This window comes from Crassostrea angulata, chromosome 10, assembly GCF_025612915.1.
Source record: "Crassostrea angulata isolate pt1a10 chromosome 10, ASM2561291v2, whole genome shotgun sequence".
Taxonomy (NCBI): domain Eukaryota; kingdom Metazoa; phylum Mollusca; class Bivalvia; order Ostreida; family Ostreidae; genus Magallana; species Magallana angulata.
The window spans coordinates 3,591,123-3,879,480 of NC_069120.1; the positions used below are offsets into that span (position 1 = coordinate 3,591,123).

Consider the following 288,358-nt stretch of genomic DNA (forward strand, 5'->3'; position numbering starts at 1 on the left):
AAATCAATGCATTTTCCCAAATATTTTCAACAAATTCACATTCCCAGAAAAGATGACACAGTGTTTCTGGATATATCTTACAAAAACTACATAAATTTGTATTGGTAATGCCAATTTTACATAAGAATGTATTCGTTGCTAAGATTCTATGTATAATTCTATAATTGAACCATCTTAATTGTATATCATTGGTTATCTTAAAAAACAAAATATTTTGTTTTTTCCACCAAGAGTTGTCAACATTTAAGTTTAAAATATTTTCCCATTTGATTTCACTTTTTGGCTTTCTGTACTTCTGATTAATAAAAACATCATAGAAATCTCTACCACCTTGTTTGCTTTTTGTAATCAATTGTAAGAATTTTGGGAAAAAAGGTTGACTTCTTTGAATATTATCATAGTCATAATTCAAATGTAATTTTCTAATACAATCAATTACTCCAAAAAATAATGTAAATGGTGTTTTTAGATCAAATTTTGTACAAAATTCATGATATCCTAGCAAGGTTCCGTCCGTATTGTAAAAATCAAAAACAAACTGAATACCCTTTTTTAACCATGATCTATAACAGACACTTTTGCTGTTTATACATATATCTTGATTATACCATACTGGACTTAAAACAGATGTCAGATTATCAATGCATAGCCTTAAGTCTGATAAAGCTGAGAAAACATCAATCCAAAAAGCATTCTTGACATCTTTCTTAAACTTTCTATAAAAATCTACACCATATATAGCTAGATAACTTATATCTGGAATTAAATCCTTTATTAAATGCTTCCATTGTGAACTACAGGAATTATCAAAATATCTGCGAATCCATGTGATTTTTAAACTTTTACAAAAAGAGTCAAGACATGTCATTCTCATGCCGCTGTATTCATAACTTTGGCATATAATGTTTTTAGCTACCCTTGCTGTTTTGTTATTCCATATATAATTAAACAATAAGTTTTCAATTTCTTTGAGTTTTTCTTTAGGTGGGCTTGGTAGCGTCATCAATAAATGACTGAATTTGGGTATAAGCAAAGTCTTTACTACTGTTATGCGGCCTGCAGTAGTTAAAATCCTTCTTGACCATGATGATATTAATTTCTTAACTAATTCAATTTTTGGCAAAAAATTTAAATCAAACATAGTATTTGTATCTAAGTCTATGCAATATGTAACACCTAAGACTGTAAATGGTTCCTGTGACCACATTAGGTTTTTGTATTTTTCATATAAATTATTGCCAGTATAAGCAGTAGATCCAATCTTTATACATTGTGTTTTATCATAGTTTGGTTTCAATCCAGAAAATTTGGAATACTGGTTGACTAAAGATAAAGTTGACCTGATGGAGTCCTCTGACCCATCCATGAATAAGACAGTATCATCAGCATATAGTAATAATTTGTATTCCTTATCTTCAATAACAATTCCCTTAATTAGATTATTATTTCTAATCATTATACCCATTATTTCTGCGCAAAGTAAGAACAAGTATGGTGAAATTGGGTCCCCTTGTCTACAACCTCGTCCCATATGAAAAAAATCAGAAAAAATACCATTTTGAATAACACATAATTTAGGCTCTTTAAACAAAATCTTTATCCACTTTATAAAATTTTCACCAAAATTAAAAAAATGCAATACTTTGTAAATAAATTTCCAAGAGATAGAATCAAATGCTTTTTCAAAATCGACCAGAAGAATAAGACCAGGATTATTATATTCCTTACAATAGTGCATAATGTCATACAATAATCTAGAGTTTTCTCCTATGTATCTACCAGCAAGAAAGCCCTTTTGATTTTCGTGAATTATTTTCGTTAAAGTTGGTTTCATTCGATTCGCCAAGACACTAGAAAGCAGTTTATATGTAATATTCAGTAAGGTGATTGGTCGCCAGTTTTTTAGAGATTCCCTTGGCTTATTGCCTTTTGGGAGAATAGATATAATTCCTAGCTTTTGATTATAAGATAACTGTCCCATTTCATAACTATAATTAAAAGATTTGAGAATATAAGAATCAATATCCCTCCAAAAGAATTTAAAAAATTCTGCAGTAAAGCCATCTGTTCCAGGTGTTTTGTCATTCTTAAAATTTTTGAGGGCTTGAAGCACCTCTTGTTTTGTAATTTCTGCATCTAAAATTTCTTTTATTTTATTATCTATTTTAGGGACCTCTACTTTTTGTAGTAAATCTTTTAGGTTTACATCATCAAGATCTTGATCTTTATTTGCATACAGTTGTTTATAAAACTTTTTTACTTCTTGTAATATTTCTTCTTGTTTATTTATATGTTTACCCTCGATATCCAATTTGCTAATATTTTTGTTAACATAATTTCGTTTTTCTAAAGCACAAAATTATTTTGTAGGTTTTTCTCCATCTTCTATCCACGTACAATGACTTCTTAGCAAAAGCCCCTTTAGTTCATATTTTCTTATTTCTTCCAGATCTCTCTCAAGGTCGTTTATCATATCTAAATATAGTGGCAAATGGTTATCAGAATACATATCATGTAAAATTTTTAAATTATTACTAATATTTACTTTATGTTCTCTCCTTTCTCGTGTTAATTTTGACGACATTTGTATTGCCATATCCCTTATTTTCATCAATAAAACATCTAAAAATAAGTTGTCTGGAATTTCCAGTGTTGATTCATTAATACGGTATTCATTATCAGTTTCTTTAATAATTTTTTTAACATTTGTTACAAAGTCTTTATTCTTGAGTAGTGAATTATTAAAACGCCAGAATCCCTTTCCCTTTTTAAAGTCATTTATAGTGATGTCTAATTCAATAATAGAATGGTCAGTCCTATAACCGGGTAGTATGTGTACATTATCAATAATTGATAGGAGTTCCTCTGACACAAGGAAAAAGTCAAGTCGAGCTTGCTTTACAGGATTTTTTCTACTCCATGTATATTTTCTAACATTTGGGTTTTTGATTCTCCAGGGATCTACTAGATTGAACTTTGATTTTAGTTTTTCTATTTCAATTTTATTTTTTGGATTATTTTCTCTTAGATAATTAAAACAATCTAATTGGTAATCTTGCACAACATTCCAATCCCCACACATAATTATAAAGTCAGTATCAAAAAAGTCATTTATTTTATCACTCAACTCAGAATAAAAATTAGGATTATCCCTATTGGGCCCGTATAAATTGACTAGCGTAATTGAGTACTTGTTATCTATCATTATATTTGATATAATGTTGTAAAATATTTACAACCTTATTCAATCATAACAACACTGATTATGGGTAAGTGCTCCAAGACTAGCGCATTTCGAACGTAACAAAGAAAGGGGAAAAGAAAAACTGTAAGTTATATTTATTATTGAACACATTCAAATATTCAATGACTGAGACACAGACATCAATGATTTTACATTTTCATGAACATAACCGTCTTTTGCGTTGTCAGAGCGCCACCTGCCGTGCTTCTTAAACAGTCTGTCACTCACACCAGCGTTAGCAGCCGCAGTAGCGCCCCCTGACCTTAAACTGTGAAGACCAAATTTGGACTTATCCACACCAACACTTTCCAAAGCATTAAGTAATAATTCCCTTGCTCTACTATAAGACAATGGTCCAGAATTTCTTAATTTATATTTACCAGATTTTTTACAAAATGATAACGCCCTGAAAATAAAACAATCAGAATCCGAAGCAATGTCAGCAATTTTCAAATACAATTGTTACATACCATACGGACAAGTAACATTATTTGTTTTAGAAACTATTACATTACTCCCAGTCTTATATTTATCTGTTTTACTCTTAGAGATATACAAAGAAAGATGGTCCTCATAAAATGTAATGTCAGAGCGTTTTAAGTTGACCAGTTCTGAAAAACGTAAAAAAGCTGCATAACTTAATAGACACATACATGAAATTCGAATGTCTGGTAAACTGCTACTTCCGGTCCCGTAACGATTCACTATTTGCTGTAAAATTTCAGAAGTTATTGGTTCTTTCTTGGTAACAGGTTTAGCACTTAAGCGGCGAGCTCCCTCCAAAACTGAAACGACTAATGATGAATGACAAGGATTTTGTGTTCCTGAAATTTCATGAGCCCAAGAAATGGCATAAAAGGCTTCATTAACTTTTGCAACAGAGTTAAATTGTTTTGATAAATTAATCAAATATATGGAAACGTTGAAATCAGAAGCAGGGAAGTGTTGCACTTTAGGACTTTGCGAATAACACCACTTTATCCATGAATTAAAGGCATACCGATATTTACGAAAAGTACTTTCAGATTTGGATTTTTCACAGAAGAACTTCAGGTCCGCCAAATTTTCCCCCGATGTCTGAATTGAGGCCCATCTTCCTGTTTGGAAAACATCTGAAAAATGTAAACACGGAAACATTTGTTAGTCCCTCACATTATTTTATTTCAAATTTGACCATGTCGCTCTGTCCATAACAGGGACCATGTCAAAAACAAATTCCAAGACCATGTCACTAATGCCTAATGCTCTTAGGACCGTGTCTTACACAATATCATCTCATCAGTCGTCATTCTGCAATAGCATAAAATATATACAACAGATACATACAAATGCACAATTCAAGCATCTAACCACGTCACTCAGTACAACAGTACTAGGACCATGTTCAAATCTGCTCATACAGAACAAAGTTTAACAGCCAATAAAGAACCATGAAATTTTTCAGTCCCAAATATACAGTTCTTAGACGTGCCTCTGCACAAAATACCTCTTACATCATTAAACTGAATAACATCTGTTACATAACTTCTATATGTCATATCCGGTCCAAAAATCATAGACCAAAACGGCGCCGATGGCCAATAAGGAACGATCAAAGTACCTCGTGATCTGCAATACATAAGATGCCTTAAACTTCTCATGACTAAATGAATAGGTGGCACTAGCCAATTATTATCTGAACTCCAATCTTGAGAAAAACAATCAACTGCATCAGTACCAGGATTCCAGAACAAAGAGTTAAATCTAGGTAATTTCTTATTAAGATAATTTGCAAATCTGTCCACTGTATAAGGGCCCCACATATTATTCATAAATTCAAAAAATTCATCAGATACAGACCAATCATCGTAATCCACTAATTTACTTAAATAATCTGCCGTTTCATTCATTTCTCTGGGAATCCATGCAATATCTAACGAAATTTTTCTCTGCAAACACAAATGAAAAATAGAAAGAGCAATTACATGTAAATCATTTTTCGTGCTACCACTTTGGACAATTGAAACACAATTTTTACTGTCAGTCAATATTTTCACAGACTTCCCACTAAGGTTTTCTTTGTACGAAAATAAAGCAAGCTGAATTGCCTTAAGTTCTCGCCAGGTGGAACTTTGTGCACTCTCTACTTCTGAAAAATTACTGTGAAAGTACTTGTGTGTACCTGATAATTGACATACAGCTCCTGCAGCTACTGAACTAGCATCTGTGCATAAAATAGCAATTGATTTAGAATAATCTTTCATAAAACGACAGTTATACATGTCCAAATTCTTCGACCAGAACGAAAGTTCTTGCAAAAACTCATGTGAACTATCAAATCTAATCAAACTATCCCATGCAAATCGGGACTCGATAATTTCATAACACTTTCTTGTCATAAGTCTACTAATGTTACCGATCACTGGTCCCATACAAATAACCTTGCCCGTAAACTGAGCCAATTGTCTTGCAGTAATTTTTGGTAATCTATGAAACAAATCTGCTAAAGTGCTCTTACAATCTTGTATACGTCTCTCTGGAATAGACAAACAAAACATGTTAGTGTTCCATATCATTCCTAGCCATTCTAACATTTGACAAGGTTCAAAAATAGACTTTTCCAAATTTACCAAAAACCCAGCCTTTTCTAAGGAATCTTTAACAAAAAGGCTATCAGATACCCCTTTCTCGTATGATTCAGCCAATCCCAGGCCATCGTCTAAATACAACACAATGTTGACACCCGACTGCCTCCAGTATCTCACCATTGGTCGTAAACACTTTGTAAAAATGTAAGGTGCCGAAGAAAGACCGAAAGGCAAAACTGTAAATACATAAAATAAATTATTCCAAGAAAAACCCAAAAAAGTTTGTTGTGCTGAGCAAATATCTATATGATGATAACCAGACTTAAGGTCAAATTTAAACATATGAAACCCTTTTTGAAAATATTGCAATGCTATTTTCCAGTCTTCAAATTTCACTTTGTCTCTTCTTACAAACTTGTTCAAAACACTCAGATCAAGGATTAACCTCTTCTTACCAGAACTGTTCATTGCTACACTTAGCGGATTTACCACAACAGGTATGAAAGGAACTTGTATAATACAACTTGAAAGTAACAATTCTGAAACAGTGTCAGAAACAAATTCAGCATTGAGTATGGCAGACTTATTATTTTTCATGTACATTTCTTTTGGTGGCATAATAAATGGAATTACATAGCCAGTGCTAATAGTACTGATAATGAAGTCAGATGCATTTATACTCTTCCAAAATTGTACTGCATTTCTTAACCGATGCTTTACACCTTTAGAATCTCTAAAGCTTTCTAAATTTTTCAAATAGATTTGATGTTCAGATATGATATCATTTTCTTTCAAATTACAGAAACTTTCATAAGCCATGAAATCAAAATCGTCATACTTATCATTTACTAACTGATCCCGAACCGCTTGACTGATTGGCGGCGCTGAACAGGGGACAGTGTTTCCTCCAGTGCCCGACTGACTTGCAGTGGAAACAAATGTCGTAGGAAGATGGTTCACGGCGTTTCCCGAAGCCACGAAAAAGCTGCTGTTGACTTCCAGCAGCAGCGGAAGGAATACTGCCAGTAGCAGGCTGAGGAGCGCTGTAGCCGGAAGGGCGTGGTTTGTATGGCTGGAACCTCTTCTTCTCTTTAATAGCACGCAAAGCTCTGTTTTCTGCCTGTCGTAGTTTTTTGTCATCGTCCGAATCAGAGGCGATGTCGTTGTGCTCATATTGATGAACTGTGGCCCACCCTGCTGGAGAATTGTCTGCTATACGGATAAGTTTATTTCGTTTAGACAACTTTGTTATGATGCTATCGAATGCTTCACACTCACTCTTAGATTTTACTTTTTTCTTTAACTTTTGCAAATCTGCGATGATTTCTTCATTGAATTCAAACTGTATTTTATTGCCCGGACTCTTTAATGAAGACGCTATATCTTTTTTAAGTTTTTTCTCTAAATCAATTTCTCTACCTTCTTGGCTGTCCAAAAGCTCCTTCTTGAACGAGTTTAGCGAAGGATCCAAGTAACACTTAAATAGGTTGAAAGTGTCCGTTATATCGGCGGCTGGAGTTTAAGAACTCTTGTCGGTGTCCCCGCCCAACAAACCGCTATCAGAGTCCGACATTGCAAAGCGTGTAAACAGCGCTAAGTCTTGAGCTCGAATAACTTAAAATCACAAAGCATACCAGTCATGCCCTAATAACTGGTCTAACCAGTATTACTACGCGTAAACCACCCTTAGTAAACAAACTATAAATAGCAAACCACGTGCTCGATAAAACGTTGTTATATCTTTCAACCTGAATTAAATATATAACGCCTGCGCGTTTAGGCTGGCTATGAACATCAACAACATCTACAACGGTGTTGTAATGAAGTGATTACTCAAGATCGCTGCAATAAAGTGGATGGTCCTTTTGAAGAGGTACCAGTATAGTATTAAAAATATATAAAATCATAGGATGAGGACTTCCCTAGATTGCAAGGAGAAGAACAGATCGTTTATGGGAACCAATAAGATTAATGGTCACATGGAATAGTTACAAATGTATCATACAATGCAACAAGTAGCACATGAGGTAGAATAGTTGCTGCTCTGCTATGGTCTTTGATAATACAGAGATGACAGACTTATAATGTCACACTATGGGCTGTTACAATACAGAGATGACAGACTTATAATGTCACACTATGGGCTGTTACAATACAGAGATGACAGACTTATGATGTCATGTTGTGGTGACAATACAGAGATGACAGACTTATGATGTCACACTATGGGCTGTAACAATACAGAGATGACAGACTTATAATGTCACACTATGGGCTGTATCAATATAGAGATGACAGACTTATAAATTAATGTCACACTATGGGCTGTATCAATATAGAGATGACAGACTAATGATGTCATGTTACGGTGACAATACAGAAATGACAACAATCAATTAATAAAACTACTTGAATGAAGAACATTGATGTTAAATATCAAGTACAAGTTATTTAAGTACTAACTGATCCTCTTAATTTCAGAATTATTGTAACAATATCTCCTCGACACTACTCTTTGATTTCTACACAATATTTCAGGACTGATGCTGATGTAACAATTGTTCAATATCTAAGAGATGTATTACATGTATTATTCAGACTTAGACAATTTCTTTAAATAAACACTCAAAATAAAATTTCAAGGTACTAAAACATATCTTCATGGTCTTTATTGTTGGTTAAAATATGTACATACAGCACAAGGTGTATAACAGATTGTCAGCCTTCATTAAACCCCCCAAAATACAGGACTGAAAACATCAAATAGGAAACTACAACACTCGTTGCCTATAACAGATACAGCTAAATAATCTACTTGATCAACAAACTTTAACGAAAGTCTATATCACCTACTTAAAATCTATTAAAACAAGCCTTCATCATTTAAGAGTATTTCCACACATCATGGACATTTGCTGAAGCAAAACCAAGTCGAATTTGAGCACCTGGAAGTCCTGTGTGCGCGTGATTCTCTGAATGTGGTCCACAAACCTCTGTACATACACCGACAGCTTACACGCCGTCCTATAGTCCTGCTGGTACCGGGACACCCCTGGAACGCTGACCCCTGGAACGCTGACCCTGGGCTCTCCCGACACAAGGTTGTGACCGTTTAAGAAGCTGCCTTGACACTTGTTAGAGGAGTCCTCTCTTACATTCTGTACGACAAGTTTTTCATTGTGTTGATCGACTTGAACATCTCTCACACACGAGTCTGACTGTCCCTCCATTAAAGCTTGTACACGGTTGTAGTCCATCACTTTAAGATAGGCCTGAAGCAGGGTGGTCACAATAGATATGTATTTAGCACACTCCTCAGGGTCTGCAAATCCCCGATCCTCCTGACCAAGCACCTGGTCATACAGGTAATCACTGGGGGCTAAATCTGATGGGCTGTCGCTGCAGGTACTACCTACAAACAAACAAATCTCTACTTCTGTAAAATTGCAATAAGTTTAACATACATTCGAGTTTTATAACTTCAACACATTAAACAAACAATGGGGATGTAAAAATTTTAAAGTTTATGATAAACAAATATTAGGGAAAACAAACAGTAAAACTGACATTTCAATCCTCATTTCAAGTACCCCATTCCTATCTTTTTTCCTTGTGAAGAGTTCTCCTTCCCCAATTTCCTGTATTTGCCCTGAGAACAGTTGCCCTTTTTGTCCCAATTTTTATTTCAAGCTTTGAGCACTGTTTCCTGCATTTTCAATGTTATCCTAAGAACAGTATGCACCCTTTTTTTACCCATTTTTATTTTTTACTCTTAAAACAGTTTCCTATTTCACCTGATTTCTTGTTTAATCTTGAGAACAGTTTTTTCCCTAATTTTCTGTTTTACCCTAAGAACATTTTCCCCTAATTTCTGATTTCTACCTAAAGAACAATTCCCATTTCCCCAGATTTTCTGTTTCACCCTAAGAACATTTTCCCCTAACTTTTTTTTTTACCCTGAGAACAGGACTGTGAGGGGGGCTTCTCTGTGAAGGAAAGCAGCAGTTCCTTCATCTGGCTGGTAACGGCCAGGTCTAACGGTGTCTGGTTTGTGGTTGTCCTACATTCCAACAATGCAGGGCCTGTGGAAGATAAACAGTTACTCACATTTTAATCAAGGCATGATTGATTACTGATACATGATTTTACCTCATTAACTGTCCTTATTGTATAATGTACACACATCTTTTCTTCCCAGAGGTAAATATTAAGAACAATGGGGTGTCTAGAAGTTGTGAAATTTCATGACTGATTGCAGCAGAAATATAGGGGAGAAATGAAACACATAAAACAGTCACTAATAATGTCTAGCTGTAGGGGAGAGGCTGGTCCTAACTGCTGGAACTAGTGTCCTATCCTACTGTACTTATTACAATACAGCATGTTCACCTCAAATCAACTCTGAGAAAGTGTCCTAATAAATGCAAACAAAATTATCCGTGTTCATGTATACATATGTACCTCCATGTTGTAGAAGAAGTTTAGCGATCTCCAGCCGATTATTCATCACAGCATCATGTAGGGGCGTAATCTGGTCCTCTGTGGCCACCAGCAAATTCACCTTCTTAGGTTTCTTATCACCTCCTACAAGGTGTAGGAAGGAAGTAAACAGAATCAATACACAGGTAACAAGCTCTACAGAATGTGAACACTGTATCAATACACTGGAATGTAATCACAAGCTCTACATAAAGGGAGTAAACACTTTATCAATAAACAGGGATGTGATCACAAGTTAACATTGTATCAATTAACAGGGATGTGATCACAAGTTAACTTAGTATCAATTAACAGGGATGTAATCACAAGCTCTACATATAGGGATTTAACACTTTATCAATACACAGAAACAGGAAAGTGATCACAAGCTCCACATATAGGAAGCAAATATTGCATCAATACACAGCCTGACAGGGATGTAATCAAAAGCTCTGCAGAAAAGAAGTGAACACTGTATCATTGCATATGGATGTAATTGTTAGCTCTGCATATAGGGAGTAAACATGAGATGTAATAACAAGCTCTGCATTCAGGACATGAAATTTATATCAACACACAGGGATGTAATCACAAGCTCTGTGGACAGGAAGTAAACATTGTACTTGTACATAGGTTATGCTCTTTACCAATAAGAAGTGGTTATTTTTTAATCCAACTTCTCTAAATGCCATGAATATAATGAAAAGCAAATTGATGATACCAGCTACACACTGTACAATCACAACATGATATCAAAAAAAATTTCAATGATTCTTGTTGAGATATCGTAAATTCCTTATTTCATGCAAGTACTTTATTCTGTGATTTTGCTGTTTTGTATCACATTGTATATAAAATCGTGATCACCAATTATGGTTATAATTTAAAACTGTCTGAAAAATAAAAATGAGACTATAAAATCTACGAGGGTTGCTTCTCGCAATTTTAGGTGGAAATTTGGATTTTTGGGGGTAAAATCCGTGTTCATGAGATATTTACACTTACCTGCCTCCTTAACTATTTGCAATTTCCCTCTAGTTCCCCATACAATGCGTCGATATAATTTTTAGAGTGACTACGGTATTACCTCCAGTTATCCCCCTTAACTATAACTCTTCAGTTTTCTCGACGAACTAAAATTATTAACATTATCATTTCATCGAGAGGGGAGGTGGGCGGGTGAGGAGGTAAGTGTAAATATCTCATGAACACGGATTTTACCCCCAAAAATCCAAGTTCATTTCAATATTTCCACAAAATGGTGCTGTAAAATCCTGCGTTTTCTTGACTGGCAGGTACAGGTTCTATAACATCTTTTCCTAATAATGTGTTTATTTCTGTTAAAATAACTGACTCGTGAATACCATACCTTGGTACACTTGTTTCCCTGATCTTTAGTCTGGGTTGAATTAAGAACTCCAATTTTTACCCTTCCCTTAGGGTTTCTAACACCCATTGATCCTGAGTGATACAAGTCCACTTCCTGTGGAATGCTAACAAGCGTGCCCCTACTTGGGGAAACATATTTACAGACTGACTGTAACTGAGTGGAATCTTTACTTCCTTAGAGGTGGAAACCCTTTTGGACCCCCGAAAGTTTTCCTGGAAAAAGGATATCTTCTGCTTTCTTGTCCAGTACGAAAAGTATCTTTTCCCTGATCAGTCAAAGTAAAACTTGCGTCATTTAATTTGCTGATCTTTGCAGATTTCTGAGTCTCAGCTACATCTGCTTTTCTCTTCCTTCCAAATTCAGTAGAGTTCCTATTATCTCTACCCTTGTAATTCTTATTAAACCCCTTTGACGTATTGTAAACGTTTTGAGTTTCTCTTGCATCTCGTAAATTCTCTGCCGATGTATGGAGAGATTCAAAGTATTGTCCATTAAACAACTGGCTGCCAAAAACAGGAAGTTTCAGCAATTTTTTCTCTGTTGCTATGCTGATAAAATCTACGTTTTTAAGAAAAACTTTCCTTCTACTCAGGACTGAATTCGCCATAACTCTTGCTGTCAAATCAGCCATACTTCTGAAACAGTTGATAAGAGCTTTGGGTCCTTCAATTTTATCATCCTCGCATTCTGCCTCATCTAAAAATGCCTCTATCATAGTACCATATGAAATGGCTCTGAATAAGGCTCTTGCTGAATTGTCAATTCGACGAAAATCATTGTCTAACTCCTTATGAAAAGGCGAGAGAGAAACTTTTGATTTCCCAAAATTACCTTTCTGACCTGCAACTAACCCCTCCTCAATATTGTCATCCAATTTGGGAGGATTACAAAATGCATCAGTCATCTTTCTTAACCATAAATGCTTTGTCATCTCTACCACGTACAGACCTATTTTTCAAATGCCCAGAGGTTGCCTCTTTTTCAACTGTCTTGATCATGTCAATAAGTGTACCTTCAATAGGCATTTTAACAAGAGACTTTTTCTTGTCACTCTTGTCTCCCTTCAATCGTGAAGAAATAAACGATTTCCTTTCATTCTCCAACGGATCCTCAGCTTCAATGTCAATATTGAGAACTTTTGCCATCTTGGATACAAAACAGTTCCACTGCAGAGGATCAGAAGAATCAGGTGCACCAAAAGGCACCTCTACCGGTGCATCTGAAATAGTACACATACCTGCCATAGATGCATTAGAATCAATATCCTCAAAGTCATTGTCTTGTGCATTAACTGACGTCTGCAGCACTGGACTCAAAGGACGACATTTGTTCATCGTAAGCCTTAAACTTGTCAAAATGAGGTCTGTCTATGGTCGCCATTTTGGAAATGGCGCTCTCATTTTTACCGGTCGTCCTTATCGCGTTTGCAGTGACTGTATGTTGATCATTAAAATTTATATCAACGTCTTTACGCTTTAGCAATAATTCAAGATGCTGCCTTACTTGGTCTTGAATAATGTCTGATAAATTTACGACCTCCGAGACTGATCCATCATAGTTGAAATTCCCGACATGGGACTCTTCAATGTTACTCGTCCCGCGGACTGCCGCCTCCACAGACGGACTTGTGTCCTGAACTGCCGTACCGTCTCCACAGACGGATTGAGGCACTTTGTTGTTCATTTTAATCGTCTTCTGTAGACTTTTACCGATCATTTTCGTAATCTTGTCCCGCCGTTCTTTGGACCACGTTCTACACGTGTCGCAAGGAAAGGCCTCGTTACAAAGACGATGTTTGTAACAAAAAACGTGATTGTCTAGTACGTTCATCTTACCAGAACATTTAGAACAATCTTTAAACTCATTATCCATCTTCCAGACGCGATAATTACATCCAAAAACGCCAAAATCAAAATTTATTGTATGAGGAAAACCGCATGTCTAAAATGGCGTCGAGAGAAAAACTGAAAAGTTATAGTTAAGGGGGATAACTGGAGGTAATACCGTAGTCACTCTAAAATTATATCGACGCATTGTATGGGGAACTAGAGGGAAATTGCAAATAGTTAAGGAGGCAGGTAAGTGGAAATATTGAAATGAACTAATTCCTCATGTTTAACTAGGAATCTACAGCAAATGTTTATATTCAGTATGTAGGGTTATTTTCGACCCTTTTTTATTTCTCTCTCCTTTCTACACCTACAAGCTGTTTCGCTCCAATTTTAAATCACCTAGACATAGTTAGATTTACTCTTTCTTATTAACACAGTTATTTAAAGATTGTTTTGAATTCACCCTTCTTTGATTCATCTGCTGACAACGAAAGGCAAAAGGGGTGAAATTAAAACAGGGATGAGAATTTCTCTGTAAACATAATGTATAAATTTACATTTCGAGACACTAGATTCTATTCTCTGCAATATCAGTAACTTGTACGTGTTTGTGTCACCAAAGTGTACCTTGATTAACTATGTTTTCACCATACGCTACAAACCACAGTAATTTTATGATACATGTACTTGTGCCCTCTACAAACCACAGTAATTTTATGATACATGTACTTGTGCCCTCTACAAACCACAGTAATTTTATGAAACATGTACTTGTGCCCTCTACAACAATAATAACACAGTATCTGTTACCTTGACCCAGGAAATGATCCATAGTTTTGGCAGGAATAAAATTCAGCAATTCTCTCACAATTTCTAGATGCCCCAGGTTACATGCTTCGTGTAGAGGACTCCATCCAGCATTGTCACAGGTGTTTACATCCACGCCTAGGAGTGAATTTCACAAGGTTGTTAACAATGATAATTCAAATACTAGAAATCTTGTGCGTTTGTATTCCATTTAACTACATGTACCTGGTACTTTGAGCAGCTGTCTCACTTTCTTTGTGTTGTTCTTTATGCATGCCACTTGTAATGGAGTTTCACCTGCAAAACATCAAGTTGATTATTTAATGGACATGTATTTGGCCATGCATTTATCATACCACAATGTTTAAAACAAGATATCTGTGAGCCAATGCTCACTAGTGATACCCCCGCTCTGATGTGAATATGCAAAATAAGCAAAGTCGACATTTAACAGAAAGCTGGCATCCGATTGGTACAGAAATATATCCCACAATATAGCATGCCTAAACAAACACTGTGTAAAAATTTCAAGCATCTCCGATAAATAGCTGCTGAGAAATCTTTGACGAAAATTTGTTTGAAAATTTTGGCAAAAAATAAACAAAGTCATTATTTAACAGGAAGTTGACGTCCGATTGATACAAAAATATATCCCACAATATGGCATGCCAAAACAAATAGTGTGTTAAAATTTCAAGCATCTGGGATAAATAGCTGCTGAGAAATCTTCGACGAAAATTTGTTTGAAAATGTTGGCTAAAAATAAACAAAGTCATCATTTAACAGGAAGTTGACACCCGATTGGTACAAAAATATATACCACGATTTCAAGCATCTGCAATAAACAGTTGCTGAGAAATCTTTGACGAAAATTTGTTTGAAAATTTTGGCTAAAAAATAAGCAAAGTCGTCATTTAACAGGAAGTTGACGTCTGATTGGTACAAAAAAATATCCCACGATATGGCATGCCTTAACAAACACTGTGTTAAAATTTCAAGCATCTGCAATAAATAGTTGCTGAGAAATCTTTGACGAAAATTTGTTTGAAAATTTTGGTTAAAAAATAAGCAAAGTCGTCATTTAACAGGAAGTTGACGTCCGATTGGTACAAAAATATATCCCACGATATTGCATGCCTTAACAAACACTGTGTTAAAATTTCAAGCATCTGCGATAAATAGTTGCTGAGATAAATGTGACAGAAATTTTTGTTACGGACGGACAGACGGACAGACAGACACACAAGGGTAAAACAGTATACCCCCTCTCCTTCGGAGCGGGGGTATAACTACAAGTATATAAATTATCTATGCCAATACATGTACTTCTAATCTAATTTCTACCACATTTACCACAAAATTCATTATTTCTATTTGAACAAGTTAATGAGACTTTTCTATCATGGTCAGTGACCAACACCTTTGTTATTTCTCTTGTTGACCTCTTTTACGACAGACACATGATTGGGTTGTTCCTTGTGCTTGTCCTGTAAAACTCTCTTGCCCCTGGTCCTGTTGTCTTCATTTGACCTGTTTGAAAAGACACCGTGTTTATCTTTATATTAAATTACATTGAACAAACTCAGAGACATGACACTTTAGGGTCTTATGCAATTCATTCGATATAATATTGTGCGTGTGTGTTGGGGGTGGGGGTAGAACAAACCTCAAAACACTTCTTTTAGGGTGTGAACTCTGATGAAAACTACTCTGCCTGCTCTCAATCTTGGGCAACAAAAAGAAATATTTGGTAACCTGGAAAATGTAATTAAAAGGAACAAATATAACAAATTGTACATTGCCTTAACAAAGTACTAGTACTCATGAAGCCAAAAATACTTTAAATGTCTTAAATTCCCTTGTTTCAAATTTCACTGTAGATACCTTTCAAGGAGATTTTAATTTCATTTTCACCAAATATCTGGGTTTTAAATTAAATTGTATATAATTATGAAATCTTTGTGATCATGACCGTGGCAACAACAAGACCCACTACATTGTCTTCCATTAGCCTACATTACAATTAAAGATCTTACTATTTCCTTTAATGTTACATCCTTTGTTGGCAGATCCTGTAGGAGTAAGTAATCGTCCAGATTCCTAAGAAGCAGACAACAGAACTGCACCGCGATCCAGGGAGGAGTGAGACTTCTTAGAACCATCCTCAACAAATGGTTGCTTACTAAATCTGAAACATCAATAGTTCATTTAAAGAGCTTTTTTATTTTTTGTGTTTAAGAATTTTGCTTCTATTCTCCAACCCAAGAACTATACTGGTACAGGATAACTACTACCGTTAAATAAAATACCAACTTCTCATTGTTCCTTGAATGCTTAATTCAAGTTTGATGAACCCTTCTGTTCAATCAGATAAACGAATATTTATATTCTGGTGATAAGAGCAAGTTTGGTCTTGTCCTTCAAAATTTTAACAGATTCTATAAGGCCTTCATTATGCAACAGTTACTCCTCACAGATTCACAATGTTACTAAAACCCTTACTTGGGACGTGCCGCACGACTTCGTGTAATAAGGCGGAGGCTGTAATGCTGGCATTGATTGGTTCCAAGAGGCCTACCCTGTGACCTGATTCCATGTAATGAGACATCAGAACAGCCATACACACAAGACTCGTACTCAGTCTCACCAACTCTCTCTGTATAACATGAGATCACAGAAGTCATACTGTGGTTTCATCAAAATTCGCTGATTACTAATTTTCGTGGATTTCGTTATTAAATTGATCCACGAAATTAAGTGTTCATTGAAGTGCAATTTTTATTAACATCTTGTATTGATAGGGTCATTGACCACGAATTTACGTATCCTTGAAACTGGGATTTTCACTTCATCCACGAAAATTGATACCCTTGAATATTAATGAAACCACAGTATACACAAGACTTGTTCTCAATCTCACAAAGTCCCTCTCAAGACAGGGAATGAGTAAACAGAATAATCATACACACAAGACATGAAACACAACACTCACACTCAACATCATTATGTGTCTAGGCAAGAGAAGTAACAAGACTCGAAGGTTCCAAGAGGCCTACCCTGTGACCTGATTCCATGTAATGAGACATCAGAACAGCCATACACACAAGACTCGTACTCAGTCTCACCAACTCTCTCTGTTAAACAAATGAGATGACAGAACGGCCATACACACAAGACTCGTACTCAGTCTCACCAACTCTCTCTGTTAAACAAATGAGTTGACAGAACAGCCATACACACAAGACTTGTACTCAGTCTCACCAACTCTCTCTGTTAAACAAATGAGTTGACAGAACAGCCATACACACAAGACTCGTACTCAGTCTCACCAACTCTCTCTGTTAATCAAATGAGATGACAGAACAGCCATGCACACAAGACTCGTACTCAGTCTCACAAACTCTCTCTGTTAATCAAATGAGATGACAGAACAGCCATGCACACAAGACTCGTACTCAGTCTCACCAACTCTCTCTGTTAAACAAATGAGTTGACAGAACAGCCATACACACAAGACTCATAGTCAGTCTCACCCACTCCCTATGTTAAACAAATGAGTTGACAGAACAGCCATACACACAAGACTCGTACTCAGTCACACCAAATCTCTCTGTTAAACAAATGAGTTGACAGAACAGCCATACACACAAGACTCATAGTCAGTCTCACCCACTCCCTATGTTAAACAAATGAGTTGACAGAACAGCCATACACACAAGACTCATAGTCAGTCTCACCAACTCTCTCTGTTAAACAAATGAGATGACAGAACAGCCATGCACACAAGACTCGTACTCAGTCTCACCAACTCTCTCTGTTAAACAAATGAGATGACAGAACAGCCATACACACAAGACTCATAGTCAGTCTCACCCACTCCCTATGTTAAACAAATGAGTTGACAGAACAGCCATACACACAAGACTCATAGTCAGTCTCACCAACTCTCTCTGTTAAACAAATGAGTTGACAAAACAGCCATACACACAAGACTCATAGTCAGTCTTGCCAAGTCTTTCTGTTAATGATCAAATGAATGATGTGCATACCAGTCTCAATGTCAAAAAAAATTGTCAATCCTATAAATGATAGAGCAATCAATTAGATTTTATTCATTTGACTGAATAAGAAATACTGGCGAGAACTCAGAGACAAGTTACCTTTGATGAACTGTCCGTATCTTCAGCGATACTCAGATGGAAGAGTTCCAGAATCTCCTTACAGTGGGAATTAACAGACAGGATAGTGTTGCCTGGCCACACCATCTGAGAGAACAAACACCCCCTTAATTTTCTGACATTCATGTCCCCAGTCTCTATCCTGAAATTTAAGGAAAAGGGAAAACAAATTCAAAACCTGTCATTCCAAAGCTTACTGTTTATCTTTACTAAAAAAGAAAACTAATTCATTATTGAATTTTTTCCCTTAAATAGAGTATCAGGAAATCAAAGTGGATCACAAAATATCAAAGAAGAGCTATCATGGTTTAGAATATACATGTTTAGTTATATATATACTTAAGCCATTAAGTTCAGTTGCTAGCGTGCTTTCCAAATACAGTAATGTATTAACAACGTCTCAAGCCAAGAACATAAGAAATTGAAACCTGTTCAAGAAGTATTGGAGGTTAACTTCTAGGGCTGCTACCACACACCGCAGGAGTAGAATGTGGCTCTCAGGAATGGTGGTGCTGTCTGCCTCATTAAGCCTCTCAACTAAAGACCTTCCATATGCACAAAATGACAATTACTTCATGATACAATACTGCCATTCTTCTCTTCTATATATTATTAAAATTAAAATCAGTCACACCAAAGAGTAAGTATGTTAAATGCCAAGTGGAGTGGTGTACGAATAAAATGTATCATCTAGGGGGTGGTCACATGTTACCCTATAACAGTGCTCTGGCTGCCTTCATCCAAATCCTTGTACATGGACAGGTACAGCTCAGTGACAGACGATCTGATTGGTGGATGCAGATTGAAAATCTTCATTAGGACATTGCAGCAGCGGTACTGGATCATCTCATTCCCCACTGTCTAACAAACAAGTTTTGTATCAGTCTGGTCCATCAAATAAAACCATATCACTACCCATACATGTAATAATAACTCTAATAACATGACTGGCTGATGGTTCAAAGATTTGTTTACAGCTGACTGAACACAATATAATTAACCTTTATCAGAACTTTCTTAACTATACTAGCTACATTGGTATAACAGTTTGATAAAAACCATCCCCCTTCTCCTTATACTCATCAGGGTCTGACAGGTAGTCATCTTTACACTACCTTCACCTCTTACCAATCAGGGAAGGGCTTTCACTGCTTTAGAAAATTTACTGGAACTATTCAAAAGGAAATAAAACAATTAATTTATACAGGTAAAAGCATGCCTGTAACTGATTGGTATATTTAGATTGAATGCAAATATAGAGGTCAAGTGAAGATGTCCTCTTATCGGTACCTATTAGACCTTGACGCCTATCGGTACCTATCAGACCTTGACGAGTGTAAGAAGGGTGTGGTTTTAATCAGACTGTCGGTATACACGGCAAAAACCACAATCTGCTCCTGTCCCTTTATACCTGGACCTGGAATAATCTGTCTCGGATGCCTCTGATGATGCGAGTTGTCGGAAACTGTCTGTCTGAGGTACTTGACATCACCAGATCCAACCCCGACAGGAAAAACCGGGGATCGCCTCCATCCTCCTCAAAAAAGGCCAGGATAATTCCCTCCAAGTGTTTTGGGAATGGGGTTGATATTTCTTCTTCCTGTAAGTAGCAGCAACTATACTGTCATATGCATAGTTTAGACATCAACTGAATAAAGCATCTAGAGTAGTAAGGGAAGTAACTCATATGTTTGCATGACTTATAAACCAGCAAGTTAAGATCAATTTTCATTTTTCATAACTTTTTTTATGCATAAATATGTCTAAAGGACATAAATTCCCTATTGTCTAATGGTACATTTTTACTGCAATATGAAGAGAGACCCCATTGTGGCCCTGCTGCCAACTGAATTAAAAGTATTTTGTGATTTTCTGATTAAAGATAATAGATAAGTAAAACAAAATCTTGAACAATTGATAGGCACAAAATTTTCTTATTTTCCTTTAAGACAGAGACATTGAAAGTGAATTTTCAATATTCCCTACATACTTGATAACTGTCTTCGGGCATCCCTGTGAATTCTGAGGGTTGCCATAAATCTCCTCTAGGTATGATCTGTCAACAATACACACAGCAAATGAAATTCTGCAGAAATGTTACTTCTACAGCGAGAAGAAATTCTGGCAATTTTTATAATAATGAATATAAACATGTACAAATTGTACATAAAAAAAATGTCCATTAACTTGTCATTGGCCAACAATGCATAACTAAACCAGCATTTGACAATCTCTAAAACATTCTTTGGGGGGGGGGGGGGGGGGGGTGTCTTGAATCTTTAAAAAGAACTCTTTATTATCTAGTGTGCTGTAACATTTAAATGTGTCCAAAGTACAACATTTTTATTTTCTTTCAATATCATTGAATAAAACTTTAGTAAAATATCATCTTTGCTAGCCAAGGGTTTTCGGTCCACTTGGCGGATTTCATTACGAAAACTCAGTGACAAGCTCCGTTTTATGATTGGCTGCAGCTGCGAGTAGCTGATCAAATCGCAGTGCTTGTAAATATAAACTTTAAAAGAAAACACATGTGTGATCTTTGGTAAAACATTCAGTGCTTTTAACAGGTTGAGGCACAAGTTCTCAAGTACAGTGTCTCCTCAACAATGGTCTAACCAGATCTCTTTAAAAACCTATATATTTTACTGGGATTGAACATAGTTCTACAAACTTGTCAAGGCTCGCGTGATAGCATGGGAAGTAAACATGGCAAATGTAGAAGTTGCCTATCCCGTTAGTATATACGTTCCTTCTTATGGTTATTGCTTCTAAAGGTTCAATGAGCTTTGTTTTATTTAATTTCTTTGCTCCGCAATATTCACGACAACGATACCTGGTTTTATGGCATAAAAGCTTCATCGGCGACTTTTTCACTCCCGGTACAGGTCCTTACAAAACACTATGGATAAGACATTCTGTGCTTTCCCTAGGTTACAACTTAATTCGTATTTAATAGCATCGTTAATTATGATCCGATATTCGGTAGTCAACATGTGTTTAAGCTGTATTAATGCCGTAGTGTTTATATAACCCGTTGTTTAATTCGATTAAAATGTAAATATGCAAGGGGGGCAACTCAAGTTGCTCGCTAGATAGCGCCACCACATCACCGAGTTTTCGAAATGAAATCCGCCAAGGGTTTATGGGGAGCAAAGTGGACCAAAAACCCTTACTAGCGAAGATGTAAAATATTTATGCCATAAAAAAGAGAAGATTGTGACTTGTATCAATGTACAATAATTCATTTACCTTGCTCCTCTTTATCTGCTGCACTGCCTGATCCAGGTCTGCCATCCTTTTTCTTTTCTTGCCTTTATCTACATGAATTGAAGGCAAAAATCAACAGAATTTCTGTTTTTAATTTGCATTCCTTCTCATTTTGAAAAAACAGCACAGTATTTTCTTGGTAAGAGTTATACTTATAGTGATAATAGCAAATAAACTATATTAATCTATTTCTATACCACCTGACATACACAGTCTCTTTAGTTTTCTGAAATATGAGTACTCAACACCATAAAAATTTTCTCCTAAATTACATATACACCATTTGAAAGATACCTCTCACTCATAATGTACACCAAAGAATCTCAAACTACATGTTAGTCTTTTCTTTATGCAATTGCATACCAATCATAGGACAAGATAAGTTCCAATCATTTCATTCAACCCTTCAACTTTAAAGATTTTGTTTCTATTGTGGTAAAAATTCATAAACACGTAAATTTCTTTTTATCTTATGCCTTGTGAACTCATTCTATTCAAGTTTCTGTGGGTTTGCTCTGTTCAGTTTAAACTCCTCAAGTTTCAGACCTAATTTACCCTTACTTTTCCCAAGTGTGGACCCAGGCTCAGATACAGGACAAGTTGCATCCTCTTTCTTTGCTGGAGACACAGTTAGGCTCTTTGTCTGAGATCTCAAACCAGGAGATCCCCGAGGGGTGAGGCTCATGGTCTGTGAGTTCACAAGGGGAGATCCCCTGGAAGTGTCAGTTAGACTATTGGTCTGGGAGCTCTCAAGGGGAGATCCCCTGGGGGTGATGGTGATGAACTTCCGGGGAGAACTACTGGCAGACCCTACAGAAGTTGACTGGCTGAACTGGATGTCTATGATGCTGTCATCAATGTCCACAGGGCGGTTGACCTTGGGACTACTGGTCATGTCCTGTCTGACAAGGAAATCCAAAGGGTCCGGAGGCGGGTCCTGCCAAGGAAACATTCATCAGGTGATAATATATGATGCAGCATTCATAATAGCATTAAATAATATATCACATCAAATAACATTCATTGAACTAGAGTTTCTGTCTTGGCTGGCTATATACATGTAGCATAACAATATATAAATACATGCAATCCCAACCATTCCTTTTAATGTTTTGTTTTTTTTTTCATTTAAATCAATCACCTAACAACTTATAGTACCTTTAAGATGTAGTCACCGATGAACTCTGGGCGTAGGCACATTATGCCAAACTCAATCAGGTGTTGAGCTTCTGAGACATTACGCTCTCCCACAAATACATAGGTCAATAGGTTAGCGACCCGACTCTTGTTCCCCACTGGCAACGTTAACTTGTAAACTTCTGCACCACCACATGAAAGTAATCTGTAAATAACAACACGCAAATTGCTACTGAAATCAAAAAATAGCTTATACTTAACCTCTCTAATCATATACACAATGTACAAGAAAATAATTCATAATTTAAGTGACCTTGTATATATGGAGCTTTTCCTTGATCCTCGGACAATCACCGCAACCTTCCATCCAGAGAAAGGGAGGGTCAAGAAAGCCTCCACATGAAATCTCCACCTCCTTGCTGTTTCCCCCATTTCTCGTGTTTCACCATCAGAAAAATTCACCCACTCATAGTTTTCCTCTGGCAACCATTTTCCTTCCTTTGCCGAGTCGTTGATGTAGTTTGGATGAAGAACCCACCTTCCCTGAGCACAGGCACACAGGAACTTTTCGCTACGAGACAGTCTGCCGCATATTAGATGAGTGCATGCCGGTTTATAAGTCTGCAATGTTCAAACAGAATTACTAAGACTCTTTCCTAAGCCTCTTTGGATGAAGAATACTCATGAACCTTAAACTGCAATAGAAATTGTTGCAATATCATATATTCCTTTCATATCATGTAAGAAAATCTATAGAGATAAACATACCTCTGACTGCACATACACTGCCCCAAGTCCAACAATCTTTTCTGAAAGCTCCCTTTTCTCTCCCTCTTCAAGTCCAGATAAAAGAAACTGGCGGCTGCAGCCTAAACTTTTCTGTAAACGAGTCTGTAGATTTGATGACGTCATAGTTCATAAAACAAGGCTTCAAACATATCTGCACTTATGTCCTTTGAGGTAACTATATACATTCTTTGATTCATACTGGCTTGCCTTCAGACTGTAATCAAGAATAGAAGATGTGAGTGAGAGAGAGAGAGAGAGAGAGAGAGAGAGAGAGAGAGCATGTGTGTGTATCATACAAAATCCAAAGCAGTCTAATGAATTAGTGAAACAATACCGAGTACATTATTATTTCAACAAGATCAACAGATATTAAAAACTGTCAAACCTTCCGTATTGTTTGGCTACAGTACTTAGAGTGTAATTCTTACCTCATGTAATCGACTCATATATTGTATGAAGATCATACGGCATGCTTATCATATATGTTTGGCATTACACAGCTTGAGCATGGTAATTCAACGCGTAATAAATAAGACATAATTTTGACTGGCTACCGTCATTCTTTCCCGCGCTGACGGAATTCCGAACCCGATTAGAATTTCGTCTTCCAATTTCAATCTAATTAAAATTAGATGTTAGATCCGCTCGCTTACTCGCTACACAAACTTACTTGTGTTAGCTGGTTTCAAAGTTGAAATTGTGTCAATTTTTAAAACGTTGTTTCCACGTTGAAAGGTGGTCGGCGCCTTCAACGTTGAAAATAGCTTGGGTCTCCAACGTGAAATCAACGTTGAGATATGGTTTGAGTTTCAACGTTAAAACCTCAACGTTGATTAATGGTTGATCAACGTTGCAACTTGAATTCAACCATTCTTCAACGTTGAAACAATGTCGCGTACCCACTGGGACTGCACAAAGTCCAACCTCTTGTTTAAAAACATTGCGTAAATAAAATGTACGTACTACATCGTATGCCTTATTTCAACTCTAAAATAATTGTTTCTGGTGGGTTTTTTTTAAAAGAGTGCAATAAAAATCGGGGACCCGAGGAATATTAGTGTTTGGGGGGGGGGGGGTCCTTTTCTGTTTAGTAAAAGTTATTATTTACTACTGATGTGAATTAAATTTATTTGAAATTTTTGGGGTTCCGCGCAGGATGGTATGAATAATCCAAACAAAATGGTAGATATCTATTGCAAATCAGTTCCAATTCGAGATATGGATGTATAGCTGAAAACTTTATATATTGAATTCCATGGAATCAGAACCATATAATATCATGACAATACTTGGTTATCACAGTAATAAGATAATAAATACCATCAAAATGATGAGATTTGAATTTTAATGACCCAGTGTTTATTTTACCTTTATTTCCTTCATTATGAATTTGCATGAATTACAAAAATTACAGAAATTTTAAAGCAAGAACAAAAAATTTCCTTCAGAAAGTATATATTCAATAGGTTTTTATCGTGAAACAAATAAACTGAAATCTGAAATCACGGATGTAATTATCAGGGTTGTCTCTAAGACCCGGGAGGTGGGGAATTCCCCGCATATAATGCCTTAATTACCCGGCTATTATTCATTTCAAACACAATGTAGCAGTAAGAAAGACCCCCAAACCCCCTGCTACTTTTTCATTTTCTCCTTCTACTTCAAGTTTTAGAGACAACCCTGAATTATATACAAGAGGTTTTGATACAAACCAAGAAATTGGGCACACAAGATTGTAAGTTTGCAGGAATCTCCGACACGAATCATTTGGGATTTAAATGCCTATAACCTCAAACTGCTATGTATAGAACAAAAATTGATTACTTAAACTATATTATGTTGAGAGTGGAAGTACATGTCGATTCCTTCTATTAAAAAAACTCACAAGCCTTCTAAAAAGGGCAATGAGGAGTTAACCGACAAATAGTTGTCTACTGGTAATATCAATATATTTTTTTACGCAGGTCATACTTGACAGCAGTATGCTAAACTGTCAAAATATCAACGTATTGTTTGAATTACTGTTATAAAGAACAACTGAACAGTTATTTGCATCCATTTTATACACCTGTAATTAACAAACAGATCAAGGGGCCCGTAAGTCATAAGACATATCTTCTAGGGCGTTCGTTTCTAGCATTATATATTTGATATTTTTACAAATTATAAAATAATAAATAATGATAGATGATTAAACTTTTACATTTTTGTTCATTTAAGACCCTGTCACACCAAGCTGCGTTCCCACGGCGTGTTCACGGCGTTGTAAAATTCATGGAATCGCCGTAGGATCGCAAGGAAAAATTTTTTGAAATATTTGAAAATTTTACAAGTGATGTCACGGCGTCCTGACGGCGACCGAGGCGTTCTTACGGAGCTCCCACGGCGTATAACTGCGTTTCCACGGAGTTTTACTTGGCGATTAACTGCGCTCTCGCTGAGTCTCCGCCGAGCGCTCATGACGTGCTAGGAGTTTTTACCGCGCGTCCACGGCGTGCTCCGCGCGCTGACTGCGCTCACAAGACGTTCTTTACTTCTTGGTAGGTTAATATTAATTTGTACAATTGTATGGGAAACAAACAAAAATTTACAACTAGTAAATAAATGATTAAAAAAATGTTTTGATTTTATGATAAGGTACATTGTAATTGAAACATAGTTACTTCTAAACAATTTGTGAAGGGCTAGGATTAAACTCTAAGTAGTTACGTCTACAAAAAAAAATCCGCTATAGAAACATAGAAAAGATGTGAGAACAAAATGGCATGAATTCCATCTACGTTCATTGATTGGTCTTGGAATATTAGCAAATGCTGCTTTTTACATAGTCATCTACATCCAGTTTGATAATTATTACATCGCTTGCTATTGTACAACAGACGTTTTTCGAGTTTTCGTGGTCTTGATGACAACGCACTAGAAACGCCGTGGGAGCGCGGTATAAACGCAGAAGAAACGTCACGAGAGCGCGATGAACGCAGCAACAGCTATTTGGGGTCGCTGTGTGAGCGCAGCCAAATGGAAAACAACGTGTTCAAACGCTGTAGATGCGCAGTGAGAGCGCGATAGAGACGCAGTGAGATCCAAAAGGACTCCGTGAGGTCTCCGCGCAAGCGCAATTGACTTATCACTGCGTCTACACTGCGTTCCTTGAGCGCGCCGACGGAGCTCTCGTGGCGCTGTTGGAGATCTTACGGCGCTGTCACGGCGACCTCACTACGCTTCTACGGCGTGTTTATCAGAACGCCGAGCCACGGCGCGTACTTTGTGCATGTTCAATGTGCGCGCCGTCGCATGGCGTTCTTAAATGTTAAAGGCGATCCCACCGCGACGGACGAAGTTGCCGTTGCGTTGTTACGGCGCTGTAGGAGACTCTACTGCGTTTACCTTGGTGCTTTACATTATATCTTGTATATTACGGATCACTTTATGGTATTTCAAATCAGTCGGTAAACTGACACAAAAAATGATATTTTTAATATTGATTCGATATACCCCAATCTGAAGAGGGTTGAAAATGCATGAATTAGGTCAACATTTTATAGGTTTTGGGGGAAAAACCTTTTCAGTTCTTGAAGCATATAAAATTGCGAATTTCGTCAATTTTTTTCGATTATTCAAGCTACAGCATAAATGACAAAAAATATTAAACAGCGTTTACACTACACAAATTTCCTCCATTGATATCAGTAAAACACTTATTTAACAAGCATTCTGAGAGTATTGCATAAGCAATACACGTCCCCTACCGGTTTGTAGAAATTTGTGGAAACAATGCACTGTTATGCATAATATCATTTCTGACCGTCTCAACAATCCCACCCGATAACGAACCCGATTGTAATAATACAAAAAACCCTGTCGATTAAATTTACAACACAATGCTTGACACTATTTTACAGAACTTATTTGTTTGTTAGAAACAATAAAAGGAATGGTCCAATTAATGCGCGATATTATTACTGACAACATACTTACCTCGTTTATTTGATACACACCGAGCCCGATAAAGAACCCGGACATTAAAAAATTGGAATACAAAAAAATAATTTTCTCAAAAATATGTCAACCAGACGCGACAAAAGTGTAAACTTGATCTGTAGTTTGATATTTTGAAGCTGTTCAGCAAGTTTCATATCATTCGTCAAACGCCTAAAGAAAAAAACAGTGGAAAACTGAAGTGGGACAGACGGACGGACGGACAGACGGACGGACTGACGGACGCAGAGGAAAGCTATAGTCCCCTCCGGTGAAAACCGGTAGGGGACTAATAAAATATTAATGAAGGATATTCTCTTCAAACTTGTAACAGATAACTTATGACTTTAAGGCAATTTCATCTGTAAATGTTTTTGTACATTGCATACTTGGGAAGATGGAAACACGATGCGATTCAAAATACGTGTACCACCAAATGACTGCATGTATCTTATTGATTATTACTCGTCATCCAAGCTTAACATATATTCCTGTAGAGAGTATCCATCCAAATGTAAATTATCACTATTTTTTTTCAAGTATCAATTAAGGTGACTATATTTTGTAGTAAATGTATAAACAACATTAAGTATACAACAGTGTTAAATTCTGCAAACTCGTCACTCACACTTAGTGAAATTTTTTGCCAAACAAGTTCGGCGGTTTACATCTTGAATTCAACGGTACATGGCTTCTTCAAGGTACTTCACTACACCGAGACTTATACTTTTTAAGACACTACGTCACAAGATGGCGATTTTTATGTTTTGTTAAACTGTTTGTATCAATCGATTCAGATCTATATCGTCATAGCTCAGTGGTTAAAGTATCAGGCTTGAGAACCGCAGATCATGAGTTCGAATCCGCCTGGGGCTTTTGTTCATGTTTACTGCATGAAATTTTTGAAAACATCATTTTTTATCTAAAATTGCACATTTTTTCGCCTAATTGACATATATACTTCTTATCCATCATGCTTTCTTATCAATCATGCTTTCTATCACATTCAAGTAATCTTCTGCTGATTTGAGAAACTATTTCAAGATGTAGTGAGGTACCTTAATTAATTAAAGCAGTTAGTTAATCAAAAGCACTACATGTACAAAAATTTTGCAATAATCTTAATGGAAGGAGTCTTTTATGGTTTTCGACTTGTCAAACGTAAATTTGATTAATTGTTCATTGAATAAAGATGAAAGGAAATGAAAATAGTATCTTTTTCTTTCTTTTTTTACTATCATACAACTTGGCATTGAAAAAGTTATCAATGTTTAGAATCTGACAAGGACTTTATTTTTGGCGTAATATTGGCGTAGGAAAATATCACATGTTTCGCAATTCAGAATTGCTGCAGATTAATGAGTCTGTTTTAGCATTTTAAAACCAATAACATCAATGTTGGATTTTTTTTTACTGATGTGAACTAATGATATGATACTTGGTTTTCAGAATATGTTTTTAAAATATGATTCGCCTATCAAATTACATTTTTATAAGCTTTTTAAAGCGCCTATTCTATACATTGATTTTTGTGAAAAAAATCACGAAAATCAGTTTTTCTCTCTTATTTAATGGTCAATATATAAGCTTTTCTGTGAATTCATATCTTTATCTAAAGTCTTCAAAATACATTTACATAAAAATCAGAAATATTTTATTATTGGAAGCATAAAAAAATAATCAACATTTCTTCAAAATTTAAGAAAATTAGAGCAAATGCGGGCTAAGCAATACCAATTTTAGTATAAATATTTATTCCAATTTAGTATAATAAGCTGATAAAAATTCTGATATTCTATCATTTCATTGAAGAATAGAATCTTCAAATCTTAAACAAATGTCTACAAAACTACAAAGAGCTACACTTATTTTTATCATCCTTTACGTTGAGGAAAAAGGTAGTGACCTTGACCTGACCTTTATGCGAAAACAAAAAGGTCAAATTTGATTAAACTGATAGAATCATTTGGTAATATGATCCGTTTGGCTGTGTCAAAATTTCATGAATTTCTTATTATAAGAAGTATGTTTGATAACGAGAAGACTCCTTCCTTAAAGGAGTAAATGAAAATGTTCATTACCAATTTGATGATTAATTATGGATGTAATTATTATGTAAATGTGCCTTTATGCAACTTATATTGTAACATAAATAAATATGAATTTCATTTGCGAGTAGATATGTTTTGTTTATTTTATTGCCAAATCCCTTCACAGGAGCTTTGATACAGACTAAAAAGCAATTAAGCAAAATCAATATTATCTCTCCTGATCAAATTCCCGTTTCGCACACTTTTTTGATACCTAATTTTTAGATGTGTGCAAAAAGGAAACAAAACCCTTTGTAAACACATGTATACAGTATGTATTTTTAAAATAATGAAGTAGTCAGTACTTATCTATCATAAGTTTTTCAGCAATTGTACGATTTAAGGAATAAGGAATCACTCTGAGTATTATGAGGTGATCAAGTACGGTCGGGGGTAATCAAATCCAATCAAGTCCGAAAGATTTTATGATAGATTTGATCACCCCGATCGTATTTGATCACATTTTAATGATTCATTATTACTTATCTTTGTATAATTTTCATTTTCAGCAATAATACGATTAGACATTAAAATAGTCATTGATGAAATTTATTTGGCTATACTTTGCAAAATTGATTCGTAGTGTTAGACAAAGACACTGGAAAATGTAAATATTAACAATTAATATTATTCTGTGACCTTTAACAAAATTCTAAGCCTGGAGGTCAAGGTCGTCACACAAGGTCGTCACATACCATTTACAATCATCAGAATGTCCATTAGGGCTGATGAATTTCATAAACATGTACCTGACTCATGTTAAAGAACTAACAAACAAAATAAAAAAATAACAGCTGGAAGTGGAGTTTTATATCTAGTATCAAAGGTGTTCGATATATAGCTCTCAAGCAGAGAGCGATATTAAGCTCTGTCTGGGTTTCTGGATACTTTTCTGGATGTGGAAAGGTCCAACCTGACAGTTAGTAAACCTGATTATTGTCACCACTCTGTTTCTCATATACCGAAAAGTTTGCGTAATTTTAAATATGTCATGGTAACGGAACACAGTAAGAAGAATATCGTACGAACAGCGCGGCGTCAAACACCCGGATGTGTGGAGTCGAGAACTGAGTCCTTATACGAGGGCGGTGGGTCGAGCGACCTGTCCCAGTGCTTCGTGGCCTCTTCATACGAGGGGGGTGAGTCCACCGACTCACCGGCCACTTGCCCAGCTTGTCCCCCAGAACCCTCACTGTCATTCCCGCCACTTCCGGTCGCAATGGTTCGAATTCTAGTCCTCACATTTGAAATCCACGTATTGGTCAGAAATGAGTGGTCACCTGTTGGTTGCAATGTGTCCTGCCGAGCGCTGTCTTGTTGCCCTGAGGGGTCGACACCAGCCCTTTCCATGTCTTGTGGAGCACGGTTGTTTTGGGTTGGGTCGGGTGTAGAACTAGTATTCGTTGTACTTGAATCCTTCCCCCTGCAGCCCCCACTCTTTGACCAAGCAACCAAACAGTACAATACTATCAACGCCAGATGGCCGATCCCTGTCAGTATAATCACAGCGTAAAGGAATTCCATTGGCTTTCTATGTTGTCACAACCCTAATTGCCAATTCCCGGGCTATTTCTCTTCAGATGTTTTTATGTGACGTTGAATTGTTGCAAGTGTTAATATCATCACATTGTATGCACACTTATGCAGATTTTGATTGGTAACATTGATATGTTGCACTTTTAGAAGACGTTGAGATATTGCACATTTATGAAATAAGGGTACCATATGTTACATGTCCAGTAAGATGTCGTATTTTATGATGAATTTCCGATGCGCTACATGTACTGTAGGTGCGTTTTCTTATTGGTATAAACTGCTGTGCTTCGATCTTGTCCAAAAGACGGAAACAAAGGTGTCACAACGGAAGTATGCATACCTGGAATAGAAATCAGGACATGAGCATTGATTCTGAAACAGTAGGATGAAATCGAGTATATATATGTTTACCCTAAGGTTTACGCTGTAGAGCAAACCTATGTTACTGGGGCAAAAGCCAAATGCATCTTCGCCATCAAAGGTTTCAGATCCTCTACAATTCTCAGGAAAATGAAGCTAAAATTGAATGAAAAAAAATGTTTGTTCTTCAGGAATAACTAAACTCTATGCATAATTCATCTTGTTCAGTGGCTTTTAGAAAAACTATAATTATCAAAGTTGCACAACGTCATTGATTCATAAAAGAAATTCATACGATTGAATTTAGCTATTGCCTCTACTCATATGTTGGGATTTTAATTCGATTCGAAAAGGCCCTACCGCTGTGATCCGTGGTATGTGATATATATTGTGTATAGGTTTCACGAACACTATCAAGCACTGTATCTGCCATGTTGTCCAGCAGAGAATGAACACCGGCTTAGGGAGCCTCGGTATCAATAATTTGTAAATATATTTATCATTATCAAACCAGTAAGTAAATTTTATGATCACAATTAATATACATATATTGACATATTTGATTTCAAGTTTGAATTGATTTCGCGTGCATTTTGATCATTAAAAAGTGAGTTTTGGAGGAAAGAGGTCCATGCTCGAGCCCTCTAAAGGTTGACTGTCGCTTCAAAAGTAGGACATATTGCCCCATTACACAACAGCTAAATTGGTCAGACCAGCTGACATACAAGACACATACATGTATATGGTATAAATCGTAAATCATAAAGCTCCTATAAAACTCTGCAAATATAAAGGCTTATAGTTTCGCCTCGTTTTCTCCGCCCTTCTACATTTGCACACGAAGACACCTAATCAGTTAAAAATAGAAACTTTATCAAATTAAAATGGTTTTAAATTCGTACAGTCATATTCTCAATCTGAAAACGAGGGCGAAAAGGCAAAAATAAAACAAGGGCGAATATATTCCCTTTTAAAGAATGTTGCAAGACGAGGAGCCATTATTTTTTGGCTGTAAAATGCGCTCTATTTTTTTAAATTAAATTTAAAGGACACGGCAACAAATACACTCTAACCCGTTTACATATTTCTCGATCATGTCTTGCCATAGATATAAACTTATCATCTGCGCACCTCTTTGCAACAATAACAAAACCATATCAATTAAAACCCAGGATTTAGAAGATTATGGAATAATCATGGGTGTATGTTGCAAGATCGGCCTTGACGCAAAACGGGAAAGTTTGGTCGACTGGAGGAAAAGTTTCGCACGAGTGTGACATGATGTTATATTTTACCGTTATGATAATATTTCTGACTGCCTTGAGAACTGAGGCAGTTCTATAAAAACATGTATTGTTTTGCCAACTTCCACTTAGTATTACGTAATATCGCTTTGTGTCAAAATATTGTAATAAAGATGATAATGATTAATAGGATAGTTCTTACAATACTTAAATATGGTTATTATGATATGAATAATTCAAGAAACGGGTGTAAAATATTGCCCCCTATTGTCCTCGCGACAATGACATCCCCCCCCCCCCCCCCCCCCCCGGACTCGTTGTTCTCGTAATCTGACTTAATGACAATACAACATATCAGCAAAACAAAAAAAACATCCGAAAGGAAAAAAAAAATAAGTTACCCAATCCCTACTCGGGCGATATTGATATATCACCGAAAGGTCGGGAATTGGAACTACCGCCCCTGAAGTGAACGGTATTATGTTTACCGTCAACCTGTAAGTTGGAGGTAGATCGAACTTTAGGGTACAGTTCAGTAGTTGTGATTGATAGCTACTGAACTGTACCCTAAAGTTCGATCTACCTCCAACTTACAGGTTGACGATAAACATAATATCACGCAGATACAAACCCTGACTGATATGAGATGCACATGCCTGTGTATAGACCACCGGTCATTTTAACAGGTGCCCGCCATCGTCTGGTTCAATCGTTTGACATTTTAACGTAGACCAACGATAACGATACATGTAAAAATTCTCTTTTTATTTTTTCATTTTTTAAGAGATAAGAATTTTCTTTATCATAAAAAAAATAATGATCGAAACTTTTAAATACATATAAATGAACATTACTAACTGTTTTTTTTTTTTTTTTTTTTTTTGGGGGGGGGGTTCTATATTAGGAAGTGTTGTTCCACATCCTGCCAGAGATAGTTTGGAAAAATTACCCATCTACCTGGATATGGGAAAACCAGATAAAAATCCCCTTAATGTACCAATCTACATATCTAACTGTATACAGGATGTAGATTTTGTCTGTATGGACGGAATATATAAATCGTTTTGAACCGACAAGTGAAAATCTACCCACTGTGTTCTTGGGAAAAGGAAGTTCTAAATTAAGGACAAAAACATGGCCTCGTAAAGATGATTAGCTAGGTTTAAGACCCCCAAGACCCCCCCCCCCCCCCCACCCGGCCACAAAAAACCCCAAAACATGGCAATCGCAATCCGTCAGTTAAAATGATGACAATCAAATAAAAAAAAAGAACTAAACCAAACAAATTAAAGCATCTAAAATAAGACAAAATAATCAATAGAAAAAAACCCCAAAACCCAGGTGCGTTAATTACCTGGAGAATGGTCTGATTAGTGTTTAATTCCTGGACATTTCCCTAGGTGTCCTGCTGTAGAGATGAGTCTTTGTGTGTTTGTGTTTACATTGGTAGTCAGCTGATTGCTGATAAGAGCGCCAAAGTGAACCGCTGTCGCCCCCTGACAAAATTTACACAGAGCCATATATGCCAAGTTTTCGGTGAACATTCTCGTTTTAATCCGTTTCTTTGTTCAAACATACTGAAAAAAAAATCCTTAAAATTTATATCAAAGTTATATGCCTCACGTTTGTGTTAGATATTTTATAAAGTAATATATGTAGCTCTTCGGAAATCTGATTAGAAGACAACAATTGCTTATTCTCATAAATTTTGTTTGGTCTTGCTTCTCTATAGAATTCCAAAAAAACATACCTCTTCCAAACACACTAACTATCACTGCCATCCACTCACTTTTATATGCACCTACGTACCACTTACTACCTATGCCACTTATTTACCATTACTCACTAGCCATCAATTAACCACCACTGTCCACTGTCATGTACCATAACTTATGGGACATCTGTCACGTGACACTCATTGCAGTGATGCTTTCATGTGCTTATTCTGTTATGACGTCATAATTGATTTGTTCGTATAATGCTATGATGTCATTTTTCCATTATGACGTCAGACAGGATTTGATAGATCTTTTTCCCATACCTAGCAGTTCTAAAGCAGACAATGTCACGACATGATTTGGGGGAAATTTAACATTTTTAATTTTAAAAATGTATAATATCATAAGCGGTTAATATCAATCTAATTAAAATTAGATCCTTCACGCTCTCGTATTTGATATGTCGCTATGAGGTATCAAATACGAGAGCGTGAAGGATCTAATTTTAATTAGATTGGGTTAATTTAATCAAATATATATTCTGATAATGATATTTTCACGTTTATATCTGAAACTACATTGTACATGTAAATTTAGCTCATTGATTGTACATTTGGCGTTCCATAGTACGCTGCATTCGTCTGTAGTTCGTTTAAACTCCTTCGCTTTGCGATTGCATTTGCGCTATGTTTCAAGGTTCTTCTAATGGTCCTGCTATGCAATGATTGTGCAGAAAACAATAATGGGAACTGAAAATAATCAGTGCAAAATAAAATGTACAGAAGTGTAATTGTGGGTGCGTTCATAGTTCCGTCATTGGTAGACAAAAGTTGCTGCTTGCAAGATTAATTACAATTGGTATGTCAATGTACCATTGTATTTCAGTATATTTTTCAGCAAACGATCTACTACTATATACATATAAATTCTTAAATTGTTTACCATGTTTAAAAAAATGTAATCAATATTACCAACGTTTTCATTGGACTCACTTTGGTAACATTGGTAAAATCAGTAACATCTGTACGCCCAAACTGTTCAGGGTTTATTGGCAATAGGATTGCATCAATGGTACTACTGGTAACACTATGAACGCACCCAGTGATTGCGTTTGCAGCATAACACATTATAGGCTACATAAGAAATCAATAATGTAAAAGTTGCAGAAATCCAATGACTCTATCTGGAAACAACGCACAATTAATGTTAGACAGCATATTGCAAACAAAGTTTGCAGTTAAATTGTTAATCCGCTATAATACTGTTGCAAATGGGTAAGTAACTCTGATCTACGCCAGCGCCCTCTTTGCTCACGTGATCAAAACAATCCGGCCAAAACTGGTGAACAGAGTATACTCGTAGAGGAGACTGATAGGAAAATAACTCGTCAAGGTAAAGTATAGACGACAGTTCCGTGTGTATCTAGACCGGTTCTCGACCGGTCAAGAACGGTTCTGGGGGCCTGTGGCAATGTTCGTGATGTAATTGGCCCGGGTGTGCAAGTGCACCGCATCGTAAACAAAAACAAAATCAGCTGATAGTATGAAAACTGGAATTTCATGTCATTTTAGTTTCGTTTATAGTTAGTGTGTATTCCATACAATGCCAGTTGAACTGTTGATCTCAATGTTGCATAAGTTGCATTTCTGAACAGTAGCCTAAGCTGAATATCATGTGTCTGCAGTGTTCGCGCAGTGTATTGTAAATGTTCAATAGGGACAGCCGCTAAACGCATGCATGACCTACTGATCTAAATAAGACGTTTTTGAATTTGATAGTTTCCACTTGTGCAGAGCCCTGTTCTTCACATTAGTATATTACATGTTTTGACAGTTGACGCTTTGCTGATTTTTGACATGTGATATTTCAATATTTTTGCATCAAGGAATATTATTTTAAATTAATGATGCATTCATTGACCGACTATTTTCCTTGCTCGGCATGAATAAGTACATTGATTGCAAAGAGATATATAGCCTTCCTATTAAGGTGGTGTTGATTTATTTTTCTAATTATATATTTGTTAATAATTGGGCTACAGAAACATGCATGATCTGTGATACAATATAATTGTTATAAATTGACTTAAATATGGAAAATATCAGGGTTATGAGAAATTGTTGATATTCCAGCTGCTCTAAACTTGTACAAACTTATTACCATAAACTTTTGAGCAGTGAACCTAGCATGCATTAACTATTATAGTATCCTAGGTCCCCTCTGTCATGAATTGCAATACATACGTACTGCATGGTGTGTACTATTAATATAGTTTGTTTATCGATTACCCTGGCTTTAAATTTAATTGACGTAAAAGCCAAGTTTGTATCCATACTAACATGAGGTCCTCATGCGTGAACAGTCAAGAAGGTTCAGGACAAAACAGGAACATTTTATATCATCAATGGCTTGTCTGATATAGAATCACATAAGAAATCTCACATTGCTAGGATATTATATTATGACGAGTGCAGATAAGTAAACTCTGTCAATTTTAGGGTAGTCATAGAATTTTTAAGTGCCTGTACCAATTTGTTGATAATGTCAGTCATAGTCTGTAATTTTCATCTATCAGAAGAATTAATTATAAAAAATGCTACAAAAAAATACTGGAATCAAATATATACTTTCAAGAAATTAAAACCAAGGAGAACAGTGTATTGCAGGACGCCCACTTTAGTCTTAATCTCCTTTGTACTTTTGGATTGATGCCTCAAAGGGACACAACTCAGTTCACTTTCTGCACACCCACCCAGTTTATTAAAATTGCTATATATACGATATGGATACTCGAATTCTGTCGTAAACTTTCTTAATTTATTAAATTGGAGAGGGGGTTACTTAAACAATGAAATATGATTTCTTTGATGATTCATGAGGGACATGAAGGTGTCATAATCGCAGAAAAAATACATAGCTCGCATACCATATTAGGTAGGTTATTGTATGCATGCATACTATATTAGACAATTGACCCAGATAATGACAACAATATTAACAGCATTGTCTCTGTATGTGTTTATACAGTGTCTTTAGGGGCAAAAATACTATGCCAATTTCATTGCATGTGAAAAATTAAAAATAATTCTAGAATAATTCACATAATTAGCAAATAAAATTTAATATCCTCAAAACCAAAATTGGCACATGTATCATGTAAACATTATATGTATATACTTATCTTTATATGAATGTGTTTAGTCACCATCAAGGGCCAACAAAGGGCATAATACATTAAAACCATAATATATTTAAATTTCTTCCTATTAGCAATTAGGTGATTAGTGTATTGCTAGTTATATTGTGCCCTATCTCTTTTGCAACATTTACCAATAATCTATGCCCAAATAATAATTGCTGAACAGGCTGAAGATTCTTCTCATATCCAAATCAACTACTTAGTGAGCACAAAGAGAAGTTTTTGATGGCCTTAATTGTCATGTGTCAAGTCTTTCGGTCATTCCTTTATATGAGCCCTGGGCCTTTCTCTGGGTCTTCTGTTTATGTGTGAACATTCTAAGAACTTTGTAATGCTATTGTTTTATATCAGTTAAATAATGACAATGATATGAAGTGTTTAGAGTAAAACAATCATTCATGGAGAAAAAGTGGGAGAAGTTCATTGACTATATCACCTATCACCTCATTGGTAATTTGTAACCATAGTAACTGCGAAAGTCAACTGATGAAAACGTGTTGTAGACTTAAGATAAATTAATTGTCTTTATAATAGGTACTTTTACTTTGAAAAATTAACTATACACAATTTAGAAATTATCACGGAAAACGTTGACCTTCTTTAAGTAATTAAATGAAATAAGGTCAATTTAACACGAAGTTGCTGCTTTTTAAAAGATTTGTCATGAAATAAATTGCGAAAGAGTGAAAAAAGAACCTGGGTCGATGAGATAGACAGGTGATTAAACTGTTGTATAAACGACAGATATCGTGCCTGTGTGTGGAAGAAAACCCAACATAGGTAATAATATATGTACAGGCAGACTCTCAGTACTGGAGTACTGGGTACTGTGTCTGTCGTGTCACCCAGGGTCAGTCCCCCTGGAGCAGTGACCCAGTCGTACGATATACGTGATGTATATTATAATGGTTTGGGGGAACAGTATAGAAAAGTGGGGAGCACAGTGCTTATCAGTTTGTGGAAGTGCTTGACCTCATTAATTGTGTACGGTGTATATATACACACATATATATAGAAACACACGCACATGGGATATATCCTATTTACAAAACTGCCAACAAATGATTTCCTCCATCAAGGTATAATGTTGGATTGTGGTTTCTGAATGGATTGTCACCAGAAGGTCTGTCTTTTTATACCAGTGTTATATTTCAGTAGGGTTTAATTACTTCTATCAGCTCAGTAAATAGGTTGTACTTCACTGTGTTATGTTGGTTGATGTGTGTTAATTTGGAAAAGAACTCGGTCATAACTGTCATGGTATTTGGTATAAAGTTTATAGCTAGGTCCACATGAATTGAATTGTTGAAAATATTTGTAATGAAATACCAAAGAGTATTGGAATAACTATGTCATTGATATAAATATGGTATTTACTGGCACTATATTAATTCATAATTGTTTTTTTAAATGCAAACAAATGTATATTAACTGATGTACAGCCGTCATAAAATTGACAACATTGCTAAGGGATTATATATAGTTGTATACAGTTGCACATGTGCTGAGACGCATTTATTAGTCTGGAATTTCATAAATAACCTCTTTATATGGACTAGGGCCAATTCAGCACGAGCAAAAACAAATTAAACCTTAGACCTCAATCTTTCTCTCTCACACAAAGCCATGGGTTAAAGAAGTAATAGTTGCGACTGCTATTTTAACATCTTAAGTGGGGTGAATTTAGTGGATTAACATACAGCTTAGCTACTGCTGCAGCTATATATATAGATATGTATTAAATAATGTACTGTATCAGTCAAAGGCTTTTCTTAGCCTGTTGTTTTCCCTTGGTTTTCACTCTTTCCAATAAGAGATGTGCTGGTATTGATTATAGAGCCTGCATATACATTGAATTACGCGAGATAGTGTATGATTTATAATGGAGTAAAGATCCGATACTCTGCATGAATTAAAGATTAGTGTAAGAGTGATCAGAGGTGTTCAACACCCAGTGCTGAGGGGATGTCAATGATTGAATGAAACTATATCATAACTCACTATTATGATGAGTTGCAAGAAAAAAAAATGTTTTGATATTATAAATAGAATGAAGTCAAAACTGAAAGTGAGGGATAGCTTTATCACGAAATAGTGTTCAGAAGCTGTATCATATTTTATTATAAACTATATATTTGGATGTGTTAGTATAACTATAGTATCACTTGTTCTATTGAAAATGGTTATATTCACTGTGAACAATTAATGCTGAACCCCCTGATCCTTGTTCTGTTTTAGGTTGTTGAATGTTCAGAGTGTACAATTGAGGCTGAAACCTTGAATCCTTGTTCTGTTTAAGATTGTTGAATGTTCAAAGTGTACAATTGCATGAGGCTGAAACCTCTAATCCTTGTTCTGTTTTAGGTTGTTGAATGTTCAGAGTGTACAATGGTGGCTGAAACCTCGAATTCTTGTTCTGTTTTAGGTTGTTGAATGTTGAGAGTGTACAATGGTGGCTTAAACCTAAATCCTTGTTCTGTTTTAGGTTGTTGAATGTTGAGAGTGTACAATGGAGGCTGAAACCTCAAATACTTGTTCTGTTTTAGATTGTTGAATGTTGAGAGTGTAAAATGGAGGCTGAAACCTCAAATATTTGTTCTGTTTTAGGTTGTTGAATGTTGGGAGTGTACAATGGAGGCTGAAACCTCAAATCCTTGTTCTGTTTTATGTTGTTGAATGTTGAGAGTGTACAATGGATGCTGAACCCCCTGATCCTTGTTCTGTTTTAGGTTGTTGAATGTTCAGAGTGTACAATGGAGGCTGAACCCCCTGATCCAACCCTGGTCCAGTTAGGCAGTTCTAACATTACCATAGCCAGTATACACACCATAGGGAGTTGTAATCTGACGCCTCTCCCCCAGAAGAAGAAATTTTACTCCCGGGAGGGGTCCGTGGCTGGGACGGACCTTCTTCCCATATGTCGTATCTGTCAGCTCCCCGGGGACATGGTAGATCCATTGTTCTCTCCATGTCGCTGCTCAGGGTCCCTGCGCTTCATTCACTACAGCTGTCTTAAGGTAAGAAATTGTATTTAATAAGCAGTTGGAAATATAATTTGAGATTTAGAACACTTATGTAACAGTTTATGATTAAATACTTATTGCTGGTAATAAGATATCTGCATTTTCCTATGCTTTGTGATTGATAGAGATAAAGTACCATATTAGGTATTTGCCAGTATGTGTTTGAATTTGGTCAGAGTATGTGTACACATATTACTGAAAATTTGTGATTGCATTTCAGTGAGCGTGTGTATAAAAGGTGGGACAAAAAATATCGGCTTCATTTTCCACACACCATTTAATGAACGTTTCCTAAATTCAGACTTTTTGAGAAGAAGAGTTATGAATTTGCAAAAATGTAAAATACTGTCGCTGCAGGTTTGTAGCCTTTCTGTAGTCTTTAAAAAAATTCAGATGGACGACCTATTTGTTCATCTGAATTTTTACGGACCGGGAGCTACAGACCTGCAGCTAAAAATATTGTTATTAGTGATGATATGACCACAAGGGTTTTTTCATCATCTGACTTTTAAGTGACCCTCTAAGTGTGATATCTTCAGACACTGATGAGGACTGTAAGATGTCAGAGGATGGGACAAGTGTACTGTTACACAGCATGGACAATTCATTGATCAGAAAATTCTCTCAAGATCTGCGAAATTATATTTACGTGTAAATGATGTATAATACTGGCGAAGAACACCATTATAAAAATTCCCATCTAGGGCTCGATACAGTTGTATGGTACAGTGGTTAATTTATGGTTACACATGCTTACTCCAGAAATAACCATGCATCATCCGCCCCACAAATCATTAGTGCATCATTCTGCTCTAACACTAAGATTCATTTGTGACTCACTGTTATAATTTAAGCTTGTAAATACTCAAGATATTTGTCCTTGACAAGTAAAGTTGGCCCTAAGAATTTGCTTGGTTGTTATGTCTCGACGTCCTCCAAAAAATGTATATGAAAACGTCACAGAAAATCATTGCCAAGTGGCTTTTCCAGATAGTCTGGCATACAATTTAACATTTGTATTATAATATGGATTTATTGCATCAACAAGTTGAATGAAACAAACTGCACACTGCTAACATCGCTGGTAAATAAACCTTGAAAGTTGGATTTAACTAGTATTATCTGCATTTTTCTGAACACATTGAAACGAGAGAGAACTTTTGTTACCACTACCTAAATAAAATATTGATGTTATGATTTAAGACTTGTGTTCAGTCTGTTGCTGCTAATTCTCTTTATTTATGTAGTGTTAGTACCAAAGATGTACTAAAACTGTTCACAGTCTATACTACCATAGTCCATATACTTGTACATCTACACAGACACAGCTCAAATTCTCTTATAATTACCTAGTAAGCCCTAGTTATGCGTTATAAGTCAGGGGAAAAAACACCAAGCTGACCTTTTACAAATATGTATTCAGTACTATACTTGTCTACACATTAAAAAAGGGTTGACTTTTTATCAGCATTCCTCTCAATCTTGTCGGGTAATTATGAAAATATAGGACAAACCTATACCTGCTGTTTGGTTTTTTTATTCATTTTTAATACATGTATATGAATTATTTACTAGCTAAAAATATGTTACCAGGATTTTATCACAGACTGAAATTTGTCTTTTTATTTTTATTTGCTTCTAAGTGGCAGTATGACTGACTTTCTGAGCTATGTAACAAAACAAGAGGCTGTTTTGATGAAGTGGTTTATTTTTGTTTGTTGTATTGTGTGTCTAGAATGTGGATAAACAACGGGGAATCCGTTGCATGTCGCCTCTTTCTGGTTCACGTCCAGACGAGCATTCACCGTGTTGACAGCAGGTTGACGGATTGACATGTTTTTATGTCAGTATTATTGATCCGTTATTCATGTTTATTTCAGAAATGGATCAGCATTTCTACCAGAAAAACAAAGAAACCCCCAAAATGTGAACTGTGCCACTACCAGTTCAAGAGACACAAAAAATTCAGGGTAAATTACTCATTTGATTTCACAATAAACTATGTTACAGATAAATGCTTTAGTTCAGTTCAAAGTTGTTTTGTTAATTAGAGAGTGCTATTTACTCCAGCATACTTGAGGTTCATAGCAAAGTATTGCTGATCTACTTCTTTATTTCAAAGTGGACAGTCATAGCCATGGATGAAGGCTACGCCTGTCCACTTATCTATAAATCAAAACTTCTTACTCTAAGCCAGAAATATAAGGCTTAGCACAGGGACAGGGACCAAGGCTCTCGCCTGAAGGAGAAGAGTGCGACTAGTATACCTATCAGTACTCACTTTCATTTGAGTGATAAGGTTCTGCTGTAATAACCAAACTCTAATTATTATCAAATAAAAAAAAAAAGCAGTGTCAGCCTCAGAAAGTTATGAATTTACATGGATGATGAATTAGTTTTGGTGCTTAAAATGTGTATTTTTGCTATCTTTTAGTTCAAAAACTGGCGATGGCCTCGAGTCAGTGCGCGAGACAAGTGTCTCCATCTAGTGTTCCTGATCAACCTTCTGATAATGGTTGGCTGCGCCGTGGCAACCATCATGTGCTTTCTTTCGGACAAAGGTCAGATTAACAAGCTTCCCAAAAACAAAGTTGAACTTACGATCGAGGAGATCATCACCCTGGCGTGTGGTGTGACCTTCTTCGTGGCGTTCTTCATCGCCATGACGGTGGAGATAAAGGCCCGCCACACCCTGTACAAATTGTTCCTCAAGTTTGTGACCCAGAACACAGACTGGGCCGTGGAGTCCTATGACAGGAACAAGGACCCCGGGTATTCCGGTCCAGCGGCCTTAGTGTAAAGGACATAGTCCTCAGAGTCAGGGATGTGTTACCCTGCAGGGGAGAGTGCGTGACTAGGGTAGGTGTCACACACAGTATTACACTGATGCAAGGGAGACCACTCAATTGATTATGGTTGATGAACAAAGCAAAGCACATCAGCATGTTCCCCTGGACATACTTGTGCCTGTGATATGTATTTACTTACTTTTTCATTCTTATTACCTTATTTTAACCATTCTTGTATATACATTTTTCATCTCTGTCCAGAACTTTGAGTTATTGTTAGGTCTTGGTGTTTGTGAGACTTACTGTACATTGGAGGCTTTAATGACCAGCATTATGTCTGAAGAGATTGTTTGTTACTGGTGGTTGCACCGGACTGCTTTATTTTTATCATCATGTGTCATGATGGATATTTTCGGTTAAGATTTTGAACTGTGACTGATGGTAACAGGTTATTTTTTTGACATGATGGTGTTTACGGAAATCTTCATTATTTTGTAGGCAAAAACATCTTGGGTAAATTAGGTTAACTTATCCAATTTAGTCTGAGCTATTTTTAAATCATCTTTTGATCTGAATTCATTACTGTAAAGAAGGTACGTGCTTTCAGAATAGAAACATAAATTTATAACGGTATATGATAGGAGCTTATTTCAGTCCACTTATTCTTTAATGTTATAAAAATTAATTTCAATTATGGTGACAAGAGCATCATGACAATTACTTTTTCATAAAATATTATTGATAGTTGCCGTAGACTAACCTTTATCAATTAACAGTTGTGTATTAGATACAATAATCAATATTGTGAAAAAAGCATAATGATGGTCTAATTTTGAGATTTTTTATGGGCAAAAAATTGCTTTTATCATTTATATTTTTTTCTTTCTTAGTTTTGTTGCAATATACAAAACAGAATTTGATCAAGTGGTATTTCTCAGTTTTATTGAGTGCTTCACATTGAAGTAAATACTGCTGCATGCTGCGGCTAGAGCTAGGCCACCATGACCCAGAAACCACTGATTACTCCAGATAGATAGGGATTATCCAGATAAATAGGGATTAACAGTTACTGTTCTCCGATCCTCAGCCTCAAAATATTGTTTTATTGTAAAAATGTTATTTACCGTATCCTTCAAACTTTATAAATGAAATTAAATAAAATAAATTCTTTGATGGTAACCATGCATTTTACGAAGTTATTGCAATTTTGGTCACAATGAATACCTGTATAATGGAATAAATAACGTATACAAGTTGAGATCAAATTAGAAAGAAAAAGTTGTACCGTTGCATCGGTGGCTCGAACCCTTTCACCACAGTGACAGGTACATGTAGTAGGACTCCATGGAGCCACTAAGCCAAGCAGTTTGCTGAATAGCTTAGTGTAATATTAACACTTCAAGACTAATTAAATTTGCCTATATGAAAGGCAGATTTATGGTACGAATAGAAAAATTTGGGATATTTTAGAGTTATTGAACATCGCTGAGGATCAGAGATAGTTAATTTAAGATACTGATGTTTTGATGTGGTCACATTCCTCCTGCAGCCGTGTTTTGTGTCATGGTTGCCTTGTCTCTCTATCTGTGAACCAGGTTTCTTCCCCATAGATTTAACACTGCAGGCAATGAATTTCAATCTCATTGTCAACACAATATTTAGTTTTAACAATGAATTAATCATGAACATTTAAATTGTGCATTAGAATTGGAGTGTTTGGTCTGTGGGCAAGGAGTTTGGTTCACAGCTTCATCATTCAGAGTATCTCTATACAAAGTGATTGTTGTGTGTCTTGCACCATGACAAATCATGAAAGTTCTTCTTTTGAATGACCGTGTGTCTGTGACATACGTAAAAATTGTAATTTTACAATGATTTAACAGCACAAAACAGATTGTGTTTTCAAATTAATTACATATTTAAAAAAAGACATCCTCAAACACGCCCTTTGCAAATTTTCACTAGTATTTTGCCATTATTCAATTTCATTGTAAAGTGCATATTACATACCTGCAGTTAAGTGTCTGTAATAATTTTTTCATCACTTTTATCAAGTATATTTTTCATGAAAAAGAGAAAAAATGGTGTCTTTTTTTAACCATGCATGTTTCAAAGATAATTTTACATGTGAGGGAGTTTTTGAGCCTAGTATTATTTAAAAAACTCTTTTCAGTTGTATTTTGAACTTCCTTAAAATTAAAAAAAATATTGGATGCAAGCGATCTGTTGTCCATAAAAGGTTAGATTTTCTTACTGTGTATTTAAATAGTTACAGCATTATTGCTGTACAATTGAAACATCTTTTTGTTATCAAGGTCAAAACTAAAGTGTTCACTGTGATTAAGATTAGAACTATTGATATTATGAGATATTGAGAGGTTTCTTTTCTAAGTAAGATTTCAACCAGCAACACAGAGACCAACAAAAATCTCTCAAAACCAGAAGTTTGCTGGGATGCTACAAGTTCATAAATATTGTAGTTTTTTTTTTTTTTTTAACGTCTGTTTTTTTTTTATTTGAACTCAATGTGTCTATTTTTGTAAGTTAACTTTGGTATCTCAAGCATTGCCATCTGAAATACTGTGAATTTGTTACCTATTCATGTTTCAATTCAGTGTCTTTATGATTTACATGAATTGATTTCTTGGATATCCCAGGGTTTTTTTCCTTTTGGATGGCATCTACTGGTATTTGTTAACCCCTTTCTTTCATCTCTTCCTTCTAAGTAGGTAAAGGGAACTAGAATTCTCATGTGTTATACTCAGCTTCTATACTGATATTAAGATATCCATCACAACATGGTTAGAGAGGATGGCAGTGTAGATTGTGCATCCGATGCAAGGTGATTTTGTATCTATCCTGTACATGTCAGCTTAATTATATACACATTTTAAGGAACACAGAACTAACATACATTTTTTTAACACTTCTTCACATTTTAGATACCATTTAGCACAGTGCAGTTTAGTGCTTGTTAATTGTTTGAATTAGTGCTATAAATAATTTCTACACTATGAGTGCTTCCCCTTTCTATATTTTGTAGATTGTTGACTATATTTTTTTGGTTTGTTTGATGCAGTTTATTTTTTTAATCCTTCTTAGAACAATGAATTATAATATTAAAGTTTTTTTTGTTTTGTTATCCACGTACATAAAGACTTGAAATATTTACCGAGAATTAATTGTATGAAAGATATTTTATGTCATAATATCTACACATGTAAAAATTTTGTATGAGCACTAAATAGCTTTTAAACAGTGAAAGCAATGTCAGGGTTTTTTTTTTAGAATGTTATTAACCCTCAGCACAAGAGAATGGCTGCTGTTGCAATGAATAAGATGTTTAAATACCAGTAATTGATTTGTTGCCTCCAATTGTTTGCTTTGGGTTTTTTAAAAGTATTTTTAGTCATTCTCAATAAGTTAGAGCATAAAACTTGAAGGTTAAACTTCAGGATTGTTTGGAATGGATGTTGTATTTCTGCTTGATAAACTGGATATTGCCAGTATATAATCAATATTTAGATATTCTAAAAGGAGATGAGCTTTGAGCTTTTAGTCTCTCTATTTGTTCTCTCGGACAAAAAAAGAATCTTACCCGGTAGTTTAATTTGATCAGTGCATCTTTATATAGGACCTTCAGTAATTTTAATATTAAGAATTTTGCTTCATACATATATTTCAACATTTGCAGTTTTCATCTACATATGCGGATGTTTGTAGCAGTGGTATCAGTGTATGTACTTCAGATGAAATTTGTAAAGTGAAGTGCACATGACTGTCATAACCTCCATTTTTATCCAAGTTGTACATCTGTCAAAATAATCAACAAACAGGTGCCATTCTGTAGCTAACCGTTCCTCTCATTTGGTCGGCTTTGAATTTGCAGCATTGTATCATAGCTACAGATGTGGCATTACTGAATAGATGCCAGGCCCTTGTACACACACCTTAAACACATGTAATTTTACTCGTGGAAAAGTGGGCAATTCACATTTTTGATGGATTAGGACATGGTTATCTGTGTAGTGCATGTCTCAATGTGGGCTGATGGATTGATAGGGCTCCACTTAACGAGAGTAACCATGGTAACCTACAAGGAGGCTGTGATGTTTGTTTAAACTTTTCTTATTAACACAGAATGTATGGACTACATGTAATATATTATCAATGTTTTTTCCATGTGATTGTATTGTCTGTTTTTTTTGGTGCATTTCTAATGAATATAAAGTTTGGTGTTATTTTGTACAAAGATTAATTTACCAAGAAGTATGTATATATGTATCACTGTATTGAAGTCTTTTAAATGTTTTCTAATAAAGAAATAAAACTGTTAAAAATGTGGTCTTTTTTGGCTTAAAAAACATAAAGTATAGCAGACTGAAGAATGTTATTCATGTTCCAAATATCTAGCTGGCATTAACCATTCAATCGCATTTAAAAGTTATATCAAATTCATAGAACAAGTGTACACATTTTACCCTTTTTGACTTCTGCACACAGAATGTCTTAATTCTTACTATCTGATGTTATTGTAATGTTACAAAAGTGTTGGGGATATTCCCTTGGAGTCAACATCATGGGGCCATGAAGCTGATGAGAGCTTTATCTAGATAGCTGATACCCATGTGGTCACTCTCCAATACCCAGCGATTACAAAATGGTTGAATACCTTTCCAATTTATTGCATCCATTCAGCCTTCAAATTTATAAATCTTTTAATCAGTTTTTTTATACCCCTCCCAACAACAACACAAAACATTTATTTGGTTTTATCTGAGCAAGATTCAGCTAATATTGAACAAGAGGCCCAGGGGCCACAATGCTCATCTGAGCAGCAATTGCCTCAACTCTGATCAAATAAGCATTACAGTATCCAAATCAAAATATCTTGACAACTAAGTACAGTAGATCTTGCTTTAAAAAAAATTCCAATATAAAAATTTACCCCCCGTTGTGGCCCCAACCTACCCCCAGGGACCAAAATTTGAACAAATTTGAATCTACACTGCATGAGGATGTTTCCATACAAGTTACAGCTTCCCAGGTCTAATACTTTTAGAGAAGATTTTTGATAAATACCAACAAATTTTCAATAATTCTAAATTATCTCCCCTTTAAAGAGAGTGTGGCCCTTCATTTGAAAAAATTTGAACTCCCTTCACCCAGTGATGGTTTGTGCCAAGTTTGGTTGAAATCTCGCCAGTGGTTCTAGAGAAGAAGATGAAAATGTGAAAAGTTTACAACAACAACAACGACAACAGACAACGGACAAATTTTGAGCAGAAAAGCTCAGGTGAGCTAAAAATTTAAGGTGCAAAACTGGAAATTGCTAAAGAGCACTCAATAGACATGCCCCCCCCCCCCCTTTTTTAAGAGTATTTTAGCTCCTTAAGAAGAAGAGTAGTATAATGATCAATTCTTAAAGCTATAGAAATAATTGAATTTTTTTTCCTTACTAATTATTGTTAGTTAATGGCCAAATATATCATTTGTAAAAGTTTTTAAGACATGCTATACCTATTTTTGAACCACCAACATCAATTCATTTCATATCATTTATGGTTTAAGGTAATTTATTCATAACCAAGTCAAAACAAATCTGGTCAGACATACATGTACATGATAAATTAATTATATAATTATGCAAAACCAGTACATATTATGAAAATTACTGCAAATTTATTGTTAAAAAGATTTAATTCTTAAAAGAAAGATATATCTTTATAAACTTGTTTTTTGTATAAATGATAGACAAGAGTTCTCAATCACAGATTGAAAAAGAATTTACAAACATTGTATCCATATACTCAATGATGGAATACATTTAATTATCAATTTATGAATTTGTGACTTATGATTATATGTATGTTTTTATATACATCTTATGCTAAAACCTCAAAATCAAATCATATTAAAACATAATATCTTATAAATCATGTATAAATTGTTTCACAAAACATGCACTGGTTTGTTTATAATGTTTAATAAAACAAGAGAATTGTCTGTTTATATCACAGCTGGCGAGAAACATCAAGATCCGAATTCTGTGGTATCTGAGGTAATATCACCAAACTCATAAGTCCCACGCCCATCCATCTTCAGGTAGTACTAAAAACAGAATTAGGATAAAATGAATGGATAGGCCCGACAGCTGACGAAGGGTTTTGATTATTAAGGACACATGCAATGATCCTCAGTTTAATAACTATAATATCCAAATAGAAAAATATCATATAACATGAAAATATAATTTTTGAATTACACAGTGCAAATCTTCACATTGCAGATAGGAAAAATTAGAAAATAATGGAAGATAAGTGGGGTCTGACCTTCAGTCAACAATCTTGATGTCACAGTGGCTACTTTCTGTACCAGCTTATCATGATATCAATATTTACATGAACTGATGTAATGATGTCATGTGCATAATTTAATTGGCAATACACCTAACACCCTTATTAATTTGCCCCCAAAAAGCTTCTATTCTGACACAAGTAATGGAAGTTGAATGTATAAACAGGATCAGGTTGATAATGTATGGGAGAGTAATGTATCCTAGCAGACCTTGTAGAAATTAACACAAACCTCGTGATGTTTCCATAGTGACTTCCTGTGAGACACAGTGAACAGAGTTATGCCAACCTACAAAAACAAAATTGATGGGTCTTGGTGTATACCGGTAATAGAATTTTTCAAATTTACAGGGAGATTTGGCAAAAGCTGCAAACTTGTAACAGACAGATATATGTAAATGTCTCTGCAGGTGCTTAAATTGGTGCAATACACAGATACTACAGATAGTGCAAACTGGTAGCCATTGTTGTTTACCTCTTTACAATACTGGTACATATATCCCTCAACATCCACACTAACTGCACTCGTACACTCATCCAAAATGGCAAACTGAGGCCGATGATAAAACAGACGGGCCATCTGTAATGTACAAACATGAGGCAGTTTTAATGCATGCACGCACTGTGATCAATGCTCATCATTAAGTGACCTTTCTGTGTTAGAGGATTTTACTTACAGCAATTCGTTGTTTCTCCCCTCCACTCAGAACATCCATCCAATCCTGCAAAATCACAAACACTGGTTAAAATATCAATATCAGATCTAAGGCTGTGTATCTTGTGTTGTCATTCTCTAAGTTTATTAGTCTCGGCCTTTAATCCTTATAGTTCAGTGTAATGTTGACCACTCTTTCCCCTTTCTTGGTAAATGATATAATACAGTAAAACTAAAGTTAACATTTTGTTTACCTGAACAGAGTCCCATCCTCCTTCTCTCTCTAGGATATACTCCAACTGGACCTAAGTATAAAATTCACACACATGAAGTACAAATCCCACAGAGTAATTGAAGTAAATATTACACATACATGTAACAGAATCTGCACAATGTCTGCTTTAAATGTGTAGTTAATGTATGACAAAAATAAATTCAAGATCAAATAAGCCCATAGCTTTTGGTCTTCTTAGTACAGAAAAATAACTAAAGACATTTCAACAATATGCATGTACATGTATAAAAAAAGTTGACTAAAATTGAGTTCTCAGGAGTTGTCTGACCTTGCTGAGAATGTCCAGTAAGTCCGAGTCTTTGGTTCCCTTTTTGATTTGTTCCTCATGTGAGTCTGGGTAAATGACCTGATCTCGTAGAGTTCCTACCGTCATATAGGGTCGCTAAAATAAACCAGGTTTAACTGTCAGACTCCTTGTATTCTTCTCAACACATATGACAACACGGGAACATGTAAGTGCAAATTATTGTATGAGAAAATCACTGTTACCTGTGGGACATAGAACAACTTTCCCTTCTCTGGTTTTGTCATAGTTCCTCCAAAAAGTGGCCATAACTGCAATGTAAGAAAAATGTTATGATATTATGCAACATTAAATATTCTGAGGAAAAACAAAAAGTGGCCACAGCTGCATTGCAAGAAAAATTTCATTATATATGTAAAATTTTCTGAGAAAAAATAATTTTACGATAAAATTTAAGAAAAAAAAAAAATGAAAAAAAGAAGAAATGTACTTACTTCTCCTAAGACACGGAATAGAGAGCTTTTCCCGCATCCATTTGGTCCACAGACTAAAACATTTTCACCTGATTTCACCTAAAATAGGGAAGAACAATTGAAATCTCTTATTTTGAAAGAGAATGTATATCTTTGGTAATAAATTTTATATACTAGATGTAAATAGAATAAAAGACATACCTGTTGATACCTTTAATTAATGCATGTACAGTCAAAAACTTACAGAGGAAAAAATAATTAATGAATCTAGAATTTCAATTCACCTCAAAACTCATTTCTTGCAGTAAAACATCTCCATTAGGGGTCACTAATGGCACTTTATCAAACCTGGAAAAAAAAAGATAGTAAATCCAATATAACACACACTTTGTTGTCTTTGTGAGTACATTTCATCCAATTGATATCGAAGAACAAACCTGATGATGTGATCTTGGATGATTATCTTTCCATCACCGGGTTTTAGATTACTGGAAGTCTTCTCTTTACCTAGTAACATATCACCAGTATAACAAATTAGGTAAAGTCATCAAACAATACATATCAAAACTCCTGTCCTTACTTCCGACTTGTGACAGAGTGCTCTGTACTGACCTCCATTCTGGTCTGACACCATAGTTCTCTCGTAATGTCCCTGACTGATGTCATCTAGCACCTTGATGAGTTCTGTTATACGTGCAGTGAATCTAAAAATACATCATAAACAAAATGTCAATGATAAACAAAGCTCAGAATCAAAAACATTGATAAACAGCTTGAAAATACCTTTCAAACTATTTCAATTTGATTTACTACATGTACTGACATACTTTTCAACATGTATATAGACTTTACATTTTAAAAAAGATATTATGAAGTATGGTACTTCAGATGAAGTAAGCTCTAGACTTACCCGGCCAATCGAGTCATCTCCCTCCCTGCCAACACAATCCGACCAATCGCCTCAGCCATCCTCACTAACATTCGTCCACTTTTGTAGTAGTCCTACAAGATGAAACATAAACATGTTATCTCAATATCAACGGAGCACACTGTATAGTGTTTCAAGATGTCTTATACTGTAATCTATTCTGAAACTTATTCATTCATGCATAAACTTGTTAATTATACCAGTAATTATTCAAGCAATACTACCGGTATTCAGTAAGTCATGAATCACGTTTAAGCATTCTATATGTAATTTACATGTATGAATACCGTAACTGATAAAGGGAGGTAATACAGACCTCGAGCCTCTCACTGTGTGAACTGTTGAGATGGCGGGGATGAGCCAGGTTCAGGAAAGGTCGACTGACCACTAGATACCCAAACACAGTGGCAATATCTGGAATAAACAAATATCAAAAACAGGTGCTTTGTAAGAAGTGAAACTCAACAAAAGTAATCAAATGGTTAAAAGACACAATGCAAGAGATGCCATAACAGTACCCCCTTGGCAATAAGTTTAGCAATGGGATAATAAGACTAGTAAGAGATATTTTTCACAACAAATTCAGTATGATGATACAGTGTACCAGGTACTTACATTTGGCAATGATATTGTCTACAAAACCCATTTGCATCCGGAAAAAGATGAAGTCTTTCAAATGTGAAACCTATAAACAGGAATTAAATCTTACTGTGTATAAATTTTCTTGTAAAGCTCAAAAACAGTACTGGTTAACTATTAAAGAAGTTCATATCAAAATTCATAAGGAAACGTTAATGCATGTACTTTGACAAAGATTTAATGATTGTGTTGTACAGTTTCATAAATTTCAACAAAACTCACAAGTTTATCGAATGTTGCAAGTATTATGGTTTGTTCTCGTCGATTTCCCTGGTAAAACGCAATTTCTTCACTGCACAGAAATAAAGAAAAACTGATTATCGGTGTGATAGTATGTTTTTACTGAGTGTGGTGTAAAGAAGACCTCTGCATAAAAGATCATAAAATCTTATACACTATACAGGTACGTGTACAGTATGTACCAGTAATTAGAGTAAAATTCTATAACTGTGTACTCCTAGGGACCATTGGGTTTACTCACAGGGGCATTGTATCGGCTCTACACTCTAAGACATATATAATAACATATATATCATAGAGTGTATAGCGGATACGATGCCCCTGTGGTTTACTTCTTCATAACTGTAATTCATTTTAACCATTAAACAAATTCATGATAATAAGCATAGCGATGTTGTTATATACATGTACCAGTTTCCTTCCTCATGACCTCCATTTATGTTTATGTCATGGGGTAGCTGATATATAATATTTTCCTAGCTATATTGGGAAACAGAACTCCAAGGCCTTTTTGTGGAAAAAATGCTGAACAGTGCTGAATTTATTGTTGAATTTGAATATAATCGAATAAATGGTTTCCACACTGTCAGGTGATATATAGTCATATACAATTATAATATTACTAAAACACTCTCATTCTCTATATTCTCTCATTAAATTTATCTTTTGTTAAATAATACTTAAATAACATATATTTGATTAAAATAACTCACTAAGTTTAACAGCAATATGAACTGATTGAAAATAGTTGGGTTGACAAGCTATGAAACCGAGTCATCAACCGTCTGTCTTGCGTTGTAATATTAAATCTCAAAGTTCGTGCTAAAAATTAGATTATATAAACGGACATGCACACTCACACACTCAAACCCGAAAAACCAGTCTAACACACCCATTCATTCACTGATCCACCCGCCAAACGTAACCACGTGAGCTCTCGTACTACTATCATACTATGAATGATTGTATGAATGAATGAAGTGGCGTGAATGTAAACAAATGAACAATGGGAAATGAAAACATGAAATGTTGAAATAAATGAACGCAAATATGATGAACAATTAACTAAAATAATTAATCCTGTGACATTTATTTAGACATTAAATAAAAATAAATCTATAGGAAACTTAAAACATTGACAAAGATAAATGTGTGTGAAAATAAATTCATTTAAACAATTATTTCAATAAGTTTTGCTAACTTTTAACAATTTAAAACAATTCCTTATAAAAAATGTAAATTTTGGTATTTTTCACCTCTATGGAGCTAAGAATCAGTTTGGTATATTCCTATATTTGTTAAGACCAAATTCATTATAACTGCAACATTTTACATGGATTTGTTTAGAATTTGACTCAGGACTCCACAATACCTCGCTGTATCAGAGATTTTACTACAACACTAAACAATATTAAATGATAGGAGGGGACAAAAAGGCCCACTGACCTGTTAGTGATGAGTCTAGAGTTCACATAGCGATACTCTCCCTCCAATTTCTGTTCCCGGACCGTCAGTTTTCCAATTGGTCGTCTAACTCTACAATTAATATGCACGAGTGTAACATTTATTAAAATAGTCATTATACGAAACAATAAGACATTAGCATATCCTCATTTACATGTACTTACCGAGTCAGGATCAAACCAGACACAACCAGATAACCAAGCATAATGGCTGGTCCCTACAAAATAAATTAGACTTGTACAGACTTATGTATACACAGGGGCATTTTTTTTCTATTAAATGAATCTTGATTCTCTTTATCAGTGAAAAGCTGTATGTTCACTCAAATATGTAACAAGTGAAAAGCTGTCAATGTGACAGCAAACCGGGTTTTCTTTTATGTGAACTGTATCCATAATCCATGTCAACACGTATCCAGTGAAATGGAGTACCCTATATGCAACATTTTGCCAAAAAATGACTAAGTTCAAAAGCTAGTATTTTTTTTTAATAATCAGAAATCAAAATCCTAGCAATATGCACACCTCTGATATATGTACAATTAATCTGCAAAAGAACAACTTCCTATCTTGAAAACTGTAGGAGGAGTTATCCGTACAATGAGGGTACCCTTTTGGCAGCAGCCCGCCCGCCATTTTCACCATTTTAATAACCGGATTTTTCCGTTGGAAAACCCGGTTAATAAAATCAATTAAACACAAAATTGAGTCATGCTCTCTAAGCCTGACACATTACACAGATTCAAAACACAAGGATGGAGACTCACCTGGGCCCCGATGCTACCTGTCAATTTGGCTGTGTACAGGACCACATCTAACAAGGGCTGAAAGTACAATAATGATACATGTTATAATATATGATGCAGTGTATGTAACAGGCAGGCAGATGGAAAGATAGACAGATGAACAGACAGATGGTCAAGTGATAGAGATGGTAGCTGACCAGTCACCTTGCTTAGATTGGAGTAGAGCTCTGCCACAGAGTCACAGAATTTGTCAACATCTTGTGTCAACAGCTGGTCAGCATTGGCGATACGGTTATCTAGGTTACTCATCTTGTAGTAAGTAAATCCCCTGTAAATTACGTCAATGAGGTAAATAGCTGTCATTGTATTAAAATTGAAATGACGACATTTTGAACAGATTTCATCATGCTCCAGTAAGAAGCAGTTTGAAACATGTACAGTGGAGAGTAACACATATCTCAGATATCTCCACATGTACAGTGGAGAGTAATAAATACCTCAGATATCTCAACATGTACGGTGGAGAGTATCACATATCTCAGATATCTCCACATGTACAGTGGAGAGTAATACATACCTCAGATATCTCTACATGTACAGTGGAAAGTAACACATACTTCAGATATCTCCACATGTACAGTGGAGAGTAACACATACTTCAGATATCTCCACATGTATAGTGGAAAGTAACACATACTTCAGATATCTCCACATGTACAGTGGAGAGTAATAAATACCTCAGATATCTTCACATGTACAGCTGAGAGTAACACATACCTCAGATATCTCCACATGTACAGTGGAGAGTAACACATACCTCAGATATCTCCACATGTACAGTGGAAAATAACACATACTTCAGATATCTCCACATGTACAGTGGAGAGTAATAAATACCTCAGATATCTTCACATGTACTGTGAAGAGTAACACATACCTCAGATATCTCAACATGTACAGTGGAGAGTAAAACATACCTTAGATATCTCCACATGTACAGTGGAGAGTAACACATACCTCAGATATCTCCACATGTACAGTGGAGAGTAACACATATCTCCACATGTACAGTGGAGAGTAACACATACCTCAGATATCTCCACATGTACAGTGGAGAGTAACACATACCTCAGATATCTCCACATGTACAGTGGAGAGTAACACATACCTCAGATATCTGTCATACAGGTGCTTTGTCAGACGAATACGGAATCGAAGTTTCAGTTCATTTAATCCATACTAAAAAAATAAACTTTGGCTTTAATAGTCTGATCATAAAGTTAGCTACACTGGGAAATATTAGCAAGCATTATTAAATCACATTGCTTTACAACCAATTTGGGGGTCTTTCATTATGTTATATAGCAGATAAGCAGTGTATAAACATTAAGAAATACATACCTTCAAGCAGTTGTTTATAATAGAGATCTGTAATGAAAAAATTGTAAATATCAGAACAAAGTTACACTTAATTTGTGCATAAAACTGCCCGACTGAGCATAAATAACAAAAATTCAAGGATCTAATATGTACAGTGTATGATGGCCTATGCACACTGTTTATGCATATAAACATGTACTGTACATGATGCTATAGCAGAAGATGTACATGTAAACGCATCAAATTATACATATATATCTATACATGTAAACTGGACTTACTGCTGGCATTGCATAGATGAACTTGAATAAATGGACTTTAAATAATGACATATTTCTTCCAATGATTGCACTGTAATTAGAAATTGTAACATACGTCAATTAGCAATACCCTTAAACATCAATTAAACATTTTACTATAATAAATAACTTAGGAGAAGCTCCCCCCCCCCTCCCCACTTTAGGTGCAGATAAAAAACTTGTAATAAAGAAAACAAAATAAACTTTAAAACTGAAGTGTTAGGCAGTTACATGTATCGCTTGATACTAAATACAGCCTTGCAAGTGGCTGATTTTCGGTACCACCCACCTTTCTATGGCTGTTCCGTTCTGAATCATCCATACATCGGCGTACGTTCTGCTGATCAGCGAGGCCGCTACCAGTAACAGGTACCATGTCTGATAAACATTGACACAATGATTTACATTGTCAATTACATACACAAAGTCACATTGACACAATGATATACATTGTCAATTATACATAAAGTCAGAGTCAGGCATCAAAAAGCTACTAGTATATCTAGTTTAATGTTTTACACAACACCAACAGTTTGTGCTTCACTTACCTCTGCCACAAACCAACCAGGTACAAGAATTTTCAAGATTCTGAGTAATCTCCTGGAATTAGAATTAAATAGATGTGATTTTATCATAAACAAAAATGATACCATATTAGCATTGCATAATAAAAAATGACCCTCTAAAATAATAGCTATTGTCCCATTACTTGGTAAACTCAAAGTAAATTTTCTCAGCATTTATCATCTTATATGTAAACCTAGGTTCATTATTCTGTTGTTTAAATTCTAATATTTACATTCTACTGTGTTTTTCCATTAAATTCTGTGATCTTCAAATGCCTCTAAATGCAACAAGTAGTCAAAGGTCAAATTAACGAGTTTTATTATGACGTCACAAACGTTGAACGCTGTAAACTGCAACGTCACAAGCGAAAATCAAAGTGCACGCTCGTGGCTGTTACTGTGGCTCTTCCATTAATATTAACTTACCCTTAGGATAAGATCGGAATTTTAAGGTATAATTCACATTTGCAGACAAGGCAAGAAGTTAAAAAATGTAAATATAAGCATTAAATCATGATTTTTTAAAGTATACACTCTCATAACTGCCGCGGTGTGTGCATACAAATTTTCATAACGCGCTAACGCGCGTTACTCAATTTGTATGCACACACCGCGGCAGTTATGAGAGTGTATACTTCAAAAAACCATGATTCAATGCTATAGTAACATGTCTATTAAGAGGTCATTTGAGCCACAATGTCCTTCTAAATCCTTATACCCCTGGTTGTCTAATATTGTCAATTGATTCCTAGATTAGAAAATACAGACTCTACAGACGCCTTTCTTTTTTCTGCATAAATCCATCTCAAAGCTGTTCACAGTTGTGATACATACATTCCATCCCAGATTATCTTTTCTGAAACACTTTAAATGTCACTCACTGCAGCTGTTCACATTGTAAGATAATGTTTTTGAGATTTGTCTTACTGAATAAAAAACATACTCTTTCAGGTCCTGCCTTATCAAAACTTTAATAAACTTCATTTATTAGAAAAAGATATAAACACCAATATTGCATTTATCATTTAACCAAGAATTTCCAGGTTGGTACAACCTTGAGCTTTAAATTGAGGATTTAACAAATGGTTCTTCCTATTGCACATGGTGTAACAAAATATGATCATGCATCATCACTTTTATCACGTATCTTGCCTACAAGGATTCAAGACCAGGAATTTGAAAAAATTTATGATGACCTTGACCTCGAAAATAATGTGCTTTTTCCCTATTGCTAGCATCCTGGTTATCATACATGTACTTCAAACAATATCACACCTTAAATGTGGACACCTGGATAGGCTGACTGGTCAACATTAGATTACAGGTAGAACCATTTTAACAAGAGCTTGGACTTTAGGTAGTTGAGTCAAACTGCAATGTGACGTAGGCCTGTCTATTTCATTGGCCACTCAACCATGACTCTTTGAAATCAACAGGATTTGTCTGGCTTTTGAGCAAAGACTACACAATTGGTGTATATTTCGCTTGAAACCAGCGTCATTATTAACTTGTTTTGATGCAAGAAATAGATCGTTACATCCTACTGAAAGTCCAAGGTCTTGTTAAAATGGCTCTAATTAGAATTCAATTGAATATTTCATTATATTCTCAATCACTTCGTTCATCTGAATATAGAACAAGTGCTTATTATAATAAGTGCTAAATGAATAAAAACAACAAGTATTACAGAGTTAACATGAAAACACATATTAACAACTAACTGTCAGCCCAAAATCACCGCATTTCATTTCATCTGCTATAATTTTACCTAACACCTGCCACCATGCGGATCTATTATATATATATATACAAGAGGCCCATGGGCCACATCGCTCACCTGAGGAACAATAGGTATGATAAAATCAGCTTAATGGAGTCATAATACAAACTTGTATAAATAAAATCCATTTTTCCCCTGGATATTCTTATGTTTATAATCATTAGTCCCTTTTCTAACAGGATGATTTTATAGTCATATCATATGTTGAGTATTGCAGTTCTCAAAAAGATCTTTAACAATTGTTTATATATGGGATATAAACATACATAAACTCTGAACCTTCTTATGAGGCCAAAGAATTGTCCTGGGGCCAAAGTCTTAACAATTATAAAGAATCATCTGGCTGATTAATTTCTGAGAAGAAGATTTTTTAAGGTTTACCATATATATTCCTTTGTTAAACTTTGGCCCCCCATTGTGGCCCACCCTACCCCTGGGGATCATGATTTTCACAACTTTGAATTTACACTACCTGAGGACGCTTCCACACAAGTTTAAGCTTTCCTGGCTGATTAGTTTCTGAGAAGAAGATTTTTTAAGGTTTACCATATATATTCCTTTGTTAAACTTTGGCCCCCCATTGTGGCCCACCCTACCCCTGGGGATCATGATTTTCACAACTTTGAATTTACACTACCTGAGGACGCTTCCACACAAGTTTAAGCTTTCCTGGCTGATTAGTTTCTGAGAAGAAGATTTTTAAAGATTTACTCTATATATTCCTATGTAAAACTTTGACCTTCCATTTTGGCCCCTCCCTACCCCCGGGGGGTCATGATTTTCACAACTTTGAATCTACACTACCTGAGGATGCTTTCACACAAGTGTCAGCTTTCCTGGCTGATTAGTTTCTGAGAAGAAGATTTTTAAAGATTTACTCTATATATTCCTATGTAAAAATTCGATCCCCCATTGTGGCCCCTCCCTGCCCCCGGGGGTCATGATTTTCACAAATTAGAATCTACACTACCTGAGGATGCTTCCACACAAGTTTCAGCTTTTCTGGCTGATTAGTTTCTGAGAAGAAGATTTTTAAAGATTTACTCTATATATTCCTATGTAAAACTTCGATCCCCCATATTGTGGCCCCACCCTACCCCCAGGGATCATGATTTTCACAACTTTGAATCTACACTACCTGAGGATGCTTCCACACAAGTTTCAGCTTTTCTGGCTGATTAGTTTCTGAGAAGAAGATTTTTAAAGATTTACCAGTACTCTATATATTCCTATGTAAAACTTCGACCACCCATTAAGGCCCCACCCTACCCTCGGGGGTCATGATTTTCACAACTTTGAATCTACACTACCTGAGGATGCTTCCATACAAGTTTCAGCTTTCCTGGTCTTATGGTTCATGAGAAGAAGATTTTTAAAGATTTACTCTGTATATTCCTATGTAAAACTTCGACCCCCCATTGTGGCCCCATCCTACCCCCAGGGGTCATGATTTTCACAAATTAGAATCTACACTACCTGAGGATGCTTCCACACAAGTTTCAGCTTTCCTGGTCTTATGGTTCATGAGAAGAAGATTTTTAAAGATTTACTCTGTATATTCCTATGTAAAACTTCGACCCCCCATTGTGGCCCCATCCTACCCCCAGGGGTCATGATTTTCACAAATTAGAATCTACACTACCTGAGGATGCTTCCACACAAGTTTCAGCTTTCCTGGTCTTATGGTTCATGAGAAGAAGATTTTTAAAGATTTACTCTATATATTCCTATGTTAAATTTCGACCCCCCATTGTGGCCCCACCCTACCCTCGGGGGTCATGATTTTCACAAATTAGAATCTACACTACATGAGAATGTTTCCATACAAGTTTCAGCTTTCCTGGTCTTATGGTTCATGAGAAGAAGATTTTTAAAGATTTACTCTGTATATTCCTATGTAAAACTTCGACCCTCCATTGTGGCCCCATCCTACCCCCGGGGGTCATGATTTTCACAAATTAGAATCTACACTACCTGAGGATGCTTCCACACAAGTTTCAGCTTTCCTGGTCTTATGGTTCATGAGAAGAAGATTTTTAAAGATTTACTCTATATATTCCTATGTTAAATTTCGACCCCCCATTGTGGTCCCACCCTACCCCCGGGGGTCATGATTTTCACAAATTAGAATCTACACTACCTGAGGATGCTTCCACACAAGTTTCAGCTTTCCTGGTCTTATGGTTGATGAGAAGAAGATTTTCAAAGATTTACTCTGTATATTCCTATGTAAAACTTCGACCCCCCATTGTGGCCCCACCCTACCCCCGGGGGTCATGATTTTCACAAATTAGAATCTACACTACCTGATGATGCTTCCACACAAGTTTCAGCTTTCCTAATTATCTCCCTTTGCAAAAGGGCGGGATCCTTAATTTTCACAAATTTAAATCCACTTAGGCTAAGGATGCTTTGTGCCAAGTTTGGTTGAAATTGGCCCAGTGGTTCTTGAGAAGATGTTGAAAATGTGAAAAGTTTACAGACAGACGGACGGACAGACAGACAGACAGACAGACAGACAGACAGACAGACAGTAGGACGACAGACAAAATGTGATCAGAATAGCTCACTTGAGCTTTCAGCTCAGGTGAGCTAATAACCTGATCATGTGACCTGAAACCTATTCAGGTACCGTAAGAATTGATAAGTATGAAAACCCATCACACACATAATTTTATAAAGATTCACTTATAAATGGCATAAAATTTGGAAATAAGTAAACCATACTTAAAGAAAACCGAGTCTACAGCAGCTCGCTCCTTCTTGGAAGCCCCAGCCTGAAATAAACAGAGCATTAAAATTATCAATCACAAATTTCTTCTGTGTTATTAGTTTTAACACTTTTTACTGTTTTTAATATTGAATAACAATACCTCATGTATCACTACTTTGATTTCTTCTTTGGGAGTTCTGCAATAAGATAAGATTGTAGACACAGGATGTATAAGCAATAGCTGTATAAAGTGTACAAACTGTATAATGCATTTTCTAAAAAAGTGTTTAGGTTTATTGCTTACTGAGTGTGTGAAGAAATAATGTGTGTTGGGGGGGGGGGGGGGGGGGAGATAAAGAGAAGACGAGAGATATATAACTATAAAAAATATCCATTTGGATAATAGCTTTTAAAAATTAACTACAGCTTACAGTTCAGTACATGCTCAAATTTTGCAATTTACAATGTGCAGACTTGTGTTTTTGATTTATCAACCTAATTTCCTAATATATAGCATTTATCTGGTATTAATTTTACCAATCTAGAAATATCTTTTCGTACATATGAAAGAACTTTAAATTTGAAACAACTAAGCAAAACTTTCGACTCTTATTGATGTTACACCGTTATAGTCTGTCCCAAGTTATAGCTTCCATCGCTTTTTGATGATTTTTAATAAAATTACATATACCTGTGAAAGAAATACAGTTGAAATCGTTAAAAGGGAATTTATCCAAGATATCTTCACTGAACAATTATCCCTTTCCACTCAGAAAAATTCACAGGAACGAAAACAGATTCCTTACAGAGATTTATAATGGGGAATGTTTACATCTTTTCTCCATTTGGAATACACTCGGAATACATCGCGCAATTTTTTAACGTTATCATCCGGGCTTTTTTAAGGCTGTTGCAATGCAAAATCTCCGTTGACTTTCAATTTCGGGATGTGTATTGAAACCTGAAGCGGTAGAGGGGGCGTTTAAAAACAGATAATCTGGACATTTTTTATATTAGTGGATGAACGTAGTTTGAGGACAAAGGTATTTACTATTATTGAAATATCATGCAAAAAGTGGTGGAAGCAAAAACTCGGGACAGAGTATAATCACATTGTCCTTAAAGGTATCTACAATTTATAATGCTTGTCGAAATATTAAGCAAAAACTGATGGAAAATTGGAAGCAGAAACTTGACATCTACAACCCAAGAGTTTGATATTGAGTAAAGGTTAATGGAAATCTATTCAAAAAGTCAACGCATGAAAAATACTTCATATAGAACTATCAGTTTTTGTAGACAATTGTCCCACAATTTGAACCTTGACAGGTATAAAATGTAACCTTTAGACTCCGGTTGCGTGTATCTTTCATGACTGAAAGGACTGATCAAACTTGAATGAAAATATAGTAACTCAAATCAAATTATCCTACCTCTTCTTTTTCTTCGCCAAATAATTTCTATAGGCAAAGTATGACGCCGCTAGGGCTGCCGTTGCGACGGCTGAATTTCTTGCCGTCAATTTACTGTAAGCGGCCATATTTGTTTGCCTTGGGCGATTCTATTCATGAAAACGTTTACGGTTGCAGTTCAGCATTCCGGAATCAAATTATTTGCAAATGCAATACATTGTATTATATATATAGAAATGTTTCTATTTCAACACGGAGTTTACTTGTCGGTACTCATTAACTAGGCTTTTAAAAAAATGAAGTAAATTAGTTCACTTATTACAGATAATTTGAAAGATTTGATTATGAAAATGATAAATACTGTACTACATTGTATTTGATTAATGACCTATATTGTATTATGAAATGGGCAAATCATGACACCCTATGATGAATCAGGGACGCATATCCTATTATATGTTAAAGTGAATTGATCCTGCAATTCAATGTTCAAAATTAATACTATTATAATAAAACCACGAACAATGACAGATTCGCCATGAAATCATGCATGTTTTGGTGGCCTTCTTTTAAGTTAATTAATTGACGCCCACAAGACTGCATAATCAATCAAATGACAAGGTATGATGCTTCTAAGCTTTCCATAACAGAAAATTTTATATTCTAATAATGTAATCCATAAAATAGGTCATTTAATATAATCTACCGGTACTCTTTCATGTCAAACTTTTGTGATAATTTACTCAGTAGTTCACGAAAAGCTTTTTTTAAGTAACCACTACTGTTTTATTTCCTTCTATAACTATCTTTAAAGCCACCATTATTGTAATTAATATGATATCAGTTTTTTGACTTATGTGCTATGCAACTGATTAAAATCGTAGATTTTTCTTTCATTAACACAAACACTACAGATTTGTACAAAACAATGAAGAAAAGGTATTTTGATAAAACAAATGTTGTTAAAATAGATTCCTAATTAAATGTGAGGTATTAATATCCAATAAAAATCAGGAGAAGCAGATATTGCAGATTTTGAAATCCGACTTATTTTTCAAGGAGACACAACCTAAATAAAACCATGAAAATAATTCAGTGTTTGCTATTTTATATTATATATTCTCATGGTTTGATGCAAAAAGGTTGAATCATGGAACTAAGTACACACGGAAAATAAGGAATCCACAGTATAAGGGAAATTATTGATGCATAGATTAAGCTAAAAAAATTATCAATTCTTTAAGCAAATCAAAATCAACACCAATAATTTAAAGAGTGCTTTAATTTTCATAATGTATGATAAATCACTGTACATAAGTATTAAATTTTAACATTCACAACAGAAAACCCATCCCTATCCACTGCAAGGGATCACATCTAAATAAGGAGTAACCCAAAGCAATACATAAAATCAACAACAGTTTGTGATGTAAACAAACAACAAACCTGTGAATGACATAGCCATTAAGCAGTGAATAATCAGGGTTCTTAAATACATTACTAAATACATTACAAGAGTGCATGCACATCCTTAACTCTGATACTTTTAATCAAATAAACTGAATATAAATTAACAATTTCAGATACCTTTGGCAATTATTTTCTACAATAAATTATGTTATAATATTCAAAGTAAAAATTATCCTTTCGGATGATTCAAAAGAAAATATGTGAGTTTTTCTGAATAAAAAGATATACCAGTATTCATTCAAATCATTTTATCCTGACAAGCCTCACAAGTCTCCCTTATTGTAATCGGTGCAAGGAAGTTTTACCGTAGGTTTCCTACATTTGATTCAACTACATTTCCTACATACTTTTTCATTGTTTGAGATTTGGTAAAGAATATTGTCTCTCTGAAGAATCACATTAAATCACTTCTTATTCATCAGTCATGTAATGATTTAATTGTTCAACATTCGAAGGAGCTACAATATTCTGTTTAGGCAGGTGCTCTCTCATTGGTCTATCACACTGTGTATGTACAAAACCTAGCTGCCATGGGGCAGGCTCAGACTCCAAAATCCGAGGCATTAACAGCTGCCACAGAACAGACCTCTCTCTCTCTCTCTCTGTACTTAAAATACTAAATAGGGTGAGCATTAGAGTCATTCAGTGATAGATCATCACACACACACAACTGTCTCACCTCCATTCTTGTAAATAACTCAATTAAATCCAAAGTCTGATGAACCTTTAACAATTTGTCTTTGGACAAAATATCAATGATGCATTGTTTTACAAAGTTTATGAATATGCTAATTTTGTTTCCACATAGTCACTTTTAAAATACAACAAAATTATGAAGCAATTCTAGAAATGTTCTTATTCCCTGCTAAAACATTTTTAAGTGGACAGTTGATTCAAGAATACAGTAAAATTTATCATGACTGTCTCTGTAATGCAAAAACAGATAGCTGTTTGCAGTATCAAAAACAAGTACATTTGTATATACTCGTACCGTAAGTATAGCAGAGTTTAAAGTAAACAGTAGTGCAACATGGTTAACGAAATCAACAAGAAGTCATAACACCTGAAGTTGGTGTCACAGGTTCTAAGTAAAGTTTACTACAAGTAAATCTGGTTTTTATACATGTATAATAGTATATACTGAAATAAACTCATTTTTAAACTTAATCTGCCATTTTTCAAAGTTGCATCATGTACATCATATCTGTATCAAACATAAATGCCTGTAATGCCTTCTCTAAAAGATAAAAATATTAAAAGATGAGTAGACATAAAAAGGGCAGACAAATCTGCAGCTTATCACCAATGCTGACATTAACTATCACAAGATCCTACGTCTTTCCCATCCACCCACATTAACCAATCACAGAGCAGGGGCACCTGTCTATCACTCTCCCACACCAAGCCTCTCACTGACCACCCCTGTAGTCAGGGACAGGCAACAACACAGAACTGGTGTTTTGACAGTGTTTGGTATTCTCATGTTATCTCATATTGCACAGTTGAAGCATTGGCCTCTCAGATGATGCTAAACATACCTGGACATGGACAAAGATCCTTCAGCAAAGATACATAATTAGGAAGCGTTTACAAGTATAACAAAATATTTCTAAAATCTAATGTTTGGTGACCAGTAATACACATCACTGGTCGCAGAAGACCTTGGTCCAACGGAGTGGTTCTCTATCTGGCCAGTGTGGTGATGAGACTTGCACACATTTCAAAGAACTCCAGGGTCTGATGCTGCCTAGGCTGTTCCTCATCTATGTCCATTTTCTCGTCTGAAATTCATACGTAACTGATAAATGACATGACATTTAAACAACCAAACTAAGACAAAAAAATTAACATACAGTTTCTCAGGCACTGCTGCATCTGAGCATAAAGTCAAATGCTACTTTATTAATTTTTTAGGTCAGATAAAAAATTGAATAAATTCCCTTTAAAAATCTTGCAATTAAAAAAAACAAACCGTCAGCTGCATTGTATTTGAAAAATTTTGGCCTGAGAAACTGAATACTAATGTTTTTTTTTTTGGCCTAAGCAGTCAAACCAGCTGAAAGCAGAGGTCCCCGTTTCTGATTGAAGCAGAATAGCTGACCGGAATACACGCATTAATAAAGCCAGTCAGGCCTCCGTAGCAATTGCAGCTATTAACAAATACAATTTTAATGACAAGCTGCTAATTACCCAATACATGAGAATTTTAAGCAGTTTTTTTAATTAAATAATGTTTCTTTGGTAAATATTGTTTTAAATATAAGCTCTCAAAATGCTGAAATGATAGATTATAAAAATGATACAACATAAAAAGTACAATATAGAAATTGGAAAAATGGACTATTGAACTACTGGTAAAGTAAGAAAATACTACTGAAGACTATATTTACTGGAAACATGTGTCTTTATTATAAAATATTGAAATGTGCATAACCTGCATTTAAATTAAGCATGCATTATCTTTCGGTCCAGTATTCCAATCTAAGATGTGTTTTGTTATTGATATTTTGAATTTTGCTTTTGATCAAACCATTGTACTATTAGTGATGAATGATGCTGCACAGCAAAGATGTAAAAATATTAATGGTGATGAACACCAAGAAAATGTGTACACTCAATACCTAGGTTGCTACAGAAACTTTCACTGGTTGAAGCAGATTCTAAACAAAAAAGAAGGATATACATTTATACACAAGTTGCCATGAATACTTGGAGATAAAACAGGGCATCTACAAACTGAAAGGAGATTCCATTCAGATTACATCAATGGGAACAAGAATTGTATGAAGGGATTAAATTAACTTATAGTGAACATTCTAAAATATTACATATTAAAGATGTATTAGCACCCATTAATAGTGAGCATCTTTTACATCAAAATAATGTACCTTACTGACCATTTCAGCTAATTAAAAAAAAAAAAATTATTGACTGAGACTTGTGCTCCTCTACATATCACTTTAATTGTGGAGACTTGTTATAAGTGTAGCTAAGTAGTTACAGAGTTGTAGAGACTAACATTATGTGTAATCTGTTACATAATGTACCAGTATGGAAGATATCACCCTGTGTAAAAATAAAACCAAAAAAGACATTGCACTCTGTGTATGAATGTTAATGACAGAGTAAATCTACAGTCTGTCCCAACATATTTATGCAGCACATTTGGACGATTTTCACTTGGAAAAATCAGATTTCTTACAGAGTTTTATAATGGGAATGTTTACATTTTTTCTTCATTTGGAAGGCACTCCAAATACCTCGTACAATTTTTCAACGCTATTATCCGGGTACTTTCATCTCTTTTGTAAAGATGTTTTATTTTTAGCCATGTAGTGTAACCTGACAAGTTAGAGGGGGTGATTTAAAAGGAAAATCTTGGGATTTTTTCATACTATTGAATGAACGTTGAAACGTTGAAATGTGTGGCATAAATTTCTTAGGACAGGCTATAACAAACATTCTGGTAATTCAAAAATCAAAACACAAGGAGTGATTAACAATCTACTTGGGAACACAAAACACAATGGTTACCATGGTTACTGATAACTTGTGCTTCAGATGCTGCAGGATCTAAATAATAAAAGACCTGACATCAAAGTTTAAAAAGCCAAAAAAACCAAACCCACATATACATGGCTCATAGTAAGCAAATAAAGAAGTATTGTTTGTCATTTCTAGCCTTCAAAGCAGAGAACACACTGACAACTGAAAACATTGGAGACATGTCACATCTTCACATATATGCATGGACATGTGTACATGTAATAGAGTAAAAGATTGGAGACATGTCACATCTTCACATATATGCATGGACATGTGTACATGTAATAGAGTAAAAGAATCAACACTCCAAACAGACATTTTTCTAAAAATTAGCTTAAGTCATAGTCTATCATTAAAAAAGAAATTTGAAGCATAAAAAAGTTTCTACATGCATATATTAAAGCTTCATTAATTATATCCAAAATACATGTACTGTACATTTATCCACTGAAATAAAGAACAGTTCTAACAGAACTTCTGTTTAAATACTGATATGTGCTGTGCATATATATTGTATTGCAATTACTTCATACAAGCAAATCTTTATAAAAAGTTCGTTCTTTTTTTTTCAATAGAAAAGGATTATCATGTGATCAATACACAGATGTATTGCCCAAGGAGATGGATCTATAGCAGAACTTTACAAGCTGTACCATCCCCTTCTGAGATTGAGAAAGTTGTGAGCGTGTGCTGTAGATAATTGTAATAAGCAGAAGCCATCACTTACCAGGCATTAACAGAACAGTGTCGGTGACGGGATCTGAAATCACAGTCATGGCAACAGTTAAGGTCATCTTAGTCACGTCAGTGTTTTCTTACATGTGTTATTGTTATACTTTCATGTTAAATACTGAAATCTGATTGGTTAAGACGCAGTTAATAATATTTACTATTACCCTCAGCGTTAGCAACGCACTTGGCAACGGGTAACATTAAAAAATGTTACATGCGCGAAAGTTATGCGCGTACGGTTCGCTGTAGAATTCACGTTATTCCTATATAAAAGCAGTAAAATTTTCTTAAAAATTTAAAAAAGACATTCAGTATAACAAAATAAATAGTGCCTGTTTGGGAGGATAACAGTTGAAATTGACACCCCTCGAAAACCATTGTCAACCTTCGCTTCGCGTCGGTTGACAATGGTTTTCTCGGGGTGTCAATTTCAACTGTTACCCTCCCAAACAGGCACTATTTATATACTAGCATACTTCTATGTGAACCAAAGCTTGAACATCAGTTCCTTTGTAAACTCTCACAAAGCATAATAAGAACTTGAACAAACTAGAAAAATTTGACAACTCACCAAATTGTTGGTGGAAGGAAATAATAGTATTACTCTGTGAGAGTTTACATCATTCATTAAAAATAAACATCAACATCAACAACATCCTAAAAGAAGAACAGAGAGGAGCATGCCAGTAAACAAAGTCAGTCTAACACTGCCTACTCATGGCATCATGGAGGTGCGTGCACTAGGCATACACAACAAATTTAAAGCTAATGGAGAGAGCTTGGTGTCTTTTTTTTTGTCTTCACAGAATCTCTTCACTTTCAGTGACAAACAAGCTGAAATAGGCTGTTCCTCCACAGTCAATTTGTGAAAATGTAATTATTAAGCAGAGAAACAAAAATATCTCAACACATGTAATTAGGCATAGAATAAATTAGAATTTCTTGGCAACAATGTCTAACATGGGGCGTTTCTGTGCAGTGAGGACTCACCTAGGTCGGAGCAGGAGGAGGGGGGAGATAGGGGCATGCGGCCGCCCTCCAGGGAGGACGAGGAGGACATGGACTCGTGGATCTCCACGTTGGACAGACTCTTAAAGTCCAGCAGGTAACTCTTCTGGTCCACCTGGTACAGCTGTAGACTCATCTTGGACTGAAACAGAGGAATTAGGATCAGGATCAGGATAATCTACACAGGGGGGATAATACCACTATATGTCATGTGACATATTGTACTGCAACAGAACAATGGGATGATTGATCAAGAGCAGGGTATGCCTACTCAGTAAGATATTAAATAATCATCATTCATGTGAGATTATTGTAAAGATACCATTGAACAACTGGCTTATCAATCAGGAACAGTATTAACCTGCTACAGGAGAACACTGGTATTAATAAATCATGTGACACTATTCATAGATATGTATTGCTATACATGTATTATATTTTGTGTATAAAAGTATCACTGTTTCATGAATTAGTCATCACAAATAAGTTTTTCTTTGTAGTTTGATGATTTAGAAAATGTCTTTTATTCCATACAATCATTGCAAGACAGGAAGTTTCATCATTAGAAAACAAAGATTTGACAGTTAAAAAGATCTTACAAAACGCCCTGTGACTGGATTCTTCCTTCTAACGCGAACATGGTATGGAGTCACGATCTTCCATTCCTGTCAATTATACAAAAATAATTATAATGCATGAATAAAATCAACAAAGTTTTACACATTTTTACATATAAAAATAAAAAATTTTTACAACAAAAAATTGGTGTTCACGATTTTACATTTTTGCTGTTTGATACAAAAACAGTGGAATCTGGGAATTAAAGTACTTGCGTAAAAGAAATGTACAGTAATATGATTATTGGCAGTTTGGTAAAGTTTAACAATGATTAGAAATACTTACATAGTCCAACGTTTTCATGGCTCGGAATACTTCATGCATGATATCCAATGGTTTACTCTGAGATCTTATTCCTGCAAGTGTAATATTACATCACAGATGGGGGCTGGACATATTTCCCTACTTCGTAATGCATCAATCAAAACTTGAATGATTAAAAAATTATCAAATACCATATACATGATATACAGGTAATGTCTCATCTGAGCATTTTGATGATCATTAGTTGTTGTTTACAGTTTGCCTGTCAGTAAATGTCTATACGGTCTTTATTTTATAATCTTTAGTTGATTTTCATTCTACGAACCTAAATGCCATTTGGCCTTCTTTGCCTGAGCCCCTAGCTGCTTGGCACTAGAGACAGGCTCCAGAGTGTGTGTTGTGTTCTTCATTTCTGCAGATGAAATCAGTTATTTAAACCAAAATGATGAAAGAAAAGCTTGTTTTATACAAGGCATAAACAGTTATGCAAATTACAGTGACTCCAAACGAATTATCCATTTATACAAGACAGAAATCTTCTGCAAGAACCCCTCATGTCTTTTTACAAGCAATGTTTATATAATTTACAGGTAATGATTGATTCTACAGGTAAATTTCCAAGGATTTTACTAGTAATATCTTATCTGCAAGCATCCCTGTGTGACCAGTATTTCAGTACTTGTATAACTATTCTTACCTGGCATTCTCTCTGAGTGACCAGTATTTTAGTACCTGTATAACTATTCTTACCTGGCATTCTCTCTGGGTGGGGTCTCATGGGACTGGACGCCTACAACCACAGTAAAACAGATGTGTACTACATGTAACACTTATATCTATAAATAAATATAGAATCTTGGACATTTACAATCTGATTTTAACTGTATATGACAGTTAATATTAAACAGATTTTATTTATCATGCAACAAGCATTTTAGCTTGGCTGATGTGGACTTTCATGATAAGCTTCAGAGGGTTGCATGCATTATCACAACACTGGTCAATCGTTTAGAGTTCTGGGATAGAATAGGAGGTAACACATCATGCTGATGATGGAAAGGGCCAGTCTAGGACTCAGCACTCAGCCAGATGATGTATCCCTCTCTCCTCACAAAATGTCTGGATATATTGCTATATGAGGCTAGCCTACCGACAGGAATGCTGTCTATATACATGTGCATTGCATTATCACACAAAACTCAGATTTCTTCCAAATTTCTTTTTTGAAAAGAATGCAAGTATCATAAAAAATGCGTGCATCTTAATTTGACATTATGTGTTTATTCTAGGTTTTGATGACATTACTAAAATTGTCACCTTTCAACATGATTAAATATTATTACACTGTTCCAGTTAATTTTTCAGTGAGACTTTAGCCATCAAACCATGAAGTAGTAGATTTAATCAGATGGCTTACCAGTAGATGAATGATGGGGAATTTAGGAACAATAGCACACACTAGTAATGCTGCATTGAGCTATTCCAGCTAACGCCATTAATTCCAAAGTAGATAACTCTTGTTCTATCCTTCTGGCAGTGATGTATGAAATTATCATGTGTAGCGAAAATTGATTTGAGACTGAATGTACCAGCTTCATTTTGAAGACATTTTGAGAGCATTACATTACTGTGTGAGTAGAGACATGTTCTAAAACTGTTTGATTTTCTTATAGTGATTCTTTACATTGAAAAATGACTTCACCGAGAGAGACACAAACTTGCTTGGTTTATGGAATGAATCTTGAATTGAGATTACAAACATCAAATTCATTTTTTATATTACTTTTCTCATTCAGTATTACCACATTGTTGACTATAATTATTTGAAAAATTGCCCAGACTTTTACTGAATTCTTGAAAAAGTTTATTACATTGTATAGGGTTTTTTGATTCTTTGCTCATGAATGCGTTATTGCTGATTCACTTGGAATTAATATGAGTATTGTTCTTGATTCTCTGATGTTCCTGTTCATACATGTATATTTTGTCAATGTTTGTATGTATCAGACTTCATCTGATCTTATAAATATTCCTTTCATTTGATTCAAATTACAACTTAGAATCAACTTTGTAGCAGGTATTTTTCTAGAATTTTAGGTGGAATAGCCACGGCATTTACAATGAACAGCAACACTACAAATTAGAAGAAGAAAATACATAAAACACTGCCCTGCATTAGTGAATCTACACTACAGAAAAACAGTGCAGAACAGTAATGAAGGTCAAGCATAGGGTCGTTGCTATGGAGATACTAACATGTTCCTGGGGGGTCGGTGTGCCCAGTATATGCGACTGCTTTGCCTAGTGCCAAAAAGAGAAACAGTTATTCAGCTTTCATGCAATATGCACTTTGTACAAAAATTACCATTTTTATACATAAGTATTCAGACTTTAATCATTTTCCTTAATTCAAAAATTCAATTACTTATACAATATTGTTGAGGCAAAAAGGCACATTTGCAAGTTTCCAGTGTACTTTATAGAAATCAGTGTGAGAATTAGTGCAAGGAATTAATGAGAAATCAGGTGATTAAAGAACAGATGAACAGAATACATATTGATCTGACCTTCCCAACATACACCTACATGTTTACCAAGTTGATCCTTGACATTAAGTGTACTAACATATCCTTGTCTCTACTTTAACGATTTAACAAACATTTATACATGTTTAATTGATCAATAACCATCAGTTCATGTTTTTCAGATGATCAGATCAACAATCAATTGAATTTGTTTGTTCGCACTCCTCTGTATGTGCAACTTGACAGAATTAAAACCCATTGAGAAGTACATGTATTAAACAAGTTATCCAGCCAGCGCCTAGATGAACATTATCTCCAAGTGTTCAGAGATATACATATATTCTATGTTTAATAAAACGGCAAATTCCCATGCCTCCTAGAGTATGGTAGCTTAGTTTTATGACTGTAAGTAAAGACTGACATGTGTATCATACAGCAAAAAGACAGCAGCTTATGGTCCCTGTGGCATGTAGTGGTAAAAATAGTATGCAGTATTATACAGTCTGTAGTTAAAACAAACTAATTGATGTTTTGATGTTGTGTAAGAGTACATTATGATTTCTAGTGGTACACAGGAGTTCTGTACGTAGTGATAAACATTGGTGTGGTGATAAATATTGTGGGATACAGTGATTTTTCCTGACTGTAGTAGCATAAAGTTGAGCTCATTTTGTAATTGTATAAAGTGGTACTATATGTAATTATGTAAAATGGTGTGTAGTTAAACAGTTTAGTATAGTGACTGAAGTTCCGAATGTGTATATATAGTGTAAAGTGAAAGTAATACTGGGTATGTATACCAGTACAGTGTTAAGTGAAAGTAATACTGGGTATGTATACCAGTATAGTGTTAAGTGAAAGTAATACCGAGAATGTATATATATAGTGTAAAGTGACTGTAATAACATTTAGTGCTGTGAACAGGTGCTTAGTGGTGTAAAGTGTCATTGTAAGTAAATGTACTTGGTGTAAAATTGTGTGGAATCAAAGATTGTGGTGTGGAGTGAAAGTGGACTGTAATGGTATGTAGTGGTGTGACGTGGTGCACGGTGTGTGTATACTTTACCAAGAGGAAGGAATCAGGGGGAGGACTCGAGGCCAGGTAAAACTCCTGTAACTCCACATCAGTGACTGAAACACAAACCAACATCATGTCAATTACACCAAGTCATTTGATTACATCAAAGGGACTACTAAGTCATCAAGTATTCTTTAATCATGTTCTTAAAAAGTTCTGCAAACTGTAAATTTTGTGAACATTATTCAACCATACAAGTTATCATTGATTCAAACCATCCAGGTCAAACACATGTCTGTGCATGACATACATGTAGAATACACAAGACCAATGATAAGAAGACATGACGATTACATTGGCTCAAAGAAATGGCCAAAGCTAAATAAATCCCAGCAGTGACGTACCCATTCCACCATTCACATCAGAGAATTCGGAGAATGAAGGTAATACATGTATATCAGTAAAGCTTTTCATGATTTAAGTGTTACTTCACAAGTTGTTAGATTTTATTTAAATGGATAAGCAATGATATGTTTAAATTGAATAAAGACTGGAAACTTTTGGACATCTGAATATGATGCAATAGGAATACCTGTACAAGTACTGAGACAAACAACACTAGTAAAATATAAACTGCTCTGTATATCATATACATAAAATTATTTGTCCACTTCCTCATTAAACTATAAACAGAAATGCCTGAAAATTTCACAAAATTTTCATCCAATAATATATTTTAAAACTTAAATAAAAATACTGTTCAACTACATGTAATTAAAATAAAATTACAAAATATCATATTAAATGACTAAATGTATCTACATGAACTTGTATTTGAAATGCATGAAACATTAATGAAATTTTGCTTGCAATTGAAGTTGTTCATGAAGAAAGAAAAGAAATTGCCTTTGCTGATAAAGCTAAATATAGTTAAAAATTCATTACATACATGTACTAATGGTGGGTTCTAAGATCAAAAATAAGGACAAAATCAGTGAAAATTAAATAATCAGTGATTTTTGAGAAAAATGAATTATAGATTAAATTAGAGGTGGTGATGATTTACACTGCATACAGAACTACAGGTTACCCATGACACATCACAGAAACGTTACCTCCGAGATCCCCTGTCAGAGAGTTACAGAAAGCCATGTTACCATTAACACATTCATGTACAAATTGACTAAAAGAGGATTACAGTTGAAAAATTGTATGAAAATCCATGCAAATCATGAGGAAAACATGAACAGGCTATGGATTTTATAATATTATACCATCAAAATTTGTTTCCTATTTGTGGAACTGAAATTATTTTTTTGTATTTAATTTTTTAATTTTGTTTGTCACTCGTTTCTCTTTATTCTGGGCAATTATTATTCTTAATGTATGTTCTTAACTGAGTTTATCCCTAAAGGTTCTATTTTTAGACCTCTTAAGTTGGTGCTAGTATTAGAAAAACAGAAATTCCCCAACCCTCCCAATAGATTTTGATCTGAGTTAAATGTGTACTGCCTATATGACCTACCTTCTCCCGCCAATCTGCGGTTGTCCACAATCAGGTGATAGGCTATATTCAGCTGGTCGTGGGGGTCATTACTGAGCAACGCTCGTTGTACCTCATACTCCGTCACTCCGAATTTCTGAGCAAAAATAAAGATCAAAATTGTGTTTAATCAGGTATTAAATACATACATACATACAAGTAAATCGCAAATACCCAGCTTTTGTGGCATATGTTGTAACTGTCCACTAGTTGAGCATTAATAGCGAGCGCAGCTCGCCGGCGCGCAGCGCCTGCTAGCGAAGCGAGCTCTAAGAACCAGTGTGCGCAGGAAAAAGAACGAGCTAAACCTACAGTTCATCAAACAAAATTTTTTGTCTACGTCCCATAATGCTCTCTAATGTTTTCACCCGTGGTGCTATGCCAAAAATGGCCGACTTTTAACTCGTAATTTACGGTGAATTAAAGTTTGAAGACACGTTTTGAGTGCCGCATAAGCTTTGGCGAGACTCAAAAGATTTGTTACATGCTTCCATACCTTCGTATTGAGTCGAGAAACGTAAACAAAGACGAACAAAGTCATGGATGACGTCACAGTGCACTCGTGCTATATTTCCCGCGATAAATTTAGAGGCGGATCAAACATCTGTAATGAGTGTACTAGCTATTTCAGTAAAGACTGCGATACCTGCCTCATTGACATATGATTAATTTTGTTTTTAATTTGTTTTAATATAGAGATTATATAAATATATACTAGCAAGAACCATACTTTACTGTCATATCGATCCATTGTTAAGCTAATTGTACATGCATGTACAGTAGGCAGGTATATATAAGTAAATGAGAAGGGAGGAAATAAACAATGGGACATTTTGAACTAAATATAAAGGAATAAAATGAAAAATAAATAAACAGTTAAAAAAAATTATGTAGATATTGCATATAGTCAGGCCATTAAATTTAAAAAAGTGGGAAATTACACACCTACAAACAGGGACCAGGCTGGCTCTCTCTCTCTCCTCTCTCTCTCTCTCTCTCCTCTCTCTCTCTCCTCTCTCTCTCTCTCTCTCTCTCTCTCTCTCTCTCTCGGGGTAGGGGGTTGCGCTGTATATGTATCATAACCATTAAAATTAATACCTTAAGCATACCTATTGTAGAGCAATACTCTCTCAAAAATTCTTTAACGTTCGTTGATACCTAAATAACACTAGGTTGACAATGATGCAAGGTATTTGTAATTCTTGCTGCGCTCGCCAGAACGGTAGCACCGTAAAACATATTATGTAGAAAGAGAAACAACATAGTATAATTTTATATATTAGGCCTAAAAAAAAAATAGGTTTGTTTCCGCTTTCCCGACCGACCCTAACTTAAACCCGCCGACCCAAATTTTTTTTTTGAGTTTTTTCGTAAATTTCCGTTTTTATCCGTTTTTTGTTAAAATTTCGTTTTTATCCGATTTAAAAATTTATAAAACCTATTAAGATGTCATCAGTGTTGTGTAGATGTTTGTTATTTACAAATGGCAGCACATGTCGTGCCAGTTGAGCTCGAGAAATGTTCCCATCAGCCGGCAGCCGGGGAAAAAGTTCATCAGATCATTTAAAAAATGACAACAAATACTTGGTTGTTTTTTATCTTACTCAGTTTAATAGATAAATGGTTTAATAACCACAACTGAACAGATGGAGAGGGAAAAAAAAAAGATTAAAAAAAAAAAAAAAGCCGACCTACCGACCCTAATTTTTTTCAGCCTGAAAGCGGAAACAAACCTATTTTTTTTTTAGGCCTTATAACAAGTACATCATACAAGGTGCATGAACGAGAGAACTGCATAATGCTTTACATAACATGCTAATTCTATACCTCACAAATTTCACGAATGACGTCCATTTCTACGATGGATGCATCCTGATCTTGAGGCGAGGGGAAAAGGTAAGTCGGCAAATCTTTTTGGAACCAATCGTGATCCCTGTTAATCAAAAATGAAGTTGTATCTCTATTTCAACTTTAGAACTACCCAATACAAATGTAAACAGTTACAGTGAAGATTTTTTTATCTATCCATAGTGTAACAACCAAGAGAAAAGTCATGCAATGAGTGGTTACCTGATTTAGGCTATGGTGGCCCATTTGGATGGTTACCTGATCTGGGCTACGGTGGCCCATTTGGGTGGTTACCTGATCTGGGCTATGGTGGCCCATTTGGATGGTTACCTGATCTGGGCTATGGTGGCCCATTTGGGTGGTTACCTGATCTGGGCTACGGTGGCCCATTTGGATGGTTACTTGATCTGGGCTATGGTGGCCCATTTGGGTGGTTACCTGATCTGGGCTATGGTGGCCCATTTGGATGGTTACCTGATCTGGGCTATGGTGGCCCATTTGGGTGGTTACCTGATCTGGGCTATGGTGGCCCATTTGGATGGTTACCTGATCTGGGCTATGGTGGCCCATTTGGGTGGTTACCTGATCTGGGCTATGGTGGCCCATTTGGGTGGTTACCTGATCTGGGCTATGGTGGCCCGTTTGGGTGGTTACCTGATCTGGGCTATGGTGGCCCATTTGGATGGTTACCTGATCTGGGCTATGGTGGCCCGTTTGAGTGGTTACTTGATCTGGGCTATGGTGGCCCATTTGGATGGTTACCTGATCTGGGCTATGGTGGCCCATTTGGGTGGTTACCTGATTTGGGCTATGGTGGCCCATTTGGGTGGTTACCTGATCTGGGCTTTGGTGGCCCATTTGGGTGGTTACCTGATCTGGGCTATGGTGGTTACCTGATCTGGGCTTTGGTGGCCCATTTGGGTGGTTACCTGATCTGGGCTATGGTGGCCCATTTGGATGGTTACCTGATCTGGGCTATGGTGGCCCATTTGGGTGGTTACCTGATCTGGGCTATGGTGGCCCATTTGGATGGTTACCTGATCTGGGCTATGGTGGCCCATTTGGATGGTTACCTGATCTGGGCTATGGTGGCCCATTTGGGTGGTTACCTGATCTGGGCTATGGTGGCCCATTTGGATGGTTACCTGATCTGGGCTATGGTGGCCCATTTGGGTGGTTACCTGATCTGGGCTATGGTGGCCCGTTTGGGTGGTTACCTGATCTGGGCTATGGTGGCCCATTTGGATGGTTACCTGATCTGGGCTATGGTGGCCCGTTTGGGTGGTTACCTGATCTGGGCTATGGTGGCCCATTTGGATGGTTACCTGATCTGGGCTATGGTGGCCCGTTTGAGTGGTTACTTGATCTGGGCTATGGTGGCCCATTTGGATGGTTACCTGATCTGGGCTATGGTGGCCCATTTGGGTGGTTACCTGATTTGGGCTATGGTGGCCCGTTTGGGTGGTTACCTGATCTGGGCTATGGTGGCCCATTTGGGTGGTTACCTGATCTGGGCTATGGTGGCCCGTTTGAGTGGTTACTTGATCTGGGCTATGGTGGCCCATTTGGATGGTTACCTGATCTGGGCTATGGTGGCCCATTTGGGTGGTTACCTGATCTGGGCTATGGTGGCCCGTTTGGGTGGTTACCTGATCTGGGCTATGGTGGCCCATTTGGATGGTTACCTGATCTGGGCTATGGTGGCCCATTTGGATGGTTACCTGATCTGGGCTATGGTGGCCCGTTTGAGTGGTTACTTGATTTGGGCTATGGTGGCCCATTTGGATGGTTACCTGATCTGGGCTATGGTGGCCCATTTGGGTGGTTACCTGATTTGGGCTATGGTGGCCCGTTTGGGTGGTTACCTGATTTGGGCTATGGTGGTTATCTGATTTGGGCTATGGTGGCCCGTTTGGGTGGTTACCTGATTTGGGCTATGGTGGCCCATTTGGGTTGTTATCTGATTTGGGCTATGGTAGCCCATTTCGGTGGTTATCTGATTTGGGCTATGGTGGCCCATTTGGATGGTTACCTGATCTGGGCTATGGTGGCCCGTTTGAGTGGTTACTTGATTTGGGCTATGGTGGCCCATTTGGGTGGTTACCTGATTTGGGCTATGGTGGCACATTTGGGTGGTTATCTGATTTGGGCTATGGTGGCCCGTTTGGGTGGTTACCTGATTTGGGCTATGGTGGCCTGTTTGGGTGGTTACTTGATTTGGGCTATGGTGGCACATTTGGGTGGTTACCTGATTTGGGCTATGGTGGCCCGTTTGAGTGGATCCACTTGCAGCATCAAACACAGCAGACTGACGACCTCTTTGTTCAGATAATCTGGCACAGCAAATATCCCAGCTGTAAACACGATACAAACAATACATGTATTACTGTAAATCTAAATGTCTTACAAAACAATACCAGCAATACATGTGTTTCTGTAAATGTAAATGTCTTACAAAACAATACCAGCAATACATGTATTTCTTTATATCTAGTTAGTATGTTTGTTTAACACCAGGCCTCTTGATAATTTGGATCATATACAAGAATTTCTTATTTTCTGTTGGCAATGTTAATTTTTTATTCTAAAAATTCTGGGTTTTTTTTTAGCAGTCACCATTGCATCTAAAGTCCTTTTAAAACAGTAAGCTCAACAACTAGTAATGACAAATCAAGATCAAATCTATTTCACCACTATGTAAACATAACTTACATTTAATTTTCCGGAATAAAGTTGGCACATGTTCATCATCAAATGGCAGCTAAAATAGAGATCAACAACTTACATCATCATTGCGAGCATTTCTGCATGTTAACTATTTAGTAATTTCTGTGTAACTTTTAAAACATAGACCAGGCTTGGCTATAGACTTACTGTTCCACACAACAAGGCATACAGGATGACCCCACAACTCCAGATGTCCACCTCTGGTCCGGCATACAACCTGGAATGTAACAGTTATATCGTACAGTAACGTTTCATGTAATAGCGACCTCTTAATCTTTGTCGTATTCAGTTATATTCAAAACCCACTGTATGCATGGTTGTGAGAATTCAAGAGCAAGCCCACAACAGAAGTATTACTCTAGGGCTAGTTGCTTGAGTCCAAACACTCAGTGGAAAAAGACTGTTAAAGTCAAGCAAACCAACATCACTTTAAAAGTTAAACATATGCATGTAAAATACAGTATATTTCAGTAATTTCCAGTAAAAGATATTTAATACCATTGCTCCATTGTAGTACACTTACTTCCCTGAGATGACTTCTGGGGCAGCATAATTTGGTGAGCCACAGCTGGTACGTAAAAACTCGCCATCATGCATCATGTTTGAAAGCCCTATGCAAACACACAGAAAAACCCACCACAGTTAAAAAATGATATTAAAACTGATTAATACAATTCTCAAAAAATACAGACATGTACAACAATGTGGTTACCAAAGTCAGCAATTTTAACATTGAGGCTGCTGTCTAGAAGGAGGTTTTCTGGTTTCAGATCTCTATGAACAACCATGTGACGATGACAATAATCCACACCAGATATAATCTGCTGGAAGAAGCGCCGGGCCTCCGGCTCCTTCAGCTATAATTAAACACATTATTCATGTACTACTGTAACACAACGCAGCTTTATATATTATACTACTGTTACACGACAATCAGATTTATCTTTTATTCTACATGTATGTAATACAACACTCAGCTTAATGTTTTCTACTTTATAAAATGTATTTGTCTTTAAGCAAAGGCACAGATTATATCATAATGAACAGGTACAATTTACTAATATAAGCATTTTTTGTTGCATATCACTGTGAAGATTTCTAGAAGTATAAGGAATGATGCACATACAAAAGGTCAAAGTCATTTGTTCAGCAGCGAGTAAGGAGATAAAGGAGTACCTTGCCATGTTTGACGATGTAATCAAACAATTCTCCCCCAGACACATACTCCATCACCATGAAGATATCTGTGGGGGTACTGATCACCTGATACCTGTCCAAACAGAGAAAACCAAATAAACAAAGCAATCAGGCAACAGGTGTATACCGGTAAGTAAAAAAACAGGCAATAGGTCTATAAGTATAAAAATATCAGTTCATAAATAGTTTGATGTACTTTATATTGTATAATGGTCATTTCATTATAAACATCATCGTCTGATTGTTGTAATTTCATGAAAAATTGTCATTCATTGCCTTAACCTTTAAAGACTACCTGCATGCCATGACTCACAGTTTGATAATGTGTGGGTGACGAAAAAGCTTGAGATTCTGAATTTCTCTCTTGATTTTACCGACAACATCGAGACTCTTGATCTTCTGCCTGTTGAGGATCTTTACCGCCACCTTATGATTGGTCAGCTGATGTGTGGCAACTGAGGAAAAGGAAGAGGGTTTCATACCATATCATGACAAAATATTAGAGTTATTTCATATGACGTAAAATAGATTTTTGCAAAAAGGGATGTTTTCTTTAAAAATCAAAAGGTTTTAGTAGGTAATCAAGCTCAACAAGTATAACCCTGCTAACAGTAGCATACAATATATATATCACAATGTGATTAAAAGGTTTAAAAGTTTAAATCTTTTTGATGCAATTCATATTATGTCATGCGTACAGGTTTATAAACAGAAATTACCAGATCCACGCTGGCCAATTGTATTTGTAGTGTACCACGTAACATTTTACACATTCAATATAAATTAAAAGATTGTAAGTCATCTACCCAATTGAATACCACACTATTATTTTCTTTGTTAGAAATACAGATTGTGTAATTTATAACCAGTGCCTACTCGAGCAGTGCGAGCTTAATTCTGATTCCTTTGTACAAGATTGTGGTCATTCACCTGAGATATTCAAAGCGCAAGGCAAATTCTTATTCATCCTATATTGATCTGTTTAGAATTAAGCACTGTGTATGTATATTCATAGGGCTAAAGGGTAATGAACTTCAGACTACTTTCATTGTTCATGGGCCTATCTCTCGAGACTTGACCATGCTTGTCGTTTACATGTGAATGTCTCTTGTACTTACTTTTAACTTTGCCAAACGTTCCTATTCCTAGGGTATCCCCCAAAATGTAATGTCCAATCTTGACTTGTGCGTTTTGAGAGGAGGAGGACTTCTCCGCCATTTTTCAAGACTTGAAATGCTGACCAGGGCAAGTTTTTCAATAACAACTAAAACTACCTTCTCGTAATACCTTAAGGACACAGACGAACTGAAATACTCCACATTTTAACATACGAATTTCATTGCAGTGCTTCTTTTCGTTTGTAGATGTTTTCTAACCTACATGTGACCTGTAAAATCGACAACAATGACACGTGACTAGATTGACCAATATTTGTTTTCTCCGGAAATGGTTTACTTCAAGTTGAAGGTCAGAGATTTGACAAAACAGACCTGAAAGCGAGAGATGCTAAACTACTTATGATAACTGTCTGAGTATGTTTAGCTCAAAAGAACAACTTCAAAAAAGAACAGGGCCACATGGAATAGGTCGATTTAGCTATTTACAATCGTTGGTGACTGAATTTCAGGATACAGACAGCCTGGGTTTGTATTTTTTCTGAATGCCAAACCCGATGAGAAAAAATGAAATGCTTAGTTGATATTGCAGAGTATTTGGTCGAAAAGTATTTGTCTAAAGTCCATAACTTTGTAGAAAGATAACTTATCTTGTTTTTTTTTTTCAGAAAGCAAGCAAGAAGTTTTGGCAAACTTGGCCAACTTTGCTTATGATCCAGTTAACTATGAATATATGAGAACTTTGAATGTTATAGACCTTTTCCTAGGTACGGTTATATTTTTTTGCATATCTCTATATTCATCACTCAAGCACACTTGGTGCATACCCTTAAACAATCTAATCATGACATATATTACTTTAGATTGCTTGGATGAATCTGATGAGAAGTTAGTTGAGTTTGGAATCGGGGGATTGTGTAATATTTGTCTTGGTAAGTATACTTACCCAAAGTGGGAGTTCTCAACAACTGTCTTTGTTTCTTCATGTTTTGTTCAATAATTAGTAAAATGTATTGGAACCCCCCCCCCCCAAAAAAAAAACCCAACCCAAAACAACAACCCCCCCCCCCCCCCCCCCCCGCAAAAAAAACCAAACAAACAAAAAACAAACTGATATCTAGAATCTGCTATCAACTGATAACTGGATCAAATCAAAAGTGGCTGCTAACATTAAAAGTGGCATAGTATGCTGCTTGTGTCAAATGACAATGATTATTTTATTTACACATTTTAGACCATATATCACAATAAATATTTAAGGTTTGTATTTAAAGCAAAGCAACTGTTATCAATTTCATGAATGTGACAGTAGATTCAGTATATTCAACAATCACAATAATTTGGACTTTATAAGAAGTTTGTTTTTATTACAGATAAAAGTAACAAAGAAGAAATTTTGAAAAACAATGGAGTAAAACTTGTAATGAAGTGTCTCTCAAGGTTAGCATCATCTGCTTAACTGTTGTCCCTTCCTCAGAGACAAATTCAGTTATCAGTACATGTACCAATATTTTTATATTTTTTGTTCCAAACTATTGTCCATATTATGCATATTGTCCATATTATTAATGTCTGATTTTCTAATCCATTTCAATATCCCAATGATTATCTTGTCTGACTGTCATTGTAGCCCATGTGAGGAGACGGTCCTGTCTGCTATTACCACTTTGATGTACTTGATGACCCCTATCTCTAAATCAGGTCTGTAATGAGCTTATTGACCCTACTTATGATTGGATTTGATTAACATTTTACCTTGACATTGTGATATTAACTGAAAAAAAGAAAGGGGAAATTATTACCAATTTCATCAGATAGAGAGAGAGAGATCGAGAGATCAATTCTATTAAAATGTAAATGTATTCCTAATAAAATTTAGCATAAAGACTTATTTCTTTAAAAGATATTACATGCCTACCCATAGTAGAGTGCATGCTGAGGTTTTCTGAATCTACAAACACCAGGCTGAGCAATCTGGCCAAAGTTTTCCTGGAGGTAAGCCACCATTGATGATTTGTGTTACAGGGGTATGCCCATCTAGATGTAGTTGAACTGATACAACGAAACTATTCATTATATGTATTACTGTATAGTATGTTTACCCACTACTCAAGGGCCATCAGGGGGTGTATACATTAAAAACAATACAGTAATGTAATTATGATTATAACCATTGTCAGACAATGGATGTAATAAGTGAAAATGTCCAGATCCCTGTGACAGGCTAATTCACCTGTATGTTATATTATTCATTGTTACGATGAAATATAATGAAATGTATCACTATTTGATTATTGTATTATATATAATAGTAATTCTAGTATCCATCTGATACATGTACATTTGTAAAAAATAAAATCCTTTTGGTTAATTTAATTATTATACAGCAAATTGATACAATTGAGATAAATAAATCTTTTAGGAAGTCTACAGATGGGTCAGAATATTAGTGTATTCATTAGACAAGCAATCTAATATTTGATTTAATCAAAATCTAGACAAGCATCAATTAAGTTGTTGTAGTTTAAGCATGATGATGTGTATTATAGGACTATTGTGACAAGTCCCAAATTGAGGCTGCGAGACAAGTCCAGGAGAGAATGAAGACTCAGAATTCAAACTCCTGATGTTGTACACTGGCTCAGTCATTGATGGTACAATCCCAAGGGAAAGTTGATCCTTAATCAGAGGTGACAGAGATTGTCCGAGGATGTGGATGGTTATCACGTGACCGTGTCTTGCTCTGTTGCAGGCTGGCATTGCTGACATTAAACGAGAGAGAAAGAGAGAGAGAGAGAGAGAGAAGCACAAGCACCAGTAACAATTCAAAGATCTTATATTTAAAGGAAGTGAACATGAAAAAAATAATTGTTGCTTAATAAATTTTAAAAGCCTTTTGAAACTTAAAAATGAGGTCTGTTACCTTTTTGTTTATTTCTATAAAGAGATTTTATCAATTTAACACTCTCAGTGAAAGATTTATGGAGGTAATCCATTATTTCCCAGCATGCATCTGTTCTCTGACATAGATAAGCCACATTGCTGCTGGTGACTGGGTCAATGTTGGAACTAGGCCAGTGTTTATGTACAGAGTTGATAAAAGAGTTGATAAAAGAAAAAATATGCCTTGATGTGAAGAAACATTTTGTGTACTGTCATGAGAAGACAAGGATTTAGTGCATTTCTATAAATGAACCTCAGATAACTATTTATGATTTGTACAAAAAATGAATAGATAAATTAATTTGTGAAATATAAAACCATCACATTCCAGATGTTTGTACGGAGATGCATGTGGCAGTCATAAATAAAATGTTGTTTTTAGATTTCAATTTCAATTAATATAAAATTGTAATTTCATTTTCTTTGTGGGGTTTCTTACCGTTACTTTTTATTTAAATGCCCTGGAAATTTTTCTGATTTTTTTTTTTTACATAAGATCTTGATGATATGTACGCCGGTTCTGTTTATGCTGTCAGAAGAATAACAGGACTAAGACACTTTTTAAAAGTCAGGATGCTGTGCAATGCACCTTGTGTGCTCATTTATGTAGCACACATAATGCTCAAACTCATAAACAAGAAATTCCCGAGTGCAAGAAAAAATAGGTCACAATAACACTGATCCACGGACATTCCATTCTAGTTACATGTCACATTTAACTGCTGGTGGGAATGCATCATTCTGAGATCCAAAATCTTCCTCCATAAACACTGTTTAAAATGATAACTCTTTACATTCCTTTCAAGTTTCCATTCACAATTTGATGATGGCATTTTATCTCTGTTACTAAACGTTTGTAAAAATGCAATGTGTCTCACTGACGGCAGCATCAGTGCTGCCCTCTCTTAGATGTTTAGAGATAACCCAGCAGGGAGGTAATGATTTTAACAATATGGCGGCGCTCATGGATTGCAAGAATTAGTTATTCTAAGTGGTATATCTTTTTACTGAGGAAAGCTCTGTCTAAACGGTTTTCAGATATCATTATACACATCAAACAGACAAATTTGAGCCCTTGATAATTTTTTCATGTTCACTTCCTTTAAAGCACCAGGTTAAAGTTTTATGCCATTCAAAAGATGAATTGTGAACTGTTAGGATTAAAATTTGAAACAATTCATAACTATCTTGCTGTATGTCATATTCTAGGCATTGGGATAAGTTAATTTGGTATCATATTGTTCTTTGTTAAAACGAGGTGAGAATATATTAAATTATCATGTATTAGCCTCACATATTTTGTTTAATGTAATTTCATCTTGTGGTAGGCATAGCTGCAGAACTGTAGCCTTATGAGAAAAACAGGGTTGACACTCCTTATTTTCCCTTAAAGCTACAATTCTGCAGATATGGAAGGCATAAATGGGTGTCATGACTTAATGGGATGTCGAAAATTAAAATCTAAACCATGAGATAAATGTACACACATCTGCACTTCGAATGTTTAAAAAAAACAGGCATTTCTGTAAATTCTGAAACACAAGAAACGTGGTTAACATAATTTCACATGCAATATTATCCTACTCAAAATCAGTCTGAAGAAGAAAACTCCAATGTCACAATTTTTTTTTATTTTTATATCTAACAACTGAGTAACTGGCGTAAATTTAGAACGCAAGAAACAGTTGACAGTTAAACTAAAGAAGTACTCTAAACTTCCATGAAAGATAAGGAAACCAACCTCAACGTGATTAGAATTGAGACTACTACTGTCAAACTAGTAACAGTACTTTGACGAAGTAAGCATTGTACACCCAGTAACTACTTTAAAAAGTTATATATCAGGTCACTGTACTTTAATTGTACAACTGGTAATTGTACTATTTTAACAGAATAAACACTATTTCCAGTAACTGTACTGTAACAGAATAAACACTATTGCCGGTAACTGTACTATAACAGAATAAACACTATTACTGGTAACTGTATTGTAAGAAAATAAACACTATTGCCGGTAACTGTACTGTAACAGAATAAACACTATTGCCGGTAACTGTACTATAACAGAATAAACACTATTACTGGTAACTGTATTGTAAGAGAATAAACACTATTTCCGGTAACTGTACTATAACAGAATAATCACAATTGCCGGTAACTGACCTGTAACAGAATAAACACTATGGCCGGTTACTGTACCGTAACATAGCATAGTCTAACTGGTAATTGTACTGTAACAGAATAAACACCATCGCTGGTAACTGTACTATTACAGAATAAACCCTATTACCAGTAACTATACTGTAACAGAATAAACACCATAGCCGGTAACTATGCTATAACAGAATAAACACTATCGCTGGTAACTGTAGGAATAAAGTCAATTGTCGGTAACTGTACTATAACAGTATAAACACTTTCGCCGGTAACTGTACAATAACAAAATAAACACCACTGCCGGTAACTGTACAATAACAAAATAAACACCATGGCTGTTAACTGTACTATAACAGAATAAACACTATTACTGGTAACTGTAATGTAACATAATAAACACTATCGTCGGTAACTGTAGGAATAAACACTTTCGCCGGTAACTGTACTGTAACAGAATAAACACTATTGCCGGTAACTGTACTATAACAGAATAAACACTATTACTGGTAACTGTATTGTAAGAGAATAAACACTATCGCTGGTAACTGTACTGTAACAGAATAAACACTATGGCCGGTAACTTTACTATAAAAGAATTAACACTTTGGCCGGTAACTGTACTGTTACAGAATAAACACTATCGTTGGTAACTTAACTGTAACAGAATAAGCACTATAACCGGTAACTGTACTATAACAAAATAAGCATCATACAACCAATAACTGTTCTGTAACAAAATAACCATCGTACAACCAGTAAATTTACTATAACAGATATAGCATTGGACAACCTGTAACTGCATTATGATAGAATAAGCATTGTACAACCAATAACTGTACTGTAAGAATATACAATACCAGTACTATAGTAGAATACACATTGTAAAACCCGTAACTGTACTATAACAGAATAAGCATGATACAAGAGCTCGCTGTTCTTTAACAGAACAAGCGTTGTGCATCTGGTTACTGCTATCAGATTATAAGCATTGTACAACTGGTGACTTAACTATAACAGATATAGCATTCCCAGTAAATTGGAAGAACTTTTGTTCGAACCCTTTGTATATTATATATACAATAAAATATGTTCAAACCAGCATTGTACAACAGGTTACTGTACCGTAACATAGCATAGTCTAACCGGTAATTGTACTGTAATAGAATAATCATTATTTAATCTGTAACTGTACTCTAACAGATTAAGCATCGTACAACCGGTAACTGTGTTGTAATAAAATAATCATTGTTCAACCTGTAACTGTACTCTAACAGATTAGGCACCGTACAGCCGTTAACTGCACTACATGTATAACAGAATAAGCGGTAACGAGATAAGCATTGTGCAACCAGTGATGTACAATAAAAGAACAAGCACTGTATAACCGGAAACTACTGTAATAGAATAAGCCATGTACAGAAAGTCATTCCAAATGGTACCTATAGGTAACGATTTGGTCTTGTAATTTACTTTGGGCCAATTTAATTAATACAACGACGTTGGCCAATATACACTTTTGTTAAGTAGAGTACGGATAGGAAGCCATTGGCTTGAATAGATGAGGATGGTTTATATTGCATTTTTTCTCGTGAAAGTCCCTACCAAACAATGGGGGGGGGGGGGTCCAGTATAATGAATCTATAAAAATTTAACATAAGGCAACAACCAAATCAAAGCCACCACAACAGTTGGGACTGGGAGAATAGGAATGCTGTAACGGTTAGGTGTAACAAAACACACCTCCATTGTAAGAAGTTTTAAGAATCAAATTCAGTCAAAGCAGAACCTAATGGTGTGGTTTACATTTGTTTTGTCTGAAAAGAAGTTCATGTATTGGGTTTCAGTTTGATGTGGGCGAAAACTGGGATTGAGTTACAGCAATCTTTTGATTCAAATTAAAGTCAAAAGTACGAATGATTTACCTCTTCGCGGAAAAGATGATCATACCACAGGCAGTTATATTCGGTAAAGTAAGGCTAACTAGGTTGCCATACTTTAAGTGTGATGCTAGTCGAAAAATCGATGTGTTTATGTAATATGTGAAGAAAACCCATAAAAGTTTTAGCTTTAAAATATGAAATTTTGAAAAAAGTTTTACAGAGGTCATTTGTTTTTCTTAGGGAGTAAGAAGGATAAAAAATCTTCATGGATATTCAGACTTTTAGTTACTTGTAATATCAATGGTGACATTTATCTGTATAAAACAAATTATATCTGTCCATGTGTGACTATGACTTTTGTGAATGTTTACCGATTGGAAGGCAGACATTTTTATTTCTGATGACCGATTTTTTACATGCTCCCAAAAAAGTGGGGGGGGGGGGGGGGGGTGGGGGGTGGTGCAAATCCAAGATAATTCAATTTTTTATATGTTAATTTGAGAAAATTCGTTGCTGCGAGAAAAAGGGGCGGGGTAGGCTGTCCCCCCTGAGTTATGTGCCTGTATTTAAAAACTTGTGTGGACCTGATGTTCACCACACAGCATGTACTTAACCCAAGATATTTTTAGTTAGGTAACAATGGACGACAATTGAGACCATATAAGGTGTATAAAAACAGACCAGAGACAATTTTCTGAATCATCTGGGTTTATGATAAACCACGAGACCAACAGCCAAACAGTAAACAGGCCCATCAAGGCGTTGTAGCAACACGGCGACACAAGCGGCCAAACCACACTCTTCATCGGACATTCTCTCTTATCAATTAACTGCAGAAAACGTTTTTTAATGCTATTTGATTCAAACAATCTGTAGAAAAGCAACTACATGTATATCTATCTATCGTCATTTTGCAACCTCCTTAACCCTACTCATCTTGTTTCAAACGTTTTGAAATATATATTCTTTTTAAAAGTTATGTAGAATTTAAAGCAGAAGAATGTAAATTCTAAATCGGCGTCTTGAAATTACTCAATGTGGCATTTAACTGTCGTTTAACTTGTGAAGGATGGTATGAGGAACACACAACACTATCAGTGATGTCATTTACGTGATAGCTCCGTTAATATCGAACAACGAGGCTTTCAATATCTGTAAACTTCCTGACAGGTATTTCTACAGCAATACAAATGTGGCGACTTCACGAACACCGACAAAAGACCCAGCCCCAAACTCTCCCTGGTGTACATGTGCAGTAGGTATTCACATCGCCGCTGTTGTGTTGTAACGAGCTGTTGAATTTTAAACTGAGAGCAGGAGAGTTTTACCCGTACACGGAAGTAGAAACAGACCGGTTCTCCGAGGAACGCCTTTGTGTCTGACCAGACCCCCAAGGAGAGATATGGCAAAAGGGGTCATAGTGACCCTCCTCCTGTTGGTAGTTGTCAACAAAGGTAAATAAAGTAATAAAATGTATATCTTAACTTCTATATTATATAAGGGTCTCCTTTATATTTTAATCAACATGTATTATACGTTGTGTTAAATCATCCGTGACCATGTACACATTGTGCATTGTGCAGCTGGTGCATTTTCAATCAGACATGGACGGTGTTTTAAAACTTCAATCTTTTCTCTCAAACTATGAATGATATTATTATCAGCGTGAGGAAGAGATGAATCTGTGATAATATGGAAAACAAAGAGATTAGAGTAATTCTCTTTACACAAACTTTCTGCCAAATGGGTACCCTTGTTGGCCAAACTGTTTACAGACCGGAGTGTAAAAATATTGATTTAAGGCAGAAATCGCGTCTTAATTATGTATATGCAATGCCAATGTGTCTGCCTTTGTTAAGAGTCATAGAGCCCCTTCTGGAGAGAGATGGACTCTCTAGTCCTAACAAGCTTACTTCTGTGTATACATATTACCCCTAGCTATGGCTGGTCTTCTGTTGAAGGGGAGGATCTTATAACCTCAACTGAACAGCTAACCTGGACGGAGGCACTCACGTTCTGCAGGAACCGTAACTCTAGCCTGATCCCGGGGACCAGGGCGGGCTTTCCTATTCCCCACTGGACGGGATACCACCACCGGCTCTCCGACTGGATCCACGTCCTGGGTAAGACTCAGCTGTTGGTGCCATGACAGTTTGTAGACTAAACTTATAGGTATTGGTTAAACAATGGTTAGTAGACTCAATTAGAACTATTGGTACTTTGACAAAACGGTTAGTAGACTCAGTTGGAACTATTAGTGCGTTAAAGCAATGCATTAGTAAACTGGACATGGAGCTACAGTTGCAGTAACACAATGATAAGCAGACACGACTTTAAGCTATCGTTGCATAAACACGATAGCAGACTCAACCTAGGCTATTGCTGCCATAACAAAAATTGGTGCTTTATCACAATAGTTAGCAGAATCAACTTAATTAGAACCATTGGTGCTTTAGCAAAATAGTTATCAGACTCAACTTAAAACTATTTGTGCTTTAACACAACAGTTAGCAAACTCAACTTGGAATAAGAACCATTTTAACAAGAGCTTGGACTTTGGGTTGTTGTGTCAAACAGCAATGTGACGTAGGCCTGTCTGTTTCATTGCTGGCCACTCAGCCATTGCTCTTTGAAATCAACCAGATTTGTCTGTCTTTTGAGCTTAGACTACGCAATCGGTGCTTATTTTGCTTGAAACCACGTCATTTTAACTTGTTTTGACGAAAGAAATAGATTGCTACGTCCAGCCGAAAGTCCAAGGTCTTCTTAAAATGGTTCTAAAAGTGCCAAATCACAATGCATGTACTAGAAGTTATTTAGCAGACTAAAGTAAGAACTTTTGGTGCCAAAACACAACAATTAGTATATATCATATGATTTTCTTTCTCATTAGACAGTTAAAAAAATTAAGATGGCACAAATGTTAAAACCAGTTTATCTAAAAAAAAACCAGTGAGCTTTTATCAGGGAATGACGAGCGTATAACCAACTTTGAGCTGCTTCAAGCTGTCTCATTGTGTGTCGAAGATGCAGTAAAGTGTATTCAATTAGATCGAGATCTGTGGCGGATTTACTTAGCGCCTGTTTCTGATACCGTTGAGTGTTGCGCGTCTTGCAGGTTGTTATGACGACCAGGATATACGTGACCTTGAGGTTCCGCCCTCATACACACTGGACAGGGGCTCGGTGGGCCTCTGTCAGGAAAGGTGTGGGTACAGGAGCTTTGCCTTACAGGTAATGTAGTGAAGTAGGACAATACACGTTTCGTAAGATAAGTCTTTACTGTACATCATAGTAATCATTTATTTTTTTCTATCTATTTTGATTTTAACTTTCTTATCTCGTACTAATCGTTTATATTTGGTTCCACTAAAGTAAGGGCTACTACTGCGCTGCAATATTTAATAACAACATGGACGTTTTCTAATTCAGACTCGTCCAATCTTTTATAATTTTATCTAAGTGTCTAATTAATGGCTGTTTATTTCCCAATTATCTTTCAATAATTGCCATTACTCATTATGTATGCTCTCCTCCAGGGCACCACATGCCTGTGTTTGAGGGAGTCTCCAAATATTGAGGGCGTGTCCCCTTCTCGCTGTGACCGGAACTGCTCTGCTGACGATGATAGTCACGTGAACGACTGCGGAGGAAGCGACACCTTCAACGTTTACAGAGTCACACCCAGAGAGCAGTTCCAGAGCGGTAAGGTTCTACATATTCTAGTGTTATATAATGTGTTTTAAATCATTGGCTGTTTATATTAATATCATTAATCATATTTAATGAATCATATAAATTTCAGATTTCCCTCGAAATTTTCTTTCTTAGGGTTGTTCTCGGTTTGTGTATCTTTTTTTTGATTTAACATAATTGTTAAGTATTGTTAGTTTACTGTGATTATAGAAAGTCACGTGACGTAGAGGGAAGTTTCAAATTATTTTATTTAGGATTGCAAATGAATGCTAGTACATATGATAAACGTTGTTGGATTGAAGTTTTTACTGTGTTTTATGTAAGATGTTAAATAGCAGTGTTAGTCCCGAAAATTACCTTGGTTTTATTTAAATAATGAGGGCCAGAGAAGCAGAAGTACGACGCTATTAGCTGGTTGTGTATTTATAGTTTTATTCTCTTTTGAATTGTCATTTATACATTTTCAATTTGTATACAGAGGTCACGGTGAACTGCCTGGTGTTGGGATGTTACGAGCAATGGAGTCAGATCCACACGGACAACTGTACCGAGGATCTCGGTCGTATCTGCCAGTCCGAAGGTAGAAAAGGAGAGAGAGAGAGAGAGAGAGAGAGAGAGAGAGAGAGAGAGAGAGAGAGAGAGAGATTAACATATGTTAGTATTCAGGCATTTATTTCTTGCAGCAAGTACAAATAAATCGCTTGCTCCGGATGAAAAGAATTTTAAATCTTGGAGCGAGACGTATGTAGAGTGCAGGGACAGAATGGGCTACATGTACGGGAACATCAGTCTGAGTGAGGACTCGGGGAAACTGTGTAGGCGGCTGTACGACATCCGGAGTAACACACCGGAGACCTGGCTGGGGGTGGCCAGACAGGTGTTCCTCACCACCGACAGAGGTCAGGTCTTTAGTCTATATACAAAGTCTGTAAAACATTGTAAAAAAACAAATTCATTAAGTATTTTTAGGGTCTTTCAGAGTCTGAAACAGAGATGCTTATACAGGGTATATATTATATTAGAGACAAAGCATGGCAAATTGAAGCTGATAAATCCTGCAATGGTAGTAAAACTTTGCAAGATTGCATGAGACACTTTGAGCAACAGTCTCGTGGTCGCGAAACACACGCATAGACACGCTCAGACAGCTTCGATTCATCTTACGACCTTTTGAAAATCGTGCATCACTCTTACGAGTACAAAAAATGTTGTAAGACGTTCGTTCATGCGTTGCATTGCGATCGCATTAGACTTGATGCGACCACTAAAACGCATGCAACGAATACGAGACATAGTGCAACGTACGCGAGAGCTCATACGAAGCTAAAACATTCCGATCGCAAATTGTTGTGCTCGTGCGCCAAATTGGGAAAGGGCCTTAAAAGAGAATTTAATATACTAAGAATTCATTTGATAATTTTGACTTTTTTTCAGGAAGAGACTCATTCGGATACTTGTTGGATTGCAGTATTTGTTTTGAGCAGTCGGCGGGATGTTTGTATGTTACAGAGTGTAGTAGTACCTCACGGAAAGCAACAGCAGTGTGTGGAAATGTAGGTAAACAATGTGTATAATTACATTATTAAAAACAGTTTTATATTGAACAAGGTTAATAACTGATGGAGTTTGTTTTATTCAAGACTGACCATCTGTCTGTACCTGTAGTGACATCAACCACATCAGAGACACCCACACAGACCCCGGCTCCAAAAACAGGCGACGGTAAGGGAATGTTCCATTGTTACCTTATATATAGATAGATAGATAGATGGATAGATAGATAGATAGATAGATAGATAGATAGATAGATATATATATATATATATATATATATATATATATATATATATATATATATATATATATATATATATATATATATATATATATATATATATATATATATATCCCAAATAGCCAACCTAATGACACACTAAATGGAGACGGTATGGCTACTATATATAGTAAGCCTAATGACACACACTGAATGGAGACGGTAAGAACTACATGTATATGTATTACAACAAAGATTTGTGAAATGCACAAACAAGGAACAGTTTAAAGATGCTTTAACAGCTACTCAAACTTGAACCCACACAGACATGGGTGGAAAGTGACGCTACAGTTACTTAGAGATGCTTGCTACAGTTGTTAAACAGAGGCTTGTTACAGTTGCTAAGAGACACATGCTACAGTTTGTGAAACACACTCAAAGAAAGAACGGACAGAAAATTCCTCTACCGCTACACCAAATTGAAACACACAGGCATGGAATGGCATGGAGTTGGATGGATCAGCGGTTTTTCTCCGGCATTGCTTTACAGAGAGCAATCGGTAATGCCTTTATTTTCATAAAAAGATAAAAAGCAAACCATAAAGAAGGAAATCGAAGCTTCTGTGTTTTTTTTCAATCAAGGAATAGGTGAGCTTCTGTTTCTCCATAAAAGGTGATGATTAAAGGATGTTTGTGGAATACCATTAATTAACTGTTCATGTGCGCTCAAATTGGTACCAAATTATCGGGTATTTACGAAAGTTTCAAAATATGTGATATGCTCGTACCCATTATTTGATAAGTTAGTACTGCCTTTGAGGCAAAACTTATTTTTAAAAGCTAAATGAAATATCATTTTATAGAGTCTATTCGTGTTTGCTTTCAGATGATAATTCAGGTCAAATTGTTGCAATAGTTGTTCCTGTCCTGATTTTGGTGGCTCTGTTCGCTGGTATTGGTATTTTCGTCATCAGGTAAGGTTTGACATTACAATGTGCTTCGTCTTGATTTCTGCAAACAATTACTTATATATTCTGATGTTTAACTTTCATTGTTTATAAGAAGACGTAGAAAGAATTCTGATATTCCTGATGGTAACACTGCAAAAAAGTACAACAGTAACATTTTATATGAGATCAACCAGAGCAAAGGGCCTCAAATACCATTCACAGTGACCGAAAAACCCAAAAACTTTGAAAATCGCCGTAGTAGCGAAACAAAAGACCAACACATTTATCACGAAATAGAATCTAAAGAGGACAAGTTAGTAATGTCCGAACCAGTCGACAGAATCCCTCCCGGTGTCGAGTCAAAAGAAGTTAATGGTCTCACTGAGAAGGAAGCTCACACACGGCATACTGTGAATGAGAAGACAGTGACTGCATCGCAGAAATCCCAGGGCGGGACCGAGTCAACAAAAAGCACTGTATTAAGTTCTGATGACGACAACAAACAGCCAACCGTAACGACACCGGAAAGAGGGGACGGACCGGAAGTGAAACAGAATACTGACAGTCTCGATGTTGTCAAAGATGACGATAAACAGGAGGCAGATGATCATATTATGCGTCAACCGTATACAAAGAAAATAGAAGACACTCTCAAGACAACAGAGAACACAGGAATAAACTTACCGGTATACCACAATGAAACAGAATCAAAGCCCACTCCTTCAAATGATGCGAGACCCCCAGCCGAGAAACCCGTAAACAAGAAAAATGTTTCTGTTATACAAGTCCGCAAATTCTAAAGCACTAGTACTCTCTAGGCTAGCCACGGGATTTTGGCCCATTCGGTTCCCGGACAAAAAGATGAATTCAAAGCTTCACTGCTTCCTTAGCATAATATATGTACAGTACTTTGCTTTTGTGTTCTACTCTTACCCAATATTCAAGATTGTTGTGGATACTTTTTATCAGATCCCGAATTTATCAGACGTTGTGTAAATGTATTTAATGTATTTTTAAAAATGTGAATATACATGTACATGTAGAAATTGCATTATATTTTTAATTAAAGCAATATATTTTATTGGAGAATACAGCATCGAATGTTCAACTTTTCCTATTTTGACCGAGGAAAGGCTGAGGAGTAATACCAGACCAACTATAAAATCATCTCTTAGATCTTTTTGTTATACTTTCATGTTAAATACTGAAATCTGATTGGTTAAGACGCAGTTAATAATATTTACTATTACCCTCAGCGTTAGCAACGCACTTGGCAACGGGTAACATTAAAAAATGTTACATGCGCGAAAATTATGCGCGTACGGTTCGCTGTAGAATTCACGTTATTCCTATATAAAAGCAGTAAAATTTTCTTAAAAATTTTAAAAAAGACATTCAGTATAACAAAATAAATAGTGCCTGTTTGGGAGGATAACAGTTGAAATTGACACCCCTCGAAAACCATTGTCAACCTCCGCTTCGCGTCGGTTGACAATGGTTTTCTCGGGGTGTCAATTTCAACTGTTACCCTCCCAAACAGGCACTATTTATATAATAGTACCTCATTTGAAAAGCGATTTCAACTTTGAAAGACCAATATAAGCTCCAAATATTGTTTGTTAACAGAAATGTTTTGAATGCAACTAAACACTTTTAAAAGCTTAGATTTTGCTTTTAATTAATGTACATGTATTATAAAATATATCAAATAAAACATACCAAGAAGACTCGAGTATACATTTATCATATAAATGAAAAAAAAATCATGTGGAAATAATGTAAAAAGAAATATTTGTTAAATAATTATAAGCTAACATTTCAGAGACTAATGCTAATTTCGATCCGATCTCGATTGAAATGTTACAGGGCAGCGATGAAGATCTTGGTGAAAAAGTAAAATTCGAAATATACATCATTATTAAATGTAAAAATTTCAGGTTATTAATCATATACATCCATATAGGAGCCTGTCTATTCTATATATACGATTTCTATATATCGTTAAAAAAGGGGGGGGGGGGGGGGATTAAAAACCCAAAAATCAAACATACTGTAGGTAAAAGCAATATTGAAAATTAATGCTTATACTAGTATTTATCTTTCCATTATGCAACTTTACTCCTTTTTATCTCACTAAAGAACCAACCCTAAAATATTTTTTTGCAAGGCGCGCAACTCAGAAAGGGCAGGCGAAAGGTTGTAAGTATTTTCCTGATGTGCTAGAAAAAGGGTCTGACAATTCAAATAGAGGCTGGCATTGGCTGGGTGGATCCAGGGGAGGGGGTCTAGGGTCGGAACCTTTCCCTTTTTCTGGAGTATGAATTGAACATTTTTAATGCTTATTTAAAGGTAATATTTCCTATCTACAACCTAAATACTATAATTATCTTTTAAAAAATGCTTTAAAACATTGGTTATTTAAAGGTGGACTGGAATTATTTCGTATGAGAAATGTATAAGTACAAGCATTCGTTTTACTTATGCCTTAATGCAGTGCACTCTGATGTTGACATAGATAGTGACGACATAAATGTTTGTTAAATCTTACTGATTTATTGATTTTTATCGGTTGGACACCCCCCCCCCTTTCCATATTGCTGGACCCGTCTCTGACTCACACATTTTTTTTAACGTCTCCGATCCTCAGCAATGTTGGATAACTCTTAATTTTCCAGAATAGTTTTATTCGTACTTTAAATCTACCTTTTATATTGACAAACTTAATTAATAGTCTTATCTATTCTTACAAAAATGACAAACAAATATATATTTGCCGACTAGCCCAGAATGCATACGGGGGAGCCGGGAGTTTATTTTTAAGCTGAACAATACAAAAATGTATCATGTACATAAAATGATATATAAAAAGCACTGCCTCACCCCTTTTTTAAACAAAATTTGATCCTTTCATCGACGACGTGACCGGCCAGAAAAAACCCCAAAATAGAACAAGAGGCCCATGGGGCCACATCGCTCACCTGAGCAACAATGGGCGTTCAAAAGATATTGTGCCATATGGTCCCTCGGTAGAATAACAAAAAATAAATATTGTCAAGTATTCGAATTTTACACTTATTTTTGCATACACGTAATCTTTGACATTGTACCTTCATGAAATACTATTTTTTACCAGAATAAGAAAATCCTATGCAAGATATAAAACTAAACATTTGGTAGGGGTACACTGTTAAGTTGTTAACTTCCAATTCCCTATATTTTCGTTCTGCCCCCCCCCCCCCCCCCCACTTTGTAAAGCGATCAAAATATACGAGAGCATATAGGTACATTTTTTTCATCAACTACTTACTAGTTATTGCATTTTTTTTAAAAAATATAATAGTTATTGTATTTTATTTAAAAAATCCTACATGTATAGATGTGAAGAAGAAAATTGTACCTCAATGTGCTCAATTCCTCAAATTAAAAACATTCAAAAATTTAATTTGTCTTCTCCATTATAATTAAATGACTGTTATTTACCTTGCGTACAAACCAGGATAATTTTCCGCTGTAATATTTTCTTAGGAATAGCGATAATTACTTTATCCCCGCAACAGAAATGTGTCAGAACTATAGAAACTGTTTTAAAAGATGTCGTTTTTATTTACTCGTGTCTGAAAAACTATCAAAATTGATGTAGATTTCACGTTATTTATTGTATAAAGAGGGGGCCCCAGAGAGTAGGTACCGGTATATACAGAATATCATTCTTTTATTTTGTTTGTACAAGTATTTAACATACTCTAATTCATATAGAATTTCTAATGTTCAACCAAAATTTCAGCGTCAATCGTAGAATTATAAGCAAGATACAGAGCTCAAAATTTTGCTAGGTTTGAGTCATATTTTGTTCACTTGAGTTTATTACATTCAGCTTAAGATTTTTAACTTGGTATTTCCTATTCAGCATTTAAAATGGGAAAAACGAATGGCCTAAGATTTTTAATTCTTTTATTCACTCAAGACCAGTTCACTGGTATTTGAGGTTCAAAATCAGTTTATACAAATGTACACAAAGAGTCAAGGATCACATGTACAGTAGGAGTAATAATGACGAAAAAAGGTTAAGTTTAAAATACATTAAGTTGTTAAAGTTGGTTTCTGGAAGAACGGACTTTGAAAATTTTCTTAATAAATATTGATAAATTTATTACTTTTTTAATGTTTAGTTTTTAAGATTAGTAAATAGAAATTGTAAACAATTAAACACAAGAAACATACACTATAACAAATAAAGAACACAATTTATTTTTTCGAAATGAATCATATATATACATGTATATACCTACATATTTCCGTCAGCGATATCAAACTCTATTTAAACTGAATAAACTCGAGAAAATGCCGAGCATCTCAACAAAACCTATTGCATTAATCTACCATTACGCTAAAGATAATGCCAAATTACCGATAGAATGAATTGTATTTCAGTACTTTTTTGATACATCAGATCTTGCTTAATTTGCGCAGGTAAACAGTTAACTGTTTGATTTACCGAAGTCTCTGTTTGATTTGATACGTAAAAATCACGAAATACAGACGATAGTTCCCAGGTTTCAAAGCATAAATAATGAAAACGAAACGAAAATCAGAACAAGCTAACACCAACGTCATGTTTGAAAACTGGCAACGCATTCAAATATTTAGCCTCAATTTACTTCACAAAATCGGCACCAATATATTTTGCATATTTCAAAAATTTCCCTTCATACGCGAACTGTTGCATAACAAGCAAAATTCATCATAGTCAGATCGACCCTTTTTCGTATAATGTCATGGCTGCTTTAAACAAAGAACCTCGTTTTAGAAGTATGGAATACGAGTCTTGGTAAAATGGGTATGCAAACCCGGGTCGTGGCAAAATAAAAGCCGGGGCAGATCGGCAATCGTCAATTCCAAATACGCATTATTTTGCAGCAATATTTACAGCGAATACAAATATACTGGTCCATCAAATATCCTGAAATTTTAATGAGATTGGCAGATTAATAACTGCCAATCTTTTGTTTTGCCCAGGCCAAGTCTTGCCTACCCATTTTACCGGATGCCAAAGCTGAAACACGCCTTTCCTTTATTATTATTTTCGTAATAACTCAGATTTGAAACAGAATTAGACCTTAATTTTTGCAATTTATATTTTCCTTCCCATAAGGATAATTTATGCTAAACTACGTTGAATTGGAATCAGTAGTTCTTGAGAAGAAGATTTTTAAGAATGCAACCCCCCCCTTTTTCTACAGTTTCAAGGTTTTCTCCGCTTTGAATACAGATCGGACTTTTATTTCTGCAATTTATATTCGCCCTCCCATAAGGATCCTTTGTGCCAAATTTGATTGAAATTGGATAAGCGGTTTTAGAGAAGAAGTTTAAAATGTAAAAGTTTACAGACGGACGGACGGACTGACGGACGACGGACAAATTGTGATCAGAATAGCTCACTTGAGCTTTCAGCTCAGGTGAGCTAAAAACTATTAAATAGAAAAATCTCTGGAAACCTGTGTCCCAAACCATGTCCAAATCGCAAATGCGCGCCATCTCCAAGGTAGTGCAGGGACTTTGCGACAAAAGTATGAAAATTCTAAACTTCTAAAGTAAGTTTAATAAAAAATAAAAACTTTATTGATGAAAATTTGATGCGTCTTTGTCAGGAGACGGGCTAGAACTGATTTCTCGTGCTAATCGAATACCAATCATACACTCGTCACCACGTGACTCGTAACTATGAATTTCATTGGATACAATTTTCTACTCGAATCAACAAGACAAATATTTTCCGCTAATCTCTGTACCGCGGAAAATATTAATTGCGCAAATGCTTGGCTCAGTGGCTCCACGGAGACCTACTACCTATTGGTTAAGGTGTTCGAGCCACCGGTGCACCGGTGCATGTACAACCGTTTTTTTTGGGTGTTTTTTTTTTACTAATTTGATCTCAACTTGTATAAGTTATTTATTCCATTATATTTACATCTACCAAGCATAATTTCATCTATTTCTTACGGAAACTTATAGCTAATTCATAGCTCTATAGAAACAGCCCGACTGAAATATACACGCCCTATTTATCGATTGGTCGAAATCTACAGCGGCTGAAAGTGACAGGACTGAAATTGACACGCCCTGTTTATCGATTGGACTAAACCTACAGCGACCTTAGTAAAATCCCGGACTGCACGAAATAATCATGACGATGCCAGACTCAAAGTCTCACAGGAGACGATTTGGCTGTTTCTTTTAGCTAACGTTCTTTTGTACATTAACAGTAATTTAGTGAATTTTACTAACTTTTCATAATCAAATTATTAATTAGTTAAAGAAAGATGTTAATATAAACAATAAAATGCTTTCTTTGATGATTCACGTGGGTTATGAAGGTAGCGATAATTGCAGGAAAAATTTACATAACCTGCTAACGCGGGTTATGTATTTTTCCTGCAATGTCGCTACCTTCATAACCCGCGTGAATCATCAAAGAAAGCATTTTATTGTTTAAATATTCATCATGGCCAAAGTTGCAATAACTTCATGAAATGTATGGATACCATTAAAAATATTCTTTTTATACTCTTTACACTTTTTATAAAAATTGAAGGATAAATAACATTTTCATGATAAAAAAAAAAAAATACTTTGAGGCTGAGGATCGGAGAATCTTGAAAAATGTTTAAAGATTATACTTCGTAGAAAACTTTTTAATCAGTACCTCGATACAAATCAGAATCACACCAAAGAACGGAAATCTATAAATAGTCGGACGGAAGATCTGCTCGCAACGAGATCGTATGATATATAAATCTATATATGTACTGTTATATTTACTAGCTGTGACAATAATTATGTTCATAGAAAAGATTCGAGTAGGATTGTTTACTGTAGGCGACACACGTATGCAATCATGTTTAAAACCATTTTTACGAAACAAACTAGTTGATAATAGACAAGCACGTGTCTTGATCGGAGAAGCCATTGTAAAAAACCGATATTATTTCATTGGATCTCGATTTTCATAGACTATGGAAGAGATATTAGTAACACTTGGTTTATGAATCAGAGTGGCCACTAGTTCACCCTCGATACTACAAGGAACTGTATTCCGCCTCTCAATGCTCGCCCTCGCTCACTGTGACAAATTCAAGAGGGTCAAATATCACATTACGTACGTCTATTGTCCAGGCAACTTTTTAAATCTAAAATTGTGTCTGGAGTACTGGGAGTGTAGGAACACGGAAGTCTTATTAGAACCAACACCCGACCAGAAGGGAGGACGGGTAATGGACACCTGGCAAATCTGTCTCTTGTTTACTAGCATTGTCTTATTTCGTCAAGGTAAGATATAGTCACACCTTAATTCCTGATCAATTAGTATATGAAATTTTATGTTTTACTGCGTGAGAATTGTGAACTCAGCCATGTCGAAAAATCTGCAATGTAGACACCTGTATGCACCGGATCATGCAGGCCACGAATCAAAAGCAGATTCTTATTTCATAAAGTTTCATATCTTGTTTTTCAAAACTCTTTCTGATACCAGTATAGTTATGTAAATCTATGAAAGAGAAACCTGACTATTAATAATTTGATACATTTTTAACAAATTCCTTTGATGCGCAAAAATGTGACTGCTCATTGAAGCGCATGGAGATGGATTAAGATAAGAGTGTTAACTTGCAGATTACCTTAAATCGAAAGAGATAGACATAAATAGTCTAAATCGCTAAGATAATAAATTTTCCTGAAAAAATGAGAGCATTTTCTTCCTGATGCTTGTTTCCTATTTTTGTATTGTCTTATCGATTAGAATTTGAATTTAAGATCTTATATTTATACATACTAAGATGGAATGCTGGAGGGTCGGTACTTAAGGGATTGTACACGCCGTGTTATGATAAGCACTTCCTCTTTATCTCTACTGTTATTGAAGGGGAATGTTTGTTCCAATCTGCAAACAATCTGACCTGGACCGAGGCTCAGGCGTTCTGTCGGCGTAATCAGTCCAGTCTAATCCCCGGCACTGAGGGACACTTGCCGTACCCCCACTGGACTGGTCACTACCGACGTCTCTCAGACTGGATCCACGTTCTGGGTAAAAGAAAAACCAACAGTTGTTGATAAAGGGGACTGGGTAGTCAACATTTTAAATACTAGTATCTGATCACCTGACAAAGTTTGGTTATAACTTTTCTACTCATGGACTAAATTATTATGTAAAGAAAAACCAAATGCTATAGCTTGTAAAGTCAATTTAATCAATTGAATTTATACTATACATGTATTTGCAATCAAAAATCATCTTTTTTATTTATGTCGATTTTTCTGACTTATCAGTCCTATTTTAATCGAACCTGTTTACAAAAAGAACATGTTATATCTAAATTTATATAAATATAGAAGTTATGAGTTTGTTTTTGTCAGGTTGCTATGACAACCAGTCAGTGGAGGGTCTGGGCGTGTTGTCTACCCACTCATTGGACAGGGGATCTCTGGGGCTCTGCCAGGAGAGGTGCGGATCTCAGGGACGGTTCGCATTAAAGGTACGCTAACAAGTACCACAATCAGCCTTGAGGAGGCTGGATGGTCAGGAAATTGCTGGTACACATTAGATCAACCTTAAAATAACTTATTAAAAAAATTACAAGTACTTTAGCTTTAAAACTTGATTATTCCCTATACACATAATATATGATATTATCATTGTGCAGAGCTCTTCTTTTCAAGGAGATTAATTTAGGGTCAAAGTGATCCCGACCATCCGATCTTTAAAGAGACATGGTCACGATTTTGGTCGTATTCTATTTTCCTGTTTTTATTATTTACAATGCTTTAGGAATGCATTTCTAATGATCTAATGAAATATGAGAGTCAGTCGTGGAGTTATAAGCAAGACAAAGCTCACAATTCTTTGTCATGTTAACAAGGCTCGTGTCCTGTTTTTGTTTACATACGTTCACTATACCAGTAAAAAATCTTTTTCAAGCGGATTTATCTATCTTTTTATTCATTTATTACATAAATAAACAGTTCCTAACGTTTAAGATATTCATTTTCGGTCTAAAACTGGAATTTTCACTTCAACATTCAAAATGTAAACAAAAACATTATAGCATAGAATTGTAAGCTCTGTAACTCACTTATAACTCAATGAATGACACTCAAATTTTGGTCGCCTATTAAAAATGCCTTTCTAAAGCATTATAAACATTAAAATCGAGAAAAATAATTTTTGTCCAAAATCGTGACCATGCCTCTTTAAGTTCAGGTTTAAAAACTGTTGTTATTGTTTTGTTTGCGGGACATGGAATTTCCCCTTCTGTTGCAGTGAATCAGAATATTATTTAAGATTTTATCATGAAAATACAACTTTGATTGTCTTGGATTTTCTAATAACTACAGTATATCACTAAAAAATCAGTTTATATTTTACTTGACATTACGCATTCTTTAAGATATTATTGATCAGAAATTACTGATGACAACATTTCTGTCCTTAGAATGCAACCTGTTTGTGTCTGAGCTCTGCTCCCCAGACAAGCAGCCTGCCCCCATCTCGCTGTGACTGGAGCTGTAACCCTGACGACGAGAGTCATGTGAACGACTGCGGGGGAAGCGACACCTATAATGTGTATAAAGCGACACCAAGACATGCTCTACAGAGTGGTAACAATTTTCTCTCTCTCTCTCTCTCTCTCTCTCTCTCATAAATTATCATATCTTATATAAATCAATAAAATTCATACTTCAACATTTTTTTTACTTTACAGAAATCACCGTCAACTGTGTTGTATTAGGATGTTATGAACAATGGAGTCAGATCCACACAGACAACTGTACCGAGGATCTCGGTCGTATATGCCAGTCAGAGAGTGAGCAAAGAAAAGAACACAATGAATACCATTTAAATAAATATCTTATATTGAAATGGTATAAACATTGTTAAAGAGGCATGGTCACGATTTTGGTCAAAAATGTAAAATTCCAATTTTAGACCTAAAATGAATGTGATAAAAGTTAAGAACTGTTTAATTATGCTTAAAATGAATAAAAAGAGAGACAAATCAGATTGAAAAAGATTTTTACAGGTATATTGAACCTATGTAAACAAAAACAGGGCACGGTTTTTGTTTACATGATAAAGAATTGTGAGCCCTGTAACTTGCTTATAAATCAACGAATGAATATCATTAGAAATGCATTTCTAAAGCATTGTAAATAATAAAAACAGAAAAATAGAATTTGACCAAAATCGTGACCATGCCCCTTTAAATGTTTCTACGAACTCCTACGTTTATACAACAATTTGCTGCTTTAAGGTAAAACCAACAAGTCCATGGCGCCTGATGAGGAGGATTTCAAGTCGTGGGCTGAGACACAGAGCGAGTGTAAGGCGGAGGACAGTTACCTGTACGGGAACATCAGTCTGAGTGAGGACTCGGGGAAACTGTGTAGGCGGCTGTACGACATCCGGAGTAACACACCGGAGACCTGGCTGGGGGTGGCCAGACAGGTGTTCCTCACCAAGGACAGAGGTCAGGCATGAGAAATGGTCACCGTGAATTAATATTCACCATCAATGAATCAAATGATTATTCTCTAGAAATAGTGTATATGTTATTCCTCACGTGAATTACACATGGAAAAGAGCGTCACGATTTCACATGTTTTTGATCTATTGATCAAAACTTAATTCTATGACTTACGTAAATTTTATGCCAAATATAACGCAAAATTCATGCAATGTTTCTTTTACATGCACGTATTTAGACAAATAGGTCACTCTTTACAAAAATAAACAAATAAGTAAAATGACACTTTTACTGAATTTATGACATAAATCATTTATTCAACTTTTTGACAGTAAGAAAGACACATATTGTATTATATAACATTGATATTTACGACGACAAAGAGTGAAGAATAAAGGTTGATGTATATTGTTCATCTAATTAAATTGCGTGTTACGCTTGCATAAAATCATATTCTTTAAGTGTTCTGGCAATACCTCTGAAGGTGTTTTGAAGATCTCTATTTCATCTCGCAAAAGTGAAGATTCTACCCTCTTTGATTTTCTTTGCTATTTGACATCTTTGTTATATCAGTGTTTCTTTCTGGATCATTAAACATCCTGCCAGAAAATAGCCATGAATAAACTGAAATGTGATTTACAATGATAAGAAGTGTACTGATGGTTGATGTCTTCCCTAGACCGAGACGTGACTCGTGCAGACTACTAGTATCACTACGCTAAATAGGATCTTCGTGTAGATGGGGAGGGGGGTCCTTATCGTACCACGACACACCAAGACGAGGTCTCACGTTTTTTATGGTTAAGTAAAAAAAAAGTTGCAACGAGTTTTCGGTCGTTAACAGGATTCACACCAGCCCTCCCATCTTCCGGTAAGAGAAAATCAGGAAATTAACTGTACATAGTACGCATATGTAACCCCCCCCCACCACATATACCGCACGATTTAGGATTTTTATGATGGGCGAACTTGCCCTTTGTTTTTGCTTGTCAAGAATTTTAGATTTGCCTCCTCCCCCCACACACACATACACTTTCAAAAATGATGATACATGCCTGTGGTAAAGCTAGTTTGACGCTAAACATTTGAAGCACAACGTTCAAATAATATTTACTATACACGTCATTTCTCAGATAGGATTATATAAATAGTGCCTGTTTGGGAGGGTAACAGTTGAAATTGACAACCCGAGGAAACCATTGTCAACCGACGCGAAGCGGTGGTCGACAATGGTTTTCGAGGGGTGTCAATTTCAACTGTTATCCTCCCAAACAGGCACTATTTATTTTATTATACTGAATGTCTTAACTTCGGAGAATTTTTATATTGCTTTTATATAGAAATGACGTGAATTCTACGGCGAACCGTACGCGCATAATTTCCGTGCATGTAACAATTCGTTGTGTTACCCGTTGCTAAGTGAGTTGCTAACGCTGAGGGTAATAGAACGGATTATCAACTGCGTCTTAACCAATCAGATTTCAGTATTTAACATGAAAGTATAATAAAACTCATTGTTCCAGGTGAAGAGAATGTTGTCATTATCGAATGCCAGATATGTTGGGGTGAGAAGAACTGTGTATTAGTCAAAGGCTGTGACAGCACCGCTCAAACGGCGTACGCAGTGTGTGGCGATGTAAGTTCATGTAGTTTACAATTTTAAAATTCTTTTATTTGCCCTCCTCCTGGGGATGTTCCTTATAGTCATTGTGTGTTTATAGGCTACCGATTTACTACCAACTACAACCGAACCAACAACAACAACAACAACAGAAACGCATTCTACCTCTACGACGGAAATTACAACATCAGAAACTACAACAATAATGGAAACTCCAACAACCACGAAAGAAACGCAAACTACGTCTTCCATAGAAACATCAACTACTTCTACAACAGAATTTCCAACAACGACGGAAACTCAAAGTACTTCTACAATGCTAATTTCAACGACGTCTACAACGGAAATACCAACGACGTCTACAACGGAAATACCAACGACGTCTACAACAGAAATACCAACGACGTCTACAACGGAAACACCAACGACGTCTACAACAGAAATACCAACGACGTCTACAACAGAAATACCAACGAAGTCTACAACGGAAATACCATCGACGTCTACAACGGAAATACCAACGACGTCTACAACAGAAATACAAAGGACGTCTACAACAGAAATACAAACGACGTCTACAACAGAAATACCAACGACTTCTACAACGGAAATTCCAACGACAACAGAAGCAAAAAGTACTTCTACAATGGTAATTCCAAAAACGTCTACAACAGAACTACCAGCAACAACGACAGAAATGCAAACTACGTCTTCAACAGAAATTCTAACAACAGAAGCCCAAACTCTGTCAACAACAGCCATATCAACGACAACAGAACTCAAATTAACATCAACAACAGAAACTTTGACAATAGCAACAACAACACAAGAAACAAAAACAGATATTTCAACATCATCAGAAAACCCACTAACACAATCAACACAAAATATTACAAATACAAGTTCAATGACATCATCGACAGGGTTACCGACAACTAAGGAATTTTCAACAACAACAGAGAATCCAGCGATAACAACAGAGATTCCAACATCATCGACAACAGTTAGTCAGACAACACGGACAACGACAGTACCATTGTCAAATGGGAAAAGTTCGTCAGCAAAACAATCTGAATCTGGTATCGTTATTTTGAATTTATGTAAATATACAATGATGATTGGGTCATGCTAAACAAGTTGTCGTATTTCATTCAGAAAAGCAATAATGTTTAGTGAATCATTTAAATGTAAAATGTTTTTATTTACAGAATCTAAAGCTGAGAAAGCCATTGCTGTCACAGCATCGCTCACAATAGTCGGCCTGATCTTGGTGATCCTTGGAATCATCTGGAAACGGTAGGCTCGTCATTACATTGTATCCTCTGTTGTAACCAAGGCGTAAATAAAGCCCCCTTTAACTTATTTAAGCTGCAGATCTGTAGCTCTCTGGTTTAAGAAAATGTGAACAGCTATCAATCCATGTTTTTAAGACCAGTGAGCTATAGATCTGTAGCAAAACAATCATAAGCTATGACTAGAATAAGCTTGATTTTTTTTTTACTGAACATGTTCTTATTTATGGACTAATACATGTAATTGGACCAAAAGATGGGTGGAAAGTTCATCGTAGGAAAATATAGAGGAAAATAATGAAAAAAAACATCTTAAAAGCAATAAAATTGTACTTGAAAACTGTTAAAAATCAATGCCTTCTTATATGGTAAAGATCAAAGGATGATATCTTTAACATCACCTTGTCCTTTTAATCAATAAAATGAAAACAATAATTGAATGAAACAACAGAAGAAAATTAAGAAGATCGGAAAAGACCGTTTACATATCACTGGACATTATTTGTGGACAAAATCTTCCCGGTTGAAGGAATACTAAGCAATCGGAAAATACATCTGTTGTAAATATGAACAAGAGGCCCAGGGGCCACATCGCTCACCTGAGCAACAATTGCCTTAATTCTGATCAAATTAGCATTACAGTATCAAAATAACTTGACAACTAAGTACAGTAGATCTTGCTAAAAAAACCCTGAAAATCTGCCAATTTTTATCCACCTCTTTTTTTTGGTAAATTATACCAAGCCCCTTTTGTTGTTGTACCTGTAAGAAGATTTTTCTCTATTCCTATATACCCCCCCCCCCCCCATTTCGTGGCCCAACTTTTCTCTAGGGATTCATGGTTTCATCAAACTTAAATCTGCATAACCTGTGCTTTCACACTAAGTACTGAGTTTTGGACCGAAAACTTTCCCAGAATATTTTTAAAGATTTTCTCTATATATTCCTATGTAAAAATTCAAACCGCCATCACAGCCCCGCCCTACCACTAGGGACTGTGATTTTTGCAAACTTGAATTAACACTACCCGAGGATGCCTCTACACAAGTTTAAGCTTTTATGGCCAAATATTTTTTTTAAAGATTTTCTCTATGTATTCCTATGTAAAAATCCATCCCCCATTGTGGCCTCACCATACCCCTGGACTATTATTTCAACAAACTTAAATCTATACGATCTGGGGATGCTTCCACTCAAATCTGGGCTTTCCTGGCCTAATAGTTTTGAGAAGAAGATATTTAAAGATTTTCTCTATATATAAAAACTTAACCCCCATTGTGGGCCCGTCCTACCCCCAGGGACTATGATTTGAACAAACTTGAATCTACATTATCTGAGGATGGTTACACGCCAATTTGAGCTTTCTTGGCCTAATAGTTTTTAAAAGACATTTTTTTAAAGATTTTCTTTATATATTCCTGTATAAAAATTTATTCCCTAATTGTGGCCCCACCCTACCCCCGGGGACCATGGTTTGAACAAACTTAAATCTACACTATCTGAGGATGCTTGCACTCAAATTTGAGCTTTTCTGGCCTAATAGTTTTTGAGAAGAAGATTTTTAAAGATTTTCTCTATATATACCTATGTAAAACTTGATCCCCCCATTGTGGCCCCACCCTACCCCCGGTTACCATAATTTGAATAAACTTGAATCTACACTATCTGATGATGCTTCCACTCAAATTAGAGCTTTCCTTGCCGAATAGTTTTTGAGAAGAAGATTTTTAAAGATTTTTTCTATATATTCCTATGTAAAACTTGATCCCCCCATTGTGGCCCCACCATACCCCCAGGGACTATGATTTGAACAGAATTGAATCTACACTACCTGAGGATGCTTCCATTTTAATTTGAGCTTTCCTGGCCTAATAGTTTTTGAGAAGAAGATTTTTAAAGATTTTCTCTATATATTTCTATGTAAAACATGATCCCCCCCATTGTGGCCCCACCCTACCCCTGGGGACAATGATTTGAACGAACCTGAATCTGCACTACCTGAGGATGCTTCCATTTTAATTTGAGCTTTTCTGGCCTAATAGTTTTTGAGAAGAAGATTTATAAAGATTTTTTTCTATATATTCCTATGTTAAACTTGATTCCCCCCATTGTGGCCCCACCTTACCCACAGGGACCATGATTTGAACAAACTTGAATCTACACTACCTGAGGATGTTTCCATTTTAATTTGAGCTTTTCTGGCCTAATAGTTTTTGAGAAGAAGATTTATAAAGATTTTCTCTAAATATTCCTATGTAAAAATCCATTCCCCCATTGTGGCCCCACCATACCACCAGGGACAATGATTTGAACAAACTTGAATCTACACTACCTGAGGATGCATCCACTTTAATTTGAGCTTTTCTGGCCTAATAGTTTTTGGGAAGAAGATTTTTAAAGATTTTCTCTATATATACCTATGTAAAACTTGATCCCCCCATTGTGGCCCCACCCTACCCCCGGGGACCATGATTTGAACAAACTTGAATCTACACTATCTGATGATAGTCCCACTTTAATTTGAGCTTTTCTAGCCTGATAGTTTTTGAGAAGAAGATTTTTAAAGATTTTCTCTCTATAATCCAATGTAAAACTTGATCCCCCCATTGTGGCCCCTCCCTACCCCCGGGGACCATGATTTGAACAAACTTGAATCTACACTACCTGAGGATGCCTCCACACAAGTTTAGGCTTTTCAGGCCGAATAGTTATTGAGAAGAAGATTTTTGAAAAATACCAACAAATTTTCAATAATTCTATATTATCTCCCTTTTAAAGAGGGCGTGGCCCTTCATTTGAACAAACTTGAATCCCCTTCACCTAGTGGTGCTTTTTGCTAAATTTGGTTGAAATCTGCCCAGTGGTTCTTGAGAAGACGATGAAAATGTGAAAAGTTTACGACGACGTCGACGACAACGACAGACAACGGACAAATTGTGATCAGAAAAGCTTACTTGAGCCTTTGGCTCAAGTGAGCTAAAAAAGGTACTCGCCCAAATGAAAATTATGGCATATGAGGCCTCGTGGGTTACGATTACCTCGCGTCATACATATGAGTTACTCTATGAAAAGTTAAGGGAGTTCGCACAAGGTAAACATCAGTTTATGATAGGTTTTCATCTTTTAAAAACATTACATGTGAACGTACTGAGGCAATTTTTCCTTCTTTCACAAATAAATAGATTATGATAAAATACATTGACAAACCGAAAGAGAAAAATGAACCATATTGTGCTCGCATAGTTTGAAGGCTTTTGAAATGTCGGGCGGAGGTAAAAATCTATGGGTTGTGAATGTACAAGTACATTGTACATTCACAATATATATAGTATGCATCGTTTCTACGGTAGGGGTACCCCCTTCCGTCGAAATTGATGCATACTATAGTATCTTCTCACTGATTAATATTGTTATATTGGGGATAAAATAGGGTTCTAAGATGGTACATATATCAAAATCAAAGACAGAGTACATAAATATGAAGCAGAAATTCCGAAATAGATTTTTTGGTCAATTTATAGGGAGCGGTATATCACATCATCCTTTGTTAAAATTATGAAAAGCAAGAGCAATATTGTGCTCACAACTCAAGCTTATCCGACACCACTGATATAGACATCACTAATGTTAACGGTGTGGCCAATGGACCTATTGTTTATTTGTAGGCGAGGAAATCTACTTTCTAATCTCAGAAGAAATAAAGACAAGGATGCAACTGAAGGGACTTACAAACATTACAGCAGTATCTATGATGAAGTTATTTTGCCCGGTGAATTTCAGAAGGAGAATATGTATGAGATGGAGGAAATAAATGATCACAACAGCACAACTTCGGAACAACTCAGCAACGGGGGTTACACAGAGAGAGAGGGTTTGTATGAAAACGGAGTACCTCCTTCAAAAACAGCATCTTTAACACAACCTGTACCAAACGACACCGTAACGTCGTCACGTGATGAATATCAAAATATGGAAAATATCAACACCAAAAAACCACAGGAATCGCCGCCATATATAACTGTAATAAAAGTACCAAAATCACTAACTGGGTATTTAGACAATCAAACACAATATACGTCACCTCCTGACCGGGCGTTAAATAACGTAGAGAAACATAAATCTGTGATACAGGTCGGTAGTGATGGCCCTAAAGGTTACTCCTTGCCTCTGCCTGTTTAACAGGTTTACTTTTTGTTTGTTGTTCTTGTCTGGATTGTCTGGAAAGTTATGGTGTAAGTGGTGTAAGTGATTGTTTCTCGTTTAAGTGAATATGTTTGGAAAGAATGAAATTATTCTAAATAGTTGTTGTTTCTTGTGTTAATGAACGTGAAACTTTTTTGGTCAGAAAACTATAGAATTACGTTATTGTTTGTTAAGTGTACTTGACGAAATAAAATTCCTTATACCCACCACAGCATCATGGTACATTAACCCTAGATACGTTCTTTATGAGGTTGTTAATCAAATTTATGTATATGATATACAGTAGTTCTGAGATTTCCTGCAAGTCGAGGTAGTGTGGGTAAATGTTTGTTTGTCTGTTACATTTTATACATATCATGGAAATAAAGGAGTACATGAGGGTGTTTGCGCGTGCGTTTGTTAGGCAGAAGGTTTGTTTGTTCGTGTTGTACTGTTAGGGATGAAACTAATCAAGAATGAACATGTACTAATGATATTATAATCACGCATTACAAATTATCATAAGTATCGTAATATCTGTATACATTGGTTGTAAAGATTCTTAGTGGGCAGATAAATGTACAATGTAATGTAATCGATAAAAAGGATTATTAGATAGTGCTCTATTTTTACAATTGTATCTAGATTTATAGTTATTCTAACTCTATAGAATTGAGAAACTGAGCTTGTCAACGTCGAAAAAAACCGCCCTGTAGCATTTTGAATATCTTCCTTATTTATAAAATAGTGTTGATTATATTCAGTAAGAATACAATTTCTATGTTGAAAAAAGGAAAAAAATTGACGCAATCCAGTTTTACCTAATGTATACAAGTTTATTTCATTCGTTTTATGAAATATTTAAATATATTTACATTCTACTGTGTTTTTCCATTAAATTCTGTAATCTTAAATGCCTTTAAATGCAACAACCCATTCACTGCGTATGAATTTACATGCGATTTACAAAAGTAGTTCCCAAACATTGATTTTTATGTTATCGCATAAAAAATATATTTCATATAAGTTGTAAAAACCCGTTTTACAATCATTCAACAATAAAGTGGATTTATTTTTAAAGGCAAAATTTCAAGAAATATTTTTTATGGTTTATATTGTCATGCTCATCGATTTCAACTCAACAATCTATGTCATAACCAGTTCAAACCAGTTTTGTAAAACAGCTGTTTTTGCTGTTACTAATTTTCTCCCTCCATGATCTGCAATTTGTTTCGATTTTTTAAGTTAATAATTAATTTCACCAGTAAGTGAATGTAAATATAAGCATTAAATGGTTTTTCAAAATTTATTTTTGACGTCGTCGTGTCAATAACTGTCGTCAGTTGAGCAGACAAATTATCATAACGCGCTAATGCGCGTTATTCAATTTGTCTGCACACCTGACGGCAGTTATTGACACGACGACGTCAAAAATAAATCATTCAATGCTATAGTAATATAGGAATGAGAGTACCAAACCCCCGGATGTTTACAGAGAAAAGTTATAATAAGGAATGAATGGGTAGGCGTTAAGTGATAGGCTGAATTCAGGTATGTGACAATTCTCATTTTGTAGTAAAAATATTAGTTTTTAAAATAAATGATGGAATGGGGGAATATTTTAAAGAATATAGCAACACTAGGAAAAATTGTAGGGGTGGGGGTTGATTTTTTATGTAGAGTGACATTTACTGCCGATCTCTATAAGTTGTAAACAACTGCAAATTTGACCTATAAACGCCAAGGGACCCTATATTTTTTGTTAATTTCCTGAAAGATCTTGAATTGAGGTTTCTAGTCATACCAAAAATTTGACTGTCACTATTATAGTAAAGTACTGAGAGGTCATAACGTTTGTATGGAGTTCTATGGTAAAATAATTGGTAGGCTTTTCCCATATAAGGATAAAAGCTTAATTGGTTGCTTTGTGTATCCATTGCCATGACTACACTGTACACATGGTATACTAAATAATGAATTTTTTAAATGAAAACCACTGACTTATTAAAATTGTGTTCTCAATTTTATATTTCTTAATCCCTATACTGCACAACTATAAATTAAATAAAAGCACCATGGGCTACTGCAGTATTTAGGTTTGAATATTTATGATTTAAAATCAAACGATGTTATTCTGAGTAGTTGCTATGGTCAGGCACGAAGCATCAGGGGGGCCTGCCCCCCCCCCCCTCCACTTTTTCTCGCAGCAACAAATTTTTATAAAACATATAAAAAATTGAATTATCATGGAGTTGACCCCCCCCCCTTTTTGGGGAGAATGGTAAAAAATGAAATTAGGAGTGAAATTGAATTAATATTGAAGATATATAGATATACTATTAAAATTCAAAATTCTCTTTTTTGCTTGTCAAGATTTTTTGGATGAGTCTGGCCCCCCCACTTTAAAAAACGATGCTACGTGCCTGATGGTAACACTTCAAAGTAGGCATTTCTGCATAAGATATCCTTTGTTACTTAGAATGTCTTTCCCACTGTTATCACTAGTTACCATGCCAACATAGATTTAAGGGTGTACTAAACTATGAAGTGTGAAAAAAATTGGAACTTTGTGCAACCTAAAATTGGGTTGATATATTTAAGGAACAAGGAAACATTCTTTGAGTATTGTGAGGTGATCAAATACGGTCGGGAGTGATCAAATCCAATACAGCCCAAACAGCTTTATCATAGATTACTGTTAACCAACTTTTATTCGCGTGCGAAAAATTTTCGCTAGCTTCGCGAGAGTATCGTCGTCGCGAATATTTCTCGCCGCATGTCACATGGTTGTTATGACAGGACGGGTCTGGAGAAAGGTTGGTCGCGAACATTAGTTGTCGTAAACAAGTTTTTAGGAAGAAAATTGCAAAATAAAGTCGTCGCGAATAAAAATTATTCGCGACGACGATACTCTCGCGAAGCTAGCGAAAATTTCTCGCGCGAGAATAAAAGTTGGTTTAAAGTAGTTTATACGCCGGACCGTATTTGATCACCTCATAAAATCTTAAGAATAATTTCTCATTACTTATATTTACATAATTTTCAGCAATGGTACGATTAATTGTTGAAATAGTCATTAATGAAATGTATTGGACAATACATTACAAAATCGATTTGTTTTACCAGACAGGCACTGAATAATGCAAATACATATGTATTTACACATAATGTTTTCCTCATCTTAAATTGCACATTATTAAGTCGTTTGTTCAAATTCTATCAATATATCTACCAATAATTCAAAAACCAAACATGAAAACATTGAATAATCTTTGTCTACAAACTCCTCAAATTAGACATAATCGTGGAAGAGATGATAGAAAATAACAATAGAACCCAGACGGAAAGAGTTGAAAGTTCCGTGGAGGAGTTCACACTGTCATTAGACACAATAAAACTCTGCACCCGCCTCAGACTTCCATTGTTGGCAGCCGGAGGAAGCTGCAAAAGTTCGCAGACTAGCGGGTAAATGTCAACATTCTTAAATACGGACACTTGGTAGTTCCGGCGGATGTTAGGTCCCATGGCGTAAAATATAGGCTTCATGCTAAGCAGTGCGTTGTTGTAACCATGGTCACCCTTGTCACTCAGTGTCATTGCAATGCTTGCATTCTAAAACGAAGAAAAATTATTATTACATGTAACGCAACAATGTGTAATTATCATTATTGTGATCAGCAGCAGGAGGACCTTTTAATGGTAAGAAAATAGAATTTTGGAATGAATAAAAAGCAATTGATGTTTGTCCAGCATACAGTTAATGTGAGATTGAAATATTTAAAATTGCTTTGAAATGAATTGACGACAACTCTGCTTAACAAATGCAGTTTGTGAAGAATCGTAACAAGATCATATAGAGCCGCTAGTTCCTCTGTATATACTGTTGACTTTGATGGTTAATGACCTGGTCGCCGGCTTAGGTGCCGCCGGGTGTTCTGTCCATATCAGTATAGTTTGCGGCCATTTCACAGCATACGTACGTCATTGACGTTACAATATCTACACACTACTCACCGTAACTATTGCCCAACCCTCATCAGCCGTTGCAAAGATCGGCATTACCCTGCGATTTTTCCCATAATGCCATTCCACAGGAATTTCTTCTTTCAAGTACACAGTTAAATGTGGAACAGAAGCATTCCGCATTTTCTGTATAACATTCTCGGGGCTCCTTTTTGGATTAATATGCATGATTGGACCCCCATCCATGGTGAACAGGACGTCTTCTTTCATGTCCACAATCTGTGAAATGTCGATCAAGCGATGCTGCAGGTCTATTGTGGTCATACCGTGGTCACTCAGCACGATCAGATTGACCTTGTCAGTCAGTGAATACTTCTGCATGCTGTCTAAGATGTAACCCAGAATTCCATCCATTTCTTTCACTTTCTCTATGATCTGTGGAGAGTCTGGTCCGAAATTGTGGCCCGTTTTATCCGGTTCATGAAAATACAAAGTGACAAAGTTAATGGAGTCGTTCGAAAGCCAACCCATCACGCGGTCCACCCGTGGCCGGAAAGGTACGCTCTCATTGTAAGGCAGCCATTTGTTCGGTCGATATCCGCGGATCTCTGCCTCACTTCCGGGCCAGTAGAAGGTGGCGCTCGTCTGGTTGTACTTCCGGGCCGTGACCCACAGTGGCTCCCCGCCGTCCCACCACACCGGATCGTTGTTTCCGCGGCTGAAGGTTTTGTTCAGAACGGGATCATACATGTGGTTTCCTATGATGCCGTGGCTCTCTTCGTAAAGTCCTTTAAGACAAGCAGATTGTTAATTAATTAATAATTTGTTTGTTAATCAATATGGACGGTGTGTAAACATTTGCTACTAGAATATTAGTACAGTGTATGCTTTACTATATTTGAATGGCACAATTTTTTTTATTAGCCAATTAAAAAATGGGTTATGATCTAAGTAAGTTAGATCATATGAAGAAAAATTTACGCGATTTATAAAAGAGGGGTTGGTCGCTTTGCTCCCTCCGCCCTCTTTTATAAATCGCGTAATTTTATCTAATATATGATCTAATTATTACTTAAATGAAGGGCCCCTATTCGGCCACTTTGTTTTTTTTTTTATTAGCTGTCGGCCTGTATCTGCCAGTCTGTATCTGTCGGTCTGTAGCTGCCGGTCTGAAAAAAAATCGGATTGACGACCTGTGTTATACAGTGCCTCTCGTGGTAATAATCTGCAATTTACTGCACACCAAAATATTGCGCTAGTTTTGGACTGATTAACCTTATTTTCACACAAACAATATGAAAAAATCAGTACAGTAAAACTCGTTTAGTACGAACACAGATATAGCGAATTCTCGGATATAGCGACGTCAATATATAGTCAATAGGCGCATACATTCTTCTTTCAACTTATGATCTGAAACTGACGCTATGGGTGCAAAACACAGTTTTATATGTAACGTTATAAGGACGTTTTCAGATAAGGGGCAAGCAAAACTGACCCCTATAAAAATAAATTGTTAAAATATATTACATATATATTTATATATCAATAGAAAGATAAAATCGTGAATTTAGTAAATATTTAAAAATAATGCACATGTAACTTAATGCTAGAATTTATTTGGCACTCAAAACATGCGGAAAATAGACAAAAGGATGCCTCTAAATGCAGTACACCCATGCATTTTAGGCTCCCCCTAAAAGCAGAATGCAACCAATTCAGCCATTTTTATTTCTGTACATTTTCAAGAACAAGTCCTTAGGCATCATTTCATAGTATTTTCAGGGTACATTCGCCAGCTTTTTAAAGAGCTATGTTACCCGCTAAAAAATTCATGAAATTCTGCATGTGTAAAATCAGGATGTTTTTGGAGTTACCGCCCTTTATTTTAGAGTCTCACAAAATTAATTTTTAAAAATTTTCTACATACTTTTTCCATGTATTCGAAAGATAATTCACTATATTATGCAACTGAGAGTTTAAAAATTTGATTTTGATGTATACCGCATAAAAATATGGCGTCAGGTGACAGTCCATAGTTGTATCGGGAGAGAAAATCTGGGAGGTTTGTAGATCTGTGTGTGTTATATATGCTACCATTATAAAAATGACATTGTGAGTAACTGCTACTATTGTTCTTAGAAGAACTTTTGTAATTTAAAAGGAGATTGTTCAAAATTTTGCAAAACTTGTGATCCTTTATTGCACGGTGAAAAGTGCTCATGTCGAGACAGTCCAACCCCAGGTCTAGCTCTAAACGAAAACAAACGAGCCCTGTTGAAAATTCCAACTCCCAACGGAGAAGATTTCTGTCATCGTCTCTTCCTGATTTAAGTGAATCAGATACATTTTCTAGTGTCTTAGGTGACTCCGTTAGGGAACCTCAGTTATACTTAGCCGCCATGGCCAGTCCGACTTCTTCAAGTCCTAATACTCCCAACTTGTCAACCCAAGACCAGCCACCCTTTTTCCAAGCCCAGGGGAAGACCTTTAGTCTACCGGACATAATATTTGGGGCATTCAAAAACCAAAACCTAGTGAACCAACTCGTCCCTGTATTGGCTGAAGCTATAATGCCAACATTAAAAAATGCAGTAGAGAGTGCATTCCAGTCACTAAACGATACAATTAAAAGTCAGTCCGAAACAATTGATAAACAAAATCATGAAATAGACACACTACACGGAAAACTTAAAAATGCTGAAAAATCAAATCAAGATCTTCAACAACAAATATGGGGTCTCGAAGAATCAATGGATGAATTGGAACAATATAGTAGAAGAACCTCATTACGATTTCACAACTGTCCCCAACCAAATTCCAACAACAGCACGGACAGTATTATTAAAGATATTTGCAGAGAAAAAGTGGGGATCCAAATAACCGAAAACGATATTTTTCGTTCCCATCCCATTGGAAACAGAAACAACCATGGGGGCATCCAAATTATTTGTCGTTTCCAAAATTGGAAAACAAAGAACGCAGTATACAAAGCTAAGAGTAAACTAAAAAATTCCGATGTCTTTGTGACCGAGGACCTCACCAGATACCGACAAGGAATCATACACGAACTGTCAGCTGCTAAACGCTTGCGTAAAGTTCACTCTTTCTGGACCAACGACGGGAGAATTTTCACTAAACTGTCCGAAAATGGTCAAAAATATTTGATCAAATCTATCAGTGAACTGCACAAAATCGCGCCGCTACCGAGTGACGAACAACGAGGCTAAAGCGCAAAATCCGTACTCTCTTCTGAACCACAAACCCATGTGAACAATGTATAGTATAAATTAGATACAATGTTCAATCAGTTATGTGTGATATTCTAAATATCGTGTCTTCAAAGTAGATACATGTATTTGCAGATGTATGAAAATAATTTGTATTTATATGTACAACCAATCTAATAGTTGTGGTTAAATTACATAGCTACATTTTTGTTTGTTATATAGTAGTATTATAACTGTGTAAACCTATAAATTTATACTTTCCCATTTTTTCTCCAATGCCAATCAATTTGGTTTTTGACCAATATTGTACTTGATGCCATAATGTTTATTCTTCTTTTCTACATTTTTTTGTTTTTGTTCATTTGTTCCTTTCTTGTTTTTCACTTTGCATTCTTTATTTGTTTGCATACACTTTTTCAAGTGTTTGCTTACTGTGTTTTTACCTTCAACTTTTGTCTTGATGTTACGCAACGAAGGTCATGGTCGTTCAGTACATGTATGAATTCAAACCTGTCTTTTCAATCGCAGTGCTCTCTCATAGTTTCAATAACGTTAATCAACATGTCTTTCAATGGCGGGTGACACAATAGAACAATACCGAGCCGCGATTGGGCTATTTTACTGTTGTGTACGGTGTGTGAAAAAATGTTTTTATCTTAATCTGTTTCAATTAAGATCACTTTTCAAATGTTTACTTCAATACTTATTGTGGTTTGGAAACTTGTATAAAACATTGTCAATGTGTCTTGCGCAACACTCTTTAGTTATTAATTATTTTTTTCAAGTCATTTTCATGCTATTATTTCTATCAGGAGATATTGAGACAAACCCTGGGCCTTGCACTGGTACACAATATACTTTAGACATATTTCATCTTAATATTCGAAGTATTAGAAACAAATTAGACAGTTTACTTAGTTTAGTCTCAGATTTTGATATCTTATGTTTTACGGAATCTCATTTAAACTCCTCTATTCCAGACCGAAATGTATTTATTGATGGTTTTAATACAATTTTTCGCAAAGACAGGAATAGTTTTGGAGGGGGTATTATTGTATATATATCAAACTCACTACGAGTGAAAAGACGCATTGATTTAGAACCAACAAATATTGAATGCATTTGGGTTGAAATAAGTGACCCTACCTGTAATATTTTGCTCTGTTGTACATATCGGCCTCCAAATTGCGATAACTTCTTTTGGAGAAATTTGTCTTGGTCCATTGAAAAAGCTTATGATGAATTTGACAAGATTATTATAGTTGGAGATCTAAATGTTGATTTTTTAAATATCCCACACACTCACTTGGTCAAAGATTTACTATCCAGTCACTTTTTAGAAAACATAATCACCGAACCGACAAGAGTCACGCAAAACACGAGCACACTCATCGACCCAATTCTAGTAACACGTGACGTTTCATTTTTCGACTCTGGAGTTTTAGATGTGCATCATACTATTAGTGACCACAAAGCTACATATATTTATGTTAAAAGTAATTTAAATCTAAACAGTGCTTACAAGCGCAAAGTTTGGCTTTACAAAAATGCGGATTTTGATAAACTTAATTTTCTTATTACACACACAGATTGGGAAACATTAATAATGGGGGCCGATGATGTAGATCAAGCTGCCAACAATTTTTCAGAAACATTTCTATCGCATATTAGGAAATCTGTTCCCGAAAAAACTGTAACTATCAGACCCAAAGATAAACCATGGTTTGACTCAGCCTTACGGAAAGAGATTAGACAAAGAAACCGTTTAAGGAAGATTGCAATAAATTCTAGAAACGCTTTAGATATGCAAAAGTTTAAAAAATCACGCAATAAAGTTAACAATATGAAAAAGTATGCAATTGACAATTATTATAACAATTTAGAAATTAATCTTTTAGATTCCAGTAAAAATAATTCCAAATTATACTGGAGATTATTGAAGAATGTTTTTGATATTAAAATGTCTACCGAAATTCCCCCATTGCAATTTGCCTTAAAAAACGGTAATCAATCAATAGCTTATACCAATACAGAAAAGGCTGAGGTTCTTAATGATTATTTTTCCTCCATTTCATGTTTAGACGACAATGACGCTAGATTACCTGAATTCAACTCTGAATGCAACAATTTTATTTGTGATGTATGTATCTCTGAACAAGATGTGATAGATATTATTTCAATCATTCAAGTAAACAAAGCTGTGGGGCCAGATAACATAAGTCATAAAATGCTTAAGAATACTATGTATACAATAGCAAAGCCTCTATGTTCATTATTTAATCGTTCTTTAAAAAACTGTACATTTCCAAGCTCCTGGAAAATATCCAATGTTTTACCTTTATATAAGAAAGGCGACTCATCACAAATGTCGAATTATAGACCTGTTTCCTTATTAAGTTGTGTTTCTAAGATAATGGAACGAATTATTTTTAGACATGTATATAACTTTTTTCATGATAATAATCTTTTTTATAAGTATCAAGCTGGATTTTTACCGGGTCACTCTACTGTTTATCAGCTAATAGAAACGTACGACCATATTTTAAGAGCAATTGATCAAGGTCAATCTTGTTGTATGATTTTTTGCGACTTGTCAAAAGCATTTGACCGCGTTTGGCATAAAGGTTTATTGTTTAAACTCCATACCTATGGTATTACTGGAAATCTGTTCAAATGGTTTAATAGTTACCTTGTAAATAGAAAGCAAAGGGTTATGTATCGTGAAGTGCTGTCGTCTATTAAGTCTATTAATGCCGGAGTGCCTCAAGGCTCTGTCCTTGGTCCATTGTTATTTCTTATTTATGTAAACGATATAGCAGATAACATGTTAACATTTTGCAGACTTTTTGCAGATGATAATAGCCTTCAACATGCTGCAATCAATGTACACGATATGGAATCTTATCTTAATCGGGATCTTTTAACTTTAGAGGCTTGGTCTAAGAAATGGCTTTTAAATTTTAATCCTTCAAAAACTAAGGCTGTTTATTTTAGTAATAAACCTAACACAGTAACCCCTACGTTAAAATTTCAAGGATGCGATTTGGAATTCGTACCCACCCATAAACACTTAGGTGTTATATTTTCTGAGGACCTTTCCTGGTCATCTTATATAAATTCTATTATAGCAAATGCTCAAAAGAAATTGGGATTAATGAAAAAACTTAAATTTAAACTTAATAGAAAATCACTGTCACTATTATATACTTCATTTATAAGGCCTCAGTTAGAATATGCATCTGATGTATGGGGCGGTTGTTCTATTAATGATTCAGACAAATTAGAAAAAATACAATTGATTGCAGCAAGAATTGTTACAGGTTTACCTATTTTTGCATCTCGAGAATCTCTTTACTTTGAAACAGGGTGGGAAACGCTTTATAGTAGAAGGAAAATATCCAGGCTAAAAACAATGTATAAAATTGACCGAAACCTTTTACCCAGTTATGTAATGGATATTTTTCCAAATAAGCGTGCTAATGTATCTAACTATTCTACCAGAAATGCACATAATTACATTATACCAAAATGTCGTTTGGAATTGTATAAATCTTCGTTTGTTCCTACTGTTGTTGATGAATGGAATGCGCTTTCAACGGATGTCCGTGGAAGCGACTCTGTTCGCATTTTTAAGGAAAAAATACATGTTTCTGTCAAAAATGAAAATGTACTTACATGTAGAACTAGACCTAATTTTTTTACATATGGGGATAGATTTTTGAATATCATTCACACTAAACTTCGTCACAATTGTGCACTAAATAATGATTTATTTCGATGTAATATTATCAACAGTCCACTCTGTTCGTGTGGTAAGCTCGAAGATACTTACCATTATTTTTTCACATGTAATAAATATAAAGATGCTAGAAATGTTCTATTTAATGACGTTTTTCAAATTGTAAATCTTAACATTGTCAATACTCATGTTTTACTTTGGGGTGACAGTTCAATAAGTGACAATGAAAACAAGCATTTATTTACATTAGTTTATAATTTTATCAAAAATACTGAAAGATTTAACTGATCTTATAACTACTAATACACCGTTGTTTACTATATACATGTCAATTGCATTTATGTATACGTCCATTATATCCACTGACCTTTATTTATGTTGTGTACACATATTTTGTATCATATCTTTGTATTGGGAGAGGGCGGTCTAAGTTATAGAACTTGTGCCCAATCCCAATTGTATTTTGTACAATAAAAATATGTTCAAATCAAATCAAATCATAGAAAATATGTGTACCAGTCGCTTCAAAAGTATAAACTTGATCTGTATTTTGACATTTTGATGCTGTTCAGCAAGTTTCATATATTCTTCAAACGCATAAAGAAAAAAAAGTGTGGAAAACTGAAGTGGGACAGACTGACGGACAGACAGACGAACGGACTGATGGACGCAGTGGAAAGCCGGTGAAACCGACAGGGGACTAATAACGCGCGCTAATAGTTATAATGATTCCATGCTTATGTCTCCTTTTTTAAACATTTATTCTCTTTCCGCAAATATGATTTGTTTTTAAAAATCTCTGTCTTATTCAACGAGTAATGCGCAATTAATGCGATATTATTTTTGGTTCAACTCATCATCATTGTTGAGTATTACTATATACATGAATGACCAAATTATACCAGCAATATGACCTGCAAATTATTGTCAGATATTTTAGCGTCAAAAGCATATGATTACATCAGTGACAAAAAAATTGTAGTCAATAATTTACTTCTGTTGACGTTTTTGTGTGAACAGCTGTTAAAAAAACACCAAAAAACATTTATGCATTTTGTTACAACGTTGAACATTCGGACATTCAGTTTTTGTTGAATATTTGAATATTCTTATTAATCCCCTACTGGTTTTCATCGGAGGGGACTGTAGCTTTCCTCTTCGTCCGTCAGTCCGTCCGTCTGTCCGACCGTCTGTCTGTCCCACTTCAGTTTTCCACACTTTTTTTTCTTTATGCGTTTGAGGAATAATATGAAATTTGCTGAACAGCTTCAAAATGTCAAACTACAGATCATGTTTACACTTTTGTAGCGTCTGGTTGACATATTTTCGAGAAAATTAAATTTTTATATTCCAATTTTTTAATGTTCGGGTTCGTTATCGGGCTCGGTGTGAATTGAATAAACAAGGAAGTACGTAGTTAGTAATAATATCGTGCATTACTTGGACTATTCCTTTTATTGTTTGTAACAAACAAATAAGTTCTGTAAAATAGTTTCAAGCACTGGGTTGTTAATTTAATCGACAGGGTTTTTGTATTATTACAATCGGGTTCGTTATCGTGTTGGTCTGTTGATTCGGATTACCAGTGCGCATTGTTTTCACAAATTTCTACAAACCAGTAGGGGACGTGTATTGCTTATGCAATACTCTCAGAATGCTTGTTAAATCCATTCCATCGTCCAATTTGCCGCGTTATGGATCTTTTGCAATATGCATTAATCACAGGAGCGTAAGCCCCCCCCCCCCCCCTACACAAAATAACGGCTTAATATTAATCAATAATAAATTTTAATCCTTTATCTCGAGAAAATTATAAAATGTTTTACGGTGCTACCGTTCTGGCGAGCGCAGCAAGAATTACACATTCCTTGCATCATTGTCAACCTAGTGTTTGATGAATTGTAGGTTTAGCTCGTTCTTTTCCCCTCGCACACTGGTTCTTGGAGCTCGCTTCGCTCGCTATAAATCATACCCATAGAATAGCCGAAGAAAAAAGTATTGAAGTAGAACGTATTTCGATAATTTCGAAACCTACATTTGAGTGCTGTTCGTTTGATTTTTGTGCAATTAAGCCTTGTATTATATAAATAGTGCCCGTTTGGGAGGGTAACAGTTGAAATTGACACCCCGAGAAAACCATTGTCAACCGACGCGAACTGTTACCTTCCCAAACGGGCACTATTTATTTTATTATACTGAATGTCTTTATCAGGTTGGGACCAATCGCCCAAATGGGATAGAATATCCCAAACGGGTTATTATGACCCAAACGAGCTATATATAGATATCCCAAACAGGCTACATAAAATTTGGCGGTATATTTTGCACGAGAATTTCCAAAATACGCTTCTTTGCGAGGGATCTGGATTGCTCATAGGGGCCCAAGTATATAAAAGGCAGCTGAAAATTCGGTCCTCATAGCCTTAACTGATGCGGAAGTGCGAGAACATAAGGTGAAAAGTAAGTCTCTTTTATATTTACGATTACATTTTCCTTGTTAAAGCTATTTAAACTTCAGTTAAGCCATAATTACTCTTACCTGCTGAAAAACACGACTTCATTCCGCCATTTTGAAAAGCTTGCATGATCATGTGATCACTAACTGTCCAATTGAAGAGTGTTTTATAAAATAGGTCATATTTTCAAATAGAATGTATGGTGCGCCATAATGAGAATTATTAAATAATTTTATTAAAACTCTTGTATATATGTTTTTGAGGAAACGTATTGAAAAATTTACGGAAATGTTGCTTGAAAGTTGTATAAACGTTTAAAAATCTATGTCACGAATGAATAAAAAGTGATTAAGGTTAAAATACATGCATCATTATATTACGTTACCTATGTAAATATGAAAAATAATTTTCTTAGTGTTAATTTGTCTAAACATATTGCCAAAGTCATTAAATCCCTATGAGCATGTTTACTGCAATTTATCTGTGATTTTAAAAATGTAATTCATCAAGATAATATTATGTGCAAGTTTGGAGTTATTAAACGGTACCCAGTGAATTTGATACTGGTGCATTCTGGTCCGCAATATTTATTGCTGATATAAAGTAAATTATGTTTATAAAATTAACAAATAAGATTGAATACACAATAAGTTACACATGTTCATTTATGTGAAACAAATTTTTTGAGGCTAATATTTACCTTTATCTTATCTAATGATTCTTTATGTAGATATGCCCCCTAAACGCAAATGCAGTTGCAAACAGCATGTATACTGTTCAACCCTATTCCCAGACGACGAGGAGATTGTTCAGAGAATATCCGACAAAAAAATTAAAGTTAAAGTCGTTAACTTTTTGTTGAAAAGGGAATTTATATTCCCACATTCTACCTTTTTGTGTTCTCTGTGTGTAAAATTTGCTGAGCAGTGTCTTCAGCACGAAGATGAGACTGAGGAGGCGGCTAAAAAGAAAAAATTCAGTATTTTGGAGTATTTTGAAGAGTTCCTGGGGGCAGTTTCCAATAATAGACTAACAAGCGATCAGCTGTCTTCCTTATCATACGCTTTAGGTAATATATCCTCTAACTAACACCTGTAATATTTTACAAGCAACGACGAAATGAAATTTTATTATTTCAAAGAAAAACCAATTAACTAACTCTGTGTATATATTTTAAGGAGGCAATTATGCATTGGTATTGAATAAATATTTCATACTTTAGGAAAAACACAAACCAAAGCAGTTTACGAGGATACTGTGACTTCTGGGAGCCAGTATAAAGATGTAGATTACTTGGAAACGTTAAATCTGAAGGGTAAATAAATAAATTATAGATAATAAACGCACATGTTCACCCCCCCCCCCCCCCACACACACACACCAACCAACCCCCCCCCCCAACCCCACCCCCACCCCCACCCCACCCCACACACACACACATACACACTGTTATATTATTGATTGAATATATTTATATATTATCTATGATATAAATATTTATTATTATAATTGTGTGTCGTTTCAGACTGGTTGCAAGAAAGAAACCATGTTATAGTTAATTTCATCAAAGGGATCTGCAACGATGCTTGTGAGGAAATTAGACTAGCAAAGACTGTAGAGTCTATCTACGGGTGTAGAAACAATTCCTTTGTTTCACCAATGTCTTTCTCTCAAAATCTGCTTGGGTATGTTTAAAATACAGCCACACACACACACACACAAGTATTCACGTAATGACTATAATTGCAGTCAAATTACGCCTACTTTATTCAATGTACACATTAGTACTGTGTATGTGATGTTTGCATAATTAATTATTTATTCTAATAAATCATTATCTCTATTTATGTTATCTAGATACTACATAACTGGTAGCAAATCCGCTTTGAGGATAGGGTGTAAGGGCAGTCCATCGGGATCCTACACAACCGTTCAGAACTGGATTTCTGAGCAGAGCAAAGACGCCATAGAATGCCCCCAAAACGCTGATGTTGTAACATTTTTTGACAATAATCAGGTGATAATAAACATAAACTTTAGTTGCAATAAGCTTATATTCACATATAATTCTATATGTACGGTAAACGTTAAGGATTTTGGGGCAAATAATTGGATTAAAATAATCTCTCTCTCTCTCTCTCTCTCTCTCTCTCTCTCTCTTAAAAATACAAGTTATTTGAGTTTGCATATAGTCGTATACGTATATTTACATGTATTTTAAAACAGTATCATATAATTTATAATTGAAAAAAAAATATTCCTGTCCAAATTAGGTAATTTTCATAATTTGTTGTGTTGCAACCATAGGTTTTAGAGAAGAAATGGAAGGTGGAGGTGAATTACAAAGGGAAGGCCAGTGTCGTTACCACCATGGTACATATTATCCCGGACATTGAGAGCAATATTCAACATATTCTGGAACTATCTCCACGACAGTGGATGAATCACACTAGTGATGGCAAACGAGATACAATTAGTAAAATGAAAGATCTTGATATGATACACTTCGAAACGTTTCGGCACTATAGGTACATTGTGTTCTATATAAGTAAAATTATAACTCACATTGCATTTATTATCAAATTAAAATTAAATGATAAATTATATGCTGAATAAATATTTTCATAATTTTTTGTCTGTTTAGAAATGAATTCATTAGAGACAAATTAGAGAAAATTGTTAGCCATCAGGATGACAACGGACTGGACAACATTGATAAGAATTTGCTAAATATAACTTATATTACAGCAGAGGAAAGGTACATATTATTTTATTATTAAATAAACGGATTTTTTATACAAAATTAAAATTCGATAAAATTGCATTTTTGTTAATTTGCAATGATTTGATCATTAAATTTTTAAGGTATTCTTTCATTAAATCTAACGATGGACCAAATCCAACTGTCATCATGGGAGAACCATGTTTCGAAAACCCCTGTTCTTACGAGGCAGTTGAGAAGGTTTGTAAGTCATGAATCGTTAATTCATCAATCTATTTGTCAACCACTACATGCAGTTCTTAATATTTATTTTAAATTTATACGCTCTTAGGTTCTTGATCACATTCGAGAGAAGGCGAAGGTGGGTGAGGCGAGGAAATGGACGATGGTTGGGTGTGATGGCCTGCCCTATACTCTTGCATCAAGAATCATCGGTTTGTCGCAAATTTAAATACATTAATTTATTAAAAGTGTAAACATAAAAATCACACGAAATCAAAATTGACATCGTAATATATTTTTGTAGAGAACATGTTTACCTGTCCAGATTGTGGCATGGAGTTCATGGATGAACCAGATTTCAAGGAGCACATAAAGAATTACGACCATGCACTAAACGTCGACATAGAGAAGTGTAGAAAGTACAACGACATTGTCATGTTACCTGGTACATAGTTCTTTGAATTATTTTATAAAACAAGGAAATTTTGTATTTTTTCTAGTAATCAATAAGAAATAAATACAGCGTTATGCCATATAAAAATGCACAATATTAATTTCAGGACTTGGTCATTATGAGATCAATATGACGAAAGCCATATTTCGCCTGCTATGGGATGTGATCCTTATAGATCTTGCAAAACTTTTAGGCTTCAATAGCCCAAAAGCACAAGCCTCATTTATGAGCGCAACAGGTAAAAATAAAATAGTTTTATTTTATAAAAACGAATATTAAAAAAGTTTTGTCCCAACTTTTATCTTATGACATTTATTTTGCAGACCACCACAAAAGCTGGCAAATTTTTCAGATATTTCTGCAGTCAATGGCTGCAGAGCTTTTGTTGGTATATGTGAGGGATCCGAGTACATCCTCGCCTTCTGTCAGTGGCTTCTATGAATGGTATGTTGGGGTTAAAAACCCCAATTATAAGTTTATGGCTGAGGTAGTATTTTCATACTGCCTTGCCCTCCATGTATTTAGAGCAGGGGTCAGGCGCAACAATTCCACAGCAATTAATGCGTCTAAAACAAAGTTTTCACCATTATTCTTTGGCCTTAACATGCCATTTTACATGGAGACATATATGAGGGACTCATTTGTTCGAATTCAGTGCCCAAGTAAAGTCCTACAGAGTTTCTGGCAGTGATGCCAAGGGTGAGGGGGGTGATTTTATATTAGAAGCCAAAAACAGGAAAACGAAGATGTGGATCCAAAATGGAGTGCCTGATGAGGAGAAGTGGAGAAATGTTTGTAGGTGCATTGACAAACTAGAAAAGGTAACTTCAGCCATTTTGAAATAAAAAAAACCAATAACTCATTTACTTTTTTTATTCTTATCTTTAGCATTATCTTTAGCAATCATGATATGGTGAGGGCATTTCCATCCAATTCTGCTCAGAGGTGCTTTGGTTGTGGCTGTAATGCCAACGCACAAAGCATGCACCCAGTACTCGCATGTCTGCTTCACCCGCCCACGCTGCGAGACATGTGAACACCCAATCCAGAGAGCCTTGGTATCTTTCCTCCCTTCTCCACAGAATCTACACAGTGTAGAATCTTGAACTGTGGAGAAGGAGGACTCCGATGTCTGCGTCTCTGTATGGCGCGTCCTGCTCCTTATGGGTGACAACGACAGGGATGTCCTGGGGTCCATTGAGCTTGTAGATGGGACGTCTTCTTTTTGTTGGGGTCCATCTTGAACATTGATCTTTCCCTGAAATTTATAACATAGGGAATAAAAGTACTCTTTTAATATTAATTGAGTTCTTTTTTATGACGTTCATACATAAAATATTTATATATGAAATAAAGTATTCATTAATTTATTACCAAGTCAAAATTCACCCCTGCAGACTTGTACACATATTCTGTCCCTCCAGGGCTCTTTAAGTATAAGACGCAGTCTGCGCCTGTGGTTTCGTGTATCTCTTTTGCCTAAAGTAGATATATGCATGTATATTTTTCATACAAATGCATATATATCTTAACATCATTATACATTTCCAATCATAATAATGCGTGTGTTGAACCAAAATTATTGAGAATTGTGTTTTTGAAAAGGAGGGGGGGGGGGGGTGCCGCCATTTTTTCTTGGGGTGGGGGTGGCAAAGCCGATTTCCGTTACCTTTTACTATGTCATTTCTGTAACTTTTTTCTGCGATGTTTAATTTAATGAAATAATTTTACAATCGTTTTATTTTTTATTTTTAAACAATTTATTTACAAAACTTTTCATATTTTTGTATAGGTCAGAGGAAACTTGAGTGCTGCTCTATGCATTTGTGAGCTTGATGCCGAATACGCTTACATGTACAATATTGATTTTGAAATCAATTGTTTTAGACAGTCTATCAGAGAATCAGGCTACATAAATGAGCCGTTCAAAGAAAAGAGTCACACGTCTTTTAGTGGGAAATCCTTGGACCGTTCATTGACGGAGTTTCACGTAAACTCATTGCGACACCGCGAAGACTTTATGAATTTTGTTATCAACCACAGCCTCAGTGACAGAAAAAAATTTCCTCCGATTTTTGTTCTCACAGACGAAAGGACAAAAGCAGAATCCATTGTTAATAAAACAAAACCCGAAATTATTAAGATAATTGAAGGTGAACTTGAGGATATAAACAATGAGAAAATCAATGCCGAGTGGAGGAAAGTTAAATCGAAGACAAAAGCAGATATTCTTAAATTTTATCATGATGTTTTAAAATCGGAGGGCCGAAATGATTAAATTTTTATATGTATATATTGCAATTTTTATGCTGACAATTACTTGGAATGTTATTTTCCTTATCACATGATTGTAAATACACCTGTAAAACTTGCAATTAGAATATGTAAATGTTTCACAAATGTAGTATTTTTATCTGTATATATTGTATGATATTTTAAAAAACAGTGTGATATGTAAATAATACTAAATATAAACTTTATTTATTTGTAGATATTGTATATATATATATAATGAAACATCACATTATGTTACATCATAATATCATCATATTATATAATCAAAATTGTATATTTGTAAATATAAACTTTATTTATTTAATTTAATTGAAAACAATTAATAAAACATATTCTTACTTTCTCTAGAAGAGTGTTTTTTCTCTTAAAAAATGATTGGCTAACGCTCCTTGATCCAACTTGGGATGGAACCTGTCTCCTGTTCTTCCCAAGAGTTAGATTAGAAACTTTTCCGCTTCTGCCATTTTTTCTCTGTTAAAAAATTTCAATGCAAATTTAATATATTAACGTCATATTTTATAATATAGAACGAAATCTAATGTTATTGGCGCATTTCATTTTCCTTATAAATTAATATTTTATTTTAGTCCTTCTGGTGCTCCATACAATAAGCTCTAAATTTCAACCACACCAAAGATCATAGCCATTTTCTGATTGGATAATTTGATCTCGCGAGAAGTTATTGTTTCAATATGTCTTCCATGTGTTAGTGTCGAAGAAAATTACTTCAACTTTTGTTGATATTAGAACATAAAGGTAAGTTTAAAGAAAAACAGTTAAGGTCACCGTGCAAAAGGACTGACTCATGTTTTAGTAAATAAGTTTATGAAGTGAATAGGGATGAAAAATACGTAGAATTTAACTCAATCTACAGATAATGACTCAATTTCCTTACCAATGTACTCGACATCTTGCGGAAACAAGTCTTCTTTTTCTTGCAGAAAAAAAAACCGCGTTATGTAGCCCGTGCGGGATATCTATATATAGCTCGTTTGGGTCATAATAACCCGTTTGGGATATTCTATCCCATTTGGGCGATTGGTCCCAACCTGTTTATATTCTCGTTGAGTTCATGCTTGGATAGACACTGATAGACCCTCAAATTCCCCGCTTCCTTTTTTTTTTAATCAGGAAGATGCGGAATAGATTGACAGACCCCTTAATAGTACGTTTAGTACTAACAGAGTCATTCTCATCCAACAATTTAGCTATTTGGGACTCTTCCACATTTCCGAACATGTCGTCGTTTGTTTTCTTTAATCAATCATACTCGGGCGCACGCTTCAAAAACTCTTAATTTATTCGCATTACTTCAAACGCATAACTGACTCCTTTCTAAAGGAATGACGTGAATTCTATGGCGAACCGTACGCGCATAATTTACACGCATGTAACATTTTTGTGTGTTACCCGTTGTCAAGTGCGTTGCTTACGCTGAGGGCGATAGAAGGGTTTATCAACTGCGTCTAAGCCAATCAGATTTCAGTATTTAACATGAAAGTATAATAATTAAAATTGTATAACTTGTGTCCCGTTCATCATAGTAAATACATGGAACACAACCATCACCAGTGGGTTTTTTTTTAAAATAATAAAATAAGTATTTAATTTTACAGCTGAGAAGTTAATGTACTTTGAGCAAAAATCCTATGTCACCATTACAAGGGGGGCAAATTTGATGTTCGACCCTGGCTTCACACACTTCTCAACAGAAATAACTAAACAGTACCTAATATATGCATGAAAAAAGTATACCTTATTAACAATTAATGTTTATTACATTGTCATTGATTATGGACTACACGTCTCCTAAAGCAATGAACAAAAGCTAACACCCCTGACACGGGGGGCTAATTACACACCTAAACAGGGAAATGTATACAGCATTCAAACTTCATAATATTAGTAATGTTTAGATTTTATATATTTACATTAGTTTTTCATTACTTTTGAGTAAATGTACACTTGTATCTGTAAAACTGTATGTATGTAACAATTGTTTCTTTTTATCATGCTTACGGACTTAAAAACTAAATGAAAAATAATCTCTAAAAAATACAAATTTTTCAATAAAGTAAAAAAAAAAAGTACTTAAACTTGGTGATTTTAATTTTTGTGAATTTTCAAAAATCGTCAAAGTAGGCCAAAGTTATATCTTCGCCAAAAGAAACCCCCCAGCTTTACGGTATACTTTTAAATTGCATATAATTTTTCTAGACTGTCTGTAACCTATTTGCACATTTTCGACAGACACACTAGAAGAAGATACATTCAGAGCTTCTTTCTACTATCGAGATCTATTTTAAATATGTCAAGACATTTTCTCGTTATTGCAAAATATTTTACAAGATAACCAAATAGAAAAAACGAGATCTTTACGAAAGATAAGATAAATGTCGCTATTTCTAGATATTTTATAATAATTTCGCTGCTTTAGCGACCTGATAAAGTATTTTAATAGGAGACGATTTATCTTAAGTACTTAAACAATCTGAAAATAAAAATTCTTACCGGTGACCAGCGTGTAATGGTTTGGGAAAGTTTTGGTAATAAACGTGTTATTCATATACAACGCATGCGTCCCGAGGCGCGCCATGCGGTCAAAATTTGGAGTTTGGGTTTTGTTGATGTAATCCCATCGGAAACCGTCCATGGAGACCAACAGGACTTGTCCGGCATACTTTTTGGTGCTAGCATACGACACCAAGTCTGCCATACACACAGCAACAAGACACAGCAGTGATCCCCAGTCCGCCATTACTATAAAGCCAGTATAGTACAAAACTTGGTCAAAACTGATAACAACATTTGGGGTGGAAAGTTGTTTAATCAACTGTTCAAACAGGAAGTGGGGCACACTTAATCGGTATCAGTAGATATAGACATGAAAACTTATACTGGTTCGCAGCTTGAAAGCGTTGGTAGTATATGTGTTAGTTCCGTGTATAACAATAAGTTTGACTTTTCTGTTCAAATACTTATTTGTTACAGGCATATCACATCGATATTTTACCCTCCAACTATTATAGGTATACATGGTAGTATTGCGTAAACAAAGGTTCAGGTAGGCGCGACACTCTTTGCTGTTTACGTAAGATAAATAATAAACTTGATCTACATTTAAAAAAAAACCAAATTTTCCTTATGAGAGACGATTTTAGCTAGAACGATGCTTGAATATGCCGGATTAACATAGAAATATCTATTCACAATTCGTAAATAGAATGGGATCAATTTTATTTTTATTGTGTTAGATAGACTGTCGTAAAAGTTTTAGGTGCAAACTTGATATTTTTATGAGAAATTATACATTTGTAAGAAGTCAAAGCAAAGTAAGGGGAAAAAAACAGGGTCTTAGAATTGTTGCAATCATACCATATTTACTCTCAGTTTATACACAAGTATCTTGCACCATTTTCATCGAACAACCCAACCATCATTGACATTTGAAATGATCTACTTCAAACGGCAGATCTTAGATCAAGCAAAATTTAAAGTGGTCTCTCGCCGATCATTGTTAATCATGTCCCGATAACGACAGCTAAAACCGTGTTGCAACATCTACCGATCTAGAAGACGACGCTCTAACAAGGGTTATTTATAGCGTCGTTGCGGTGCAGATGGCGACATCTTATTCTAGACGGTGTAATTTACACAATAAAATATGTTCAGATCATTGTAGACGGTACATGGGTTTGTTTAACGATAAGAAGCTGCGGTACTTTCAATAGTTTTGGTATTATCACGTTTGTAGTTGGTTTATGCCCGAGATACCGTTGTATGTAAACAATTGGAACTGTTGTTGTTCATCTCGGTTCTAGAAATAACCTGCGTTTTATAAAAGAACTTACGACAAAGCCGTAATTCTTTTCAGTCTCATGGAACGGTCTTTAAGGAACAAAATTTATATCAAACTATTTATTTACAAATATTTTGATTTTCATAACTGTATTTTACAAATATTACAATAAAACATTGATTAATAAACATCCATTAATTTGGTCGTAAGTTCTTTTGTAAAACGCAGCCCTGGGAGACCTACATGCAAATGTATCCAAAGGTTTGGTCGCACTAACGCGGGTTGTGTGTTTTATGCATTCCAACTAGCTCAAATAAAACCATTTCATTGTTTAAACAGATACATTATTGATACTGTCTGGATATACATGTATGCTGGGTTGTCTTTGAACATTACATCATCAAGAAGTTGCACTTTTTTCTGATATCTCCCTGGACCATATGAAAGCCCGAGGTGTTCCGGATGAATGGTATACTTGTCTTAAGGTTTTAGCCAGAATCAACTACCCAGTATGAAAATTAATATCTTTTATGAATAGTTAGTAAACAACGAGCTGCATTCAAACTTTTAATATGAGATACAAAATATGCCATAACTAATATACTTGTCTGGCGATTTACCCCTCTTTCGTTTGAAAAGAATAAAGAGGACAAAAGAGATGATCGTTTTTGATGGTCGACGGGAGTAACATTTAAGGTAAAAGAGGTGGAGCTAGTAGGCAGATTGTCGTAGTACGTATATAACACAAATATGACAACAGTGATATCATGGTTTGATCATTTGAACATTTTGATATACCCGCACTTTAACACTAAACACATACATACAAAATAATTGCATTCCCATGAGAGAGATCGAGAATAATTAAAGGCACTGTATACTGTAAACGAAAATACATCTACATACAATTATATTTAGCGTGTACATCATTTGGCGGAAAATAATTTTTCAACAAGTTAGTGTGGATTTGAATTAGCATATTCCTGAATGTGCCTACTCGTATGCATATATGAACGGCTATGAAAGATGTACAATGTACTTGATTTAGCGCGGTTTAGCGCCAAAAAGAATACACAGACAAAAGTAATATGTTTTCAATATAGAAAAGTTCCCCCAAAAAGTTATTGTTATGATTTTTTACACACAAAAGAAAAAAGTAAAACAATTACTAGAGCCATTATTGAACTAATGGATAAACGTCCACTGTCGTTACTTAGGCCTGCTGTTTTCCCTTGCTTTACAACAAAGTTGCGCACGCGTTCATAACTTCCGTTGTTTGATGCCTGGTCAATATCCAGTAGTGAGCACAACAGTGAGTAGATGTCAACCGACAGGAACGGAGGGGTGGTATAGTTTTTGCGGATGTCCGGACCGGCTGCATAGAAGATCGGTTTCATAGAGGACAGTCTGTTGTCGTAACCATGGTTACCCCGGTCAGTTTTGTTAATGAGGTCATCTTTGTCCTAAAAAAAGTCAAGCATTTATATGAAGCTCGTACATGACTGTGCACAGCGTTTATTTGTTGTAATTTCAAAGCGATTTATAGAAATTGTAATTGAGTTTAAAAATTTACAAAATAATCATTTCAACGCAAATAACGTATATTTTTTAAATGAACTTTGTTTGCTTAAGGTGGTATGGGACATCTGTCGATATGAATTTGGATTTAAGGTACATATTAATTGAAATACTTTCACCGGTTTAAAATATTCAAATTTTACAATATTTAACCATATAATAACTTTTAAAAATATTTGGAGAGGTGAAAATTGTAAAACCCATAGCGGGATTCGAAATCGTGACTTCTTAGTAAACCCTCTAAACCACTGCGCTACACTGGTAGGTGACAATATTGGGAAAGAAACTACTTATATAATTTCACTTGGTTTTGTTGTTTATTTCGATTACAATACGTCACAACATGTAAGTGTCCCATACCACCTTAAACTAATGATAATGGAACAAACGAGTTATGCAGGTAGTATTTACGTCCTTGTTTGCTTTATGTACCTTTTTTTCAAAAGCGTCCTAAAAACCCAAACTTCTGGCATGAATAGAAGGTACCAACAGAATATATTTGACCCCAAATAGCCAAAGATCATTACTTACCCACACCACGGACCACCCTTCGTCCGCCACACATAGAATCGGCATGACACGCCTGTTGTTCTTATAATGCCAGAATTCAGGAATCTCCTCCTTCTTGTAAACTGTCATTTTGTCACTCTTGCTGAGTGCTTGATACACGGATTCAAGCTTCCCTTCTACTGGCGTTATGTGCATAAGCGGCCCCTTGTCCGATTTTCTGATTATGTCGCTTAGATTTACTAATGAAGAAATTTCTATTCTCTTTTTCTGGAAATCTATTTCCGTCATGCCGTGGTCACTGGTCAGAACGAGGTTGACTTTAGAGGACAGATTCTTCTCTTCCAGTTTATCCAGTAGGAAACCCACAGCGAGGTCCACTTCCTGAACCTTTTCCTTGAGTTCCGGGGCACTTGGACCGTACGTGTGACCGGCTTTATCCGGCTGTGGGCTGTACATAACCGCTAAATCAATGTCACCTTTTAGCCAATCGGTGACATTATCAATCTGAACCCGGATGTCAACATTAGCGTACTTTTTATAGAGAGTTGGTCGTAACCCACGTATTTCTGCTTCACTTCCGGGCCAAAAATAGGTGGCGCTTTTTAGGCCCTGTTTTACCGCTGTGATCCAAATGGGTTCACCCCCATTCCACCATTTTGAGTCCATTGTTCTTGGATTGAACGTTTCATTGAATACTGGGTCATACATAACATTTCCGATAATTCCATGACTTTCTTCATATAAACCTGTAACAGATAGAAACAAGGTTAGCTTTTTAAAAAGCTAACAAAGTCAGATAGCAAAATATTAATTTTAGGTCAAAAGTGATTACACAATCTATAAAATACAAGATATACAGTTTCTAGAACATTCACATATACGTGTGTCATTTAGTTTGCACCTTTATGTTTTATGGTTGTAGGCGGGGAGACAAGCGTGTAGCAGTGTACATATAGTGTATGACTGCACACCTACGTATTACTTAAAGTTGAAACTTAAGTTTCAGTTTGAAAAGATTTCTCTCTGAATTTTATGGTCCCGACGCAAACCTAGAGATTCGGGTAGATATATACATATGCGGACTCCGGACCGTGGCTGCGGACGATACGAGCTGCGCAATAATACCGGTATTCCGGTGTATTGCAGCACGACATACAACAGATGAGTTTTCATTAAAATTTGTGTAAATTTTATTCATTCTAAGTAAACGAAATTCTTAAGCTTGGTAGTTGGTTAATTCTGGTATGACTTTATTCTGATATGGACTCAAAAACTTCCAAATCTGTAAATACCTTAATTTTGATATGGATGTCATGTTGTAAATTTTGAATTTCCCGGGTGGCAGTAAATACAAAATTTACAACATGACAATTTACTGCCACCCGGTAAATTCAAAATTTACAACATGACATGGACTTAAAAACTTTCAAATCTGTAAATACCTTACTGCAGAAAATTTTACTACTTGCGAAATGAATGCTACATTCTTATCAATAATCAACATTACTGTAAATTCTGAAAATATGAATATATCTGATGCATTAACAAGCCTTTGAGCATAACTTGATGTAAGGCCGTGTATAAGTATCCGATGAAAAGTTCCACTTATCAATAAAAACGGCGCTTTTCTTTTGAAACTATATTAGATTATGTTTAACACTCTACAAATCTGCTGTATCTGTCCTGGGTTTTTTTCTCTCCTGTAGACAGTGTATAAGGCAAAACATGTTGGCGATTTCAAGGGGTAAAGGTAACTGCAATGTTCTGTTAGTTTACAAAATCATTAATTTTAAGATAAGATATCAAGTCATTTTTTCCATAGCAAAATAAGATTTAGAATAACTTACAAGAGTTTTATAAAATAATTCGTTTGTTTTGTGTAGCTATCATGTTGAGGAGTGCTAGTTTGTGTGACATCTCCATACATGAATAAAAAACCCACAATGATTTATCTTTCTAAGATAGCAACGCAGTTATTTGTCGTAATCAAGTTAATGATAATACAGTTATATATCACGACAACATTTCTGCATCTCTTGTCCACTCATTAAAATGTCAGTGGCATTCTGCTATGATTATTCAACTTATAGCATTTTTCATAAGATTATACAAATTCTTATCATCTCACGTGTGTTTGCTTCAATATTATTTTAGGCAATGAATAAATTATCCCTGCGTAATAAATGAGCATGGTCAGGTTCCACCTAAGAGATAATTTTCTGAGTAATGGTTGTAACACCTTTATCGCTACTATTTTAATTTCTAAGAAAATAGTTGAAAGAGTTTAAATTTAACGACAGTTATCTTTAAACTGACTTCCCCTCACCAGATAAGAGATCACTGATAAAGATTCAGTCCGTAAATCTTCACTTTTCAGAGGTTTTAACAAGTTGTATTATTTTGATTTCCGGGATTATAAATACAGCTTACCTGTTGCGACACTGAAGTGACTGGGGAATGTCTTCGTACAGAACGTATTGTTGATATAGTCTGCTCGCGTTCCGATTCCCGCCAGACGATCCAGGTTAGGGGTCGGGACGCTGCTGACGTAGTCCCACCTGAACCCGTCCATGGACACCAGCAGCACCTTGTTGCGGCGCGAGGCTACCCCCGCCAGAAACGTTAGGAAGACGATCGCTATACGCGGCATGTCCAGGGCTAGGGGGGTGAATGGATGAGTCGATACAACGACGATTGATTCCCACAACACCACGAGTCTCGGTGACTAAGCCCGGAGAGTTTACTTCCTTGGTCTAATGATACACTGATCGGATCTGACTAAACACACAGAACAGCTTTTATTTTTTCAATGATCCATATGTTTCAGTACCATGTGCCCCTTACAATAGAATAAACATTCTAAAGTGCTCTATCAGCAATGCACTTTCCTCTTCTCTGTCTCTCCGTAATGTGGTATTCTCACCTCCGAATTAATATTTCCCGACCTGTGTAAACAGGGGTTGCTTCAAAACGCTGGCCAGAATTTATTGTCGTGTAATTAACATAGCTGGCTATTTGTACCTTCGTCAGATACAGTGGGCACCCTCTATGGCGATACAACAGATGATGAGCGCAAGAGAACTGGCTGGTGGAGGGTGGCCATACATTATGATACATGAGGAGGACACTTATTTGACACTTTATGTATCTGTCATTCATCTGTCATTCCCCTTTTTTCTTTCTTGTTTTTTCTTTTAAGAAAGACCCAAAGAATATTTTGTTTATTAAATCTGAGATAGAGGAAACACAATGTACTGAGCAAGATATCTTTCAAACTAAAAAATAAAATGAACTTCTTAAAGTCCAAGATAGAGCGGAGATATTTTATATTGAAATTGAATCTAGAGTTATTTGAAGTTGTGCAGAAGCACGAAAGCTTTTATCAAAACTCCCGTCGTAGATTCCTTTCGCGCGATTTGAAATTAGATCAATTCCCGCACACCACACACGCTGATGACGTCAACAAGTTCTAGTTATCTGGAAGACCTCTGCTTTTATTTTTGGTTAAGTTGATACCCATAATCTCAATTTCTTGTCACCAGAAGACTCTATTTACCAGAGGGAATATTAAAATCCACATTTAATGTCGTTAAAGATTTTTTGAAATTTGAAATCTAAATAAACAATGGTTAGTTTATAAAAATGCATACCACTCGACCTTCGACCGAGTGACTTGTTCAGTTCGTAGCAAGTCAGTATAAAACATTACTGTTTACACAGGATGGATCTCTGCCATTCAGTCAACTGAAAGGCTGAAATGTGACTGAATGGCATAACTGTGTCATTCAGTCACATTTCCAGACCATTCAGTTAACTGTTTCATCCCTTGTTATTTAATTTTTTTTTTTTTTTTTTTTTTACAGTTTTTCACTTTATTTGTCTCCAACATTTGTCTTAAGCACTGATATGTAGGCATAAAGTATAAACAATTTTAGATTAGACAGACAGAGCATGTAAGGGTTACAACTAGCTCTTATTCAATTTTAGTTAATTTGTGTGCATTCATTGATCTCTATATATACATTTTTAGGTCACCGGTGTGTATGTTTAGTATCACGGCGCATCCACTTAATGGAAGAAGGCACTTTGTGTTGTTATCTTTATGAACGTATCGTTGTTAGATTCAAGAGGGAAGAATACCGTATAACGTCTGATTAGTTGTGAATTTTATGTTAGATAAAATATCAAACAAGAAAAACGACGAAAAACATGAATAAAATTCAATTTTGAGTAAAAAAAAAATCAGTCTTTGACAAATAGCAGGAAAAAAACATATATTTATCCCAACCAAGAGTTAGTTTGCTCACTAAATGCTTATTATAGTATTTTTGCGGAAGCTTTTGCCCTCGGTATAACCATATTCAATTTACAGTCCCTCGTCTGTCGTCCATTGTTAGTCGAGCATCTTATAAACAGCAAAAAACTGTTAGTCTCATCATCCCCACTTCCAGGGGCCATACAGTTTGAGTCGGACAATAAAAACTGGATCATTCTTTACTTCCCATAGTGTTTAGCAGATAAACCAACATTGATAAAACACTCGATTTGCAATATGGTAAAATATCCTAACTGCTGTTCTGGAAGTTTTGGTGTTTTGAAGAGACTCTGTGTCGATTTGTGTAAATCGTTTTATAATCATCATCTCGGCTTGTTGTCATCATCTTGGAGACAAGCCGGGTGCATCATTAGAAAAACCACGGTTGTTTTTTTAGGTCTTTCCACCTTTCAGGTGAAAGACCTCTTGTTTTCTTTATGTTTTTTTTTCTTCTTCTTTTTTTCTATTTAGCTCGGGGTGACTTTTTTATTATTAGAGTTATCCAAACAATTTAAACTTTATGTAATTGCACATTAAAAGTTATGGTACCAATTGACCCTGTGTCAAAGAACTCCCAGAACTTGCAGAGTTATTGCCCTTTGAGAAGGAAATGCTTGTTATCGCTACTCCTCTGAAACCATAAGAGATAGAGATTGGGAACTTTTACCAATGTCTTCATTACACTTAGAGGGTTCTTCAATCTATTCATACCAAAAGGATCTGAGCCCCCATTGTAGTAGTTATTGCCCCTGAAAGTATTTAAATTTCCATAAAATCACTTCCAACTTTTTTATTATTTATCATAGAGACTTCGGACCACTTGGGATGGAAGCGTCTACCTTGGCCGAACAAAATGACATAAAGGTCAAAGATCAAGGTCATTTGAGAAGCTGTTAATTAATGAGTTTTTATATCTCTTTTGTTTAGGGTGGTGGAGAAAAACTTTTTTATGGATGTAGTAGGACATCTTAAGCCATTTTAAAATATAGCCCCTTGGCTCATACCTTTGAATAATTACAGAGTTATAGCCCCTTTTGTACGAAATGCTTGTTATCGCTACTCCTCTAAAACCATAAGAGATAGAAATATGGAACTTTTACCATTGTCTTCAGTACACTTAGAGGGTTCTTCAATCTATTCATACCGAAAGGATCTGAGTCCCCCTTATAGCAGCTATTGCCCCTGAAAGTATTGAAACTTCCATAAAATCATTTCCAACTTTTTTACTATCTATCATAGAGAGTTCAGACCACTTGGAATAGAAGCGTCTACCTTGGCCGAACAAAATGACATAAAGGTCAAAGGTCAACGTCATTTGGAAGTCTGTTAATTGATGAAATTTCATATTATTTGAAATACAGAATTATAGTAAGGGTTTCAATAGATAGCTGGATTGCGCAATAAGGTATTAAATTGGGTCAGGCAGGTATCACATTAAGTCCTGTGGTTACTCAAGTGGAACTTGTTTTTACAGTCAACCCATTCAATTTGTACAAAGACAGCTAGCCTCTAGAACACTCTCTTCTATTGTTAGGTTTACTGTTTATATGTTGTGTAAAGAATATTCACTTGGCTCAGTTTTGTTCATAGTAAGTGGAAAAAAAATCAGAAAAGTAGTTTAATAAATCTTTACGTTATATACAACATGGAATTCTTAAAGAAATGGCTTGATAATAATCTTTAAAAACCATTTATCAATTAATGGCTTCATGGTTTTCCCATTCTATAGTACAACATGTATCATAGGTATAATAATGTTTTGTATACCTTATTGAGCAATCTAGCAATTCATTAAAAATAGTAGGTGGAAAGACCTCTAATTGTTCTCGAACAATTAGCCTACTAGTTTTCTTTGTTTTGTTTTTTTATTGGTTTTGTTTGTGTGGTTTTTGTTTGTTTCTTTGTTTTTTTTAATCAAATTTGAGAGATTCTTAACTCGTGTGCTAAGGTAGGGCCATTTTGTTTATAATTGTCATCTGTTGTAGAAATGTTACCTGTCTCTGCTTCATCTATACTACTATATTAAAATAATAGACTCGAATTTTTGGGCTTTAATACCGAGAAATCTGAAGAGTACTGCCATTTGCTTTATATATTTTAAACATTATTGGCACTTGAAGATTACCAATTTGTTTTGTTTTTTTCTCAACCAAGCTTCGCTAATTAATAACCAACGAAAATTCCTTTAAAAAATCCGGAAATCATATGGATTTTTCGGATTTTACAATCTTGCGCATGCCCATTACATTCACGCTAAATCGGGGGGGGGGGGGTCTTTAGTTTTTGTTTCCACAATATTAGATTTGCATGGATAAACTCAGAAACGATATTCAAATACGTGTAAATTTTCATTGAAAATTTGTCATATATATATTCTGTTCATCAGAGGAAATACGGGAGATAGCTCTAACTCAGTGCATTTAATATGAAAAATCACGATAGTTTCGAATGTCAACTCGAATCGAGTGAAAAACGTTGCTGGAGAAAGTGTTGAATTCTTCATTAATATGAATTAAATTTTTAGATGAAAGGTATTAACAGCCTCAAAATTGTTTATTATGGATAATTTGACTGTTCTTTTCAATGCAGCTTCGTTAATTTTCTCCAAAATCGTTTCGGAGCGATTCTACAATTTTTTGCTACATTAAACGGGTATATGGGAGGCATTTTAACTGTGGCGTAGGCCTGTCCCGAGACACAGTTAGATTATTCTAACTAAGCAGAGTGTAGTGAAATTAATAGCATTATTGTAGGCATAAAGCTTTATTATGTAGATGGCAACAATACGGTGTGTCGATGTATCTATTTCGTAAATGTCCATTATCATATACAATCTCAACCCGTGCACGCACGGGTCAAAGTCTAGTATATAATGGTAATTTAAGAAATAAAGTATCGAAATATATTGAATGAATGATGGCAATAACTTTTTTTTGAGAGAGTTTGATAAAAATTTGTCCTGTTACAAAATCTCCCCTAAAATTAAATCCCTAACAATTATTATGTAATACAAAAAATGGAATACACGTATGTATCTAGTAAAGGTCGTTTCAAAGAGAATTTTTTTAAAAATTCATACGTTATAGAACATTGCAAGATATTGTCATTGTTTGGGATAAAATAATGATTAACACACCTGTAATAATAAATTGTGTTTCAAAAATACAAAGTTTTTAATAGTAATCATACCAAGTATATAACTTAAAATATTGCTTGACTTTTTTTATTCTATTGGCTTATAGGGAAGTACCCTCCAAAATGCACTTTGCTGACTAAGAGAAAAAGAAAATTCTACAACAGTGCTTTACATCCACGGACTAGAGCCTTTTAAACCAGAGCTTGGACTTTGGGCAGTACGTGTCAAACTCCAATTTGATGAAGGCGCAGGGTCTACTCATGGTTAACTGTCCAATCATTGGCCAATAGATATGAATATATTGAACCCTATGACACTCGACCGACTTCAATCAGGACTGCATATTTCAGCTAAAAGAGCGATTTCATACAGATACAGATCACTTATTTCTAATTCAGAGTCCAGTACAGATAAGTACATGACATATTATTATAATTACAAGAGGAAGACTTGCCAAAGAATAGTGTAAACATTATTAAAGTAGAACAATTATAGCAATTGACAATGTTAATTCTGACAATATTTCACTTAAAAGGAGTACTAAAGCATGTTATCATTGATAAATTTGCCAACAAGATTAGGAATTTCCTTGTCTTCAATATTGAGTAACCAAAAAAGTTGTTGATCAATATCTAATGCTGAAAATTTTGGAAATTTGCTTTTAATTAACTGAATTATTTCTTTTCTTTGGTGATCATATTTTTCACAAGTAATCAAAAAATAAGTTACTTCATATACATGTACACTGTTTAATTACATCTATTACAGGATAGCAGATCTTTGGGGGGAAACCTTCCGATTTTGACCGTCTATAAATATAAATGAGCTTCCCTTGGCGAAGTAAAAAAAAGGTGGTCAATATCTGACAACTTGTTTTGATTAGCAAACTAAATAGATACATCCCATCGAAAGTCCAAGCTCGTGTTAAAAGGGCTTTATTGGTTTTCTGATTAAAACAATGTATACTCATAAGAATACCTGGACTCAACAAAATCCTCATTGCATTGAATAGAAAATTCTCTTACAGACAGACAGATTGTCAAAGCGGTGTCATTTTCAAATATATATATATATATATATATATATATATATATATATATATATATATATATATATATATATATATATGTGTACACGTATATGCGATCTAAACGTGTTAGAATTTAAAAGGACCTCTGACTTGTATAGTTAAATCAAAGAAATTAAGAACTGACGGAAGTTGATTTTATCGAATATTATTTATTTTAAAATCAACGATAATTTATTTTGCATGGCAAGTATTTTCTTATAAGTATTTGAACAAATTTTTTATATGAAGTATCGGACTTTTCCGACAAAGAATTTTGAGAAAACCTATGTATCATGTTGTGAAGTATATATAATCAATTCCATCAGTAATCGAAATATTTCGGAGAAATTATATGGATCCAAGCAATATTGAAATCTAGCCTCATTCAGCCTTACACTCGGCTGTCTCCGTTAATCTCCGACAAGCAAGAGAGACCCTATGCTTGTCGGAGATTTATGGAGACAGCCGAGCGTCTGGTTGAAAGAAACTATATCTATTTAACTCAAGCGTAGGAATACTTACAACTAAAAAATATACAAATTGTTTGTACGATTTAAAATCTGACGATTATCAAGGTATTTATAGAAAAAGTTTTCTTGAAAAACAATGTTTCAGATCTAGAAGATCTTGCATCGAATTTATCGGGTTTTTTTTTCAAGAACTTAGAGTTGTCGGCGGAATTGATTTGTGCTTAGGTCCAAACACTGTTTCACTTCCGGTTTGCCAGAGTAACTGCATAGGAGAGTTGATTAAAACAAGTTAAGCTTTTTAAAAAAGCCTACCGTCTAAAGAGCGAACCCTAAACAGCAATCAATTATCAAGGAAAATTTAATTTTTTAATATATAAATGTCACTTTTCTCTACATACACGCACCATGGCGTGTGGAGCATTTTTATGTCATTATATGTCTTTTAAGCCTGTGTGTCTAAAATTGAGAAATGCGTACCTGAGCTTGTAAGTTGATATCGACTACAGTAGGGTAAAAGAGATCTTAGGAAGGGTCTTAAACCCGTATGATATTGATAAAATCAAAGTTATACCGCTGCATTCAGCATTTTCTAAACAAATATTACATGTAATTTTACCTAGTATCTATGGTGCAAACAACTTACCAATATTAGCCATACTGCATCAATTTGTTATTTACATTTTTGTATTTGAATAAAAATAATAAATGAAATACAGAAAATTTCAATAGATATTATAGAATATTGCTTTCAACTAGTTGGACCTGAATATCAAAGGCTGAATTTCATTCATAGCAATTTGTATTAACTTTTTGTTTTCTCACTTTTTAAGATTTGAAATCTACGAAATTTGTTAGTCGTACGTGAAAAGGATCATCAGAAAATTATCTCCCTTGCGCCGAACATAATTTTAACCAATGAAATAAATGTAAATTTTCATATCATGTATTTTCTACCAACACAAAGAAGAGGAAGACTGTAAATTATTTCAACTCTTCATACCGTCTTCCAAGGACACGGCAATCAACTAGCAAAAAGCATTCGACATGGAAAGTAAGTGCATTCTAGTACCATATCGCGAGCTCTACTACATGTACATGTTTATGAGTTATCACGTCACAAAATTCTAATAATGCAAACCCCCCCCTTCTAATTAGGAGGAAAAAAAGAAACATTCCAGCAAGACGGAAACATTCTTAAAAAATAAACCTTAAAACAATCAAGATGAACAACTATATATATATATTTTACAGTAGAAAATCCGCTACAATAAAAACATAAAAGACATTTACAAGTAATGAATTCTTCGTTTGACAAAACTGTCTTGCCTAGGATCGATCGACAGTTCTATGTCCTTCAGCGTCCCAATTCTCTTCAACCTGTTGACATCATAATTGGCTGTCCCGATTCTCTCAGGCATATTGACGTCAAAATTGCCTGTCCCGATTCTTTCAAGTCTGTTGACACTATTACGGGCTGTCTGTTTACGTAAGGAATTTCGTATTGTTGGACTGAAAGGGATTCTTATCTTTTTAAATGACGAATCTTGTTTTGCGTTCTAAAAAGATAATATATGTAAAGGTATATAGTAATGGTAAAACGGTAATGGAAATTGAATATTCAAGGTAGAGGGTAAAAGTAACATTGAAAGCTAGATACACAATACAAAAGGACAACGAGAAAAAAGCTTACCACGAAAGCATCACCCATGCACTTGACAATTATGTCCCGTAGAAGTCGAATAACTCCAATAACGTTGATTTCTTCTTGAATGTTATGTCTCCCTTGCAACAAATCAATTAATCAAAATTTAAAAGAATAGCATGAAAACTGATTCAAATGAAAAATTAACTTCATTTGAAATTCAAATGGTTTGAATAGAGAGTTAGAAAAAGAGGAGTAGGGTAACTCTTAATCATTCGCTTCAAAGGAAAACATTTTGACGTAAGCTACAAAACCATGTGAGCTGTAGCAGAGATTAAAAAAAGAGCACATCTTAATCATTTTAATTTATTGGTCAGTTTTCATTTTATTAGTGTGCAGACTACTTTACCCCCCCCCCCCCCCCGACTTCCTATCCTCTGATTTCTTGTACTATTTTAGGAGAGCAAGTTGGTATGAAATTTCGCGTCATGTTACCTTTTCCATTAAGATGTCATCGACATAAAATGACCACATTTGGCTATGTAATATATAAGATTATGAAAATATTTGAAGCAGAAGAATTGGAAAAGGCCAGAATATACAAAAAATATAGACTGCTGCGACTTGATACAGAAGAAAATAACTAAAAAACAAGAGGCCCATGGGCCACATTGCTCACCTAAGCAATACTAGACATCATAAAATCAACTTTACGGAGTCATATACAAAATATCTGGACAATGCAGTGTAACCGATCGTGTATTAAAATATCAAATTTTCCTCCTAGATATTTTGTTTATCATTGAGCCCTTCTTTTCACAGGCTGATTATCTATAGTCATTTTACATTAAGCATTATGGTTCTCAAGATGATCTAAATCAAATGGGATATAAACCTACATCAAACTTGTGAAGCCCAAGAACAATTAATTGTCCAGTGACCAAAGCCTAAAAAATTTTAAAGAATCAACAATATTTCAAAATGCTTGCATATAAGTAAAACATTTATTATAACATTTGACTTTTGAGTAAACTCAGGTGACCTATTGCTATCCGTCGTGCGTCGCAGTTAACAATTTTACATATTTAACTTCCTCTTAAAAAATACAAGGCTAATTGTTATCATTTTTGGTGTGAGGCATCTCTTTGGTAAGAGGAATTTAAATTGTGAAATCCATGGCTCTAACACCCCCGGGGCGCCACAGGTGGGGATAAATATGCAAAAAAAGCCAACGTTTAAAAAATATTCTTCTCTACTCTCTACAAGTGAGGAAAAAACTGGTTGCATGGACATGATGTCCATGAAGCCCTCTAATAAAATTGAGAATTTCATGGCCCCTGGGTCAGGGGTTCTGGCTCTAGGGTGGAGCCAATATGGCCATATAGTTAAAATGTATTAAATCTTAGAAAATCTTCTTCTCTACTCCCATATATATTTGTAAAAAACTAAATGCATGATTATAATGTCCATAAATCCCTCTACCAAAATTGTGAAATACATGACCCCTGTGTCAGGGGTTCAGGCTCTAGTGTGGGACCAATATGGCCAAATAGTAAAAATGTAATAAATCTTAAAAAATCTTCTTCTTTACTCCCAAACACGTGGGCAAAACACTGAATTCATGGTTATGATGTCCACTAACTCCTCTACCTATATTAAGAAATTCAGGGCCCCGGGGCCAGGGGTTCAGGACAATGGGGTGGGGCATAATGGCAATAAAGTGTTAATGCATATAATGTTTAAAACCCTTCTCTATTCTCACACATCTGTATGAAAATTGACTTCATAATTATGTTTACCAGGAAGTTCTCTACTAAAATTTTAAATTTCATGTCCCCCTGGAGTATTGGTTTTGACTCTAGAGCAGGGCCAAAATGGATGAATAGGTGTTAATGATTATAATGTTTAAAAATTATCTTCTTTTCTCCCACACACCTGAAAGGAAAACTGAATTCATGATTTTGTTAAGATTTTTGCCAAAACTATAGGTTTCATAGTTCTTTTTGAAAGATTTTAGGCAGGGAGGTGGTCGTTATTTCAAATTTAGAATTTTTCTACTCCCGAATGAAACCAAATTAAATGCATAATGCAACTCCTCGACAAGTTTGTGTATGGGTATATGCTACGCAGGTAACCGTTAAGGCCTACTGGCCTCTTGTTGTGAATTTAAAATGTTTTCCTTTGTAAAATTTGACCCCCAATTGCGATTCGGCTCCACCATTCTCCTGAAAAATATGATTTTGACGAATTTGAATCTACACTATCTCAGGTTGTTTTCACTTAAGTTGCACATTTTCTAGGAAAATGCTTCTTTTTGCTTTTTTAGAAAAAGAATTTTCTCTATATATTCCTATGTAAAATTGTAACCCCTCCCCATTGTGCCCTCACCGTACCCCCTGGTATCATGATTTGAACAAACTTGAATCTATCCTACCTGAGGCTACTTCACACAAGTTATAAGTTTTCGGACAAATCATGTTCTGAGTACCGGTAGAAGATAAAAAGTATTCTCTATATATTCCTATGTCAAAAGTTTAAACCCCCCCCCCCCCATTATGACTCCTATAACCCCGGGGACCATGATATGAACAGACTTTAATCTACATCATCTACGGATGCTTTCATATAAGTTTCAGCTTTTTTGGCCAAATGGTTTTTGAGAAGAAGATTTTTAAAGATTTACTCTATATGTCCTTATGTAAAACTTCGACCCCCATTGTGGCCCCCACCTTAACCCCGGGGACCATGGTTTGAACATACCTGATTCTAATCTTTCTGAGGATGCTTCCACACAAGTTTTAGCTTTTCTGGCCAAATATTTTTTAAGAAGAGGATTTTTGAAAAATATCAACAGATTTTTAATAAATCTTAATTATCTCCTCTTGAAAGAGGACCCGATCGTTCCTTTAACAAACTTGAATCTCCTTTACCCAATAATGCTTTGTGCCAACTTTGCTTAAAATTGGCCCAGTGGTTCTTGAGAAGAAGTCGAAAATGTAAAAAGACAGACAAACGGACGCCGGACAAAAAATGATCAGAAAAGCTCACTTGAGCTTTCAGCTCAGGTGAGCTAAAAAGCAATCACTACTTACTGGCTGTCAGATTTGTTTTTTCGGCATTTCTATTTTGTTTTAGTGTTGCTGCAATTCCAAATATATCACTTATGCTAGATCCGAGAATGTCGACTATTCCAAAAGCCTCGGGATTATTCTTCGATTGTTGACGAACCCGCTTGATGCTGTAGTTTAGAATCGCCGAAAACGTAGTGAGCAGGGTAAATATGACACAAACAGAGTATGTAAAGTAGAAGAAGGAGGCAGCTTCTGGTGCTACGTGAATCATCATATCCAGACGGTTTTTACCTATCAATGAATTTGTCAATGTTCCAAATGACCTAAACACGGTACTATAATCGTTCAAGGTTTTTCCAAAAATCAAAAATCCAAACAAGACATATGCAGTGTATATAATGATAAAGACGAAACCAAATCCTATCAGGTCCATGGCAGCTGTGGTAATAACCCGAAAAATTTCGGTCAATCTTCGGTTGTATCCAAGAATCTTGAGAGTTCTCAATGTTGTTATGAAGGTCAAGATACCGATAATACAGTTAAATGCGAAGTCCCAAAGAAAAACCGATTGAAAACTTATAAACTTTGATTGATTATAATTAAATTTTGCCATTGTCTCATTGGCTTTTGACAAACGGATGGAAAAAATGACGACGCCTGTATAGCTTAGAAGAATGCAAGCCAGGTCTACCGTGTTCCAGATATCCTTTAGGAATGCTAGTCTTCTCTTTATCAACCTTCTCGTGAGTGAAATTGTCCCACCAACAAGGAAGATAAGAAAGAGGATGTAGCACAGTCCCGCGTACGTTCCCATCGCTCCGGCAAACTCATTGGGTCGGAATACCCAGATGTCAGACCACGGCACAATGCCGCCCGTTTCCAAGAATTCAGCGATAAACATCACATATGAAAAGACGTTGATATTCGGATTGTATAAGTTAATTTCCAAAAATATTGCTCGAGTCCGTCTATCCAACCATCGATATTCCAGCAAATGATTAACTAAGTCTAGTGTTTCCATTTGATTATCCGGGAATAAAACCATGTATCCCCCTGGCTCGTAAACATGAACGTGCCCAGGGATTTGCAACCCCTCATCATCAGACGTATACGTCCATGCATTATTAAGCATGTTTGGGGTATATGACATGTTTCTTTGGGGATTCCATTTTGGATCAAAGTCTCGGATTTCAATCTTATTGTCTTGATACTCATGCACACATGGTCGAACAATATGTAAAAAGGAGGTCGTGCAAGGTTCTGAAGAGGAAAAAGTTCAATGATTTTGATATTATAATAACATATGTAGATTATAGATAGGAGAGATGTTATAGTCAAAATTTGTATTTTTTCTTACGTATATAATTTAATATTTACATTTTCAACTGTCTTTGTCTTTGATAAGATTACGAATCAATTTTGAACCCTAAAACCCAATAACTTCATAAAACATGACTGACACAAAATTGGCGTATCTTATAGCATAATCGAAAAACGGTATTGACTGCGCAGCGTAGTAATACATAGCATTTCTACATTAAAAAAGAGTGGTTTTAAAATAATGCTGTTTTAAAGTCTACAAATTGGAAATAATATAAATATAAGTAATAGGGAATCATCTTTGAATATTATGAGGTGATAATTTCGGTCTGAGCGTGGTACAATCTATCATATAGCCCTTCGGGTTTAATGTATTTGACCACGTCCCGATCGAAATTATCACCCCATATCACTCAAAGGACAATTCCTTAATTCATTATGCATTGCCATTATATTCAAATAAAACAATAGCAAATTATAAGTAATGTTAAAATTTCAACCCACATGACTTAAAATTTCAACAGTAATTCATCAATGATGAAATGACACAAAATATCTAGAGTAACCTTTGAACTCGTGCACCTTCCGATATCATCATTGGGTGGGAGGGGGGGAGGGGGTGTCCGCCCCCTCGACCGGAAAAAAAACAAACACTTAAATCATATTACATAATACGCTAGAACTTTTTTTTAAGTTAACGATTCTTACCGTCTGATACCCTAACCTGCCTGAGTTTAACACCACCAACCCGTACGTTGACAAGGTCCCCGAACCAAGGAGACGAGGGCAGTGTCCTGTTACTCCAGTCACGTGACGGAAACAGTTGTGGTATCACGGCAGCTTTCAGCCAATTATAGTAGTCACTTGTCTGGTTAAGCTAAGTAGAAAATAGGCCGAAACAGAAGTAAGCCAATAAATCTTTAAATCGTTCTACAACGAGACATCTCAAACAAAAGAACTGCTACTCTCCTTAATTTTGAAAGTTTAATTAAGAAATAAGGTATCATTTAAGGATGTATATGGAAATATGTATACGAGTTGGTCACGTGATCGAATCCGATAAAGCCCGAGGGGTTTTAGAGAAGATTTGTAGACCTCTTGATCCAGGCTGTTGTTATGCAAAAATAACAGCGGATTGTGTTAACAGTGTTACATAACATTATCATTATTACGTTGGCGTCATTTTTAACCAAATTCAATAGTTAGCAAGCACGCAGAACAATCACAAATACGAGGACTGTTCGATATTTGATTTAAATTGTAGCACAGCGCAGGCTGTTTGTAATGTAATTTGTATTGTATTAAGCGCGATAACGCTTTAAATGAGTTCGTGGTTGATATAGCTTTATTTAATACCTTTCAAACGATATAAACACGAGCCTTCAGCTCCACATTGTTTAAAACATTTAATTGTTTCAGAAGAACCAATCGTTTACGTTACTGTAAAAAGGTTGGGAAACGGGTTAAGAACATTGAAAACATTATAGAATATATAAAAGATAACAGAAACTCGGTCATTCGGTATTGTAGATTTTTACTCAAATTGGGTTAACCTCAGCGAGATTCGTCAATACAGAAAATTTTTGATGGACGTCTCTTCCTAATCTCAGGATGTTCAAAGTAAAAGTTGAAGCGGGCAGTTGATTTAATTCAGCGTACTTTTATCCTAACAACCGGCCGAACGTTCCCGAATCACTTTGTATGACACTGGTCTGAGATTCGGAAGAGACATCTGACAATTTTTTTTTCAGTCTTGACGTATTTCGCTGAGATTATGTATGTGTCTTATATTGCTCTAAGGTAGCAAGGGACAGTTTCGGATAAAGTACCCTTCAATATTTTTGTAAAATTGAGAGTTGCTGTACTTGAAGGCTTATGAGTGTTGCTAAAATTCATGAAATGATTTTTAATGATTATCATTAGTTAGAGGGGTGTCTCTTGTTGAAATTGATATGCAATATGTAGGCCCCTTATGTTAGGTACATGAGAATCAGAAGTAAAATGCGAAACCTGCGGCTCTGACTGTTGTGTTGATTTTACACAGTGAAATTGCAAGTTACAGACGGGAGGTAAAATAACACGAAAATTAGGTGGATGGGACATTGTAAACTATACACCGGTAAGTTTCTGACATGTGATAATGCAACATGCACACGGTACGGAAGGTCAACTCTCTGCAAGGAATTAGCTGGGGGAGGTCTAAAAAGCTGAAAAATCATGAAAAATTAGCGAAATATGAAAGGGTCAAAATCTCATAAAACCCAGTATGTAGAGAATTTTACAGGTTTTGACTAGTAATTTTCTTCAGAAATTGGTGATTGGCCTTATAAAGAGTGAATTAAAGGTATTTGTGCTGAATGGGAACAGAGGAAATTCTAGTTACAGAGTTCCGAAGACATGCATCCCTTGGCTACAATGAATTGTATCAACAAAAAAAAGAGTGAATTGAAGGTATTTGTGCTGAATGGGAATAGAGGAAATTCTAGTTACAGAGTTCCGAAGACATGCATCCCTTGGCTACAATGAATTGTATAAAAAATATTGTCCCCTGCCACCTAAGGTATCTTTTGAGACAGTTCGTAGTAGGAGAAATAAACTTCTGACTGGCACAGAGTCCGTCAAAGATTCAGCAAAATCTTGCCGACCTGTAACTGTAACAGTCAGGTAACCTAATGCAAATGTCTCAAAAGTCAAGGAAATAATTAAAAGTGATGGCACACTTCGTGATAGTTCTAAATATGGGTTTACTATTTCGAACCAGTAAGGAAATGGAAACAAGACATGGATAGCTAAATACAGTAGAAAACCTATAGTTGCCAAAAGAAACATATGCACAAAGAATTTTTGTTATTGCATATTCTTCTCATGACATGTGGTAATAACAAACAGTCTTCAAAATCAAACGTGATGGGGATGGTGATGGTATAGCCGTACAAATTCCGGTGCCGCAGGGTATAACCGAGATGTTACATTAAAACATCTCACAAATATTATCTTAAACCTCCATACTCTCCAGATCTAGCCGGATGCGACTTTTCCTTTTGTCCGATCAAAAGGTATCTACCGCGAACTCGCCATGACGTTAATTAGTCAACCCGCGTTCTTACGTTTTAGAAAGTTTTTTCCCATTCTCTTATCAGAGGTCGTGCTTCGCAAGCCTTCTATCCATCAAAACTAAAACTGCGCTTTCAAGAAACGAATTGGCTCATATTATTTGTTCAACATTTTTAAAATCTTAACTTCCATGTATACTCTGAATAAGTTACCAGTAAATATATTCGTTCTTTACGAAATCATTCAATATCATTTCATTGCAAGTACATTTTTTATGCAAACTACTTATGACTTTCATCCGCCAAAGCATGTCCATTGCCTTACTCTCATTTTTGCAATTTCGGACTTGGTTATCGAAAATGAAAGTAGGTTTTGGATTAATTTCACAATCATATATTACTTATCAGTTAAAATTCAATTATAGCTTTCGGACACCATCTCATACGTGTTGAATAGCAAAGGTGTATGCAGATACTCTTCTGCAGGCATTTTGTAGTTTATTTGCAAAATGTTTTCATTTTTAAGTATAGATGTATTTCAAACCGCGGAGAATAAAGGGATGTAATGTTAATTTCACTATTTGAGTCGAATGCTATTATCTTACAACCCTCGTTTCTTCAAGATTGCCCTAGTGTATAAATGAGATAATAGTTAATAGAATAACTATTTCTGTGACAGATCTTACCTTTGAAAATTTATTTTTGGACATTGAATCCTGAATGAGCATGTTATTTATATTGTTCTTCAATGAAAATGATCGCTGATCCTTGTGAATGTAACTAATACTGAAAACGATGAAAGCAAATAAGCAGTAAATCAGAAGTTCTCTAAACACTCTCCTGGCGTTCATCTCCTGTTGTCTTCTGTTTCTAAATTTTTTAACGTCTTGATCTAGAGTTGGCTCTTGTCGACCCAGGATTTGTTTTCTCAGCACTACAATGATATACAACCATAACCATAAGGCCAGCATTTTTTGAAATTTCGATTTACAAACCCGCCGACTGTGTTTTTTAAAAAATGGGAAAAAAAATAAAAGACCTAAAGCTAGCTTTTATTTTTATTTTTTCCGCCGATTTGAATTTTTTTTCTATGTAAGAATAAAAATATCGTATTTTAATGCATATCACGTTTAAGAAACTGGACCGAGGTGTTTCCGATCATTAAAAACGTTGTGAAGGAAAAGGTCCGAGTTCCTCCGATCAAAAGCAGCATCAATAATTACGTAACATTTTTATGTGTACCAAAAGGTCAAAATGGCTGCTGCCAGCACTGGACATGTGCAATCATTTTTTAAGTTAAACTTTCGATGCATCGAAAACAAATACACATTTAACACAATTCGTGAAGCTAAGGAAGAGGATACAGTTGGCAACTTGATTAGTACTGTCCTGGACACAGATTCAATTGACTGCATGATGATAGATCACGTTGTCAGCGGACTAACAGAGGACTCTGCCACATTTCAAACATCCTTAAACACGCCAATAGAGGTTTTAAAACAATTCAACTTCAAAAGCATTATCGTGAATTTAGTAAAGAAAGGGAATGAGAGATCAGATGCAAAAAATCCTGTTAATGCTTTCCAAATCTTGATGGATGCAAGGAGACGCTATGACAAATACCCTCCTCTAAGGTACGTTATTTAATCATTTTCATTTAGTACTTGGTTAATTAAAATCGCAATATATGCATAAAACTTTGATTGATAAATTAAATTGTATTAATGTAACGTGCTTATAAAAAACAAGCACGTATGGTCGAATGTATGTAGTACCGGTACATTGATCGTAAGAGAATGGATTTATGTACGAGCTGTTTATTTTTATTTTCCCTTTAAACCGAAAGTAGAAAATGTACATGTTTTATGTTGATTGTTCATTTATTAAAACAGGGAGGAAAACACGGAAAAAGACAGACTGTTTAATAATGTCATTGAGTCATTAAAGAAAAGAAAAGTTGGTTTCTCTTCTCACCAAATAGAAAACATTGGCAGGGATGTTGTTAACACAATAACAAACACCATGTGGTATTTAGACCCATTCATTGACAAACTGAAGGATCGTAGTCTTAACATCCCTGCCATGTTTAAGGAACTTACTGGATACAGAAACATAAAGAAACAACATCAAAAAGCTCCACAGGTACGTAACAGTTTTGAGGATATATGACTTAATTAAAGTAAGCTTGCATAGTCCATCCACATGTTATTCTATAATTCATGATACTGTAATTATAATCCATATTATTGTATTATTATTATAACAATGATACTTCATTTAAAATATTATTAAAAGTTTGTTTGCGTTTATAAATGTGTACAGTGTAATGATAGAGAAAAAAACTCAAATAAATGTGTATTGGTTCTTTTTTAAATGAAAATGCAATGACTATTGAAATGTGAAAAAAGACAGAAAAAATTCATTGACTATAATAAAATGATGATTAAACTTTACATTAAAAATTTCGTAAAATATATTTTACAGTTGGTGACCTCTGAACTAAAGGAAAAGACAGAAAACCTTGCAGAGCTTCTGCTTATTCCATGGATCTTATGCAAGGATTTTGCATCATTCTACACAGCTGTCAAGGATCTTGTAACAGGCCTGCAGAAATACTTGTCATATATGTCTGGAATGAAGGAGAGAACTGCACAGAATCTAAGAAAATCAGAGCCTGTGAGAAGTTTTAAAGACAACTGGAGTCTCAAAAAAGTTGGAAAGGTGAAGGATGTGAAGGATGAATACAAGAAACTTGATGATTTTTTGAAGAATGTTGCAACTTACACGGCAAAAGACTTGATCGACTTCGAACCAGAGGACAAAACTGAGCGAAGGAAGTGGTATGATAACTTGTACTTATCTTTTGACATTTCATTGTTTACCTACAGATATGGTAACTATCTGGGAAATGTGAATTTAGTGTGGAAAGTAAATGAAGAGGACACTCAGCAGTCGACATCTATGGAAATTGGGATTGTGAACAAAATAAGAGAAAGTATACCTAAATATGCTACAAGACAAATGCAGAAAGACTTTATTCTCAAATACCATAAGCATTCAGGGGGAAGTAAATCAATTTTGAGAAACATGTATCAATTTCTTACAGACTATGAGTACACACCTGAAAATAAGCAAACGGCACAAATTGACCTGCGTACTAGTAAAATTTTACTGGAACTAGACGACACAGAGTTGATCTTTGATCTTCGTAAGAATAATGGAAAGACTTGTGATCCCAGACTTGAGCCATTCTGGAGTGAACTAGGGAAATTCTTGGATGAAAAGTCGGTGGTTCATGAAAGGAGGCATACAGACACCCAGTATATGCCCTTTGCTATGTCTGTAGAAGACTTGCGAAACCAGATTATCAAACGCTTACCTGAAGGAACCCCAGCACCTTCAACTTCTTGGATTAGATTAAACTTCTGTCCTTCAAATCCGATGCACAATTCTGCCCAAAATTATACAGGAAAATTCAACGTAAAGTTTGCGGTTCAACAAAGACTTCTGAGAGTCCAGCATGCTGACCTACCTTATGGAAAACATCAGTTTTACTTATTAAAAGATTTTGCCTGCAAATGGAGAGACCATGTTGTTTTACAGAGCCTGGATGACAAAGCTATTGTTCCAATTGGTGAACCAGGGCAAGCAGTGTCAACTGGTGTCAGAGCACATCATGGAGGACTAGTTTCAGATCCTAGGCAAAACTTGGCCCTTGATCATGATTTCCATGTGGCTGGAATTGTTCCAAGTGTTTGTTTTGTTGTTGATGTTCCAGAAAATTCCAAAGACAGCTTTTACAATGGAACAGTACATGTTACTGTAAAAGAAAAGGTGTTCGAACCATCATCTCCTTTGAGACACAGCACTGAAACAATTTCCATAGTGCGAAAGTATTTTTCACACAATGATGTTGACATGGAAAAACCTATTCTATTGAGAATAACTGATGGCGGTCCTGATCATAGAACCACGTACAGATCTGTGCAGTTGTGTTGTCTTCTTGAATTTATTGCATTGGACTTGGACTTTTTTGCTTGCATCAGAACAGCTCCATCAGCAAGTTACTACAATCCAGCTGAGCGATGCATGTCTACTCTAAATATAGCTCTGCAAAATGTTGCTCTTCAGCGTGGACGAATGATTCCTGGACTTGAAATGCAGACAAAATCATTTACCTCTTTGTCAAAACTAAGAAATGCTGCAACTAAAAATGCATGTTTAAAGAAGGAATACAAGGAAGCTATGTCAGTACCAATTGAAATTTTGAAAGAAAGATTCTCCAGGCTGAAATTGAAGGGGGAAAGTGTTGTCGTTCATGATGCTGCACAGGAAGACATGATGGTTGATCTCTACAACATCTTTCTTCTGATTGATGATGAAGTGAAACCTGAACACGTCTCCAATTTGAGGATGTTGAAATCAGAAAAGATAGATGCATTCCTAGCAAAACATGCACAATCAAGGCACTACAGCTACCAGGTATCATATTTCATACAAGTGATTTGTGTTTATTAAATGAGTTTTAACAATTCTGTTACAGTTTGCTAAGCATTGTTTTCAAAAGTTTCATTTTCATTTGTAACTGTACCAAATTGAGACATCTTTTGTATGTTTACAGATTAAGAAGTGTACAGAAGCTGACTGTGCATACTGCACTTTGAACCCCCCACGCCTTTCCCAGGAGATGCTGAAAGATCTCCATTTCATACCTGATCCTGTCTTGAAAGAAGATGGTGTGTTTAAGTCTTTTGAAGAGACATACACATGTATGGTACACCGACTACAGATAAAGATCGTCCTAGTCTGCAGGAAAAGGTGACAACAACTGAGCGAGACAAACAACTGAAAAATCTCTTGGTTGCGAGTGAGTATTTGACATTATTAAAAAAAAAAATTTACAAAAATAAAATTATCTAAAACGCAGATATTAAACTTTTATGTTAACTTTTGCATTGAACTGTCAAGGAGATTAAGAAATTGATTTATGTAAATTATTTCTTTATTGATGTGCATGCAATTATAATTATTAAGTTATAAGCAGAGGTATTTGATTAAGACATATTCTTTAAGTATTTTTATTTTTTTGTAGCCAAAGTCAGAGATTTTGTTGTTTGTAGCGAGTGTGGCAAGCGTAGAGTTGTATATTCCTCCAGAAAGCTTAGCGCTGCTGAGGAGAGGGCTCTTATTAGACTTCAGGAAGAACTACTGTACATCTGTGGAAGTCCGCTGTTCCCTGGTGGAGAATTTCAGGATAAGATTGTAGTGCGAGAAGGGATTAATTGCCAGGCGCCAATAGAGACAACATACTATGCAGGTATAAAATGTATCTTTTTGAAATTATTTGAAAATGAACACTGTTAATCATTACTAAAATCCAGTGACAAACAACAATTTTTGAAAACCAAGCTAGATATTATAAGAAACATGCATCATGTGCATTAAAAGTTGTGGTTTTAAAATTGACAATCTTTTGCAGGAAAAACACAGCTATTTGATGGAATATGCTTTCATTGTGGGGATATTGAACCAACCACATCCCCAGAAATAGAATCCTTAAAGAGGAAGCATGGGATTGTAAGACCCATTTGCAAAACCTGTTTGCAAATGGGCCACCCAGTTGTGACCAGAAATTGTTTAAAAAAGCAAAAAACAAAATAAAAAAATAACGGAAACAAATCTGTTTTATTTTTATTTTTTTTCCCGACAGAGATTTTTCAATCTTTTATTTTTATTTTTTTTTCCTCCTCCTACCGAAACTTTTTTAAAAATATTTCGTAAATTTAAAAATAAAAAAATGCTGGCCTAAGAGAGAATGCAAAAGAAAAATGTTCATTGTCAAAACAAGAAATAAAAACTCAAGGCAATACCGTTCAGAGATCCATAATTCTTGTTATAGAATTCTCTTGCTAACCGCCGGAGATGTCGGAGATCCACCCTCAATTTGTACTGAGTTTCCTTGTTTTTCAGGAAAAGCGCTGTCATCATTGCCATAAAGAGAACCTTGAAATATAAAAAGCCGTGATTATCGAAAGTTTAAAATGAACAAATACTAACATAATAACATCATGCCATACCTTTACTGGGTCGACAACTAAGACAGACTCCAGCACAGACATCAAGAAGCTGATAATCCACCTGGTTGACCTCGCTTTGCCCCATTGGAGGCTGTACAACAGCAAAAAGAAAGCAGAAGCAAGAGCTGTCAAAACCAAAATAACCCAAGCTAGATACAGTGTCCAGCCGGGAAAAATTGGCTTTTCAGTTTCAAACATGGACACTAAATTCATTTTATGTGGTTCAAAAGATTTGGTTGAAGCATATTTTTGTGACGATGTTGATAATCTTCTTGGGAAGACTTTGCCTAAGTAATTGACCTTTTGTGCTGACTTTTTGAAAACAACGGAGGCTAACATAACCGGAGGGGTGGTGATTAACACTACGATCATCGATACGTAAATGTCTTTCAAGGAGAAGCTCAAGCTGCCAATCTTGACCTGACTTGGAGTCACGTCTGTGGAGTCCTTGAAATACATAGCGTGGCTTATCATGGAAAGTAACAACAGAACAAAAAAACAGGACACTCTTTGCACGCGGGAAAAGTTGCTGCTCTCCGGGCGAATGATTGTGGATACAAGGAGATGGCTATCAGTTAGATTGAATTGTGCGTGTTCTGAAAACCGATTGCTGAAGCTGTTGAGGTGCTTCGTGGTACTGACAGGTAGAACCCTCTCTGTTTTACCGTCATCGTGGTTAAGGGACAACCATCTTCCACAGTGAAAAATAAATCTAAATTGAAACACGTTTAAAATATTAAGCAATCGGTGTCCTTTGCATCAAACCTAAAATTGTTGAACCAGAAAAGTTAAGAAAACTAAGTCTTTGATTTTTATACCTTTCTTTAGTTTGAAGGTCATCTACGATAATTTTGTTTAGGAACCAAGACTTCAAGTCGCCTTGACCAGAGTTATCGTGCCATATGCGGAGGTAATTTAACCGCCCATATTTTAAGGATGAACCCAAGATGAATCTTCTAACTGATCCTGCGTCAAAGCCCTGGAATAAGATAAGTTGAACAATGCATTCCTAAAAGTGTTTTCAATAAGACTTATAACAAAAACATGCCCAACCATATTTCAGTTTGGTTCAACTAACATTATGGTCACTGCCACTAAGTAATCTTATCCCAGAATCTTCTTCCTCCCCTACGATAATGAAATTGACATTTGACATGGTGGCTGATCCTCTTCGCATGCCAGTGTATACAGTGATCATATGGTAGCAGACGTCGTTTTCACCATTGTCACACAAGAACTGGGGAACCCACTGTTGTTTAAAAATATAAAAACTTACAAATCAGATAAAAGAAAACAAAAATAATCAAGACACCTAATACAAAAATGTTGATATGTTATAACCTTTAGAGTATCCCTGTGGTCCTGTCGTCTTAGTACAATAACTAAAACCACATATAGACATAACAGAAGAATCAGAGCCCCATAAACAGCAGCATTATCTACGTCGAAGTCAGTGATGAAATGATCGATCGACGTGAAGTCAATAAGGTTTGGCTGGACGTAGAACGTTGAAATAAAGAAACTTCTGTCCCCCGCTTTATGAGGACAATGACAGATTGTGGACTGCTTGGAAGATTTGAAGCTAACCTACAAAAACACGAAAACAAACCAAATAGAAGTTCATAAGATTCGTTCTTTTAGACTTTTAAAACAAGTAACCTTGCATTCCCCGGGTATCCACGTGTTGAATGATCTTGTCCGACATCCAGCAGAAAAAACTTGAACTCCCACACGTCTTTTAGCGGTTTTCCCACATCTACTCATGTTGGCATCTCTTTTATGTCGCCTTTGTGTTTTATCTAGCAAACAGTGGTTTGATATTTATAAGGTTTTCTACAATGCCGACTTGTTTACATATTACAATATAGGGGTTACAATAAGATACCTTTTGCTACAATCATTAGAAATCCTCTGGCATGTGAAAGCTTTTCAGCAGGAATTCTGTAATTCTTCTGATTTTTCCGAACTTTGAAACTAGCATCGAAGTTTGTCTTTGTCGGCAAAATACCTCCTTTTACGTATATCTCAAATGAATCTGCGTCTGAAACATTTTCCAAGTCTAAATAAACGATAGTTAAGTCGTGTAAATTGACACCGAAATCCAGGTAAGCAGCATCAGTAGAGTCAAAGGACATGTAGCTTTTGTGAAGATCATGCAAATTTTTGTTCTTAGTCTGTGTCGTGACGTTACAGGACACGTTAGCAGACATCATGAGCACATCAGATGAAGAATACAACGTATCATTTACTTCAGGAAACGGTGACCTTCTAAACGCCACGATCTGAAAGAATTAAAAAAATATTTGTTACAAAACTAAAAACTGATATGTCAGTATACTTTATCAAAGAACGATTACTTATCAGTTAAAGGCAAGAAATCAGCGCCCAATTCTATTTTTTCTTCAAATCTTAAATTACAATAGTTGAAAAAGTTTAAAACAACAATATTATCAATTATTTCATTTTGCTAAAAAAAGGAATGCGCATAAACACGTATATCTATTTATTGCTTATGATCTTTTAAATGTGTACCGACAAATCCACGTTTGGTTGGACATTTTCATGCGAAGGTTTGCCAACTGCTTGAGATTCGAGTTCCAACTGAATTTCGCCTACAGAAGTGGGGTATTTTTTCAATGGTAGGGAATTAATTCTCGTCATTGTCATTGACATGAATGAATGGTTTACAGATAGCGTGGTTTCAGTCATCATGGCTTTGAGCACCTTTTCTATCATTTCTATGGACGTCATTAAAACGACTGAAGACGCAGACAACTACGATTAAAAGGAAGAAAATTTATTTACACATATACGTGGTGATAATTATATCAGAATAATCGACATAAATGAAATACGCCATTAGGGTGGCGACACGCTACCCCACGCTAACCACTTACCACCTGCATATTAAGGGCTGTTTGGTTTTTTTCTGAAGACACAAACTCTTGCACCAACCGCACTTTTTCCATTGTTGTTGAATCATTTGCAGTCACCCATCGTTCCATATAATCTTTCATCATTAATTCATCTGTTTCAGCGAAGTAGTGACTATAGATTCCAGTGTATACGTTGTTAATAATTTTTGTAAAACCTAGCAAATGATGTTCTGTTTTAATACATTGTGTAAAGAGCTGTCGGTGAAACAGAAAAGCATGTTATCAATAGCATTTTTTCGGTCATACGAGGAAAGTGTCCATTGTGATATACTCACTATCAATAGCTTGTCTGTATTTCGATGCATCGTTGAAAACTGCCTCCAGTAGTTGGTTCGTAAGTGACACATTGAGTGTTTTCACAACATTTTCCTGAGATACAATAATCAGTTTATACTATACAATGCATTTCAACGCAGTAATAACACGTATATCATATGATGGATCTAAAAGGGAGGTCCAAAATTATCATTGGACCCCCTCCCGACAAAATTATCGCTCTGAGCCATCCCCACCCCACCCCATCCGACCCTTGGAAACATTTCTGGTACCAAGCATGCATCCAAACATCCCAAATATTTTTACACATAGCACTCACCAATGATTCGGGAGTCATTCTATCAGGGTGACGTGTGCACGCCTCAATGGTGAAGAGAGACAAAGTCGTCAAGTGGCAGGCCTCCTTTTCAGAATAGACACCTTTTCCAGGGGCGAGGTATTTGAGGAAGGAGTTAGTAAACCAATTCAGTGTATAATTGGTAAGAATATTAATAGTCTGAAAGAATGTTTCAAACTTGATAAAACGTGCTAGTCTATTGGTTATCTCTCACACTCGGGATTTAATGAACGTTGTGTAAAAAAATATTTATATTTATTCATTTTGTTTGGCATAAACCCAAATAAAATATGGCCGCTGATGAAAAACCCTGGTAGAGTGCCTTTATGAAGGGTCCATTACTAATTTTCAGTCAAGCATTAAACATGATTACATACATGTATTTGTCATGCAATAATTTTAAACATGATACTGATAATTGATAAAAAGAAGAGTAATCAAGCAAAAAGGTATTTACAGGAACCAATCATTGTACCTGTCTAAGACGCTGTAAAATATGCGATTCTGAGTTATTCATTGCTGTTATTATTTCAGAAAAATCAGCAGATAAAAGTTCTTTCAAATCCATACTTTCATAAGAATCCTGAAAAAGAAAAACCAAAAAAAGAAACACATGCATGCAGTTGACATTTGGCAAAACAGCAAGTCAGAATCATTTCATTATGCAACAAGAGGCCCATGGGGCCACATCGCTCACCTGAGCAACAATGGGCGTTCAAAAGATATTGGGCCATATTGTCCCTCGGTAGAATAACAAAAAATAAATATTGTCAAGTATTCGAATTTTACACTTATTTTTGCATACACGTAATCTTTGACATTGTACCTTCATGAGATACTATTTTTTACCAGAATAAGAAAATCCTACGCAAGATATAAAACTAAACATTTGGTAGGTGTACACTGTTAAGTTGTTAACTTCCAATTCCCTATATATATTCGTTCTGCCCCCCCCCCCCTTTGTAAAGCGATCAAAATATATGAGAGCATAGAGGTACATTTTTTCTCATCAAATACTTACTAGTTATTGTATTTTTAAAAAAAATATAATAGTTATTGTATTTTATTTAAAAAACACTACATGTATAGATGTGAAGAAGAAAATTGTACCTCAATGTGCTCAATTCCTCAAATTTAAAACATTCAAAAATTTAATTTGTCTTCTCCATTATAATTAAATGACGGTTATTTACCTCGCGTACAAACCAGGATAATTTTCCGCTGTGATATTTTCTTAGGAATAGCGATAATTACTTTATCCCCGCAACAGAAATGTGTCAGAACTATGGAAACTGTTTTAAAGATGTCGTTTTTATTTACTCGTGTTTGAAAAACTATCAAAATTGATGTAAATTTCACATTATTTATTGTATAAAGAGGGGGCCCCAGGGAGTAGGTATATACAGAATATCATTCTTTTATTTTGTTTTTACAAGTATTTAACATACTCTAATTCATATAGAATTTCTAATGTTCAACCAAAATTTCAGCGTCAATCGTAGAATTATAAGCAAGATACAGAGCTCACAGTTCGCCTAAGTTTGAGTCATATTTTGTTCACATGAGTTTATTACATTCAGCTTAAGATTTTTAACTTGGTATTTCCTATTCAGCATTTAAAATGGAAAAAAAGAATGGTCTAAGATTTTCAATTCTTTTATTCACTCAAGACCAGTTCACTGGTATTTGAGGTTCAAAATCAGTTTATACAAATGTACATAAACACAGTCCAGGATCACATGTACAGTAGGAGTAATAATGACGAAAAAAGGTTTAAGATCTATGTACAAACATAGAATTGTGAGCAAATCTCTGTATCTTGCTTATAATTCGAAGCTTAACACTCAAATATGGTTAGTAAATAGAAATTGTAAACAATTAAACACAAGAAACATGCACTATAACAAATAAGGAACACAATTTATTTTTTCGAAATGAATCATATATATACATGTATATACCTACATATTTCCGTCAGCGATATCAAACTCTATTTAAACTGAATAAACTCGGGAAAATGCCGAGCATCTCAACAAAACCTATTGCATTAATCTACCATTACGCAAAAAATACTGCCGAATTACCGATAGAATGAATTGTATTTCAGTACTTTTTTTATACATCAGATTTTGCTTAAGGTAAACAGTTCACTGTTTGATTTACCGAAGTCTCTGTTTGATTTGATACGTAAAAATTACGAAATACAGACGATAGTTCCCAGGTTACAAAGCATAAATAATGAAAACGGAACGAAAATCAGAACACGCTAACACCAATGTCATGTGTGAAAACTGTCAGCGCATTGAAATATTTAGCCTCAATTTACTTCACAAAATCGGCACCAATATATTTTGCATGTTTCAAAAATTTCTCTTCATACGCAAACTGTTGCACAACAAGCAAATTCATCATAGTCAGATCGACCCTTTTTCTAGTCTCGAGACTACCCTTTTTCGTATAATGTCATGGCTGCTTTAAACAAAGAACCTCGTTTTAGAAGTATGGAATACGAGTCTTGGTAAAATGGGTATGCAAACCCGGGCCGTGGCAAAATAAAAGCCGGGGCAGATCGACAATCGTCAATTCCAAATACGCATTATTTTGCGACAATATTTACAGCGAATACAAATATACTGGTCCATCAAATATCCTGAAATTTTAATGAGATTGGCAGATTAATAACTGCCAATCTTTTGTTTTGCCCAGACCAAGTCTTGCCTACCCATTTTACCGGATGCCGAACGCGAAGCTGAAACACGCCTTTCCTTTATTATTATTTTCGTAATTACTCAGATTTGAAACAGAATTAGCATTTAATTTTTGCAATTTATATTTTCCTTCCCATAAGGATAATTTATGCTAAACTACGTTGAATTTGCCGAGGTAGTTCTTGAGAAGAAGATTTTTAAAATGCACCCCCCTCTTTCTACAGTTTCAAGGTTTTCTCCGCTTTGAATAAAGATTGGACTTTTATTTCTGCAATTTATATTCGCCCTCCCATAAGGATGCTTTGTTCCACATTTGGTTGAAATTGGATTAGCGGTTTTAGAGAAGAAGTTCAAAATGTAAAAAGTTTACAGACGGACGGACGGACGGACGGACAGACGGACGACGGACAGAATGTGATCAGAATAGCTCACTTGAGCTTTCAGCTCAGGTGAGCTAATAAAACTAAAGTACGTTGGTCAGAATTTTGCTGATCTCGTTGGCTGTTATTTTGATGATGTGAATCTGACTCTCGGGTTGCTGCGTATATTGGAACTTTGCACGTAGGTGATTAAGATTTTTAAGAAGAGATTCAAGATTTTCTTCAATATTATTCTCTTCATGTTTTTCCTGAAATCAAAGAACATTTGAAACAATTGTTTAAAACATTTACTATAGTAATCATTTATAAATATGGGAATTGAAACAAAGCGTTTATGTAAATCATTGTTGACGGTTTGTTATCGTTCTTTTTTCATTGTAAGGTGAGCGCCTTTTGGCTTTCAGTGCCATCATCTGCCTAGAACATGGAGTCTTTACTGATACCTTAACAGTCTTAACTGATACCTTGACAGTCTTTACTGATACCTTGACAGTCTTTACTGATACCTTGACAGTCTTTACTGATACCTTGACAGTCTTTACTGAATAAGATACCTTGACAGTCTTTACTGATACCTTGACAGTCTTTACTGAATAAGATACCTTGACAGTCTTTACTGATACATTGACAGTCTTTACTGATACCTTGACAGTCTTTACTGATACCTTGACAGTCTTAACTGATACCTTGACAGTCTTTACTGATACCTTGACAGTCTTTACCTTGACAGTCTTTACTGATACCTTGACAGTCTTAACTGATACCTTGACAGTCTTTACTGATACCTTGACAGTCTTTACTGATACCTTGACAGTCTTTACTGATACCTTGACAGTCTTTACTGATACCTTGACAGTCTTAACTGATACCTTGACAGTCTTTACTGATACCTTGACAGTCTTTACCTTGACAGTCTTTACTGATACCTTGACAGTCTTAACTGATACCTTGACAGTCTTTACTGATACCTTGACAGTCTTTACTGATACCTTGACAGTCTTTACTGATACCTTGACAGTCTTTACTGAATAAGATACCTTGACAGTCTTAACTGATACCTTGACAGTCTTAACTGATACCTTGACAGTCTTTACTGATACCTTGACAGTCTTTACTGATACCTTGACAGTCTTAACTGATACCTTGACAGTCTCTACTGATACATTGACAGTCTTTACTGATACCTTGACAGTCTTTACTGATACCTTGACAGATACTGAGAGCGTCTGTTCACTGGAATCACCGAACCTGTCTCTAACTTCTATTGTAATCTGGACCGTGTGGTTATTGGAAGAAGGACCCGCGGGTAAAACAAACGGTGGAGAGGAAGACTCATCTGAAAAGGTACATAAAGGTGTGCATTTGTGTTTATCACCGGAATTTATTCATCCCTCTTGTCGTATAATTATGCTTTATGCTTACATCCCTGATAAATCAACACTTGGCCAACATCAGCCGTGCGGTACCAGATAGAGTAAACCAATGGCACGGTGGTTTCTAGATCCCATGTGGTGTAGTTCTCCCCTGCTATCCAACCCCAACACTCTACAGAAAACTCTGTCTGAAGCACCAAGCCTGCATTTAAAAAGAGGTTCTTATAAAGAACAGATACCACAGAACATTGATGAACTATGGTAGAGGTACGTTGGATCGTTAAAATAAAAAAACAAAAACAAATAAAGCTAACAAGCAAAATGTTTCTTATTTTTATCTTTGCAACATAACGGTGTTTAAAATAGTTATTTATTGGGACCTGTGACAAATGTCTTCTAAAAATTTAATCGCGATGAAATGTAAAGGAAAATGAAAAAAAATCTAATCATATTCAATGCCAATGAGTCATAGTATATGTAGTATTTTAAACATAAGAAAATTACCTTTCTTTGGTTTGATCTCACACTGACCATTGTTTGGTGGAGTGTTAGTATGAAGAGAGAATAACCATGGGATCGGTTGTTCAAAATGTTGAGACGTTTTTCTCTCCACATATACAATGTACGATGTCCCTGGTAAAAGATCACTCGTGTCGACAGTAATCGTATCTTTTTCTGTAATAAACATTGATCATTTGGTTTAAACAATAGTAGTGTGTGTGTGTGTGTGTGTGTGTGTGTGTGTGTGTGTGTGTGTGTGTGTGTGTGTGTGTGTGTGTGTCATTCCGGTTTAAACTTTTAAGCAATAGCCAAAATGGCAAAGCAATTTTTTTGTTTTTTCTTGGACATTGCCTAAATAGATGATGCTTAATAACATAATTCGTAAGAATACAAGGAAAGGAAAAACTCCAGGTGGAGTATTGCTACCTATCGAAATGGCAGTCTTAAAGTTGATCCGTGTTAAAATTTACACGGATTGGCCCACTGATTAATCAATCAAAACTTCCTATTCAAAAAGACATATGCAGACATCAGTGATTTACCATGGTAATTAAATGTAAATTTTCGGTAATCAGAGGCAAATCATGCGATCAAACAACATTTAAATACAGTAAAGCATTGTTAGATTGAAAGTTACCAAAGTGTACGCTTCTACTAGATGTTGGCAGAGCTTTCTCATGATGCTGAAAAAAATATAAATTCTCCACAATTCCATAGAATTCTACTTGAGAAGAACAGTTGGCTGAGACTTTGGCGATGAACTTCCTTGATAAACTGGCTCTTGGCTTACAGTTGTCTAAACAGTAAATCCTAAAATAGTAAAAAACAACAACTAAGATTATTGTGGCAATTACTCATAAAATACAATCAAAGTTAGGTTCCGTGAAAATCAACGGATGTGAATCACTCATATAATCAAATATCGCTATGCGTTTGAACTCTACTTGAGAAGAACAGTTCTCTGAAACTTTGGCGACGAACTTATATAGTTTTTCCAATGCCTCTCAAAATCTGAGAATCTACATATTTTGAACAAAGTATTTTTGCTCAGTTTTGGAAATTATGTATATGTACTTGTAAATATGTATTGCTTTATTATAAGAATTAAAAATTTCTGCTTTTTTTATACAAATTCCTCTCTTTTTTATACAAATTCCTCTCTTTTTCAATATGGAATTAAGTGTTTGTCAAATGTCACTTGCATTTCAATTTTCCTAATAAACTACTCCTCACATACTTCCCATAGATCTTTTTCACATTAACAGTCTACAAATTAGTGTTCAGTATTCTCGATAGTGTTCGTGTTTTTTTAATAAAAGAGCCGACTGGGAATTTTTTGAAATTGTAACATTGTGAAGGTAAACATTTGTTGATATTATTCTATTTAATATTTCAAATTGTAGCCATTACATTTTGAACTCTTAAGTGTTTTAAATGGAAGTTCAAATATTTTTTCTAAAATTTGTTGTTAAAGATAAAGCCTCTTCATAGCCATTTATATAAAGATATAGTTTGCCCTTTGTTTTCCTTACTAAATTCATTATACATGTCTTTGCAACGGTTTGTATGAGTTGGTATACCCGAGCAAGACTTGGCTTTTATTTCATTAGAGGGTAAGGAAACTAAAAATATGTTTTACAATAAATCAATTATTAAACATATATTGTTAATTGCATTTATTTTCATTAAAACCCCCGGAACAATTAATAAATCAAGGAAATTGATCGCTTAATTAAAATTTCCCACCGCAATAGGAGCTGCAAAGCATCGGACTTTAATCTACGACGTGACACCATGTATTCCGGTTTTTTATTAACATATTGTCAGATCATGATATTCGCACCAAATGAAAAGTTCTGGGAAAACTGTAATAAAATTGATTTGAGACCGTTATTTTACCTTTGACTTTCCACTAAATTACAAACCAACGTCAAATGGAACATGTTCATCGAAATCTCAAAGCGGAGGTTAACTAGTGTCTGTGGAATCTCCACGTAGTTTGGTAAACTGTCAACAGATGCCAAGTATCGTAGAAAATATATATGTGCCGTCGTTATTTCGACTTGGTTATTCGGACCTAAACATCCCGATTACAATTACAACATACTCTTTTATTCAACGAAGAAATCGACTTGGATTAAAAATTTACTCGAGGTCATTTTCAAATTGAATGATAGCATCTGTCATTTACTAAATAAAAATTCTTACATATTTATGCATACTTGTATTTATTCTTTAGATTGACGTGTGAACCTAAACATTATTAATTTTGTTCAGAACAGAAAGTCATAAATCAGTGTTTTATTCAGAGCACTGTGTACATTGTATATGCAAACCAAACCGGAATAGATGGTGTGACGTAAAATAATTCCTTTGGTTTTTAATACAAAAGAGTTCTACATCATGGCAGCCTCCAGTAAATACGATTTTTCTAACTTCAAACGAGCATTAATGCTTAATTATGAAGTTTACTATCAAAACAGCATGACCACTCGTGATAATTCAAACCACTTTAATACTGTAAATTCCTTTTATTACGCGAGTACTTAATTCCGCGATCCCGCTGGTTTGAATTAAATCGCGGGAATATAAAATCGCGAACGTGGAATTTTTTTTCTCTCTTTCTTATGGTTCTCAACTATTAGAAAATAATGGCGAGATTTTAAATTCCGCGGAGGGTGCTTCTCGCGATTTTACGCGGATATTAATTCCTCGCGTTTAATTAGGAATTTACAGTATACAATATAGATAAAATATGTTTTTGACTTTCCTTACCCTTTAATATTTTCTTCATTTAATCATTCAAATGTTGCTCTCTTTAGAGTTGCAATTTTCAATAAAAGTTGATTTTACATTCCGATTTTCGATTGTGTATTTTCTAATGTGTTTAAACTCAGAAAAACACCCTCATTTTCAAAAGATCTTGTATATGTATAAAACCAGCATAAATATTGTTTAGAAATATAGAACTTTTATAAACTTTTATTTTTGGGTTGAACTAAAGGTTTTCATATGGCACATTCATAAATTCTTAGACATGTTAAAAGGAAAGTCCATACCTTTTACCTATAGGTTTTTCGTTTTTTCTTTGTAAGGTATATCCATTTTGTGTTTGAAAATATAGTACTTCTAATCCAACTACTTTAGAGTTGAGCTAAATCCTGCCTTTCAAACCACTATTTCTATATTCCTAAATAACAGTATTTTTCTTTACTTTGTGAATCTTACCTCCCCACAAAACTTGGATTTTTTTTTATTAATTCCTTTTTATTATAAAAACAGATTCAGTGTTAGGTAAATGGGGAGTACGAAATAATTTAATTTTGGCAAAACCTATAGTTTTATTACTGAGATTCTGTTAATTGAAGAGAGTTTACTTGAATTCATTGGTTTATAATTCTTTTTAATTCTGATAACTTTGGCTCATAGTTAAAGTCAGACAATATCATCTAGAGTTACTGAATATTGAATTCCTATACTAAATCAAAGGTTGAGTAATTCAAGTTTAATTTCCTTCTGACAGGGTGAACTACATCACTTTAAAATTTCTTCAGGCAAAAAAGTTATAATTCCTAACTTATTTAATTCGGTAATCTGTAGTAGTTCATTGGAGCTTTTAAGTGTCCTAGTAATAAAATATCCCATGTTGTTAAAAAAACTTTTAAAATCACTCGTTTGTTCACTAGGCCCTGGACTTTTATCATTTTTCATGTGTTTCAGGAATTTCAGAACTACTGCTTTGTTAATGTACCTTCAAAAATATCTGATTCTTCCTTTTTTAGTTTAGGTATAAAGCAGTTTTTAAAAAAAATTATGTATATTTTCTTTTTCTAAAGTATCCCTTTTTATAAGGTTCTTGTAGAATTTTTTGTTTCAATTACTTTTTTTTTGTTGATTTCTAAAAATTAATCCATTCTCCTATTCTATTACCATTTTTGTTTATTTATATAGTTTTTCGACTCTAACAAAATATTTTGTTGTTTTTTCCCTGGTCTGTTGAATTTGTTTTGACCTTTTAGCCTTGTAGTACGGATTTCTTCCGATTCATTATGTTTATCCTCGAGTTGTTGAATGGGTTCTTGCGTCATATTTATTAATTTTTTTAAGGAGGCTGATTTTGGATTTTTTGGTGGAAAACTACAATAGCAAAACTTTATTTTTGAACCATATATCATTTACACAATTTCTTGTTTATTTGCGTAGTAATACGAAAATCGACTGCATAATTGGAGGTATTTTGAGAAATTTGTATGCATACATGTGACATGATACTTCACATTAAATTGATTAGAATGATAAAACATGTCCTCAACTGTAGTTGGTATCAATTGAAGCTGCATTCAAACAAAAGAAATGGCCGATGCTAGACCGTTTTAACGAATAAGAATTTTTAAATGATTCTCTTAAGTCCATATTTTTCCTTAGCAACTGGCTGTTTTCTGTTACTGAATAAAGCTTGAATACATTTGATATAAAAGTCTAGCCTATTTCCACAAATAGCAACAGAGATTGCTCTAAATTGTGTTTAAATCAAGTAACTATATTTGTTTTTCTTAAAATTTTCTTATCCAACATATATGTTTTAAAATCGTACATTTTGATGCTTTGATTTTGGGAAAATTAATTACTTTTAGTTAATTACTTTGAAGTGGCTATGATTTGCCATTTTTTTATCTTCAGTCTCCTTTACTATGGCAACAGTTGCCTTGGGCAACAAATTTAATGCTTTATCACACCATTTACAATACCTTTCCAGAACACTTTTATACTTTTACTTTAGGGTTATTTGGATGTGTTTTCTCTTTTTCTGTGTTAATCTGCAGATTGAACTATTCTTAATGACATGAACATTCAAACAAAAGGCCCATGGGGCCACATCGCTCACCTGAGCAACAACGACTTTTATGGGCGTTCAAAGGATATTGTACCATATGGCCCCTCGTTTGAATAACAAAAAATAAATATTGTAAAGTATTTGAATTTTACATTTATTTTTGCATACACTTGATCTTTGACATTGTACCTTTATGTAATGCCATTTTTCCAAATTTAAGAAAATCTTATGCAAGATATAAAACTAAACTTTTGGTAGGGGTACACCGTTAACTTCCAATTCCCTATATTTTCGTTCTGTCCTTTAACCCCCCCCCCCCCCACTATAAGAAGCGATCGAAATATTTGAGAGTATATATGTACATTTTCTTCCTTAATACTTACTAGTTGTTTTATTAGTCCCCTACCGGTTTTCACCGGAGGGGACTATAGCTTTCCTCTGCGTCCGTCAGTCCCTCTGTCCGACCGTCTGTCTGTCCCACTTCAGTTTTCCACACTTTTTTCTTTATGCGTTTGAGGAATAATAATTATGAAAGAAGGTGTTGCAGTTCCTATGCTAATTTTCCCCAAATGAGTTACAGATAAAATAGAAAAATCAAAGTTACAGAATTCGATGTAAATCTTTTTTTCCATGCAACGTTGTAAATAAAGCAGTGTAGAATATTATTTCGAAAGTTTGTATTAACTCATTTAAGACCATGAAATAAATTTTAAAATGGTTACACAGACAAATGTGACAGAATTCCCGCTATATAAAAGGGAAATCCTCGTCATTGTGAAAAATGCCTCCTTGAAACAAAATTAATTTAATCTTAACGTTTGGAGTAAGACAATTTTTTGCAAACTGTCATTTCCGATTTTTGTTTCAAGGAGGCACATTTTTAATAAATCTGACTTTTGGAAAAAAATCATTAATACCTTTGAAATCTATAAACGATGTAAAAAATTTCCCCCTATTATTTCAACCCTAGATTAGTCGAGTGGTGACGCAGATAGAATAGATTATAACTATGACTTGTATTTTTGACTGGGTTCGAATTAGAATGCATCAATGTAGACAGTTGATTTTTCACCCTTTTTATGAAATAAACGGTAAATAAAGATACATGTACAGGTTGTTAAAAGCAAACACAATCATTTTAGAAAGTTTGAATCGGTGACGAGGCAATAAGTTACTGAAAATATGTACGAAAAAATTTGTACTTTTTTACTTTATTTAGATACTATAGAAACATAGGATGGTTATAATTACAACTAAATAAGATTTATTCATGTATCTCAAGAATGATATTTTAAACACGCTGGACAGTAGATATCAAATTGAGATATGTTAACATTCGAATACAGAAAGCATGTATATGGTTATCTTTCTAACTGTATTTGGTGGCTGTCGTGTTCGATAGAAATGCGCGTAAAATGTTTGTTTGTTTTGCCTCCGTACGGAACATACCCGCTACGTAAATATAGTCGTCTACGTAATGTTTCTATATTTAGATGTGGCTCTCAAGCGATACGGATATTTAAAGGTCCTTTCCACGTTAGGGAATAGTCCCACTGTCTTGCAACACCTTCTTTGCTGAACAGCTTCAAAATGGCAAACTACAGATCAAGTTTACACTTTTGTAGCGTCCGGTTGACATATTTTCGAGAAATTTAATTTTTTATATTCCATTTTTTTATATTCGGGTTCGATATTTTGCATAACAGTGCATTGTTTTCACAATTTCCACAAACCGGTAGGGGACGTGTATTGCTCATGCAATACTCTCAGAATGCTTTTTTTTTAAATTATTATAATATCTATTGTTCGATATTACACCAGTTGGATGAATGAACTATTTAGGAAAAAGATTTTATCTTAAAAATTCTTAAAGATGTGAAGAATAAAACTGTGCCTCAATGCGCTCAATTCCTCAAATTAAAAACATTCAAAAATTTAGTTGGTTTCCCCATTATAAACGACTGTTGTTTACCTGGCGTAAGCTCCCGTGACTTTTAACCTTACTTACTTGATTGATGAATACACTCAAATGGATATGTTGTCACATGACATGTAAAAGAGTTATTATATTATAGTCAATGTATTGATAGGTATATCACTGTATTTTTTAAGAACCATCCATTATTTTTATCTTTATTCAAAAACAACAAATGGCTACAAACCAGGGTGATATCACGCTGTAATAGTTTCTTAGGAATAGCGATAATGCCTTTATCCCCGTAAAGAAATGCGTCAGAACTATGGAAACTATGGAAACTGTTTTAACGGTGTCGTTTTTATTCACCCATGTCTGTGGAATTCATATAATTCTGAATCATCGTACAAGTACATTGTACAAGTATTTAACGTTTAGCGAGACATTTCTAATGTATGATCAACCAAAATCTCAGCGTCAATCATAGAATTATAAGCAAGATACAGAGCTCACAATTTTGCTAAATTTTTAATTTGGTATTTCCTATTCAGCATCTAAAATGTAAACAAATAAAATGGCCTCATATCTGTGTACAAAGCTCTGTATCTTGCTTATAATTTGAAGCTTAACACTCAAATATGGTTAGTAAATAGAAATTGTAAACAATTAAACAGAAGAGACATGCACTAAAACAAAGAGCACAATTTATTTTTGAAAATGAATCATACATATACCTAGTACATATTTCCATCAGCGATATCAAACTCTGTTTAAACTGAATAAACTCGAGAAAATGATGAGCATCTAAACAATATACATTGCATTAATCAACCATTAAGCAAAAGATCATACCGAATACCAATAGAATGAATTGTATTTTAGTACTTTGTTAATACATCAGATTTTGCTTATTTGCAAAGTTAAACAGTAAATTGTCTGATTTACCGAAGTCTATGTTTGATTTGATACGTAAAAATTACAAAATATAGGCGATAGTCCCCCAGGTTACAAAGCATAAATTATATGAAAATGAACGAAAATCGAAACAAGCTAACATAACACAACCATCAAATGTGATGAATTTGTCAACGCAAATTAATATTTAACCTCAATTTACTTCACAAAATCGGCACCAATGTATCTTGCATGTTTCAAAGATTCCCTTTGCACGCGAACTGTTGCATAACATTTGTCAGATCGACCCGTTTACCATTCAACATGGCTGCTTTAAACAAAGAACCTACTTTTACACCGTCCCGTTTTAGAAGTATGGAATACCAAACCCGAAGTTATAATCTGATCGAAACACGCATTTCCTTTATTATTATTTTCGTTATAACTCAGATTTGAAGCAGAATTAGCCCATACCTTTTGCAATTTATATTTTACTTTCCATAAGGAATATTTATGCTTAATTACTTGAATTTGACTCAGTAGTTTTTAATGTACCCCCCCCCCCTTTCTACACTTTCGAGGTTTTCTCCGCTTAAAGCTTTGAATAAAGATCGGTCTCTCATTTTTGCAATTTATATTCGCCTGCCCATAAGGATGATTTGTGCCAAATTTGGTTGAAATTGGTCAAGCGGTTTTAGAGAAGAAGTTCAAAATGTAAAAAGTTTACAGACGGATGAACAGACAGGCTGACGGACATACGGACGACGGACAAAATGTGATCAGATTAGCTCATTTGAGCTTTCAGCTCAGGTGAGCTAAAAAGAAGACATCACAAAAACATGAACATTCAATAAAAAAAGACATCACAAAATATTTGAATATCAAAAATACGTCGGTTTCGAAATTAAAATAAAAACTAGGATAAAGCAGGATAATGTTTTTTTTTCATTAAAAAAATAGGATAAAAAAGGATGATTTTTTTTTACATAGAAATTCATTACCAATTAGTATCATAAACGATATACAACAAACCAACACTCGAGCAATTCAGCCCTCTGGCCTCGGCCCTCTGGCTGATACACTCGAGCCTTGGTTGATGTGGGATGTGATAAGATTTTGTCAGGTATCATTCTCTCTCTATATAAATATTAAATATACGTACTGTGTGGTGCATCGAGTATTGTTCACATCCAGATATAGATGAAGGAATTGGAATAGAAATTCTACGTTGTTTAGGTCGTTGAAAACACCCAGTGCAATTTCGAATACGCCCAGTTCACTCCTAAGTTCATAAGAGTCTTGTATAAAAGATGCATTTGTGAGATTTGTGACCGAAAAGTTTTTCATTTCTGGTTGACCCCAGAGGTCTGCTGAAAGCCTAAAGAAAAATCGTTTTCTTGTGTTAAAGAGAAATAAAATAATCCTATTAAAACATACACATACATTTGCTTTAAAGATATTTATATCAATTGAGCATTTTCTAATCATTTTTTTTATAATAAAACATATTGGTATTAATACTGCCACTTAGAAAATAGAATCCACACCAACCTAATTTAACGCAAATCTCCGCATATTATTATACCGATTATAAACTACCAACATTTATTCACATACCAATACAAATAAATGTTCACTTTGTTAAATGACGTCTTGGTTACGATTTTTGAGATTTAATATGTGTATATCTTTTTGAGATTGATTCAAACTTTAAGCATTGTTCATTAAACACCGAATAATTTAATTCTGGTTGTAACGCGCTTTCTGATTGGCTAAAAAAATTGTTTTATATCGTATAAAGAATGTTGCCTACGTCATAGTAAGACTAACGTCAAAAACGTATCAATACCCCTGACGTTACGTTTGAATTGTGTACAATTTGACATCATTTTAAAGGTCAAATGAGTTAAAAGTTAAAAAATTAAATTATAAGCAATGAATTCAATATTTATTAGTTTTATACGATATAAAATGGTTTGAAACAGTTTACGCTTTCTTATAAACCGCTTCGCGGTTTATAAAGCGTAAACTGCCCCAAACCATTTTATATCGTATAAAACAAATAAATATTGAATTCATTCCTTAAATATTTACATTTGCAAATACATTTTCTTAGGCTATATGAACCTATAGAATAGCGAAAACGTTCAATATTCTGTATGAACTTTTTCATGACGTCACAATGATCATAGCACGCGCTTATCGCTTATCGCTTGGATTATTTTAAACATGAAATTTCGGTAATTATAACAGTTCTGAACGATTTGTCTTTTTCAAACGTAAATATAAATAATAAACAGCAATGTTAAAAAGTTCACCGGGATATGAAGTTGGTTGGTACGTGATGAAATCTACTGAGAACCCCTTCTGGCATCACAGGATTTGATCATGTGACCAACCAACTTCAAATCCCTAGTGAACTTTTTAAATTGCTGTTTATTTCTTAAATATTTAAGGCATGAATTCAATATTTATTAGTTTTATACGATATAAAATGGTTTGAAACAGTTTACGCTTTTTTATAAACGAACGTTTCATAAAAAAGCGTAAACTGTTTCAAACGAACGTTTTATAAAAAGCGTAAACTGTTTCAAACCATTTTATATCGTATAAAACTAATTTATAATGAATTCATTGCTTATAATTTGATTTTTTTACTCTTCAGTGTAGATAAAAACGGTCATTTTACCTTTAAAATGACGTAAAACTTTACAAAATTCAAACGTAACGTCAGGCGTATTGATACGTTTTTGACGTTAGTCTTACTATGATGTAGGCAACATTCTTTATACGATATAAAATAATATTTTAGCCAACCAGAAAGCGTGTTACAACCAGAATTAAATTATTTCTGTATGAACGTTTTCATGACGTCACAATGATCATAACACGCGCTTATCGCTCGTCGCTTGAATTATTGTAAACATAAAATTTCGGTACTTTTTAAAGTTCTGAACGATTCGTCTATTTCAAACGTAAATAAAAGTAATAAACCGCAATGTTAATTAGTTCACCGGGATATGAAGTTGGTTGGTACGTGATCATATCTATTGAGAACCCCTTCGGGCTTCACAGGCTTTGATCACGTGAGCAACCAACTTCATATCCCGGTGAACTTTTTAAGGTCAAGATCTTGTAAGTGAGAGGTGCCTACAGGTTCATAAAATTTAAGATATAAATTCTTTCCATAATGCTTCAAAACAATAGCATTGTTTGATAGGGTGTACCGGGGCTGAAATTTTTGGTAAACACAACAAAAAATCGTGTTTTAATCAGTCATTTTCAATGAAATATGAAGGAATTGAGGAAAACAATTAGGAGTTTTGTCCATTTTGGATAATAAAATATATCTAGAATGCCTACAGTCTCCCAAAAACGGAATGAAACAAGCTTTTGACTTCCTCTTTAAAATAATGTCAAATTGAATATAGATATCGGGATTACTTTTCCCAGGGTTTAACATAAAATGTCAAGAAAATGTTTACTTTTCTATTTAACTCCTTTAGAGCCAAAAAGTACGGAAAAACGATGATTCTTCAAATCAATTATGACGTCATAATGGTTCTATCACCAAAAAGACACACAGGAATCACTTATCGAGATGACTTTACCCATGAGTTAACATAGAATGTCAAGAAATCGTACGTGATCAAATCTACTGAGAAGCCCTTTGGGATTCACAGGATTTGATCACGTGACCAACCAACTTCATATCCCGGTGAATTTTTTAACATTGTTGTTTATTTCTTAAATGACACCATATTTCCAAGTAGTTGTATACGCTGTCCCAATCTTCGATTCAAAGTTGCCTAATTAATTAATATTTGTAATTACCTCTAGGTTCAAAAGGTTTGCAAAAATTCCAACATTTCTCTTTTGAAACACTTTCACTAGCTTAATAGGGTTTAATACACGGTTAAAAACATGACTTTTGGGGTTTTACATGTACATTACGAAAAAAATTGAAAGGACCCGTATGATAACGTTGAAAATATATGAGTTATTCTAAGTTACCTCCGAATGGAGAAAAAATGTCAACATTTTCACATTATACGTCTCCGAAAGGAATATGTTTTCTATCCTGTAATTTTTTTCTAGTAAAAACTAATAATGTGTCAATCACGATATCTTGAATAGTTTCACTCTCATTAATTTCAGTTATAGTTCTTTCACATGAAAGTGTATTTTTACTAAAAATTGTCCAATTTTGAGAGTACAAAAGCTTGGGACGGACTGTAATAACTTCCATAAATAAAAAAGTTTGATCTTCCTTCTATGAAAAAAAATACGGATCAATTATAAAATTGTGCAAATACAGATAGAAATTCTAAAATACCAACATTAAAATGATGCTTTTTTGTAATTCATATAGGCTCTATCTTTGCAGAAAAATAGTAAGCAAACTCATAACAATCAAAGGCTTTAGTTCATTAAACAATATGATGTTTTCTTTGGTGATTTATGTTTGTGTCTTTTATTAATAAACAATTTCTTATTGAGTCCGTGACTAAATATTGTTAATAGGTAAAAGAGACGCGTATGAAGGAAGTGAACATTGCAGCACAAAAGTCGTTACCTTCATAGCCAGAAACACCAAACAAAGCATTTTAAAATGTCAATATGAATATCTCCTTCTGAAACATTGAATCGATTAGTAAAAATAAAGAGTGAGCATAAGTACGAAAAATATCACTATTGTCGATCTGCACTTTATTCTGAAAAAAAAAGCCAATTATTTTATAGCGAGCGCAGCTCGCCGGCGCGCAGCGCCGGCGCAAAGCGAGCTCTACCGGCAAGGCGTGTGTGAATAGAAAATTCGGACTATTTGCACATTCATTCAACGGATTTTTTTGGCGTCAGTAAATCGGACCAGTAATGCCTTGTTTTAATCGTCCCAGTAGTTCCCTGTAATTATGGTTTCCCATTTCACACTCTCACGAGAACAAGATAAAAGACTATGTACATGTACATGCATTGAAACAACGCCAATTTCCGGAGTTATCGTCCTTTCGAGTGACGTCACAATGGATTTCTTACACATTAATCCGACAGAGTAAATTTCGACCCACAATGCAATTCCTCAATGTCGGCCGATCTCACTAGACTGGATACCATCTCGCGAGAATCAGCGTAAAACTTTTGAGAAACAGATAAATTGTGTAATTTCCAGAACATCATGCTTTTTAAATAAACCAAACAATATTTTTCGCGTAGTTTTTTCTAGTGTGTTTTTAAAGAGACAGACTACACTTGACTGACGTGAACGTTGGCGTCACAATAAGGGGAAACTACTCTAAGTAGTTATTGTAAATCTGCTGAAATATGAATACCAAAATCTTCTCAAAATCTTGCAGAGCTAACGAATCGGGACATTTCTTCAGAGATAGGAAACAACTGTAACTTGCTCTCATTTGGATGAATGCTCACAATTATTTTATTCACTATATTTACGGTAATTTCCAGGAACGTTTTTTAAATGGGGCGTGGCAACATCATTCAAAAAATCTTCATAAGCAAAAAGAAAAATAAAATTCTCAAAATCAGGAAAATTCTAATCGGGGTGGGGAATGGGGAGTGCGTGGTATGCCTTTAGCTCTTTAGCTGCTCAAAAGTGTCTTTATTTTCACTACTTTTTACGATAATACATGCTCCCTGGGGATCCATTTTCCTTATGTGATCAACAAATTTTTTTTATACGTAAATTTGATTTTTTTTAAACGGGGGAGGGGGGGAATCTGTGATGAGTCAATTTTTATTTGTAAGTTTAATAAAAATGTTTGGTGCAAAAAAAGAGGAAATAAAATGCAATGTACATTATGTTAAAATCTTTATTATTCAACAACAGTTTATCTGATATAAATTCTATATTGGCGTGCGACCAGTATATAAACAATCTGATTAAAATCAGATCTTTGATCCGTTCCGACAAATTCTGATGTCTCTACACTTTGGTTAGCGACTATCAGAATTTCGGAGCGTTACAAAGATCTGATTTTAATCAGATTGGTATATAAATAAATAAAATTTTTTATGAATTATGAATAATGAAAATGTACTGGAAAAATAGGTATATTTATTTTATTTTGCATTCAAATTCATTTACTTTACGTCACTACTTTTATTTTTATTGATTTATCATAACTCATTTTGATCACCTGCTGCGCTCGCCCCAACGGTCGCACCGTAAAACATATTATAAGGTTATCATAATAACTACAACCATTTCCTGTCTCAAGTTGCAGTTTCCATCACTGTTTGTTGATTCCTTAATACATGTAAATGCACATATCTGTCAGTGAAAGACCATTCAAATGAAAAAATTTTAAGTTTTTTTTACATGAATAAAAATACGTTTCTTACGGGGATTTATGTATTATGGGAAAATCATCTTTTCATAATTCGAAAATCTCGGAACTCCTAGCACATCTTCTGGGTAATACTAAATCTAAACGTTGACTTTTTTTAGCTGCATACTGAATCTTAATAGTCAGCAGGCCGTGTGGCGACGCACTTTGAAAAAATTACGCACTTTGAAATTTTTTTTCAAAGTGCGTTAAATTTTGAACAAAATCAACGCACTTTGAAAAAAATTTTTCAAAGTGCGTTAAATTTTGGACCAAGTTAACCCACTTTGAAAAAAATTTTCAAAGTGCGTTATGAAGGTACATCAACATTTTTTAGTATCGACACTCTTAACGCACTTTGAAAAAATATTTTTATATCACAAATTCTGGAACTGAATTTCTATTTTTTTTTATATTATGATGATTTGTTAACACTCGTGAATCTAACTTAACGTTTTTAGAACGAAGATGGGGGTGGGGGTAAACCAAAGATACAGGTCAAATACAAGTGCATCATTTAATTGATTACAGGTCGAAGGTCACCTACCCCTCATTTTTCCTTCCAAAACATATGATATTCAGCAACTTTGGGTAAACATTTAAGATCGGAAAAAGAAATATGCTCTGTATAAGTACATGCAGTGTTATTGAATAAACGTGCTGGCCGAACAATAATTTCTCCATTGGTATGTTAAAGAATCTATGTGTTTCAACAGTTACTGTAACCCTCTTTTCGTATTCTAATCAAATAAATCACTTCAATAAAAGGATATTAACATTAACGAACATTAAATTATTATAAAATTAAAAACAAGAACTAGGATGTGGGTTAATTTTCTCGCACTGATCTTCTAAAAGATCATATTGTTTTTGATAAACATAACTAAGGTATTCTTTTTTCACATCATATTTGTAATAAGCTAGTTGAAATTTATTATACATCGATCTCCATTATTCATATATATAAATCATATTCGTTAAGGCATAGCCCAACATACTAGATAAAAGGTAAATTTGCTGCATACTCAAAAAAAGGAAAATGCAATTGCTAGGCGATGAAGTTTATGTCAATACGGATAATTCAAACCTCCCAAATTTTTTTTTCTGTGATAATTATTGTCTTATGAGAAAAGAAAAAAATTCTCTTCTAGAAACAGTTAATCAAGTTACCTGAGAATGCAATAAGTTCTTTTTTGTTAAATATATCACATTAAGCTAAACAAGGTTAAAACAATAATTTATTTTACGTGTATATAAAACTAGCAACTATTTTCACTAAACCATGAACCTTTTTTTTCAAAGTGCATTAATATCGACGATATCAACGCACTTTGAAAAAAAAGTATTTTTTTTCAAAGTGCGTTGACCTAGTCCCAAAATTAACGCACTTTGAAAAAATTTCTCAAAGTGCGTAATTTTTCAAAGTGCGTTGTAACACGGCCGGCTAGGAGGGTGTTTCAGAACAGAAAAACTTGACTTTTTCCATTGTAGCGAGGGCACAAATATATGTATTTATGATTAAGCAAAAGGTGGTGGAAGCAAACTTGGATTAGAATATAGTTTTAAATTCAGCTTAAGTTAGGATAAAGTAATCATCAATGCAAGAAGAGTCAACATTAAGAGTAAAAAAACCACATCAATAAACAATCTTGATATTAATATCTATTGTTGCTACATTAAGGGTGTTGTTTACTCAGGGTTTGAGTTCTCAAATTCGGATTGTTATAAAGTTCAATGTCATGAGTAAAATTTGTTCTAAATACAAAATGTACTTGTGAAATGAATTATAATTAACATAACATTCGATATTTCTACTATATTATGGAATTGTGCCCAAACAAAAATAGACTTTTAGCCAAACAGAGGAAATTCGGACTAAATTTTGCAGATTTTGTTTTCCGCCAAAACATTTTTGGCAGTACTCTAATATTAAAAATTAAGATTTTATATTTTAGTCTTTATAATTTAGCATATTATCTGTTATTTTTACCTCACTCATTCATTATAATAATCGTAAGGCACGAATTTAACAAATATTGAAAAATGTTTAAAATCGAGAAAAGACACCATATCTCAAAATTTTGATCATTGACAACATATAAATTATATGCCAACAGAATAAGATCGATATAAGTAGTTTAATACTATAAATCTTTTTGTATTATCATCATTCAATTTTTTGTAAAATTTGATCAAAAATGGGTTGGAATTTGAAAAGTGATAGAGGAAATTCGGACTGGAATATTTATAAAAATTGTGAACGAAAGCTTAATGCTTTGTATGCATTTAGTGTCACTGCCATTCATAAACTGTATTTCATTTTTAAAAATATTGAACAATTTGTATTATTTTCACAATTAAGAGAATCTCAAGCATAGGGTTAAATTTTAAGGGATTTTCCTTTTATTTTCCAAAAATATATAATGGCCATTAACTCAAAAAGTAGGTCATTGACCTACTTTTTTGAAAATGAAAAATAACACTACAATAAAAGGTTTATAACACACAATAGATGGTTTTTCATTATCATCAGTGGAATTTTTTTTCATTCTGAGTAAACGTCATCCTTAATTAAATTTAATATCTTATTATCTCTAACACTGCATTTGAATTTTTAGAGGTCGTTTTTAGACTGATTAGAACGGGACCGTGTAGATTTTGGGCTCGTTAGTTCCAATATGATTTACAATAAATTCTTTCAAAAAGTAAAGACAAAAATATTCTTTGTAGATGAAAATATTTTATTTCTCTACAATGCCCGCTACTTCAAAGCCCTTATGAATCGCAAAAGAGAGCACATTTGCTTAATTCTTACAGTGTCGTAAACTATGGGTGGCTACATGGCTTTTGAGAGAGGTTTGTCAGTTTCAAATAAGAGAGTAATTGCTTTTTGTATTATATTTTTCGATCATGACGCAACAAATTAAATAAGTGGCCGATAGTCACATATCAAGACTGTGTTTATATATCTATAGGCTAGCAGCTGTTGGGTTCCACCTAATACCTTACAAGAGAGTGCTTTCACTAACGCTTATGGGTTCCACCAACACGTCCTTAGTGTCATTCACTAATTTGTAACAAAAGAGTGCTCCTACTTACACTAAATGGTGTTCCACTAACACGTCCTAACGTGTCTTACTAATTTGTAACAAAACTTGAACTACTGTGGTTTCATTAATTTTCAAGGGTATCAATTTTGGAGGATAAAGTGAAATTCGCAGTTTCAAGGATACGTAAATTCGTGGCCAATGACCATACCAATACAAAATGTTGATAGAAACTGCACTTTAGTTAACACTTAATTTCGTGGATCAACTGAATAACGAAATCCACGAAAATTGGTATTCAACGAATATTGATGAAACCAAAGTAAATGGTGTTCCACCAACACGTCCTAACGTGTAATTCACTAATTTGTAACAAAAGATTGCTCCTACTTACACTAAATGGTGTTTCATCAACACGTAACAAGATATTACTTACAATTTTGAGTTCCAACAAGTTGTAATATTTTGATCATAGACAGGCAAGATATCGGCAAGAGACGTGATTCTTGAGTTATTTCTAAGTGGAAGTGAACGAAATAATAAATTATTATGGAACTTTGCTTCTGGTTCCAATATGATCTTGACATACAGGATCCCACTGGTCGTAAATTGTCCCACTTTCATTTTCAATGACACTTTGAACAGTCCCGGTGTTCTCGAAGAAAGGGTTAGCTGGACTAGTGTTGATGTTACTCTCCTTCCTGTCTTGACATTTGTAACATCCCAGAAATAGGACACCCGACCTAGAGAATCATTACCACAGCCTTTCGGGTGGGGATAGATTTGTTTCCTGCTTTTGATAACTAGATCAGTGGACATGAACACTGTGAGGGGATTAGAGCGGACTGAATTGTTAATGCTGAACATCGGTGAAGGCTGGAAGCAATAATGATCCAATACCATAACAGAGCGACTTATATTTAAAATCTGCAAGTCCTTATAAAAGGCGTTAAAATGAACAGTGATGTTTCCTTTTTTCAAATACGTATGCGAAATTATTCTGCTCTTTGATATAACTTTGAAACTTTCTCCTGGAGTGTCATCATCATATTTAACACTCAGCTGGATGTCATCCTCGACGTTTGAAAATACGAAAAACTCAACAGAAACATTGCGTTGTGTGTCGTTTGGGGTGTAAACTTCAACAGCGGGAAAGATGCTATTCCTTCGGGGAATTTGTGATAAGGTGATGGAGGTCTTTGAATACTTACTGATTACAGTTTTTACCCCGTTTGAGGAATACAACGTGAATGCTCCTGAGGTAAAATTCAGTTGTACAGACTGACCGTCACAGAACGAATGGGGCAGGGCCCATTCATCTCGCTGATGGCTCCCAACGTTGACAGTAGCATTTAACTGGGTGATAGTTATTGGAAATATCGTCGCTGTCTCCTGCAGAATATGTGTAAGGATTTTAACCAAAAAAAAAAATAAGAATGATATTACCACAAACTACCACAAATTCAGTTAAGAGTTAAAACACAAAATATACCTATAATGTATCTCGGTCATAATTATCTATGGAGAAAAATATTACCTATGAAGTGTATATTTTAAATTCAAACTTTAATATACGTATATTCACTCAACAAAAAAAGTAAGGATTGGGAAAATCTTCAATTATAGTTTCTATTTAGAAAATAGATATATTTATGTAAAATATGTCTAACATCTCTTTCTGCAAAGTAACAACTCATCCTCTAAAAGTTAATGGTAAATATCAAATACGCCAGAAGAACAAATTTGACAATTTCAATAACCAATAATTGAATAATGTGTTGAAATTTATAACAGCATTATTGTAGGCTTAAAGCTTGGTTATGTAAATGTCAACAATACGGTGTGTCGATGTATCTATTTCGTAAATGTCCGATATTTGCAATACCAACCCGTGCATGCACGTGTCAAAGTCTAGTGCACTATTATTAATATATTCGACAAATAGGTAAATACATTTCTTCTAAGAACTTCAAGTGTTTACATTAATCTTTCATTTTCATTGCAATGCTTACAGATATGATTGAAATTATAATATCTTGTTAAATTTTTGTCTAAAACTATACAAGAACAATGAATCCAACAAAAATCAACAGTCTGTGTGACCTCCCCTTGAATGTATAACAGTCTAACATTAAATTGAATGAATGAGTGGTCCTCTGGGGAATACGATCCATATTTCTTCAACAGAAAAACTTAAAGGGACTTCGACACGATTTGACCTAAAATTTTCAAATTTTATTTTTCCATTCTCAATGTTAATACTGATAAATATAGAAGTTTATAATGCTATGTCAAAGTTTGAAAGTCAAATATCAAGTTATAAGCAAGATACAGAGTTCATAATTCTTTGTTTGTAAACAAAGTTCGAATATTGTCATTTTTGACATATGTGTTGTATTGGTGTAAGTTTCAATCAAATGTATCTTTCTTTTGTTGATAATAATATTTATTAAGATATTGAATTAGTTTAAATTGTTTTTTACATGTCATTTTGTGTAAGAAATGGCAATTCTCTACATTACATTTTTTGTAAACAACTATAAGACTCGAGCTCGAGCTTTGTTTATATAACAATCAATTCTTACCTCTGTATCTCGCTTTTAACTTGACTTTAACATTCAATATTTTGGTCAATTATTCAAACTGCACCAATAAACCATTTTATACATAAAAAATAAAAATAATTTTTTTTTTATCTCAAATCGTGTCCAAGTCCCTTTAAAGTCATTGGAAAAATTTATTGCATTATTTATTATTTATTCCATGAAAATATGTGTAATTGTTCTTATTTATTGTAAGCATTAATTATTGACGGTAGTTTATGACGACACGGGAAGTGTTGACATCTTTTCTCCATTCAGAAGTCACTCGGAATACCTCACACATATCTCGTTATCATCTGGGTACTTTTGATGTCTGTTGCAATACAAAATCCCCGTGAACTTTTTATTCCTTAGTTGTGTATTGAAACCTGACAACATAACATGAAAGAATCACTATATATGAAATCCGTACCTGTACGTCGGTCACGTTCTCGTAGTGCAAGAGAATCCTCGTGTTTTGATCTTTCTGATCCAAATGGATATCGGTGTGAACAAAGAGGCTGTGCACACCATAAGGGAGGTACCAGAACTCCTTTGTTAAATTAATTTCAGTAATAATCATATTAAAGAAACGGGGTTGTTTTATAACGCAATGAGTGGTTATGTCATGCAGCGTCCAACTACACGCCGTTGTCATGGTGACATTTAATCCAGTGATCTTAATAACAATAGCGATAGGTTGATCCTGTCGGACAGGGAGAGGAACCCCTGTGTAGTCAGTAACTTCCACTTCGTTAGAGGAGTTGAGGATGTTGTTATTATCTGGTCGAGAAAAATAAATTGTATATGCATGACTACTATTAATATCAAGTATTACTTGAGCAACAAGAGGCCCATGGGGCCACATCGCTCACCTGAGCAACAATGGGCGTTCAAAAGATATTGTGCCATATGGCCCTCGGTAGAATAACAAAAAAATAAATATTGTAAAGTATTCGAATTTTACACTTATTTTTGCATACACGTAATCTTTGACATTGTACCTTCATGAAATACTGTTTTTACACAGAATAAGAAAATCCTCAGCAAGATATAGAACTAAATATTTGGTAGGGGTACACTAGGTGTTTTATAACTTCTAATTCCCTGTATTTTCGTTCTGCCCCCCACCCCCTCCCCCACTTAATAAAGCGATCAAAATATATGAGAGCATATAGGTACATTTTCTTCCTCAACTACTTACTAGTTATCGTATTTTTTTTAATAATAGTTATTGTATTTTATCAAAAAAATCCTACATGTATATATGTGATGAAGAAAATTGCACCTCAATGCGCTCAATTTCTCAAATTAAAAATATTCAACAATTTAATTTGTCTTCTCCATTATAATTAAATGACTCTTGTTTACCTCGCGTAAACTCGTGACTTTTATAACTTTACTCACACTTGATTGATGAATACACTGGAATGAAAAATGTTGTCACGTGACATGTTAAAGAGCTATAAAAATCAATGTTACCGTATTGACAGGACAACACTCTAATTTACTATGGCCCACCCATTATTTTCGTTTTTATTCAAAAATAACAAATGGCTACAAACCAGGATAGTTTTCCGCTGTAATATTTTCTTAGGAATAGCGATAATTCTTTTATCCCCGCAACAGAAATGTGTCAGAACTATGGAAACTGTTTTAACGATGTCGTTTTTATTTACTCACATTTCACAGTATTCATTGTATACAGAGGGGGCCCCAGAGAGTAGTAATATACTGTCAGCATATCATTCTTTAATTTGTTTGTGTACAAGTATTTAACATACTCTAATTCATATAGAATTTCTAATTATCAACCAAAATTTCAGCGTCAATCGTAGAATTATAAGCAAGATGATCTCAAAATTTTGCTAGGTTTGAGTCATATTTTGTTCACATGAGTTTAGTACATTCAACTTAAGATTTTTAACTTGGTATTTCCTATTCGGCATTTAAACTGGAAAAAAATGAATGGCCTCAGATCTGTGTAGTTACAAACATAGAATTGTAAGCAAATCTCTGTATCTTGCTTATAATTCGAAGCTTAACACTCAAATATGGTAAGTAAATAGAAATTGTAAACAATTAAACACAAGAAACATGCACTATAACAAATAAAGAACACAATTTATTTTTCAAAATGAATCGATCATATACATGTATATACCAACATATTTCCGTCAGCGATATTAAATTCTATTTAAACTGAATAAACTCGAGAAAATGTCGAGCATCTCAACAAAACATATTGCATTATTCTACCATTACGCAAAAGATGATACCAAATTACCGATAGCCTGATTGAAACTGCATTTTAGTTCTTTCTTAATACATCAGATGTTGCCTAATTTGCGCAGGTGAACAGTAAACTGTTTGATTTACCGAAGTCTCTGTTTGATTTGATACGTAAAAATCAGGAAATACAAGCAACAGTTCCCAGGTTAACGCAAAGCATAAATGAAAACGAAACGAAAATCACAACAAGCTAACACCACCGTCATATGTGAAAACTGTCAACGCATTGAAATATTTAGCCTCAATTTACTTCACAAAATCGGCACCAATGTATTTTGCATGTTTCAAAGATTCCCTTCGTACACGAACTGTTGCACAACAAACAAATTCATCATTGTCAGATCGACCCGTTTATCATATAGTATCATGGCTGCTTTAAACAAAGAATCTCGTTTTAGAAATATGGAATACGAGTCTTGGTAAAATGGGTAAGCAAACCCGGGCCGGGGCAAAATAAAAGCCGGGGCAGATCGGTAATCGTCAATTCCAATTACGCATTATTTTGCAGCAATGTTTACAGCGAATACAAATATACTGGTCAGTAAATATCTTGAAATTTTAATGAGATTGGCAGATTAATAACTGTCAATCTTTTGTTTTGCCCTGGCCCGGTCATGCCTACCCATTTTACCAAGACTCATGGATGCTATTAATTGCTTGAAACAAGCCTTTTCTTTCTTATTATTTTCGTAATAACACAGATTTGAAACAGAATTAGCCCATAATTTTTACAATTTATATTTTCCTTTCCATAAGGATTACTTATGCTAAATTACATTGAATTTGCCTCAGTAGGTCTTGAGAAGAAGATTTTTTTAAAATGCACCCCCTTTTTCTACAGTTTCGATGTTTTCTCCGCTTTGAATGAAGATCTGTCTTTCATTTTTACAATTTATATTTGCCTTTCCATAAGAATGATTTGTGCCAAATTTGGTTGAAATTGGCCAAGCAGTTTTAAAGAAGAAGTTTAAAATGTAAAAAGTTTACAGACGGACAGACAGACAGACGGACGACGGACAAATTGTGATCAGAATAGCTCACTTGAGCTTTCAGCTCAGGTGAGCTAAAAACGTACTTTAAAATCAAACCGAAGCTTATTTTGTTCATGCTACCAATCGTTAATTTGTAAAACAATAATTTTTCATAAACCAGACCCTCTGTTAAAAGATATTTTTTCAGTCGACACACAGCCAACTTTACCTACAAAATGATATATTTGTATAAACTGCTAAAATCCCAATGTAAAAACTTACAGGATGCAATAGACAGGTTTTTACAAAATGACGGAAACAATCTAATATACTTTAGAGTAAGCTCACACAATCAGAGCTGTAGGATGGGATGTATCCTACTGTACAAAGGATGGAATCAACCTATCAGTAGTATCATTAAAGTGTCATTACTAAAGTATGGAATCAACCTATCAGTAGTATCATTAAAGTGTCAATACTAAAGGATGAAATCAACCTATCAGAAGTATCATTAATCTACATCCTAATTACTAAAGGATGGAATCAACCTATCGGTAGTATAATTAAAATGTCATTACTAAAAGAGGTAATCAATCTGTCAGTTGTAAAGGATGTAATAAATCTGTCAGTTGTAAAGGATAGAATCAATCTGTCAGTTGTAAAGGATGGAATCTGTCAGTTGTGAAGGATGTAATTAATCCGTCAGTTGTAAAGGATGGAACAAATCTGTCAGAACTTGTTGCAAAGGATGGAATTAATCTGTCAGTTGTAAAGGATGGAATTAATCTGTCAGTTGTAAAGGATGTAATCAATCTGTCAGTTGTAAAGAATAGAACAAATCTGTCAGTTGTAATGGATGGAATTAATCTGTCCGTTGTAAAGGATGGAATCAATTTGTCAGATGTAAAGGATGGAATCAATATGTCAGTTGTAAAGGATGTAATAAATGTTATTTGTAAAAGATGGTATCAATCTGTCAGTTGTAAATTATGTAATTAATCTGTCAGTCGTAAAGGATGGAATTAATCTGTCAGTTGTAAAGGATGTAATCAATCTGTCAGTTGTAAAGAATAGAACAAATCTGTCAGTTGTAATGGATGGAATTAATCTGTCCGTTGTAAAGGATGGAATCAATTTGTCAGATGTAAAGGATGGAATCAATATGTCAGTTGTAAAGGATGTAATAAATGTTATTTGTAAAAGATGGTATCAATCTGTCAGTTGTAAATTATGTAATTAATCTGTCAGTCGTAAAGGATGGAATTTATCTGTCAGGTGTAGAGGATGGAATCAATCTGTCAGTTGTAAAGGATCTATAAATCTGCCACCTCAAAACGATTGAATTAATCTGTCAGTTATAAATGAGAGAATCAATCTGTGACTACTAAAGGACATAATCAATTCCTCAGTACTGAAGGACGTTAAAATCTGTCATTTCTAAAGGATTGAATCATAATGTCAGTACTAAAGTCTGAAATCAATCTGTAGGTCCTTAAGGGTGGGGTTAATTTGACTAGTCTTAAGAAGGGAATTAATCTTTGAATACGAAGAGATGGAATCTGTATGTGAATACTGAAGAACGTATCACTGTTTCGTTCCGAAAATTGGTCAGGTTGTTACGATATGTTAATTTCAATACAAATTTTTTATAATTTTTCCTGCAAAACTCATGTGCCTTTTTATAGCAAATCAAATTAATTAATTTCTTTGCTTTCAACATTATCATTCTCAACAAAAAAATCTGGATATCAATTAAAGAACTGAATATCATTTGCAACGAACCTCATAGTCGTAGTTATAAATTCGATTTGATAAAACATAATAATTATACAGTAATGAAAAATAAAAATATTGTCCCAAAAGAGAGGCAGCCAATGCAGGAGCCAAAAAAAATGTTAAAGATAAAAAACCAGCCCCGTCACACAACACGCCGTTGCACTAATGCAGCATCGCACAACACACCATCTCGCGAATACACATTGCACCGTCGCGCAATCACAGCTTTACCATTCACGCCGTCGCGCTAAAATATCTACATTCATTGAACTTTTCTCTTATGATTGTAATGTAAATATGTGACGTTTATATTTCACTTTTTGGGAGTTGATTTTAATCAACTCTCCTATGCAGTTACTCAGGCAAACCGAAAGTGAAACTGTTTGGACCTAAGCACAATTCAACACCGCTGACAACATTTAGTTCTAATCAATAAATTCGATGTAATGAGTTCTTAAGCATTGTTTTTCAAGGAAACTAATTTATAGGTACTTTGTAAATAGTCAGATTTTAAATGGTACGAACAATTTAGATATTTTTTGAAGTCGTACTTTTATGTATTCCTACGCTAGAGTTCAATATAGTCTCGTTCAACCAGACGCTCGGCTGTCTCCGTAAATCTCCGACAAGCAGAGAGTCTCTCTTGCTTGTCGGAGATTAACGGATACAGCTGAGAGTCTGGCTGAACGAGACTAGAGTTCAATTTTGCTTGGATCCATACAATTTCTCATAACTATTTCGATTACTGATACGCAGTTTGATGGACTAATTCTTTGAATATTACACAACATGATTGATATTGGATTTTCACGAATTTACTGTAGGAGAATTCTTATGATAAAAAATGTGCGTAATTCAAATACTTACAGGAGTTTACTTGCCATGCGTGCAAAAATATATATCGTTGATTTTGAAATAAATAATAATCGATAAAAACAACTCCCGTCAGTACTTCAGTACTTTGATTATATTTGCAAATACAGGTATATTTCCTTATATGAACCTATAGAAAGCGCAAAAAAAATATTTCTGTAAGAACTTTCTTACGAGTAAAATAGTCATATTTTTGACGTCACAACGATCATGGCGCGAGCTTAAAATTGACTTATAATAAATATAAAACTTGTTATTATCATAATTCTGAACAATTTGACTTTCTCAGACATTAAATATAAGTAATAAATAACAATGTCAAAAAGTTCATCTGGGTATGAACTTGGTTGATACAGGATAAAGATTGATCACGTGATAAAAAAAAGGGATATGGTTTTTTTCTGGCCTTACTACTACATTGCATTAAAAAATTGCCAGTTTGTATGGAAGCGTATTGCTGCCACTTTGTAATTTTTTCTTTAAATTTCCAACTTTAACGTTGGAATTTCTCAGATTAAATTCGGAAATTCCGAGATAACGTTGAAAATTTCAACTTTAAAGTTGGAAAAAATCAACTTTAAAGTTGGAAATTCCAGATTTAAAGTTGGATAAATAACCTTTAAAGTTAAAATTCAAAGATTAAATTTGGAAGTTCCAACTCTAAAGTTGGAATTTTAAAGTAAAAATACGCTTGCGTAAATTTGATTTGATCGACAAGGTTATTCTACCAGTTTTACTGCACGATTGTGAAATTTGGGGTTTGGAAAATTTAGCTTTTATTGAACATGTACATTTGAAAATTTTCAAAACAATTTTTGATTCCATATTATATGTTATGAGGTGAAACAGGGTGCTATCTTACATACTTCGATGTTTTTACAAAAATTACTACAATCTGGAGAAAATTGCGATCAAGCCCTGAGAAAAAATTTGTAAATATATTCTACAGATGTTTGTTATAACAACATTTTAACCAAAATTGTAAAAGCCCGCGGATAGATTCAGTTAAAAGAATTTTAACATGAGCGGACTTCAATATGCTTGACACAACAAAAATCATGTCAATATAGAATGGTTAACTGTTCGGCCTTAGAATAAATGAGGAAAATATATCGAAACACTAAATATTGAACAATACCATGTTTTTAAGTTCTCAGAACTCATCACAAATCATAATCAGATAATCTGAAATCTCTAAGAAAAACTGTGTGTACCCATTTCAAATATTTTTGATGTTGTCTAAACCTCTTAGTTTTCCTGTTCTGATCCTTTATTTTACCACATTCTTGCATAATATTGGTTCTGTTATTGGCACTTTCGCCTTTGCCTTTTTTGTTCTCTTTGGGTTAATAGCATTTAATTTGACGCAGGTACCGTACTCGCCCGAGGTTTGCCGAATGCTCTTGGATGTTATTGGTACGCATGCTATACACAGGTTGGCGGCCATTGTGCTTACTATATATGAAAATTATTTAATATTTTACTTGGTTATCTGATATATTTTTACTAGTGCTGGCTAAGCCTAATTATCATATACTACACGAAAAATGTAATGCCTACCATATGTGTGTGCATTTTTCTGTCACTATAACCACAGTCTGCCTACTTTAGCTCACATCATGATTCAAAACACAGTATCATTTGAATTCCATTAAAAATTTTAGGAAAAAGAGTTAAGATTGATAGTTGATAGAAATATTATTTTAAAATTTCTTTTTTCTGCAGACGTCATGTTATAAAGCTAAAATTATCTTTAAACGATAAAAAGCTCTATGCACATTAAAAGGTGAGGGCAAAAGTGCAAAGGTGCGAAGGCAAGAGTGTGAAGTTGCGAAGGAGCGACGGTAGTATTGCTCCTTCGCAACTTCATACTTTTGTCTTTGCCTTCGCATCTTCGCCACCCATACTCGCACTTTCGCTCTTTCATCTTTGCACCTTCGCCCATAAGGCGAAAGTTCAAAGGTCGAAGGACCCATTCGGAACAGCATAGGTTTGAGTGGATTAACTGAACTTGAGCTGTTTATTTCTCAATTAACATCCCTCAAATCTAGTCACGGCGTATGAACACAAATAGATGCCCTTGCACGTTTTGAATACTCTATTGTTTTCATCTTTCAAACTTATTTAACCTACTTGATTAGTATTATAAAAAGAAAATCTATCCCATCTCTAGAAAGTTTTCATCTCAAAAATTTCCTGCACAATATTGGTGAAGTTGTTTTAACGCGATGATTAGTTGTGTTAGAGCGATGGCATGTTGTGCATATACTTTTGGATATCGTTGGTCCAATATTACAGACAACAGTTGGGCAGACAGTTTTCCTACCGCGCTAACTCAAGCGCCATCGCTTTTACACAACCTGGCCGTCGCGCTAAAAGAACTCTCCCAATATGCCATCGCGCTAAAAAAAAATTTCACATAGCACACTATCGCGTACAAATACAACTTCACCCAACACATCGACATGCTAATACACGTCGATGTGTTGGGTGAAGTTGTATATGTCACTCAACACGCCGTCGGCCAAAACAAATCAACATGACTCGTCGTTGAGCTGTCCCGGTTATGATGTGTCGGCTGGACGGCGTGTTGTGTGACAACGCAACAGGGAGTTGCGTGAAACTGCATTAGTGCAATGCCGTGTTGTGTGAAGTTGTCTTAACCCGACGGCGTGTTGTGTAAAATTATGCAATTGTCGCGGCGGGTTTTCTCAACTTTTGTTATCGTGACAGCGTGTTGTATGTGACAGCATATTGTGTGACAGCGTGTTTTGTGACAGTGTGCTGTGTGATAGCGCGAAAACGTGTTTTGTGACAGCGCGACATGTGGTGGTTTTTCCAAACGCACTCTTGAGCTGTTTAAAAATCAGGACATCATAATTAAGACATCCTCTAAAACATCCAACCTGTATTTAATATTAGTATTGCAGATGACCTAATAGACTATTAAACAAATCTGTCAAAAAAAAGGGGGTTTAAATGTCGACGTTTTGAACAAAGCAAATTATGCAGAAACGTTTCTTTAATTAACATAAAGACCCTGGAATTCAATTTTTTTTTTACTTTTTAAGATAATTAAAACAGAAAAGGTACACTGCTAATCAAGGTAAACATATCGTACCTTAGTCATTCTATTTTAACGATATAAATTAAGGTTTAGACAGTGTTGTATTCCTTCCAAATTTGATATTAAAATGTTGCATTATTAAGAAAACAACATTACCTGTGATGAGATCACAATCCATCGTGCCAGAAAGCAGAGCGAATCCCCAGGCGAGGATCCAGCTGTTCATTTTGACGGATCCAAGTTCTGGTCCGTTATCCGCCGCTATTCAGGGCAAACTACATTGAGGTGAGAGAGGCATACTAATAAAGGAGTGAGCGGGATTAGCTAAGCTGGTCAGCGGATATTACATGCGGCTTATCAGCCTCAGTAGCTCGGCTACCTTGATATTCAGACGTAAAAAACGCATCGAGAAATGTTTGTATCGAATTAATGAATTCAAGCACCTGTCATGGGGTTTCATAACAAGAAGATTTTAGCCAACAACAGCATAAAATTAATTGTCACTGAAATACTCAACATACTCAATTAAATACGTGTAAATAACAGAGTAAGTTCCTGACCAAATGACACGTATGAGGGGGGTTACAATTTTCCCCTAATTATGAATCAATTCTTCTAATATTTTGCAATTTATAAATACAGCATGATTAAACATATTGCCCTCGGAAAAAATATTGGTCCAATCATATATGTGTCAATAATTCATTAATCTCATTTCAGCAGTGTTGGTACTAATTATTACCCATAAGTTTGAGTGACAGGGTTCAATAATTCAAAACACATTCATGGGAAAGCAAGTTGTTTGCAAACTTATCTTAGGAGACCGATTAATTATACTTCAAAAAAATTTATAAGTATTTTTCGAACTTCATCACACTCTTTAAATATTGAAAAAGGTCGACACAACAAGGTGCCAAGAAATGAAAGATTTTGCAATCATTGTAATAAAAAAGATTTAAAAGATGAGTTCCACTTTATACTCATATGTCCTTTTTACGCTGAATTACGAAAGAAATATATAAAGAGTTTTTATTACAAAAAACCAAGTGTTTTTAAGCTAACTAAACTTTTAAGTGTTAACAATACAAAGGAACTCAATAATTTAGGAAAATATTTATCTAGCGCTTCCAAAATGAGAGCGCAGCATTGTAATAATACTACAGTTTAAGCTACTTATACATTTATGTTCATTCATATCTTAGATATGTACATGATTATATTGTCTTAATATGTCCACTCACTTACTGCACATTGCACATTTGTATATAATTGTATATGTATTATAATTTGTATTCCGATGAGTTGTAAAGCTCAAGGATAATAAATTGAATTGAATTGAATTGAAAGCACGAATTTTAAGGTTTTAATTTAGAAGGATAAAAAGTAATGACGACACCTTCACGTTTAATTGCAAATGTAAAAACCTTACATTTCAAGCAGGGCTCTATAATTGCTATAAAAAAATGTCCTAAAATCCACAGTGTGTACAATTTTGATTTAAACACAACTACATTGTAACTTCTGCCAAAAAGCATCTTTGTTTTCTAAATTTCTAAAGATAGTACGGATGCAATTTATTTATGTCAACATGCAAGATAATTATGTTAATATGCGAATTATTTTTATGTCAACATACAAAAGAATTATGTTCACGTGCAATAAGTTTTAGATGTCGACATGCATGATTATTATGTTATTAAATCACAACTTATTATTTCCATATGCTACATGTTATCTCACATCAAGACATGAATAATGTGCATGTCAACATAACTATCATGCATTTAAAATTGAATAATCACATGTAAACATAATTATCTCACATCTTGACATACCTATCCTACATTAAAACAAAATTAACTCGTATATCAACTTAAGTTGCATGTAAAAATACCGGCCTCGCATATTAAACCCTTTACCATAGGGAGACTCACAGATCACACCCTTTATCATATGGAGACTCACAGACCACATCCTTTATCATAGGGAGACTCACAGATCTCATTCTTTACCATAGGGAGACTCACAGATCACATCCTTTACCATAGGGAGACTCATAGATCACACCCTTTACCAAAGGGAGACTCACAGATCACTCCCTTTACCATATGGAGACTCACAGATCACATCCTTTACCATAGGGAGACTCACAGATCACATCCTTTACTATATGGAGACTCACAGATCACATCCTTTACCATAAAGAGACTCACAGATCACATCCTTTAGCATAGGGAGACTCATAGATCAAACCCTTTATCATATGGAGACTCACAGATCACATCCTTTACCATATGGTGACTCACAGATCACATTCTTAATCATAGGGTGACTCACAGATCACACCCTTTACCATAGGGCGACTCATGGATCACATCCTTTACCATATGGTGACTCACAGATCACATTCTTAATCATAGGGCGACTCACAGATCACATCCTTTACCATATGCTAACTCACAGATCACATTCTTTATCATAGGGCGACTCACAGATCACATCCTTTACCATAGGGAGACTCACAGATCACATCCTTTACCCTAAAGAGACTCACAGATCACATCCTCTACCATATGGAGACTCACAGATCAAACCCTTTACCATAGGGAGACTTACAGATCACATCCTTTACCATATGGAGACTCACAGATCACACCCATATCCATAGGGAGACTCATAGATCACATCCTTTACCATATGGTGACTCACACTGCACATTTTTAATCATAGGGCGACTCACAGATCACATCCTTTACCATAGGGAAACCCACAGATCACATCCTTTACAATAAAGAGACTCACAGATCACATCCTTTATCATAGGGAGACACACAGATCTCATCCTTTACCATAGGGAGACTCAGAGATCACATCCTTTACCATAGGGAGACTCAAAGATCAAACCCTTTACCATAAAGAGACTCACAGATCACATCCTTTACCATAGGGAGACTCACAGATCATATCCTTTACCATATGGAGACTCACAGACAAACCCTTTACCATAGGGAGACTCACAGACAAACCCTTTACCATAGGGAGACACACAGATCACATTCTTTACCACAGGGAGACTCACGGATCACATCCTTTACCATAAAGAGACTCACAGATCAAACCCTTTAACATAGGGAGACTCACAGATCACATCCTCTACCATATGGAGACTCACAGATCACATCCTTTACCATATGGAGACTCACATATCACATCCTTTACCATATGGAGACTCACATATCACATCCTTTACCATAGGGAGACTCACAGATCACATCCTTTACCATATGGAGACTCACATATCACATCCTTTACCATAAAGAGACTCACAGATCAAATCCTTTACCATAGGGAGACACACAGATCACATCCTTTACCATAGAGTGATACCTTGAACAATTTCATTCAACAGCATATCCTTATTTTTGCTAGCTGCAGGTCTGTAGACTCTAGTCTGAAAAAAAAATTTGAATTAACAACTTAAGTCGTCCATCTGATTTTTTCAGATGGCGAGCTACAGACCTGCAGCTACATTCCTACATTTAAGGCCAGTAAAAATCTTTACCAAGGGGCTTTAAAGAAGAATTTTTTTAGCAACAACCACTTTCTTCTACATAATTTTGTTAACATTTTCAGGCAAATTTGCAAAATTCCTACATTTGCTATGTCAAAAAACTTAAATATTCCTGCATCACTAAGTTCTCTTCTTAAACACCTGAGTAATCTTAAATCGGCTAAATCATAGCAAAACAAAAATAGCTGAAATGGAAAAAAATGTTTAATATAAACACTACCTTATAAGTACTAAATCGGCTGTCACATCAAATTAAACAGGAATGCTTTGAGTAACATTTAAACACACTGTATTAATGTTTTGTGCATTTCTCACAAAATCTTTGAATGTTTTGACAATCAGAATGACTTACAATGTAAATTGTAAGAAATAACACCACCAGAACACTGATCACTTAATCCATAATAACATGGTCGTAATATTTCACATATTACATGAAAACATAAATCTAACATCCTATCAAACACATCCTCTAAAAAAATTACAAAAGAAATCAAACAAAAAAATCACTTCATCTAAACATGCTGCAGTTTAAATATAGTCAGTAGCAAACAGACTTGGTTTTTCTGATAGATGACAGTGCACTTTGGAGCATAAAAACATGATATAAGTAACATTAAAATTAAACAAGGGCCTTGTTCTGAAGTACAGTAAATGGTTATGATGGTTCTGGATGCCAGCTGTCATCTGAGTCATCAGAGGCATACTCTGTCAAGAGCTGGCCTGCTGATTTAGGGATAAGGACCTCGTAGTCACTGCCACTGTCATAAACTGACGGTGATGTCATGTCACTTACACTGTCATACACTGACAAGGATGTCACGTCGCTATCCTCCGGCGATGTTCCTGGCTCCCAGGTGTTGTCACTGTCAGAATTGTAGTCCTCTGTGTCCAACGCTGAATTCTCAATTCTATTGTCCTGCAACGGACAGTCTCTCTGCGATGTAACTGTGCTGCGCCTTAACCTTTGACTTTTAGGCCGCTGCTCCAAAGTGTTAACTTCCCCTTTATTTTGGTGTGTGGAGGAAGCTGTTGATGAGCATGCAGAACTATGAGATTTTGTTGAATCTCTCTTTATTCGTTTTGAGTCTTTAGTTTCACATGTCTCGCCTTCAGAATCTTTTCTCTTTCGTTTATTGGGAGATTTGGTTTCCACTTCAGTATTATTTGAGCTCCCCTCACCCTGTCTGTTTTCCCTGATAGATTCACCAGAGTTACTAACAGTATGCCTGATATCAGAGTAATCTGTTTCCCTGTTATCAGGTGTTGATCTTGATCGTGTCCTTCTAGGAGACTGACTTGTGCCATTGTCTGCATGCTCCCTTGTGGTTCTTCTGGGAGATTGACTTGGGCCGTTATCCTTCTGTTCCCTAGTGGGCCTTCTGGGGGAGGAAGTTGTGCCATGATCTTCCCTTCTCCTAGCATTTCTTCTGCCTGGTAGCCATTCCCTTGTATTGTGTCTAGCATCATCACTACTGTATCTTTCTTCACTTCTATCTGATAGGTCATGCGCTTCTCTACGCCTTTGATTGCTGTCTCTTCTTTCATCATCATTCCTGTAGTTTTGAAGATGGGAGTATCTCGAGCTTGTAACTGAGACGTGGCTATCTGCGTCCGAGTCTGTGTCGGTCCTACTTCTGGCAGAACTGTGGTAAGACAGGAAATCACTTCTATTACTATCTACTGAGTGACTGCGGCTTCTAGAATGGAAATATCTTGAGGACAGTGATCTAGAATGTGAAGATCTCGAGCGAGATCTTGAGGATGAAAGGAATCTTCGCCTTCGGTGAGGCGTCCTCGATCCAACAGTTGAATAACTGTGACTTCTGGATGATCGAAAGGATCGACTGGATGAACTTCTGTTCTGCGATCTGTCACTATTAGTAGGACTCCAGCTATGGCGTCTGAGTGTTCTGTCTGAGCTGTAACCTCCTGATGAATGCCTCCTTCTGTCTGGTGAAGATCTAGGGGACATGCTTCTGTCTGGTGAAGATCTAGGGGACATGCGATATGAAGCAGTGTGTCTTGCCCGAGAAGATCCAAAAATGTATGACCTGTTAGAAGAGCTGTCATCCCACTGTCTGTCATATCGAGATCGTCTTGGCGACCGAAATAAAGAGCGGTGTTCTAGATCATTTCTGTCCACATCCGATTCGTTGACAACATCAACTTCCACGTCAGTCTCATCACGGTCATGAAACGAGGACGGAGATCTTGGCGGGGTGTTGACAACATCAATTTCCCCTGAATGTTCGTCTCTACCCTCTCTATGAGAACTGAAATCTCTTTGATATCTAGTTCGCCTTCTTCTCCTGTCCCTAGAGTCTCGCAGGCTTCTCCAAAAATTTCTGTCCTGACGATCGAATTCTTCAAACGTCATTCCATGTTGTTGGTCATCCTGATCCGAGGACCTGTAATCACTGTAGTCATCCAGAGAATTAATCGAAAGATCAGAGTCACTGGAAATGAGTAAGTCAAATGATAGACTTCTCTCTCGGTTAGAATATATTTCTTGGCGTAATGTTTCAATCTGCTGGTTCAATTTTTCTGTCAGTGTATTGAGCTCTGTCACCTTTTTCTTAAAAGTGTCGACCAGGGCATATTGTTCTGAAATAAAATAAACAAATTTTTTTAAAGAAATATTGCATCATATAACACTTTCTCATATACAATTGTATCTATATTACTTTGTATGATGTCCTTTACAAGTGTCTGTCAGATATATTTTACTGTTCATTAAGAGAAATGATTGTTTCATTGACTCATTTTTTGCCATTATTAAGGTAAACAAATTCTCTACACATGGTATTCCTCCAAGTCATTTACCTTGAGAGTACTTCCTCAGTTCCTCCACACAGTCATGTCCATCATAGATGCGAACAGGGATCATCAGGCCACAAACCTTGGAACACAACTTCTCTCTGTGTTCACACTCTTCTTCCTCATGTTTCTTTAAAAACTTTTGCAAAACAGAGACGAAACATTTTTCATATCTACATCCCACCATCTTAAAGTCACATTCCTTGATATGTTTATCATACACTTCTAATGGCAGTCTTTCATCACAACCATTAATTCTAAAATCACAGTACATAAGCAAACGGTTTAACATGTTTTGCACGATTGGAAGGATGGGCTTTAAATGTCTCTTTTTCAGCCGATGGCGGCAGGTTGGACAGTTTCTATTGCGGTGCAGCCATGTCTCTATGCAGACTTTACAAAATACATGGCGACATGGGCTCTCTACTGGACCCTCCAGCACACACTGACAGATACAGCAAATCAAGTCTGGGTCAGGTGGGCTCTCAAACTTCTCAACGTCAAACCTAGACATGTCTGAAAGATTCAATAGTCAGTACTTTAAACAAATGCACTTGTAAGTATAATTTGTAAATTTTGATCCCTCACCCCCCCCCCCCCCTCCACTTTTTTTTAGTAATTTAAACAAAACTATACTGGCAAGCGACCAGTTCTTGCTGAGTACCTTTTTTCACCAGTACCTTGTTACGTCATTTTATCAACACATAAAATTATTACAAAAAATTACGTAACAATGCACTGGTGAGAAAAGGTACTCAGCGAGGACTGCGGCACACCAGTAACCATTATCGTTATTTTTTCTTGTCAAGATTTCGGATAAGTCTTGCCCCCTTTCAATTTGCTTCCGACGCCACTGCATTTGGGCCCCAAATTTTAACCTGTTTAACTGCGAAAGCAACATTTCAGTTATTTGTTACCAGTAAAACTGAGTTATGAGCAAGAGCTTTCAGTTAGCATCAGATATCTGAATCAGAGTCATAAATAACAGGGATAGACAGCTGATCGAAATATCGTGAAATGTAGTTCTCAAAGTAAGGTTGGTCCGGTACCATTTTTTAACAACAAAACACGCTAATGGCGGAGTTGCCAATCTCTGTTATTTATGTCTCTGTCTGACTGATAATCAGAGGAAGAATTTGGGTTTCCCGAATTTTGGTCATTTGGACATTCCTGTTGACTGGCATATATTTTCAAAGATTTTCCAGGAATTTTTTTGGAACCTTGTCTATCAACTTATGATTTTTTTTGTCTTCAATCTTTTCACACACATGAAAGAAGAGATATAAATAACAATCAATATAAATACCATGTTCATTTGCTCTTAGTCTGTTTTTTTTGCATAACTTCTACACATGAGACTTTACCCAGGGACGTATTACCCAACGTATTTTCGTACAGTAGTATATCAGTGGTATTTAAGTCCCAGGTGTCACCTAACCTTGAAAGAGTTTTACAAAAAGCCCATCATTGTAAAAAAACAACTGGATATATACCTAAAAATTTACACTTTCGCCAACGAGTGTTTTAACCGAATAACGGGTTTTTGACTGTTTGATCAGCAGTCTTTACTTTCTGCCTCCATCTACTGAAGAGTTCCACTTACAGAGTTATCCCTCTTGGAAAATATTTGGAAACTTCCGGTGCACGTGTTGACTATGAAACAGAAAATATGACACAACTTAAAGAGAAGTTAGTAATCCTTTTATGGTTTATGTTTAAAATGGGAATCTAGTTAATGTGTTACGACACACAGGGAATAGCAAATCACTTCTAATGCAGCGTAACACTGCATTGTCACAGTGTGTTCCCATTAGAAATATACAGCTGATATAGGCTAGTAAATAAGAGGTGTATCTTTAACATTTGTAATCTCTCCCTCTTCTAATTTTCCCCCTTTTTGTTTACTATAGTTTTGCTGTGGAAACAAAGTATGAACCCTTTTACACTGGAGGGAAAATCTTTGTAAGTATTTTTACTTTTATATCTATTCAGTGTTATAAAAATGTATGTTGTACTCCTGGACCCTTTCTATAATTTCTGATCTTTTTAATAGATTTCCAATGATGGGACGTGCATGTTTTGTGGATGTGGAAACAAAATCCACATTATTGATGTAAATTCAGGGCAAACCAAATACACTTTATCCCAGGTTTGTATTCCATTTTTCACATGACATTAAATGCTATATATACATTTATACATCTTTTAATCATCCAGCTCTTTCCCTCTTGTATATGTTTATTGAATGTTTTATGTTCATTGGATGTTGTATGTCAACAGTCTTCATGTTGCCCCTTGAGGGCCCTTAATTGGTTAATAAAGAAATTGAAATTGAAATATACATTTACTTATATATTTTGTTTGAGGCAAATATAAATTAATTGAAACTTATATGAAAGTATAAGCAATTTTACCACAAACAATGCTAATGGGTCCTTTGTTAATGCCTTGTTTCATAATTATATTTTTGTATTATAACAGTCCAAGATCTTTCTCTCAGACATCAGAGTTTTAAAAAAAAATTTTTTGGCGTTATGATTCATTATATTTTACTCTATCAGACTTTATGGCACCACTATTTACATTTAATTATTTAATACTTTCAGGAGGAAGAGGAAGAAATAACCCATTTCTGTCTGTCTCCAAACAATGAGGTAGATGCTTTAGAGAACACAATTAATTTGTATTAAATACATGCACATAGAAGCTTACATTTTCTTTTGTTTTTGCATGCAGCATATGCCTATTATCCATGTTAATGTACTATGTACATGATTCAATCAGATTTGTATATAAATGTTGATTGTGCTCCTCATTGGGTATTGTATTATAACATTATTTGAAAACAAAGATATATGTTGTGGACAATCAGCATACATGTATATCACTGGCTCTGCTATTTTGGCTTTTCGGAAAATATCCAAGACAATTATCTCAGGGCTAGAAATACATGTATATTTCTAGACACACTTTACAAACTTTAATGTAAAAGACCTGGAAATGAATGACTACCAGAAGGGCAAATGCTCTTAACAAAGAACCAGACCAAGCTGAAAAATACACCGGTCAAAGACAATGAAGTCATCAAACATTTTAAGTTTGCATTCATATTTAACATTGATTTAATGTACTTGATATGGCTTTGTGTGGAAATAACTAAATGTGCATTTATTTAGTTCTTAGTTGCTGCCACCAAACATTTAGTTTTGAGGCAGTGGAACTGGAAGGATCAAGTTCTAATTAGGTCATGGAAGGTCAGTGCATTAAGTCAGGGTCAAATAAATCTTTCTTGCATGTATTCAGATGGAATACATTATTGAATCTCACTTACTGATGTTTTATTCATGATTTACTTATTTTTGTTTTAATTCTCTTTATAAACACCTCTAACATTATTCCCTTTTTCAACATATAGGCTATTCACATATCTCCTGTTTTGACTATGGACTTTGATGTTTCCTCTACATTGTTGGCATCAGGAAGTTCTGACACAACAATTAAACTGTGGGATATTGATAAACAGTATTGTACACACAATCTTAAAGGTCATACTGGGGTTATAAGGTGAGATTCAATGAAGCACAACATGCTCATCTTTGTGATACATTTTCTGCAGTTATGTGACATATTTGATACTCAAAGATTAAAATACCATAAGAGTCTTTGTAGAGGAAAAACATTAATGACAAAAGTTCTAGAATTTGATAAGAAATCATTGAAATTAGAAATCCACACCACATAGATGTAATATTCTAAATAGTTATGGCTGAGTTTTCTTGTTTCAGCATAGTAAAGTTCCACCCTGACAATGAGAAGTTACAGCTTTTTTCTGCTGCGGATGACTACAAGGTCAAGGTCTGGGACCTGAGGACCAGTAAATGTCTGGTGACGGTGGAGGCGCACTACAGCGTGGTCACCAGCATGGTCTTCTCACCTGACAATACAACAATGTATAGGTAAGGAATCATTGCAACAAAGTATAGGTAAGGAATCATTGCAACAATGTACAGGTAAGGAATCATACCAACATTGTCCAGTCTGTCACTGCCAGGAACAGACAACTTGTCACTGATGTAATGTGTGTCGTTGTTTTTGCAGTGGGGGGCGAGATCGAATAGTGTCTGTGTGGGATGTAGGGGAGCTGAAGGTCACCAAGGCCATCCCAGTGTTTGAGGTCAGTACTTATAAAAAATATATTCTTACAGACTTTGTTTATTATTCACTCAACTGGGAGATAAAATATCCTCACATAATCTGTGTGGATTTTTCATGCAACTCGTTCCATAATCTTATCTCTCTCATGAGGAAGCCTATCAAAGAAATAAAAAAATTCTTATTTACTGGTAAAAAAAGACCAAAATAGTATTAAAAACATAAAAGCTAACCCGAGTCTTGTTTTACAGAGTGTGGAAGCAGTGATCTTGTTGCCTCAAAATCAGGAGTTTCCCGACCTTGGGGTCATTGAGCAGGAAGGCCCACACATCATCACAGCTGGCAGTAAAGGTCAGAGTTCAGTATTTCATTGTGTTCAACATACTGTGAAATAATTATAATGCAAGGTGTATCAACTTTCATGGAACGTATATGTACCCCTTTACAGTGAAACACATTAATTATTTTATTCATACATCAAGTGAACTCATGACATACATGTAACACCACCATGAAAAATTCACAACCTGCAAAACTTCACCACCATGAATTTGAATGATTCCACAGTTATGGGATATACTCCTAGCAAAGGCTATCTGTTGGATTTGTTTTTGAATGCAGACTCCCTGAAAGATTGCCTTCACATGTATAGTTGATACAATAAGAATTTCACACTCCTCTGAGCCAAAGCTAGACAGGCTAAAATAATGTTATCTGAGTTGTCTGTAACATGTCTATTCTCTAGCTATTGTCAATTTTTCGTTACATTTATTTTCCAATCTCCATTTGGTTATGACATTCAGAGTAGCCTATATAATATATTTTATGTATGTAGGAACTTTACGTGTGTGGAATATTGAAAAAGCAAAGTGCGTGTATGTAAGGAAAGAGCTGATTGGTCGAGCCAGTGACAATGAGGAAGAGAATCAAAACATCACCCAGGCACTACACAGTGAGGCCCTGCAGAGTCTGGCTGTGGTTACCTTTGATAACAACATCACCGTGTGTAAATTACAGGATCTGTCTGTCAGTAAACAGGTGGGTTAAACTTAAAAAATCACCTGTAAGAATCACCTGTGTCTGTTTGATACTAGGTGACACAGTAAAACCATTGTATTCCACAGTAGTATGTATCACTTAACATTCTGCTCACATTGCATATTCTCTTCAAAACCTTTTTCTCCAACTCTGTACAGATTGGTATTTAAAAAGAACTTGTATGTACATGTATTTTAGGTTTTTAATAAGTTGAAAGAAATGATAAAAGAAGTTTTACATGTACTTGTACCATCATCCTTTCAGTTTTGTGGCAACACAGACCAGGTGTTGGAGGTACAGTTTCTAGGACCCAATGATTCTCACTTGGCTGTGGCCACAAATAGTGAGCACCTCAAAGTATTTGAGGTCGCGACCTGGAACTGTCAGCTATGCTCTGGTCATACGGACATCATTCTTGGGGTTACGGTTCACAGGAAGAGAAATCTGCTGGCCACTTGTTCAAAGGTAGATTTAAAAGAGTTGACAATATTAAACTTTGACATTGTATCAAATTTTAAATTAAAGTTTGCTGTAAAATGATAAAAGTTATGGTGTGAATATTAAAATTGTTAAATGAGACCCTGCACAAATTCTTTTCTGATTTTTAGGACAATACAGTAAGAGTATGGAAATTTGACCCAGATTCTGGGAAGGTCAGCTGTGTTGGAGTTGGGCATGGTCACACACACATAGTAGGCACTGTGGCTATTTCCAGGTCAGTTACCATAGAAACTGTTCATAAAGGTTATATTTACTGTGCTCGTAAATGAAATCATTCTGTTTTTCCCTTCTCTCCTTTTTAGAAATTTAAAATTTACATGAAGTTGTTAATTCTTTGTTTTTAAGTAAAATTCCCTACTTCTTACAGTGTAACAGCTAGTTGGATGGTTAGTGGGGGTCAAGATTTCACTCTGAAGAAGTGGCAGCTCCCCAAAACCGGGGAAGAATCCTGTAAGGACCTGAAGTGTATCCATACAGAGAGGGTTCATGAGAAAGATATTAACTGTGTTGTTATGTCTCCAAATGACAAATTCATAGCAACAGGGTCACATGATCGCACCGCAAAGGTCAGTCCATCCTATCAAACTCTGTAAAATATTGTTAACTGAAATTCATTGTATTCAAAAGAGTTCATCATTTACTCTGATTGTAATTTGCTGTACATATTTACAATTGCTGATGACACACAATAAAACTTGTACTTATGTTTTATCTTTCTGTTGAAAGCTTTGGAATGCTGAAACTTTTGCTCTAGTTGGAGTGATGAGAGGCCACAAGAGGGGAGTCTGGTGTGTTCAGTTCTCACCTGTTGACCAGGTAAGGATTCCTTAAGTTTTTTACTTACTTAACTGTTGATTATTATTTTCCACACAATACTGTGGAATCATTAGATTTCGTGGTGGCTCAATTTTCGTGGAATTCGTGGGTACCTCTTATCCGCAAATTAACATCCTCCACGAATGAATAAATTAAGGCAATATAGTCAAATTTCCTTTTGTAGGTATACAAGAAAACACGAAATTACTTCCCCACGAACTTTTAAAATTTAAGCAATCCACGAAAATTGGCCCCCACGAATTTTAATGATTCCACAGTACATTGCATGTGGTTAATTGGATCTGTATTTGTTTCCTTTTTTTTGTTTTAGTGTATAGCAACCTCATCAGGAGACGGAACAATCAAAATTTGGTCAATACAAGGCTTAGAATGTGTCAAGGTTTGACCTCATTTTAATATATTATTAGTACTGAGTTAATAGTGCATGTCCTGTGATAAACTAGAAGCGTTTTATAACAGTCATTGTTGATGCCAATTTTTAGTAGAAGGCATTTGTGAGATTGCCATTATTTTTGTTCTAAATCAGCAGAGTTTTTGAACATCTTACATTCATTTACCAGTTATATTGTTTAGATTAATAGCTGTATCACAGTGATGTGTATGATCCGTGTTTTAGACATTTCATTTACCAGTTATATTGCTTAGATTAGCTGTATCACAGTGATGTGTGATGCGTATGTTCCGTGTTTCAGACTTTTGAGGGACATGACAGTGCTGTACTGAGAGTAACTTTTATCAACAGGGGCATGCAACTCCTATCCTGGTAAGATGCCTCTTTTCAAATCACCTTTTTTTTTTCCCATTTGATAAACGGTCTCTGACATATATATATATTTTTGTTACCGCTCAGTGGCTCAGATGGCCTGATGAAGCTTTGGGTGATAAAATCCAACACTTGTGTATCTACAATGGATGAACACGAGGACAAGGTTTGGTCGGTCACAGTCAATAAGGAGGAGGATCACATTGTGACTGGAGGAGCGGACTCCAGCATCATTCTGTGGAAGGTAGGGTCGTGTAACAGTCATGTGATCAACTTACATATGGAGATAATTGATAGTTAATTTTTCTTGCATGTTTTTATCTGAACATTTTGTCTATTTATTAGAATTGTGATACTTAATAATAATATTACATTACTCATAAATTGACAGGATGTAACAGGAGAGGAGGTACAGAAGAAGCAAACTGAGAGAGAGGATTTCATTCTTAAGTAAGTGCTCTACAGATCTGTATGGGTATGATGTAAAGGCTCATGTATAGTGCACACTTATACCTGCCAAAATTTGATTGAAAGTGGGAGTTGGGTATAATACAGGGTGATCCATAAATTCTGTTACTACTAGTTTGGAACAGCAAGATAAAATCCAATGACATTATGTCATTTGTTTGTTAGTGTAGACCTGTTCTCTTCCTTACTTAAAATGACATGTCTTGAAATGTTTAACACACTGAAATAACAGGATTTAACCCATTTTTAATAGAGAACAACAGCTGAGTAATTTACTTCACAAGAAGAAATATCTGAGAGCCATTGGTCTGGCCATTACACTGGAGCAGCCATTCAGAGTGTTGAACATCATCAAAGGTAGGAATAACTAGGCAGAATGATAACCCTTGACCGTACAATACAGTACTTTTTGATACGCAGCAATGTTAAGGCGTCCAGATGCTAAAATACAGCTGGAAAACGATATTATTTGAATAATCGCAAAAATACTTTGACCGGGAGTATTTCTTAAGATCTATGTTACATTTATTGACACCGATGTTAAACATTATATTTGATGCATTTTTTTGACGTCATATATACTTTGTAATAATGTGACAGGCGAATCCTAATACTGCAAATGATCTATATAAATTGCATCGGCGCAGGTGATTAATGACATTAAATCATACATATTTTTAAGAAAAATCCTTTGTTAAGTCATATACTTTGAAGTTCTTGCTTGGGAAGGAAATAGATATTTCGTGTATGGAAGATATTGTTGAAACATTCCACAAAATCATCAAAATAATGCACATTTTTACTAATCAAAAGCGATTTACAAAAAATTGGGGTAAATCTGTAGGTTTCCCAAGCACGATTCACATTGGTACTTATATTCTCTGCCAATTTTACGTAAAATATTCTATAATTGTGTTGATCTTTCACCTGCACCAAGCTAATTTTACATGCATTAAAATTTCTTCATTCAGTTGTTTACACGTAGCAGGGAGAGTCTCCAAACCACAAGTTTATAAATAGTCTTTTACTTAAAACGAAGCTTTAAAACTGCCGATTATTTGATACTGGTTTTTAATATGAATGAATTCTGTACGTCTAGCATTAACGGCAGCATCTATGTAAAGGAAACGTGCGGTTTTATACTAGTTTGATATAATTCACTTTAAACGTTAAGATACATTCCCTGAGAACTGTCGACAGGAATGCAGATTGTGACGTCAAAGTTAATTATGACATCATAATGTATGAAGTACAGACATGTGACTTTCTACATATCGCTTTAAAATCCATCGGAAGCCTTAAAATGCCCGCGTAGAGTTTTGGAAATAATCTTGAGTTTAATTGTTGTAGAAATCCTGTACAATCCTGATGGGAAAACAGAACTGGAGAAAACTCTTCAAAAGCTCAGAGTTGATCAGATAGGTAAAACTGTTGATCATTCACGACAATAGTGTCTCTATTCTATTCTATGTTAATGGGTGCGGGGTTATTTAAAGTTATATCTTTGCATTATGATTTTTAAAAGCAGAATAGAAGTAAAGGCTCAAGTTAGAGTTGCAGTAGGTGCAAATCTCTCTCTTTTTTTTATGGCTTGTTGTTTCTAGATTCAATGCTACATTAAAATTTTTATTTCTAGATTCAGTGCTGCGTTTTGCTGGAGAATGGAATACCAACAGCAGACATTGCCATGAGGCTCAGTTTGTCCTCAACACGGTCCTCAAGACATACCCTCCAGAGGAGATCCTCAAATTCCCCAACATCAAGTCCACCATGGAGGCATTTATTCCCTACACAGGTGCCATGTCTTCTTGTGAACTTCCATGCATGATTTTATAAGCAAAAAATTTTGAAAATGCTACAGAGTTCTGACAGATTTTTTTGTCTCTTAGAGCGGCATTTCCAGAGGATGAATCGCCTGTTACAACAAGCCATGTTTTTGGAGTTCACTTGGAGTTGTATGAGGAGGGTCACAGATAATACACAGTATGTTAAAAAAGCTTGGCCAATAAAACATCTCAAGGATGAACCAGTGTGCTGATTATAATTAGATAATGTCATGGACTGAAAATAAGCTTGTTAATGTTTTCTTGCTTCATGTATAGATGGAACAATACTCTATGCTTATTTTTATTTGAAGGTCAGTTGACAATAAGGAAGGATTCAGATCAGTGGAGGGATTACCAGAAAATGAATCGGATATGGAGATCAGAAATCATTCTTCTGGAGGTGAATCAGACAGTGACGATTCCATGGATACAGAAGACAATGATGAAAAAGACCGTGAAACAGAAGAAAGTGCTAATGAAGACAATGATAGTGTTCATGGGAGTGAGTCAGACGATGGGTCTAAATCCACTGAAAGCTCTGCTAGTGATGGAGAGCAAGCAGAGTCGGACATTGAGAATATTAAACCTGCTGCCCTGTCAGGAGGGGAGCGGTTGACTGGTTCTCATCGGGGCAGCACCAGTTCATCACAGGACGAGGGTTCTGACTCAGAGTCCAGTGAGGGAGAGCCTCTGGTCTTCTCCAGTCAAAACACAAAGGTAATTTACTAACTTACTATCATCCTGTATTCTGAATAAATGTTTGGACATAGTATACTGGAAGTACTATAAAGCCAGATTATAGTTACTGAACAATACAGACATGTTATGTAGGTGAATAGATAATGTCTCCTCGTACAATGTGTGCTGTCCTTAATTATTTAGATTTTACCGGGTAATGTAATTGAGGAGATAAACAGCAATGTTGAAATGTTTGGTGGGATATGAACTTAATTGCTTAAATGATCAAAGCCTGTGTAGCCTGACCATTTGATCAAGTACTAGCCTAGTTTATATTACAGTGAACTTTTTAACATTTTCATTTCTTAAGCACATATTTACGAAATATGGTTCATATAAACCTGTTTATACACATATACAGTTATAAAATGTATCATTCCTATCATTGTTAGGCAATAAATACATACATTACTTACTGACCTTTGAAAAAGTTTGCACAAAAATGTTGCTCTTTAGTAGGTTCGATCCATATGAGAGAATATTTGCGTACTGTATGTGACGTCATTGGCAGAGATTCAATGTTCGTGATTGCTTGATATTTGAGAAAAACAGACTTTGCATCGTTTTTATAATTACAGTAATTCATTCATGTTTTTTCCAGAGTTTGGAAAATTTAAAGGGCAGTGAGAAAGTGATGTCCAGCAAGAAAAAATCTCAACAAAAAAGTAATGTACAGAATACCCCAATTAATAAACAGACAACAGAGGTAAAAAGCAGAAAAAGGGCACAGACAGAATCTGATCCTGAGGAGCTGGAGACTGGCGAGAAAAGTGCAAGAGGACTGAGATCCAGCCAGACAGAGGCTGAAACAAACAGTGCAAAAAGGTTAAAGCAACCCCTAACTAGGTCAATGTTAAAGAAACAGAAAGGGAGATAACTCGTATCATCAGTGGTTTTTATTTGAGAACACCTCTATCAATGTTAAACACAAAGGTCCTTTTAATATATTTAAAAGATTTGAAATTTTAAACAATTAGTTTTATATGTCCTGCAGTGTGTATGATATACATGCACATGAATTTATGTTGAATAATAAACAATTTTTGTCTTCATGTAACGGAAGGAAATTGATTATGGGAATTTAATACATTGCGGTTGCTAAGTGTACCTGTATACCGGTATTTCCTTCTATCAAGCTTGAAATGAACTGTTGAGTTGTTGTATGTAAACAATACATAAAATGAATTTTAAACAGTTTTCTTCCTTTTTGTTGTGTTTGTGAAACTTCAAAATCACAAAACATAAAAATTGTATTGCATGAAACCAAGTTGTACCCATTGTTCTTTTGGGATGAAACTGAATATATTTGATATTTTGTTTAAGCATGACCCAATTTTTATTCTTTGAAAAACTCAGTTGAATCATTCTGATTATTAGTATCATGATCAAGTTTTATGGCTGAAAAATAAACCAAATAGATTGAATACTAAATAGATTATTCCTCTGTACAAGATGTTAGGTCTTTAATGGGGTTGCACATGCAAGTAGATATGTAGGATTAGCTTTCTATCAAGAGACTTAGAGTTAAGTCACGGTAACCGGAATGGTTCAGCATATAGTCAGTGTGTAACTTTGTGAGTCCAAGGACACCCTGTATGGCGAATCCTATTTTTGGTCCAATATTGTTTATGAATGTTTTTCAACACACTGCAGCAGGTAGCTCAGTGTATCTGAACAAAGTCTGTGACATTGTTTTTTTTTTTTTTTTTTTTTACAAATTCTATCAAATGGTCAAGAATTAGATCGGTGACATTCATAACAATGTAACAACGGCAGCGACTTTGCAGCACTCATTTTCCGAACTATAAGTTGGGATAGGAATAAATTTTCTTTAAATAAAGGGTAGAACAAGTCAGAAAATGTTCCTGCATAAGGAGAAGGATGGATACTGATGCAGTATACAGTAAAACACACTTATAACGAAGTCCCAGGGATGGATAATTTTACTTCGTTATAAGCCTAATTTGTTATATCCATCAAGTTTACAACATGTAATAAAGTCTCGGGGAATGAAAATCACTTTGCTGTAAACGACAGATCATTATAAGCGTGTTTGCTATAACCATGGTTTACTGAATATAACACACAGCTTGGTGAGAGGCATCATAAAAATAAAATGACAAAACAATTAATAGGTACAAATTTATTTTAAAAGCAAGCATTAACAGATGACTGAATCCTTTCACTCTGGTTGGTTGTTCATTAGATACATGTACATCCATACAATAACAAATAAACAGATGCCCATCTTATCCTAAAATTAAGGAAATGTTCTTTTTATTTTGGATATCAGGCATTGTTATAAAATCTTAATATTTATCATAAGAGAAAGTTTAAAGTGTGAAATAGTTGATGATACGGTATATATTTTAAATTTGTTTTTTGTTCAAGCATTTGAAAAAGATGAGGTATGACCAATTTCACTGAATACTAGTAATACTGCTTATCTCCAGAAATCAAATAATTGCAACCTTTCTGAAACTTCTGTAGTATTTCAGTGTACAAAAATGACTTCATGATGTGAATTGAACAATTAAATTGATTAATGTGTTGAACATTACAACTGAAGCACTCATTAACAACAAAAACAAACGAATGTGTCAAGCCAACAAGAATAAATACTCTTTCTGTCACATATATTCAAAATCATCAGAATCACAGGCTGTAGATTTGTGAGGGGATTAATTACATGTATGTACTTATACATGTATATCATAAAGCCGTCAATGTTTGGGCCTCGTCACAGAGACTTCGTAACCTTGGTGACAGTTTTTGGTGGGCTGAGCAGTTCATTCCTACAACTCCTGCAAGATCACACATCTGGAGAAAAAAAGAGGTATTGTATATATACAAGTGAGACTGTTTAAATATTAATGTAGGTAACTAACTAAAAGTGATGACTTCAAATATTGATAGATCCCAGTGCTAAAAGTACATGTACATTAAATGTGTATCTAATTTTCATTCTCAAGTGCTTGGGAATACTGTAGATTCGTAAATAAATGTGAGGAATTAATATCCGCGTAAAATCGCGAGGAGCAACCTTCGCGAATTTTAAAATCTCGCCATTATTTTTGAGAGTTGAGAACTTTGAGAAATAAAGATAAAAGTTCCACGTTTGCGATTTTATATTCTTGCGATTTGATACAAAACAGAGAGATCACAGAATTAAGTACTCGCGAAATATAAAGAAATTACAGTACATGTAGTTAACTTGGAAGTTAATCTTATGGCTAATGAGAGGGGGGTTGCAGTGGCTATAAAACTTACAAAATAAACTGAAACTTTTGACAACACCGTGTAAATAACTTATATGTCATATGATGGGTGTCAATAAATACATGCACATGCATATTTTACTTACTTCTTCATTACTCTTCATCAGTTGTAACAAACCTGTCATGAGGTTGTAAGCTGAAAAATGCAAAAGAGAAAAAAAATAATCAATAATTAAGATATACATGTAACATTTGCTACTGAGCAAACAAACAAGTACTAGTTGATAGGGAAAACACTTGTGAATAACTTTATCTTTGACAGCAATATATGTATGTCCAGGTATAAACAGTAGAAGACAAGAAACCTCAAAGCTATTTGAAGTACTCTGTGTCACATTTACTTGTACATAACATGTAAATGTACCATTTTTCTGTTAAACTTACTTCAAACTCTGCACACAGCTTTTGAGTTAAACACTTAATAATTACCCAGCGAACAATTCAAAATAAATGTAACAAGTCAACAGCTGTATATTTTCTCAAATTACAAGCACAAACCTTTAGGAAAAGTATAATATGTATAGAATTGTGAAACTACTTCTCACATCCCAGTTTGTGTTGTACACATATACACCAGGATATACATGTACATGTATATACCAGATGTACAAATGGAGTCCATATTCTGCATTTACCGAAAAATAAGTTTCTTGTGTATGTATGAACACTGTACATCTATGTACACATGTACTAGAACAGTACTTGTTGTGCACACTGTGCATCTATACACATATTCTAATGTACAGTGATACACTACTAAAGTGTGCACTGTTAATCTATAGACTAAACACATGTACAAGATTAGTGTACAGCAGTACATTACTTGTTGTGTACACTGTACATATAAACACATGTACCAGTGTACAACAGTACGTTACCTGTTGTCTCTGGGAGATCCTTCTGTAAACACTCTAGGATAGCACTCCCTACCTCAACCTGTGTATCTTCTGGTATCTAGAAATAGCAGAAAACTTTGACTCATAATCATACTCCCTAAACACAACAATCTGGTAATTTAACTATAACAAAACTAAAATACATGTACATCCATTGACTTTAGATTACTTCCAGAACACAGAGGTCAAACACAGTATCTGATATCTACAGAGTATCTGTGCTGTAGACAATAACTGATATCGTAAGAATTTAAAATAATACTTGATATCTACAAATGGCTACAAGCAATACCTTATGTCTTGAAAGGCAATAGTACAAAAGGCAATAGTACATAGGCAAAAGAACAATAACCCCCTGATAACCTGATCACTCTAGAGGCTAAAAGCCATTATGATATATGAAGAGGCTGTAAACAATACCTGATAAAGCCAGGGGCTGTAAACAATACCTGGTAGCCAGGGGCTACAAACAATACCTGATATCTACAGAGGTTGTAGACCAAGGAGGAAGCTTTGCTGTACATGTCTTGGTTTTCATGAAGTAAGGCCCCTACACACACATCGGGACACAGTAGCTTCAGGTTACACTGTTCTCCCCCCTCAGAGTCGGTCAGGAAGACATGTCCCACCTCATGACTGCAGCAGTTTGTTAACTAGCCAACAAAGAATACCTCTTCAAGGTTTTAACCAAACTGACAATAATGATGGTAAGGTTTGACCCACACTGGGTTAAAACATTGTATAAGAAACTTTTTTTTTTAATGATAACCTTACCACTTTTAGAAGAGACATCTGCACATTGTCTGTTAGTTCTTTGAAATGTAACAACACACTGTTTATTAATTTGGTGGGTTCATTTTGTAACAGTTCTATGAAGTCTTCCACCAACACTAGATCCTGCAGAAGCACACATATCTCCCCCCTCAGCTTATCCCCCATGCGTCCGTCCCCTATCACCATGTGAATGGTTTGAACATGTTCTTTACACAGTGACCATGAAGGTGATGGAGTCCCGAGGTAATCGTACATGTCTGACACCAAACTGACTTCTTTTGCAGAGAGTTTGTCACTTAAGTCGTCCAGAAATGGCTTTTTGGAAGGTATTTCCTGTAAGTTATATGTATTTCGTTTTCTAAATCTTATTGTGTGAGATGAAGATGTACTTTATATCAAATATATCAGAACAAGTCAATCAAAGAAAGATGGGTCAACAGGTATACATGTACCTTTTACTGTTCTATACGTGCAAAAAGGATTAAATCCTGCCGTTGATATAATCTATATTTAGGTCTATCACTTAAAATTTCTTAGAAATACAAACATATACCTCTTTGTATATAATAGGTTCAAGTTCTTGAGATTCCTTTTTGCTGTCCACACTGAAATTCCCTGGAGAATCTGAACCCCCTGACCCTGTGGGGCTTTGACTGGTTGCCCCTGGTGCCTCTGAACTGGTTCCTGATCCCCTTGATACTGCTTCCCGTTCAGAGCTGCCGCCAGTCTGAGATCCTGAACTAGTTGCCTGTTTACTTGATGCCTCTGTAAGGAATGTATTGCTTGGTGGGATATTCTGGGATACTGGGGGATTCCCCTGGGGAAAGAGGGCATGGCCACCACTGGGGTTCACAGACATTGCATCTATCCAAGGCTTCATCATCTGACCAAGTGGACTAGACAAGGTAAACAACCAAAGGTACAAATCAAAGTATCAACATTTTAATCATACAATTGTACAACTAAGATGTGTATCATTCCAACAGTTACTGTAATAATAAGTTTAAAGGATTGTAAATAATTGTAGAAATCCATTAAAATCTTGGAACTTACGTGCTGAGGACTTCAGCTGGGAGACCGGTGATGTATGATGGGATATCATTACCAGTCAGGAACTGGGCCAACTCAGAACTAAAGTTGTTACAGTTGTTGTCAAGTAAATGATAACAGCTTGGCCTGTAAAATCAATTACATGTATATTGGGTAATCTTACTATCCTCCCTGCATAAAGGTATTATGTCACAGGATTATATGCCTATCAATGGCCCCCAGCTGATACAAGTCAGTACAGGATCCCAAACATTGTATTGGTAAAATAAAAAGATTTAATTCTAATAAGAAATGATAGTGTTAAGTTATAAAAACTTTATTATTATATGCACTGAAACAAGATATCTGTGAGCCAATGCTCACTTGTGATACCCCTGCTCTAATATGAATATGCAAAATAAGCAAAGTCGACATTTACAGGGTTGTCTCTAAGACCCGGGGGGGGGGGGGGGGGGGTTCCTTCTACTTCAATTTTTAGAGACTACCCTTTATTTACCAGGAAGTTGGTATCAGATTGGTACAAAATATATCCCACCATATGGCATTCTTAAACAAATGGTGTGTTCAAGCATCTGCAATTTATACCGGTAGTTGCTGAGGAGTCTTTAATGAAAACTTGATTGAAAATTTTTGCTAAAAATAAACCAAGTCCTCATTTTACAGGAAATTGACGTCCGATTCGTACAAAAATATGTCCCACCATATGGCATGCCTAAACAAATAGTGTCTTAAAATTTCAAGCATCTGCAATAAAGAGTTACTGAGAGATCTTTGAAAAAGTTTATTTGAAAATTTTGGCTCAAAATAAACAAAGTTGTCATTTAACAGGAAGTTGACCTCTGAATGGTACAAAAATTTATCCCACCATATGGCATGCCTAAACAAATAGTGCAGGGTTGTCTCTAAGACCCAGGGGGCGGGGAATTTCCCCACATATAATGCCTTAAATATCCGGCTATTATTGCATTTCAAACACAATCACCCCAATGTAGCTATAAGCAAGACCCCCAGACCCCCTTCTACTTTTGTATTTCTTTCTTCTACTTCAATTTTTAGAGACAACCCAGAATAGTGTGTTAAAATTTCAAGCATCTGCAGTAAATAGTTTATGAGAAATCTTTGAAGAAAATTTGTTTGAAAATTTTTGGCTAAAAAAAAAAGTCGTCATTTAACAGGAAGTTGACATCCGATTATTACATATGTCCCACCATACAAAATGCCTTAACAAATGGTGTGTTAAAAATTCATCTGCAATTTATAGTTGCGGAGAAATCTTTGACGAGTTTTTGTGTTACAGACAGACAGATAGAAAGAGGGACGGGCGAACAGACAGACAGATAGACACATAAGGGTAATTCCTTCAGAGCGGGGGTATAATTAAATTATCTTTGTTTTACAAAAGATGTGCTAACCTGAAAGTAGATTGCGCTAAATCATGAAGATGCCCTAGAAAGACATCATGTGGTATTTGTGTGTGTCCTAGATCAACAATGGAGTCCGGCTGACCAAGAATGGTACCTCCCTTAAAAAATTAAAATGATTGTTATTACAAGAAAAAAATGTAACATTTTTATAATGAAATAAATCGATAATGTTTATACATAAATGAAAGTATACTCCTCAATCAAGGGATTCTGACATGAAAAGATAAAAAAAATCATGGCTGCATTTTATGAGCTGGCTTTTACTTCTATTCTGACAGAGACTTACAGGAGAACAGGCCTCTATGCCACCCATCCCTCCAAAGTAAAACTCCTCCCCATACACAACTATTCCCGTGTGCCACACCCCTTCTATGCGTTTTCCTGTGGATCAATGGCATATAATGGGTTACATAAGTATCAATTTCACAGAAAAAAAAAATATATCTTCGAATAAATGAACAAAAACAAAAATTTCTCATTAATAACGGAATAAAGGTGAACCATGTAAGATTTTTCGACATTGTTGACCATGACGATGACTTACCTAGAAAAGCCTGGGAGAGTGACCGGGCCATCCCCTTACTTATGTCGTAGATATAGACCTTCACTGGCCAGGACTCTGGTTCTGACATCTTAGACGTGTCCCCGATCAAACTCTATCAGATAATTACGATGTCAGCGGGCTGAAGTCATGACTTAACAAATCGAAGCATAGCAAATTTGGAATAAACTAAAGTTCGAACCCGAAGTGAATTCAGACATTTTTTTAGTCTGATTAAAACCACCCCTTCTCCTTACATCGTCAGGTGTGAGAATGGGGATGGTTTTAATAGTGGGACTTTTCAGAGACATATAGTATATACGTCCCTGGACCTATATACATGTAGTAACTTTTTTATTTTATGTATTTGTCTATTATATTTGCCTTTTAAATTGGAGCATTTGCAGAGTTTTCATTTTCAAAAAAGTGTTGAAATGGTATGAACACAAGCATGGATCCAGCATATGGGGTATTTATTGTTTGGGAGATTGGTCCCAACCTGTCATAGTCAAGGGCAAAGTGATACGTGCATAACCATAACCGATCGAAGACCTTAATATTTTTTTCCTTTTTGTTCATCAAGATTTTTGATAAGTCTATAAGCCCCCCACCCCCTTTCGATTTGCTTCCAATGCCACTGCAGTATAAAATAACTAAATATGAAATTAATAGCCTATTTTTTATTCTGTATTAATTTGGTCCCCATTAATTTTGAAAGGAAATATTGCTCATAATGGCAAGAACTGCTAAAGAGGGTCTTACTATCAGCATCTTCGCTAGCCAAGGGTGACGATCCACTCTGCTACTCTTTTCAAAAGAGTAGCAGAGTGGATCGTCACCCTTGGCTAGCGAAGATGTACTATCAGCATCATCTCTAATTCATTATAAGCATTCCTTTTCAAGCGGAAAAGAACATTTCAATGAATAAAGACCCAAATTCAAGCTTTTGATTCTTCATTTGAAGCAGAAATCTATATATTCACATTCTACTGTGTTTTTCCATTAAATTCTGTGATCTTCAAATGCATCTAAATGAAACAAGTAGTCAAAGATTAAAATGACGAGTTTTATTATGACGTCACAAACGTTGAGCGCTGTAAACTGCAACGTCACAAGCGAAAATCAAAGTTCACGCTTGTGGCTGTTACTGTGGCTCTTCCATTAATACTAACTTACCCTTAGGATAAGATAGGAATTTTAAGGTATGAATCACATTTGCAGACAAGGCAATTAAGAAGTGAAAAATTGTAAATATAAGCATTAAATCATGATTTTTTGAAGTATACACTCTCATAACTGCAGCGGTGTGTGCATACAAATTTTCAAAACGCGCGTTACTCAATTTGTATGCACACACCGCTGCAGTTATGAGAGTGTATACTTCAAAAATCAGATTCAATGCTATAATAAAACCTGATTCAATTTGGTTAAAAAATGCAGTACATAATAAAGATACATGATTGTATTAAAATTTTTAATGATAACAAGATTTACAGTACAATGCTACAAAAATACAGCCAGGCATATATAAAATATCAGCTCATTCCTTCTTTAAAACTTGTGTCATCTGTTTCTGTAATGTCACCACATGTAAGAGTGATGTCCCCTGAACCACAATTCCTATCGCTGGAGTCCACTGTCTCCATAGTGTCCTCCGAGTTCATCGCTCCCAGTCTGTTCTCTGAGTTCACCGCCCCGAGTTTGTCCTCTGAGTCACTGCACAGTCTCTGAGTACAGTCCATTTCTTTATGTTGGCACATGTTACCCGTAGTTATTTTGTTTGGCCCATTTTCAGCTTTCTTTTCCTCCATTTCCCTTTTCTTCTGATCAAATGCAGCTTTGCTGGAGTTCTTTGTGTGAAGCACAATTCTATGACCTACAGTGAAATTGACAATGGGTGAAGCACAATTAAATGAGAACAATTAAATAATATATATATATGTACATGTACAATGCAATACAAAAATTCCATCAGATTCACCATGTGTACAGGCAATCCAAACATTACATTTTGATGTGTATAGTTATTTTGATATCTGTATGTATATTTATTTTGATATCTATATGTATAGTTATTTTGATATCTATATGATTGTGTAGTTATTTTGATATCTATATGTATAGTTATTTTGATATCTATATGTATAGTTATTTTGATATCTATATGATTGTGTAGTTATTTTGATATCTATATGTGTAGTTATTTTGATATCTATATGTATAGTTATTTTGATATCTATAAGATTGTGTAGTTATTTTGATATCTATATGTGTAGTTATTTTGATATCTATATGTGTAGTTATTTTGATATCTATATGTATAGTTATTTTGATATCTATAAGATTGTGTAGTTATTTTGATATCTATATGTATAGTTATTTTGATATCTATATGTATAGTTGTTTTGATATCTATAAGATTGTGTAGTTATTTTGATATCTATATGTGTAGTTATTTTGATATCTATATGTGTAGTTATTTTGATATCTATATGTATAGTTATTTTGATATCTATAAGATTGTGTAGTTATTTTGATATCTATATGTGTAGTTATTTTGATATCTATATGTATAGTTATTTTGATATCTATATGTATAGTTATTTTGATATCTATATGTATATTTATTTTGATATCTATATGTATAGTTATTTTGATATCTATATGATTGTGTAGTTATTTTGATATCTATATGTATAGTTATTTTGATATCTATATGTATAGTTATTTTGATAACTATATGTATAGTTATCTGGCAGAAGAAATAATTGGCCCAAGTTAGTATGACTACCGGCATATATATATATAATGCAAATCAGTTATAGCAATGAAAATACAAAAACCCTTACCTTTGCAATCCAGAGTTTCTCTGAAGGTTTTTTCTTTACAGCAATTCTTGCACATCATGTAAGAGCATTTTCTGCCCTGCATAGACATAAAAAATATTTTAGCAAAATTTAATGTCAATTCTAATTATTATTATCATTAAGTACTTTTGAAAAGGCACTTAAATGTGAAAATATAAAGTAATAAGAAAGAATTAAGCATGAAACTAATTTTTCAAACTAGATACGTGTAATCATCATGATATCCCATTTCATTCTTACTCTCTGACACATACTCTGATGTTAGGGCAGGTCACACACTTCTCGTAGTTTTCCTCCGAGTTTCTTCCCAGCTTCTTCATAGGATTCCTCAACAGTTTTTTGACCTTGTTTTTGGACAGGCCAGCAAACTCCGGAGACTGTAGTTTCTCCTCCAGGGGGCGCTTTACTGTCTTCTTTTCTTTATCTTCGATGTACGGACTAGAGCATAAAATAAAACCCATTTATTTCAAATAAGAGTTCATGGTGGACCTGCCAGTTTTTATTTAAGGCCAATAAATCAACTCTTCACTACTACAGTATTTTATTTTATTTTATTAATCTCTTTACTGAATGCAACAACACTACAATCTCTATACAAAATTCTAAACACAACACCTACTTAGGTCGGACATACGGTTGACAAATCCAGTAAGGAAAAGGTAACTCTGATGGGAACAGGTCTGGATTCTCTTTATACTTCTCTGCATCTGCCTTAAAAATAACAATGAGCTAAATTAATGCTAATAAAACTTGATATTTATTGCCTTGTAACTATTTGTTACAAATGAACATTTGTTTAGCAGCAAAATGATGTACAGCTGTTCAGTAAATTGCTTTATAGATTGACTAATCAATACAGCTTTTATAAAAAAAGAAGTCTTTAATACCAGACATCTTTCTTTGAGTTTTAGAGTAGCCAGTCTGAAACATTCCAGCGTTTTCCCCACAGCAATTATATCCCGAACATCAGGGTGCACGTTCAGGCTACAACAGAACACAGTCGAGCGAAAACTGTACATTATTTCAACTATGACTATATATTGAAAAAAAAAATCCAGAAAATCTTGACCATGATAAAATGATCAACAATTGAAGACTGAGCTAGTACCTGTGGTGAAGCATTTTGAACATGTGACCTCTGGCGTAGGACAAAGGACAGGGGTACTTCTCTGCCAGTTCCAGGTAATCCTCGGCCATTTTCCAGATGGGTGGACTTTCCCCAGTAAACAAAGCAGGATTATGAAGGTTACCCTCTACAAGATAGGCAAAGCTTTAAGTAAGCTAAAAATGGCTGTTTTGTTTTGATTTTCATCCAAAAGATTCTGGTATAGTATCTTTTTAAAAATTACAGGATTCAACCATAAGAGTCACATAATCTCTTTAAAAAAAAAACTTAAAGAATTTGATATAAACATTTCAATGCATTTTATCCCTCCTAAAATTAAGGAAGCAAACAGATGCTAAAATGTATAATTTTAATTCCTCATGTGGTTTCGGTAGTGTGTATTGTGTATGTTTATTCATGTAATCATATAACATTTTTTACATACATAACACATCCTTGATTCAGTGCATGTTATTGTGTACTATAACTTACCTGCTGACATTACACCTTGGACACCTGTTTGACCGATGCATCTCTCTACATCTGGTAAATACTGTATGTTACCATTAGCAAACACAGGGATTGAAACACTCTCTCTGCAGAAAAATTTGAGTAAAAATACATCAAGCTTTCCTTGCCATCTTCCACTGCTTTTAAATGAAAATCTCAATTCTCCAGGTAATTTCTCACCTGACAAGTTTAATGATGTCCCAGTCGGCCAGCCCGGTGAACCGCCCCTTCTGTTCCTTGGTCCGACCATGAACAGTCAACAACTACAATGTCAATGTAATATTGTATAGCTTTACCATATCATCATAATCTAAGCCCCACACACATTACAACACACATACATGTAGCTCGTACATCTTTCAGTATAGTATGAATGGCAAAATGAAATGCTTGTCCAGTTTCGTGTTTACCTGACAGCCTGCCTGCTCCAACATCTGAGCGTACATTACTGTCTTCTCTTTAGACTCAAACACTCGGATTTTACAGGTGATGGGTACCTTCAGCTTTTGATGACACAAGGCAACTACAAGATATAACAAACATAGAATGTAATTCAAAATAATCAGACCTTTCCTAAATTTTGGTTTGTATGTTAGGTGTTTGTTGCACTTTCATTGAGTGAAATAAGTTCTCCTCTTTGTAAATTATAGAAGCATTAGAAATTGATTTAACATAAATTAATTACCCATTTTTTTAAGAAGGTCCCATTCATCCTCCAAGAACGCCCCATAGTGACCTCGTTTAGCAATTGTCTGAGGACAGCCAAGGTTAAGATCCACTGCATCACAAATATCTTCAACATACTGGGCAGCCTTCAGAAAGGTATCGGGGTCATTGGCACAGAACTGGAACAACGCAATACAAAACTAAACAATCATTGTCCAATACATGTATTACACTTTGAGAATAAAAATGTCATCTTGTAGTGATAGTATCACAATGTACTACCTGTACAATTAACGGTCTATCATCAGGACAGGTCTGCATGGCTTCTTTCCGGTAATTAGGATCCCTGACAAACACAGAGGAATGGAACATGGGGGTGTAGCACAGCTGGGCCCCATATTTGCGACTCAGCATCCTCCAGGCCAACTCACTCGCATCCACCATCGGGGCCACCACATACTTGGCTGAGTTCAGGGTCCGTCTCCAGAATTCAAATCCAGAAAGCTTCTTTGCCTACGAGACAAGATACATGTATACATGTATGCATAGATAACCAGTTCATAAAAAGACAAAATAGTTATGCACTTTCGAAGAATCCATAAAAGTGCCAGGAACTGCTTCACACATTACTTGTCTAACATTAACGTAACGCTGAAATTAGGTACCGGCTTATGCTGGGGGTTAACCTGCGATAGACTGGTGTCCCATCCAGGGGGAGTCAATGACTCTCATCTGCTTAGCACCACGAAAACCGGAGATGAGCACCGGCCCTATGTGACTTCATAGCATAGAGAAAGATTTAACCAACTAATTTAATCATCTGAGATCTAGCTCGAACACAGAATTGTAACTTAGCCATTGAATTTTTCAACACATTGACTGCTTATTTAACTGTTTGACTTTTATTGAAAGCACTTCGATCTCACTTCAGGGATGAAGTACAAGTCAATTATTCTTTTTTTTAATTAAATGATCATGCGTGCATCCATATTCAGCCTGACAATTTTGACCACATATTATTGGGGTTTTTTCCTGGGACGTTTCCTCAAATAAGTACATAACTATAGACTGATATTTTTTTTGATTAATATACCTATCAAGATGTAACACAGGCCTGTGAATTTCTATCTATAAGCCGTTAAATTTATGGGAAAAGAGCGATATATACCTTTTTCAGTTTTTCTTATTATGTATTCACTGTATAAATATAGAACATGTAGAAAAAGTATAGATCGTTTCCTCAAATAAGTACATAACTATAGACTGATATTTTTTTTGATTAATATACCTATCAAGATGTAACACTGGCCTGTGAATTTCTATCAATAAGCCGTTAAATTTATGGGAAAAGAGAGATATATACCTTTTCAGTTTTTCTGATCATGTATTCACTGTATAAATATAGAACATGTAGAAAAAGGATAGATCTTTCTCTCCCCATACATTTTACCGCTTATTCATTGAAATTCAGAGTCCTGTGGATATAATCTCTATTCTCTAGCAATTACCCGAAGAAGGAAATTGATTTCTTAGGCATTATAAACATAATTCAAATGACACTATACACAAAAATATCAAAATATATCAGTAGGGACCAACCTTACTTTGAAAACTACATTTTAGTAAACTGAGATAATCATCTTATTAAACAAAAAGTATATAATAAAGTTTTAATAAAAAGTGTGCATAGGTTTTGGACATTTTTGAAACAAAAATTTGAAAAATAAGATTAATATATAGAAAATATATTGGCCAGCTATAAAACATCAGCAAATCTCGGATGACGGGGAGCCAACTTCCTCCTAAAGGTCCTCTTTTAATACATGTATTGTTTATATGACATAAACTCATGAAAATATAATATTTTGAATGTTTTGGTAATAGGTTTCAGCTGCTTATATTTCGATATAATTGTTTATTAGAAAGAAGTGCCTGTGATTGAATAAAGTACATACTCTTTTGTCTGGTAAGAAAAAATACAACGATAATTTTAAAAAATGAAGGTGAATCTTCTTTTACAGAAACTATGAATTTCATACCGATTACATCACTCTCTATATGTCAATATGGTTTAGTATGGTGATGAGGAACACGTGGGAATATATTAAAAATTTGGACTTTATCGAACATTGGAGTAATTGATCTTTATCAACGTAAAAGACATTCACGCGGAAATAATCATACTAAACAATTTATCCCATATAAATATAAATATCCATTACCTTATCCACCTCCTCCTTTACTTCGTGTTTACCTTCTTCCATTTTTTTCACATGCTGATACAGAAGAGTTTTCACGGGAGGTTACTCTGTTCCGTAACGTAAAGGGATAATCTCAAAATCCGTTAAGTTTATAACGGCTGTAACATTCTTGTGTAGCCGAGCAGATACAAAAGATATTCAGAATTGTAAGATGTTGAATTTATTCTTTCCAATTTTAATATAAAAATTGCATAATTGGCTTTGAAATTGTTGAAACCTATCTTTCATTTTTGGAACTGTTTGTCACGTGAATGTTATAAAAACTGGTATCCAATCCACATTTTATCAAAGAACCAGTTTAATAGGGAAGAACTTTGAAGAAGTAGGCGGTGTTGACCAAAGAATAGTGCCTTGCTGTCTAAGGTATTTAGTAGACCTATGTTTATTGAGATCTTATGTTTGATTTTCTATGTAATTTGCCCATAATGTGTTTATACCAGAGAATGACATTAATCGAAAACTCAACAGTTTGCTCAGTTTTTGTCTGGTCAGCTGGTTAACAGTTTTAGAAAAGTCATGTGACAGGTGTCGACAGAAAGACTGACAAAGTGTGTACACTGGATGTGTTATATAATGAAACAGAAAATTCACTGAGTACAACATTACACTGAGGAAGTGTATGCATTATCAATGTTAGACCAACTTTTTAACTGATATTTTAATGTTTATATAACGTTTACCATGTTAATAGAACATGTTTTTGTTTCTGCCATTAGGTGGTTTGGGACATCTGTCGATTTAATGTGGATAATAGTACAGTAAAATCAAGATATTTTCACCATTTTAGAGTTTTCAAACAATATTTGACTAAAAGATGTTTTGTGCAATTTTTGGAAAGGTAAAAACTAATAAAAGACCCAGCAGGATACAAACTCGTGACTCATGCTCTAAACCATTTCGCTACGCTATTAGGTAACAATGTTGGGAAAGAAAAATGACAAAATTATACCTGATTTTATCACTTCTTTCAATGTATTTCGATTGAAAATACGTCACCATATGGAGGTGTACCATACCACCTTAAGTTTACCCCATAGTACATAATGACATAAGGTATCTAACTCTGTCTGCCATGGATTGCATTTTCTCTTGCTTTCAACGGAAAAGCAGCTGACATAACTTCTCTATTGATTCACAGATATCTTAGCAGAGGATCAAGTAAATTTTAAATTAAGGAAATTTAGTTTTGTCAATAATTATCCCATCTTCGCTAGCCAAGGGTTTTCGGTCCACTTTGCTACCCATTGGCGGATTTCATTACGAAAACTCGCTGATGTGGTGGTGCTATCTAGCGAGCAACTTGAGTTGCGACCCTTGCATATTTAAATTATAATTGAATTAAACAACGGGTTATATACACACTATGGCATTAATACAACTTGAAAACATGTTGAATACCGAATATCATAACATAATTAACGATGTTATTAAATACGAATTAAGTTATAACCTAAGGAAAGCACGAAATGTTTTATTTATAGTGTTTTGTTACGGTGAGGACCTGTACCGGGTGTGAAAAAGTTGCCGATTTATATGAAAGCTTTCATGCCATAAAACCAGGTATCGCTGTTGTGGATATTGCGGACCAAAGAAATTAAATAAAACATGGCTCATTGAACCTTTAAAAGCAATAACCAAAAGCAGGAACGTATATTCTAATGGGATAGGCAACTTCTACATTCGCCATGTTTACTTCCCATGCTATCACGCGAGCCTTGACAAGTTGGTAGAACTATGTTCAATCCCAGTAAAATATATAGGTTTTTAAAGCAATCTGGTTAGACCATCGTTGAGGAGACACTGTACTTGAGAACTTGTGCCTCAGCCTGTTAAAAGCACCAAATGTTTTACCAAATATCACACTTGTGTTTTCTTTTAAAGTTTATATTTACCAGCACTGCTATTGGATCAGCTACTCGCAGCTGCAGCCAATCGTAAAACGGAGCTTGTCACCAAGTTTTTGTAATGAAATCCGCCAAGGGTTTATGGGGAGCAAAGTGGACCGAAAACCCTTGGCTGGCGAAGATGTAATTATCCTTGATATTTGATTCACTCCTAATGAAACTGCATTACTGGTATGTATCATATACATGGTGCATTAATTGACTTTTTCATGATTTTGGAAATTAATGTGTTGGTCTATTCAGATTATTTTTCTTTGGCCCAACCAGGATCTATGTGTGCTGGGACTGTAGAGTTTGTTTTTTATTACAAAATATACTGTATACAGGGTTATTTTCCCCTGTGTAAGTTTTGTCCTGTTACACGTGCAAACGATTTTGCCTAGTCTTGAATATGCTCAGTTGTGTTTAAAAAGAGATAATTTGGGACATTGGAATTCGTCCAGACTTAAAATCAGCCCCTGACAACAAGGACGAAAGGGGTGAAAATAATACGTTGGCGAATGTTTTCCTGAATCTACAGTGATTATTTTTTTATCCTTCTTGGAATTATATTATGTATGGAACGACCCTGGTGGTTCCATTACAATATTATATAAAAATTAAGAGAAGAAAATTTGTATTTTATCATAAATTTGAAAAAAAAGTTATTTGATTTATTCAAGAAATATTTAATTAGTAATCTGCATAATTTCAGTACCTCTTGCATTGCTTTGATGTGACAAAACAGAAATATGGCCTGATAACTGAATTCTACGATTAAATGATTTTTTAAAAAATCCTAGAGAAAATTTATGAATAACTAAAATTATATAAGGTGGTTATATACTCCTATTTGAAAATAATTTATTGTTAGTACAATATATTTACTGGCATATACATCTACAATCAGTCAAGTGACGATCTCATAAGTCCATACAGTTTGTGCAAGTTTTGATTTTGGTAGTTTGTGCTAATCGAAATGATGATATTATGATTGTACAGCTGTATATGTCAGAATTCTTTATAAATAAAACCTTATTGTACTTCATAGTTATAAATGATTATTCTCTAAAATAATTTCATAACTTTAATGTTTCAGAAAAAAAATGATTTAAAAAAAAATCACTTAAGGGTTGTTGTTTTTTCTATAGTTTGACTGCATGTTTCTGAAAGTTGCAGTTCAAGTTGTTTTGGTGTATTGGTGCAACCAAGTTTATTGAAATACAAATTTATGCTTCCCCTGTCGATATCATGATAAAAAGGTGCTGGGCTCTCAAAAAGGATATTGTGCTAAAAAGGTGCTGGGCTCTCAGAAACTTTCAATCATGTCATTATATATGCAAAATTTGAAATCAGTTCTTCATATTAAATGTTTCTGTTTCACTTAAGACATACCGGTAAATATTCTCAATTTGTACCGCACATTTTATTTTAAAAAAATCAAAGAAAATTGTTTTTATGACTGAAAATATCCAAGTTGCACTAGGATATGAATGATGATTTTAAAGGTTTTTTCTTCTCTATTTATGTGTATTTCGAAAGGATTTTCATTCTTTTCCTTTTGCATGTGCCAACAGGATTTTTAAAAAATAACTCAGAAAACTCTGTGATAAAAAATCAATTATGTTATTTCTAGTTAAGAAATAAAGATGAAAATGTTTATCAAAACTTCAACATTAGAGAATGATGCAGTAATTACCGATACTTGATCCAATGAACAATGTACACATACATGTAATCAGTGAAGCTCATTGAACTCCATGTGATCTACCAAATACCCTTCTACATGTGTATTAATGCCAGCAAGAAGATGTGTTCTGAAAAATAAATCTCTCTCTCTCTCTCTCTCTCTCTCTCTCTCTCTCTCTCTCTCTCTCTCTCTCTCTCTCTCTCTCTCTCCAGTGTTCATAATAGAACATTCAGTTTAAATATGACTGACCATTAAATGTATGCACAATTATATTCCAGTATGAGTTATTTTCCCATAAATGATTCATTATAATTTGAACAATGCAGATGACTATCACCTGATGATGGTCACACATCTACAGTTGGAGTCATGTGAGGCTTCTGTACTGTACCACTAAAGTACTAATATTTACAGTATGTAGTGCAGCGACTTTACATTCCGTTTGTGTACTGGTACACAGCAATTTTTTTGATAACTTTAAAAGGTAGGCACATGGGATATATCACCTGAAGAGTCAGGCAGGTGAATAGTGAACACATTCTTGTGTTGGGTGGTTTGGTTGTTTGTTAGAAGTAAACGCTGTTCACCTGTAAGATATTGCGCACTGTACACTTACCAAGGGGAGCAGTAATATTTTCACAGGCAAGTGATAATAATTTCTCGTCTAAATAGAAAAAAAAATCACTTGTTTGAATTAGAATTATTTTTATGTTATGTTATGGTGCAAAGCACAGAGAGCCAGTTGTACCAAAAGATATAGCAATGTATGTCACTGACCGATCTGGTTCTGTATTGTTCTTAGAGATTCAACTATGTTTGTGGGTTTAAAAAAAAAAAAAAAATTGAGGGGGGTGTTGGTTCCAGATGTATGATTATTACTGTATGTGTGAAACTACAGTATAAATGAAGGGCTTTTCCTTTTCATACTATGATATGATTGGTGTTATCAGTTGTATGATGCCTGACTAATGCAGTATAACTACCAGTGCTAAACACACATTGATTGCCTAATCAGACCATCCCAGCTTTTGGACAAGGTGTAATAGTTCATACATGTATGAAAGTTCACAATTCTTCATGTCAGGGGCTGTGAATTAGGAGAAATCTTGAAGATTAATGATAGAATTACATCTGACCTCCCCTCAGGGACTGACTCTTTCTAAGCATGCAGGCAATGTACAATTATGATGATATTACACGTATTTTACATGTACGTACATGAACCGGTATATATAAAGCACGGTCAGCTGCTACGTATAACGCCTTGATGTTAATTTGCTATTCTCCTTGGACAGACAAATAAACCCAATTTATAGGCTTAATGAGCAGGTATTTTAAATTCAAAATTACTGAAGTCACTTTATTAGGATTAATAAGTTAAAAGTGCATAAACACTGCATTTTACATGCATGATATGTATATATGCTGAATATATTGATGTTAATGGTGTATAAAAAGGGGATCATATTTTATGTAATAATTATTAATTAAGAAAAACGGTCATACTAGCTTAATTAATGCAAAAATGTGTTTTTTGGAAAGGACAACACACTTTGGTTGGGTGAACAACTTACATTATTAACAACTTTATCTAACAAACCCCCATGGCAATATTAATGAGAACATTTTATCCTTATACTACTCTTTATTAAATAAAAAAAAAACATCCTCAGAGTCTACAAATATTTTTAGTTAAGGAGAAATTTCCAACGGCATTATGTTAAACTTTGTAAGGGCTAATACCTGGTACACAAGGTAAGGCTAAGGACCTTATAAGTGTAAAATGTGCATCAATAAAAAGTGTATACAGCATTAGAGTACACACTACAAGATTATTAAATCCAAAATTATTGTAAAGAGAATATTAGAAATGGAAGATAATATGAGATGGGCCATGCAATCTTTCTTACTGTAGATGAGAAGATTTAATGCATGATATCTTAATCTGACATAATCTACTTGAAACTGGCATTTTAAGAAATAAAAATATGGATTTCTGTGTGCTCATTCTATCAGTCTATTTTAATGACAATTTTCTGAAAATCGATAGTTATTCTGACAAAATCTCTCATCACATATTCTAACAATTGAAACTTAAGTAACACATAATACTCAAGAGATATCCAAGTGCATGTATTTGAAGGAGAATATGGGGCACAGGCAGGTCTACAATTGTAGTATGTAATTTTGGATAAAAAATGATTATTAGAAATCATTTTGTTATCCAAAACTGCATACTTGTTCACTTATTTTACCAATATTCTTCTAATGCATCATACTGTCTATCATAATCAAGTAATTTTCTGCTGATATGAGGGTCTATTTCAAGGTGTAGTGAGCCACCACATGTTTGGGGTGCACAAGGTACAGCGAGGAGTTTGGATCCATGACTTGTGAGGGAAATCTTTATTGTGTGTATTGGCCCTTACAAATATCACTTGGTCTTATGGGTCAGAAAGGAAATTGATGCTTTGGATAAATTTAACAAACATTGTGTCATAACCCCAATAACAATTGTAGACCTGCCTGGGCCCCATACTCTCCTTCAAATACATGAGTATTACGTTTTGCTTATGTTTTATTTGCTAGAATATATGATGAGAGATTATGTCAGGAAAACTATTTATTGTTAGAAAATCATCAACAAAATAGAAGGGTAATCACCCAGCGAATTTCGAGTTTGAGACGTGTGTACCAGTATATATCTTGGTACGCTTCACTTCACATGATAGAAAAAATATCCCCTTGGGTCATTTCTACATAATCATCTGTTCTTTACATTGAGTGTGTAATCAGGTTGGGAATGATGAGATTTTTTTGAGTGGCCATACACATTTTGTCATGTTGGAGTTTACTCCGTATATTTACAATATATAATATATTTACACTCTTTCATTGAACATGTGTTGAATGTATGCATTTTAGAAAAGATTAAAATGATCACCATAAAGTGGATTTTTAATGTTGTGGTGATCACATGTTGAATTAGAATTCTCTATAAGGAACAGTGAGGAACAAGGTCCGATGTATTTATTTCTATGTGATGTCACTCAATCAATAGTGTCATCTGTTACCCTGTCATCACAATGGTGAGATATATATAAAGCTAACATCATCCTCACTAATCTAATACTTTCTTTGTCAACAGACTGAATAACTTGCAGCCCTCTTATAAGGAGCCACCAAATCTCCACCAAGATGGGGGCCCTATTCCGCAGCGAGGAGATGAACCTGTGCCAGATCTTCCTCCAATCAGAAGCAGCCTATGCCTGCGTCTCTGAGCTCGGGGAACTCGGAATGGTGCAGTTCAAAGATGTAAGACCCTGTCACTTTTGTTCAGCACACATATCTGTTCAAGCTGCATTCAGTGAAAATATTTCTACAAATTTTGATCATAGTAAACTTTGACATTTGTGATTTGCAATATTAATAGCATACGGTTTGGTATCATTCTTGTAAAAATAACTTCATATCTTTACAGACAGTTATATTTTGTGTACTTTTATTATCTTAACTTCAGCTCTATACTGCAACCTTGAAATCTTCAATTGTAATTTTTCACATGAATCAGCTATTCACCTCTTTCTTTGATTTTAGCTAAATCCAGACGTGAATGCTTTCCAGAGGAAGTTTGTAAGTGAGATCATGAGATGCGAAGAAATGGAAAGGAAACTACGTAAGTAATTGAAAAAAAGGAGAAATAGAAAGTGACCAATGTAGTCCCACAAATGTCAGTGCTGCTTGTAAGAATGACATTCATTCTTCATATAGCAGCTATTAAAGAGCAAAAATAATCATTGTTCTTCTAAGATTTCTTTTTTGAACTTGAACAGGATACATACATAGAGAACTGAAAAAGGATGGGATGAAGATTCCCGACAGAGACGAGAACCCCAAGGCTCCCGCTCCTAAAGAAATGATTGACCTTGAAGCGACCTTCGAGAAGATCGAGTCCGAGTTAAAGGAAGTGAACACAAATGCTGAGGCTCTCCGTCGTAACTACTTGGAACTGACAGAGCTTAAGGAAGTCCTGAAGAAAACTCAGATCTTTTTTGCAGAGGTCAGCTGTAAACACAGCATTGTAAACTTACCCCTGTTTTAATTATACAAAGTTTACCACTAGTACTACAAATACATATTACAATTGTATAAAGTATACCACTGTATTATTACATACAGTGATTTCCTTTCATCTTTTGATGATAACCTTGAATTTCTGTGCAGCATGGTCGCCATGGCATTGTGGATGATGCCCAGCATGCTCTAGCCCATGATGAGGGAGGTGGTGGGTTTGTGCCCGTCACATCTGTACAACTGGGGTAAATATTGTTTTAAATGATAATTTGCGTCAATGGAGGAGGCGGCATAACACAACAATTAAATTTGATTAAAGCAATATGAGCTGTATTTTTTAGAATTTTATTTTGCTGCAAAACCCTGCTAGTATGATAAATCTGCATATAACTTAAACTTTTATGATAAATAAGGTTTGAAAAAATCATTAATTTTTGTCAAAGGAAATATTTCTCTTCTAAGGATTTTATAGCAAATCAATTTTTGTACAGGACGACAATAATTCAATTTTGCTCCATATAAGGCTTCTGAACGGCCTTTTCCACAAAATATGGCTAACAAAAATTTAAAAACCATGATATTTTTGTCATTTTAGTAGAAAAGAACATTTAAGTTAAAAAGAAATTCAACATGAAAAATGCAGCTCATATTGCTTTAATTTTTATATAATGGATGTCTTTCTGATTTAAGTTTTGTGGCTGGTGTAATTCCGAGAGAGAAGGTCCCTGCCTTTGAGAGACTGTTGTGGTTTGCCAATCGTGGAAACACTTTTCTGAAGCATGATGAGATTGATCAACCATTGGAAGACCCTGTCTCCGTAAGGATAGAAGCATATTCATAAACTATCTCAGCTGTACAAATTAATTCCATAATTAATTGTCAAGGAATTTCGTTGGGAAAATGCCAATTATCTAGGAATACATTTTATATATAAGAATTTGACCAATTAATGATTAATGAAAGCTTTAGGTGTATTTTAGTGTCAATTCAGGGAATTTCATTACTTAAACTAACAGGTACCTCGTTGTAGGGAGATGCCATTTCCAAGTGTGTTTTCCTGATTTTCTTCCAAGGAGAGCAGCTGAAGGCAAGAGTCAGAAAGATATGTGAAGGGTAGGTAACTCTATATACAATGGTCCCTCAATGTGAAGGGTAGGTAACTCTATATACAATGGTCCCTCAATGTGAAGGGTAGGTAACTCTATATACATTGCTCCCTCAATGTGAAGGGAAGGTAACTCTATATACAATGGTTCCTCAATGTGAAGGGTAGGTAACTCTATATACAATGCTCCCTCAATGTGAAGGGTAGGTAACTCTATATACAATGCTCCCTCAATGTGAAAGGGTAGGTAACTCTATATACATAGCTCCCTCAATGTGAAGGGTAGGTAACTCTATATACAATGCTCCCTCAATGTGAAGGGAAGGTAACTCTATATACAATGGTTCCTCAATGTGAAGGGTAGGTAACTCTATATACAATGCTCCCTCAATGTGAAGGGTAGGTAACTCTATATACAATGCTCCCTCAATGTGAAGGGTAGGTAACTCTATATACATAGCTCCCTCAATGTGAAGGGTAGGTAACTCTATATACAATGCTCCCTCAATGTGAAGGGTAGGTAACTCTTTACACAATGCTCCCTCAGTGTAAAGGGTAGGTTACTCTATATACAATACTCACTCAATATTTTTATAAAGATATGTGAAGGGTAGGTAACTCTATATATACAATACTCCCTAAATGTTTTTATAAAGATATGTAAAGGGTAGGTAACTCTATATACAGTGCTCCCTCAATGTGAAGGGTAGGTAACTCTATATATACAATACTCCCTAAATGTTTTTATAAAGATATGTAAAGGGTAGGTAACTCTATATACAATGTTCCCTCAATGTGAAGGGTAGGTAACTCTATATACAGTGCTCCCTCAATGTTTTTATAAGGATATGTAAAGGGTAGGTAACTCTATATACAATGTTCCCTCAATGTGAAGGGTAGGTAACTCTATATACATTGCTCCCTCAATGTGAAGGGTAGGTAACTCTATTTACAATGCTCCCTCAATGTGAAGGGTAGGTAACTCTATATACAATGCTCCCTCAGTGTGAAGGGTAGGTTACTCTATATACAATACTCACTCAATATTTTTATAAAGATATGTGAAGGGTAGGTAACTCTATATATACAATATGAAGAGTAGGTAACTCTTTATAACCTATATACAATGCTCCCTCAAAGTTTTTATAAAGATATGTGAAGGGTAGGTTACTCTATATATACAATACTCCCTAAATGTTTTTTATGACAGAGATTCACAGAGTCTCATTGACAATACAAATTCAATATTTCAGGTTTAAAGCTACACTTTACCCTTGCCCAGAGAGTGCCAGTGAGAGAGTGGAGATGTTGAATGGGGTGTCCACTCGACTCGAGGATCTAAACACTGTATGTACTGGTATTGTTAACATACACTGTGGAGTCATTTCATGGGGCCAATTTATGTAGATTGTAGGTTTTTTGCTTATTCCTAGGGATGTAATTTCATGAATGTGTTGGTTTCCAGTTTCGGTAGGAAACAAACTTTTCTTTGATTAGTTTTCGGCGAGGATGTATATTAATGAGTGAGGGCTACCCACAAATTTAGCCACCACGAATTCTAATGATTTCACAGTATGCAAATACCATTGTGAGAATTAATGAGAAGCTATCAGTTGTCAATCTGACTGTTTACAGGTGCTGCACCAAACTGAGGATCACAGGAAAAGGGTGCTGATGAGTGCTCAGAAAGAGATACGACCTTGGATTATCAAGGTCAAGAAGATTAAGGCGATTTACCACACCCTCAACATGTGTAACTTTGACGTGTCTCACAACAGTCTGATCGCTGAGTGCTGGACCCCCGTCAGTGGTCTTGAGGAGATCCAATCAGCTCTCAAACATGGCACCGTAAGTTACCAAGGTCATCTGTGAGTAACCAATGTCGTCTGAATCAATCTCAAGTCAGTGGATTTATAACACTGCATTTTCTTATTTTTATATGATCTATGAAATCTTGAACAGGAGCTGAGTGGGAGCACAGTTCCCAGCATCCTCCATCGGATGCAGACCAAGGAAGTTCCGCCAACATACTTCAAGACCAACAAGTTCACAACTGTATTCCAAGAAATTATTGATGCGTATGGTATCGCAACTTACCAGGAGGTTAACCCAGGTAAAAACCAACCAAATTGTTGAACTTTGTTGCATAAAAAATGATAACAAAAACTGAATAAGGGCTAGCATCAACCTCTGATTGCCTTTCAGTAATCTTTTGACTGAAATATAGTTTGTCAAAGTTTGAAAAATGCATGCATATACATAGTGTTATTTTGTTTGTATTAAGTAAATGTGTACCCGGCATTACAAGAGTCTGACAGTCTCATGCCTCTATATGCTTCATGCTCCTTTATGCTTGTCTCTGTAGCCCCGTATGCCATCATCTCCTTCCCCTTCCTGTTTGCCGTCATGTTTGGTGACTTTGGTCATGGTTTTATCATGTTTCTGGCTGGGCTCTGGATGGTCATCACAGAGAAGAAACTCACCTCTGGCAAGTCAGACAATGAGGTAAGTCCAGTGTATCACTAAACTTGCAGACTAATGCTTCCATAATTATCTGATCAGTCAAAAAGTTATTATATAGTTGGTATAAAGCATTATAAACATTCAAACCAATGCTTATATTGATCATAAAAGAGGAAATATGGATGAAAAAAAGGAATTTAATAGGGTACCACAGATGTTCAAATATACAAATAAATATAGTATGAAGTCCATATATGAAATGCAGAAAATTGGAGTGGACTAGTTGAAATGTGATGTTTTCAGATAATGAACATGTTTGTTGGGGGTCGCTACATCATCACAATGATGGGGCTCTTCTCGGTCTACACAGGACTTATCTACAATGATTGTTTCTCTAAATCTGTCAACATCTTTGGATCTGGTTGGCATCCCAGCTATGAGTAAGTTTTGCAATTGATTGTGTTGCATGTGATGTAATTTGACTCCTTTGTAAACAGTCAGCTGACCTGTTGACCTTACATTTGATTGGCAGCTTCCGCACACTGCAGAAAGAGACTAGCTGGACTCTGAATCCAGCAGATCACTTTGACAATACCACAGGTCCGTATCCATTTGGAGTTGATCCTGTAAGTCATCACCTGTTGGCTCTCCCTGTTAACTTATTCAATCTGAACGTTGATATTCTTGTATATTTGAAATTTTGCTTTATATTACCTCTTTTTGAGTTTTTTAAAAAGTAAATGTGCACTTTGTATGTTAACTTTACATTTATCCTTACTTTGATAAGATGGTTATGTGTATGTAACTTTGCATAATCATAGTTACAAGTGTGTAACTTTACACGTTGATTCACTGGGGAGATGTTTTTGCTTCAGATCTGGCAGAGTAGTATGAACAAAATCACCTTCACCAACTCTCTGAAGATGAAGATGTCGGTCATCTTTGGTGTCTCTCAGATGTTGTTGGGCGTTCTGCTGAGTTTTGTGAACCATGCGTAAGTTGACCCCCAAATCAGACACTACCACAACTTATGATAACGTGCTGTGTTATTACAGGAATTGGATTTGAAAAATTATTAAGATATTTAATTGATATTTTAGAATGACTCTCCTTTCCAAGGTAGTTTTTGAAAATAATGTCATGTAAATGGAATGAAAATGCTACATACAAACATACTTCTATTATACCTATTATTGTCAATGGTATTTTGTTTTGTATGATAAAAGTCTTCAGCCTTTATGCCAATCATACCTGATTTGAATGTCATTGTTTGTCTATTGCCCAGGTATTTCCGTCGCCCCCTTAACGTTTTCTGTGAGTTCATTCCCCAGTTGGTATTTCTGATGTGTCTCTTTGGTTATCTGGTGGCGCTGGTCTTCTATAAATGGCTCTTCTTCACTGCAGAATGTCCGCAGTATGCTCCGCAGCTTTTGATCCGTAAGTCACTGTTTTCCCAGAATGCACCCCTCGTCATCAATCACTTGTTATGTTCATAGCTGTAGGCAAGAAATAGCGATAGTTATTGTCACCTGTTGGTATGAGATTTGATGTGATTTGTAATTCCATTGTAATTTTTCATTACAGTTTCATGACTTTTGATGAGTTGTTTTGTTTCACATAGAGTTTATCAACATGTTTTTGCTCACCTATACCCCCCGCGTGAAGCCGGCCAACTTTACTGGGGACCTGTATGCTTGCACTTCCATTGAGCCTACAAGTATCAATGCTACATCTCAGACTGTCTTCTTTGAGCATCAGGTAAAAATATCAATAAACATACCTGTATCAGGTACACATTACGTGCCACTGATCTAAATAAGTACACCTTTAAAGCAAATTAAGATTCTCTTGTTGAGAATTAAGAACAGCTAGCTGTTTTGTATGACCTCCCTGATATGGTAGGATATGAATTACAATGAAGTAGTAAAAAAGAATAAGAAGTTCATGACTTTTTTCTTCAAAGGTACTGACAAATATTGTGGGATAGAAAAATTAATTATCTGGTCACTGAGACATAAAAACTGATGAACAAGATTGTACTTGTGTCATTATTTCTGTTCAGAGTAAAGTTAACAATCTAACTTACACATGTTTTCTGTTCATTGCAATCTATTTGTAAAACTTATACATGTCTGATTAATTTGTTTGTAGCAACCCATTCAGATCACACTGGTCATACTGGCTTTGTTGATGGTCCCAACCATGTTGCTGGTGAAACCCTTCGTCCTGAGAGCAAGACATAATGCAAGGGTCAAGGTCAGTATGTCACTCAAGGTCGTGGTGCTAAAAATAGCCCAACATTGTCTCAGCATGATAAAGTGTCCCCCTTAGGTGATGGTATCTGCCTACCTGGCTAGTGTTAAAATTCTACAATAGTCTAATACATAAAGCATTGGTCAAAGCAATTTGTGTGCTTTCATTTAAATTCATTGATGCACTGTGTTGTGAACTAGTTCAGATGTTTACAATGTAGTTTTAGGTGATAATATGTTAATTGTTATTTTACTTCCATGATCCTTAATTTGATCTTTCATTTGAATCAGGTTGGCTTTTTGTTGACCTTTGTTACACTAGTTTCATGTTATATTTCTGATCTTGTATAGTGTAGCCACTTTGTATATAACACAAGATTAGTACCATGTGATTTGTTTATGTATGAATTATGATGTTATTAAACGTGTGACTTTGAACAGGCCAATAGTAAAGTAAGTATGGCGTACTGCTAGAATGTGTGTATGTTTGCATTTCCTTTATGGGCCAGGTGCTGCCTGTATTATTTAAATTAACACCAATTTTATCGCAGAATTGAGAAAAAAGAAAAATATGACTATAGAATAATTAAAAAGCATATTTTGTTAATAATGATTACAGCTCTGCTATTTTAACAGCATGCTTGGGTTTCATTGCATTTTGCAGTGTGTGTACTGAGATCAGATTTATCAAATGTTTTAAGACATGATTTATGATTCTTGCTGTTTTGACTTCAATTACTTGGATGCTGGTTTGACTTGTGGTATCTATAAAAGATAATGAGGTCATGAAAGGTCAGAGTTCTCCTTTGCAGGATTAGGGTCATGAGTTCACAGGTCAAACTCTTATCCAGTGATGACCGAGCGATTACAGTAGACAATGAACTTTTCTCCATATTGAAAGCCCACGGGCAGTTTTTTCTCTTTCATTAAATGTAGTATTGTTTTTAGAATTATGAATACGCAAATGGGCTGGTGAAAATTTTTCCTGCCAGTGGGTTTTTTAGATTTTAATTGATAATTTGTAGTTATTGCTTTTTTGCACTTTGTACATGATTGTACATAATTGTTAGAACCATAGAGAAACTGTATTAAGAAATTTACAATGTACTAAGCTTGTACCTGTTTACCCATGCTTTAGCATTTCTCTTGATGACCACGCAACGTTGACCTGAAGGCTCTCAACAGTTGACTTGTTAAACCTCTTTGCCTTATGTTTGTTTATATATGTGCCAATCTTATTCATCAACTGTAAACCATGCTGTGTAGTTGAAGAAAATTGTAAAACGGAGAAATCATTTTGTTACCGAAGTTGTTCATTACTTTCGTTACCTTACTGTGCAACCACTTACTTTGTGAGTTATAGCTTAATTTAGGCATCGTGCACAAGTCAAACATTATTTTGCACAAAGAGCACAGTCCAAGTCTTTATACTGAGTCTATTCCATTCCTCTGTTTCAATATAGATTGTTTAGTGTACACCCCTTTCCAAATGTCATGAAATGAAAGGGACTGCTTGAACTTATCATTAAATTTTATGCTATTAACATAATAAGAAGGAGATCAAAACTACAATTATTGAACTCCAATGAAGAAAACCTCTTTAAATTTGTCTTTATAAATTAAAACATTTAATTTTGAAAACCAAATTTTATAGAAAAAACTGTATGATCTCTTTCTAGATATGAATACTAGGCTGGTACTTGTACTAGTATTTATTGATATGCTGTTCATGTCATCGTACAATCATTAAGGCTGCCATACCTAATTTGTGTTTTGATGTATCAATATTGTAAGGTGTAAAAATATATCCTGTTCATTTCACCAAAGAAAAAGCACACATAAACTTGACTATTTACTGGTATATCAGTTTATTTAAATCATTCATTTTTGTTAAATTTTTTTCAACTTATTAGCTTCTGTTTTCTTTTAAGTAGATATTTTCCCCCTAGTCTGTAACTGCTTTGTTGCTCTCTATTTCAGCGGCGCCAGGGTCTGTATGCCACATCACAACGTACGCTGATTCACAACGAGGAACACCCAGAACCGGTAGGCATTGTAACCCTTGTTACCATAGCAACTGACGCATTGTGAATTTGTTGAATCTCCTCCTAAGGAGATGTGAATCTTGTTCCCCTTTGTTACACAGATTTCATTATGAAGGTTGATAGTGTTACATCACCCTGTACATGTAAAACTAACGACGGTCACCATTTTATTAATGGTCACCATTTTATTAACGGTCACCATTTTATTAACCGCATGCAGGGGTTGGGAGAGTAAAACATGAAATAATCTTGCTGTCTCCTTAACAAAGGCTTTGTTCTGGTACAAAAGCCATTCATATTCAGTAAATATAAGATACTGCGAGTTTGATATTGTACTGGAGATTTTGATGAGTAAATATAACAAAGGTCTGGATGGGAAGGGTGGTTACTGCTTTCCATTAATACATGCTAGAGGGTGCAAGCTTTTGTTGGTTTTAATTATTGTAATAGCATGGCAGATTTCAGCATATACGTTTTGTCTTAAACTGTACCCAATGAAGTTTTCTCTTAATCTGTTCATATTACTCCTTGATAGCATGTTGCTTTACTTTGTTTTTAATTTGTTTGCCTGTTAATACTATGTTGTATCTTGTTTTCAAATCTATTTCCATTATTGATGCTATTCAAATCTATATTAATTTTTCTGGATATTGAGTTTTGGTTCATTGAAGACTGGGCCAGAAGAACGGAATTGTCCTCAACGGCCCAACTCTTTCTCACATTTAAGACCAGTTAAACATTGGTTTCACAATTTCAATTATATTGTCAATTTCATAGCCTCTTTAAGAAAGGGAAGTGTTACATCTCCAACTTATACAATAGTGATACTTCATTGGTTGAAAATGCATTGCATACCTCACAAATGTGTGTTTGTATTTTAGTAACAGTAGCAATTTAACAGTATTAATGTTAGGCAAGGACGGGACTTTGTGGGATGGATATTTTGTAGATTCATATGTTACACACACCATATACCTTTCATGTAGAAACCATGATAGAAGATAAAAGTTCTGGCCAATTATGATAATCTTTTTTAATAATTAAAGTTAACATGTTAACTTTTTTAAAATTAAGTTTATAACAATATTTATTCAGATTTTATTTGTTGTGTATTTGGCATGCCTGCTTTAAGATACCAACATTTTGGTGATTTGTTGTAATGGGATGATGGCCAGAGCTTTGGGGGCCCACCAGCTTGTTTTCTGTAATAGTGTCCTCATGTGTAAACATTATCATTGTACAGTAAAACTCGGGTTATAGCGAAGTCCTAGAGACCAACAGATTTACATAATTTGTTATATCAATATACATGTAGCTAATTCGTAAAAATAACTATACCAAATTCAGTATATACATGTTTCTTTCACTAAACTACAGTTTTTGCTAAATGAAGCTTCGAATGAGAATACATTCTTTTGATATCTATAACAATCGGATTGTAAATTAAGGAATTAATGTGAAAATAAATTCATTCAAACTATTTTTAAAATGTAAAGAAAATTGTTATAAAAGTGTTAAATTTTGTTATTATTCACCTCTGGAACTCAAAATCAGTTTGCAATACGTTGAACATTTAACTGTAAAATCGCTATATTGGAAATCTTCACAACCATAAAATTTTGTAAAGATTTGTTTAGAATTTTACAAAAAAAACATCAAAATACAATTATATCCAAGATTAACTGCTACATCAGTGTTTGTACAAAACAAGTTTTACTGTAGTCAGTATGGGAAAGTTCAAGAAATAGAATCATTTAAAATATTAACTGTAAATTTGCCCTGTACACTACAAGCTCCTTAGCTATTGAAAACATGGTTGTATAGTCAGAATTCAGACACTGGTGGGCCCCCAATACACCTCCCCTGTACCTGAAGCTTGTGTCTGATATTTTTGCATTTTTGACTCTAGTCAGATGACTCAAAAGGGGTTAAGGGGGACAAACCTGAGGCCCATCTGTCTGACATAGAACTCGGGGTAAGTTCTCAGGCATGTTTGTGGAATATTACCAATCATTGCTTTGTCCTGAATGTCAAGTTGCAAGGAAGTAGAAGTTGGGGAGTCAGATGCAATTATGACATTAAGATGCGTTATCAGGGGATTTGTTTATCTATTTTTTTATTCGTTCAGTTCTTTTTCAAGATATTTTTGTAATAATTCATTCTTTATTGCATGAAACATATGGAATGCAATACAAGTTTTTTCTCTTCTGTTTTGCAACTTGACTTCTCTATGTAATCAACTCAACTACTTACTGTCATATAGACTGTCTTCTATCATGAAGGGAATATACACCCACATTTTGTATTCATGTATATTTGGAGAGTTGCTTAGCTACAGCTTGCTTCCTGTCTGTGTAACAGCCACATGGGTAGACTTTGTATCATTTTAATCCTTAGAAGGTGGAGGGAATCATAGTACAATATAATAGTCAGGATAATGTACACTTAAATCTACAGACCTATTAATCTTGTACAATATATATAACAGTCAGGATGATATAGACTTAGACCTATCTGTCGTAGAGTTAGTATCCACTGCACACAGGTAGTACATGGTCTGTATTGATTTCTTTTGTTGGGGATATTTATTGGTTGTTTATAAACTAACCCCACTGGATTGGCACTTTAAGTAAAGGACTGTGTGGGATAACAGAAAATTATGCCCAATAAGATTAGCGTTTACTTGCTCAATAGATAATAAAAAAAAATTTAAAATACATTCATAATGTTTATTAAAACCAATGTTGATATTTTTTATTTGAGTGGAAAATAGGCTGCTTTGACTTCTTTACTTAACATATGACTGAAAAAAAGAATATCTTAACAAGGCATATTAGCTGTTATATCACACACAGTCCTTCCAATATACTAGTACAAACATGTAAGTATAAATCCAAGTATGACACTTACAATTACATGTATTTGGTATATTTGCATGTAAGAATTAAGATCCGATTCTATATCTATAACTTTGGGTCACAGTAAAATTTACCACATGTACTATAATGTACCAATAATGCTGCTATTTTTAGACATACATTTTAGAGAGTTAGGAATAGTAAATAGTAATATACATGTATATATAGAAACAGAAGTAGGCTCCCACAGCAAGTTCAGATGGTAGAATCACTAGATAATTCTGTCCGTCTTAGAATCAGTAGATAATTCCGTCCGTCTTAGAATCACTAGATAATTCTGTACGTCTTAGAATCACTAGATAATTCCGTCCGTCTTACTGCTATTGCTTGTGTATTAAACAAGAGCAGTGTGATACCTAACCTACTGCTGGATAAAAATACCTTGAAACCAGATATAAGTTAAATTAAATTACTTAATGCATTTGCAATTTCATAATTCATTCTTGAAAAAGTTTTTTTTGTTATCATTTCTGAAGACATACAAAGATAATTACTATACACTGGGAATTTTTTTCTCTTGTTTTCTTTTCAGTCTTTTTTATGCCTTCATTGCCATTGGGCAAATATAAAATAAGGCTATTTAAAATTGTAAGATATAACTCATTTAAAACAACTCTGTTGGATAACTTAAAATTGGGCAAAATCTTGCTAGCATAATATTGTGAAAATAATACTTACCAAAAATGACCCTGTACATAGTGATAAAGTGATGTGTTGCGTTAAACAGAGTGGATTACGATTTTTTCAGGCGGTGAGAGGGAAGGACAATATCGCAATCAATGGAGAGGAGGAAGATGGGGGCATCGTCGGGCACTCCGAAGTCGGGATATCAGAGCCGGAGGAGAATGAGGAGGAGGTGGGGGCTCGCTGACTAACCCGCTGTGTTTCTAATTACATGACATCTAATTGAGGAGAGCTTATAGAATGATCTTGATTCCTTTGTTTCATTATATGTTAAATTACTGTAAATTCCTTATTTTACGCGAGTACTTAATTCTGCGATTCCACTGTTTTGCGTCAAATCACAAGAATATAAAATTGTGAGCACCAATTTTTGTTATAATTTCATTTACCTCAAAACTATCTGAAAAATAAAAGCAAGATTTTAAATCTGTGAGAACTGCTTGTCGCGATTTTATGCAGAAAATGACTCCTCGCGTTTAATTAGGAATTTACAGTACACAAGATTTAACACATTTGATCCTGATTAATTACTGGAGATTTTGATTTCAGTTTGACATGGGTGAGGTGTTCATTCATCAGGCCATTCACACGATAGAGTATTGCCTGGGCTGTATCTCCCACACTGCCTCATATCTCCGACTGTGGGCTCTTAGTCTCGCCCACGCACGTAAGTTTTACTCATTTACTTAAAATATCAAGTATCCATTGTTTATTTTTACTGTACCAGTTTAAAAAAAAAAATCATGAACAAAATTTCATAAACCATGCAAATTCCAACAATGATACGTTATTTTGTATTTGTGAAGTACTGATACAGGTAAGCAAGACCTTGGAATTGTGATTTTTCTTGGATGTCCATTTAATATGGATTTAATGGGGAACATTTGATCCAAGAATTAAACTACCAGTATCCATTGTTAAAATAATTATTTTTTAGGAAATCTTATTATATACCACTAATTGAATATGTAAAATTTGAACATCTCAATGAAAATTGTCCCTGTTAAATATGAATCATTTCACAGAATGTGATATTTATAATCACTATTAAATTAGACCCATTGTGGATGAGAATGTATGTGGCTTCCATTATTTGTACAGAGTTATCGGAGGTATTGTGGAGCATGCTGTTCCGCTTCGGCCTGACTTTTGACATGGCCTATGTCGGGGGCATCCTCTTGTGGGCGGTGTTTGGTGCCTTTGCTGTGGTGACGGTGGCCGTACTTCTGTTGATGGAGGGACTGTCCGCATTCCTTCACACGCTCCGTCTTCACTGGTAACCTAACACTGCTTTAATATATAATTCCTCATACAGTTTAAATTCAAACTATAATAAAACCACCGGGTGGTGAAAACTATGCAAATAATATCCAGAGAGGAAGGTGTCTGATAGCTAGTTTTATTTTCATAGGGTGGAATTCAACAGCAAGTTCTATATGGGAGATGGCTACAAGTTTGCCCCATACAATTTTAAACATCTGTTGGATGCAGACTTGGACGAATAACCAAGACCAAGCTGAACAAATCTGATGCTGGCTATGAACTATTAGGACTACGTTCTCTTGATAATACATGATTGTTAAAACTTACAAACCATTAAGTGCTTCCAATTTTGTTTCTTTTTTTTTTGTTACTATATGTACCACTAATACACATATATCAATGATGAAATCTGAACTTGAAATTTCAATGGAGCGATTTGTTTTGATTTTCAGGTTATTTCTATTTTTTGTTGACATTCAGTTACATGACTTCCTAGCAATGAAAAAAAGGGTACTTTATTTTATGTATCTTATTTTATATAGTAAAGCAATGATCTACAGTAACTGCTGATTTTCTGTACATTTCAACATATTTTTACCAGTTTGACTAAATATACCAAATCACAATTGGCTGTTAATACAGGGTTTCTTATGACCACAGAGTTTTTCTGTTGATGAAGGGAATCCTGTTGGTTTCAGTGTGGTCTGGTTTAGCTGGAGGTCAACTGAGTGAAGTGTTGAAATGACTGGATAAACCTTTGTGGTGAATTATATCAAATCTGTGATTATATTACACATGTATTAACCAAGCTGATATTGAATAAAGAAATTTTGAGAAAGATTGGCCAAGTGTTGATGTTAATTCCCCTGGAATTTACTTCACTGGAATTGGGTAATTTTACGTCATGTAACGTTAGTAATTGATATTTTCCAATTTTCTTAACTTTAAATATTAGATTTTTGCCAAATAATTTAAAATGAAATGAAAGGGCAAGCCGAGCTCTTGTCCTTTGATATATTTCCTTGATATGGTGAAGATGGAAGCTAGCTACATTTACGAAGTGATTTACTGTTAGAGGATATGATGTCTTTGATCTTCTTGAGCATCAATTTTCTTAAATGAAATCAAAGTTTCAAGCATACGTAAATTCATCAACAGTTATCTAATCAAAACAATGTGTTATAAGAAATTGCTTATACTAACATTTACCAGTTATCCTGTGGATCAACTCAACAATGATATCCTGGGACATTCAATGCCAATTTTTTGAGAAAAAAAACAATAGAAAGGAAATCAAAACTGATTGGCTGACCAAAGTTAACATCATAGTGTACAGATCAGACCAGTTCTCACTAGCTCATACATTATACTTTTCCAAGGTGTTGGAAAATGAGCGAAGTTAATGTACATGCTTTGACTTCTTCACATATTAAAAGTTGATTCCACCCTGTCAACATTTAAGCTTTTTGATATAAATAGTTCACCATCACAGGAAGTTGAAATTGATGCTGGTACACCTATTATTTAGGGACAGCATAGAGTCTGACAAATGTTCTTTTCTCTTTGACACATCTTCCATAAAGTCAATGGTTTTTAGCACACCGAGACGAAGTCAGGGGGAGCTTATGCTATACCCTCGGCGTCGGCGTCCGGACCTGGTTAAAGTTTTTGTTGCAGGTCCTGTATCTAAGCTATTACTTGTCCTATCTTCACTAAACTTGCATGGATGATGCATCTGGACCTACTTATGGACTTGAAAGACTTGGATGCTGAATCTGAGTCCTAAATGTCAGATGCTGGAGGAGGTTAAGGTTGTTGGACCAGGTTAAAGTTTTTGTTGCAGGTGCCCTTTGACAGCAATATCTAAGTTACTGCTGGTCCGTACTTCACCAAACTTGCATGGATGGTGTGTCTTATGATACTGATGCACCAGACAGGCTTGAGTGCTGAATCTGAGCTATAGGTTTCGGATGCTGGAGGAGGTTAAGGTTTTTGGAGCAGGTTAAAGTTTTTGTTGCAGGTGCCCTTTGATAGCAATATCTAAGTTACTGCTGGTCCGTACTTCACCAAACTTGCATTGATGGTGTGTCTTATGATACTGATGCACCAGGCAGGCTTGAATGCTGAATCTGAGCTATAGGTTACAGATGCTGAAGAAGGTAAAGGTTTTTAGAGCTGGTTAAAGTTTTTGTTGCAGGTGCCCTCTGATGATTATATCTTAGTTACTACTTGTTCTAACTTCACCAGACTTCCATGGATGGTGCGTCTTATGATACTGATGCACCAGACAGGCTTGAATGCTGAATCTGAGCCATAGGTTTCGGATGCTGGAGAAGGTTAAGGTTTTTAGAGCTGGTTAAAGTTTTTAAAACAGGTGCCCTCTGATGATTATTTCTTAGTTATTACTTGTCCTAACTTCACCAGACTTCCATGGATGGTGCGTCTTATGATACTGATGCACCTGGCAGGCTTGAATGCTGAGTCTGAGCCATAGGTTTCAGATGCTGGATAGGGTTAAGTTTTTAGCTCACCGAGACGAAGTCAGGGGGAGCTTATGCTATAACCTCGGCGTCGGCGTCCGGACCTGGTTAAAGTTTTTGTTGCATGTCCTGTATCTAAGCTATTACTTGTCCTATCTTCACCAAACTTGCATGGATGATGCATCTGGACCTACTTATGGACTTGAAAGACTAGGATGCTGAATCTGAGTCCTAAATTTCAGATGCTGGAGGAGGTTAAGGTTGTTGGACCAGGTTAAAGTTTTTGTTGCAGGTGCCCTTTAATAGCAATATCTAAGTTACTGCAGGTCCGTACTTCACCAAACTTGCATGGATGGTGTGTCTTATGATACTGATGCACCAGACAGGCTTGAGTGCTGAATCTGAGCTATAGGTTTCGGATGCTGGAGGAGGTTAAGGTTTTTGGAGCAGGTTAAAGTTTTTGTTGCAGGTACCCTTTGATAGCAATATCTAAGTTACTGCTGGTCCGTACTTCACCAAACTTGCATGGATGGTGTGTCTTATGATACTGATGCACCAGGCAGGCTTGGGTGCTGAATCTGAGCTATAGGTTACAGATGCTGAAGGAGGTTAAGGTTTTTAGAGCTGGTTAAAGTTTTTGTTGCAGGTGCCCTCTGATGATGATATCTTAGTTACTACTGGTCCTAACTTCACCAGACTGCTATGGATGGTGCGTCTTATGATACTGATGCACCAGACAGGCTTGAATGCTGAATCTGAGCCATAGGTTTCGGATGCTGGAGGAGGTTAAGGTTTTTAGAGCTGGTTAAAGTTTTTGAAACAGGTGCCCTCTGATGATTATATCTTAGTTATTGCTTGTCCTAACTTCACCAGACTTCAATGGATGGTGCGTCTTATGATACTGATGCACCTGACAGGCTTGAATGCTGAGTCTGAGCCATAGGTTTCAGATGCTGGATATGGTTAAGTTTTTTGGAACAGGTCACATGTTTAATAGATGATAGTACTATTTCAACTTGCATAGTTGACTAAACTGTAATATGAATGAATCACAGAGGAAGCTTCAGATGCAGAGCTTGATCTCCATTATCAAGGATGCTAAAAAATATATCTTAGTTATTACAGGTCCTAACTTCACCAAACTTGAATGGATGGTGTGTCTTATGATAGATGCACCTGACAGGCATGGATGTTGAATCTAAGCCATAGGTTGCGGATGCTGGAGCAGGTTAAGTTTTAATTGCTAGTGCCCTCTGATGATGATATCTTAGTTATTACTGGTCTGAACTTCACCAAACTTGCATGGAGATGCGTCTTATGTATACTGATGCACCTGACAGGCTTGAATGCTGAATCTGAGTTAAAGGTTTCGGATGCTGGATGAGGTTTAGATTTTTTTGAACAGGTCACATGTTTTATAGATGATAGCTTGCATAGTTGATTTAACTATATTATAAATGAAACGCAGAGGTTTCTTCAGATGCAGAGCCTGATCTCCAATATCAAGGATGCTAAAGAAATCTCCTACCTCACTTAAACCTGCTTGATAGAAAGATGAGGTTGTTGTTAAATGATATAACATGATTCCTATGATAAAGTATTGTATGATATGAAACACTTTTGTTTAATATGATACAATATAATATCATATGTTATATTGTAAAAACTTATATAATGCGATATGATATTGTATCAATTTTTTTGATATTTTATGATATGATATTGTATCATGATACTGTTTTGTATAGTATTGTATATTATGATACAATATTATATTGTATCATACGATATTGTATAATATGATATTGGATTCTGTAATTTACAATTATATCACACGAAACTGTATTATATCATATTGTAATATTATATATTATCGTATCTTACGATATTGTATAATATGATATTGGTTTATATGATATATTATTGTATCATATGATACAATATGTATGTATGATATTGTATTATATAATATTGTATTATATAATATTTTACTTTATTTATTTTATTATTTTATATCACATAATATTGTATCATTTGATATGATACAATGTTATATCAAATTATATTGTATCATTTAATACAATATCATATTATGTATCAAATATTATACATATTATATAAATATCATACAATACAATATATCATACTATATTATACAATATAAAATCATATGTTTCAATGTTATGATGTATTATGTAATATGATATTGTATCATATAATACAATATTGTATTATATATAATAATGTTGTATTATGTGATCAAATACAATAAGGTTTAACACAATACAATGTCATTTCATATTTACAATATCATCTTTGTTTATTGCAGTATTTTATTGTATTATATGATATATATTGTTAGTATGATAGGATGCAATATTTAATTTTATATTATTATATTGATTAATATATGAACATATGATTATCATACAATTTTTTAACAGATGATATATGATTTTGTGTCAAAACAGAATCCATGAATATCCAAGATCATAAAGTATGATTTTCATACAATATGATAAAGGTGGTCTCATAGGGGTGATGCCTCGTCTCGGTGAGCTTTGTAATCTGTGATTACCTATGTTTTTGAACAGGTCACATGTTTAATAGATAATAGTACTATTTCAAACTTGCATAGTTGATTAAACTGTAATATGAATGAATCACAGAGGAAGCTTCAGATGCAGAGCTTGATCTCCATTATCAAGGATGCTAAAAGATATATCTTACTTATTACAGGTCCTAACTTCACCAAACTTGAATGGATGGTGTGTCTTATGATACAGATGCACCTGACAGGCATGGATGTTGAATCTGAGCCATAGGTTGCGGATGCTGGAGCAGGTTAAGGTTTTAATTGCTAGTGCCCTCTGATGATGATATCTTAGTTATTACTGGTCTGAACTTCACCAAACTTGCATGGAGATGCGTCTTATGTATACTGATGCACCCGACAGGCTTGAATGCTGAATCTGAGCCATAGGTTTCGGATGCTGGATGAGGTTTAGTTTTTTTGGAACAGGTCACATGTTTTATAGATGATAGCTTGCATAGTTGATTTAACTATATTATAAATGAAACGCAGAGGTTGCTTCAGATGCAGAGCCTGATCTCCATTATCAAGGATGCTAAAGAAATCTCCTACCTCACTCAAACCTGCTGGATAGATAGATGTGTTTGTTGATATATGATAAAACATGATTCCTATGATATAGAATTGTATGGTATGAAACATCATTGTTTAATATGATACAATATAATATCATATGTAATATTATAAAAAGTTATATGATATGATATTGTATCAATTTTTTAAATATTTTATATTATGATATTGTATCATGATATCGTTATGTATAGTATTGTATATTATGATATAATATGGTATAATATTATATTGTATTAAAAATTTATTATTTTATCACATGATACTATAACATAAGATATTGCAAAATATAATATTGTATCCTATGACACAATATTGTATATTCTATAACATTGTATCATACGATATTGTATAATATGATATAAGTTTCTGTAATATAGAATTATATCACATAAAATTGTATAATATGATACTGTAATATTATATAATATCGTATCATACGATATTGTATTATATGATATTGGTTTATAATATGATATATTATCACATCACATGAAATTGTTTTGTATGATATTGTAAAATATATTATTGTATCATATGATACAATATTGTATAATATAATATTGTATTTATAATATTTTACTTTATCACATAATATTGTATCATTTGATATGATACAATGTTGTACATATCAAATTATATTGTATCATATGATACAATATCATACTATGTATAAAAAACGATACAGTATCATACAATATCATACTATTTTATACAATATAATATCATATGTTTCAATGTAATGATGGATTATGTAATATGATAATGTACTATTATACTATATTGTTTTATATATTATGATATTGTATTATGTGATCAAATACAATAACGTATAACACAATACAATGTCATATCATACGTTACAATATCATATCTCATCATTGTTTATTGGTATTTTATTGTATTATATGATATATGTTATAAATATGATTGGATGCAATATTTAATTTTATATTATTGTATTGATTAACATATGAACATATGATTATCATACAATTTTTTAACAGATGATATACGATATTGTGTCAAAACAGAATCCATGAATATCCAAGATCATAAAGTATGATTTTCATTTAATATGATAAAGGTGGTTTCATAAAGGTGAAGTCTCATAAGGGTGATGTCTCGTCTCGGTGAGCTTTGTAATCTGTGATTACCTATGTTTAATCTGCTCTGCTACCCACAAACTCTTGACTGAATAGGCAGAGTTTGTCAGGGTTAGAAACACTATTCTCATTAAAGTTTGCTTGATCCAATAAGAAACCTTGTTTCACGAATAACATTACCAGGTAACCGCATTGATCGGTGTTGAACCATTGTCAAATAAATTTGAGACCGACTAGGAACTGAATTACTGCTATTAGTGTTTAGTACGAGTGACAATAAGCAACTTTCTTATGGGGCAGACATATTGTTACATTTTCTCTTTAATATGCATCTTCTTATTGGTCAGAACAGTACACATGTATCACTGGATTGCGCAACTGTAAACCCGCATGTTTTGTCTGTTCAGGGTTTGTGAGTAGCAGAGCAGAAAGATGTCTTCGACAAAGATTGAATAACTAACAACAACAAAGGCAAGAGAAAAGCTGTCATGTGACAGTAAACTGGGTTTTCTTTTGTATGCACAGTATCCATAATATTTTATCAACCCTGAATTAGTGAACACTACCTATCCAAAGAAATGGGGTACTTAATATGCAATATTATTGCCAAAAAAGTTCAAGAGCTGGTATTTTTTTCAATAATAATTAGAAATCAAAATCCTAGCAATGTGCAGACCTCTGTTATATGTACAATTGATATTCAAAACAACAACTTCCTATCTTGAAAACTGTAGGAGGAGTTCTCTGTACAATAAGGGTACCCTTTTGGCAGCCGCCATTTTCACCATTTCAATAACCAGATTTTTCCTATGGAAAACCCAGTTAAAAATATAAACCAAAATCTTAACACAAATTTGTTAACATTCACAGTTTACCAAAGCAAACTGAATTTTTAATAAAACTTGTACAAAGTACATGTACATTGCAATATACAAAACTGGAATTATTTCATCTTTAACTACATGTACAGTGTATATTTCATTTGACAGTTTTAAATCAGTTACAATTTTAGAGAGTCATGCTGAATATTAAAAGCAATATTCAATGTCTATACTTCAGAATATAAAATTTTATGAATTGGAACAGAATTTTTGGTTGCTCATGATTGATTCATTGATTCATAAATTGACATAAAAGAAACAGAAAGAAAGATATAGAAGGAATCCCTGCAAGGATCAAGCGCTGGCTGATCAGTGATAACGATGCTATCAATGAGTCCTGATATGAAACAAGGCTGATTTAGCACTACATGCAGGATGTCTGTCTCTGACCCGCTCAGTCATCTCTGACAGAAGTCTTTTATCACAGAAATAGACACCGTCTATTGTACGGTCAGTTCCTGGCAGATGAAACTGTCCCTGGTGCTATTGACATCTCTCCTCCTTGACCCCCATCTCTAGGTGGGCTCTTTAAAAAAATTATTTTCTTTACATGATAAATCATCTAATGACACAAATTTACTTGTAGTAATGGAGAAAAAAATCTGTAGATCAGTAATACAATAGACCGAACACACGTTTTTTTTAATGTTCAATTATTACTTACTTTTACATGGATTTGATTTCGTAACATCGCAGATCTCAGGATTAAAGCCTAAAAAATAGAACAAATATATAGTTTTAATATTAGGACATACAAATAACAAAAAAATTGTTTACAGTTTAAATGGAATGCAAAAGAACTTTGTGTCGATGTTTACTAGTCAAGAATTTACTTTAGTGCGTCGCTGATACTCTTTGCCCATGGCAAAAGACTTCTCAAAAGTGGAACTTCTCTGATCTGTGTCCTTTGCATATAAAATCTGAAAACAGCAGTAATTCAGTATGTTTACCATCAATAAATATCAGAACAAACTTGTTTATCATGACATACTGGTAATTAAATGTTACGGATTATTGGACAGCAATTCCATCCTTGTAATAGTCAATAATTCACTGGAATAAATGACAATAACTGTGCAATTGCATTCTTAAACAAGAATAGAATTCCAGAGTCCCCCGCCGGTCAAGCAGTATAATAGTATCGAGTCTATCGACCAAGGCTGATTTTCGAACTTGACCAAGGTAATAGTAGTATAAACATTTGGTATAAATTTAATGAAAATCCGTCAAAATTTGTAGGCATGAGAGCGCTTACAAGGTCAATTTTTGGATAAAACGGAGTCATGATTGTGGCCAAGTCCAATAACACCAACAAAAAGTATCGAACAATGCTGATTTTTGAACTTGACCAAAGTATAAGTGGTATAAACATTTGGTATAAATTTAATGAAAATCTGTCAAAATTTGTAGGCATGAGAGCGCTTACAAGGTCAATTTTTGGATAAAACGGAGTCATTATTGCGGTCAAAGTCCTAAAACGCCAACAAAAAGTATCGACTAACGCTGATTTTCGAACTTGACCAAGGTAATAGTAGTATAAACATTTGGTATAAATTTAATGAAAATCCGTCAAAATTTGTAGGCATGAGAGCGCTTACAAGGTCAATTTTTGGATAAAACGGAGTCATGATTGTGGCCAAGTCCCATAACACCAACAAAAAGTATCGAACAATGCTGATTTTTGAACTTGACCAAAGTATTAGTGGTATAAACATTTGGTATAAATTTAATGAAAATCTGTCAAAATTTGTAGGCATGAGAGCGCTTACAAGAACAATTTTTGGATAAAACGGAGTCATTATTGCAGTCAAAGTCCCATAACGCCAACAAAAAGTATCAACCAATGCTGATTTTCGAACTTGACCAAGGTAATAGTGGTATAAACATTTGGTATAAATTTAATGAAAATCCGTCAAAATTTGTAGGCATGAGAGCGCTTACAAGGTCAATTTTTGGATAAAACAGAGTCATTATTGCAGTCAAAGTCCCATAACTCCAACAAAAAGTATCGACCAATGCTGATTTTCGAACTTGACCAAGGTAATAGTGGTATAAACATTTGGTATATATTTAATGAAAATCCGTCAAAATTTGTAGGCATGAGAGCGCTTACAAAAAATGTGACGGACGGACGCACGGACCCACGGACGCACGGACCCACAGACACACGGACCCAGGGACACACGGACCCACGGACACACGGACGGACGGACGCCCGGCATTTCTATGTCCCCGCTCCGCGTTGCGGCGGGGGACAATTATTCAAATTTTGTATCACAAAATACAGTACAAATATGATGTATCCCATTCAGTTTCTTGTTTAAAATAGTCATCACAAAGCAAACTTTCAGAGAGAGGATCTCGCACCTTATTGTGGAGGTCTATGTAAGCACTGACTTAACTTTCATACAAAAAGGATCTCAGACCATATTGTGAAGTTCATGTATATGGGCAATGACTCAACTTTCAACAAAGAGGGGACCTCACACAATATTGTGGAAGTCTACACAGGCAATAATTTAATGTTCACACAGAGAGGATCTCGCATCATATTGTCGAAGTCTTTGTCTGCAATAACTGAACTTTCACACAGAAGGGATCTCACACCATATTGTGGAAGTCTATGTGAGCAATGACTAAACTTTCACACAAAGAGGATCTTGCACCTTATTTTGGTAGTCAATGAAGGCACTGACTTTACTTTCACACAGAGAGGACCTCACACCATATTGTTAGGGTTAATGTATCCAGTTTCTTGTGGAAAATAGTCATCAAAAATCAAATCTAACACACAGGGGATATTGCACCTTATTGTGGGAGTCTAAGCAAGCACTGACTTAACTTTCACACAGAGAGGATCTCGCACCTTATTTGGGATTTTATGCATGCATTGACTCAACTTTCACACAGAGAGGATCTCGCACCTTATTTGGGATTTTATGCATGCATTGACTCAACTTTCACATAGAGAGGATCTCACACCTTATTTGGGATTTTATGCATGCATTGACTCAACTTACACATAGAGAGGATCTCACACCTTATTTGGGATTTTATGCATGCATTGACTTAACTTTCACACAGAGAGGATCTTGCACAACATTGTGGTAGTTTGTGGGCATAGACTTATCTTTAACATATAGAGAATATCGCACCTTATTATGGGAGTCTATGCGAGCATTGACTTGACCATCCAGGATTAATTGCATGATTTCATCTTCAAGAGCAGGAACTGTTGTGTTGAAGGCTTCAGCCATTTTCCTCATGTCAGCGGATAAATATGGACTAAAATACTAAAAAGAAATAGCAATTTACAAAATAGTTACAGATAGCCATTTTTAGATAATGAATTATACATAGATGTAATAGAAAACTTTTTCTCATCAAATGCCATTTACTAGTAACTAGAAGCCGATGTAAAATTTTTAGGGATGGCAAATGTTAACTGGCTGTATCTTGTGACCTAAAATCTATTTCCTTTAAAGGGGACCAGTGTACCACATGCGAAGTGCATGTATGTCAATCATATAGGTACAAAACAACACCACCTTTTTTTTCGAAGGGGGAGGGGGATTGAACTCTATATTGAACTGATATCAAAAAGTAGTAAGAGCATTGCAACTCGATGCAATACATGTAAACTTACCTGGCATAGAGCTCTATTTCTTATTTGTGTATACAAGACATTCACATGTGGAGCTAAATACATATCTAGTAGTAGATTATCCTACAAAAGAAGAAACCATATTTAATTATACAGGTCAAAGTTTTAAACAGGTAAAATGTATGTGTTTAGAATTACACTACATTCATAACCGTTGAAAGAATTCAGAGTCAGCCTTGTTAATGCATGTTCTCTGCAAGATCAAAGTTCATTTTTTTTTCTATTATCTGTCGCACCTAAATACAAAATATTTTTTTGGAAATCTTACCTTGATTTCTCCTAAAAGTTTTAAACATGACGCATACTTTGATTCATAAAACTTATGAATTATGTCACGAAGCTGAGGTTCTAATTCTAGGAATAATTTAAATGAGCTGCAAAAAAAAAAAAAAAAATAGCATATAAAAAGTTCAATATGAGATCAAGAATCCATTAACAGTCCTTGTACAGGCACATGAACTTAGAGAAGCTTCTCTCAGAGTAATCCACATTTCACTAAGGAACTTTTAAGAGGAATTTGTCAATCCTTTCAAACATTAATTTAACAAAGAACAGTCGATTGATTAGTACAGTAAATTGTTCATATCATCAGTCAATATAAAACCTACCTGCTAGATATGACATTTTTCTGCAATTCTTGTCTGTCAAATGATGCAAGGGCACAAAGAGCACCATAAGTGGCAACATTACAAGGTGAAAGGAGCTGCAATAGACACCACAGTGTGAGGGTATTGGGTAGTAAATATCCACCTGACAGTGTACACTTAAACGAACAGGTAAACAGCTGGTACCACAGCGTTTAAATGGTAACAATCCACATATACAGGTAAACAGCTGGTACACTGACCTAGACTGACTTAAACAATTTGTCCACTGGGGCAGTCCATTCAGCACTAGTTATTTATTAATGCTTAAACAATGTACACATTTATTTTGAAACTTAAACTTAGCATCCATCTTACTCTACAGAAATTCTTATCTGAATAAAGCAAGCAATCTCTGTTTAACTTTGGAAGTTCTTCTAACTTTAGATAGAGGCTTACTTCTGGAAAGTCACAGTAGTCAAAGTTGGCTTGAAGGAAATATTTGGCAGCGGATTTGTACTTCTTGGTAGCTAAATCTGCTAAACCTGCAGCACATTTTAATTTTGTCAACACAATTTGGCCACCATCTTTACCATGCTGCTGAAATCACAAAACATCTCAGAATATAAATATATTAAAATCAAATCAAAATAAATGATTCCAGGTTAAATTTTTTAAATGTTTGGTTAGTAAAAATTGGCAAAGATGTACAAATCAATGAGGTCAGATGTAGACTAAAGACTCACCTCGGCCATTTCTGGTGTACTCTCCGCTTTGTTCACATAACTCTGCACATGCGACCAATTTTGTAAATAAACACTAACCTGTCAAACAAATCATTTATTATAAAAAACCATTAAAACCTACTTTGTCAAATTTAGTTCACTCATTACTTCACAAATTTCATTTACAAATATATCATTGTAACCTGTTTACCCAGTATTTTATATTTCCAACATGTTTTTTTTTTAATACTCGGATCTATACTCATTGCTGAGGAATACATCATCTACATGTACCTTTATGACATTCAAACACATATTGACCACATGTTTAGGGCTGGTGCAGTAGTCCCTGGCTCTGGAGTAGCACTTTAATGCATTACTGAGGTCTCCGTAGTCTAAGTAATGGTCACCTAAGTCGTCATGCCCACGTCTAAAATATAAAGCTATCTCATATCTTGCACACAGAATTCACTATGTAACAAGCAAAACATTCACATCCTCCACCCTCAGCTTATAATAAGCAATATGCACATCCATCCCATTACCCAATTGATTTTATGTAAATATACATCAGCTAGTAAGATTTGTTTGGTTAAAACACACTTTTCATTGTGCTCTAATATCAAAGTTGGAATAAAAAAAAAAAATACCTGATGCTCTCCTTTATGGAGTTGCTTTTGTAGTTTTTGAGGTCAGTGTCTAGCTTCTCCAGTTTGAGGGCGGCTTTTTTGGAGGTGGTTTCTATCCACTGTGTGTCTAGGCTGGGGACATTGTGAATGGCTCCAGCAACAGCATCTGGAAGACTGGAGGACCTACAAAAAACAACAAACAACTTGTCAACACTGGCATCATCCTCTCCTTGTCTTATTATTCATCAGTGTTAAAAATAAGATCATTTTTTCACTATCTAAAATGATGCAAAATTGTAATCTTTTGGAGTTAATTTGTAAATCAAAGTATAGGAATACATGCAACTACAAAAAACAATAAAATTGTTCGTACTATATAAACTCTGACTATTTTCAAGGTATTTATAAATACGTTTCTTTTTAAAAAAAAAAAAACAATGGTACAGCATACAGTACACCAAATTCATCTATTATTTTCAAGATCTTAGTCTTGTCAGCGGTGATGATTTGTGCTTAAGTCCAAACACTGTTTCACTTTCAGTTTGCCAGAGTAACTGCATAGGAGAGTTGATTAAAATCAACTCCCAAAAAGATGTGAGCACTATTCATTAAAGGAAGCATTTTGTGTAAATCTCTTAAACTAAAGTTTTTTTATCAATTAGATTTCAAAATCCTAACTTCATCACTCCTCTGTACACTAATTTGATGGTTATTTTTATAATAATTCTGGATGTAGAGATGTTTAAGGGGGAGAAAAGCAAAAAGCATAATGGATACCCCCCTTCTCCCCCCATCAAATTAAAATAATATAAATCAAGGTGTAAGAGACTTACGATGTGACTGCCTCTTGTAGTTTTCGGTGGATCTGTTGATAGAGACTAGTGTTATAGGTATTCATTACATAGGCCAGTGCCATCCGCAGTGCCTCTACTCTAAGCATTGGACAATGATCAGCAATGAACAGCAGTCTGTTTAGTTTTGCCAGTCCACTGTATTGAGCTGCATACTGTTCCAAATCCTGTTAGTGTAATAGTGAACAGTTTCAGTTCCATAAGAAAAAGCAGACCAGATAAATATACATATATGTGCATTCCTTTGTATCTAATACTTGAGGTTACTTTTTACAAGCAATATACTAGATGCAGTGAGTCTTGTTGCTTTCTACAATTATTTACCAGTGTTGTGTTTTCAACCACATATCGATCCTCCTCCACGTTGTCATTTTCTTCTGGCTGGGCATCAACCTGCATCGGCTCTATGCCAACCTGAAAAACCATACAGAATTATTTTCCAGAACAAATGCAGCAATATGGACAAAGCCTATTTTAAAAGTAGATCTGATATGCCTTATATATAGTTTTAATGGATCAGTAATGATAAGAGCCAGAAGGGTTTTCAAATTGGTTTATATCTATGTTTATCAATGATTCATATTTTTAGAACTTTGATACAACAAAATAAAAACACTGAGGGAAAAAGTATTTAAAGCAAATCTAATATATGTCCTATATATAAAATATATGCCACCATTTCCATGTTACTTACATGTTCATCAATGTATGTTTTACTTTGAGTGCTTTGAGGTTTTATGTATATGCATAAGAAAGTTAAATAAAAATAAAGTTGAATTTGAAGTACTACAGTACTACACCAGTAACTATTTTATTCGGACTGATAAAATTTGCTCTGGACTGGTAGAACACACAATGTCATCAGTACGAATGACTGATAGAATTTCCTGGTTTTCGGAAACTCTGAAATAACACACTTCCTTAGATTTTTATATGATACTGTTTCATACCTGTAGTATTAATACATGTATTTGTAAATGTCTGTTATAATTACAGAATATAAGTATTCTTAAACACTGAAATACTTGTTATCCTTTCTGAACTCAGATCATCTGTACGTAACTATAACCTCTAGACAATTCTATAAACACCTTCATGATAACTGCGGTACAGCTCTCTTGCACGGCAAATTGATATATTTTGCTGAAATTTTAGTAGATAATTAAATGACGTCTATGAAACAATCAACATTACATTATTTTTCACCAAAATTTGTCATTTTGCCCTGCAAGAGAGCACTAACACAGTTACTGTGAATGGATCTTTTACAGTAATATGACATCATGTTGACAGAAAAATCAACATTTAGTGCGCTAACAAAACAATGAGAAGGCAGGCAGAGTACTTTATAAACCTGGCCCTATTTATAGCGAGCACAGCGCCGGCGAGCGAAGCAGGCTCTATGAACCAGTGTGCACGGGAAAAAGAACGAGCTAAACCTACAGATTCATCAAACAAAACTTTTTGTCTACGTCCCATAATGCTCTCTAATGTTTTCACCCATGGTGCTATGCCAAAAATGGCCGACATTTAACTCGTAATTTACGGTGTCTTGAGGTTTAAAAACATGTTTTGAGTAACTTTAAAGCTGTGGTGAGACCCAAGAGATTTGTTACATACTTCCATACCTTCGTATTGAGTCGTAAACAAAGACAAAAAAGCTCATGGATGACATCACAGTGCTGTCACGCTATATTTCCCGCGATAGATTTAGAGGTGGATCAAACATCTGTAATGCGTGTACAAGCTATTTCAGTATAGACTGCTATACCTGCCTCATTGACATATGATTTGTTTTTAATCTTTTTTTTTTTTTTTTGATATAGAGATTATATAAATATATACTGGCAAGAGCCATATTTTACTGTCATATAGATCCCTTTTTAAGCTTGTTGTGCATGCATGTACAGTAGGCAGGTAAGTATATGAGTAGGGAGGAAATAAACAATATGACATTTTGAACTAAATATAAAGGAATAAAGAGAAAAAATAAACAGTTAAAAAAGTATGCAGATATTGCATATAGTCAAACCATTATATTTGGAAGTGGGAAATTACACCCCTACAAACAGGGACCGCACTCTCTCTCTCGGGGGAGGGGTAGGGGGTTGCGCTGTATGTATCATAACCATTAAAATTAGTACCTTTGGCATACTTATTGTAGAGAAATAATTTCTCAAAAATTCTTTGACGCTCGTTGATACCTAAATAACACTAAGATGACAATGATGCAAGGTATGTATAATTCTTGCTGCACTCGCCACAACGGTAGAACCGTAAAACATATTAAAAATGAACGGAACCTTTATCTTATACGCGACTTCAAAGAACTCTACTTGGATGGTGACTTCTTGGGGAAAAAAACTAACTTCTAGCTGAGGAAACGCGGGTTAATAGCAAGACAGTTATGTACAAGTTGTTGTAACATAATTTTCGATACGTGATGCTATATTAACGTCACACGTTATACTAAACCTTTTATGTCAACCTTTTAATCATTCATTGTTTGCAAATTTCAAATATTGTGAGAGAAAACGTTGATAAGTTTCCGCCATCTTCTGCTTGTCAACTTCGTGTAAAGTTACCATGCTACACATATAAATCTGGAAATGGTTTTCAGACATGATAACTTACTCAACATTAAATCAAGATAAGGGTTTAATGTCCTTCTGTTATTGTTTACAATGCTAAAAACACTAAAGTACCTGTAAGAATCCTGGCTGGATCGGCAACGGCATTTTTTCCGGAACCGAGTGTGTGCTGAGAGAGTATGCGCGGAATATACTAAACTTTCAAACCAAACGCGGTAATGATCCGGAAAAAAAGACCCAAAACGATTGGGCTGGGGTGTCAATTTAATGACAGCGAATAATTATTAAACCCGAATTTGACGATTTAATTTAAAAAAGATTTGTCTAAAAGCAGTTTCTTAACCACGATTTTTAACATTGGCCCAGTGGCAGTGAGTGACAGTGTTCTCAATTAAATCAATGTCTCTGGTAAAAGCAACACTTTTGAACTTTTAGCACGTGAGTGTATGATAACACAATGATAGGCTCTTAACGTTTTATGAAAAATGATATGTACATATGTACAATGTACAACTTAAGATGAATAATGAACTCGAATTTTATAGTTATACAGGCACGTAGCATCGGGACAGGCCCCACCCCCCAGTTTTTCTCGCAACAACAATCTTTTTAAAATTTACATATAAAAAATTGAATTATCATGGAGTTGTCCCCCCCCCCACTTTTTTGGGATTATGTAAAAATTGATATGAAAATAAGGAAATGAGGAATTAAATTGAAGTTATATACTTCGCTCTAAAAACCTTTTTTACCAACCGAAACAGTTGATAATTTCTAAAATCTTTGGGTCTGGATCCGCTAACACAAATTCTTTTGGTCAGATAGATATTTATAGTGATTTCATTTTGTACTCATAAATTCCGACAGTCATCTCAAAAATTGCCGTGGAAATTCCAACATAAAAACACGGAGTTTTACTTTTAAAGCATATTAAAAACCTTGGATTAATGATGCCACAGAGGCAGTTTAAGGGGTTGGGGGGTTGGATTGATACTGTTACAGTGACGCTGTGACAAATACTCATCGAACACGTTTAATGGAATGTAAATCACGTGACACACCAGGTACAGACGTTGAAGTGTTATCACATACATGAAAAGTCAAGCAAGTTCACAATAGCTCTTTTATGACTGTATTTGTATCTTTTTTCAAGTCAAAATAACATACATATAAGCATGCACAATGCGGTACAGTTTACTCCTATATATGTATTAGCTTTTAATGACTTATGAACAGTGACCAGTGTGAGGAGAAAGCCGTATCTAATTGCGCTCCTGTATTTTCAGACTTTTAAACGTTGTCTAGAAAGAAATTTGCAGTATGACAGGATTACCACTCCTCTGAATGACCACAGAACCGGTAGTTCAGGTGAGCAATGCAGTCGGTGAACATCTTCCATAATAAAGGTGTTTGTGTTGTTAAGAGTTCTCTCCCCTGTCGATTGGAGCAGTCCGTCAATTGCATAAAATTACACAAAATTCACATCGACTTAAAGAGTCTTAATTATGGATTTTAAAGACCAAAATTGAGAGTTTTAAAATAGTTTCAAATAATTTCGGGTGAATAATTTCCGAAAGGAGATCACCGACCGATTAGACAAAAAGAAACAAAGCAAAATACTAAATGTCTAGGCAGAATTTAAATGGACGATGAAACTTCCAGAGATTTATTTCAAGTAATTTTCAATATTTTGTTAAAACACAATGAAGTAGATAAATAAAACCTTGAACGTTCCGCTTTGGGAAATTGTTAAACAGTTTACAGGCAATCAAAATCTATAAGACGGGAATTTTGAAAATAAGTTAATCCATTGACTCAGAATACCTACATTTGTAGCAGTCTTGCCTTCTTGAAGAGAACAAATTAGTATGTTGATTCAAGGCAAATGGGGATTTATTTACAGTGAACTGAAATACTAGTGTCAACACGTTGCTATTCTATTTCAACTACTGACCGTTGTAAATTCAAATTACAATTTACTTAAAGACGTATTATATAGGTACAAACCACAGGCACTTGTTTCTGGAAAAAAAATTACCCTATAGTATAATAATAACACGTGTTATTATTATACTATAGGGTAATTTTTTCTCAGAAACAAGTGCCTGTGGTACAAACATTAACTGACTTTCTCCCGGGGGGGGGGGGGGGGGGGGGTGAGGGGGTTGTCTACACAAACAACTCTGACAGTGTCGATTGACGCATAAGATGCACCGTGAATAAAGCATTGGTTAAAATATGACTGCCTTCCTCTCTCTCTCTCTCTCTAATACCTGAAAATTGATAAACACATTGACAGATAAATGATGGGGCACTATTTATGGACGGGGTTTGCGTCACATGATTACATATGTTTCAGGGTATGAGGAACCTCTGGCGCCTTCGATATTGGCCCTGACTTTAATATCCACACATTGTTAGATTGTGCATCTAACACAAGGAGATAATGATTTTTGACCCACAAAAACTCGTATAACAATAACGTTTGTGGCGTCATTGATTACAACTGCCATCGATGGATTGGTGCCCACTGTTTTTCGTCCTCAATATGTTTTCTGAACTAGCTATGGCTCAAAAGAAAAGGTTCTAAAAAAGAACTATCGATTTTATTATATAATACTATTGAAATTATTATGAATATATATTAGATACCTGACTATAAGTTTAAACTAACTGTGATCTTGTCGATAACCGAAACGTTCTTAGACAAAATTAAAGAGAACACAGTTAAGAAAAGGTTTTATTGAAGACATGTTAACAATACTGAAATAACGCTAATAAGCTACGTGTACGATAATAACATGCCGTGTCAGTTGGGAATCTTTGAATAAGACAACTTAGCTTCCTCAAGCTGCTGTTTAGTATCCAATATTTTCACTGTCACTTTAGGGATGGACAATTCATTTCTGGTTTGGGTATTCCTACCTGTTGCGTTGCTGTCTCTGAATTGTGATTTAGTATCAGAATGACAATGATGGGGTGAGGGAGAGGATTTTGTGAAGTAAGATACGGGGCTGTTGGGTGGGCAGGGTGTGGGTCCGCGCTCTGTATTGGCCGCCATCTCACACATTGGACAGTCTACCCAGGTATGGGACGGAACAATGATGGGGTCCAGTTTGGGGAATGTGGGTGGTGGGGTGTACCGCTCAGGGGGCTTACTTTTAGTGTAATGAATATTGACCCACTTCTGAACGTCATTTCCGGGCTTCTTGGGCTCTAGTGGTTGCTTTTTGCTTTGGTTGTGGTTTCGCGCTTTTTGTTTCATTTTTCGGAAATCTTCATAACTAGGCCAACCGGTTTTCGATTGGTCTTGCTCTTTCGCGGACTGGCGTACATGGCGGTACGGATCCGTCAAACTGACGTAAGCTCGAGATTTCTTCCGCCTCACTGACGTCATAGTGGCTGTCTCGCTAGGCGCCGCCCGTGAGATCTCAGTTCGATTGTCTATACTCACTAAGTCTTGGCCAGTGACAGATTCGTCCCCAGAAGAATTTAGATCCAAACATTCGAAATTCACTTCCATTCTGTCCGTGTCATCACTTGTGCCTTCACTAAGACGACGTCTTCCGTCCACAGAACAATGGCACTCCGACATCGCCGTAACATTGCAATTTCTCCGCGAATTAGACACAGAGGAGCGTTTAGTCTGTATGAGAGGGCGTGGGGAAGCTATGTCCAGTATAGGTGCATCACCTTCCTTTCCCGGTGTGAGGAAGTTGTAGGACTTTACGCTGGCAGACTGGATCCTTGGTGAGGGTCTGGACTGTCGTCTGCCTTTGTCAATCATCATTTTGAGCGACTGTCGGGTGTTCTCCACGGCCCGTGTGTCCTGCTCGTTGCCTACGTATGTCTCCACGTTGATTCGGAACATCGGGAGATACACCACGCGCTTGTTATACAGCTTGGCGGGCTTCACAGATTCGTTGTTCCTGGAAGCAGCGATTTTATAACGACTCTCAAACACTTTATTCTTAGTTCGCTGCATTTTTGGAAGAAATTGATCTTCTCTGAAGGAATTCGACTCCTCCTGTTGATCGGCTGAAATCTCGAATCTTGAGTCGGGGTCATCAGCCGTATCGCTAAAGCTGTCTGACTGGACGAGCTCGCCCTCCGCTGATACGTCCAGGGATTTGCGAAGATTTTCACTCCGGGTAGTGGAACAATTTGAAAGTTTTGCTCGCCTTATACTTCCTAGAGGGCGAATGATTTTCATGAGGCTACCTGCGTCGGATTTCCCTAGGACGGAGTACAGGGGTTTAGCCTCTATCGACATCTTGTAGTGATCAATTGGCATATTGAATCCCTGATTTCGATCGTAAATCTATTATCTTACAACCTTCACTTTTTAACGCAAGTCATATCCAGGTGCGTCGTGCCTTTTATGGGATTTGCCGTCCTATATTTCACGAAGACGTTACATCTCGAGATCAGTGCGGCCCATCAAAGAGTACTTAACTTGAGTGACGCAATTTCAAACCGATCGACACATAGTCCAAGAGCTGCAATAAATATCCCATCTGTAAACAGGTTCTTTTTTGACACTTTTGTGCGATAATCCATTCTAAAATGTGTTTGTCCAACATTTTAACGTTGTTCGGTCGTTAACGTTAACAATTTGTATCTGTACCTCCCGGAATATCAGACGATGGGTAATTCATTCTCCAGCTATCAGTCTTTTACAATTCTCTCTGTCTCGGTCCAGCATGTATAAAAACTAGACTCAGCAGACACAGGAATACAATCATAGATTTTAAATTTGACCGATCAAATGGTTAGGTAATTAGGTAGTTTGGAATCTTGTATTGCAAATAGGTATTTCAGAGATTTAAAATCATAAGCTGATAACAAAACTTTCGTTAAGTCTCTCGCTGCACCATAGCTTGTTGTAAGAAGATCACCCCTGTCAGGGAACACTGCAGCGGACCGAGGACTCAATCCATGGTCAGTCAAAGCACAAACTCCTCAGTCCCGGATTAGACGCCAGATTTCATTAAGGACTCAGATTAATCTGTCTTAAAGTTGTTTTTCGATGCCTTAACCCAACTTGATTACATATTAAAAAGCTGTTTAAAGGACAGCCGACTGGTGTATTGATTTTGAAAAAACACGTAACAAAGTGTGAATTATGGAAGAAAAGATTTAAAGAGATTGATTGCGTGTAATTAACGTGCAGTCTCTCGCCGGTTGTCAGAGTTAGACCACCTCTGCCTGCCAGCTCTTCGTCACCCGTATCAAACCCGATCTCTACAAGAGTACATACATTCCTTGTATTATAGAGTCCTCGTTCAACTTCCAAAAGCGCATTCCTCCAAATATACCCGGTCCAAAAAAAAAAAAAGACTTATCCCGAAATCTTGACCCAAAATAAATAAACAAATGAATAAAACAAAGATAAATCAATAAAAAAAATATAGTGAAAAAATATCGATATCTTCAAAATCTTTATCGGTGTATTGAAGTATTTTCAGGCCAATTTTATTAATTTAGAGGTAATTTTTATCTGCTACCAAAAATGTGCGTGTGCGGAGGCGTACGTGGGGGAAAGAGGGTGCCCCGAAATTTATTTCTCTGTACTGTTGATTCAAGAAAAGAAATATTCTGGGGGGAAAACGTGGGGGGGGGGGGGGGGGGGGGGGGTCAAACACCCTCCCTTTGATGCTACGTGCAGGCCTAAATCCCGAATAGATTGACATTGTTCGTCCGCCATTTGCTACAAATCCAGAGAGTCGCAATTAATAAATGGTACTGTAGCTTATTTATATTATGATAAAAAGAATAGGATCTCCGGTTAAATTAAAGACTAGAATACATCTTCTCATTTATTTTTTTTAACCAAAGATTCAGACGGCGAAGACAATCCAGCCCTTTTTTCTAAGCTGCACTTTGAGAAAAGAGGAGCGGACCCCCCCCCCCCCCCCCCCCATTTTGTCAGCGGCTTGCAAAAATGCTACCACTATACATACACTTGGGGTATCGAACACTAGTCCTATTGGTAAATCACATTAGAAAGGGCTTTCAAAAGTACATAAATAGAAAAAATGCAGAACCTAGGGACGTAGACACGATTTGAGATTACAATCTTTTTTTATGCATTTTAAAATTGTTTGCTTTATTTGATTGTTTATAGAAATCAAGTTACAATCGAAATAATAAATGAGTCAGAAGTCTAACTTTTTGCTTAAATTAAAAAAAAATCTTTAAAAGGATCTTATTCTATTTTCCCTTTATTCAAAAAATGAAACTGAATACAAATATGAATAGATCTTCATTTCCACCCTGGGCCACATAGTCCTTTGGTAACGATTTCACATCACACCTATACAACTCACTTCCTGTTCCGGTACCCAGGTGAAAATGGCCGATGCGAACGAAACCAAAAACAAAAACAGCTTTGTATGAAGGATTTACTGAGTTCGTCTATACTTTGAAATTGTAATTTAGTGCCTCTATTTGTCGTGAAACAGAATTTTCAAGAAAGCAGGGGCATTGATTTTCACTTGAATCGACCACGGTCACTTCGCTTTCTCCTGTTGGGAGGTCACAGATAGTGGGAAGGGTCGCGATGTAAAAACTTTGGAATGATGAGGCCGGCGTACCACCAAGTCTGGCTTATACTTGTGGTCATTTTGTCAGGTTTGTACCTTCATAGTTTGTATATAATTTATAAAGAATTAAGACTACAAATGCAGATCATAAAATTCGAATAGGAAAACAGGTGTGACAGAGAAAAGCCAGTTGTGGTGTTGTCCAAGTACTTTAAAAACAGAAGTTTTGACATTACTATAGTTAGATCAACTTGCACAATAAATTGATCATATCCATGCAAAAATACGAACTGATTTTGAATGTAGAATTTTTACTTGAACTTTAATAACTGTTCATGTGTATGCATGAATCTCTGACAGAAACTGTGTGATCCCAAGTAATATGTTTACTGTTCTACCCATTAGGGCTAGCTCCATCTATTACGTGAAACATGCAAAATGATTTTATTATAGACACGATCAAATATTACACATTTTTTTGATAGGTTAGGAATGAACGCCCTCAATTTTTAAATTGAGGATTAAAGGTTTAGCATTAGAAATTCTTTAGCTTTAGCTTGTACTTACTCTGCGCTTTAGTCTATTTAAAGCTCACAGTACTAACAGGCAAAGAGTAAATACCATGGAGGCTGCGCCTCCCCAATGATAAGACTTTAAGTATTGAGAAATATTAAAATTCTGTATTTATCATTATCATGTTGGATTTAAACTAAAAAATAATTTTCTACTTTAAATTATTATTCAGTGTAAATACTGCTTGAATGACACTACCTGCTTCAGATTCATTAAGTTGATTAAACAATTAATGTAATCCCATTTAAAAAAGGTTGCTATTGAACATTATGAAATTGTGATTTACTTTAAATTTATAATGCAGACAAAAAAACCCCACCTTAAACTAAAAGAGAACAATTTTTGTAGAAATTCAATCACAAATTCGTTACACAATCAGTTGCCTACACAATTGCGTAAGGGTACATCTTGTTAAAAAGAATTCATGTAACAAATGCTGGAAATAGCAAAACATTTAACTGAGTTTGAATGGCTTTCATATATATATTTATAAATTAACTCTAAAATCACTACTAAATTCATTCAGACTGTGTTTTGTGAAAAGGTCTATAAAGATTTGCAACTGTGAAAAATAACAAAATACCTTAGGGTTTAAATACTACACATGCATGAATATGTTATGACTAATGCCTATTGTGACATGGCACATATCATTGCATGTGTAAACAGAGTATAGATGTCAAAATGCTTGGTTTGGAAAATGTCAACTCAAGTCAGTAATGTGTAGAAATTCAAAATTTATACATGTTTATTTTGATGTATAGTAAAATGTAGAATATACATGTGATGAAACTTTTCTGAATTAAAAACCAAATTTAAAAAAAAAAAAAAAGATCTGGTCATCTGGATATCTTATCATCACATTGTAGTACAAACAGATGGATCATTCTGATATTTTATTAGATGTAAAGAAAAGTAAAGCACAGAATTACTATTTTATATATTTAGAGATGTAGGCTGTAGCATATATAATATGAAAGAAAGCTGGTAAAAACAGACTTCTATGCTATATGTTATGCTTATATGCTATATATAACTATGCTATGTCATGATTGGTTGGTGTAAAAAATAATTCATTGATGATAAAAAGTTAAGAAAATTCAGACCATGGAACTGGAACAAGACTTAAATTTTAGAATTCATTGTTTAAATTAAGAGTTGGAAAAGGAATCATATAATGGTAATCAGTTAAACGCTATGCCGTGAATGTATTTGTGAGTAGTGACTAAATATTGTATGATTAATCTGGTAACATGATAATTATGGGGCACCATTACAATTCATGCTGTAATTGTTAACAGTGATATCAGCTCAAACTGAGGAGGATGATCACACGGCTACAGCTTGTGTGGGGCGCTGTGATTTTGGCTACAGAATGGACTGTCCCCGAGGAAAGAGAGTGGCTCCCCGGGATCTAACCTACCACGCAAAAGAGACCTCGGCACAGTGTCCAGCCATCAAACAGAACCCAGATGTGATGTGTCAGAGTAGCGAGGAATGTTGTCGCTACAACGGAGGCGACTGTAGTCAACCGTTCTCCTACAGCAAGGCTTTCGATGTGTTTAACAATTGCTCTGGGTACCAGAACTGTGGGTGGTTCAGGGCAGAGTCAGTAGACCTTGGAAACCGCTGCAGTCACCGAGACAAGACCAACTATGTGTCAGCTACCTACAGCTGTATCAAAGGTAACTCGGACAAAAATAAATTACTAAAAATTTGTATTTTATTTTAATTATGATATCCCACTTTAAACCCCAACACCATATGTATGTAGTGTACTATAAGTGGTAGTTGGTGTATTTATGTCTTTGAAAACTGTGAAATATCTTAAACTAGTTCATTTCATTATTTGATAACCCATATTTAGAAAATAAGCATTAATTAAAAAATGATCACATGGAAAAGACATTTAAAAGATAAAAGAAAACTTAATACTTGCATCCTATAAAAAATTATAGATCTACTGGTATTTGAATATGTATATGTGAAATATTAGATTTTAGTATATACTGCTCAAAACAGGATGCAAAATAAAGATGAAATATCTGAATAACATGCAAATAACTGAAATAGGAGTGAAAGTTTCAGAAATTTTAAATATTCTTATGTTTTATATTCTTTGATTTCAGAGGAAACCTTTATAGATATATGTTCAGAGGCTTCAAGGCAAGGCAAATCGGTGTCCCTTTTGTACAATGGCTCTCGCTACGGAGGTGCCATAGGGGACCCCCGGGTCTGTTCCTGTGCCATCACCACATCAGACTGTGACTCTCCAGCCAGACTCAAGTTTCGTGCCGTTGATCTGAGACTCCATTCTTACAATGACATCACTTCCTGTAAGCCCCACAGTCGTGTATCGCTCCAAGACACAGCGACGTCACAGTCGTTACGGTGCCAGTCCAATTATTTCCAGAAAGGTTTCCGAGATGTGTTTTACAGCTCCTCGCCTTATGCCAGAATGTCCTTGTACAACCAGCCTGGGGTGTACCCCACTCAGGTGTGGCTGGAGGTGACAGGTAAGTGGATCAAACCATTCCAACATGTTCAACGTACAGGAGCCAGAGGATTTTTATCCTTGATGGGTGTCCCAATTATCCATACTGGATTATTTGTAAGATTATGATTGTTTATTTGCTGTATGCAATTTGCCTTAAATTCTGAAATCTGTTATAACTGCAGCCACAGTACCTAATATAGATGTGATTGTGACATGTGGAAGCAGTCAACCAGAAAATCAGTTGTTTTGTGGGCCTCCATTGCCTCTCACCTCCCCAGCATACGAGCACAAAACCTCAACCAAATCATCAGGTTAGGGGACATTAACATTTCATCAACGACCTTAATTTCTCAGATCAATAGTCCCAAGTATTTTATCCTTGAAATCTGTACATTGCAGGAGACATATTTGGTCCGTCTGGTGATGGAGGGGAGAAACCGTCACCTGGTAAAGATAATGAGCCTCGCGAGACAGACGACACCGTCCTCAGTAAAAAAGGTAAGATTCTCGGAGCTCTGTGACATGCATGTTTATAAGAATTGAAAAGGTCTGTGATTGTAAGTTGTAATGATAACTGAGGACTGCACGCATTGTACAATAATGACTTCTATATGTCAAACTGGTGCATCACAGTAATCTAAACCAATAACGTTAGTTGTCATCTAACTGATGTTTTGATCGTTAAAGGTTTTGAATGGCCTGGTAAGTGCATTGTGTCAAGATTGGAGATATGAGGTGGTGTGTCTGTTTATGGTCTGCTTAAAAGAATTTTAAACCATTTCCTTTTAATTCAACTGGTTTAGAAATGATGCCTTTTTTGAGACTGCAAAGTTTTTATCTCTGTCTAATCAAATTTCCGTATTCTCTAAAGATTATTGATAAAAGAAAATAATGTGCATCATAAACAATAGATTAGGGAAGTAAGTGCACTAAATGAAAAGGAGTGAATACCTTGGTGTTGTGTAAGGAAGTTAAGCCATAAACAGATACATTAGAGACCTGGCTGTATTATTTCCTTGTATGATTGTTATCACCAGATTCCTACTTTCACCGTCTGCACCTTCCACATACTAAGCATGGTGTTTGCATCGCCTTATGTGCACTGAAATGATCTCAGTTCTCTACCATTATATGTATCATGAAACATAATCTTGGTTCTGTTTTAATCTGTATAATTGGAAATCATATCATATCTGTTTCATATTAAATTCAAAATTATCCAACTCAATTCTATATTAAAAAAAAAATAAATAAAAAAATGAATTATTAAATATAGAATGCATCAGTTCTGTGATATTGGACAAATTAGTTGTTTTAACATTTGCAAAATTTTCTTGGTCTTATAGCATATAATTATCTCTGTTCTGTAACTTTAGTTTACCTGGTAATTATCTAACTTCTGTACATTGGTATTGCTATCTTGATATAGAACTGCTATCTATAATTCTCCAATATTTATTGTTAAGAGGAATAAAATGTTAAAATATTAGCTTTGTCAAATTGTTTTAAAGACTAAATCAAAATGATCAAGTTGATGAAGTACAACAATGTATCAGAGGCAGGCAATGTTAATATTCAAAGGAACCATATATGGTAATAAACCGGTACTAATCACTAATTGGAGCTGGCATGTACTCCCTTACATAACCGGAGAAATTGCCCAAAATGTCACTGACTACATGGACTATGGGATTATGTATTAACCTCTTACTTGTCATGTATTTAAGGATGTATCATTAATACAGAGCTTTAATCAGAAGTTGTCAGTTGAATCTTAAAATGGTGGTAAGTTCATTTTGGATTTTGTAAGCTTTCAGAGTTCTAGGCTTGCAACTGAAAGATGAGATTAATGCAGAAATGAGGTATCAGGTCAATTCATGACTCAGTTGTTTGGATTACCTAACAAGCAAATGTGAGACCATATATGTCAATGTGAGGAATATGATCCAAGCTGTCCATACAAAAAGTTAAATAAGCATAGCAATATCATCTAATATGTAAAAGCAAGTTCCTTCAATTCTTAATCATCTGAAGAGCACCAACATTACACACATTATTATACATGTAGATCATAATTATCTGTTAACTTGAATTACTTTAATTATCATATCATTTTTTTAACTCATAAATTTATTCATCTTTGATTATGATAATTTGACAGAGAAAGTTTCATATCTATACCTCTAGTCACATTGTTTATCATATGGAGCCTGTTTGGGATGAATTTACTTCCCTGCCTCTTTAGAATTCCTCATATAACTTCTGATGGTATTTGTGGTCCCTATTTTAAGAGCTTGTGTATATGTTTGGGATGATGGATGTTTCACTAGAATTTCTGAGGCAGGTGCCCTCATTGACCTCAATAACCTTTCAGTGGTCGTGATTTGACATGACGGACAGTAATAGTCAATATTATGTCAGTGGTCAGTGAAGTGTGACCAAGGTAGTGCCCAGTCTCAGATTCCTCGTATACAGGACAAAACTCCCCATGTTGGTGGACAGTAAGTCTAATGGTACTTTAGTCTTGTATATCTTAGTTTTCTTTAAAAAGCTGGGATTCTAGAATTATAATTAACATATAGGTATCATTTTCTTGCATTATAATGTCTGCCTGACTTCTGAGCTTTTGTTGTGGTGGTGTTGATTGACCGCATGAGTAAGTGTCCATTACTTCCTGTTTATTTGAAATTTGTTGTGGGCTATTGCTATTGTCAAATTTCCTCATCATGCAGCGGTGGCCTACAATTACACTGCTTTAGTTGCAGTGTGAATTTAGCACACTGAATTCATAATGATGCGAAGCTGTCACCTAGCTGTGTAATGGCTAGAATGTATCGTATAGTGACATTTACATTACAATTTATGAGGTAGAATTTAATGATTCTTCAGTGAACAATCGTTGTCATTCAGTATGATTAGCATGTAATTATACAGAGAAAAAAGCCATCACTGTTTCTACTACTTGTAAAATAGCCAAATTATTTCTGAAAACTATCTTTTTTAGTTCATTAATGCATTGAGCTATGTATATCATGTGTTTAATTAAGAAATAAATGACATTGATAAAAAATTACTTGAATATGAACTTAACAAATCCTGTGAAGTCCAAAGATCTTTTCATTAGAGTTTATCACATACCAACCAAGATCATGTCCTTGTGAACCTTTGGACAGTGTCATTCATTTCTTATGTTTAAGTTTGAGATAGTCAGATCAAAATTATGCATGTAATCATAATTTAATTGAACCTATTTATGCATCAGTCAAACTTTATGCAATTTGTGTCTTCATTATGATGTCATAAATATGACCTTATGACCTGTTAAAAGTACACACAAAATTGAACTTCAGTTTTTCAAACTAGGAAAGATATACCAGTATTAAAATATGTGTGCCCTCTGAACATATTTTTTATCTGCCAACAAAACTTAAGTATACCATGTTATTTGCTTTATGGATATGAATTGATATTGTCTGCATCATTTTAGACCTTCATGTTGACACAGTATTGTACTGACTCTGTGATTGGATGATTTACTTTGTACCAATACTAACATTGATTCCTATTCTTCCAGACCTCGGGCTGATTGTGGGCGCTGTGGCTGGTCTCCTGGTAGTCATCCTCATCATTGTGATCATCATCATTTGTATCAAGCACAGGTAAGGATGCCTATAAAAGTATATGTAAAGTGGTACAACATTTAATACAGGTGTTAGATTTAAGCGTTACTTATATGTTTGTGATTGCAGGAGAGGGAAGCTGCGGAAGAAGCCCCCCATGCTGCCCCACCCTGTCCCTCTTTCCACCCCCAGCTCTGTCATCCCTTCCTCATTCCCTTCCTCAGCCACAGAGGAACGCTACACAGAGGAGCAGTATGGAGATGACAAATACGGGAACTATTATGAGAGCGTGGCTCAACCTAATGGCAGTATGGACAACAAATCTCCTTTCACTCCAGGGAAAGCGATGGGGTCATTTTTTCCTAGTGACCGCCCTAAGATACCACCCCCTGCTCCTCCAAGTATTCCAGCCACCCCACCAGTCAGAAAATTTTCAGAGACCAAACTGGACGCTAATCCATACCATGCCCCTTGGGATGCCTCCGTGTTCCAGGCTCCAAACAACAGAGCCAAGAAGAATGACCTGGCTTATGCTACCAGTGATGAGATCCAGGTGTTGATTCAGAGGATGGAGAATGAAAGAGGGCGTGTTTCAGAGGGACTCAACATACCAAAGCCCATCCCTCAGAAAGGTTACATTTATATTGATGATTATCAGAAAAAAGATGGAAGTTCAAAGGCTGCCGAGTTATATGTGTATCAGGATGACTCTGAGGACTCTGAGTCTGAAAGTGACAATAGGCGGGTGAACGGAGTGAATGGAGAGCAGTCGGATGAAGCCTCGACCCGCCCCTCACAGGGAGAGCAGGGGACAAGTGAAGGCACTCCCAGGTCTAATGACAATTTCTGTGGTAGTGAGGACACTGGGTATCGCTCTGTGGGCAGCCCTGAGCATGTGCTTGTGTCAGAGGACGATTACCTTGTACCTGGATCAGTCAAGTCCACCTCCAGCAAGGGAACCTCCTCCTCCACAGTGAAAGTCAGCGAGCGGGGGAGTGTCATTTATAACTCATCTTATGGAGATCCTTGTGATGCTAGACGAAGTGAGACGGGGAGTAATTCATATGGGGAGCCATATGATGCGGTGCAAGAAAAGGAAACTGTGGATGTGAAAACGAAATTCTGAGAACTTGTTGGAAGCACTGTGAAGCACAATGTGAAAAAAGTCTGCAAATGTCCAGCACTTGCCCCAAATTTTGCAGGATTTTTAAAGGACATTTTTACAAATTTTAATGTTTATCTATCTAACAGGAATTAATGGACCTTTAAATCACATGTGCATTACTATAAGTTATAATAGGATTCAATTTTATAGAACTTTTCTGTTTGTTGCAAATGTAAGTGAAAGGACCAAACTGGAGACCATACATAGCAGTTGTTTGTACTGTGGTTTTACTTGCTGACAATACTTAAACCTGTGAGTTGCCAGAACCTCTGGAGTGTCCCTGCCTTGTCTCAATGTTGTGATCTGTTGTTGTTAGTCCCTTTGTATTGGCGGTGCCATATAAGTCTCTGGTGCTGGTCAGGGCACCTGCTGCCTTAGCACCACTCTGTGGTGCTGTCAAGTATTTCATACACATTTTGTAAGCTAGGTGGAGGGCCTTGTTGAAGGACAGACATTTAACTAGTCACATCTAAATAACATTAAGACCTGACTGAAAGTGAAAGTAAAGCAAAAATGGACTTTCTCCAACTTTTGTATCTAACATTCCTCCAGTCTTGTCGTATGCTCAAGTGAGTTGAAGGGAGACCCTAGCATGGTTACTCATTGCCAACAGGTCACATGGGTTTTGTAGCCAGAGTTAAAAAAGATAGTTATAGATAAGAATGAGCTTTCCTCCTAACCAAAGAGAATGTGGAATAATGAGCATTGGGCTTTCATTGACAGTACCTTTTCTAAGAAAGCTGTGTGGTAATAGTGTAGTCTGTACTGGTGTCTTTGTGTTCATTTCTTTATCTTCACATGATATTTATTGGATGTATCATGATATTTTTTGTGAACTTAAAATTATCATACTGATAACACTGGGAAACTGTAGATTATCCAAGTAGTTACTATATTTTTTGAATTATACATGAATTTATCATAGTGAGCTTGATTTACTTGTTCATGTAATAGAATTTTTTTCAATATATAATGTCAATGAATATCTTTTTTTTCGGGTTGTGAGATTACAAATTCAATTTGATAATTGAAGATGTGAGTATTTAAGACACAATATATCTGTGTAATTTCCCTCTGACCTGTTTTGTGTCTGTTACTTTCTTTATGAAAGGAAGTTCTCCTGGTGTCTTTGTCTGTTTTTAATTCATTTTGTTCATTCTGTCCAGAAGTAGAGGTTGTGGTGCCAGGATGTAGTCTGTGATTTTACGTGTTACATTAAGTGTTTGATCCTTAAAAAAGAAGGGTACTGACACCTTGAATATATGAATGTTTAGCTACATATATAATTTAGGGGTTTCCCTTGCCATATTGGCTACATTTATTTTAATTTTTTTTCTTGCTGAACAGGTTGTGAATTTAAAATTTGCATTAAATCAGCAAAGTTAAGAATAAGGTTGTCATTTTTCATACCTCATCAAATTTTCTTTTTACCTAGTTTTTTCTTTCATATGTTCATTGACTTTTGTTTTATTTATTCTCCTTTACACTATTTAACATTCCAGTGTGAGTATACAATATCTCTGTACATGTTGACAGCAGTTACTCCCCCTTTTTTCATAATTACAGTATACATGTATTACTCAGTTTGATTTTATTGTGTAAATCATTGTAATAAAAATCTCTTTATCTGCTAGTGGGTATGGCCATACCAACCTTCTTCTGATAATTTATTCGTTGCTCAAGGTTAAAGCAGAAAAAGAAACCAGTTTAATAGCATGGATCAATATGTTGAAGAAACTTGATGTTTCAGTCAATCTGTGAATCTGTATGAATTGTCTCAAAATCATTCAATCACATCATGTATTCACTTCCGGAAAAAAATGATTCAGTTGTCCATCACAACAGTTCATACTTCGAAATTGTCATTAAGTTTTATGGTTTCAACCTGACTTAAATTATATTCTTATATACCTTAATGTTACAAGCATTAAAGCCCTTTTCAAATCAAATAATTATATTGAGACTGTTGTTATCTATATATGCTCTGTACAAGTATATTGAAAGTTTAAGCATTGTTATCTGTATTTTTCTTTGTAATTTGTATATATTGGGAATCTATATAACATTGAATGTTATATCTTAAACCGTGTAATTTTCTTTGGTTGTAAGAATTTATCGTTGTGAATAATCCATGATTATAGAAAGGCATGTATTGTATTGTCACTCTTGATAATCGGAGTCAGCCTGGTGCTTGACGGGCAGTGTTTTTCTTGATTTCTGTTGTGAATGTCAGTTCAATGTTGCCAAACTATCAGTATTTATTTTTGTCATGTAGCCCAGACCCTTTTATCCTGTTCATTCCAGACAATTGCAAAATTTAACATTCCATAAACTTGTCAATATTTGGAAACAACAGTTGTCAGTTGATGCATATTCATCTTTTTCTTATGAATGTTCATCAGAGGTTTCACGGAGACCACTGTCCATTATTTTCACATAATTGTAACAGTAGAGAACATCCTAATAGCTGTATTAATATCATTAGTACTTGTACAAATCAGTTTATGTGCATGATAATTCTAGGTACCATACCAACATTTAAAAGATAAAGCCTGCATTCTTGATAAAAGCAAGAGGATTTGTACATCCAATCTCAGATTGTTCATTAACTTTTGCTATCAATAAACCAAGCTGTAAAGCCTAAACCCAATCCTTGTATTTTATGTCATTATTTTTATTAATGAGCATAGCTTTATCTGGTCAAGAGATGAAGACAGACATTGTAGCTGATTTTTGAAAGTAAATTCGATTTAATTTTACATTTGTAACTTTGTAGTTAGTTTCTCTGTTCAAACAATTCATCTTTTATCATTATCAGAGACATAAAAAACATTATTATGTCTCTGTCATTATTGATAATCTAAAAAATACAAAAAATAACTTTTGAAGTTGTTCAGTGGACACTGGGTTTCTATTTTGACTTTAAATCACGCATCTCTGACACCAGTTTGGTAGCACGATTTGGGTCGTGAGCTTTGATATTGAGGATCGAAAACAATAATGACCTACTATGTAATCAAAGCAATGCATTTTGCCAATATTATTATAAGTAATATCAGCAGAATAAACCATGTCTGCAATATTCCTCAATGCTGCAATCAGCTGTAAAAAGGGGGAAATCGTTTTATACATGCATTTACCATATTTTGCATAGGGCCTTTCAATTTGTAACCGGAACCAGTACGACAAGGGCAATAACTCTTGTGATCAAAGTATCTCCAAAGTCAAATACTGGCTCAGTTAAAAATCAACCCAGGTAAGGGGATTCCTGCACTATGGTCAACACTTGAAATGAAAACACCAGTAAGATTTAACACATTTTATTAATGTTTATAGAGTTGATTTAAGTCAAGGATAGCAACAAGAATTTTATAATAATAGACAAAAAATGGAAATACTCAAAGGGAAAATTACTCTGAAAATATGTATAATCTGAATTTATAATGAACTGATATTACAATGGATACTTGATAATTTAATTAAATTCTACAATTAATAAAAAGATAAGAAAATACAAAAATGCCAAATAATTGCCAAAAATCAAAATATGTTCCTACTGGGCCACCATAGAATCTAAAAATAGATTTAATAATAACAGACGAGGAACGATGAATAAGGAACGAGCTACATCTCTGTAAATATCAAATTTCTCCTCTATGACAAATGAATGTAAAAATGACTAATATAATCCTCCTTATAAACAAAAAAAAATAAGTTATTTACAACACCTTGAACCAGGACTGGGAAAGGGAAAACCTATCTAAACTTACACTCCAAACCTTAAAGCTGAACACAGCTCGTAAATAGGATAGGCACCGTCACACAGATACCTGGTATATAAACCCTTCGATTTCGTTACACCCGATTGCACACCTGAACCTCGTGGCAGACATGTAGTATTCCTTTCGTGGTCTTTAGATTTTATGCATTTTTTTCATATCTTATGTTCATTTTCTGTTCGTAGATAATGCATTGACCAATTTATTTGATGTTAGTGTTCTCCTGGCTTCAAAAAGTGCGTAAAATTTGATAATTTCATCGCGACCGGGTAACACGGCGAGGCAAAATGTACGTCCAAACAGGTGAGACCTCTACAGCGAAGTACTTTGAACTGTTTAGAGGTCTGTCCCTTATATAAGGGTTGTA

General features: G+C 35.1%; 19 protein-coding genes, 2 long non-coding RNA genes and 2 pseudogenes across 50 annotated transcripts; 9 read left to right on the plus strand and 14 right to left on the minus strand.

Annotated features, from left to right (window-relative positions):
• Positions 1–3,324: 3,324 nt before the first annotated feature.
• On the minus strand, positions 3,325–5,633 carry LOC128165793 (uncharacterized). Of its 2 annotated transcripts, none has more exons than XM_052830627.1 (2): positions 4,245–5,633; positions 3,325–4,038 (listed from the first exon to the last, which is right to left on the minus strand). In XM_052830627.1, the coding sequence occupies exon 1, from the start codon at positions 5,620–5,622 to the stop codon at positions 4,639–4,641; it is 984 nt and encodes a 327-aa protein (XP_052686587.1). In that variant the 5' UTR covers positions 5,623–5,633; the 3' UTR covers positions 3,325–4,038; positions 4,245–4,638. The 2 variants fall into 2 exon arrangements, with proteins under 2 accessions (XP_052686587.1, XP_052686586.1); XM_052830626.1 differs by having other exon boundaries at positions 3,325–4,068.
• LOC128165796 (uncharacterized) lies at positions 3,325–6,643 on the minus strand. Of its 2 annotated transcripts, none has more exons than XR_008241092.1 (3): positions 5,905–6,643; positions 5,640–5,759; positions 3,325–4,356 (listed from the first exon to the last, which is right to left on the minus strand). It is a non-coding gene; the product is annotated as an uncharacterized LOC128165796 (long non-coding RNA). The 2 variants fall into 2 exon arrangements; XR_008241091.1 differs by having other exon boundaries at positions 5,854–6,643.
• Positions 6,644–8,465: 1,822 nt separating this feature from the next.
• LOC128165794 (SMC5-SMC6 complex localization factor protein 1-like) lies at positions 8,466–24,308 on the minus strand. Its single transcript, XM_052830628.1, has 20 exons — positions 24,122–24,308; positions 23,673–23,907; positions 23,218–23,525; positions 22,926–23,109; positions 22,329–22,704; positions 21,750–21,817; positions 20,488–20,553; positions 19,909–20,097; positions 19,210–19,358; positions 18,926–19,042; positions 18,480–18,639; positions 16,822–16,975; positions 16,356–16,507; positions 15,986–16,074; positions 15,740–15,849; positions 14,545–14,616; positions 14,323–14,457; positions 10,273–10,395; positions 9,768–9,893; positions 8,466–9,223 (listed from the first exon to the last, which is right to left on the minus strand). Exons 2-20 carry the CDS (start codon positions 23,814–23,816, stop codon positions 8,691–8,693), a joined length of 3,255 nt encoding a protein of 1,084 aa, XP_052686588.1. The 5' UTR covers positions 23,817–23,907; positions 24,122–24,308; the 3' UTR covers positions 8,466–8,690.
• A 6,241-nt stretch (positions 24,309–30,549) lies between these two features.
• LOC128165228 (uncharacterized) lies at positions 30,550–35,751 on the minus strand. 3 transcript variants are annotated; one of them, XR_008241027.1, is made up of 4 exons: positions 35,612–35,751; positions 34,256–34,478; positions 31,735–31,813; positions 30,550–31,637 (listed from the first exon to the last, which is right to left on the minus strand). It is a non-coding gene; the product is annotated as an uncharacterized LOC128165228 (long non-coding RNA). The 3 variants fall into 3 exon arrangements; XR_008241026.1 differs by having other exon boundaries at positions 31,709–31,813; XR_008241028.1 differs by lacking the exon at positions 35,612–35,751 and adding an exon at positions 34,652–35,009.
• Positions 35,752–35,891: 140 nt separating this feature from the next.
• On the plus strand, positions 35,892–47,970 carry LOC128165227 (E3 ubiquitin-protein ligase MARCHF8-like). 2 transcript variants are annotated; one of them, XM_052829524.1, is made up of 4 exons: positions 35,892–36,011; positions 40,548–40,835; positions 42,722–42,811; positions 43,276–47,970. In XM_052829524.1, the coding sequence occupies exons 2-4, from the start codon at positions 40,572–40,574 to the stop codon at positions 43,639–43,641; spliced, it is 720 nt and encodes a 239-aa protein (XP_052685484.1). In that variant the 5' UTR covers positions 35,892–36,011; positions 40,548–40,571; the 3' UTR covers positions 43,642–47,970. The 2 variants fall into 2 exon arrangements, with proteins under 2 accessions (XP_052685484.1, XP_052685483.1); XM_052829523.1 differs by lacking the exon at positions 35,892–36,011 and adding an exon at positions 36,933–38,941.
• A 1,403-nt stretch (positions 47,971–49,373) lies between these two features.
• Positions 49,374–63,977, minus strand: LOC128167310 (ATP-binding cassette sub-family D member 3-like). Its single transcript, XM_052832952.1, has 27 exons — positions 63,841–63,977; positions 62,568–62,604; positions 62,422–62,471; positions 57,897–57,948; positions 57,638–57,726; positions 57,331–57,400; positions 57,071–57,097; positions 56,838–56,908; positions 55,874–55,997; positions 55,691–55,747; positions 55,089–55,141; positions 54,907–54,996; positions 53,443–53,512; positions 53,197–53,266; positions 52,898–52,995; positions 52,564–52,655; positions 52,266–52,357; positions 52,091–52,160; positions 51,938–52,001; positions 51,675–51,752; positions 51,426–51,491; positions 51,205–51,318; positions 50,896–50,946; positions 50,664–50,708; positions 50,462–50,566; positions 50,219–50,275; positions 49,374–49,741 (listed from the first exon to the last, which is right to left on the minus strand). Exons 1-27 carry the CDS (start codon positions 63,945–63,947, stop codon positions 49,664–49,666), a joined length of 1,977 nt encoding a protein of 658 aa, XP_052688912.1. The 5' UTR covers positions 63,948–63,977; the 3' UTR covers positions 49,374–49,663.
• Positions 63,978–65,083: 1,106 nt separating this feature from the next.
• On the minus strand, positions 65,084–83,574 carry LOC128165229 (5'-AMP-activated protein kinase catalytic subunit alpha-2-like). 16 transcript variants are annotated; one of them, XM_052829525.1, is made up of 22 exons: positions 83,434–83,574; positions 82,629–82,770; positions 82,295–82,388; positions 81,831–81,975; positions 81,642–81,729; positions 81,266–81,335; positions 81,104–81,152; positions 80,640–80,745; positions 78,371–78,476; positions 76,526–76,640; positions 75,950–75,967; positions 75,049–75,113; positions 73,714–73,758; positions 72,208–72,247; positions 71,783–71,869; positions 71,479–71,549; positions 71,175–71,240; positions 70,558–70,717; positions 69,563–69,595; positions 68,824–68,862; positions 67,911–67,949; positions 65,084–67,070 (listed from the first exon to the last, which is right to left on the minus strand). In XM_052829525.1, the coding sequence occupies exons 1-22, from the start codon at positions 83,531–83,533 to the stop codon at positions 66,973–66,975; spliced, it is 1,776 nt and encodes a 591-aa protein (XP_052685485.1). In that variant the 5' UTR covers positions 83,534–83,574; the 3' UTR covers positions 65,084–66,972. The 16 variants fall into 16 exon arrangements, with proteins under 16 accessions (XP_052685485.1, XP_052685486.1, XP_052685487.1 ...); XM_052829526.1 differs by lacking the exon at positions 75,950–75,967 and adding an exon at positions 76,116–76,127; XM_052829527.1 differs by lacking the exon at positions 75,950–75,967.
• Positions 83,575–83,817: 243 nt separating this feature from the next.
• Positions 83,818–87,668, plus strand: LOC128165231 (armadillo repeat-containing protein 7-like). Its single transcript, XM_052829542.1, has 7 exons — positions 83,818–83,958; positions 84,099–84,197; positions 84,294–84,362; positions 84,804–84,870; positions 85,061–85,131; positions 85,334–85,425; positions 85,980–87,668. The coding sequence occupies exons 1-7, from the start codon at positions 83,850–83,852 to the stop codon at positions 86,055–86,057; spliced, it is 585 nt and encodes a 194-aa protein (XP_052685502.1). The 5' UTR covers positions 83,818–83,849; the 3' UTR covers positions 86,058–87,668.
• Positions 87,669–91,456: 3,788 nt separating this feature from the next.
• On the plus strand, positions 91,457–97,911 carry LOC128165014 (uncharacterized). Of its 2 annotated transcripts, none has more exons than XM_052829196.1 (10): positions 91,457–91,864; positions 92,372–92,533; positions 93,529–93,644; positions 93,950–94,115; positions 94,585–94,686; positions 94,790–95,005; positions 95,541–95,659; positions 95,747–95,828; positions 96,767–96,854; positions 96,946–97,911. In XM_052829196.1, the coding sequence occupies exons 1-10, from the start codon at positions 91,813–91,815 to the stop codon at positions 97,628–97,630; spliced, it is 1,788 nt and encodes a 595-aa protein (XP_052685156.1). In that variant the 5' UTR covers positions 91,457–91,812; the 3' UTR covers positions 97,631–97,911. The 2 variants fall into 2 exon arrangements, with proteins under 2 accessions (XP_052685156.1, XP_052685155.1); XM_052829195.1 differs by having other exon boundaries at positions 91,458–91,864; positions 96,943–97,911.
• Positions 97,912–103,693: 5,782 nt separating this feature from the next.
• Positions 103,694–116,740, plus strand: LOC128165015 (uncharacterized). The gene is made up of 10 exons (XM_052829197.1): positions 103,694–104,156; positions 104,752–104,913; positions 105,243–105,361; positions 106,319–106,484; positions 106,589–106,690; positions 107,138–107,353; positions 108,874–108,986; positions 109,072–110,050; positions 110,180–110,267; positions 113,929–116,740. Exons 1-10 carry the CDS (start codon positions 103,934–103,936, stop codon positions 114,440–114,442), a joined length of 2,682 nt encoding a protein of 893 aa, XP_052685157.1. The 5' UTR covers positions 103,694–103,933; the 3' UTR covers positions 114,443–116,740.
• A 962-nt stretch (positions 116,741–117,702) lies between these two features.
• LOC128165017 (ectonucleotide pyrophosphatase/phosphodiesterase family member 5-like) lies at positions 117,703–136,452 on the minus strand. The gene is made up of 3 exons (XM_052829199.1): positions 136,038–136,452; positions 118,460–119,196; positions 117,703–118,057 (listed from the first exon to the last, which is right to left on the minus strand). The coding sequence occupies exons 1-3, from the start codon at positions 136,282–136,284 to the stop codon at positions 117,722–117,724; spliced, it is 1,320 nt and encodes a 439-aa protein (XP_052685159.1). The 5' UTR covers positions 136,285–136,452; the 3' UTR covers positions 117,703–117,721.
• LOC128165016 (uncharacterized) lies at positions 127,588–133,607 on the plus strand (annotated as a pseudogene).
• Positions 132,078–134,572, minus strand: LOC128165018 (uncharacterized). Its single transcript, XM_052829200.1, has 4 exons — positions 134,422–134,572; positions 133,866–133,997; positions 132,606–132,710; positions 132,078–132,489 (listed from the first exon to the last, which is right to left on the minus strand). The coding sequence occupies exons 1-4, from the start codon at positions 134,434–134,436 to the stop codon at positions 132,091–132,093; spliced, it is 651 nt and encodes a 216-aa protein (XP_052685160.1). The 5' UTR covers positions 134,437–134,572; the 3' UTR covers positions 132,078–132,090.
• Positions 136,453–137,879: 1,427 nt separating the features above from the next.
• Positions 137,880–142,451, minus strand: LOC128167937 (ectonucleotide pyrophosphatase/phosphodiesterase family member 5-like). Its single transcript, XM_052833934.1, has 3 exons — positions 141,844–142,451; positions 139,435–140,159; positions 137,880–138,788 (listed from the first exon to the last, which is right to left on the minus strand). The coding sequence occupies exons 1-3, from the start codon at positions 142,061–142,063 to the stop codon at positions 138,453–138,455; spliced, it is 1,281 nt and encodes a 426-aa protein (XP_052689894.1). The 5' UTR covers positions 142,064–142,451; the 3' UTR covers positions 137,880–138,452.
• Positions 142,452–148,044: 5,593 nt separating this feature from the next.
• On the minus strand, positions 148,045–200,928 carry LOC128166452 (uncharacterized). Of its 2 annotated transcripts, XM_052831627.1 has the most exons (27): positions 200,829–200,928; positions 192,127–192,476; positions 189,548–190,503; positions 180,883–181,098; positions 172,715–172,887; positions 172,081–172,251; positions 171,626–171,778; positions 171,409–171,539; positions 170,296–170,451; positions 167,591–167,698; positions 167,098–167,274; positions 166,778–166,871; positions 166,464–166,657; positions 166,099–166,341; positions 165,452–165,848; positions 165,226–165,365; positions 164,908–165,153; positions 164,645–164,815; positions 164,385–164,545; positions 163,567–164,278; positions 163,360–163,492; positions 158,176–158,423; positions 155,145–155,313; positions 153,138–154,376; positions 150,094–150,185; positions 149,839–149,959; positions 148,045–149,799 (listed from the first exon to the last, which is right to left on the minus strand). In XM_052831627.1, exons 1-27 carry the CDS (start codon positions 200,896–200,898, stop codon positions 149,690–149,692), a joined length of 7,131 nt encoding a protein of 2,376 aa, XP_052687587.1. In that variant the 5' UTR covers positions 200,899–200,928; the 3' UTR covers positions 148,045–149,689. The 2 variants fall into 2 exon arrangements, with proteins under 2 accessions (XP_052687587.1, XP_052687586.1); XM_052831626.1 differs by having other exon boundaries at positions 148,046–149,959.
• Positions 158,481–163,231, plus strand: LOC128166453 (uncharacterized; annotated as a pseudogene).
• A 3,973-nt stretch (positions 200,929–204,901) lies between the features above and the next one.
• Positions 204,902–207,250, minus strand: LOC128164785 (serine/arginine repetitive matrix protein 2-like). Its single transcript, XM_052828775.1, has 2 exons — positions 207,070–207,250; positions 204,902–206,850 (listed from the first exon to the last, which is right to left on the minus strand). The coding sequence occupies exons 1-2, from the start codon at positions 207,248–207,250 to the stop codon at positions 204,902–204,904; spliced, it is 2,130 nt and encodes a 709-aa protein (XP_052684735.1).
• Positions 207,251–207,403: 153 nt separating this feature from the next.
• On the plus strand, positions 207,404–218,583 carry LOC128165660 (transducin beta-like protein 3). Its single transcript, XM_052830409.1, has 25 exons — positions 207,404–207,576; positions 208,642–208,752; positions 208,974–209,025; positions 209,117–209,212; positions 209,670–209,717; positions 210,240–210,317; positions 210,479–210,627; positions 210,849–211,019; positions 211,162–211,237; positions 211,467–211,566; positions 212,051–212,253; positions 212,518–212,718; positions 212,862–212,968; positions 213,122–213,320; positions 213,481–213,570; positions 213,902–213,970; positions 214,284–214,354; positions 214,442–214,598; positions 214,746–214,804; positions 215,076–215,179; positions 216,173–216,244; positions 216,459–216,617; positions 216,712–216,805; positions 216,960–217,365; positions 217,988–218,583. Exons 1-25 carry the CDS (start codon positions 207,404–207,406, stop codon positions 218,261–218,263), a joined length of 3,321 nt encoding a protein of 1,106 aa, XP_052686369.1. The 3' UTR covers positions 218,264–218,583.
• Positions 218,584–219,514: 931 nt separating this feature from the next.
• On the minus strand, positions 219,515–225,540 carry LOC128165659 (uncharacterized). The gene is made up of 10 exons (XM_052830408.1): positions 225,353–225,540; positions 225,095–225,189; positions 224,797–224,906; positions 223,388–223,510; positions 222,888–223,230; positions 222,335–222,667; positions 222,037–222,213; positions 221,543–221,618; positions 220,751–220,800; positions 219,515–220,206 (listed from the first exon to the last, which is right to left on the minus strand). The coding sequence occupies exons 1-10, from the start codon at positions 225,438–225,440 to the stop codon at positions 220,099–220,101; spliced, it is 1,503 nt and encodes a 500-aa protein (XP_052686368.1). The 5' UTR covers positions 225,441–225,540; the 3' UTR covers positions 219,515–220,098.
• A 1,251-nt stretch (positions 225,541–226,791) lies between these two features.
• LOC128165247 (tRNA-dihydrouridine(16/17) synthase [NAD(P)(+)]-like) lies at positions 226,792–232,852 on the minus strand. The gene is made up of 12 exons (XM_052829581.1): positions 232,720–232,852; positions 230,780–231,010; positions 230,517–230,676; positions 230,242–230,354; positions 230,012–230,094; positions 229,814–229,917; positions 229,325–229,469; positions 229,104–229,200; positions 228,836–228,927; positions 228,471–228,654; positions 228,199–228,274; positions 226,792–227,225 (listed from the first exon to the last, which is right to left on the minus strand). The coding sequence occupies exons 1-12, from the start codon at positions 232,759–232,761 to the stop codon at positions 226,885–226,887; spliced, it is 1,668 nt and encodes a 555-aa protein (XP_052685541.1). The 5' UTR covers positions 232,762–232,852; the 3' UTR covers positions 226,792–226,884.
• A 152-nt stretch (positions 232,853–233,004) lies between these two features.
• LOC128165246 (V-type proton ATPase 116 kDa subunit a 1-like) lies at positions 233,005–253,978 on the plus strand. 6 transcript variants are annotated; one of them, XM_052829575.1, is made up of 24 exons: positions 233,005–233,121; positions 239,480–239,646; positions 239,929–240,007; positions 240,165–240,391; positions 240,556–240,650; positions 241,096–241,222; positions 241,436–241,518; positions 242,764–242,857; positions 243,146–243,358; positions 243,473–243,623; positions 243,876–244,015; positions 244,277–244,413; positions 244,506–244,599; positions 244,849–244,967; positions 245,259–245,410; positions 245,595–245,731; positions 246,125–246,229; positions 246,667–246,678; positions 248,206–248,271; positions 250,180–250,245; positions 251,937–252,044; positions 252,422–252,539; positions 252,974–253,148; positions 253,284–253,978. In XM_052829575.1, exons 2-24 carry the CDS (start codon positions 239,530–239,532, stop codon positions 253,375–253,377), a joined length of 2,709 nt encoding a protein of 902 aa, XP_052685535.1. In that variant the 5' UTR covers positions 233,005–233,121; positions 239,480–239,529; the 3' UTR covers positions 253,378–253,978. The 6 variants fall into 6 exon arrangements, with proteins under 6 accessions (XP_052685535.1, XP_052685539.1, XP_052685538.1 ...); XM_052829577.1 differs by lacking the exon at positions 233,005–233,121 and adding an exon at positions 236,704–236,815; XM_052829576.1 differs by lacking the exon at positions 233,005–233,121 and adding an exon at positions 236,823–236,973.
• Positions 253,979–260,740: 6,762 nt separating this feature from the next.
• Positions 260,741–269,988, minus strand: LOC128167443 (COP9 signalosome complex subunit 1-like). Of its 2 annotated transcripts, none has more exons than XM_052833167.1 (14): positions 269,927–269,988; positions 267,546–267,635; positions 267,204–267,388; positions 266,392–266,553; positions 266,036–266,171; positions 265,763–265,840; positions 265,476–265,613; positions 265,041–265,135; positions 264,701–264,806; positions 264,415–264,495; positions 263,924–264,061; positions 261,602–261,688; positions 261,433–261,480; positions 260,741–261,294 (listed from the first exon to the last, which is right to left on the minus strand). In XM_052833167.1, the coding sequence occupies exons 1-14, from the start codon at positions 269,957–269,959 to the stop codon at positions 261,220–261,222; spliced, it is 1,452 nt and encodes a 483-aa protein (XP_052689127.1). In that variant the 5' UTR covers positions 269,960–269,988; the 3' UTR covers positions 260,741–261,219. The 2 variants fall into 2 exon arrangements, with proteins under 2 accessions (XP_052689127.1, XP_052689126.1); XM_052833166.1 differs by having other exon boundaries at positions 265,476–265,616.
• A 6,154-nt stretch (positions 269,989–276,142) lies between these two features.
• On the plus strand, positions 276,143–286,862 carry LOC128166090 (uncharacterized). Of its 2 annotated transcripts, XM_052831013.1 has the most exons (8): positions 276,143–276,445; positions 278,232–278,615; positions 279,060–279,446; positions 279,610–279,738; positions 279,827–279,925; positions 280,115–280,129; positions 283,002–283,086; positions 283,177–286,862. In XM_052831013.1, exons 1-8 carry the CDS (start codon positions 276,391–276,393, stop codon positions 284,171–284,173), a joined length of 2,151 nt encoding a protein of 716 aa, XP_052686973.1. In that variant the 5' UTR covers positions 276,143–276,390; the 3' UTR covers positions 284,174–286,862. The 2 variants fall into 2 exon arrangements, with proteins under 2 accessions (XP_052686973.1, XP_052686974.1); XM_052831014.1 differs by lacking the exon at positions 280,115–280,129.
• Positions 286,863–288,358: the final 1,496 nt, after the last annotated feature.

What these genes read in the sequence shown, in the direction of transcription:
- LOC128165659 (XM_052830408.1), bottom strand. Translation starts at nt 225,440, where the DNA reads ATGTCAGAACCAGAGTCCTGGCCAGTGAAGGTCTATATCTACGACATA. An exon ending in AGATGTCTCTTCTAAAAGTG is followed by an intron (nt 222,214 to 222,334) that starts GTAAGGTTATCA and finishes TTTGTTGGCTAG; the next exon opens with TTAACAAACTGCTGCAGTCA. An exon ending in TGATGAAGAGTAATGAAGAA is followed by an intron (nt 220,207 to 220,750) that starts GTAAGTAAAATA and finishes TTTTTTCTCCAG; the next exon opens with ATGTGTGATCTTGCAGGAGT.
- LOC128166452 (XM_052831626.1), bottom strand. Translation starts at nt 200,898, where the DNA reads ATGAACAGCTGGATCCTCGCCTGGGGATTCGCTCTGCTTTCTGGCACG. An exon ending in AGTGTTGATTTATCAGGGAT is followed by an intron (nt 171,540 to 171,625) that starts GTAAGCATAAAG and finishes GTACCTTTTCAG; the next exon opens with ATGAGTCTTCCTCTCCACCG. An exon ending in CAGCCCTTAATATGCAGGTG is followed by an intron (nt 166,342 to 166,463) that starts GTAAGTGGTTAG and finishes TTTTAATCGTAG; the next exon opens with TTGTCTGCGTCTTCAGTCGT.
- LOC128167443 (XM_052833166.1), bottom strand. Translation starts at nt 269,959, where the DNA reads ATGCCGTTGCCGATCCAGCCAGGATTCTTACAG. An exon ending in TCCATAAAGGAGAGCATCAG is followed by an intron (nt 266,172 to 266,391) that starts GTATTTTTTTTT and finishes TTTATATTTTAG; the next exon opens with ACGTGGGCATGACGACTTAG. An exon ending in TGTGTTTGAATGTCATAAAG is followed by an intron (nt 265,841 to 266,035) that starts GTACATGTAGAT and finishes TTTGTTTGACAG; the next exon opens with GTTAGTGTTTATTTACAAAA.
- LOC128165247 (XM_052829581.1), bottom strand. Translation starts at nt 232,761, where the DNA reads ATGGAAGAAGGTAAACACGAAGTAAAGGAGGAGGTGGATAAG. An exon ending in ATAGACCGTTAATTGTACAG is followed by an intron (nt 230,677 to 230,779) that starts GTAGTACATTGT and finishes GCGTTGTTCCAG; the next exon opens with TTCTGTGCCAATGACCCCGA. An exon ending in TGGAGCAGGCAGGCTGTCAG is followed by an intron (nt 230,095 to 230,241) that starts GTAAACACGAAA and finishes TTGACATTGTAG; the next exon opens with TTGTTGACTGTTCATGGTCG.
- LOC128167310 (XM_052832952.1), bottom strand. Translation starts at nt 63,947, where the DNA reads ATGGCCGCTTACAGTAAATTGACGGCAAGAAATTCAGCCGTCGCAACG. An exon ending in TTGGCGAAGAAAAAGAAGAG is followed by an intron (nt 62,605 to 63,840) that starts GTAGGATAATTT and finishes ATCTTATTGCAG; the next exon opens with AACTCCCAAAGAAGAAATCA. An exon ending in CACACAGTGAGAGGCTCGAG is followed by an intron (nt 52,656 to 52,897) that starts GTCTGTATTACC and finishes TTCATCTTGTAG; the next exon opens with GACTACTACAAAAGTGGACG.
- LOC128164785 (XM_052828775.1), bottom strand. Translation starts at nt 207,250, where the DNA reads ATGGTGGGATGTAGATATGAAAAATGTTTCGTCTCTGTTTTGCAAAAG. An exon ending in ACTGAGGAAGTACTCTCAAG is followed by an intron (nt 206,851 to 207,069) that starts GTAAATGACTTG and finishes ATTTTATTTCAG; the next exon opens with AACAATATGCCCTGGTCGAC.
- LOC128165794 (XM_052830628.1), bottom strand. Translation starts at nt 23,816, where the DNA reads ATGACGTCATCAAATCTACAGACTCGTTTACAGAAAAGTTTAGGCTGC. An exon ending in AGCCAGAGCACTGTTATAGG is followed by an intron (nt 19,043 to 19,209) that starts GTAACATGTGAC and finishes TGCATATGGAAG; the next exon opens with GTCTTTAGTTGAGAGGCTTA. An exon ending in ACAGCTGCTCAAAGTACCAG is followed by an intron (nt 14,458 to 14,544) that starts GTACATGTAGTT and finishes ATTCACTCCTAG; the next exon opens with GCGTGGATGTAAACACCTGT.
- LOC128165229 (XM_052829525.1), bottom strand. Translation starts at nt 83,533, where the DNA reads ATGGCGGAGAAGTCCTCCTCCTCTCAAAACGCACAAGTCAAGATTGGA. An exon ending in ACATCGTCAAACATGGCAAG is followed by an intron (nt 81,976 to 82,294) that starts GTACTCCTTTAT and finishes GTTTAATTATAG; the next exon opens with CTGAAGGAGCCGGAGGCCCG. An exon ending in CTCCTCCTGCTCCGACCTAG is followed by an intron (nt 69,596 to 70,557) that starts GTGAGTCCTCAC and finishes CTGTGATTTCAG; the next exon opens with ATCCCGTCACCGACACTGTT.
- LOC128165015 (XM_052829197.1), top strand. Translation starts at nt 103,934, where the DNA reads ATGCTCGCCCTCGCTCACTGTGACAAATTCAAGAGGGTCAAATATCAC. An exon ending in AAGACATGCTCTACAGAGTG is followed by an intron (nt 106,485 to 106,588) that starts GTAACAATTTTC and finishes TTTACTTTACAG; the next exon opens with AAATCACCGTCAACTGTGTT. An exon ending in AGCAAAACAATCTGAATCTG is followed by an intron (nt 110,051 to 110,179) that starts GTATCGTTATTT and finishes TTTTATTTACAG; the next exon opens with AATCTAAAGCTGAGAAAGCC.
- LOC128166090 (XM_052831013.1), top strand. Translation starts at nt 276,391, where the DNA reads ATGATGAGGCCGGCGTACCACCAAGTCTGGCTTATACTTGTGGTCATT. An exon ending in TACCTACAGCTGTATCAAAG is followed by an intron (nt 278,616 to 279,059) that starts GTAACTCGGACA and finishes CTTTGATTTCAG; the next exon opens with AGGAAACCTTTATAGATATA. An exon ending in AACCTCAACCAAATCATCAG is followed by an intron (nt 279,739 to 279,826) that starts GTTAGGGGACAT and finishes TGTACATTGCAG; the next exon opens with GAGACATATTTGGTCCGTCT.
- LOC128165017 (XM_052829199.1), bottom strand. Translation starts at nt 136,284, where the DNA reads ATGGCGGACTGGGGATCACTGCTGTGTCTTGTTGCTGTGTGTATGGCA. An exon ending in CCATTACACGCTGGTCACCG is followed by an intron (nt 119,197 to 136,037) that starts GTAAGAATTTTT and finishes CTTGTCTTAAAG; the next exon opens with GACTTTACGAAGAGAGCCAC. An exon ending in AGGGTTGGGCAATAGTTACG is followed by an intron (nt 118,058 to 118,459) that starts GTGAGTAGTGTG and finishes TCTTCGTTTTAG; the next exon opens with AATGCAAGCATTGCAATGAC.
- LOC128165018 (XM_052829200.1), bottom strand. An exon ending in AAAACACTCTTCTAGAGAAA is followed by an intron (nt 132,711 to 133,865) that starts GTAAGAATATGT and finishes TATCTACTTTAG; the next exon opens with GCAAAAGAGATACACGAAAC. An exon ending in CAGGGGTGAATTTTGACTTG is followed by an intron (nt 132,490 to 132,605) that starts GTAATAAATTAA and finishes TATAAATTTCAG; the next exon opens with GGAAAGATCAATGTTCAAGA.
- LOC128165014 (XM_052829195.1), top strand. Translation starts at nt 91,813, where the DNA reads ATGGCAAAAGGGGTCATAGTGACCCTCCTCCTGTTGGTAGTTGTCAAC. An exon ending in GTTGGTAGTTGTCAACAAAG is followed by an intron (nt 91,865 to 92,371) that starts GTAAATAAAGTA and finishes CTTCTGTTGAAG; the next exon opens with GGGAGGATCTTATAACCTCA. An exon ending in CAGAGAGCAGTTCCAGAGCG is followed by an intron (nt 94,116 to 94,584) that starts GTAAGGTTCTAC and finishes ATTTGTATACAG; the next exon opens with AGGTCACGGTGAACTGCCTG.
- LOC128165246 (XM_052829575.1), top strand. Translation starts at nt 239,530, where the DNA reads ATGGGGGCCCTATTCCGCAGCGAGGAGATGAACCTGTGCCAGATCTTC. An exon ending in CATTGGAAGACCCTGTCTCC is followed by an intron (nt 241,223 to 241,435) that starts GTAAGGATAGAA and finishes ACCTCGTTGTAG; the next exon opens with GGAGATGCCATTTCCAAGTG. An exon ending in TGCTCCGCAGCTTTTGATCC is followed by an intron (nt 245,411 to 245,594) that starts GTAAGTCACTGT and finishes TGTTTCACATAG; the next exon opens with AGTTTATCAACATGTTTTTG.
- LOC128165660 (XM_052830409.1), top strand. Translation starts at nt 207,404, where the DNA reads ATGGCGGCAGGTTGGACAGTTTCTATTGCGGTGCAGCCATGTCTCTAT. An exon ending in CTCAACGTCAAACCTAGACA is followed by an intron (nt 207,577 to 208,641) that starts TGTCTGAAAGAT and finishes TACTTTCTGCCT; the next exon opens with CCATCTACTGAAGAGTTCCA. An exon ending in AGGGTCACAGATAATACACA is followed by an intron (nt 216,806 to 216,959) that starts GTATGTTAAAAA and finishes TTTTATTTGAAG; the next exon opens with GTCAGTTGACAATAAGGAAG.
- LOC128167937 (XM_052833934.1), bottom strand. Translation starts at nt 142,063, where the DNA reads ATGCCGCGTATAGCGATCGTCTTCCTAACGTTTCTGGCGGGGGTAGCC. An exon ending in TCACTTCAGTGTCGCAACAG is followed by an intron (nt 140,160 to 141,843) that starts GTAAGCTGTATT and finishes TATCTGTTACAG; the next exon opens with GTTTATATGAAGAAAGTCAT. An exon ending in AAGGGTGGTCCGTGGTGTGG is followed by an intron (nt 138,789 to 139,434) that starts GTAAGTAATGAT and finishes GACTTTTTTTAG; the next exon opens with GACAAAGATGACCTCATTAA.
- LOC128165227 (XM_052829523.1), top strand. An exon ending in TTCACTACAGCTGTCTTAAG is followed by an intron (nt 40,836 to 42,721) that starts GTAAGAAATTGT and finishes TGTTTATTTCAG; the next exon opens with AAATGGATCAGCATTTCTAC. An exon ending in AGAGACACAAAAAATTCAGG is followed by an intron (nt 42,812 to 43,275) that starts GTAAATTACTCA and finishes GCTATCTTTTAG; the next exon opens with TTCAAAAACTGGCGATGGCC.
- LOC128165793 (XM_052830627.1), bottom strand. Translation starts at nt 5,622, where the DNA reads ATGACAAGAAAGTGTTATGAAATTATCGAGTCCCGATTTGCATGGGAT.
- LOC128165231 (XM_052829542.1), top strand. Translation starts at nt 83,850, where the DNA reads ATGTTTAGCTCAAAAGAACAACTTCAAAAAAGAACAGGGCCACATGGA. An exon ending in TCAGGATACAGACAGCCTGG is followed by an intron (nt 83,959 to 84,098) that starts GTTTGTATTTTT and finishes TTTTTTTTTCAG; the next exon opens with AAAGCAAGCAAGAAGTTTTG. An exon ending in TGGCCAAAGTTTTCCTGGAG is followed by an intron (nt 85,426 to 85,979) that starts GTAAGCCACCAT and finishes TGTGTATTATAG; the next exon opens with GACTATTGTGACAAGTCCCA.